Genomic DNA, 255,559 nt, shown 5'->3' on the forward strand with positions numbered 1-255,559 from the left:
TCATACGGATTTAAACCTAATCATCTTTCAAATAATTCTAAATCATTTGAGTAACGATTACATCTGGCACAAGTCCGGATGCACGGCAGTAATCCCTTATGTTTTCTTTCCACCAGACGGCTGATCTTCATTTCTGGGACTTTTGAATTTCTCAGTTTTCTCACAGGCGGCAAGGTTTGTGAATACTGTAATATTATAATAAAACATGTAATGGGTTTAGGACAGCATGTTTTGGTCACGTTGATCTTAGAGAGACACATTTGTCTACACATGGGCTTTATGACATGAGACATGAAATGGTTTAATTATTAGAGCACAAACAATGTTATAATAATCGTCAGCGCGTATAGCCTTCTGCTAATACGCATATAAGTTAAATGGTTATATTCCTGTTAACAACACGAGCAAAATTTTAAATAGTAGCCCTGATAATAATAATAAAAATAATAATAATAATGGGACAATACATTTGGCCATTATATATTTATATTGAAATAAGATGTTTTAAATGTCCTAATTTCACACCATTCATATTCTTGGCAATCAACTAGGTCTCATAACAGCATGTTAAAAACAATTCTAGAGAAGCTTTTTTATTTAGGCTATAGGACAAGCCTTGCATAGGTCAACTGCCCAATGCCGTGTTATACATTGATAAAATGAAAATGAAATACATTATATGAAATAGGCTATAGCCTACTACAAGGCTCAATTTTTGTTCTCGGGCTTTAATTATGATTCTTGTTACCTTCAGTCATTTTCCGGTATGCTTAGTTGAAGATAATCTGGGTGGATAATTAAACTGGAAAACAAAAGCCTACGTGACACAGATTCACAGGACTTTAAGAAGAAACGCCTGATGTTCAATTGTTAGTGTTTCATTTATTTCTTTTAGAAGACATTGCTTAGTCCTCTACTTTGAGTCTCAATAAATCCTTAATTATTTTAGCATGTGAATGCGCCATTAAGGCTTGGCCTACCTCACGACTCACAAAGGCCACGGCCACGCTGCCTCTGCATTGGAATGTGTGGCCTAAAATAAGATATTTCCATTCCAGTCACAAAACATATTTAACTGATATACAATTTCACGGACTATTTAATTGATCAAAAACGCTATAAGATTACTACACTTATAAATAATTAGAAAATAAAATAATTGACCAACAAAATGCAACAAGGCTACTATAAAAAGCTGAACGTTAGGCTATAATGACATATGTTTGTGTGGACACCATGGAATGTAGGGTTTTTAAACAAGAAACAACTTGAATCAAATTGCTTTAAAAACACTTTAATTTTCACAATTAAGACACACCTGAACAAAAACAGGTGCACAGAAAGACAATATAAATATATCTCATGTTATATTTTAGCCAATTTGTTTTTGCCTTTAAACTCCACTGACACAAATTAATTGAAGTATACCATATTTAAAACGCCAACTCAGATTATAAATATGATGCACAAGGGCTTAGTAGCCTATTGAACACAACTTTGAATTACTGGGAATTCTTGTGACCACTATCAAACTCAAGCATACATACACTACAATTAAATTACAATATAGAACTTTGAGCCTATATGCATCCTCACAAGGACATCATTGTTTGTTCTCAGTACATCAAGCCAGGATTTGTGAATTGAAGCAATCTTTCAGATATTATGAAGGACAATCCTATTACATTTTTACCTGTAATAAATTGATTTCTCTGTTATGACTCCCAAATGTATGAATGTACCCATATGAAGATGTCATATTTATTTTCCTGGTCTACTTCACCATTGAAATAAAATACAATCTAATAAACAAATTGAATGACCCATGGGTACAGCAGAAGGCGATTATAGGCGACCACTGAGCTACACTGTACAAAGTGACATTATGTCAATATGGCTAGGAAGGTGTGCCCACAGGGGTGGCTGATGACTCAGAGGAAAGCATGACAATAATGTGAATGTTCCTCATCGTTAGTGTGTGTGTGTGTGCATGTTCTCTACTTCCTCCTGCCCACAATTTCTATCCGTCTGTTACACACACAAACATCTACACAAATGCAGCTGTAAACACAAACGTTCGTGCATGTGAACACAAGTGTGTGTATCCGTGTGGACACACAGGCGCACACACACACACGCACACACACACACGCACGCGCACACACACACACACACACACACACACACACACGCACACACACACACGCGTTCTCCATCCCTTCCAACAATCACAAGCATTTCCCATTCCTTCCAACTCAAAGAACACAAAAAGAGCCCAGGTCTGTCGTCCTTTCTATCTGGAGGTGTGAGAGTGGGTGCCGTATGATGAAGAGCCCTCAGCCCTCTTCCTCATCGCTGTCCCTCATGGTGATTCCCTGGAGGCCGTCTCCAGCCTTCACCACCACCGTGGCCTCCTCCACCGTCAGGCGGCTGTACACGTTCTCGTAACTCTTGTTGTTCAGTGTGCCGTCCAGAACCCCTTGGAGACGGAAGTCCCGGTATGTCTTCTGTCGGGACAAAGCAGGAGACAAAAGCAGTGGATTAACACACGGGGAATGGGACCGTGCGTGAATGGAGGGGTGATGGGAGAAGAGCCGTCCCCTTTCATGGTCCACACAAAGGCGAGGGACGGAGGCTCAAGGCCATCAAGCTGCGCTGTGATTAGGCAGCTAAAACTGCGGTGCGAGCTGCGGTTAGTCAGCTCGGTGTGACTGAGCAAATCTTGGAATTTCGGAGGTTTGGGCATTTTTTTGTTGTTGCTGTTTTTATTAAAAACAGTCCACAACAAATTTTTTCTGTGACCTCCATTTTTTGTGACGTACGCTACATTTCTATAATATATGGAATCTACTTATTATTAACAAAGTCTGCTATTATTTTTTATGAAACACCTATCTTCACTAGAGGCCTCTGATCTGCATTAGAGTCACTGCTAGTTTATGAAAGACATGGCTGCCATTTCCAATGATAGTATTCTCTGTTCACTGGAATTAATTCATGATTTGTAATAAAAAAGCGTTCCATATTTGTTTTTAAATCAAGAGTATTTGACACACCAAGTATCATACATTATGTGCTGACCCAAAAAGAAAATTTTTCATATCAGTCACTACAAATAGACAGTAAAGCTTGTTGACCAGAGTCCTTTTCTACAATAAATTCTCAGACAAGACCATGTAGCTTCTAAGCTCAATTTCCAGACCTGTGGTCAACCCTGGCTGCACGTTCACACTTCTCCAACCACCTGTCAAAGCCTGTGTTACCTTGACGATCTTGATGAGTGTTTTCAACTGGTACATGTGGAGCTGCAGGTCTAGTCTGTCTGTAAGCCACACACAGACAGCCTTCATGGAGCTGGTGTACCATTGCTGTGAACACACATTGACAACAGACAGAATGACCAGTCAAACAGCAGGTTTCCATCACACTGAAACTCCTCGAGTTACAGTTAAAATAACACGTTTGTGTCTATAATTGAATTAAAGGACTGGTTTACATTTGTATACAACACAGTACATGTTCCAAGATTGCCTGGTTGAGCACACAGCTACTTCACAAAAACAGGAAGGGTTTAATGTTAACAGAAATATACAATCTATGCATACACATTTGTTGGGGTGATAGTGACCACATTTTAACACCTACAATGTTAATAAACTTAGTGAATGAAACACACACACACACACACACACACAAATGAACACGTTTCAATCAGCGATGTGTCACATTTGAAAACATTTTCAATGCCTTGAAACTTGCAATGAATTACTTCAAGCATCTGGTAAGTATCAAAATATCATTGACATAACACTCAAAGGTTTTGTACTACATGTTTCAAGACTTGACTATCAGAATCGGACACTTTGGTGGTGAAAGGCTTAAATAAAAAGTGTATTTTACTCGTTTCTTTCACACCTACTTTTATGACTTTTCTTTAATTTTCAGGGACAGTTACCTTTGTGTAGGAAAGAAGGAACTTTTCCAATTGCTAGGTTCTACAACACCCTCTCAAAACATAACACAAGGTTAAAATACGTGGTTTCAACCTAGCAGGATTCATGTAAAGCCATTAGAAACTAAAAGAAGCTAATTACAATCAACTGAAAGCTGGAAAGCTTTTTTCCTTTCAATTCATTGTGTGAAATATCTTTGCCACTTTATAAAGTTTGTCTTCAATATATATTATCTTAAAAAACTATATTTTAAATGATTAACGGCAGAGATGGCTAATTTGTAATGAATAAACCATTATTATTGACAGTTAACAAGGCTTTTATGACTGACATATGGAGTGTAATATATAGTCTTAACCTTTAATGAACTGATGTTATTTTAACAGAGGAGAATTTTGCAGCATCAAATGGTATGGTGATATAGGAATATATATGGCAGGTGTGGTGTACAATCTTCTGTTTGATGTGTTTGTATTATTTAATTGTTGAAAGGACCATGGAAGTGTTACTGAATGTTTGGAAAAAATCCACTACATACAAAATACAAATTGGAAAAAGCAGACGTTGAAAATAACTCATGGATGGAGTCAGAGTACATACGGTCGTTAAGCATTGACTTGAAAAAATAGTGTTTGCATGTCTGATACATGTTTAACTTGTGAATTTGTATAATTACTTTAAGTACTGTGATTCACACAACATCCTTTACTGTTCAGCCAACAGTGAAGGACTCAGTGGGCCGGATATTGAAGAACTCCAATGTTCCTCTTTCCATCAATCCCCTCTCAAGTGAGGACACCTGTCACTCTACTCGAGTGACAAACCATGACCAGTCCTAAGTGAGTGGTACTGCATCAGACAACCTGTCTGGTAGGATAATTTCAGCTCCCTGTTCAAGAGATTCCATCTCATTTCACTTAGTATATATCGGGCTTCTGGTTCTACAAATATAAACATTAATACCGGACTACAGGAGCATATTTTTGTGATAACAAGCTCAACGGCAAACTTAACGAGGAGAGCGTGGAAATTGAAAATGGAGAAGCTCTCTAATTGAGCCAATTAGAGAACGAGGAGGGAAAACAGATGGAAGGAAAAGGGAAAGTGTGTGTAGGTGTGGGTCTGTGTGTGTGTGTGTGTGTGTGTGCGTGCACGCTGGGAAAGTGGGGGGCGTTAAATAGACAAGCGAAGACGGGGAGTCGCCGGGTGGGGGCGGGAGGTTGAAGTGTTTGTTGTCATTAGTCATCCAGGAATATTGTTTACGTGGCGACCGAGTGGAGCCGCATATTTAAGGCTGTTTTTTTGACAATGTGGTGGTAATGACACCCTTAAGTGTCATAGGGCTGACTTGGTTAGCTCGGTTATCCTGGTCTAAAGCCCCCACCCACGTCAAGGCTCCATCACTGGCCTTAATTAGGGCGATTTGGCCTCTAATGTGAGGAAGGTGGAACCGGAGGAGTTCGGGCTAACCCTCTCAATTAGTGTGTCTTGTCTACCAGGTTGTTGTCCCCATAGCGCACACATGCACATCCATCTACACGTGTGCACGAGAGCATGCATCTGCTAACTAGAACGCATTTATGTTTATGTTTTAAGTTTATGTTTATAACCCCAGAGAGAGAAAGACACATACTGTACGTATTGACTTCAATTGACAAGCATGCACATACAAACACACACACACACACTATCACGTGGTAAGCTGTATCAACAGATCAATATATGAAGATGCTATAATAATACTTCAGTTCAAAATCAAACATACACCCCCCACCTCTCCTAGCTAGTGCAGACGAGTTAATGCACATGCACTGAGAATCTCAGTCAATAATACACAAGACTGTGTGTTAGTGTGTTAGTGTGTGTGTGTGTGTGTGTGTGTGTGGTGACATGAAGAGACCTCACTGCTATCTCTCCCTCTTGGCGCATGACTGTTTGTGTGTGAGGACCATTAGGACGAAGCCTTGCCACACCCCAACGCCCCCCCCCCCCCCCCCCCACTCCCGCCCCTGCACCAACCTAGACTGAGGGCCGACAACACAGCATCACTCCAATCTACTCTTTCACCTCCTGTTTAGCAACCTGATACCGCGAGGAACAAACAATGGGCTGGGTGGGATGAGAGGAATCTATTTATGTGCACTGTGTGCGTGTGTGCGTGGACTCATTCAGGTGGCGGTGTTACTTTGTTTAAAATGTCTGTCGCTGGGAGTTTGCATCTCTCCCTGTAATGCCTTTGCAAGCTTGCGTACGGGGGGGAGGGGGGGAAGAGGTGGGCTCAGGACGGAGGGGTCGGGCGCCGGGGGAGGAAGCGGAGGAGCGCGGACCTCATGGCAAGTCACGGCACCAGTCTGCATGGTAAACTGGTAAACTGGTCCACTGACACTCTAGGGCGTGAAACTAATCACAATGGGTTTCGAGGTAGGGATTCTTTGGCAGTGCGAGAGGGCTTGTCACTCCCTGGATCGTTTACCCCAGTCCCCCCATCACAGTTTGCGGGGTGCAGCGTGGTGGGATTAAATAAGAAGGGACAGAGACGGGGAAAAGAAAGACAGAGAGAATTGAGATGGAGCAAGCTTGTAATGTACTGAAGAAGGGAAGATGAAATGGAACGAGGAAGGGGGTCATCTTTGACAGAAAGAGAGGCTGGGGGAGGGAGGAAGGAGAGAGAGGAAGGAAGGAAGGAGAGCGAGGGAGCATATTAGATCAGAGGTAAAAGCACTCGAATACCCAGAGAGAAGAGCATGAGGGAGGAAAACAAGACAGAAAACGCACACGGGGGTAAAATGAAACCAGTGGGAGAGTTGGAGCAGAGAGTGAGATAAAAGAGAGAGGTGTGAGGAGAACTACTAGCAGTGCGTCAACATTTCTGCTCAAACTTTCAGGTTTGATCAAAGAAACAAACAATGGACAACATTGTGGCCGAGAATGCCGTTGAAGTCTACCCACAAAACACACAACGCTCCTTCAGCATACTCGTGCACAGAGCTGTGGGTCAAAGGGAACTCACGTCAAACACTTTCTCTGTGTACATCTCCTCGTTGACGCGGTCTCGAAGGATGTCCTGGTTCTGACGCACAAAGGTGATGTAGGTATCGGCCAGGTCCATCCCTGGCTTCTGCAGGGGCAGGATGGAAGAACATTGAGCTGCTGTAGAACAACTCTGTAGAACAATAGCAAAAACCTTTTTTGTTGCTATTCAGACAGTAAGAATAGTAATTTCCAACTTTATAATTGCATTTGGAAATGTCACAAGGTCATTATTGTGCCGACTCAGATTAGATGCAACACCCCGTTTAGCAATAATGATTGGCTTGCTTTACATAATCCTGCTTAGTACATGGCTACAAAAAACAACTAAAACAATAATTTGATACAAAATATTGTTTGCTTCGGCCAAAATAATTGTCCATTAGATACAGAACTGCGTCCATAGCAACAGCTATTATTAAAGTATATCATTCATAGCAGCGATATGCTATTCAGATACAACAAACCGTAGACATTTCGTAACTGACCAATCAGAATCGTGTATTTAAAAAAGTTGTGTAACATTCATGTAGTAAACTGGCCTTAGATTAGGCATCTGTGTAACGTATACAAAGTCAGTGCCAGTGAAATGGCAGTCTGGATAAGGACTATTTCTTGTCCGAGTGTGAGGCCTCCCCTCCCTGACCTTCCCTGCTTGGCTGTGTCTTGTGTCTTGTCTTGTCTCAAGATACTCTCTCATCATCACTCTCCGAAACTAGAAGCATGGAATTAATTAGCTGGTCTCTCAATGCTATTGACACCATCTTCTCGAAGAGAAGCTCGGGTTCGGGGGAACCCAACTGTCCGGACGGGACGTTCGCAGCTGGCTACACGATGGACGCGTGGGAGAATTGGCGTGTCGTGTGTCTAGTGGCACTTTCCGTGGAGGACGTTGAAGACATCTTCATATTCGGAACCATGATTACAGGCTTTCTGCTGTTTGGAATAGGCGCTGGCTTTGTATATCGGAAAATTAAGGAAACGGCTGCAGCCATCAAAAGCCCCGTTAGGCTGCCCGATATGAATGATGCGGTGGGCAGAGTTGTAGGAGCTCAGACTGTGAACTTACAACGCAGCATTGATTACAACAGGGATAAGTTTGCGGCTCTGCAAAGGAAGATGGAGGACATGGAGACCTTCCTGAAGGGTGGACGTGAAAATTGAGTTGCGGCTACTCGTCAAAACAACTACCCCAATCTTATCCACTTTCGGCCCCGTAACCAGCACAGGCCTTGGCCAAGGCCGTCGCTGGAAAACAACTCCCCTGGAGAGCGCTGAAGCGAGACTATCTTGCTCCTCCCCCCCCCCTCCCCCCCCACCGACATCTGTGGTTTGGTCTCTGCCCGGGTCATGACCAAGGATGTCTCCTGGCCAACACAATCTGCATAGGGAGAATCGGACTGATTGTGGCCTAGGTCGAGGGCGCCAACCCAGACCTACTCACACATTAACTTTCACCTACTACAGATATCACCACCCCCCCACCCCCATCCAACGCCGTCGCCTGCTTGTTTCCCCAGAGTGGCTGGCGGGTCTGTGTCCAGCGCCTACCATGGCTGCAGGTCCAGATTCTGCTTGTCTACCCCCCCCCACTCCCCGTTGCAAGTCACGTGTTTTTGTAAATGTTGTTGTGCTTATGTGCTGAGGTTTTTGTCTGTTCCCACACTGTACTCCTCTAGGAGCATTGTCTGGGTGTTGCCTTTTTCTCTCCTCCTCTCTCCTCATGTTATGCTGTAACTTTCTAGTCTCGTCCTGTCTACCCCCTTGTCATGTTTGTGTATTAGAAACTGAAAGTGGCAGCTCGGATCTAAGATGGATTCGAGAGACCGCAGATAGAGTGCGGCTAGTTTGGTTTGTTAAACGTTTTAGATCAACACTTGTATTATTGTTTTTGTTGATTTTATGTAAAGCACTTTGAGCTGCAATTCTTGTATGAAAAGAGCTATATAAATAAAGTCTTACTTACTTACTTACTAATCTATACTGTTCCTTTGGTTCTCTTAATTCAAACCTTCAACTCCTACCATCTATTCAAAACACCAGGCTCCAAGGTATTCAAAAGGTACTGGAATATGAGGTCCATTCAAACGCCAAATTCCAAAGCCAGTATGCTAACAAGCTCATTCTCTTGAATCTTCAGTTAGTAATAGAAAAAAAAGAAAAGAAATCTTGTCCCTTTTTCTCCCAGTCGGAATAACAAGCTGTAGAGCTGCTACCGGCAGAACGTTTAGAGCATGTCAAAGCAATCACTTTTCTGGGGGGGAAGGAGGCCAGAGGCAGAGAAGAGGGTTAGCTCCTCACCCATTCACATCCCCCATGTTAGGAGGAGATTACTACCGTAATGCTTATTGTAATTGCTTTGACATCTTTCACACCCGCGTCTCTGTGGCCCAGATCGCCTCCGGGGCTTGTTGTCGGTACAGCGCTGCGGAGCCCGCCACACACATTCCCTGTGGAGGAGAGACGCACGTGCGGATGGGGGGAAACCTGTGCCGAGGGACACTCAGCCCTGTTTATCCAGGCGAGGTGGAGACGACTGCGATTGCTAAATTGTCAGTGTGACAACCGAAGCGGCAGGTGGGAAGCTGACCTCCCCCACAGACACCCCCCCCCTCACCCGCCTCCCCCACAGACCCCCCCCCCCCCTCCCCCACTGGGCGGATGGGCCTGGTGTGGTCGTGGTCAGGTGAGAGCATGTCAACAGGTTGCTCCTTCTTCCTGGTTGGTGCCGTTGTGAAGCTGCCTCAGGTGTGGGGAGGGTGACTGGATCCTGGTGGGGGGTGAACCGGGGATCAAGAGGGGAGGTGAGAGGCATCATCATCTAACAGCTTCTATGTGTGTACAGAACAGTGTCTGTCAAAAGGTCGAAAATTCACTTGAAGGATGCATGCTTAATTATAAATGATGGATCTCTTGCTCGGCTGCATTTCACCAACTGGAAACTTTGGTGAAGGTAAAAAAGTTGAACATGAAGGGATTTTTTTTTTTTTTTTACATTGTCAAGATTAACTGCAAATACACAAATATTTCAACAATAAGGTCGATAAGTTGATGTAATTTTCTTAAATCAAGGAATACTTTAATTGAATTCTGAATGAATGTAAATTAAAGGGAAACAGGTTTTTGATTAAGTACTGTTCTAAAGAATGACCTGTAATGTACTGACCATATTTTTATACTAAATTTCGTTAACAGCTATTAGCATAGCGGACATCCTAAAAATCCATATAAAGCTTTAATCTTAAAAATAATTTCTTAGTCCCAACTAAATATTGGTGGTATCTACACTTCAACAGAAGCTTAAACACAACCTCATCTCAATGCAATGCCTGTGCACGCTCTGATTCCCTTCTGATAAGGTGTAAAAAATGTACGTTCAAATTTAGCCTCAGTGACTTTGGATAAAGTTTAGATTCAAATTAGTGAAAAAGGTTGCAATCAAGGCAAATGGAATTGTATTTTGATCTACAGTACATTTTGTAGAACATATGGTTTTCTACACAATCCAAGTTGAAACTGATGATGGTGGTGGTGGTGGTGGGGGGGGGGGGGGGCATTTTGTATACGTGTTTGTATCTTGGGAGGGTTAGGTGTAGGTTGTACATGTAAGTGTACGTGTCCGTACGGGGCCGAGTGTAGATGTGTGCTTCTATCTGAGGAGGTAGGGGTGACGTGGGGGGTTAAGGGGGTTAAGATGTGGTGTCAGAAGGGATAGGGTCTGATCATTGACAGCACTGTCAGGATGCCCCATTCCAATGGAAGCCGACGGGAAATCGAACACTTCCTGCATCAGTGCTGAGTGGCAGTTGTGGATCTGACGGCAAAGGGGCTTTGTGTGTGTGGGAGCGTGACAGTGAGTGCATGTCGGGATATCACTCTCCCCATTGTGTCCCAAGGCGTCCATTCCTCCCTTTACCCCGAGAGACAGGGCTTTCACTCACCTCTCTCTCTCTCTCTCTCTCTCTCTCTCTCTCTCTCTCTCTCTCTCTCTCTCTCTCTCTACCTCCTCCCTCAACCCTCCCCCTCCTGCTGCTCCTCCAGTGACAAGGTGACAAAGGCGGCGTGACAGACAAGCGCGGCGACATACTTGGGATGGTCGTCGTGGGCAGGGCTCCGGCGCAGCGTGCAAGATTGCTACTTCGCACGGTAAACACAGTCTAGTCACGCTCCTTTCTTTAAAATGGTTGAAATTGTTAATCTCCCTCCCATTACATTTCCCGACCCCCCCCCCCCCCCTCGAACCCTGTGTGGACTAACATCAGACCGTCTGTCCACAACACACAGTGCTGTGAGCGTGACAGATTAAAACTGTGTTTTCAAGTGGGAGTGTAGGGGCACGGCCCAGACACAGGGTGTGGGAAGAGACCTAAGAGGGCGAGGGCCAAGGTGCTGGCTGAATGCGAGGCGTACAGTAGGGGGGGATGCCCAGTGTTAATGACCGCTTAACCTGAAGGGGATAAGTGCTGGGAGGAGGGAAGCTCGAAAAAAGGAAAACCAAGGGACAAATGCTTGATAATTACACAGCACTGCTGGCCCTCATTTCCTGCCCCGGATCTGTTTCCCCCAGGTGCAGTTTGGTAGGTGTGTGCGTGCGTGCATGTGTGTTGTTGGTGCATCTAGCACACTTTTCCTTGTACACTGCGTGTGTAACTTGTTTACAGTATACACATGTTCATGTGCACAGGTTGTACATTGTACATTTTGTGCGTGGATATTCACAGTAGGCATACGTGACTCTGCTATGCCTCCAGTCTTTTTTAGTCAGTCTGCAGTCTGCCAGTCCGTCCCAGTTAGTGTGCATATGTCTGGCTGTGTGTGTCTCGGGCGTGTGAATGTGTGTGTGTGCTATCAGAGGTGTTTTTCTGATCTGTGTGAGTATGTTTCTAGTGTGTCTGATCCTGGCGCGTGTGTGTATATGTCTGGTGTGTGTGTTTCTGGTTTCTGTGTGCGTGTTTCTAGCACGTGTGTGTGTGTCTGGGATGTGTGTGTGTTTCGTGTGTGTGTGTGTCGTGTTGCTTCGAGTGTGTGAGAACCACAAGGGCACCCTGCCAACACCCAGGCTCTTGAACGGCAGCCCTCACAAAGAAGGGAGGGAGAGATCCTCAACTTTCGTGACAAGGTCTTTGAAGAGCTTCCTGCTAAAAGCCACAGCTACACAGACCAGCTCACTCCCCCCACGTCTTTATCCCACCTGTAAGAGGGGCTTAGAAGATTTTGGTTCCCGTCGCACAAAAGCACAAGGTGGAGGTTACATTATAATTTCAGGTGAAGAAGAGGAGAGGGCGGGAGGGGGGGGGGGGGGGGAGGAGGAGGTGGAGGAGTGGTTGGGGGAGGGGAGGAGGAGCAGTACTCTGATATTCAGGCCAACGTCTGCTGAAGGAGAGACTGGAAGGATGGGAAGGTGAGATGAGGACAAACAAGGTTAGAAGTGTAGGGGTCGTGTGGGTTCAGGGTAGCGCTGCTATGTCCAACACTCATCTTAAAATGAAGTACCTATCCCATTCCCTTAAATAACAGGATTTCCCGGACATTTCTATATCTGGCCTCCATGCCTAGGTTGGGGCCAGTAGGCAGAAGGATAAAAAAAAGTGCTTGTATGTGATTGTTACCCTGGGCTACTGCTCCTCCTCCTCAACAATACACGACTACCTCAGTCATGCTAGACAGTCGGAACGCTACACTTATATATAAGGTCTATATACCGAGACGGAAAAGCACTATGTTGCCGATCTTCTTGAGCAATTAAATGTGTTTCTTTCCAATGATTTCATGATCTTTTTAATAGTCAAAGTAGAGTCTCTGGCCACTGTCATGTGCATTTCTCTCATTAGGCTCTCTGAGCAGATGAACGGCAGCCTACCGCCTACCCAAATCTCTGTGAATCTGAAAACAAGTTCAAGTAATTGGCCTCTGCGTTTTTGACACACTGCACTTGATTCTTCAATCTTTCACCCACATTTAACATTGACATCTGGTAACGAGCCAGACAAATGCAACATAGATTGACAGCAACTCTACTGCAAATGTGTTTAAAAAACATGGCTGGATAAATGAATGAATAGGTTACTTGAATATAAACAAGCTCAGGATTTATTTGTATTTATACATGTATGCTTCTTTCAGAACTGGAAGAAACACACTTATACTCACAGGGACATCCACATACTTGGCAGCCGCTTTCACCTTCGAGTGCGGGGAAAAAACCCCAAAAGAAGCAAGCAACAGTTCAACTATGCAGATCTGGTTTCAACAAAATGCCACATTGCTTTTATAATCTGTGAATGGACTGTCTCACCCTTTTCCTGTCAGCAACAAAAAAACAAGGCTACTTACCGTGAAAGAGAGGATTGAAGAAAAGAATGTCCCTTCGTCGTATCTCGAGAGCTTGGCGAGGACGCCATCCAAAACCACGGCAAACTGCCAAAGGAACAGAAAGTCAGAATAGTTAGTATTCCATTTGTAAAAGAGGATGGGCTTCATGTCTGAGAGCCTTTGTTTATCCCTTTTCAAATGTTGTGTTCATGTTCTATATATATTTTTTCTTTTATTGTTACAACCAAAAAACATTAAAGGGACATTGACTGTGTGTGCTCCATGCTTGCTGCACCAAAGCAAAAGCAAACCTAAAAATAAACAAACAAATAAATAAATAAAGACAGGTGTGACTGGGTAGGCTCATCGATCAGAAATAAATAATATTATATGATAGCAACGTGGCAATCTAACAATAAAAATGTAATAAAACAAAAACCACACAAACAGAGAAACACAGCTGAATTGGCATCTCAGTTTGCTGTTCTAGGCATCCATGTGAGAAACATTCCCCCTGAATGTTCCACTGGCCTTGACTAGATTGAGTACAACTCACCTTTGATACGAGAGAGGAAATCATTTCTGTAAAAGCATCATCGATCAGAACATCGACTTTGGAGTGGTACTGTTGCTGAGGACAGGGATGAGGAGAAGAGGACAAGCATTTTAGAAACTTACGGGAAGGGGGGGGAAGGGAGTTCACTGTAACATAAATTACACTCACACACTCCTCTTTGAGGCAAAGGCAAGGCCAAATCTACACACCCAGTCTGAATCAAGCCAAGCACCCCCCCCCCCCCCCCCCCCGACAATAACCCTTCCCAACACACACAGACAAACTCTCAATGGAGTTATCCTCCCCTTCCAAAAACGCTTAGGAGATTTAAAAAAAATCTTCCCATGTAAGGCTGAGTTAAGCAGCTAATAGGGCCATTATGTGGCTGAATTGCATTCCCGATCGCGTCGGACGGCGATGGAATTTGAAGGATACTTTTTGTGCTTGCCCACAATCGGAGCAGCCTTGTGCTTTCTGCAAAGCACCGGCCCAGCTGCGAGCACCAAAGGCTCACACTAGATTCAATTAATCCGCCATTTCATGTCTCACCCCTAATATTCATGGCACTTTTTTCCTTGAAAAAACACAGCCCAGCCGAAAAGGAGAGAGGTGTATGAAAGGAGAGATAGAGAGAGTGTGAGTGAGAGAAAGAGAGAGGGAGAGGTAGAGGGAGCTTCTATTCGCTGTGCTGAAAGGCAGTCTTTGACACTTGCACAGCAGCAGGGGAGTTCATCTCTGGGTGACAATGCCCTTTCACGCCGTGTCTAAAGAACAGCCAAATTAAAAATTTCAATCAACAAAGCCTGCAGATCGGTGACAAATTAAGGGTCTAGGGAGGTCACCGTTGCCAGTCCTATTTTTTTTTCTCTTTCCTCTCTCTCTCCTGTTCCGCAAAAATGGCAGTTCCACTAACTGAAATTTTAAACTAAATCTTAAGGGCTTTTTTTTTCACTACCTCAATTAAAATTACGGCCCTTTGCGGGGGTTTTTATATGACAGAGTAAAAATTCAGAGGTTTCCTCCACACCTACAGGAGATTACATTATGTGGTATTTGCCATGTGTGCATCAAAACTCAAAAGAACAATTAATCTCTTTAAAACATGTATTTGGTTGGTAGCCATTAAAAGCCACTTTAGTATCCCCCCTACACCACCCAGCCAAAGGCCTTTGATCATGTTGTAAAGTTCAACCAACACTCCCCACCCTCAGCTTTTATACCGCCACTGATGACAACATCAAAAAACAACAAATTACCATTTTTTATAATTCTCTTTTGAATTTCATTAGCATACACATAGAAGACTCCAGGGCAAATCTAACAGCTAAATCACTGAACAGGCCACTACTGAACGACTCCCTACGTCTCATTGCTGCAGCTTCTGAACCCCCAGGACTGAACCAAACCAGAACCAGAAGGAATCAAAGATAGTTCATCCATCCATTCTTTAGTGTGTGAGAATGGGGGATATTATGACATGTTGAGAAAAAGTCTTAAGACAAAAGGAAACTGCTAACCCAGTGATCTATATCCAGTGTCATGACTCCAACCCCAACAAAGTTGTGAATATAAAATATTGATTTGGTCTCCGATGAAATATCTGGGCATTTTTTATTTTCAGGGTCGCTTTTAATATATATTTTAATATTACTGTTAATATAGAGAAGATTCAAGGTGGGAAGGAACTTTCTCGGTGAAACCATTACAGTATCACTTTCAAGGTTAGAAAGCTGGTAATTTATAAATGAGGGTAAACTATATTTCATACTTTTCTCATATTTAATATAATTGACTGTAAATGTATATGTATCTGATTTTGATAATGACATGCTAGCAGGCAAAGACAAACACATCATTATGAATAAAAGAGCAAGGGTATACAATGTTGTGGAAGAGGAGGAGATAGAGGCACTTACCCATTGTTTATCACTCTTGGATTCAAACAATGAAGGAGTAAACATGGAAATGAGGCAAAAAAAATGAGGTGAAAAAAACAGGCAAAATCAACATCTTACATTCAATTGCATTCAGGCAATAAGGGTACGTTGAAACATATGCAACATCACTTACAAATGTATCTCAGCACTTCAACCTATTTGACACATGATGCACACTGTAGACCATTCCTCAACATTTTTCATACACTGGAAAATGGGGATATGATTTCAACTTGCAATGAATCCAAGTCTTGCAAGTGGGAAAAATGTATAAACGCATGCTCATTGCTTTCCATAAGCTTACAATAAATATATACAAGAACAACGACTAAATGTTCCTGCTTAATGTGACCACATTAATGGCAATGTGGCCATTTAGATAAATGATGTTCTTACTTTATTTCTGCAAATATTTAGACTTACTAGAATATTTTATTTGTTATTGTTGATTTGCTAAAGAGTATAATTCATAATTTCATCATCAGTGTTTATATTCAAATAGGATTTAAAGTACATCATCTGTTGGATGACAATATTGCATTCAAGCAAGAATATTTAGAAAAGGTGAAGCCCAGTCACAAGAAACAATGATACATAATGGGGCCCCTCCCTAGAGTTTATGTCCAGCATGTGTTTAAGTATGTTTGCATTTATTTAGGTATGTGTGTGTGTGACTGGATGACTATGTATGTATGCATGTACTATGTGTGTGTGTGTGTGTGTGGTCCGTGTGTGTGTTCCTTGTGTGAACTTATGAGTTACCACTCCTTGGAGACGGATGGAGAGGCGAGCTGAAGGTCAAGAGGACAGTGAGCTTAGCACTCTGTAGGAAATTCTGTATAAATAGATGTTGGGTGGTGAAGGGCTTGCTTTTGGCACAGTGGAGAAAGGCATTCCACGGCCGTCTATTCATGCGAGCCACTGCAGCTCCTTTTCCACCAATGCTGTTCGATCATGAGAGATATGGAACAACTCATTTAGATTGTAAGGTAGCTTGTGGCACAATATGTGGTAAATTGCATGGAGAATAGGATGGAGATAGGATTGGAGAACGGCATGGAGAATAGGCAATGTTTCATTGCCAGCAGTCCACACATTCAGATATTTACTGAGGAAAATGATTGTTCAGGTTTTATGAAAAGTGACTTTGGAGTTTTTATCCAACACTGAGGTGACTGACTTGATTTCCCCAAAACATCTCCCGAATTCTGAGTTCTCTTCACACAAAATGAAGAGGTGGTTGACCACGGGTCCTACCTCTTGACTCGAGTCCAGCACACAGAGCTTAGAGCACTGCTTCTTGGCGTCCATGAGCACGTTGAACATGGTGCACACAGAGAGGGAGACCCGGAAGTCAGTTGATTTACTGGCCTTCTGCATCCTGGAGTCAAAAGCAGCTTTTGTTCTAAGGATAATAATGAAAAAGATCATTAAAAAAATGTTTTTGACCTTCATGTCAATTGCTATGAGCCGTTCCAGACTGCAGCTCACACATACAACAAAAACCTACCCAAGGTCAAGAGTGCGCTCTAAAGACGAGCAGCAAACAACGTGCTGTCATCTTTCATGGTGCGGTGTGTAAAGGCACACAGTCGTCAGAAAAGAAAAAATCAAATCAAGAAACAAACTTGTGTGGCAAAAAAAGGACCCTTTGAAGGTTCAAAGCCTGTTGAGTGGAGGGCCCTGAAGTGAAGCAACGTGCACCCTACTGACCTTTTGACGCATGCCTCCATCATGTCGCTGGCCATGAGCTTCAGTCTCTGCTCCAGGTGTTTGGCAAACTCGAGCTCGGGCCAGTGCAGGTCCACGACAAACATCTGAAGGGCGTCCAGCTTCCAGAACAAGTCTTCTGAAGTGGCCGAGCCATTTCTAAAGAGGTGAAAACACTCCATGAGTAAAATCACAAGATGAATGTCCACATCATGTGTTTTTGTGAGGATATGCTGAGAGAGAAAATAAAAAAGTCATTTTATTTGAAGAAAACAGGAATATCCTGATCAGATACTGAGCCAAACATGTTCATGTGTCGGAGCTTGAGTCATTCACGGCTTTCATTTCTTCTGACACCAACATCTAGTGTGGCATTCAATGAAATTGGAGAAGGAATGAGCACACTGTGGATATGCATCACTAGGGTTCTTCGGAATGGCATTTCTGATTGATGTTCTTGACATGTCTGTCATGGTTTCCCCGTGTATAGTACACCGCTTCTAATATTAAGGTTCTTCATGCGTTTGTATCCCAAGCTTTGTGACTTTGCACTCACCTACCTACACTGGTGTACACAAACACACACTCTCACGTTTACATTTTTATGTTCATGGCTGACAGCCACCTGACAGCCACCTGCCACACACACACACACAGCTTTTCCTCTGCTCAAACTCATTCACAGCTTCCTGAAATAGACTGATGTTGGACACTTTACATGGATGTAAAGCGAGCCCGTAACACTCGTGGTATAGTGGGGTCTCAGTTTGACATTACCGAGACCTGGGTGGACCAGCTGCAGCGACACACATTGCCAGACAGTGCCACGTTCTACAGTTCCAGACAGTACATCCCATCAGTCTGGAGAGAATACAGTCCAGTTCCTTTCCCAGCAGCTGCAGCAGACTCAAAGCATCCAGTGCAGACAGATGGAACTTCATGGTCGCCATCTCCCCGACGTCTCACCCGACGTCTCACCCAGGTTACATAGCAACACATGGCAACCGGCGCTATCACCAGCATCAAGTGTACAGCAACCAGAGTGAGAAGAGAGGAGGTGGGAGGTGGAGGTAAAAAAAGCACACTCGCTCCCTCACTTCGCCTTTAAAAGACTGTTACCTTCACAAGTGGAGCATGTGAGTAAATCATTTGGGCAGAGTCTGTGGTGCAATTAAGCGCCTGGCAGAGAACCCCCCCCCCCTCGCCTCCCTCCCCCCTCATGTCTAATTAGGAGCGCTCCTCTATGAGCCTGCCTCCCCCGGGGGAACGGGACGATCCCACACGCCCGTCTGTGCTCGTTAACAATGTGCCAATTTCTTTCTCTTTTTTTTTTCTTCACAAGCAAGTGAGCGAGCGAGACAACCTAAGGAATATGCATCCTAAGGGAGGGGGGAAGGAGGGGTGTGGGTGGGGAGCGGTGAGAGGCTTTCTCAGAACAGAATCAGCCACCCACACCCACGCCCCCCTCTCTCCCGCTTGCCTCCCCTACCCAACATGCCCCTGAGAACGGTCTCCACGACTGCTACAGTTTCACCCGTGACCTCACCTCAGAGGCACACATGGTGACATTTTCAAGTCCTATTTCCCAAAAGTATAAGTTGGGGGATGACTAATAAATTGGTTGTGCTTTGAAAATGTGCAACGATCGTGTGACGGTTTAGTTTTCCCTATCAACATTTACATCTTGACAACACTTGCACATATCTACAAACAAAAATAAAGGAACTTGACTTGACAATCAATTGTTATGTTAGCAGGCGGGTGAACGTGTTGCTCAATTTGTTTGAGTTGAAGAGAGTAACTGATTATTAATCTACTGAAATTGCTTTCAACAAAGACAAACACACTACTGAGTCTGTTTACAAGCAATAATAAAACACTTTTGCCTACTCACAAAAAATTGGGTAAATTAATTCCTTGCAAGCTGAAATCAAATAAAGAAAGATACTGTACAATTCTAATATTTAGTTCTAAATCCAGTTTCATAAATAGATCAATAAATTAAACATGTCATGCATTAAATCTATCACTTGGCATAACTGGAATGTATCTCATATTGTGTGCAGCATCTCTCTCACTTGATTAATGTATATTGATGTGTACATTATAGATAAACAGATAATCCTCAGTTTGAATACAACATTCACAACCATGCCAAGTAAACAACACACAGACCTCACATGCTGTTGTGTAGCACGAAAAGCTGGTAAAGCAAACTGTAATTTGTCATGTTGCTTATTTAAATTCCAATAAACCACATTTGGCTCTTGATGCGCATTAAACAACTTAGGTGCATAGTCTGTGCATCATAAAGCCAGGATCCGTCCTAAATTGGCTTTGATTCAGGAGTTCTGTCAGGTGTGAAAACACAGAGCATAGCATGTTAAGTAAAAGCATGTGACTTAGCTATGCATGCAAGTGGATGCTGTTACCAGCATATAGCTCCTGCTTGAGACAAACAGTCACAGATAGGAAGCAGCAGGAGAAATGTTAACAGTTAAAACATGACCACAAGCACGTATTAAAAGCCTGCCCTCACTTCTCCAACACACACACCTATACATCTACGTCTGTCTTCCCTGAGCAGTCTAACTGAGGAGGTATAAAAGAAAAAGAAGAATCTTTTTACAGGACAGGTTTTGAAAACTTAAAATGTTCAAAAGATGGTCAAAAACATTGACAGTGACTAAACATGTATACACGATACATGTATTTTGTACATGTAAAATACTATAATGTGACAATGATATCACACAATGATCTGGAAACTCCGAAGGACAGAGTGACCATTTAGAACAGTTGCAGGAAACCAAATTTGACATTCAAGATCCACTTCAGGAAAGACCTCAACGCTTCCTTGAAATTCTATTTTGATTGAGGAACATTGAATAGAAACTAGTCAGCTGTCTAAGGTCTACGACCCCCCTATACCTGACACTCTCCCTACACAGCAGCGTGTGCCACACTGGCAGCGCTAGGCGCGGAGGAACCACACATGCAAACGCCACACACACACACACACACACACAACTACGAGACGTTTCATGCCACAGTCAGCCCCCGAGCGTGCGCCCACCCATACACACGTGCTGTCGCACAGCGGACCCATCCAGGCTGGCGCCGAGAAGCTGGGCATTGGCGGCAGGTTGAGGGGAAGGTTGGGGACTTTGGGCAGAGGCACGCTTGGTAGGTTGTTGGTAATCGTCCTGTCAGGGAGAAGTTTCGACCAAAATGTCCATGTGTTGAGGGGGGCGGGGGGAAGAGAAACGATTCTGTTGTCCTATTCTCACTTTTGGATTTGTCACATTTCATGACTTTCAGTGAAAGTGAACAATAATGAAATGCATCTACTAGACAGAACCTCCAGTATATGCGTACCGGAGACTAGGCATATCCACATATCCTGGTCTTGATGCTGGTATTTTGTAAACAATCATACAATGTCCGTCTTTACTTTTCTTTTCACAATAGTGGTGAGAGAGAAAGGGGAGATAAAGCGTGAGAAAGAAATGAGAAAGAAAGAAGAAAGAGAAAAATAAGAGAGTGAAAGAAAGAATAAGAGACAAAAGAGAGGGCAGCCTTACTTGACAGACTGCCAGGTTTCCTGCTCGAAGCCTCGGTGGATGGACTGGGCGATGGAGGACTCCATCAGGTCGATGTAGCGCACCACCAGGGGCGTGAACAGTTCCTGCAGGTGCTTGTGGAACGCCCCGTCGCACAGGTAAGCTAGGGACAGCGATGGAGGGAGGCACCAAGACATCGGTGTTCAAGGTTTAAACACGCCAAACGAGGTTTGCACGCTTCCTCGTCAAGGTCGTTCAGTAAGTCGTACTGTATACGTTTTAGTTGGTGGCAAGCATGCGGCACTCAGACGAATACACCATTGAAAGGGACACGTCACAAACTGCTAAATGTTTATGAAATGGGAGAAACTCCATCATATTTGGTTCCAGTTGTTTTTCCGGTCTACTTTAGTTAACTGAAACAGAACCTAGCTTGATAAGGTGCGTCAACAGTATGTCAACCACATGTCATATGTAACATTCATTTAGCCACAAACCTTCTGCCAAGAACGGAACAGACTCGAGCTGTCAACAAAATGACAAGTGTCTCCACAAGTCACTTTTCATCCGCAGCAGTAACAAATGCGCTTTCCCTACTGCATGTACTGTATTCATAATCTACAAATCAATGAGATCGATGCCCAACCCGCTGTGCTTAAAGAAGGAAAAAAAGGGGGAGGGACGTCCACAGGTGTGAGGGTGTCGTGTTGAACAGGTGAGCAGATGGAGGGATGAGCATCAGACGGAGTCACCAGATGGGGTATGGAAGACAAAAAAAAAGGGCTCTTTCAAGAATGAGCTACCGTTGTGATTCTCTTGTCTGTGTGGACCCTATTGATTCCTGAAAAGGAGGCTGATGTGAGGGCATTTCGGTTTGGTTGAAGACATCTAGGAATGGAGGACGGGAGGGGGAGGCGGAGAGTAACAGGGAGAAAACACACACCCGACGGGCAAATGATGGATGGAATGACATTTGCAGATACCGTACTGCAGTGATGTAGACATACTGAGGAAGTAGGAGAGGCGAGGGAGACAAAAGAGAAAGAAAGACGATGCCCTGGTGGGTCTCTCTGGGCTTCATTAGCTGCAATTCTCCTTCGCTCCTTCATGATTAACACTAGCCTTTTCATCCTCTCAAGAGACATTCCCTCAAAACCAACTCCGTTCACACAACGTATGCAGGCGTTGAAGTGAGCATTTAAATAATCCTGACTACACCAGGCTAATAAAACCTGGTGTGATTTAAATAAAATACGTTAGAAAACAAACATGGCATTACAAACAAAAAAATCCAGGCTTCATGATTGAGAATTTAAACAGAAACTTCAATAACACATTTTGGAATTTTGTTTTATTTTATATTGATATGCTTGAATTGTGTTTACTCCAGTAGTGTTGTTTCCTGAATATAATATGAGTTACTCATCAATTTAAGTTTAACTATGATGTAATCAGTTTTTTTAACAGCTCTAAAGTTACATTACATTACATTTAGTCATTTAGCAGACGCTCTTATCCAGAGCGACTTACAGTAAGTACAGGGACACAACGTCCGGGAATCGAACTGGCAACCTTCGGATTACTAGCCCGATTCCCTCACCGCTCAGCCACCTGACTCCCTGTTAAGTTAAATATTTTTTCCAACTTAATTACATCATTGGGTTTCAATGATTAAAAAAAGAAAATTCTGTCACTTTAGACACCATTATCAGAAGAAGAGACCTTATTTGAACTATTTATAAAAAGGATAATTTCTGTCTCTCTGTCTCTGACATTTTCATAATATTCTCATTATTTTCCTCCTTACACTGATTTGACAGTTGGAATAACTAAATAATTATGAAAGAAGAGTGAGTACAGAAAAATATATTTGCCAATGGTAATCACACACAATCACTTATGTTTTTTCTGTTTGACAATTATACCTTTTTGACCGTGTGTCTTGAGATCTGTTTGTATGGGCGATGGAGGACTAATTCTCACAGTGTGATTGAAACTTTTGATTTTTTTCCCACTCACAGCTGTTAGAGGGACAAAGCCCCACAATTAATAGGTTAGAATAAATACAATTTAGCGTTTAGAGAGATCTAAAAAAAAAAAGTGTTTAGTTTGATGTCCCTTAAAAAGACAAACCGTTGCAAATGTGACCATTAGAGCATGTTGCATGCTAAATTAAGCAAGATTTTCAGTTGTGGTTTACACTGAATATCTTTTGGTCATTACAGTTCCAGATTATAGCCACATAACAATATTTTAGGAACAATGTAAAAAAGAAAATCAATGAAAAAAGAATATGAAAAAAAGGAAGAAGGTTGTGCAAAATTAATTCCAGTTTGAACAAAGTAAGAGAAAACCATGCTTATGTCCTCCCATCTGGATGAGATGGCTTCTCACATTAGCCAGGATGACGAGTTAGCTGGATGAAGGTGCCTTGCAATGGTCCCTCTGACAGGTAAACATGCCGCGGTCACCAGCCCCCTGGCTTCCCTCTCCTGGCACATGTTAGTTAAGGTGTTGCTGTCGCCTAAACGAGTCGTCATTAACCTCCTCTCGTTTCTATGGCATCGCTGGTGTTAATTAGCGCTCTAAATGGCGTGAACATTCTCTGGGAAATGTGAGAGGTGTTTTTCTGCGGACAGATTGTGGCTGGGAGGTGGTGTGGCCTGTGCTTTAAATAGGGACGGACAAACCGGAGGGTCAAGGATGGACAAATGGGGGATTTAACAAAGCAGGCAGATCTGGGTAGAACACCAAGGTTTGGTCACATCAAGCTTACTTTCCTTAACTGAGTTTTAGAGGAAGCTGACGACCCATACATAGACATATGACTAGGGGGTGATTATGTAGTAGTTTTATCGGATTAAAGACACCGGAAAAGCATGGCATGAAAGCATGTTTTTAGGATTGTTGACACCATTTTGACTTCTTCTGAAACTGTGCACACGTAGTTTACCTGAACACTGAATAACCTTTGGGATGAACATTGAGAATTGAAGCACTTACGGTCGGTTCGCAGGAAGTTGTTAAGCAGCTGGAACAGGGGGAAGCTATCCCATGAGTCAACGGGCTGGACCTGCAGGGCGCCGTCCATGTCCACGGTGTAGAGGGACAAGAAGGTCTCCGCATGCTCCGCCATCATCTCCGGCCACCACGAGAACGCCTGACAACAGATTGATAAAAGGTTACAAAAAGAATGGCATTAAGGAGAGGAGTATAAGGAAAGTAAATAGTAAAGAAAATAAAAAATAATAAACCATGAATGGCACAAAAAGAGCACAAAAGAAAAAGGCACACACACACACACAAAAAAAGGACCTTAGCCATAACCATCATTTCATGTTTTCATAATCTCATAACATAATGCAGCATGCAAAAAGCCGGAGGAGGATGTGAGAAATGACTGAGTGAGGAGGGTGAGAGCGGTGAGATTGAATGAAGAGGATTGTGAAAAGCAAAGAGCATCGACTGTGTAAGTCAAAGCAACAACAAAAATTCAATCAACAGACATCACACCAAATGTGCGATGACAAATTTAAAAAGGAAGACCTTGAGAGCACAAAAGGGTAAGACGCTAACATAGGGGGATGTGGGGAGCATCAAAGCTACCTCACAAATGTGTTGACCAAGACCTATTTGTTTGCTTATTCACTATGTATATTCTTCAGCAATTACGTTTCCAAGGTGATGTTATACAAAGTTGTCAAAGCCATAATAAGCTATTATAGTTTGTTGTGTGATGAAGATTAATCTGAGACCATCATTTCAATTTTTATGAGTTCAAAGGAAGTTCAAGCAATTGCCCAATACAAACCATGTTTATTATGTTTATGCCTATGTAGTTTCAGGTGAATTGTTACTGCTAAAATGTCGAAATCTTCTTGACACTGACAGTATGACTGTTTGGATGTCTCTGCCTCTGTCATGTTTCAGCTTTGATATAGTGTCATCAACTGACTTCATTTAAAACTTCATAAAATGAGCAAATAGGCAAATAGCGCATTAGATGAAAACCATTTCAGTGAATGTTTTCTTCATTGCAAAACATGCTGATGGTTTGGACCAGAACCATTAAAGAAGAACTTTGTTCACCTTTCCTTTGTTCTGCCACTGAGTCTTCTGACTCAATAAAGGTGAAAGCCCCATGAAGAACAAGGACAACAAGGAGTATGACGAATCGATGAAGTATGGCCGAGATTAGAGTTGTTGTGTGTGTGATAGTTAAGTGTGTGTAGAAAAGAATATTAACTGCATACATGCTGTAAAGCAGAACTTAAAAAGTAATATTTATGTACCACAGTTCTGCCTGTCCTTGAGAGCCTCTCTCATCAGCCTTTTCAACCACGTCTTTTCAGATCGCTGTTCCCATAAACACCATTAAAAAGGGCCTCCATACCACATGCCTCACAACCCACCTCTATCTTTCTCTCTCACACACAAAGGCACAGAGGCACACACACATACCTTCGTTCAGACTGACAGGCATCCGCACATTGTTGGAATTGACTTCACAAAAGAATGTCTCAAATACGAGCAGTTGCAAGACGGTGAGAACGAGAAGAAGAATGCATGTAAATGGAAACGGACAATATGGCGGAGGAGGAGGGCTGTGCGGTGGCAAGGTTGAACGGCCACTTTTGCTTGTTTTCCTGCAATGACAAAAGTTGACATTGGACTTTACCTTGCTCTCTTGTTACTTCTGCTAGACTGAACAAGGAAATGCATTGTAACAGGTGATGCACAATGCATCACTGTACAAAAACATGAAGGTTGCTGTGCTTCTTGTTGAGGTGTTGTTACATTGATTAAAAAGAAATATTGCTAACTGGAGTGTGATTTATTACGTTTGGACTCCTCCATACGAGTTTATGACCAATCAGAACCATTAAGATAAGACAACAACAAAAACTTTATACCTATTTTTTATGTTTTGGTTCTCCTGATGATTGCTGGTCCTGCATGAGCATGGCCAGTTTATTGATAATGTTCCGAGAAGAAAAATTGTTGGAGGAAGGAGTCTCTCTTGGTAGATGATGTTGGGAATTCATAATACATTAAACTTGATTTGTCAGCTTAGTCTTGCACCTGATCCCAGAAGTTTGATCTACCACGTGTCTTTAATACATATGGGACATACAGGGTAGGTGTACCTGACTAGCCCCTACAGACTGGAGTAGACTGACTGCAGACAGACATGTGGGTGCTCTGGTTGACATTGTGGCATACGTCATTCTGACGTAGGAGCTTTTTAGTCGGGTCGGACTAATAGGGCCAGGAAAGCAGTTAAATCAAATATGGGGTTAAGTTAAGCATCCCAGGGCTCAGTCTTGTTCAGCAGGCCAGAGAGCCCACAGCCCAAACCATACTGCATCAAAGCTAAACTGATTCATCTGACAGTTGTCCTATGGTGGTCTGGCTAGGGAGGTCACAACACTAAATGAAATGAAAAAGTAGCCAAGAACATGTACAAAATGCACAAACACAGAACACAAACCCACAGCTCACACATTGCAAACACAATAACGCAATTAGAGCTTTAAACAAGTTAGCAACGTGCATTAAAAAGATGATGACACAAAAGCATGAGAAACACAGCTGGAGTTAGGAAATTAATTTTTGTTATCTTTCATGAGACGTACCTCTCTTCCCTTTCCATGTTTGGCAAAAATAAGAAAAAGTAAAAGAAAGAGAGGGGGAAAGGCAAAGTAAGAGCATCTTTCAACACATATTCTTTAAATTAGTAATCACATTTCTGCACACAATAGAAACATGGCCAGTAATTACGAAACACGAGGTAATTTGTCAAAGCTCTGCTTTTGACAGTGCGTGGGACCAAGTCTATCCTTCAACTGAATACCTCAAGGCCAAGTTTCATCTACGAAAGTAGGAGCTCATCTCATTTGCCATCTTGACAGCCACATTTGATAGCCGGGTATAAAAAGCTCCTGGTTGCTGAGAAACAGATGTCTGAAGCCAGGCTGCCACTTAGGTACTTCAAATTGGGATTGGCGGCCATCTCAACACCTATGATTGATCAGTTTACACTCCAGCATGGGAGCGTATGGACTGTGGGCGTTGTTTTGAGCCATGCTCACCAGAGTTACTACCACGTTACGACAGCCCTGGCACTTGACGTGTTATTAGCAACTATAGCACACAGCTGCCAGGAGACATAGATAGAAATGGACAGCGTCGCAATAAGTGATCACAAGCCTTAATGAAATGATCAAGCGATACCTTCTGGAATGTCTCGCAGGATTATGTTTGAAGGACTGAAATCCCACTGGTTTTGTATCCCCTTTTTATAAGTAAACAGATAAAGAGAGAACTCCAGCTGTGAGACGGTTGTTTGAAGTTAGGACCTGTGATAGCATCAAACAATAGTGTTGGATGCTCAAACTGATCGGATCACTTGTAAAAACCTGAGAGTTGAGAAAAACAGCTGTAAGTGTCGTATTTGTAGTTTTAGATTTTACAACATTTTGTTTTTAAAATCACAGATTATTTTATCCTCTCAATCTTGAAGTCTGAGCTTTTTGCAACTCCTTATACCGATTTAAAGGTTAATGAGCTCAAATCTTTACGTAAACATTGTTTCTCAACTTGGGGCCCAAGTCCTTAGAAGGGGCGTCAAGTGATTTGCAGGGGTGGGGGGCAAAAACATTTTCAAGAGAAGTTCAGATTATTGTGGGGGTGTAAAATTCTTCACATTTTTCAAAGATGGCCTGATGGATTGAGGTAGTCTTCATTTCACTGACCAACTTTCAGTTCCACACATTGTACGCTGGAAACAAGTATAAAGATTTGATCTCAGCATAATGGAGTTTAAAGAGTCATATTTGACGATCACTACCTCTGAGTGGTGCTCATCATTCTGCTGGAGGACCTCTATACACAGCTCTCCCAGGCGAATCATGTCCTCCAATCTCTTCTGTGGTGTGGTCTGATTGTCAGCTGTGACATCACAAAAGGAAAAAAAATATATGAATGCATTTAGCAGACGCTAATTCAAAGCAATGTCCAAAATCTTTTATACAGATATTAAGTGCTGCAGAGTCACCCAGGAACCATGATCTGCAGGAAGCTGTGATCTGCTAAATTATTTCACTTTAACACACCTAATGACTAAAACACAGCAGAGGCTTCTACAGTTCTACAGTGTTATTGATAATACAACTTTTTGTACAAACCCTCGATCTGTGCGTATTCGGTGAGCTGTGAGTAGTTGATTAACGCTGCCTTCTCCAGACATTTCTGAACCATCTTCTTAATCTCCTCTGGAGGGACAGGTGTGGTGATATCCTTCATCAAAACCTGGAATGAATTGAACTATGAGTGAATTTCCTGACAAAGTACTGTGTTTCATGACATTTTATTTATTTAGAAGACGCTTCCATCTAAAGCGACAAATTCACAAACTATAATACTTTAACAATAAACTTCCTTCTCCCAATTTCCACATATCCTGTGTCTTTTAAGAAACCAACAAGGACTCTGTACTTTCGAAAATATTACTGTTGATAGCGTGGAAAACAATTATTAAAATATATTTAAAATATTGCTTGCTGTTTTCAGAATGTCATGTCTGTACTTTACAACACATGTCAGATGGAGGGGTGCACAAGACTTCAGTTAACACAGGCTGAATGGTTGGAGTCTTGCTGGGAGGGAACTCTTTCCCACAACACATACCCTTTCTAGCAGGGAGAGTGTGGCTTTGAGTGCTCCATCTGGTCGCCCAAACGGAAAACAGTACCTGCACACACAAAAGAAAGCGGACAAGGCATTGGCAACAATTATTTCCATGAAAGGGAATGACATCCATGCATACACGCTAACCAGTGACAATACTATAGCCAGTAAGTCTTGATCAATAATTATATCATATTTGTCGGCATATCTTTACCACATACAGTAATGTCACAACTACATTAAAGCCAATTACTTTTTCTAAAATACTGCAACTGCCATAACTGAATTAGACGCAACTCCATTCACAGCTATAAAGACTGTTAACGTGTAAGCCCAGCGGACAGCTGAGCTATAGAGCGATCTTGACTACCAGATAAAGAGCATATCACCCCCCTCTCTCCACCCCCCCCCCCCCCCACACACTTCCCACCCAACCCCCCTCGCCAGGACTTCACAAACAACTTCTGCATCCTAAAACAGACTTGAGGTCATCATTATTAATCCTAAACCAACTTTGCGCTCCCCTTTCCCTGTCTGATGTACATTAGCATAATCTGAACATTGTCTAGGGTATTGTTTACTGCCATTAGCATCGTGTTGAGGGGTGTTGCTATTGCTAATGACTCCTGCTGGTTTCAACAGTCCCCCACCCACCTTCCCAACCACACACTCTTATCAACTCTTGGGCCCAGATGGAGGGCCCTTCACAGGCATGGAGTGCTTTGAAGTGCCACAGCTCAACAAATTCAATGGCACAGGTCTATTGACTGAACCGTCATTCAAGGTCTAGGTCTGGGTCTTCGGCCCTAACAATACAATACAAGGTAGTCACACAGGGCAGTGTTAGTGAATGCTAACTAGCAGATGCAAGCAGAACTGATAGACCAGACAGAACCAAAATATGCATCTGCTTGAGGGATTCTGTGATATTTAACACATTCACTCTTCCCGAATTTTCACTTCAGGTGACTTTTGTTCCATGAGGCTCTGCAAATGACCAAGTAATTCAGACCCGTAAAATAAATCCCTCACACCATCATTTCTCACTGTGATTTTAAGAGAAAGTACTGGGCACCTAAAATGAACGATCTGGTTCTCCAAAAGGCTCAGGAGTCGGTCTCTGATATTGCCAAACTGCTCTTTCTCCTCTTCGGTGACAGTGCCCATCCCATCCGGCCTAGGAGACAAAACAGAAATGTTTAGTCGTTGCAAAGCTTTCATTTTGTTCGAGACACCTTTTGAATGGGCAACAGCAAAGAGAAAACGCAATCACTCCGCAGCCTTGACAGCCGATAGCCTTGACTCTGGGGTTTTCTTCCCCCCTTTTTTTGCAGCTGAAAGAGAGCTCTCTCAAAACGGCACTCGCATTTGCCGGGAGGAGTAAGCGTGGAGGTTGCCTGTGTTAATGAGTCGTTCTTATAAAAGCCTACACTCTGAGCCTTTGACCGGGATGCCTCTGGAAAGAGTGAACCGACTGGAATTGAAATGGAAAACTCATGACTTGTCATTTCAAAAGAACCAATAGAGGCAATAAGGGAACTTGCAGTTCAGGTGCAAAGTGTTTACTTGACTGTGGCACGTAAAGTGTAGGTCTTTATCTTGAGTTGGCGTGACTACCTGTGAATACGATTTGTGGATTTATTTAAGTTATTAAGAGTAATCTCAGTCAAATTAAATCAAAAAATGTTTTTGCCTGAACATGAATGTAGAATACCTACAAAACAATTAGTTGACGTGGAGGACTCCATAAAAAGATTCTTAAGAAACTGGGTGACAATAGAATCTTATAGTGTGCTGTGTCTGAACATCAGGGCTTCCCATCAACTTCTATTCATCCAGTTACTAAAAGGGCCTTTTTTTGTGATGAAAAGCAGCCTTTTCTTTACAACAGAACTTGTAAGCACAACTTGTAAACCCCGTTGTTCCTCCAATCTGTCAATTCATTATCCCTCTTCTCTCTCCAGCCCCACTCCTTTGACGAGCACCAGTTAATTCCAAAGGAACACAAAAAGCATAGTGCTGGCGAGGGTTGGGGCGGGGGTATGCTCACTCAAGTGAGGGGAGGAATAGCCTTCTTTCATGTTATGATAAAGAGAAGGGGAGTGGATTTCTTATTTTGTTCCACCCTTGTGCCAAAGGCCTCAAACGTCCAGATGAAGACCTGAGTGTCGGAGGGCGAGCTATGTCCTGGTTCAAGGCCCCTGCTGAAGCTATACGAATATCCCTCAGTGTCCTGTGAGTTTACAATATCCCCAATAATGACTGGTTAGCTGTCCTCTCACGACATTTGAAAACCCTAAGAAACATACATATGCATTCTTCTGATAATGAAACGCGTCAGAAGACAGTTGCAACCCTTCTTTGTCCGTGACTGACAAGAAACCGGTGAGGGAAATACGCGTGAATGTGGTACAATCCAAACAGATTGGTAGCTCGGCTGCAGTGGCCCCTTCTTCCACTGCTATCTAATCTAATAAGACTTTCAGTCACGCTTCGGCGAACACGTCGGAGTCGGTAGTGACACGACAGAAGCATTACTGCAGCTAAATGAAGCGGGACTGTGTGTCTGTGTGAGTGGGTGGGGTGAGGAGGGGGGGGGTTTACATTGAGTTGCGAGTAGGGGTTAACTGGCTCCGGAAGGGGCCTGCAGGTTTACTGTAGTTGCACGTTCCAGTTCCCCCCCGCATGCACGGGTCACGTTCCAGGTCATGACTAGATACATGAAGACCCTCTTCTGGGTAAACAGCTTTTGACAAGCGCCTCACATGGGAGGTGAGACTGTAGAGTTACGTGGAGCGGGGCAATGGGTGTGTGTCAAGTCCCTTTATCAGCAAGGGGACGAGACCCACAGATGACTGAAATGTGACAGAAGCTGGGATGGGTAGCATCTCTCGTTTTATGGAGGAGGGGAGTGGGGGTCATTCAGTTGGGTGGAGTGACAGGGTGTGAGAAGTAAATGTTTCTGTCACATCTTGTGCCAGTGTTCGCCGGACAGCGGAGAGCTGGGCCGGGATAGGGAGTGACAGGTGATAGGGAGGACAATGGGGGGTGGGGGATTGATGCGTCCCTCGTCGCTCTCCAACCAGCTGGTAGCTGCTGGTAGAGCTGGAGGCTGCCCTAACCTCGCTCCAGCAGCAAACACACCTGTCCCTGCGCAGACAGGACACTCGCCTGCATGGACGGCCGAGGGGAGGGAGGCTCACTGACTCCAGAGTTTCTTTATCTGTCAATCAAAGTCAATCCGCGACCGACTTGCGTGACTGCGTTGCATGTCGCAAACAATTCCTCTCACCGTAGACAAGCATGTTTGTGTAAAAAACGTCTGACGATATTTTGTTCTGGTGCTCGATTATTTATCTGATAGTTTAACATTTTTATGAAATGTATGTTATACAAAAAGAGAACTCCCTGTTTAGTGAGGGCAGTAAAAAAAATGGGTTCTAGTGCTCTTTGCACCAAGATGCTTCTGAATAACAAAGTACGACTACAAACCACTTTGATGCTGTATTTGCTTATTTAAAGTATTGATCTTTCCTGTGGAATTAATTAAAATGGTATAATTGAACCTCAAATGCAGCAATTTGAATTAATTTGATTCAATTCAATTCTTAAATCATCAATGCCCATGTTCCTGCAAAGACCCATCCTGTTCAGCTGAGCCACATGTTAATACCACTAGTCCCACTGGCCCTCCTACTAAGTAAGCGCTATCCGAAACCACTCCTCCCACCAACAATTTCTTGGGCTGCACTGAATAGGCATCAATTATTCAAATGAGAGCTCCAACTGACAAAAAGCTAGTTCCCACAATATCCACCGCTTAAATGTGGTGATTAGTTAGAGAGGCTAATCATTACTGCCTCTAATTGACTAAATGACTTAACAAAGGGAGAAAGCACAGATATTAGCATTTATCTCAAGGGAAGTCAAGCAGGGGGTGATTTAAAATAAATGGAAAACTAATAGATGTAATAAAACTGTTTGGGAAAAATGCTTTTAGGAAGTCAAGACGACATATGACCATGGTATATATAGCGGATGTAAAGAAAATCAAATTTTAACTGTAAAAATTGTGCTTTTGAGAAGAGGACCAGCACTAGGTGTGTACGCTTTTATAATACACCAATCATAATGAAGGATTTGTTTATTACTTTTCTATTTTAACATGTCATTCAAAGCACGCTACTGCACTCCACATGTACTGTCATTTTAAACTTTGAATGACAAATGTTTGAGCCAGTTTATGTTGTTTAAATAATAGCATGAACACGACCAGCCAGACTGCTCTCCCTGCCTACCACACATCATTAAAAGGTAAGACTTTTTTAAATTAGACATAAAACTGTTCAAAATATGACACACCAGGAGAGACTCAATGAGAGGGGACAATTAGAAGATAACCTTGTATGAAATTGCAATGCAAGGCAAAACAAAAAAATAGATGGGGAAAAAAAAAAAAAGATGCAACTGAATATGCAATTATTTTCTAATCATATTACACTTCATAAGTTTATCGCTGACTGCTAATTTGTCTATTGAGCTGTGGCACACGTTTCCCTTCTGTCGCGGCTCCAGAGGCTGAGCGTGGTCATCGCAAGGAGGATCTGGGAGAGAGCTACAGACCACAAGCTCTGCATTCGGATTGAGTTCCTTCAGCTTGATTTTTCTTTTTTTTCTCAAGTCGGATGAAATCCTTGCCCTTTATATGAAAGTTCTAATGATTTGAGTGGAAATTGTTTCTAAGGGTGCACAATGTTACTGCAAAATACAGTGTAAACAACGCCTTATTGGAAATGGCTTCTGCATTCATATGAAAATTTTCGCACAGTATCAAACTCTAATCAAAAATAAAAATCAAACGGCTCTCAAGGGCATCTCAACCATCGTAACAAAAGTGATTAGAAAGGTTAATTTAAGGAATAGAAGAATGTATGAGTGGTTCTGCTTGTTAGCTGTAAAAAAATTAAATAAAAACAAAACAAACCAAAACAAAAATAAAACTGTCGGCTGTCATTTCGCCACATACTAAAAGATTAATTCATCAATTGGAAGAGATCAGAAGGAATTTCCAGGATAGCCTAAAATAAAACAGCACTTTACTACAACTTATTTTTCAATTCATTTCCCACAGGCCAGTATGGGAAATGAATTGACTGAGCGTTCACATTTACCTGTTTCCATGGACGTGGGAGGCACAGAAAGCGTAGCTGTAGTGAAGAAGGGTGGGGTCGACCAGACAGTTGTTCTCTGAGTACTCCATCAGGTCCCTCAGGTAGCTGAGGTGACGATGGCACCCTCTCACCCCATAACGAGAGCAGTACTCGTCCAGGACAAACACCTGTCCTGGGCTGAACCAGCCCTGCTCACACACGAGGGAGATAATAATAAATAAATAAAAACGATTTAACATTTTTGGGGGGTCATTTTCGGTTTTATTGGGAAAGACAGTTAAGAGGTAAACAGGAAAAATGTAGGGGAGAGAGGGAATAACATGCAAAAATGTCCAGAGCTGGAAGGGAACCTGGACCGCTGAGTTAGGAACTCAGCCCATATGGTACACGCTGCTGAGCAACCCAGGGCACACCCAGGAGGGAGATTTTTACAGGGATAACGCCAGTGTACACTTCAGACTACACTCAGTTTGTTATAACTGTATGGAATGAATGACCTCCCTCAGAGGACTCATCCAGCCTTCTATACACGCAAGAAAACTCCCACTCAGTCAAACTTCCATGTCATTTCACTGCTTCAGACGGTGAATAGGAAACACCAGGTCATTCAGTTTGTGGAGAAGAAAAATGTAAGCACTATTACATTTTCAATGCAGAGGCCAGGGAAGACTAAATAAATCTAAAATGTGATCGAATTGGTTGCAAGTTAAACTGTATAATGCTAAATAACTGACAACCTAAATGCAGAACCACAACCCTACACAGTGGAAGCCACTGCCTTGACTCCAACAGTACTGCAAATATAGCATTCTTCACAGCTTGGGCAGAGGCCTCAGCAATAAACTGTGAAAAAGAAAATCAAGTCAAACTACTTCCAACGATTAAACAAAGCAGTCCAAGGTTAACCACCAACAATTAATTCCCTGGGAAGAGTCACCCGTGAAGAAGAAGGTGCAGAGTGATCTGAAGTCGGGGGAACACTCATTAGTTCAGTCATCCTGCACATAATAACTAAATTAGCCATGAATCTTACAAACCTAATTAAGACGCCTCTTAGAAGGAATATTAACAAATTAGCACCTCCACTGAGTCGACGTCCATGACTACGCCGCAGGTCTCTCTGGCTCGGTAACCTCTCTGGGTAGCAACAGCTGACCTGTGAGCCGCCGTGACCAAAAAACTAGTTTAACCGCCAAAATTGGTCTTATGATTTCCCTTTTCCCCCGTATTGCGCTGAAATCGTTTTTTCATTTACTTTTGAGACAGAGAATGATGGGAACAGTGCAACAGTGTATATGTAAGAGCTCACCAGATTGTTTTTTTGGTTTTGTTAGTGCTATAAAACCCAATTGAGTTCCCTCCATAAGAAGTCTGAGATTTCAAACCTCCCAACAGCTGCCCACCCTCAGGCTCCTAGGGCTTTCAATACAAAGGGCTCTACAAGGTAAGCGAGCTGGATATGACCTGATCGACAGGGCTAAAATGACCTTCCAGCTTTCTCTCTCTCTCTCCTCCCCCCTCCTGATAAGGTCCCTCTCAGTCACCCTGTCCTCATCAATTCAGATGCTTTGCCTCTCCATTTTGGATCTATTAATATCACACTACAAAAGAATATACCATAGTGCCCTGCCGACTGCCTGGATGTGACAAGATGTTCCTCAGTGACAAACAGATGGCCGACTCACATCTTGGCGCTGACCGCTAAATTAGCAATTAACGAGCCGACTGCCGTGTTAGAAACGATGGGATGGGGTGGGGGGGTTCTTCTGGGCCAGCCTGGGTTAAATCCATGTCACAGCTCTTCTAAACGTGGCCCTTGTGACTCCCTCACGGAACAAAACAGTCAATGATTAACGGCATGTCACATTTTGGAGACAAATAAAGTGGAGAAAGAGAAGGGATGTTGGCTTGTTATTTTGAAGACGTTGAATTAAACCTCTTCGTTTTGGTAATGTTACCTGTCAGAACGCCCTAGAATACGAAACAGCTCTTTGTGGTGAATTAACACCAACAAATGCAGCACATGTAACCCACCCTGAAACTGAAAAAGCACAGTTTATTTTAACTTAATTTTTCTCATTAAAATGAAGTCCTAAGCTAAACCCCTTGACCAATATGACCAGATTTACGATCTGTTGGCGACAGGCGACTCAGAAAAGTTGTAAGCCTTTAACACCAAGTAAAACATTTCTGACCATTTATCTTAAGATCTTCATCACATTTATTGTATGTATATGTATTTCATGTTGACTGCCGGAGAAGCAGAGAAGTGGTACTGCTAATTCATAGGATTTTACGTGTGCAGTCATGGCTACGTGAGGAGTTCTGTTGAGTTGTGTGGGGGAGGTGTGTGTGTGTAAGTGTAAGCTCATGTGCGTCTCAGCAATTACACGAGTGCATGACGGGCCATTAGAGACACTCATTTGATGACACCTTCATTCACGTTAGGTGTTAGAATGTGGACAACATTATGCACAGAGGTGGTTGTGTGAATGCACTGAGCAAAGGAGGAGGGGGGCACAGCAGGTAAAAACTAGCCTTCACCCCCCCCCCCCCCTCCGTTCACGCACACATTACATGTGGCACACAGTGACACAAGCGTAAATGATCCCAACATTCTCTCTCATCTTATTTATTTACTCCTGTAAATAGGAGGCTGTGTATGCACGCACGTACACAGCCAAACTGGGTCACAAAGTCAGCCTTCTGTAGCTAAAAAAATCAAGGAAGTGCTAAATATTGGTCTTCGGATAATGTCCAGTTCAGTGGTCAGTCTTAAGAATCCCACAACCCTTCACTTTCTGGTTCACCAATTCTTTTGGGGAGTGTGGCGTGTGTGTGTGAGTAAGTGTGTGGGAGGGGGGGTGGTAATCCTAACACACCCTTCCAGACTTTTTAGTAGTCTGCGTGGTCTAAGCCACCTCAGCTGTCGCTTGATTCTACTCATGTCTAGAAATGCACTGTAACTGTAAGCTTGCATGCTGCTAAACACACTTGCATGACCAAAAGTCCCAACCAACCCATGTGTCAAACGAGCAGAATCCGGGAGGCCCACACCTCAACATATGTCCATGTTCCAAGGCATTGTCATTCTGAAAGGATCTGAAGCGGGGCATCTCTACAGTGGAAGACAAAGGCCCAGAACCAGAGGAGCCTGGGAAGGGAGCGATTGCTGGGGCTGCTTGCTGTGACTGAGTGACGGAAGTCTGGTGAAGGAAGGGAAGCCCAGGTGTCACGGCGGCTGCTCCTAGCTTCGTTAGCTTGTTTGGAATGAGAACAACACAGGTGGGCCATATGCTGCCTGTTTCTCATCAGGTAGGGTTTGTATCAATCTGCTCTCAGGCGCCTTTTTCCGGAATTCTCTCTCAGGGAGTTCAATCTGCATTATGTTTACTGCACTGTATTATGCTTTAAAGCCTTTGCTCGTATTACAACTTCAGTTCAATGAACTAAATGTGTGCGCACCCACCTCACACACACACATGCCCCCGTTCTCCCCTCAACAGCCACAGCAGTCATTTGTGAGGGTTGAGCTCCTGTTTGGACAGTATTGATTAGGACCGTTTATCCCTCCTCGTGGAGGGTGAGATCCCCTGAGGGCAGGGGCCCCGTGTGAGGCAGACCACGGCTCTCTGAGCCTGTAGGTGGGCATGGAGGCTCTAACCCAGCCATGGGAGAACAGGGGCTGTGCGCTTGCCCTCTGTCTAGCTTCTGGGTGTCAGAGGCTTCTGCTTCGTTGTACATATATCAACCAATATAGATACTGTTTGATTGTCTGTTGGTCGACCTGTCTGTCTGTCTGTTTCGCTGCCTGTCTGTCTGTCTCTCCGTCTGCCTGTCTCTCTGTCTGTCCTGGCTGCCTTGACATCTGTCTGTCTCTCCGTTTGCCTGTCAGTTCTTACCAGACAGGAGAAGGAGTCGTTCATGCGGTGCTGTAGGGTGTTTTTCTGCAGCATGGTGAACAGGGCAGCATGGTCGAACCGACAAGGCACAGCCGAAATTCGCTCCTCCACTCCCTGTCTCTGGGTACGATCAAGACCTGGGGAGAGAGAGAGAAGGAAGGAGAGAGAGACAAATAATGAGAGAGAGAGAAGGAAAAAGAGAGTTTAGAAGGAATGAGAGGGATAAGAAAGGAGAGGGAAAAGGAAGGAGAGAGATACAGAAGGAAAGAGAGGGAAGGATGGAGTGAGACAGAAGGAGAAAGAGGGAAAGAGAGAGACAGAGAAGGGGAGGGAAAGAAAAAGAGAGGTTAGTCTCTCAAAGTAAACAATTTAGAATCAAAAAGCAAATGACGCACTCATCAAGGACTGAAGAGCAATAACAATTGATAGATCAAATGTTTGACGTGAAATGCGTTTCACACTAGTTGCCGAAGGCAAGATTGACAAAAACTGTCAGAACAAGTAAGTGATTCTCTCTCTTTGTTTTCCACTGAAACACAGACATAACTTCTGTTCAAGTTGGACTCACAAAACAACGGCACATCTCAGCACAGACAATCCACGCCTGAGCACAACCGTGAAACAGGCTTGTTATGGAGGACGTTTCCATTGACTCGCATTGGCACAGTGGGTTTTCTATGCTTTGGCTAATAGTTCCCACCTCTGTTGGCTTGAGATACTCTGTGAAAGCCAGTTTCCCCATTTCAGCTCTAAATACAAGAAACTGACACCAACACTATCAACGCGCGAGAGCATGCGAGGACAAACACTGACATAATAATCCATCGGATGGAACTCATTGACACTAGCCTTACTATTGGCAGAGGAAATAAGACGTTTTACTTGGACTACGATGAGTCATGATGAACTGCAGAGGGTGGGTCTTGGCCTTTGGATGAAAACAGCATTAGGGGAGCCTTTTAACGGCTTTGAGTGTGTGCTGCTACATTGACATGGCCGACGCGTGTGTGTGTCCTAGATCTTTGTCGGTTAAATATTTTTCCACGTCTCAGAGGGCCAGCGGATGTGAAAAGAACACCCGAGCGCGCACACAGACACACACGTTCTACAGTATGTTTGCACATACACTCCCCTACAACACAAACCCACACACAGAACACATCGTCCATAAACAGCAAGCTGTAATGAGGCCAGAAGGCCAGGTCAGACAGCTAAAAGAGGGAAAAAAGACGTCAAAGAGAAGAGAAAGAGTGAAAGAGATGGCAGACTTGCCAGCAATTGCCTTGTAGGTTTGTTCCCAAGTTCATTTCCAGTCCTTTCAAAGAGGACTGTTAATGGCTGGCGTTGAGCCCCCCACCCCCCTCCCCAGCCACCGAACACACACACACAAAAAGCCTAACACTGCTCTCCTTTTCCCCGTATTGTAGAAATACATTTGTTTCTTAGCCTGACATGTGGACACACAAAAGACCAAGGACCCGAGAGAAAGGCCGGCGTCCCCCCACGCCTCCGACGCCCGTGGCGACGCGCCCGAGACACGCATTAGTGATTGCTTTTTATCAACGCCGCCATTTTGGACTCGCCACTACCACTTTTTGCGGCGCACGCCCACTCTATACGGACAGAGAAAAGCACGTCCGCATCGCCCCGGCGGCGCTTCCAGAGACATCTGTGTTCAGTCCTCTTCTCCCCCCCCCCCCCGCCCTCCTTCCCTCCATCGCTTTTGTCATCAAAAAGGCAGCAGAAGTGCAATCCCCACAATCAACTCGGAATCGACGCTCACGCCGTTTCTTTCATTCTTTCCATCGCCTTTTCTGTCTCCCTTGCCCTTTGGCACCCCTGGCCCCGTTTGCTTAAAAAATATAGAGAAAAAATACCGAAGTAGGTCATTTTGCATTCGTTACCCCAAACACGGGGCGTTCTTAATGTAATTTGCAGACGTCGGCACACGAAGAAAAGGGGTGAAGGAGCTGACTGCAAAGAAAACGAGACAAAGGGATATAGATTAAAGCAGATAATAAGAGAGGGATGGAGGGTGAGTATTGATTGAGGGGCAGCAGGAGGAGGCGAGACGTTAACTTATCCAGTCATTCTGAGAAATCCTATTGATCCACGTCATCTTTAACTTCCCGCTATTATCTGTATGAGACGGCGTGGAGGGGAGGGGGGGGGGGTGTTGAAAGGAAGTGTGTGAGCGTGTACATGTGTGTTTGTTGAGTTCCTGAATGTGGAGTTTTGGTGATGGGTGTGTGTGCGTGTCTGTGTGTGTGCAGCTACAGGGTTTAATCAGGCAAAGAAGTATGTCTGTGCAAGAGAGTGGATGGAGACTGTTGTTGTCTGTAACTGTGTGTGTGTGTGTGTGTGTGTGTGTGTGGGTATGGATGAGTTGGGAAGGTTAGTTCATAGTTACTATAGAAATCCTATTGAGATACTTCCCTTGCGTTGTAGAATATAACAGATATATGGTGTGTGTTTGTGCTAGCAGAGCATTGACAGGAAGAAATATTGAGGAGCTTTTTACAGTCAGCACTTGCTGCTGGCCTACTCTATCAAACCTTATTGAATGTTTTAACATCTTTTACATTCCAACTTTGTAAAACAGGGAGGACAGCTATGTAGGCTGGGTGTGTGCTTGGGAGTGGAGTGGTGTGGTGTGTGTGTGTGTGTGTGTGGAGGGGAGAGGGGGGGGGGGTTAGGTGAATTGGAGGGAAGGGTGGCACTCAATCTCTCCGGCTTCCATGACCGGTGTCACAGCTGCAGTCACATCCATGAGACAGGCCCCCCGGTGAGGTGGCGGGTAGATTATGACAGGTTATTGACGTGGGTGGGGAGACACGGAGCTCCGCTGTCTCAGGTAGCCGGTGCCGAGCGAGTTGATTTGCTCCTTTCGAGCGGGCGCAGACGCGGCGAGGCGAGACGAGATGAGGGCGGACAGGGATATCTGTGTCCCCGACAACGATTCCTGTTAAAAGATACAGACGCGCGCGTGTCCGGCGCAGACCAGCTGAAACTAGACTGGAGAAAACTTCAGAGTTTAAACAGAAAGACAAGCATGGTTGGGGAAAAAAACACGCATACACACAAACCACAAACAGGCACACCAACAGAAACAATCCCCCCCCCCTCCACACATACACACACACAGGTTCAAGACTCTCAAAGAGTGCATGGGCTGATATGAGTAAACATGAATCTAAGGTGATGAGACAGGTTGGACGTCTGCTAGAGTTCGAACCCCAACGTCAGACTGTCCACCTGCTTCTTCACAAACAAGACCAACAAAGACTTTGACAGAAATCCGACCGGCACGTCATTTTGATACGTCAAACAAAACGAAGAAGGGGAAAGTGCCATGACAGAAAGGCCTTTCCTGTGATTTCAAATTGGGAACCAGAAGTATCCTTAAGCCATCCCCGGGTCTATACCGAATCTTAAATTCAAGAAGTCGTCTGAGATGAGGGAATTTCAGTTGATGACGAGAGAATATGCCATCGGAGGACACAACGTGGCAAACGGCCTCCTGTTTGCTATATGTAGACTGACAGGGACATGAGATGTTGATGCGAGTGTGAAGGTGAGGCTCAAACTGCAACGTGTGGGTTTTTAACAGAGCAAATCACCAATAGTAACAGCATTTGTCCTTAGCTATGTGCATTTTTATGACAGTTATCCAATTATCTAAGTATCCTTTTGAAAAATAATTGTCTATATAAATTGAAACAACAATTGGAGAAAAACAATTAGAAGCCAAACATAATTCAGCCATACTTTGTCTTTGGAAAATGTCCTTAATGTGCATTAAGAAGATCTTTTTGTTCCGGTTCATACCTAATCAATAGGAGGACGAGATGATGTCCTGTCCTCTTTGTGTTTTGAAGGCACGTCTTAACACATGGGTGAAAAGGTGTTGCATCACACATGCCAGTGAGTGAGTGATTGCTGTGAATGGCCCAAACCATGTTTGTCAAAGTCAATGTTTTAGACTGTTCAACTAGAGAACCCAATGTTCAAGTGCAGATTTTGAATGCAGCAGAGTGTTGCTAGTACAGCAGGTCTGGCATTTCTCAATGGACTTAACTCCTTGAGGCTAAACTGGCCTTCACCAAACACCCACTTGGCAAAGGTTCTGTGTGGTGTGTGGGTTGTGTGCGATTCAGAGAGGGAAAGAGAGACAAGAAGAGAGACAAAAAATATATATAAAAGACTTGAGCACGTTGCCGTGTAAGGTAATTGGGCACATAAGAGTAAATGATGAACCTTGCTTCTCCTCAGATTTTCCCTTCAGATTTAAGTGCTAGACTTGAGCCGCCTGACAACATTAGAAGAGGAGCACATGCAAGAAAAATGAATATTAACAGCTTTTTAATCCATACAGTCCATTTAGTCCTCCCATTTCCATTCAATTCAAATAGTTACCCCGTTCTAATAAACCACTCTTCCAGTTCCATCACAACAAGTAGCCATTACAAGGGACTCATATGGTACAACAATATTGTCCCCTTCATCAAGTCCCTATACACAGTCTATATGACTAAATACCACCAATGGGGTATAGTGGCTTACAAATCACTCAGTACAATACAATCTGTGCCAAACGGGAATGCACATATTGCATGTTGACACGTATGTACAAACACACAGCCGTGTGCACACATGCATACTTTTCCATTTGGACTGATGGGGTAAAAGTGTGTGTTTCCACACACACACAGCAAGCCAACAAGCACACACTAACCTGTCTCATTAGTCCCCCACTGTCCAGAGAGGTAGCGTACAGCAGCGGAATTACAGCAAATCAATGGCGTTCGCCTTCAACTGCTTTCAACATAAATGCACTTCCCCATGTGTATATGTATTATGTGAAAAATATATACAGTATGCCTTCTCACTTCTATTTTTCCTAAACCTATTGTGGTTTTCGTTGTCAAGCTGGGACAAGCATGATTATGTACAATAACACTGCAACACTATGACTCATATCCTAATTTGTTAGTAAAAAACTACAAATCGCCTTTACGTGTCTCACAGCATTAATACATATGCTTCACACAGAACCGACTCCAAACTCACAACAAACACAATTTGAACGTGTCATACTTGCAATCTACGGAGCACCTTTAAAAAAAAAAAAATCTGAAGAGACCTACTGAGCAGTGAGACAGGGGCGTCTGCCTGTGGGTTTCCTCCTCTGCAGTTCTGTCTCTGGTTCTGAGCGGGAGGCACGGGCTTGTACGACTGGCCCGTGGCCCGGTACATGGCTTGCACCCACAGCACCCGGTCTTGCTCGTCGTCGCTGGCGAACGACACCAGATCGCCCTCCTTGACGGCGCTGAAGAACAGCCGACCCCCTTGCAGACCTGGGGGTGGGAGGGGGGTCCACGAAACAACGATTCAGCTGAATTAAGAGAGTACTTTTAACTTGGGTGGATTGATAGACGGGATGTTTACATGGTGTGGTACAGTATGAAGCAGTGTATGTTGTTGCCAAAAGAACATAAAATAACGCAATTCAAATGTTTTGTAGTTTGTGTGTGTGTGTGGTACATACATTTATTTGTGTATATGCTAGAAGTGGACATGCATGCGTGTGTGTCACATTAGCCTGCTTCTTATAGTGTAGTGTTTCTTGTATTGTTTATGGGTGCCCTCAATATGTGTGTTCAACTGTAAGTAGGCCTACCTGGCTGGGGGTCAGAGTAATCCACAGTGTAACCCTCCAACTGCATCAGTTCATGAGGCTCGGACTTCTTCTCTCTGTAGCTGCACATGGCAAAGGTGTACTGGCTCACCTGTAGGGGTTTACAAAGGTACAGGCAGTTTGTTGGTACTGGCAAAAAGATCAAGAGTTCATATTTTGTACATGTAATCCCCCAATTACAACAAGTAAGAAAGATACTTTTCTAAAAATATTCATAATCTTTAGAAGGTTAGGCCTACATGCTCTGAATGCAGTCAACCACCTAAATGTCCTGTAAACTTGTTTGTATTCCAAAAAAACTCATTTGAACTTTTGGTCTTAACTATATACACACAAACTTGGCAAACCCTGGTTTACTGCGACTTTTTACCTGGACAAGAACAAAATATCTTCTTTTCCAACGTTTCCACAGCCGCTGGCCCAACACGTACAAATACCTGAAATTTAGAAAAATCATTAATCTGAAATTATAGTCCCCTTATTCACAGATGTGTGGCTTGACTATAAATTGAAAAAGATGGTTAAACTGTACTGTAGATGAATTCCTGTAAAATATCGACTTTCAAATTGTCCTATAATACTGGTGAGTTTGGGAGATTTTTGTCAATGCGTGTTGGCCAATAATTAGGAGGACCATGATTTTACTTTTTCTTAAATAGTCAAGTTACATTGAAGTAGCTTGAATTTGGCAATTATAGGCCTACTTGATTTTAGTAGGCATGTCACTGTAGTTATTTGGGCCGACGTTGCTTGAATTAACAATATATGAACACAGGAATAATGACAATTCCAATTTGGTAAAAGATGTTGGATTGGCCACACGTTTTATGTTGCTAACTCTCCGTAACCTATAGGCCCACGCAGCTAAAGATGCTTCACATGGTGATGTTAAATATTTATTTTTTTAGTCGAATGACCCTTTTGTGGCTGCTATCGATCAGTCGGTATGCAGTGCGTACACATGAGGAACAGAAACGAAATTGTTCTCGACGCAAAAAATGGAAACGATGTAACCAATTGTCCATGAGCTTTACGCATGGGAGAGTGCAACGCAGTCAATAGACTATGAAGAACGTGAAAGCCAGTCGCGTGAACGTCTTCGACTGCACATCTGGGCCTTTCTCAGGAGTTTTGTTAACACGCGGGACAATACATTATTTTCCAAACCTTGCAAGGCAGTCATCCCTTAGCTGACCGCTCAAAGTTGTTTCGTTCGCCACCACAATTAGAAAAAACATATTTACACAAACCGAAAAAAATCTGATTTTTAAAAACGACATTAACCTTGAACATGTATAAAGTAAAATAAGTAACCCACAGTTACATTACAGAACCTTTTAACATGACAGGACTACGAATATTACGACGATTATCTCATCCAAAGAGGTAATTACAAATATAAATGTGATGATTGTAAAGTATCCTACAATAATATGTCATATTGTCAAATGGTTGTCATTAATCTGCGGAAGACACGCAACTCCAGTTATGAAATAGCCATTGAATAAACTTTACAGCTTATATGGTTGGTGAAGGATTAAATCAGGTCAGCTAAAATACATTTGAACAAATATAACCTCTTCGTGGGACTTATTCAATATCTCAAACTACGAAAAGCACTACATTGAATTAAATATGTCGGCATTTAAATTGCATGGAAAGAGAAGGGAAGGAACAATTATTTTAAAAAAATAAACAGTGACCCTGTGTGGTAATATTTGTTAACTACACTATTTATTTACACCCGATGGTCTTGTTCGTCCTCTTTTTGTAATTTTTTGGACGGTCAAGACTTCAGCCAGACTGGGCTACTAAAGGCAAAAAAAAGTGAAGATATTCCGATATGAGACACACTTGTAAAACTTTAGCGCAATAGTCACACAAACCGGATTCCGGACACCCGGATTCCAAATTCGAATACACAATCTCTAACACTTTCACACGGACGCGCGCACACACACACACACACACACACACACACACACACACACACACACACACACACACACACACACACACACACACACACACACACACACGCACACACACACACACAGGCTACATACAAACACACAATTATCTTCAGTCCATTATTGTTACTCAGGGCACTGGTTGGCCTTCAGCCCCCTTAAGAGGGCTCTTAACACCAGGAGTTGGATAGAGAGACATGGACAAAACCACCATAAAGAGAGAGCTGGGTAAAAGTAGTACATTGAGCTGACATAAGGATCCCCCCCAGAGAGAATGGGAGAGAGAGATACAGATGGACAGAGCTAGAGAGTGTGTGTGTGTGTGTGTGTGTGTGTGGGGGGGGGGGGGGGGGGGTATTGAATAAGTAAAAAGAGAGGGTGAGAACAATTTAAAACGTAGACAACTGTTTCAAATGTGTCCCCAAAATAATAATCATAGTCGAGTGTTACAGGCTGTTGATATGCCACAACTGATCCAGTTGCATAAAACCCAATGTTTCAGACTAAATGAGCAGCTTGCATGTTTGTTGCTCTAAATTCCCTCAAAAAGGCACTTGAGTGAAGTCTGAACTAGGGCTTAAAGCACAGTCGTTATGCGAGAACACCAAAATGGCAGGACTTTGCTTAACCTTGATAAATCCTAACACATGCTCCAACAGTATCTTGGAATCCATTAGCTTTACAACCGCTACCACCATCTACTGACTAAAGAACACACCTCGCTATGAAGCATTATTATGAGTATATGCCGTGACAACAGGTAAAACACGACCACCTATTTCAGAGCGTTGTCTTGTAAATAAATGGCTGTTAATGCCGTACAGTGGCACCCTCTTGTAGAGAGTAGGGATGCTGGGAGGGTATACAGGAGATGTGGAGGGAGATAGATGCAAGGAGCAGAGGGGGGGATGATGAACCAGAAAAACCAATCGGCTCGTCGTTCCGCTGACAAATCTCTTCTTGACTGAGTGAGAGATGGAGTGAGAGATGGAGTGAGCGATGGAGTGAGAGATGGAGTGAGAGATGGAGTGAGAGATGGAGTGAGAGATGGAGTTAGAGGACTGTCTACTCAAGCTGCTTGCCTGTGTGGTCCATCTTTCAGTGGTGTTTCTCTCATTCACACACACACACACACACACACCAATCTCGTTCCAGCCCCCATCACCCCCTCCCTTCCCTGGTTGACTCCTTCACCTTCTTCCTACTTGGCACTCTTCCTTCCAATCTTCCTCTTCTCTCTAAACCCTCTTCCCTGGACCCCTGCCTCCCCCCCCCCCCAACCCAGTCATGTCTGCCCCCTTCTCCGTCTCCATCCATCTTTTTTTCCCCCGTTTTCTCTCACACACATACACAAAGAAGACATGTGCACACATGCTCGCTCTCTCCGTCTCTCTCTCTCTTTCTCTCTCTCTCTCTCGCTCGCTCTCTCTCCCTCTACTCTCTTGGGGGTTGGCAGATTGCAGTGTCCCTGCAGTCTTGGGGAAGGCTGAGAGTGAGCTCACAGAGACTCGGGAGTCTCCTCTCCAGCATCCAGGCTCCCCATCAACAGATGGCTGCTTTTAATGGGGAGCGCTCAACCTGAAAATCTAACCTCCCCAGTCTCAGTCTCTGTCTCTCGGTCTCTCTCGCCTTCTTGACACAAGAAGGGTTGGGAGAACTCAGGTGTGCTTGCCTTCCTGGTGTGTGTATGCGTGTGTATTTGTGTGGGCATTTTTTCTGTTCCTAGCTACGTATGAGAACATCTGTTTGCGGTTCTCGACAGTGTATGCCATGTACTGCAAAATACGTGGAATCAAAGCAGGGAGTGTATGTTCATGAGTTTAGGTGTCCTGTGTGCGTGTCTGCGTGTGTGCATGTGTGAGACAGAGAGAGACTTGCAGCCTGTGTTCTCCATCTATCTGCTGTGTGTTTGTGGGCCGTGTGTGTGTGTGTGTGTGCCCTAGGTTGCACCCTGGCACGCAAGGGGGGTCAGCTGAGACTGTAATTACCATCTGAAGAGGCACTAGCCAATTAGGAGGAGCCACTTTGCACCCACACACACACACACCAAAGACACAGCGCACATACATACACAAACAGCAAAGACATAGTGCTCACACACACACACCAAAGACAGTGCACACACACACACACACCAAAGACAGTGCACACACACACCAAAGACAGTGCACACACACACACACCAAAGACAGTGCACACACACACCAAAGACAGTGCACACACACACACACCAAAGACAGTACACACACACTAACACTTCAGCTAGGACTGGGGGGTGGGGGAGGGGGGCTCTTCACCAATTAGCAGAACGTGAAAGTGTGACCCCAACCCTCCTCCTCTCCACTGGCCTCCCCCTCAAGAGTGTGGTCGACGTCCCTGCTGACCTTTCCCCATGCTGACCCGTCGCAGACGACTGGACACCTCCTGCTTCGTTAACATTTTGCCCATGTGGCATTTCTGGCTGTAGTGTGACCACCTATCACGGTGGGCCCTACATACCGGAACACTTGATAAGCACCGACCATACTTGATGGCGGGGGAGGGTGATGTTGGAACACATCCAAGTGACTGGGAGCTCATCCAGCTATGTCAGCTCATGCCTCGACAGGTTCATTCTAGAAACCGCTGCAGGATTGTTATAGCGTTGTTGCTAATGGTTCCCAAGGCATGGAACAGGTGTTCACAGCATTCCAGCAGACAAAAGTGAAGGTTAAACTTGAGGACATAGGCAGCAGGCAGAAATGCTGAAAAGGTGATTGTACTCCACCGTAGTAGGTATGTTGGCGTCAAGGATATTCGTTAATAGCTAGAAATGGCATAGAACGCATTATTATAAAGCGCGTATGGAAGTTGGAACTTGAAGCTCCTCGTGTTGTTAGTGACACTCATATCATTACATTTCATTTTACATTTACATTTAGTCATTTAGCAGACGCTCTTATCCAGAGCGACTTACAGTAAGTACAGGGACATTCTCCCCGAGGCAAATAGGGTGAAGTGCCTTGCCCAAGGACACAACGTCAGTTGGCACGGCCGGGAATCGAACTGGCAACCTTCGGATTACTAGCCCTATATCAAGCAGAAGATACTAGATATCATCGCATCCAAAGAATGCATTCAACTTCACCGTTTCTCTCTTCCGATCCTCTCCGTTTGAATAAAACGTCCGTTTCCACGGGTGTGAAGATCGACGAGGCGCTAAAGCTAACAGTCTGCTGCCCCCTTCTGGCACAAAGACACACTCAAAACGTGATCGCATCGTCGACCTAAAATTGCAGGACGTACATACGAACTGCACATACAACAGGTGCTGAATATTAAACAGGAACTGAACACTTTCTTTTAAACAGACACTAGATGGATGCGACACGACTGTACATGTTTCATGACAGAGTCGGTTTCTATCCTCCTGCTCCTCTGTTCCTACGGTCTCCTCCTCATCCTCTCTGCTCTCACTCCCAACGGCCACTAGAGGGCACTGCGCGCCTTTAGATGGCCTCCCTTTCATGGTCTCCGTGTGTAAGGGCAGTCAGTATGTGCTCACTCCTCCAGATCACTAACTACTGGTTTGGCATCTGGGGCCATCTTAGTAGAGAGAAGAGTAACGTGTACAGTAGAGCAGAGCAGCACTCTATCCCCTGGAGGGGGTCCTTCGGCAGCAGAGGCACATAAGAACTCATTTTGTAATTACATCTTCAACATGAATCCACAACATGCATTATACAGTACCTAACGCCAGACCTTTCACCTTTCGATAAATCAATGTGATTGACTCGAATGAATTGAATGTTATGTCAACCTTTCTCTGTTTTGTTTCCTGCTCATCTCTCCTTCCTGTGGGACTCTTGGTTACGGCGCACACGCACACGCACACACACACACACACACACACACACACACACACACACACACACACACACACACACACACACACACACACACACACACACACACACACACACACACACACACACACACACACACACACACACACACACACACACACACACACACACACACACACACACACACACACACACACACACACACACACACACACACACACACACACACACACACACACACACACACACACACACACACACACACACACACACACAGCTCTGTGGCTGCATGTTATACTGCCTGTGACCCTGACCTGAACTTAGCGCAGGTCATCTCACAATCCTGGCTAACTGCCCCAGTCTCCGTCACGCACCCCCACAGGGGCCACCGCGGCCATAAAACGGGAGCTACTGTAACAGTGTGCCATCATTATGCAGTGTCATCACACTGTGGAGACTCTGCAGGAGATGGACAACCCTCCATGTTATCTCCTTTGGGAAGTGTTCCTCTTAAACCCCAGGGATCGTTCCTGGTTGATGTCATTCCGTCCCCCCCACACACACACTTTATATAAACTCTTAAGGTGATAGATAACCTGTAGTTGCTAAGCAGGGGGTGTTTCTGGGTAGTGTCGTTTTATTCCCGTAGTAGAAGCTAAACGGTGAGTGTTTCTGGGTAGTGTAGTTTGTCCCGTAGAAGCTAAACGGTGAACGGTGTTTCTGGGTAGGGTAGTTCTGTGGTTCTCACCCGCTGTGCTTCATGTTGGGGGGCTTGTCCATGCGGACGGCCAGCTTGATCTTCAGCTCAGCGTCCTGGCTGTTCTTGGGCACCACCATCCTGTGGAGCTCGGCCTGCTTGGGCCCGTTGGTGGTGGGGTTCAGGATCACCTGGGGGACACAGGACAACGGAGGGGAAGAGATCGACATGGAGGGGGGAGAGATGGAAAGGAACAGGGAAGGAGAGAGATGGAGGGGAGAAGAAATTAGACATTTAGCTGGGAACAGTGGGCAAGGATTGCAGGTGAACACATATCGACAGAGTCACACCCTAACCTACTCCACACACACAGTGGAGTCAGTCCGTCAAGGAAGCTTGCCATTGGCAGACAGTCGTTGTGTCATATTTCCTGCATGACTGTGATGAGACCAGACAGATGAAGGACACCAGAGACGATAGGTGTCTGGAAGATGACAGGACAAGACATGTCATCTTCTGATTCAGTCAGTCTGTCTGCAGGACTCTGTTCACGTGTGTGAGCTTGTGATCAACGAGAGACATAAGCAATGGAAGGTAGATCAACTGAACGTACAACAAAACACACACAGAGCTGAGGGTTCTTTATAATGTAGATGAACAACAATGAACGTTTGGAGGGGAAAATGTGACATGGGAACAAACGGCGAGTGGAAAGGGAGTGTGTTGGTACCGGCAGTGTGCGCGGGTGTATATATAAACGTGTGTGTTGGTGTAAGTGTAATGTGTGTATTTATATAGCGTGTGCGTGTGTATGGTATGTGTGTGGTTGTGTGTACAGTACGTGTGTGCGTGGGGTGTTTGTGCGTGTGTCTGAGCAAGAGGCGATGACTAAAACAGATCCAGATTCATCTGTACTGCATCACACTAACAAGCAAGAGTGATCTGGAGCAGCTCATTGTTTGGTCCATCTCAAAGGGGAGTACCCATCTGTTGCGTGGTAAGAGGGAGAGATAACAAAGGAGAGGACAGGAGGGAGAATGGGGGGGGGAGCGAGAGAGAGAGAGAGAGAAAGAAAAAGAGAGAGAGAGAGAGAAAAAAAAAGAAAGCAGAGCGAATGCGAGAGATGAAAGATAGTAGGCTATAATGATGCGGGGATTGATGGAGAGAGAGTGCGATGGAGAGCTGTGAGGCCTGTAGCCGTGATACTAACAGCAGCGATGGATGTTCGCATGGTACGGCCGCTGGGATCTGCCAGCCTCTGATACTGAACCAGGTTGATGTATACAAGCTCTGACATACCCAGAGGGGCCTGCTATCAACAGTTATGGACAGAAACCATAGATGAGGCTACTACCGTACCACAATGAATTGCCAGTGTTGATATGGATGAGGGCTCAACTGATATTAGTGATGGGTGTGATTTGTTGATGTTTGACAATACTACTTCGATCCTTGATGGCTCCTAATGGCTCTCACCCTTCCCAGCTCCTTGTCCTCCAGGGCCAGGACGCCCGTGCTCTCGGTGAAAAGCTTCACCTTCACCACAGGAAGCGGGTGCGTCGTTGTAAAGTCCCCCTGCGTTCCCCACCTGCAAGACACAAGGTTCCCCCTGTGACACAGTTCCATTCCATAATGTGCTGACGAGCTACACTGCCCTGCTAGCAATGTGCCACTCTTAATGCAGCGTGTGTGCGTGTGTGTAACATCCAGCCTTCTCTATAAGAACCGACACTCTCCCCCCCTTTACAAGCACTGTGTCATGCCAGTACAACATGGCTGTTCTGATGAGACCAGTTGACTACTACCCCCACCTCTGCTATAGTTCATTACTAGTACTCATTAGACTGCCACTATATGGACTCCAGCTATTTGGTGCTGAAAGCAAGAGAAGGTGTCATGTCATTGATGAGGACACCCTCGCTAAAAGCCTTAGTCCCTGTCCTGCTATTTCAATGAGGTGTGGGTAGCTTGCCATGCTAATTTATGTGTGTATGACTTGCAACGTTAACGAGTGTGTGTGTATGGCCTACAATGCTCAGGACGCTTGATCTGCTCTGAGAGGTGAGGAGGCAGATTTTACTCGGTTGATTCCCGTTTCAGGGGTGGGTTACAACAGACAGTTGTAATAATTGTACATCCTTTGTTTTGTGATGACACCCACTCTTACCCAGGTCAGACGGAACGTACCCAATTACATTTTCTCTGTTTCCAAGGCTACCTCTGAAGCACTTTCTTTGCTACTTCTCAGACACAGGACAGAAACATACTTTACTGAAGGAGAGACAAATGTATACATTGTTTCAGTTTATCGTCTGTTGTGCAAGTAATAAGATGTCATCACATCTCATCAGACGCTTATGCTGTCTGCCAAGAATAATGACTGAAATATATATATTTTTAAGACGGGTTTATCAATGAGCACAGCAACGTCCCTGACTAATATTTCTTTCTTGCTTAAAGGGCTTTACTACAGAATAATGGAGAATAATTGAACAGGCTTTTGCTATCCAAAGCTACTGCTGTCCAATTTGATGAGATCTGAGAGCAACAGTATCATTGAAACTGACATTCACATTAATTTGGCTCATTATGCCATTTAGCAGAAGCCAATGTGATAACATGATATCATACTGTATACTGAGTACAGGGGTGCCCTGTCAAATGCAGTAGAGGGCTAGTGGTTTTGTTTTGTGACCAGTACTGAACCTTTAAAGACACCATATCCTGGTCCCTGATCTCATTTGTAGCATTGTAGTATGTAATGAGAGGTAACAAAGAACACACAGTGTGTGTGTGTGTGTGTGTGTGCATGCGCATGCGCATGTGTGTGTGTGTGTGTGTGTGTGTGTGTGTGTGTGTGTGTGTGTATGAGAAAGGGCAGTCTTATTACCATTCAAGCCCCTGTCAACACTACAGTCACAGAAGTCTGGCTGTGAAACCAGCCAGACAAGCTGTCTACACAAGGGCTGTAATCCAACCCAGCTAATAATAAAGGAAGAAATTCCATGAGACAATGAGAGAATCTCAGCCTCGGCTGGCAGACAGCTAAACACAGACTAAAGTCAGATGTCTCTCTTAAGTGGTTCTCTTGCAGAAGAGAATTGGACTTGCCAGAAGTCTGAAGTCTGTTCCACTCAGGTCTGGGAGGAAAGGATGAGAAATGTACTTCTGAATGAGGCAGAAATCTAAACCATCCTTCTAGCCAGACACCCCATCTACAGAGCAGCACATCTGAGTTCATTCTTTGATTACCACACTACTTGGGGAGGATTGGACTCAACTCTGAATACTGGAATATAGCACATCAACAAAACTTGAGCTCAAATAACTCATTCTATCCATGATTTGTGGACAATTTCAGCGAGGTCTGATGCAAGAATGTGAATAGATGCTAATAAGCATCTGCTTACGATATCTGTCATAACCCATATGTTTTCTTCCGTTTTACATGGCTTCGGCCACAAGGATCATTCATTCAGGCCAAGAAAGCATCACCGAAATGGATTGAATGAACACTCCTCTGTTGCCTGGTCATACTAAGTGTGATGTTGCCAGTCTTGCGAAGGGCCGGGAATAGATTCGATACAACTTTGTCACCGTTCAGAGTACGAGCACAGAGCCAAAGAAACACATGGTGATATTGCTGCTTTCTCAGACTGGGAGACTCCTTGTCCATAAAGCCAGTCTAGAATGTAATACATTTTTTTTTTTAAATGACATACTTATTGACAGCTTCGATTTATGTAAGTATGTCTGTATTTTTACTTTGGGAGTCACCCGTTTTATTCTTGGGGATACGCATGATGGAAGTCTTGCTTTGTTCCATCAAGGATGCCCAAGAATCCTCATTCATATTTTCAACAGTACACTGTGCTGATATAGCTAACGTTCACAACATTACTTAACGCTAAAAGAAAGGGTGGAGGGTGTTGTGGGTAAGAGAATTATAATTGCTATCCTTAGCCAGCTCCACTGTAAAATGTGTTCAATACTTCGTTGTACATAAAGCATGGCAATAAGGCCAACATTTGTCTCAGCCCTATGTTGTTAAGCAAAGCATAGCTGGCATTTCAAAGCTACATGTGGGTATTGTGTTTTGGCATCGATAGGTGTGGCAGTGTGGGCTATCGTCGGCACTTATTCGTACTTGAAAGAGCTGCCGTGACGAGATGGAAAATAATCCAATTGGGTCTGAAGGTGGGTGTGCTTTCACTGCTACACACACATTCACTTTTCTTTATTAAGTGCAAAATAGCTGTGGGTATAGCTCTGTCTGTCACTTCGATTAGAGTTTGATGCTGTGCATCTCTTGCTCCATCCCCCTGACATGTCCTAGACTAGCTTGAAGGTCTGGTAATAAAGTGTTTATATATTTATTGTAATAAACTCATGAGAATTTTCTACAGTTCAGGTAAACTATGTTCTCTCCTCAGCTTGTCTTGAAACAGCGTTCTTCAGAGTGTCTGTCTGATTCTCATAGCACTTCTCCAAATGTTCAAAGTCGATAACAGTCTAGAGAAACAATCGCAAAAGTGATCCATAGCTACAGTATGGCAAAGGCCCGGACGCAGCAGTGTGATGGTTTAGAGGCTGAGCTCACTGTGGTCTGGAGGCTTCAGCCTGGTCGGTCTGCAGCTTCTCCCCCCCCTCCACCTCCATGGTGCAGTACACAATCCTGTTGGGGGCTACGGACTTCAGTCCCTGTACCTCCACAATCACGATCTGTTTCCAGCAACGGGAGAAGTACAAGGTCAGATATGCACACACACATGCGTTATCTATGCTTTCCTATAAGAGAGGACAGGACCAGGTGCTGAGGAGTCACCGTACGGCACTGAGTACAGGCAGGCGTTATCATGGAACCTAAACCCGGAGCAGCATGATTAAAAGAGACTGACAGAGTAAGGCAGATCCGCTCAGATATGCTCAGCCCCGGAACCTTCCTCGGTGAAAAAACATATTGCTTAATTTACAGTTTACAGATAAGTGAGAGATGTTACCGTCTGGCCCAAAGGCATACACACAAACAAACACAAACCCTCTCTCAAAACACACACACAACTCCCTCCCAACATATGCATACACACACAGACCCTCCCTTCCCAATATGCCCACACACACCCTCTCTCAACAAGCAAACACAAACAGACAAACAAACCCCCTCCCAACACACACACCTCAAGGGTAAAGGAGAGGACCACGTCTGACTTTGACAGGATGTCTCCCTCGTCCATGTCCAGGAAGGAGCTGTTCAAGGAGGAGCGTTTGAGCTTCTGCTTAAAGTCGGGGCCTCCCTTTGACACGGGCAGGCTCTCCAGGTTGGCCATGAGGAGGTTGACGGACGAGCGCAGCTCCTCGATGTACATGGCCTCCATGTCTTTGGACACAAACTTGGGGTATCGACACTCCTGGAGGGCAAGAGTTGAAACAAACTGTAACGATGCGATGGAATGTGTATATATTTGACATCCCGTAACTTGGGAACATCCATAACATGACTTGTAACGCGTTACTTGTATATATTTGACATGTGATGCCAATAGGTTTGACATGACGTGCACAGTTATTTGACATGTGATGTCTATAGGTTTGACACGTCATGTGCACAGATATATTTGCATTTAGTCATTTAGCAGACACTCTTATCCTGAGTGACTTACAGTAGGTACAGGGACATTTCCCCGAGGCAATTACCCCTAAAGGGGGCAACGTAATTTCGCACGGCCAAGAATTGAACCGGCAACCTTCTGATTAATAGCCCGATTCCCTAACCACTCAGCCATCTGACTCCCTATATTTGAAATGTGATGTGTAGATTTATGATCAGGAAGCTGTGAAGGTAAAGGGTGAGTGAGCAGCCGTTACCCGGGCAACCTTCTCGGCCAGCTGCAGCCTCCCGTCCAGCTCCCTGCGGATCTGCGCCGCCTGCTCGTCCACGTTGTCCAGCTGCAACGACAAACAGGAAGGAGAGCGCTCATCAGTCCCGCCCCAGAGGGCCTGGGAGAGAGAGTGCGGAGTGGAGAGTCCCGGACCAACATTTTAAAAGAAGAGGACGCGCACAGCTCCAATCATGCAATCAGAGTCTACTGATGAGAATGGGCTGCATAATTCAACCAATCAAGAGAGAACTACAGAAACATACAGATATAGGAGGCTGTCTGCCGACCTATGGAAAGCCAAAAAGAGCCTTTAATCTTTGTTCAAGACCAGCTGGTAGAAATGAAGCAGCCAATCAAGACCGAATAAAATGAATACACAATGAGAAAGAGCCCTGTAGAATTGGCCTTCAACCCAAAGACAATCTGCTGGCAAAATATTTTAATGCAAATTGCATTTGCTCTATATTTTAGCAAATAGTAAAAAATACTAGTGATTATTTTGGTGATTAGTTTCCTATGTGTCTGTGATGAGGCCGTGGCTATTCTGTAATGAGAAGTGAAAGATTTTTCAGAAGTGAAAAATCCTAAATAAAATATCTATTGGCATTGCATGACATAGGTGAAATAATGTTAACTACTTACAGTAGGCTAATAATCCTTTCTAAATTTAAAGTTTTTGAAAACAACATCTTGATGTGCAAATGTTGCAATCATTAGCAAATATCTAAATAAGTATCAGTTTTTGAGGGGTAATTCGGATTTATTCAGCAGTCATAAGACAGATAATTCATCGTACTGAACATTTCGGACTAATTGGTTAATTTACCATAACATTTTGGAAACAGGAGCTAAACAACAACTGGGCTAGTGTATCAACACAACATAAATAATGATTCATTAGGAAATGCTAAATGTGTGGTTTTGTTTGCCACTAGTGACATGCAATTTGGGATTGGAAAATAATTCTCTGTTGTATGAGATGATGAACTGACACCGGCTGAATAATGTGTTTACATGGATTTTTATCCTAGCCCTGTAAACCCTGTACCACAAACACACACACAGAGACATGAATGAGTGCACACAGCCACACAAACACAAAGCCATAAAATCACTCAAATAGTTCCTCATTAATTATACAAGAATAGCGTCCATAATCTATGACCACTGTCAGAAACCCTTATCTTGAAATACACCAACATAAAAGATAGAAAATACAGTTTTATAGAACTGATTGCATTATTTAACAGTGCACATAAGCCTCTAGCGGCAGCGATGTGGAGTGTATATTTTTGACAAAATGAATGCATCATACGAGATGTGTGTGTTTGTGTCTGTGCGGTGTGGGCGCGCGGGGCTACCCCATAGTTCTGTCTTATAAATGTACAATTGTTTACATGATTAATATGTCCAAAAAAACTCATCTTTGCCGCAATGATTCAATGCTGTCATAAGACAAAGATTGTTGTGTCCATATGGAAAATTGAATAAATGATGCCCATTGGTAATGGAGAAAAAACAAAAATAAAGATGAGCAAAAGTGAATTACAACCGTAATACAACCACGCCCATAGAGCTGTAAAGGATTAAATAACAGCTCACTGCATAGCTCTGGGCTTTGCTCAAAGCCAGTTTTAGAGTTCATGACCAGCAAGTTGATGACTAACAGACGCCATATATAATACAGAATTGAGTTTAAGACTGAGGTGAGACAACAGTAAAATGGTTTCTTAATGGGCTTGTCTTCCAATGAAATACAGAAAGTGTAACATCGTATTGTGGGTCTGTTTTGTTGAGAGGGAACAGAACTCTGTTGCTCACTAAATCAGCTTTATATTATCATACAGTACAACACACTTCTTCATCTTATTTATCATCAGTGCGATCGCTTCATCAATAGTTTGTTGTTGTACGTGCTGTTGCTAGTTTGCTGTATGCGATTGCTTTCACTTTTAAATGAACTTTTTATGCTACAGAGCTCAACAACATAAGACTAGCAGCATTGACAACCATCAGCACAGAGAAGGGAGCTTTGGGTCTGATGGTGTTTGGTGTTTAATTGGTGTTTTGACAGTTGTAAGTAATCGTTGGTCAAGTTCCTGAACAGAAGTCGTTTCTATAGCAACAAAGCATTCCCACCGACAAAGCATTCTAACAACTTGGATGGAGTATAGACTTGATTAATCCCAAGAAACCATATACTGTTACTCGTACAAAATGTCTTTCATGCAGAACCATCTAAACGAGTATAAATATGGAATAAAAATGTGACAGGGCTAACTTTAGTATCTTATCTCTTTCTTCAGAGTCTTTCATTTTCTTATCTGCGTGAAGAGGGTTCCACTTGTCTCTTCGGTTTTTGGTCGTCTCCCATCAGAGCTCTCTCGTCACTGACGGTTGTCTTAAAACTTTGTTCCAGCCAACTCTGAACAGAAAGGCAGACATTTTCTGCACTGCAAGCAAACGAGTACATCATACTGTGTACACTTTCATTGCACGGCATCGTATACATCACAGAAGCATCGCTAAACAAGACTTGTTGTGGTCAATATGTGATAACGGTAGTGTAAACAGAGAAAGATATACCGCAGGGACTGTAGGAACTGCTTGTCACAGGCTATAGCTGAGCTATATCACATTATGTTCAATTGAAGGAGCCCTGATTCAAATGAATGGGTTTGTTACCAACCTCTGTGGATGCCTGATAACGACCTTTGATTTGAATCAGGTGTGCTGGAGCAGAAAAACATCTAAAACATAGGGAACAGTGCACCCTGAGGACCAGGATTGAACACCCCTGGTTTAGACGCTCATAATTTGGACTTTGAAAGGTCCTTGAAAAGTTTCCTTTTCAAGTTTAGATAACACAAACTGTAAGTTATGGTAATATCTTCAGAGAGTTACTTGCAGCGCTTGTGGAGTGTGTGCAGTACAACACTCTCACACACAGGAACATCAACACAACAGTAGCTTATTTGCTGTGTCTCTATGACTTTTTAAATGTATGTTTTCTCTTCTTAACATGGTCTCAGCAACAAGGCATATGACAGTTCTAGATCGAAGCTACCAGAGAAGAGTTATAAGGAGAGAAGAGCTAATGATGCTGACACAGTAGTCTACAACTATGTTGGCAACATAACCAAGCACAGACACATCCAATCCTTGGTAGGGTCTGCCAATTCCATCTCAGACAGTGCTTTCTGAACTCTCAACTGAAATCTCAAGGCGGATAAGTCTGTGTTACTTGGTTGAGGGGGGTGGGTGGGCGCTTTGATGAGGGTAAGGCGCTGGGAGATAACTCTGGGTTTGATTACTTTTGCTTGCCATGTCTGTCTGGGCACATTCCCCGTATCTGGGTGAGGGAGGGAGGTACTTAGATAGGGTGAGGTGAGGGATGAGGTACCAAAAGGTATACTCTGTATAGAAAAACCACAGATATAAAGAAAGACTGAAAAAACACAGAGAAGGAAAACTGGACCAAAAAAAAGTGTTTCCAATGAAAGACATAAAAAATTGACACAGAGAGAAAAAGCTAGAGAGAGAGAGAGAATGAGAAAGAGAGAGAATGAGAGAAAGGGAGAGAGGGAGGGATTTTGAGAGATCAATATAAAGGAGAGCCGACTGCTCAGGGCTGACTGAGGTGATGCATGGAATTGTTGGGGTTTGCTGCTAATTTATTAGCCTCTCTTGTCGGCACACCTGTTCACCAGCCTCCGTTCACCTCTGACTTGCGGCGCTAACGAGAGACGACAGGGGCAGACGCGCCACTCGCGCACCAGGATGTGATCATTAGAGGAGAGGAGGGGGTCGAGTTGAGGAGGGGAGGGGGGAGTTCATGGGGGCGGGGTTGGAGAAAAGGGTTTGGGGTTGTGTGTGTGTGTGTGTGTGTGGGGGAGGGGGGTTGTGTCTGTGGTTGGGGGGGGGCTGACAAGCTGTCTATGCATAATCAAACACACACACACACAACACACACAAACCATTCGTCTGCCATCATTCTGTCTGGGGGTCGACACCTTTAGAGAGCAGCTGCACTCCTCCACCTGCTCACCTCATCCCTCCTTTCTCTGCCCTTCTTCTACCCTTCCCACACCCTCTCTTATGCCACTTTCTCTTTCGAAGTTATCATTTCTCACACTATATCTTGATCTTGTCCCTCACTTATCGGTTCAGCAATATACCCCCCCATTTTCAAATGTTTCATTTCAAAGGGTATTATCTTTCCACTAGCTGGTCTCCATCTCTCTGCACATCCACTTTATACCCCTCCTCCTTGATTGATGGATGGAAGGATAGATGGACAGACGGATCCTGAATGTGTCAATTAATGAGTTGCTACTATTCTGATTTAAGTTGTCATTTATTTTTCCAAAAACCTGCAAATTGTATTAATCTCCAACATGCCAACCCAGATCACATTGTTGTCTGTAATACATGTATTACAGCTCACATCGCTCACTATCGACTTCCACACATTGATGCAGGGTCGTCCAATCAATAGCTAAAATACCTAATCAATACATCTCTACGCAGAGCATGGAGTGAGAATAAAGCTTAAATATCTTGGGAGGTTGTGATTTCACAGCTCCTTCCCCCAACCCCTGACCTGAAGAGTCATTAGAAATCCCCCCCCCCCACACACAGCAGAAGCATAGAGCTTCAGCTACAGATGCCTTTAACTCACACCTACAGAGTAAGGTACACACCCATCTTTCCAAGTGACACAACCTTTATGAAACCCTTTAAACATGGGGAATAAATTACATGTCTGATTTTCTCTCCCCCTCTCCCCCTCTCCCCCTCTCTCCCTCTCTCCCTCTCTCCCGCTCTCCCTCTCTCCCTCCCTCCCTCCATTAAAGAAAGGACCATAACGTTTCAGCATTTAACTTTTTGGAACCTTTCAACTCTGATGACACATTAAGATCTAAGTCCTGACCATGAAACCAGCACATCTTACAGTTGCTACGACGATGAACGTCTACACCTCAACATCACCTAACCAATTGATCACTGATCTGCTCTTGGCGGAGAATATGTGTCATCTGGCCAGACAATGAACACATAAATAAAGATAGTTGGTGAACAACCTCCACCAAGGCCAAAAATGTTGCTATGGAGACAAGCTTTGGCTGACACCCGCGTAAATTGGGTTGTCTCCTGCAATTAAACTATTCTTAATATTTGAGTAATCATTGACGTGACATTTGTTTCCAGGTTATGCAAATACCAATGAGGGAAAGAAAAGGCTGGAAATGAGAGATAATATTTGAGATTTGCAGTATACTTGATAGATGCATAATTTTCAGTAATGAAGAGTAGTGCAATGACACCAGTGTATGCCTCATAATTTGCATGAAAATAAACTCAAATTGCCATTTGATTATACAGTGGAGGGTAAGAAGAAACATCTCCATAAAACAGAGAGCCATTTGTTTGATTTAGGAGACGACCAAAGTACCGGGTCTGACATTTCTACACTATTGAGCAATATCACATGCATATGTGTTTGACACGCATATTTCAAAGCCGTTAAGAAGCTGACATTTCTAGATGTTGAAGATACTATGTCACCGGAACGCTAAAAATGGAACAGTTTAGTTCAAGACTGAAGAAATACTCATTACAAACATCTGAGATGATCAGAGTGTAAATGAGAAATGCAGGGCTTACACAAAAGGAAAGCAGGCAATCTTAAGAGAGGTAAATGACAGTGAGTTTTGGTCACGGCTGACTGGGTCAAGGTAAGGGAAAGAATGCTGATTAGACATTTCCCATTAGCACCTGACCTTTAAAATCACACCTTCAAAGAGGCCTGTGGTTGGCTTAGGGGCCACCTGAGCACAGATGATTTGAAAGAAAAGGGCAGAGGACTCAAAGAGAAACACGAAGCAGACAGGAAGCCACTCCAAACAGGACATTCTATCAAATTGGCACAACACAACGACAAAAATTCAAATCGAGACTCATCGGCATGCCACCTTTTCAGTCCTCCAGCTGGTAACCCGCCAGTGAGAATGAGGACCTGTTAAGCAGATCTGTGCCACTGTGTGGGTGTCTCTGTACGGATGTGCTAAGGAGAGTGCATATATTGTGTGTTTAATTTGTATACATGGATATTAAATGCAAGTGCATTTGTGTGCGCGTCATTTGTGTGTCGAGCTTTTGTGTGCGTTTGTTGCGCGTGTACACGCATGCATGCATTTGTTGCGGGGCGTGTGTGTGTTTGTCGTGTTTGCGAGTGCGTCTATATGTGTATGTGTTGCTCTGGTGTGTATGTGTGTGTACGAGTGTGCGTACTTGATACGGTGTGTCGTGTCGCTGTGCGTGTGCGAGACAGGGCTCACCTGGCAGGCGTTGTAGAGAAGCTGGTGCTCGAACTTCTTGATCCCCAGGATCTGCTGAAACATCTCAAACAGCTGCTCCTTGCTCAGGATCAACTCGGACACGGCGCTGAGGTGCATGCGCTGGGGCTGGCGCCGCAGGTCCTCGTCGCCCCGGGAGATGGCGTCGTATTTGGCGATCCAGGAGCTCAGCACCGTCTCCTTGCTCAGGCCGTCGATCTCGGGCAGGCTGCGCACCCGGCGCTCGATGTTCTTCTTGAAGACTTCGCGGAAGTCGCTGGCCGAGCCGCCGCCGCTCTGCACCATCCGGGACACGCGCTCGCTCTTCAAGAAACCCTGAGGGGGAACCACAAGGTACAACAGGAAGCCGGTTTAGACCGGTGGTCTTCGATGCCGTTTCTCAGGGCCCGCTGTCCCTGCGTGTCTTGGAGGCGGGACAGGATCGTGCTCCATCACACCTGATTCAAATGAATGGTCGTTATCAGGCTTGATGACCGTTCATTTGAATCGGCTGTGTTGGAGCGGGGAAACAGCTCAAATGTACGGGACATTGGGCTCTGAGGACACAGGATTGAAGACCACTGGTTTGAGAACAAGAACGTTTGAGCTTAAAGTAACATCAGTAGAAGTCCCAGTATCCTCTGTGGAGTTCTAATGAAATTACTATTATTGTGCATTTCTATGCAATTATCTTTTGTAGCTCACTGTAGCCCAATAAAGGAATACACTGCCATAATAAAACAGTAAAGTATATAATAAAAGCCCAAAAACTTAAAAGATATAAGATATAAAAAAAGAATAATATTATTCAAACGACTTGCAAGTAGATTATTTATTTTTCTCATAAGTAGCATAGGTGTGACCCAGTGGTGCTAAATGCAGATTATATGTCTAGTTAAGTTCATCCAGGAGGGAAATTTAATTTTGTGATCATTTAAAATGTGTTCCTTGTTCCGGAGGAACATGACCTGCTGACTCACTGGGAGTCTGTCTACCCACAAAAGTTACCTTGTGGGCGGGAAAATACAAAACAAATGGCTCCTTGGTTGGTCATGCCTGTGGCTGGGTCATTGTCCATTTGGAGGAATTTTAATAAAAACATCTATGCGATTGGCCAGCCACACATCGGTCTCTGAGGGAGTAAGAGATTGTGTAGCCTACAGATGTAGTATGACTAGTCTGATAGCACACATAGGGCACTTGAAGGACTAGCAGGAAGCACGAATCTCCCAGAGACATTAACACCACCACTTGCGCACTGAAATAATGGAAGGTGCGCCTTCAGCTCACTGTATTTGTGCATGGTCTTTGGCGTGGGAGATCAGCCTGAGGAAATTCAACCTGGTTTCTTTCCATCAAGGGCCTTGGTTCCTGACAATACACAGACATTTATCAAAGTACTGCCCCTCCTTTCCCCCAGCCTTTGTTTGAAACCAGAAGCCTTCGGTTTTTGTTTATCATGTTAGTATATATTGAGTTTAACCGGACCTTCTGTTTGTTCTGCTTCTGAGACCCAATAGGCACATGTTTACAAGATCTTGAGTTTGTGCAAGAAGTTAGACTTTAATATCATACTCAAATAGAATTGCTAACTTTGTGGTGGCACATCTGCTTACAGCAGTGAGTTCAAGAATTAACCGGACCAGAGAGTTATTATGTTTGGTGACCTAAGATCATGAGGAAACTGGTAACACGGACAAACACTGTAAGCATCATATAATGGGATTAAGCTGCATAACTGTAGCCAAATATAATTTGGAAAATATAACTTAATGGTCCATTAACCCAACCGTATCGCTGTCCACACAATATAGATGATTATTTTAGACATCCCACTTCTCCGCTAGATGCTCACTGCCGTTTGGGCTGAAAGGGTCAGCGATCTCATTAGGCCTACTAGGTGGAAAAAAAAACACAGCGCAAGAAAAGAGGCTGGAGCCGGCAGCTGACTCACTGAAGGACCGATAGACACACCAACACAAGCAACGGTATCGACTAATGCTTATCAGCGACTTTGATTCCGTTGCACAGGGACGGGCCTGGCGCCCCCGAGTAGAGTGAATCGGCGGAGTGTAAACGTCGCAACAGCTGGGGTGGAAGCACGGCGCCTCGTGGTGAGTAATGGTGCGGAACAAAAGCACTTCAAGTCGGCAAGTCTCAGGAAACGGGGAAATAAATGTGCTCGACTTTACAAAGATGAGTGAGCTCTCGACACTGCGGGGAATAACCCGTGAGGTTCCTCTGATCTGCTGTAAGGAGGAGAGATTTTTCGGCATGGAAATGAATGATTGAGGCCCAGGATAAACAAGATAAAGGGAGGTGACAGATGTAGGTGTCACAGGCATTGACTAGTGACACAGTGGGGGTGGTCTAGCTTTAACCGCAGTAGGGGAAAGGTTCTTTGAAACCGAAGGTTAAGGCGGGAGAGAAGCCAAAACGGTCCTCTTTGTGAAGATAAATGGAGCAATTAAAACTGGCGGAAGTCATTTGTCGGGTGAAAAAGGCAATACCACACTGTTGTTACAGGAATCAGGAGTTGTTTTTATGGGGCAAACGCAGAAGCCTTCTGGTCAGGGAGTCAGGTGGCTGAGCGGTTAGGGAGTCGGGCTAGTAATCTGAAGGTTACCGGTTCGTTTCCCAGATGTGCCTAATGACGTTGTGTCCTTGGGCAAGGCACTTCACCCTACTTGCCTCGGGGGGAATGTCCCTGTACTTACTGTAAGTCACTCTGGATAAGAGCGTCTGCTAAATGACTAAATGTAAATGTTCAACTCTCAATAATCAATTGGCTCAAGTTCCAGATCATTTATTGAGGCAGGTGGGATGTTTGGAATCACTTTGCGACAATTAGCTCTAAACGAGCCTGGCTAACTGCTTAGGGATTTGCAATGGGCCACTCCTGCAAGATTCTTTAATTATTATTTTTTTAAAGCTCACAATGGAGCTGTTCGTCTACTATATCTATTTGTGGATAATGTAGAAGTGAACATGTAGCCAACTGTGCCATCTGACTACACATTATACCACATAGCCTACCTACTGCAACCATAGAAACATACTCTGTGACCCAAGGATGAGTCGAAAGAATACTGATGAGACATGGTCATCACAAGTAATTACTTCCATTACCTTGAACATCAAGTCTACTACAGATAGATAAAGGATGCACACTGCATGGAAATAACACACACTGTGACAACTGTAGAACAGACCTTGTTTAGGGTTAAAGTCAACTTGGGCTTATGGAGTTCTGGGTGTGTGAGACTGTGTGTGTGTTTGCATCTTTACGTCAATGAAGCACATCCCTGTCTTCTAATGAGCCCTGCCCTATAGAACACTCCTTCATCACAGCAGCAGTCTGGTGACCCCTGGAACAGTAGGAGCAGGGCTGGGGAGGAGGGGAGCAGAAGGGAGATGGATCTGGGCCCATTCCAAAAGGTCAGCACTGACATGGCCTCCCCTGCACAGATAGTCACCCCCCCCCTCCCCCCTCACACACACACACACACACACACACTTCTAATCACCTCAACCCCCCAATCCCCACCCCACCGATCAATAAGACCTCGCCCTGGTTAATGGCTGGCCACTAGCCCCTCTGCTCGTGAAGTCTCTTATTAGCTTTATTTTAGGAGAAGTGGGGGGAGGACATCTCACAGGGATCCATGACCAGGAGCCATCTTTGATTTCTCTCAACATTGGAAGAGCGGCACACCGTCTCTTTTGGAATGAGGGGTCATGTGGCTGCGGTGTAACAATGTCCCGACTTCCATCTCACTGTCGAAAATGTTTGATAACCTAGCGACCAAACCCTGGACATGTTTGGTGCTTCCAGAGAGTCACATTATAACCCTTCTTCGAAAATTGGAATGCGACACCCATACAGTATATGGCATTTTCTCCCTTCTTTATGCCTGCATTTTGTCTGCTGCTACAAATGTCACCCATTATTACTAATGAATCAGCTCACCACAGAGGATGCTTCCCAAGGAAGCTTCCCCTGCTGTTCTACTTAATTGGGGGGTTTAAAATCCTGATTCAATTATTTACAATCAACGGTGCGCCCCGCTCCTACTCCACACTGAAGAGATTCATGCGATGCGAGCAGCTCTCACTCTTTGGTCTGATCATTGCTGCTAATGTCAGCCGGGAGTGATCAACTGAGAAAGATGCAAGTTGATCTAGAAATTATGCTTTGGAGAGGTCTGAATTTTCCCATCCCGTGTTTTAAAACGGACTATTCATGTTTAACATAACACAGTGGCGAGTCCTTGGAATATTAGGATTTTATGACTGCAGATTGTTGCACTAGGAGTTTTCTACAGTAATACGACATATACATAACGCTGTTAAAACAAAACTTATATTCGCTTCAGATGTGTTTCTTAACCCCTGGTCTGGTGTTGAACTGTGTATCATTTTGAAACGGAACATCTCAGAGATTGATTTGTTCCTCTTTGATATCCAGAGAATATATGATGCCACACTGTGTCTATGCTCTAATGTATACCTTCAATATAGATGCTCATGCATAAAACATCCCTGATATTGAAGCTTGCGCTCAAGTGATATTAAAACATTTCCATCTTGCTGCCCTTCTCTCTCCAGACCAATTGGATCCTCTGTCTTTACGATGTCAGTGGAAACTGAAATACAGTTAGAGGCCCAAGCAGACTCGCACCCACAGTTTCCACCCACACACACACACTCACTCTGTGTCTCCTTGTGTGTCACCTGCGTTAAACTGTTTTGCACATTTCATGTATGTTTTGTGTTGAGTTTTATTATTTGTAACTTGTTTTTATATTATACATCTCCCATTTCCTCTTCTTGCCCAATGCATTGCTGCCATTTCCCCTTGGGGACCAATAAAGCACGTACTTCTACCCTACAACCAAGAGAAAGAGATAAAGACAAGAGGAGAGGAGGAGGAGGGGGGTGTTATCGAATAGAAGCCCATATCAGAGAGGCCTGAGCTGAACAAGTTGTTTTACTTACAGCTCTCCCCGCTTTCAAAGCCGGAGCCTCGAGCTTTGCTGCTCAAGTGGGCAGACTAACATTAATCCCGCTGTTGACCTCTGGGCGATAAACCACTACATAAAAGACAGAACAGAAGTGAGGACGCGAAAAAAATATGACAAGTGGAGCTGTGATTTGGGTCTGAGAGAGGCATTAAGTACGAATTGTACTTGCTGGCTGAACAGTGAAAATCTACAAAAACAAAATTGTGAACAAGGAGTCGAAGAAAAAAAACAAAAAAAAAACATGATGGGATGACGGTGTTACTGATGCAATCCCATACTAGTAATCTATAGACAGCATGCCTTTAATTACTAGCAGTGAGACAGAAGCAATTAAATTGCTCCATGACGCAGGACTGGGGAGAGAGGAGGGGGAAGTGAGTCACGTTCGTCATCTCTCCATCTCGGAATGGGTCTGTAGGATGTTTGCTGTGTGTGGTTCCATGCGCCACAATACTGCCACTCCAGCGTTCTGGAACATTAATGACTCCAGTGTTTTTGCTGTCTGCTTCCCTCTGGGGCCCTGCCTAGACAGATACAATAGATTCCTAGGAGAGGATTTCCTCTGGAACGCCCCAGGCCAGATTAACGGAAATCCATCGAAGCTCAGATCACACAGAGAGAGAGACAGAGACAGACAGACAGAGAGAGCGCGTTCTGGAAGGGAGCATTTGTTGTACACTGGTTACTAAGCCAATATGCGAAATTAAATAAAAACATTTAATAGCGATCAATTGGATGTGGGTGTGTGCATTTGAAACCATGCTCTCTTCTGTGTTTCCCAGAAGGCAGCCAAAGCTTCGATCTGCAGCTGGATTGATTTATACAGCAGTCATCCCTCTCCTCTCCCTCTCCAAGAAAAAATTCATAATGATTTACAGAAAAGGAGATGTGTACTGTAGCACACACTGTAACCATGCTCACATTAATGGTTTAGAGGTCTTGGGAAAACATCAATGACGGAGGGGATCAAATTAAATAAATAAATAGATGAACAAGGTTAAATGTGGAACGAGTGCTCCTCAGGAACACAATGAAACAGTCGTAGGCCGAGTCCAAACCTGCGGGACACTGACTCTAATGGTTCCCTAATTAACATTCCTGCTCTGTGGAGACTGAAGGCATCGAGACCCATTGGGTCTGACGGAGACACAGGTCTTTGTGACAAGACAAGCCACCACCTTTTATCCAGTGAATTCTAAATGAAGAAATGTGAATGCCTGGAGGTGACTAACAATGTTCCTGTGTCGCAAATAGCTTCTGACGTTTCTGTTTTCTTTTGAGCAGCACATTATGGGTTTTTTCCATCCCTAATCAAATGCAAATTATGTTTGTAAGCACTAGTTTGTTGGATTTTCTTTGACTACAGGTGGGAAGCTGATGACCTGGTGAGCTGCTGCAGTCAGAACAACAGCTCAATACTCTAAAGACAGTGGGAGATGGTTGTGGACTTCCCCACTCACCCCCATCACCCTGTGCGACTCCCCAGTCAACACTGTGGAGTCCTTCCGCCTCCTGGGCACTATCCTTTCCCAGGACCTCAAGTGGGAACTGAACATCAGCTCCTTCACCAAGAAAGCACAACAGAAGATGTACTTCCTGTGGCGGCTGAAGAAGTTCAACCTGCCAAAGACAATGATGGTGAACTTCTACAAAGCCAAATTAGTTTGATTTCTAACTTTTTTATATATTTAAGGACCACTTTTTAAAGATTTTTACGATTCTTATATGTTAACTGTATGCACCACAGTAAATTCCTTGTTGTGTAAAATACTTGCTGATAAAACTTTATTCTGATTTAAAGTTATAGTGTGTTGACAGATTGTGCAGGAAGTTTGCACAATACCAGAGTCTATTCTGGAGATGTGCTTCATTCTATCTCAGTATTTAGACCATTTTTGGTGAAACGCTGAAGTGAAAATAGCGATTGTCTTCAACAAAACTCGTCCAAAGACTCTGGGCTTTTCCTGTACATCTCATCAGGTGTCACTGAGACCTTTGACATGATTCAGCCCGGATAAATGTCAAAAGATGCACAGCAAGACGCCGTGAGTTCTCCAAAACGTCCTCAATAGGGTGCATGGCGGTTACAAAAGATGGAAAATGTCAACTCTGTCATCTTCACATAATGGTGTCATTATCTGACAGGGTGACTTGACATATTCCTGCCCAATAATTGAGAAGAGAGGCTCGAGTCATTGTCCTCTGCCACTCTGACGACAGTCGGGTTGCAAGGTTCTTCTTTCCAGCTATAGGCACAGAAATACACGTAGGCACACACAATATATACACACACACACAGTATATAACACACACACACACACACACACAATATACACAAACCTGTAGAAATAATCTACAATACACAGTTTTAAACAAACTGCAAAAACACACATTCTGAGCTTGAACAGTACTCTCTGTGCTGCACACTCCCCTTCAATAAGAGTAAATCCACTTTCATGGCATGTTAGAAGCCTTCGCTCTGAAACCCATATCACAGCAAGCAGCCGCTGAGGAGCTGCAGTACAGCAACATCTCTTCAACTCAGGGACACAGAAAGGCAGGCAGAGAACGAAAGGGAGAGCCCGAGGAAGGAAGAGAGAAAGAGAAAGAAGAGAGAGAGGGAGGGGGCCTAAGGAAGTACGAGAGAAAGGGAGAGCGAAAGGTTCTGAGGAAGTAATAGATAGACAGGATGAGAGAGAGGGAGAGAGAGGAAGGCGAAAGAGAGGAGAGGGAGAGAGCCTGAGGACACTCTAAGCAGGGTTCATAATATTTGAGCGGAATTGCACTGGTCATAACATGGGTGATGTTATTTGCAAGTTTTAAGCAGGGGCTTGTAGTTTGGTTCACCCAAACAAAAGGTGCTTTTGCCTGAGTGACTGAATGGTTCATTTAAAATAATGTTATTTTCATCTTTCCAAATCGCCATTCCTAATTCATCAAGCTGTATTTGCGGCAGCTGCATGAAGCTGTTCTAATGGCACACGCGCGTTTCCTGCTTGGAGCGGGCGGTGTATGAGGAGATGTGACCAGCTGAAGAGGCCTTGGAGACGCTGTAGGGACCTCCACGCAGCTTTGAGTCATTTTGGTCTTCTAATCTACATGTTCTCCTCAGGACCCTCTTCTATTGTTTCACCAGGCATTTACACATCTTTAAGTGTTGAAGGTAATATGTCTGTTACCCGTCAAGAACAAGTGTGACATTACTTCTATGAGCAAATTGGGTCTGAATAGGAACAGTGACATGCAGCAATAACTAACTACGCTTACATTTAGTCATTTAGCAGACGCTCTTATCCAGAGCGACTTACAGTGAGTACAGGGACATATCCCCCGAGGCAAGTAGGGTGAAGTGCCTTTCCCAAGGACACAATGTCATTTTGCAAGGCCAGGGAATCGAACCGGCAACCTTCTGATTAATAGCCCGATTCCATAACCACTCAGCCATCTGACCCTTAAGGGGAGGTTAAGTAAGGGTGGGTCTGTGACAAGTTAATCCCACTTCAAATATGCTGGCTAAAGCCCTGGTTCTCTGTGTTAAAAGGAAAAGACACACTAATCCTCAAGTGTCTTAAAAACATACTGGCTAAAGCCCTGGTGCTCTGTGTTAAAAGGAAAAGACACATTTATCCTCAAGTGTCTTACAAACAGTTTGCTAGGTTGTGAGACAACCTGGCCAACGCAAACTGTGCCATCTTTTTAAGTATCAGCACACCACACACATGCACACACACACACTTCATCAAATGGATTTCCCCATTATACAATCAGCTAAATCAGAATGATCAATTCTGATCATCTCCATCACTTTCCAGTGACTCCCTAAACGGCTAGGCCTTCACTGTCCTATGACCAGTAGAAAATCCTGTCCATTATCACCCACTCTTCTCCAATAAGCACAGAAGATGAGAAGTAGAAGACTACAGCTGAAGAACATGCACACCCAAGTCATTAATTGTGATTTTACAGCACACAGTAGGAGTACTACGACATATCACTGTAACACTGACTGCCACAAATGTATAGAAATGTACAGGACAGTATATGGGCAAATGCTACACAGAAAGATATTGTACGTTGGTTTCTGTCAGGGTAGGGGGGGGGGGGGGGCAGGACACTGAGGAGAGGCTGCGTAGAGAGTGGATCATGCAGAGGCTGCTGGCTACACACTTAGGTACACACATTTTGTAAAGATCCAGTCACACACCCATCCAGATCCAGACACACACACAAACATCTTGACATACACACACACACACATGCCTTGTTGTCTGACGAAGAGAGCAGAGTAATATTAATCCCCAGCACACTCCAAGCAGTCAGAGTTAGGTGTTAATCAAGAACACAAAGCCCGGACGTGCCTGACCCTTCATCAGGTAGACAGTGAACCACTCAGAGATAAGGCCAGGGTAGAATCGCTTTGGCGGTGGCCATATTTGTTCAAGAGGATGACATCTCTAGAATGTTGTGGCACAGACGGTGAGGCCGATGAAATGAAGTCAGTGGTAATAACAGGCAAGCCGTAATTGAGTAATTAATGAGAAGCGATTTGTAATTTAATCACGATTCCTTCATACAGTGCTAGGAAGCAGTGCTACAAAGAGGAGAAGGAGAGAAACAGGACTACGTCTAATTCATATGCGTGTGGTTCTCTAGCATTTGAAACCAAACCGAAAGAGTGACCAAGTTGAAGTCTTCAAAAGCTGAAACAATGGACCAGTGAACATCTAGCTGATAGTATGATCAAGGATCACACAGTACACACTTTTTGAGGAACTCATGGAATTACAGTCACAGATGGTCCAGGAACATTATTTCCACGTTCTGAAACACATTTGGGCTTCGAGACATTTTTGATGCACCTGCAAAATCCTGTTATCGCTGCCTGTCTTTCAAGTCCCACCGCTAAACCCAAGTGCTAAATTATAGCCAGGATGCTAATTAGCCACATGGCAAACTGTGGCGCTGATGCAGACCAACTGAATATCTTAACAACATAAATTATGATCCAAGAACGGGGGTTGGGCACATTCTGCACGGTTGTAAGGAATACTGTTGGACCATCACTGGAACGCAGTGATGTCACCCTACAACATCTCTCCTTTTCTCTCTACCCTCTCCCTCCCTCCACCTCTCTCTCCCCTCCATCCCTCCCATTTCGCTCAGCCCCTACCCATCATCTTTCTCGCCAATTACACACACCTTTCCCTCCTAAAATATGATTCCCTCACCTCACCTTGCACTCAATTGTTCCTGTCATTGATTCATACCTAAACCCTACATTATTCCTACACCGCACACATGACTGTGAACTCTCATTAGCCACCGTAAAAGTCTGAAAGAGCTATTGAGTAAGTCTGGTCCAAAAAGCAGGGAAAGTCTAACTGCTTCATATGGGAAGACAATTGTACATGTAGGATGGGCTGGAATTTATGTGTGTGTGGGCAGTGACACAAGCATGCCAGTCCGACAAAGTCTCTCATGAACAACCTCTAAGACCTTGTGTCATCTATTGACTAGCTAACTCTATTGATCAGGCGCAATGACTTGGCTGACAACCACTATCTATGTTCTGTATGTTCAAGCATGTGCCGGGATTAAGCACAAGCTTAGCACACCGACGACCACACACACACACACACACACACGATGATGCGAGTTAGAAGAGCCCAAGATACACTAAAGAATCCTAGTGTTACTTGGCGTATTTGCATATCCCCAAGCACCACGGGCAGACAAGCAGCCTAACTTGCTAATTTGTTGGCCACAATTACACCTCCTCCAGCTGCTCTCGTCTCCCACTAGGGTTGCCGTGACTGCCACTGATGCTTTCTAAAGACACTTTGGAGTATTGTACATCGAGAACTTGACGAGCTGTCTTCATACACTTTGGGGACGATGTCCGCTGAATAGTAATCTGATGGTCTTTGATCATCGCTACCCTGCCACTCTTCATGCACTGCACCATGCACAAGACTATGAGGCATTTGACTTCAATAGGATCCTCTCCTATCTATCTGGTGCGATTAAGAGGGCTGAGATGCTGGCCTCCTCTGATAACATCTTCATCTTATAGCGCATGATAGACACAGCCCGGCACTTCAGAGGAGGAGGGGGAGAGAGGCAGGGAGAGAGGCAGGGAGAGAGACAGAGGGGGAGAGAGGCAGGGAGAGAGGTGGAGAGAGATGAGGGGGGGATGGTGAGACAGCGAAACAAGGGAAAGGATCATGAAAGAGGGGGAAAGATGGAGGGATAACAAAAGGGGTAAAAAGAGAGAGCAATGCAGAAAGAGAGAGGGGGCATACAGACAGACAGACAGACAGACAGACAGACAGCAAGAGAGGAAAGAGAGAGAGAGACACAGAAAGAGTTCAAGAGAGACAGACACAGACAGACAGACAGACAGACAGACAGAGAGGAAAGAGAGAGAGAGACACAGAAAGAGTTCAAGAGAGACAGACACAGACAGACAGACAGACAGACAGACAGACAGACAGACAGACAGACAGACAGACAGACAGACAGACTGACAGACAGACAGACAGAGAGAGAGAGAGAGAGAGAGAGAGAGAAGACGAGGACCTTAACCCTTGTGTTATCTTCGGGTCATTCTGACCCATCAGTCATTGTGACCCACCGTCGTATTGCGACAACTTTACCGCATCCAAAAACAAAGTGAAGCATTTTCTTTTAACCGTTGGGCTGTCTCAGACCCCCCACATTGCAAAGGTTAAAACAAAATTATTTGTATTTGTTTTTTGTATTGGGTAAAATTGGGTAAACACAACAATGGTTCGTTATGAACCTTTGGGTCATGTGACCCCGAAGGCAGAACAAGGGTTAAGAAGCGAGAGCCGAGTTAACGAGTGAGAACAGATTCCTCGGAGAGCTCCACTCTTACTAGGAATAGGCCTTCCACACGCCATTAGCCACTTGACGGTTGATTTCGGGTCTTTTTTGGACATAGACGCTCGCTGTAACTTTGATGACAAAACATGCCAAACAAGCATGTGGCCCACACAGACTGTGGAGGAGAGACAGACCGCAGAGGAGAAGACAGTAGAGTGGGTACATCACCAAGAGGCAACAGATAATATTGGGAAAGGGATGTTGACAGATATTGCACACACCTACCGCCCATGGATTTCTGCTCAAGCATCGAAGCCCAAGCCATGTGGAACAGTAAAACACAATAAGGGATCAACTCACTCTTCCTCTGGTCTGCCATTCGCATGCCTAGATAAACACCGTCCGTGTTTACTGAACAAAAAGATGTTTACTTAGGAATGCTTGGCTAGACATGATGTTAGTTTCCTCCAGGATCACAATGACTCGTATTGAGAGACTTGTTGCTCTTGTTGGTTAGTTGTAACGGTTTCAAATTCTTGTACTCGCTGTGAAATATTTTACTGTTGATTGTCTTTTCTACAGGTACACTTGCGGGGAGTTTCATGTTTTTCAATTGTAACTTGTTTAACTGGATGCTCTTGTGGTTCTTCCCTTTGGCACTTATTTGTTTTTCTACAATGTATGCTTCATGTTTTGGCTGCTCGCATTGTTTGGGGCTATCTCGTTGTTATGATCAATGACCTATGCTCTTTTGTAAAGCTCTCTCTCTCTTGGAAGTCGCTTTGGATAAAAGCGTCTGCTAAATGTGTAAATGTACTTTATTCTGCGTACCTTCTTTGCCAATTACAGTCCTTGCTAAACTCCAGCTGTTCAAGTCAGTGAGTAGGGATACCCAAGAGGAACGCTCGCAAAGCTAGCGTAGCAACACAGAACATCTGGGCGCACACCTCCACCGGAGTGAGAATCTGCTGCAACCCCACCCCACCCCCCCGCCCCCAGACTGGTTTTAGCACTTTGCCACGTGAACCGATAGCTAGCGTACAGAGCATCCACAGAGAGCGCTATGAATCAATCACTTTACCTTGCCTCTGTCATCTGTTGTTAATTAGCAGGACGACGGTTCATGTGTTGATGGAAGCCAGGCAGCTGGAGGCAGGCTGCAGTATGGCCACGGTAGGGGATATTATAATGAGGGACAGTTGCATTACTGTCTATCCTGATGAAAGCTGGTTGGTTTGGGGGTGGGGGGGGAAGTGTTCATAGGGGTTGATTCAGATTGTGGGATGATTCAGTTTTGTTGGTGGACAGGGAAGGTTGCAATTTTATTTTAAGGTTGGAGGGAGGATTGTTGTCTGTGGTGGGGTTCAGCTGTTTTTTTTTTTTTTTGGGGGGGGGGGGGGGGGTTGAACGGGTACAGGAAGAATGAGGGTGAAAGACAAGGTCTTACCTCGTGGTAGCTTCGCACTGCGTTGCAGAAAGCCTCGTCCGCCACGATCTGAGTGTCGCCATTGAGGAAGGACTGGAAACGCTCCTTCACCGCCTGCAGCTGCTGCTTATTTAACTGGGGGGGGGGGGGGAGAGAGAGGGAGAGAAAGGGGTGAACGATGAGTGGGGAGAAAGGAGAAAATAGGGAGTAGAAAGAGAGAGAGAGAGAGAGAGAGAGAGAGAGAGAGAGAGAGAGAGCGAGAAAGAGAGAAAGAGAGAAAGAGAGAAAGAGAGAAAGAGAGAGAGAGAAAAGTAGTTGAGACAATGGAGAGGATAAAATAGATTGTGATGCCAGAAGAGATATGGGGAAGTGATGGACGAGGTGAGGGAGAAGAGACGGGACGATCGTGTGAGAGAAAAAAAGGGGTGAAATACAATTATGGAGAAGAGCGAAAGGGTATGAATGGCAGATTGAAAAGAAAGGGATGTGGAAGGATGTCAGAGGAGGAAAGACAGGATGGGAGAGAGAGGGATATACTGTGAGATTCAAATGAACCACAAACATCAAACCTGTAGACAGTCACACCTGTGATTACAGTGTAGGCAGGTGATACTATTTTCATCACGATCACAACACTTCTCATTCGATTTAAACATGGATGAACAGCAGGTGCTGGCACAATTAAGGAATAGATTGGGCTTCACTGTACACAATAAATAGCTTCAATGTACGGTTTAAAAGACTTTAAAGTAAAAGGCAAGGTGAACAACAAAGTATTGAAAACGAACAGGCAAAAGTACTGTAAGAAGTTGGTGTCTTTTGGACAAGTTCAATTCTGTCTAGGTATGGGTGTCATATTAACATTTAAAATCACTTTTTAAGATATTTGAGACATGTTAAAGACAATTGAAAATTATATTACATATAACTATATTAAACTCACTGGTAATGTACAGACGATGTCATAGGCCAGCATGAGATGGTATGTAAAAACCCTATAAAGCTTTGTTGAACTAAAACCAAATGTGCAGTACAGTGCTGAGGAAATTCAACTTGTGATAGTAAATGAATATACTGGAAGCATGTGGTTGTGCCAACCTGTCCTGTATTACAAAGGGATACAGTGAAAGGAACCTATTTTGGAAAAATGACTTCCATTAACTTTGGAGCATATTTTTTTCTGTCCCATCTAGACAGTCATCCTTGACTTTCCTCAGGGCTCATTACAGAACTGTCGTGAATACCCTGTGCTAAAATACTTCACAAAGGCCTTAAGTGCTTAAATGCAGCTGAATAGAATACAATAATTGGGTTCAGTCAGTCAGAATGTTGTTCAGGCAAAATGGGGTTGCCTGACAACCAATTTGCCAAGATTAAATTATGAAACATATACAGATACTTCAGAAACAGCACAGTGCTAAGTAAAGAGAACCATATTCGTCCAAAGAAATCAGAGCAGCATTTTCCTAAATGTCACCAAACCTTTTCATTACAGTCCATTGACTATTAAATTATTCGCATTTCTCGAGCTGGAGGTACCGCTGAAAACATAGGTCGCTGCTTCCCCCCTGCTAACAGTTTGAGTTTTCGAAAGACAGAAAGCCCAAAAGCCTTCTCATCTTGTTTGCATATGTATGAAGGTAGGAGTCCCTACTGGACAAATGAAAAATATTTTCTCTGCCATTGAATGAGCACTGCCAAGTACACTCTGCATACTTCTACTGCAGACTACTGACATAACACGGACATCACTTATCTTCAGGGCCGAATTGTATGTGGAGTGCAGTGTGCAACAATGAACAAAGCAAGGCTCTCCTAATCTCAACACTGTCTCTCAATCGTTTGGCTACTCAACTGTCAATGTAGCGTAGACATCGCTTTTTCTATGCATCCAATGGACATCAGTCCTTAAGTCTTATCGTGTGACTTTTTCCATTCAAACGGTTTGTTCATTTTTTTTATTGGAATACCCTGTTAAAAGTGGAAATGTTTACAATAATAATAGCAAGCAATTGTGAGCAATTGTGAAACTTCAAAAAGCTGTTAAAAGCTATTGTGTCTATTACTGTGAAGCATGGCACAATGTGCTTGTGGTAGAATGTGGGGGAATTTTCATTCATTTCTAAAAAAAAAACATTTGTACGTTTCGAAAACTCAGCCTGCTTAGGGGTTTAAAAGTTAAACTTTCTTACTTGATACATACTAGTATTATAGCATGGAACCTTTTTTTATCACATGTGCAAGAGTAGGTGTCCTGAATCACAATAAGGGCACAGGTAGACCACCTGTTTGTTTACCAGGATGTTGTAGGGCTCTACACAACATCCACAAGTGCCACCGTTGCTACCCTTGAAGATGCCATTATCTGCATTCTAAACAGTCGTCTCATCGATCAAGAGCATTGATTGGCTAAGGCCATCAGCCATGTAGGCTCATTGGTATTCACTCACTGGTTCTCATGACAATGTATCAGGACCCAAACATTGGACCCAAACATCAGAGACGCATAAATAGAGCTGAAAGTGATACTGCTAGCTTCCACAACAGGCCTCCATCTTTTGACACAGTCAGCTCATGTCAGGGTAGAGCAGACTGGGCATCGGGGACTTGTGATGATGGATCACCCTGGAAGGCCTCAACTGACGAGGACCAGCAAAACTAGGTGGAGGGTCTGTAAGTGGGAGAGATGGAGGAACTAGATGAAGGGTTTCACATTAGTTAAGGAATCGTCGAGCGAGTGAGCGAGTGTTCTGCATGCTGTGTGTGTTGACTGGCTCTTATTCCAGTTATGTCCTCAGAGGCTGTGATAGGTTCTTCAGGACAATTAAGAGCCAGTCTGGACACCAGCATTCCCTTCAATCCATGCCGCTATACAGTGGATCACTACAGAGTCAGATGGGTGCATGTGTGTGTTAGTGTATCGTGTTTCACACTATAGCAATTTCACTCCCCATGCTTAAAGCAAGAATTGATAGGCATGTGTGCGAGAGACAAAAAGACCCACCCAGACACACACCCACCCAGACACACACCAAGGATAATCTTCCCAGTGCTTACCTGGGAAATAAGACACTTAGGTAACACTTGTTGTACATCGAGATGCTTTTCCATGCTTGTCAGACCACCTGTCAGAACCATGTCTGGCCAACCAGCCAGCTCCATCGTTTCTCCTCTTGTTATCCCTGACGTGGGGTTATTTATACGCGTGTCTGCAGATGGCCAGTGTCACAGCACTTGTGCTGGAGCTAGCAGCAACAAGGTACAGAGACATCACGGTGTGACACCTTAATGTCAGTCATTAACTCACACCGCTGATGACTGCAGTTGCTGGGAACTCTCAGGATCACGACTGACCTTCAAGACCACGTTAGATCCAAACGTAGGTCGTAGAAAAGGGCAACGTTTTGAGTAAATCAAGGGAGCAAATTGCCTGTTGACGTGTTTACGTTTTTGTCGTTTATCCAAAGAGACTTCTGACAGGTCCGACAGCAAGCAAGCCCATTCTACATGCCACAAATACTCTTCACAAAGTTTTCCATAATACAAAGTTAAATTTACATTGTATTCATTAACCAGGCCATTTAATCCAACAAAAGACATTTGGTAGCAGATGACCCAGTGCGGCGTGTGTGGCTGGTTTGGGACACAGTCTAGAGCTATTTGTGTCCATTTGTGCAGAACTGCATGCGGTTTTAGCATAAATACATATACACACACACGGTATATTGTGTGTATATAGATATATATTATATATATAAAAATATAATTATTTCTTTCTTCAGAATTGGAGGTACTTTTAGATTCCAATTCCGACACACGGGCCAGATGGCTTTGGCAGCATTTGCATGTTTGATTCAGGAGGGTTGTGAGGTGGTTGAGGTGATTTGCTCCATCCTCCAAACTGAACTCTTCACTAGCAAGGTGGCTTATGCTAACTGAATATCCGTTATGAGCTATCCGTTATGCCTGAGTTAGTCAGAAACTTCTACTCTCAACTGCACTCACAGTACAACAACAGACTGTTGTAAAAAAAACTTTCTAGTGGAGACAGACAGGAAGTCAAGGTTCCTGGCCTGGTACAACATGACCTTTCCTGCAATCACTGTTGACAAACGCCAAGTACACGTTAAACATATTTGTTAAACATATTCTGTTGACGGGCTGACACATTCTTTCTCACACACACACACAAACTCACACGTGTCCATAAAATGTGTCAATGCCCATTTGGAAGTGTGTGCGTTTGTGCATGCTTGTTTGTGTGCGTAAAAAGTGTCAGCCAGCCTACAGAACAAGTTTAACGTGTGTGCTTGCTTGTGTGTCTGTGTGTCTGTGTGTGAGGGTGAGGGAACGCACCCCTGCATGCGTGTGCATCCTGCTGCATGACTGGATCATCAGCACATCTGAGAATGTGATAAGTAGGCGGGGTGTTATGGCCCGCCAGCTGCTGCTTCGCACTGTGGCCTTCATCCTTCTGGTCCCCCCTCCCCCCCCCCCCCCCCCTCTCTTCCTCTTCGTTAAGCGTCTCTTCCACTGCACAGCATGGCCGTGCCAGCTCCGGGTGGGAGGACCTGCAGGGGCGCCAGGACTTTCTAATTGAGTAATTGTGTGTGTGTGTGTGTCGTCTGAGAGAGTTCCTGTAACTGGGTGACGGAGAGGAGAGCTTCCAGGGGGGGCTATCAAGGACACGGACCTGTGAGCCGGGAGGGGGGGCTGGCTGTGCAGAAACACCTGTAGGAGTGTGTGTGTGTGTGTGTGTATGACTCGGTCTCGAGGACAGGGTACTGTAAGGTTCGGCAGTCGCATCGCTCAGGATCCGTGCGTTGTCGAGTGTGAAGCTGTTTGGATGAGCGGTTCGAGACACATAAACGGGTTCGCTGCAATGTTCAGTTGCACTAAACGTCCCCCCCTCTCTGTCTGCCAAGGTGTGTTCACTGCGCCACAACTGAGTATGACATCTCCCTGGATCGTCATGGCAACATCCGTTCCACAGTATGGCGTGTGTCAGCTTCTTTGGATTGGAGCGCTGTCTCTCAGGAGTGACGCATCTTTCCTCAATATGGGAGCCATGACACTCACTCGCACGCCGGCAAGCACGCTCACTCACACGTACACTTGCACGCATACACACATATGCACACACACTCACTCACTCATGTACACACACACACACACAGCGTAGCCTCCATAGAGAACAAATCAGCTGTAGTCACCAGTTTGGGTGAGAGTTAAAGGAGGACTTGCACTATTTACACACTTACACACTTACACACACACACACAACAGGGACAAACTGCAAATCTCAAATAAAGCTACACATCCACACACTTATAAACATCAAGCAAACACCCCACAGCATTTTCTCTGGAGCCACTCTGATCAGACAATACAATCCCTGTTCTTGAACAATTTAGAGACGTCATCACCAGCGAAATGCCCCTTTGACTGCAACCATACACAACCAGTCACACTTGGAGGTCAACCTTACCGTAACCTGAACCGCCATGACCACGATATGTGATGACATCACAATGCTGAGACACAAGTTTACAACAACACACCCTTTAGTCAAATATCCCTTTCTGCCTACTTTACAAACAGACCATGCCACTCAGTGGAGGACTTTAGTCAAACTGAAGGGAAGAGAGTACTGTATGATACTTCAATGCGATACTTCAAGTAGAATGAATGGGAGTTAAAGGATTTGAAAGTGTAAACCATGGAATCCATGATTGCAACCTCGTTGTCCACTTGGAATTGAAAGAGAAACAACATAAGATTCCTGTAAATATTGATCCTGTTCACAGTGACTACCAATGACAAGTGTTAAGTAGTTATAGTTGCTATGGTCTCCATGTGCATGTTTACTAGCAGGGCAGCATATACCCCACTATGTTTACTAGCTGGGCAGCATATACCCCACTATGTTTACTAGCAGGGCAGCATATACCCCACTATGTTTACTAGCAGGGCGGCGTATACCCCACTATGTTTACTAGCAGGGCAGCGTATACCCCACTATGTTTACTAGCAGGGCAGCGTATACCCCACTATGTTTACTAGCAGGGCGGCATATACCCCACTATGTTTACTAGCAGGGCAGCATATACCCCACTATGTTTACTAGCAGGGCAGCATATACCCCACTATGTTTACTAGCAGGGCAGCATATACCCCACTATGTTTACTAGCAGGGCGGCGTATACCCCACTATGTTTACTAGCAGGGCAGCGTATACCCCACTATGTTTACTAGCAGGGCAGCGTATACCCCACTATGTTTACTAGCAGGGCGGCGTATACCCCACTATGTTTACTAGCAGGGCAGCGTATACCCCAAAATGTTTACTAGCTGGGCAGCGTTTACCCCACTATGTTTACTAGCAGGGCAGCGTATACCCCACTATGTTTAGTAGCAGGGCAGCGTATACCCCGCTATGTTTAGTAGCAGGGCAGCGTATACCCCACTATGTTTACTAGCAGGGCAGCGTATACCCCACTATGTTTACTAGCAGGGCAGCGTATACCCCGCTATGTTTAGTAGCAGGGCAGCGTATACCCCACTATGTTTAGTAGCAGGGCAGCGTACCCCTATAGCAGTGCAGCTAGTAGCTACCGTTGCAGAACAGGATACACCACAGTCTGCAGTCAAGTCCCACAATGTGCACAACCAAGATGTGATGTCTTGGGATTTTCCATTTAAATGTACATAGAATGCATACTATTATGTTAACTGAACACCAGAGACCTGTGCGTGTATACGTGTGCCTGTGTGTGGGTGTGTGTGTGTGTGTGTGCGTGTGAGGGTAGACACGTGCATGTATGCTAGTGGTGTGAAGGCCTAGTGTCTGCCTGCCATTCACATGTGGAGGAGCTTTGTCAAAAAGCCTCAAGGGCAGAATGACTCCAGTGAGATAAGCTCGATACATCCACCACGGCTTTCTGACTTGGTTAAGCAGGCTGCCTTTGTTGCTGTTTTCCTTCTGACTGCACCAACTTGGTTAACTGCTATTCGTGGGCAAAATATGATTTAGTGATGAAAGGATTTTACTGTCTAGGGTTGAGGCCAACAATGAAGGGTTATTATATTTTAAATATATGGATGTGACATACCATGTTACAGGAATATGGCTGACTAATATTAACACCAACCATCTTCAGTAATGGTGTCAAAGTATCTTCAACACCATCCACATCTACCTTTTCTGAATCTTTTCGATGAAATATCCTGAGCAGTCCTTGTTCAACTTAGAAAAACCGTGCATTGGATATTTTATAGTAGATATATTGAGAAACAGTTCACTTTCAGAGAATACTTTATCATTGTTATTTTTCTCAAGTACAGGCTTGACGAGCATGACCATTGTGATTAAATTGATGACTTATTTGACTGAATGGAATACATCTTCAGCTTTTGTTTTCTGAGGACATCCCATGTTGTGCCTAACTACAGCACGGCCTTTAAAGAAGCTCCATTTTACATCACACAAACTCCCAATCACAAAATGATTTAAAAAGAGACAAAACTGCAACGCTAACCTTGCAGAGAAATATTGAAAAGGACCTACATTGAAAACGACTTGTTTAATACAGGGTAAAAGAGTCAAGGGGTATGAACGTTCAGTATGATGCAGACCACACTTCCCCAGCTCTTTCCTGCCATTGTTTGACTCTGCCCTCCCTTTCACACTCAATTCTTCAGGGTCCAAAACACCTAAGCTTCTTGTGTTTCAGCATTGTGCAACATATGCAGGAATGATATCTAAGCAACCCTAAGCAATAAGATTTAAGTGTAGTGTGACAGAACCGTCCAAATGCCAAACACAGTTTCTCCCCCTTGCTGTCCATCACTCTCACTATGACATGTACATGCACATGGTCCTCCTCTGAGTCAGGCCTGACAGTTTCATTTGCAAGCATCCCTGAGTAAAAGTGACATGTATATACACACATGTATATATACACGTGTGTGTGTATATATACATATACACACACACACGTGTATGTGTAATTATTATTATTTTTAGTTTCCTCACCTCAAAGTTGAGTAAGTGGGGGAAGGAAGAGTGAGACATGGAAACTGAAGGGAAGCGAGGAGAGGAGAGAAAAAGAGATTGGGGAAAAAGGTGTCAAAAGGAGGGTGAAACAAATGGCTAAATCCTGAGGTAAAAAAACACTCTAGTCTTAGAGGATATTACACTTGTACTATGTACACAACGTAAAGTAAGATGTAGGGGCGTGGAGATGAAGGGGAATGAGGAGAGTAATGGAGATGGAGGGGGAAGTCGTGTCTGAGGGAAAATTGAAAGGCAGGTGAAAAGATCTTTGGGAGGTGGGGAGGGCTTCTCCTTTTCACGGCCGTTGAAGGATGAGGGGAAATGAAGCAGAAGAACATGGCCTCTGAGCCACAGCAGGCGATGGAGGGAGGGAGGGAGGGAGAGCCAGAGAAAGAAGAGGAGTCGAGAAGTAATGACACTTGAGGCAGACAGAGATGAGAGGCGAAACTGCAACACCATTAAGCCTCTCACAAAGTCCAATTCATCAAACTGGGTCACATGTGCACAAGAGCAGTTGGAAATTGGTGGTGAAAGTGTGTGAAAAATTGGTTCAAAATGATTTTTGTACTTTTCCCCACGCAAAGGGTTTAGGAGGATGTCCTTATGCCAGAATTATTTTAGTAAATTGTTTGAAAATGTACACCGACAAGAATCCTTCTTGACGAACCAGGCCTCCCTTCTGACAGGCATGCTGTCCATTCCACTGGTATAACAGTTTATGAATTAATGTACGCTATTATTATTCATAACAACACTGGAATTATAAAACAATAATAGCTAGACTGAAGTCAGACTGAAGCATCCTAAATCCTGGTGAGTGCATTAGGACAGCCCCCTGCTATACCAGTAAAATGATCTGCATTACCCACACGAAGCCCACACTAAAACAACATTTCATGGCTCATTTTGACTACTTAAACTTGAAATACTTCATATAAAAAAAAACTTTTGATGGGCATTTACGCAAATCAAAACAATCTTCTGGAGCGTCCAAAAAATTCTGCACGAAAAGCAGACAATGAAGACTGAAAAGCGACTGAAAAACAAAATCATAAATTAGCAGAGGAGATATGGGTAGGAAGGGAGATAGGAATGGAGATTGGAAAGAGAGGATAGGGAGAGCAAGAGTGTGTGAAGGCAAAGGAGAGAGAGAGAGAGGGTGAGACGGAAATTGCGTCTGTGATACAAGTAGTTAGGGGTAAAAATAGCACCCAGGGCGCGCTGGGTGGGCCAGTCTGTAGAGGCCATTTGAATCAATTGGTCATCAGCACGGCGACAGAGTAAGGTCCCTTATTACATTACAGAATCAGTAGGTGCGCCTGGGCACAATGATTCAATTTAGACCTATTCATAATCTTTCATCATCAAAATGCACCTTTCATTACTGCTGCTACATTCTGGCAAACGACCAGCTCTATTCTGACAGGACTTTCATGGATTGTCTGTCACAACAGTCAGCCATTTGTCAAAACTACTTAGTAACTTGTTAAAAAACGTGAGCACGTGTTTTTAGACGGGAGATGAAAAGCTATCATCTGTATCAGTGCACCTGCATCCTTCCTCAGTGACACATTCTGTAACTTAGGAATGATGCAACGGAATGATGTTTAACACCATTCCACTAGAAGTTTCGGGTTTATTTATATACATTGGATTTCTTGGTCTGGCTCCTCTCGACAACTTCCTAGCGGAAAATCCAAAATCCTAAAATGAATGAATCCGAATCCTATGTGAACTCAACATTTTCATCAGCAATATATACAATAAATAAAAATGAACCCCCGCCATCTATTTCAGCCTGTATGAAATTGTATATGAGTAATATGTTCAAGAGTCCCCACCCATCATGTACCCTCAAAAAAAAGTGGGCCATGCCCATTTTGCTCGAGTATTGTGGGTTGAAAGTGAGGAGGGTTAGTGAGGGGCAGGTAGGCGTGTGTTTGAGATCTCGCCCCTTTCTGAAGCACTTCACCCCTGGACTGCAATTACCTTGAGTGGCGGAAGATAACAGCACCCTGGAGAGTTTGGTGTTTGCAACAGGGGCGAGGGGGTGGGGGTGGGTGGGATATGAAGATCAAACAACAGATTACCACACCTGTAGAAACCAGTCTCTCGTTTCTGACAAGAGAGCGAGAGAAAAAAGGGACTGGGAAATGAGAGAGAGGGAATCGAAAGACAGAAAGGGAGGAAAAGAATGCAAACAAAGAGTTGGAGGGATAGAAAGTAGAAAATAAGGATTGGAAGAGAAGGCTGTTGGAGACACTAGCTAACAAGCCTCATTCCAGCACAGGATGAGAAGTGCATCACTTTCTGGAGAACTGACATATGTCGATGAATCAGGTAGCTTTACACACCCTTTTTGGTAACTGCTTATTTTTTCCAAACTGCAAAACAACTGTTTCAGCCTGATTTGAGCCTCATTTCTGTAGCGAAAACAGACCATACTGAAAGCAGGAACAGTCAGTAGTCAGAGCTGCTTGCAAGAAAAGAAAATACGAGAAAGGATATACTTTAGCAAAAAATGAATCCTACTGTTCTCTTGCTTGATCTCCATGGAGGTGATATACATATGCAACCATGTTAAATCACATGAAATTATCCAGCAACTTCTGCCGACAAGTAAAGAGAACAAGACTGGGAACAATACCATTTGAATGTCACATAAGGCTAAATGAATACATGTCAATGTAACCGTCATTAACAGTGAGAGAGCATAGAGGAGAAGATGCAGGCAAACAAGGTCAATCAAAAGTAACAGATTTTCAAAACACCGATGAAAACATACAAGGACAAGAGCTTGGCCCTAAATTGCTTGTCAAACGCTGCCTCACAGTAGGGAAGCAATCCTGCCAGTTCACCCAGAAAGGACATCCATGTACAGACAGACGAGTAGTTGGTTGTTCCCTCAGCTAAGGCAGGAAAGCCCAGGGATGTAGTCTCTCAGAATAACACCATCCAATCAAGCTCTCGAGCCTCAATGGTGTGCATCCAAACACACCACGTCTGGGTGCACACACGACACTCAACAAGGAATTCAGCTAGAAAAACAGGCCATTGCGGTTGATTGTGCTTTCGCGGCATGTCCTGCGCGGCTCACATAGTGTTCGAAGCTTGAAGACACAGAGATCGGAAGTGATTCAAGAGAATTGAACACCTACAGTCCGACCGCTCTGCATCAAAGCAGCTGTCCAGACCTACTAGAACACGGCCATCTCGCATGCTTGGGGCCGAGCCCAAGCAAGTCCTTAGTCAACGGGAATATTCAGTCCAGACGTGCTAACTGCTGATCTGCCGGGGGGGGATCAAAGGGATTCTGGAGCGAGGCCGTCTGAGCTAGCTGCAGCGGGAAGCCTGATGAGCAAGTCTTGGCAGACCAACCGTCTTAACCTCCTAATAGCTGACGGAAGATGGGAGATGACTCCCGAGTTCCTGGACGCGCCGCAGCGACTTGGGATCCTCCTTTGAGCGTGTCAAAAAGTCATGTCCTCTTCGCTCGGTCCTGCTCTCACACAGGAGGGACTGGATTTTCACAGTCAGGTTACCAAACCAAGCGAGAGAAAGAGCCAAAGACTTGCTGGAAAGCCAATGGGAAGGAGGGGCATGTAGTCAATGGCATTGACAAAGTCTGGTCAAACGGCTGACCGTGAAAGTGTGGAAGCCCGTCAAACTTTGGCCTGGGATACTTCGGGCCATGACCCCCACCTCAGCGCTCCCCGTACCTGCAAATCTAGACGCTGCTGCCATCAGCGGATGACACATTTCTTCATGTTTCCTACGTTATAATAACACAGATCTAAGTAGGATTTTCCAATTGATATAATTTGCATCACTTTTTTTTGGTTACGAATTTCATTGTTCCGGGTATACATGCCAGATCATATGGTGAAATAACTCATTAACTAAGATACAGCAGCAGTAGTCATCAGACTGTTAGATAGAAATATCAACAGAAACTTCATCTGGAGCTGTCCTTTGGGTCTTATAAAATGTAACCTGCAAGATCAGATCAGAGTAGCTGGGATACATGGGGGGGAGAGGGTTCGAGATCCAAACATGTCTTTTCTACGTGTGTATTTGTAATTAAAAATCACAATGCAAACAGGCTCTGCTTTCCCCAGCAGTGACAGAGTGCCTCTCGCTGCGGAGGTATGCTGCGGACGGCACCGTGGCGGCGTGGAGCCACCGCCCTCGCAGTCTCATTGTACACACGTAGAGAACACACACAGCTGCGGGACAATGGAGCCGAGACATTCCAGAACATCCCCGAGCATCAACCTTAATGAGGAAGGGAAGGGTGGCGTCTGCCCCCTCGACACCTCCGATAAAAAAGTGTGTGTGTGTGTGTGTGTGAGCGTGCGACTCTTTATCAGCGTTAGGCAGAAGACGCTGAGGGGAGGGGGTGAGACGAGGGAAACCGAGGGGAAGATTTCCTGCTCGAGTTCTCCGCCAGCCTCAGCGGCTCCAGCTCTCCTTCTCTCAAGCTCCTGCTGTCATCGTGACAGTCCACCAACCATGTCTCTCTTTGGTAGGACAGACACAGCGAAGGAATCTGATCTGAAAATAAGTCTGCCCTGAGGCTACATCTAGTGTCGAAGCAAAGGGAAGACATCCTAAGTAATAAAAAAACAGGGTGGATATTTCCCTTACTTAACATTTTTCTTAGTTTGACCAAGTAAAACTAAACTAAGGAAGAACATACTTGTAACTTTAACCCCCCCGAAATAGTTTGAGTAATATTTATTATTCTGGGTTTATAAAAAGGTCTAAGACTGTGGACAGCTAAGCTAAAGGGCATTCAATACAAATACAAGGCCAGCAACAACAACAAAAACATGAAGGCTAGATTTGGTCTTCTTCCAGCCCCTGAGCATCAACTATCATGAGCTGAGCTGGGAGAGGAATAGATAGTCTCTTTACATTTATACAAAATCGGTGGCACTGCAGCGGTGTGCATAGATCATATCTACGTGTAACAGGACAATGCAGGATATAGACCTGATCAACAGACAGAGTCCCAATTAAAAGCTGCCGTAGATGGTTGGCAGGTGCCAGTCTGTCTCCACGGCAGAGAAAATGCAATCAGAACTGACTTCAGCTTGAAGGACGAGGCATGAAAGACAAACTGATTGCTTATACAAAGTGTCATTTTCAATTTCAGAGACGGAGATCTCCAGAAGTTGTGTGCATTGTATTTGCTCAATCAATAAGCCATGAGGAAACGATGCCGATGATGCCACAAGTGCGTGCATGAGGTGAGTGTGCACACACAGCTTTTTTCTTCTGAATCTTTTTGTCAGCCAGATAGTTTTATGCATAAAACATGAGTGCTACTTATGCTTATTTCACGGCGATATTCCATCCAAGTGCTACATCTGATAATCATTTAGCAACAAGTACTTTTTTTAGGCGGAAACAGCGTCACGTGACCCCACCAGTGAGATTTGTATAGATGTCTACTTTTAAATAAAAGGGATTTTCTCATTCATTCATTCTATTACTGAAAGGATTTGCTGCACAGTCCGAGTCTAAAGCACGCTTTGCTGAAGGTCAGTAGAATAAATCATGGGCTTTTCTTTCTCCGAAGCATTACCGTCTAACTTCGCATGAATGTAGGGGGAAATGTTTTCCTTTGAAATTCGAAATAAGCTGTAATAAAATAAACAACACACAACGCATACTCAATGCCTCTGTGGATGCAGAACACAAGCGCTCTCCTGATGCTGTGCATGAAGGAGCCCCGGAGACAGCCCCAAGAGACTTCATTAGCCACCGCGCCCACCGACTGGAACTGTCGACTGTTAAAGAAACTAGATGAGGACAGGATGCTCAATATTCAATTTGTCAATAGACATTTCAGATAATTATCAGAATCAATCCTCCACGTTCTTGAGGGTGCTGCAAATTAGCCCTGGCGCTTGAGGGCATTGTTCACCTCCACCCTCGATACTCCAACCTGTGTGGAAATGCACAGTCCTTTAAATAATCGTGCTTTAGAAGGAGAGACAGGGCTTTGCATATTTTAAAAGGTCATAATGTCAGGCCGAGATACAAGAAGCTTTCAAGCAAAAATTGACATTTCTCACAAAACCTTACACATTTATATACATACACACAGTTTATAAAATCATACTGCTGTGCAGTTTCATAGTGTTTAGAGGTGCGTAGGAACTGGGTATTAAATATCAAATACAATTTGTAATTTGATATGAAAGTCAATGAATGAGTCAATTAAGTTGGCCTGCCCTGTATGCCATCACCTAATATTAACCCATGTAGATGTTTGAACTGAAATGAAAACACTTGTAAATTAATAATACATACGTTTTGTATAGCAATTTGCCAGACACTCAAAGAACCTTCAGACAGTAAAATCATTAAGAAGGACACAAATAAAAGACGAGGAATATGGAATGGAGAGAAGGGGGTTAACTGTTGACAGCAAGCCTGAAAAAAGTGGGTTGTGAGGGCCTGTATGAAAGATGGCAGGCTGTTTGCTTGTCGGTTGGGGAGGGTGTTCCAGAGGGAGGGTGAGGCAACAGAAAAAGGCCCAGGTTCGGAGCTTGGTCCTGGTGAGTTTTTAGTGCAGTTAGATCCGCAGGCGTGAGGCATCCGGTAAGGGTGTTGTGGAGGTCGGAAAGGTAAGGAGGAAAAATCTGACTGACAAACCCTATGTGGTCTGGTTCCTCATTCCAAATTAAACTACGCCCTCAACTTGACTTCTCGTTTCTTCATGTTTGCTAGCCGTGGGGGAGAGGAGGAGGTGGTCACACTGGGCTTTCAGTGCCCTCAGGGCTCTGCTGATGTCCTGTCGCCGGTTTCTCCACACTGCATCTCCTCTTAGCTGTCAAGATAGCCCAGTGGAATTGTCTCTTCACTCCACAACGAGAGAGAGAGAGAGAGAGGGTAAGGGGGAGGAGTGAGTTACATAACTGCCTGGGAAGACGCACGTCTCAGGGAGAGGGAAATTGACAGGGGAAGGCGAGACGACAAAGAGGACGGAAGTCAGCCTCTGGCAACGTTAGAAGCTGCCAACTGCACCCACCACCAGTCCACAAAAGATGCGCAGGGAAACTTCTCTTGGCAGAAATAGCTTCTTATATAAATTTAGAGAGAGGGAAAAAGATGGCTATTTGTTTGGGTAATGAGAAAGGGCCAAGGGATTAGACGCGTGTATTGCAGAATGCGTGGGTCTTCTCTGAGAGGCTTTTCCGTGGCGACGGTTTCCCTCCTCTGTCGTGTACAGTAGACTAGTAGATTGTCTCTAAGAACGTGTATGGAGGAGGGATTGCACCTCATTGGTGGAACAGGATGGAGGAAGTAATAACTGATTTACTTATGTACAATGTTGTCTTAAAAATCCAATTAAAGTCTTTGACGCTATTGATCATGTCTATTATAAAATGTGTTCGCTGAAATGACAGGACTCGGTACAGTAGATTTCAACAAGCAGGAAGACTTTTGAGTTGGCCTTGTTTCTATCCAACACTGCTATTCAAATTTGTATTTGAAAACTGGCAAACAGAAGCTGAAGTGAAACAGACCAGAGTTCAGAGGTTGTAGACTTGATATGAATTAGCAGACACTTTGCAGTAAAGGTGACCTTTACTGAAGGTCTCTTTTCATTTATCTTATTATGTTCCTTGTAGAGAGTCACTTCGGTTTTACAGTGCTTTACTGTGAGGCCTGCTTGCCCTCCTGACAAAAAACAGCTATTGACATGAGCACAGAAGAGGCTGCTCCACAGTGTGACAAAACAGGAAGTCTCAACATACTGCGTTAGTGGACCAGGTGTCCTTTTGTGAGTCCCATGAAAATGTTCTTTACCGATGTTCAGACTTCGGAAAATGTTTAGGCAGTAGTAGCAGACATCGTTTTATCTGCTGCTTCGGTGAGTCGCATTAATATGAAGTAATTGACGGGTTTATGTCTTACACGTACAAAAGAGACATTGAAAACACTTGACAGTGATGTACTGCAGGGCTCTCGTAGGCACTCGTGTCTTGACCCGACACTGTCATGTGACCTCTTCATGCTCCTCAGCGCTGTGCTCCACTTATCAGGAAAGACAACTCTCACAGAACCCTAAGTTTATTCTTGCGTTGGAGTCTCCCAAGAATATCCTCCACGTAGAACCAGCAACCATGCATCCACTCACTTTTCTGATTGTATTCAGAGAGTGTCGTCTTAATGCACCGGTTGGAGAAAACCCCAAGTCAGTTGTCCAGCCAGTCTCGTAGCCAGCCTGCTATTGAGAGAGTGAAAAGCTATGATTGTTTTACACCACAACCTCTAGACATCTATTGGCACAGATGAGGTATTTTCACTGCTGAATATTAGAGCAGATGTCCAACTGTACCACTGTGCAATCTGGCTGGTAAATCCGGAATGTTCCTTGACTCTGACCACCGAAATACTGTAGATCTTGGAGGGAGTAAGGCAGATCTTCAAATAATATCAAACGGAATAACGGGTGTCTTTATAATGATGTAAGTTACTGACTGAATAGTTTACAAAAATATTGTTTCATTAAGACTTAATAGGTGGTTGATTACATATCAATAATGGATTGATTGTACTTTTCATATCACATATACCAAGCACAGACCAAACATAACTTTAGTTAAACCTCTTCTAACATTAACATTCTATTCTAATCTATGTGCACTATTTGTATGCTAAATGAATGAAATGTCAATGTACCCGACTTGGACAGATAATATTTTTTATAAAGATAAACTGCTTTAGACCGGGAATGGTGTACGGTACAAAAAGGGGCGAGGGTTGAACTTCAAAGACTGTTCAATCAGCATGGCAAAAAGGAAGGTTCAAGAGGCACCGCTGAAGAACTTCAGAATGTTCTAAACCACAGCATTATGAGGAAATGTCGGTCACAGAACATACTGTAGTACAGTACATAGAGCATACGACTTTTGGTCAATAAAGCATACGCTTTTACCAGCTACTTAATTTAGGAGTTAGCCTTTGATTAAAGGCTTACATCAAACGTCATTGGCCGGGTTTCCCAGATTCGTTAGGAGCGTTCTAAGAGCTTTCTAGAGCGTTCTTAGAATGCTCTTAAGAAGCTCTTAGCGTTAAGAGCTTCTTAACGAATCTGGGAAACCCGGCCAATATGAGTAAGCACCATGCCCATGGCTGTCCCATTAGGTTGATCAAGGAAGGACAGACAAGCAGAGGGAATGGATGTGAAGGGCTTTGCCTGCTCGCTTGGTTGTGGATGTGCTGGCTTCAGTTTCACAAATCATTGAAGTATGTCAACAAGGAAGTCGGGATGTTGTAAAACAAGTTTGTCGACAATACAGCATGTACTGTGTATTCAACCAGCTGGGATGAAATCCCAACCTCTTATCCTCCAAACCACCTCGCTAACTCACTCAGCCAAATGTTTAAAGACAAGTGCCTTTGTGTCTTTAAATTCACAGTGTGTTTGATCGAGTAATGTCTCTCTAACTCAGTAGTTCGCTAGCTAGTGCATCAACAGCAAGTTGTGTGGAATGCTTTCATAAACAAACAGTTCAGCAGATGGACGTATAGGTTTTAGGGGAGTCAGATGGCTGACCGGTTAGGGAATCGGGCTAGTCTGAAGGTTGCCAGTTCGATTTCCGGCCATGCCAAATGACGTGTCCTTGGGCAAGGCACTTCAACCTACTTGCCTCGGGGGGAATGTCCCTGTACTTACTGTAAGTCGCTCTGGATAAGAGCATCTGTGAATGTAGAATGCCCTCAGAACGTGTTGTGCTGCAATCCATATCCAACAACACACCTTGGCAAGCCAAGAGGATTTAAACTAGTTACAACAAGACTTTTTCTTCTAAGACTTAATTAGTCTTAAGGTAAAGAGAGATGCTTTAGGAGACATGGCTGCTTTACAAAGTTGGCAAATGTGTCTCTAAAAGTTGTACGATTGACAGATGAACAGTCATTACAGCCTATTGAAGTTTGACTACTGCCACAATGACAGCTGAGCACTCAATAACAATTATCTTTGTTCGAGTTGGAAAACGGCTAAACCACTGGGTATTACCAACATAATGACCCATACTAACTGAAGTCTGGAGGGATTTTCACTTATCATAAAACAATATACATTTAAGCATTGAATTTAGTGTGCCTATAAAATAGGCTGCATACACTCTTCGTCACATATTTATTTATCAAATAATTGATAATTTTGTGTTCAGTATCACATTAGAGTAAATGCATCACTGAATATATTGACAATAGTAAAAGGCCAATCAGAATATCAAGACAGCCATTGGCTATATTCAATACACCATAAGAAGTAATTGCATCACACAAGGCTGTTATGCATGGGTGATTCTATTTTCCTTGTACTTTGAATGCATGCACAGAGCCACAGGCAGGGAAGACATGGAAGGCTTGCAATCTGTGAACAGTGGCAAAGGGTATGCGTTTGGCTGTTTGCATGCTATAAGGAATATACTGTCGGTCTAAAAGCCAATGGTGATGTTGCATACTGCATCACCATGGCAGGAGTTCTACACCAAGGGAAGGTGCAGTACACAACTGCAAGTCTTGTCAACTAAAAGCCTCTGCCAAATTCACTACACATCACACTATTGCAGAATCTAACCATAGTGTTTTGATACAAGCTAACACTTTTGGTTTTGATGATAACACTTTTTTTTGATTAATTCCAACCCTGAAGGTTCATGCATATGAGCAGGAGGGGAACTGAGGCTTTCGATTTCCACTAGATTGCAAATCAGCTGGTGTTGGTCAATAAGGGGAGGCAGGTTCTGCCAATGCCTCAGGCTCATTTTGCATTTTGGCTCAGGGTTAACGAACTAAAAAGTAAATCTTGGAAAGACAACACATTTTTACTACTTTAATGATATGAAGTCGAAATCAAGCGGTTTTGCGACTTATCATACTAATTCATTCGTACTGTCTTTTACATTCCACACACACACGCTCATTTTCCTTTATATGTTGCCATGGATTTAGCTCATTTTCTGTAGTAATTTGCCTGTCCACCTAGGGTTATACAGACCATTGTTCAGCACCGAGCAACAGCTGTGCAGTCCAACCTATACTCTGATCCTGCTTTGATCTCGAAGCTTGCCGACATACAGGAGATAGAGATGCAGAGGTTTACTAATTGCTCTCTCATCCTGTGGCTTTAACTGGTGAATCCTTATTGCAGTTTGTTTGTATGCTAAACAAACCAGCCATGAAATAGTAAGCAATTATGTAATTCGATATAGCCTATTGTGATTGGGTTTACACTTGTGGTTGCACTTATTATGGTTGTTATGTCATATAAAATTAGTTTTAAGTAACAGGCAGTCACTTTTTTAAATCAGTAACTAGCTACTTTTATTACAAACTGTATTTAAAAGGTTAGCCTGCGTTTGCCCTCACTTACCTTCTGTTGTCTGCGTGCCATATCCGTGGGTTGTTTGGCATTGAAAGGGTATGCGATACATCGCAACACAAACACATAAACCTGCAGCTTAATCTTCCTCTCCGCTTCTTCCTTCTGAAGTCTCTCCCTCTCTTTCTCCAGTTCATCTTGTTCGGGATGACTTTCAGGCTTGGGTTTATCAGTTTGTGGTCGTTTCTTTTGTTTACCTCCTTGCCCCGAGGAAGCACCAGGTGTTTTAGGAGATTCTTTTGGAACTTCAGGGTCCTCATCTCCCCCCGAATCTTCGCTTGAGGACGGATCCAACATCGCTAAGACACAGGTGCAGGTGAACTACTGTTTGTCTAAAATGAAAAGCTCGTGAGATGACAGCTTGTGTTTGTCGCCACAGCCCTTTAAGTGGCGGTATTCTTCTCTGTTTCCGAACGGTGACGACGACTTTACAGCGAAATCTCTTGACAGAAATGCGAGGTGAAGGGCGGAGTTTAGAAACGTCGCCTCTCAAAGCCTTTCCGCTTGCGCCTTTTCTGTATCGGAACGGCAGTGCGCGCACTGGGTTCCCATACAGGTGGGCAACCTGTAGAATGAACAACAGCAACACGTGGAAGGTGCCCATTTTAACTAGTCGATCCACCATAAGAAAATAACAAACATTAGAGTAGCAACCCTTCGTTTACGGTTAGTTTGGAGACTGTCGATCCCGTTGGAAACATTTTGTCTACTGACGTTGATACCAATATCTACAAATTGGAGTAAAACTATAGGCTGCTTTTCAGATTTTAAATATTACAATGCTTAATTCGAAGTTGTATTTAAATATGAAACACTGCATTATAGTACGACAAGGGGTAGACTGACATTTGCCTTGCCTTGTAATGAAGTAAAAAGAAAAAAATGAATATTAGCATTTGTTAAATGTCTTGAAATGAAGATGATTAAAGCTAATTGCTCCTGCCTGGTGCCTATCTGTACCATGGCGAGGCGTTTGTGTCTTGTCAACCTTCATATAAAATTAACACCACTGATTACATTAGTGTTGTCATGGCATGAGTGCTATTGCTGACTTAATATCTTAATGCCATAGCTTTCTGTGTGTGTTTCTATGATGTGTGGGCGTGTGCTTGCATACGTTTGTGTGTCTTTATGGCCATGGCGTGTGTGAGTGCGTGTGGGGATCAAACATCACTTCCACTAAGTATTTGTAATGTGACACCATCAGACTAATTGTACTTCACCTTTACATTTACATTACTTTTAGTCATTTAGCAGACGCTCTTATCCAGAGCGACTTACAGTAAGTACAGGGACATCCCCCCCCCCCCCCCGCCCCCCCGCCCGAGGCAAGTAGGGTGAAGTGCCTTGCCCAAGGACACGTCATTACGCACGGCCAGGAATTGAACCGGCAACCTTCTGATTACTGGCCCGATTCTCTAACCGCTCAGCCATCTGACTCCCATCTTTAGATGCTGCACACTTTAAGACACTTACAGTATTCAGACAATGTCATTTAGTAGTGTGTCATCTTATTGGTATTGTAGATCTAAACTAGAGGTGTCCAACTCTGTCCTTAGAGAGCTACTAAGTGACCAATCAGGTTGAATGCATAAACCATCTAATTATTTGAATAAGGTGTGCTGATTGGATTGTGAACCTACAGGAATAGCTCTCCTGGAGCAGGGTCTTTTCTGTAGGGCAAGACCTAATGCTTTACTCAAGTAGAACCAGGGACACAGTGACTACAAGATGGAATCTTACATCTCAATGTGCCTCATAAGTCAAAGCTTCTCACAGGGAAGGGCTATGATGGCTCTTTACCACCAACACATAAAGATCCTCATTCAACAATGTCCAAAAAATATATACATTTAATAATAAATTGTTCACTCAGTTCTTCAGAGGAACATCCAACTTGTCAATACCGAATATACTTTAACATTTCACTGAAAACCACATCAAAGTACAGTACTTACAAAATCTTTCCTATATAAATTTGGGTTTACGAGTAGGTAAACAAGCTACCACTGATTTGTAGCATTGTATTTACATTATATAATGATGACTGCTGAGATACAGCAGTCAACCTGACAGTTTTTCTTTCTTTTTTTTCTTCATGTTTTATCACATTCACTGTAACTGCCACTCTTCAGCTCCTATTGGATGGGAAAAACTGATTGTTTACAAATAAACTGTGACAAAATCAATCATCTGCAGAAGAACAATGTGCTGTACTTGTGGTACAAAACATGATGTTCCAATACAAAAACAATGGTGCACGTGTCAATAAACTGCATCATGGTACAGTGCAATATTGGCTAAACAGTGTCCTCTGGAGTTGATCGATTTGTCCTCAAACAGCATTTTTAAATCTGTGGACCATGATATTGTGCACTTCAGGAGAACAATACTCCCTTGCCTCGACCTGTGTACCATCACCACCATCCGTTAGCCTAGATAGCTAACTAACCAGAACCACGTTGTGTACAGTGTCCCATCTTCGTCCACGCTATTGGTCCTTACTTGCCCACATTTTTTCCTTCCTGAGGTAATTTCAGTTGTGCTTTTATCCCAAAGAATCACAGGCCAGTGCTGTTGGACGTAGGGAAGACGGGCGCCCAGTCAGGGTAGGTATTGAGTCCAAATAGGGGTACTCCTAAGGTCGTCACAGCCAGTATCGCCACAAGGACACCGATTATGTTTGTGCCAAGCCCCGCCTTCACCTAGAATCATAGAATGGAAGGAAAACAGGAAGAATACCCTTTAAATGTGTATGATGTATTTACATTAGATCGTCGCTACAACATGCTTCTAAGCAATGCAATGGGGTGACAGTAGTTATACTAATCAATGTGAAATGACACATTCCTAACATGGGCACTGCTCACTCAATACTCACCATGTCAATGGTACGAAGATGGCCATAGCCAAACACGATGGCATTGGATGGGTTAGACACAGGAAGCAGGAAGGAGAAAGACGTGCAGAGGGTTGTGGGTATCAGCATGTAGAGTGGGTTCACTTGGATTGCCTCAGCCTGCAGATCACACACACACATATTGTGAAAAGAACAACCTGTTTACTGCAAAGTACAGCTCTTTATCTTAATTGCCTCTGGTGGCATATGATAAAATACACAGCATATTTGTTGATGTGGTCATGTATGTTTTTGTTTGTGCAACAACAAAACCCATTCTTTAAGTATACTCCATTTACAATCTACAACCCTTGTTTATGTGCCTATTGCAGTACTGAGTCATTTTCATCGTCAACAATTTATCCACTATGAACACCATGTTCATTTCACATGGCTAATGATGTCTAATAGCCCCCAGTGGTAATGTAAGAACTCCCTTTCAATTGCATGAACTGAAATAATTGCATTTTACATATTTTGCCATTTAGCATACCCCAATGTTATCGTGGAATAATAATAGTTAAAGCAAGGGGCTATGGGGAACAGCAGCATGGAAGCAAACGGTAAAGAATCTCAGTTTCACAGAAGGAACCTCAGTCATTGATGAAATCTCAGCTTTATGTCTCAGAAGCTGTAAATCACTTAACTGTAGCATGTACTGTAGGAATATACTGTGGACTGCTATCCCTATTAGGCAAGGTCACCCCTATAGATGCCTTTAATCCATTGAACCCAATTTAGATTTAATGACTTTAATGATTAATAATGACTTTTATCCACAATAATTACTATTATCATTATTATTCATCTTTGTTTTTTGATTTCATATGTTGATGAGTGAAGCAGAGGGACTGAGGATAGTGAACCCACCAGCGGGGCGAGGATGGGCAGGAAGATGGTGATGGTGGCTGCATTACTGGCCACCTCTGTAATGGAGGTGACGATGACACAGGCGATAGTGACCGTCGCTATGACGGGGAGGTCACCCAGAGGGGTGAGCAGGGTTGCCACCCAGGACGATAGACCGGACACCTGCAGATGGGGCAGAGAAAACACACGCTTAGTTAGATTACACATAATTAAGTGTGAAATGAATACATTGTTATACTAGCAAACAGCATCTTGAGCTGTACTGCATTCGACGATTCAGATATATTTTTCCTGTCTTTTACAGTTTTGAATGGATCCATGTAGAGACTGTTCTGCATTCAAACTAATACTGTAAATCACAGAGAACACAACATGTGCCATGTTACTTAGCAACTCGCCAGCAGGATACTAATGACTTAGCCTTAATGAGTAATGAAAAGTGTGGCAGTGTCGGAAAAACTTTTGTACATTGGCGCACTCAAGTTTCTTTGGCTAAGGTACGTCAACAACATGTACGTCAGGCTTTTTAATAGAAGCTGGGGCCCTAACATGTTAGCTAGAGTTGGACCTGTAAATCCATTGCCTGCTTTCACTTGTGAAATAGATTTCCACAGGGGTGTGTCAGGGTGTAGGAGAGGTGTAACGTATAGGGAAGGTGTAGGTATAGTGTAGGGTATAGGGGAAGTTTACGGTGAGGGTGTAGACAAGGTGTAAAGGTATAATGTGAGGTTTTAGGAAAGGTGTATCATGTAGGGAGTAGGCTCTAAAAGCTTACTAGGGGAAAAAACATGATAAAGATGATGAAGGTCTGGTAAACTGTACCTGGGTACCCTCAGCCAAGGCAAAACCTCCACCAACAAGCAGGGCCACCTCCCATGGCATAACAGCCTGGAACTCCTTCCACGTGATCATGGCCTCTGGATGGAGACAGATATGATTCTTTATTGTGTTGTGTTGCCACAGTCTGTACAGCAACCGTTGTACATACATTGCATGTTGTAAATACATTTTAAGACAATATTTAGTTACTATGGAAGCCATGGAGCCATATCAGGAGAATTAAGTGGAAAAACAAGAATGAATTTGTTTCTCAGTATCTTGTGAAGCTTAAATGTTCTAAACAATAGTGGCCTGTTAAAGTCTGCTCCTGTACTAGGTATACCTGACATCCTACTAGGATATATTTATATAGGATATATACAAGAAATACAGTTATTTGACAAATCCCAAAAGAGTGCTCTTGACTGCAGTTCAAGAAATTGCAGGTTCAAATTTCCCCCGGACTGTACTTCTTTGGATGAAATCATCTGCTACATGAATGCATTCATATTATTAGGTTTTTGAAAAGATTGCTACCAAAATTCTTGGCAGATGGACCATGTGCTGGGATAACAAACAGGAGGAGGCCGAGCAGCAAGGCAGCGGTTGCATCTGTAGCGTAGCCGGCATGTCTGCGTGAACGCAGAGAAGAAGTCAGTCAGAGCGAATGTACATCCTGCTTGATTTTCTTGATTTCTATCAACCATATGCTCCAGGTATTATGCCATTCAAAATAATAAATAAAAAAATAGAACCCTTCTGATGAGGAATCCTGATAACATGTTGTTTAAGTCAAATACCGACTTTAATGTTGTTAATGGGTATAGATTGCAAAACAAACAAGTGTACCAGTGATGGCAAAAACTCACTCAGGGAAGAGGTTGGCCCAGCCAGGCATGAAGCCAGGCTTCCTGGTGAACCACAGGAGGGCCATCAGCACGAAGATGATCAGGGTCACCACCTCCTGGGGACTGGATGGAGCAGGAGACACTCAACCATAGACTCAAACATTGGTGTGGGTTTAGGTGCGACAGTATGAACCTCAAGAGACCACAGAGCATAAATAATTAGCAGCAGGGCATGTGTAATGCTGGCATGGGGGGATATACAATGTTTTCCCCCCACCAATCTTGAGATCAGTCAGTCAGTCATGTCTGATGAGCAACGGGGGGAAGAGAGAACAAACGTGTAGTGTGTTTGTTTGAATTGTTTGTCAAAATGAATCAATGTATAATTAACACAATCTCCAAAGTCACCAACACTCAGGAAAGAACAGGTGTCTCACCTAATAGGCCCCAGAGAATTATACTCCTCCTGAATGACGCGGGCTGTTTCCTTCTCCCTCTCGGACCGTTGTCCTCCACAGCGCAGCAAAGACCTAAAACTGTGTGGGTGAGAAAGGAAGAGAGACAGAGATAGACCGAGGTAGAGTGAGATAGTGAAAAAAAGAGAGAGTTGACAAACAATAAAGATAGCATTTTGGACATTTGCCTCACTGATTGTGATCAGACAACTAATGTTCAATTTCCGAGCATCCAACAATAATAATTAACTCATCTTCTTCAAAACACAATGGGCAGGCATGATGCCTAAACAAGGAGAACGCTCTGGATAATGGATCACGATGGTGGTAGTTATGGTGTAATAAAACTATAATATATTGTTGTCTGTTAATATTATATTGCTCACTCAAGGAAGCAAAGGCGTTGACCTGTAGATAGCTAAATGTTTTTGCTATACCCTTAGCTATAAATATTGGCTTTAAATATTTCAAATAATTCTCATAGGACACATATAGACAACAAATATGACTATACTGATCTGGGGTGTGTTTCCCGATAACGATGGATCGTAGCAACGATCGAGCAAAATAACGAAACCATCAATATTTCTTACGTGCCTTTCCCAAACTTGCTCGTAAGGAGTAGGCTAATCTATGCAATTTCAAGAGCATGAATTTTCAAGAGACACTTTAGCTACCGTGTCTTTGGGAACGGCCCGTAAAACTAAGATTCGTTGTGCGATGGATTCTACGATCAACTTAGGCTTACAACGCTTTCGGGAAACGCAGCCCTGGTGTGTTAGAAGAAATAAATAGTGCTCAGTACATATCAACCTACAGTCCTGGAGCAGAAGAAGCATAAGCAGAGAGCAGTATACGATGCAAACAAGTGACTTGAGGCAGTGTGCACTCACTCAGAGCCAATGAACAGCCAGTACAGCCATATCCATGACAACAGCAGCATCAGGATACTGATGGGGACACAGAGAAGGAGCCAGTTTCCAAAGTTGATCTGGTCGCAGTCTGGGTAAAACCTGAAACAGAACTCCCATTACTAAAAATCCAAGTGCACAATATGGATGATGAATCCATTTAGTGTATAATTTTATTTTAAGTGCATTTTACTTTACAAACTAAATATATCTATGATCTTACTCTATATCAATCTCCAGGGCAACAGCATCTGCACACACACAAACACAACTCCGAGCACACATCTGGTTTTAAAGGTACAGTTGTGTAAAAACTTACTGAGTCATATACTCTGAGAAGATGAGATTGGGGGACGTCCCGGGTAAAGTGGCGATCCCGCCCATGCTGGATGAATAGGCAATGCTGATGCACAGAGCCTTGCAGATCATATTATCTTGTTTATTTCCGGGTACCTGAGGGATGACCTTAGGTCATGAAATGAAAGTGTCATAAAACAGTCTTTGAAGTGCCTGTCGGGAACTCTAGATTTCCAAAGCTGAAATCATTGTATGTAGATTAATTTTGTTTATAAAGCATGACAATTTTATACAGGTTTTTGAATTCTAATAATAAAATATCCCAACATCATGAATCTCATTATAACAACGGATAATTTCTCACCAATAAATTGTATGTTAATGACAACCAATGCATGGTGATATTGGCCAGTTGGTGCTATGTTGCTTTTAGGTTGTAGTTACTGTTCTGTGGTTGTATTTTCTACTTACAGTTCTGTGTGGGGGGACTTCGTTCTCAGGAATAGTGTACACTTGAGCTTCTGGATCTTGTACTTGGCTACTGTGGACAGACAACATGACAGTGGCATAACATTGCTGTATCACTTAGACTAAGTAGTAACTTAGAACCATCTTTCATCTTAAAGAAGGAAAATGCATTTTTTCTGTACCTCATAATATCCTCTTTCTCCTTCGGCCCAATCATTTCTAAAAAAAACAAAATGAATGTATAACGTTTAGAGGTACAAAGTAAAACCAACAAAAACAACAAGTCACACAGTTAAACACTGTCATTATTCCCAAACAAGTAGCAAGCACTACGACACTGTGAACCAAAGCCAAGAGACCGTCTGTGGGCTTGTCAGACCCACCGTCCAGCTGCAGGGCCAGGTTGCTGACGCCCGTAGCAGCTCTGGAGCGCCGTCCGTCGGCCTCCTCCGTCGACCTCAGGATCTGCTGGATGACGGCTTCCACAATGGGCATCACCATGGCGACGGCGGAGGTGTTGCTGACCCACATGGAGAGGAAGGCACAGCCGGACATGAAGCCCAGCATAAGCCTAGGAAGGGGACATGGAAGGGGCAGGATGAGGTCAGCAAGCTGAACACGTTCAAGGAAACAACAGTGAGTGGTGAATGGGTCGGGTGGCTTCTTAAATGCCTGAAGTTTGATTTATAAAATTGAATCTGCTTTCCTGTGGTAAAACCATTGTAGAAAATAAAGTATTTAACTGAAGAATGTAGCTGTAAATGTAATTTGCTTAGGCGTATTAATTTTGGAGAAATTGTACATAGACTTTACATCACACTGGTTTCTGAAAATCAATATGTGGAACTTTTAGTTGGAAATATTTGGTTGAACTATTGTTTATGTACCAAGGTGTCGCAGGTGTCATTGCTTCGTTCATCAGTATATCTTCCTCCCTTTCTCGACTGTACTAGGATTCAAACTACGGTTCTTTTTCTGAGGAGTGAGTTCAGTCAAGTCAGCTTGGTTACATTAAGACTTATCTTCTCTCCTAATATTGATCCTTCATTCCAGTCTTTGTCTTAAAGATATGGCTAGACATGGCCTTGTCCCTTCCTTATCAGTTTCAGTGACACCTACGAACCAGAGCAGTCAAGTTAACTTTGTCTGTATTGGTTATCACAAAACAAACTGTTGTTTCTACTGCAATAACATAGGGACTAAGAGAATACTTCAAAGTTCAGCTGGATTACACCATGTAACCCCACACACATACTGTACATACACAGACACAAACACAAACAGACACACACACACAGTCTCACATGCTGCACTGACTTATGCCAATATGTTGTGTATGAGCTATGATTATAATGCTGTTAATCTTGTGTCTGTGTGTTAGGAGTGAGGTGTGTGTGGTGGGTGGTATTGATGACAAATCTGCACAGGTGCTTTAGGTCAGGCCTGTTCCACAAGGCAGTAACGTCTACCAATATGCTACACTCACCTGGGTTATGCTTGCTTTAGAATAGGGACGCTAGGCCCATTAATTATGCCTTCGCTTCATTTTAACTTGCGTTTCCCTACTGATGTTGTGAGCCACATGCTGCACTGACTTATAAATGCCAATATGTTGTGTATGAGCTATGATTTAAGAAAGGTCACAAAAAGTTTCCAAGGAGACCTCACCATCCAGGGTTGACCCCCACCAGGGTGACCAGCCTGAGAGCTATCCTTCGATGAAGGCCCCATTTCTCTATGGACGTGGCCAGGCAGATTACCCCTATCAACAGGAGGTGGAAGTCTTTGAAGTACACTTTAGCCACCTGACATGGGATAAGACATTTTTGGGGACAAAACAGAAGCATGAGAAAAACAAACAATTGTTCAGTTTGGATATTGCATCAAAAAATACATCCTGAAATTGTGCCTATTTGGGGTCGGGGGGGGGGGAGAAAGTGAAAAAAGTGCCTTTTGTGCCAATTGTTTGCAAAAAACGATAATGGGATGTCGTGAGGAGGTGTTCTTGTAAACCATTCACCTCGTTAGACTTCAAGATGCCGAACAGTGGGAAGAGAAGGGCTGGCAGCATGGCTGTGGCCGACAGGGGCAAGGCCTCCGTCAGCCAGTAAATGGCCATCAGCATGAGAACAAACGCACAATCTGCCACCTATAGCAGGGTAGGAAAAATAATGATGAATAGATTATACCAAACAACCCAGTGGCTTCAGCTGATAATGTTATCTATGGGGCGTTCTTTTAATAGTGATAATGTACAGTAAAACTAGTGTTGCAAAGAAGTACATTGAAAAGTTGATCACACTGCTACACAATTTATGTACTGGTTAGTCAAAATAGAAATAGAACATATTGTGGTTGTTTTGATTACGGTTTGTCACTGTAGGCTTTTTAGGAAAGAGGGAGAATTTGTTTAAATCCATAGATTACGTAAACAGTCACATATGTAAGGACAGGTATGGGTAATACAGTTGTATAGATTTTTTCTGCAAGGTCATTTCAGTTCATAATATACCTTCATACACATACATTCGTTTATATTTATATTTGACAAACACAGAATACATACTACTTTTTAAAATCTTGAATATTATATGACGCAGGCAAAATGTTGGATGTGGTTATAAAATGGGGCAAAAATGTGAACCACATGTCTAGGTACCAGTCCACACTATCCATACTACACTTTCTTAAGTACATTCTAGCATGTGTATTAAAAAGGATCGTGATGGTACACCAAACTACTGCTTTGACCGTGTGTGTGTGTGAGGTGTTTGTCTGGTTGTGTGGCGGGGCCTTCTCTCACCTTGGTCCCGATGACTACAGGGAGAGGCAGTAGGAGCAAGGGCGTCATGAGGATGATGAGGAGACTCCGGTACCTCCACATCACCTTCAGTACCATCTTTACAGCCTCCATGGTCGAAGCTGCTCTCTCTCTCTCTGACGAGTCCTGAATAGCACTGACAGCTTTTATGGGAAATTTCACCTTTTTGTTATCCAGCACCTGGTCGTAAAGTTTATCACAAATCTTATCGCTTTTATAGCTGATGGTCAGCCCACTGAGCATGCACTGAAATGTGCAATATTTAACTAATTTGTGTTTGTGCCGTATTCAAATGTATTTGATTTGTCCAGACATGTAACCCTTGATCCTTGAGGCAACCTGTATTCAGAGGGAGTGCATGAGTCTGCATAATGGGTTGTTTCCCAACCTTTATTTATGGAGCATCATTACTTGGATTTCACCTGTGCAGTCTTGTGTGGCAATGTCTCATTGACAGACTTCTCTGAACATGTGCTGCATCTCCCCTCCCCTTAATGTTCTATTCATGTATCAAAGGCCCAGTCAACAACATTTCCAGAACGAGGTTTTCCCTGAATTTTGACATTGTGACGTCATGCATTATAATGCTGTTAATCTTGTGTCTGTGTGTTAGGAGTGAGGTGTGTGTGGTGGGTGGTATTGATGACAAATCTGCACAGGTGCTTTAGGTCAGGCCTGTTCCACAAGGCAGTAACGTCTACCAATATGCTACACTCACCTGGGTTATGCTTGCTTTAGAATAGGGACGCTGGGCCCATTAATTATGCCTTTGCTTCATTGTGTTTCCCTATTGATGTTGTGAGCCGGTCGTCGATCCGGTGACCATACAGATTAGGCCGTGTTGTATTGTATTACAAAAATATATGAATATTGTTCATGTTCCAGCCAGAGAAATCGTTTTTTTCTCTACTGTCATTCATTGATTTAATTGTAAAGAAATCATATGAGCAGCATGTTTGGTTTCACATATCGACCTGAGGTAGTAAATAAAAGGTACACAAATCATTCTCAGTTTCTTCTTCTTGTTATGCATGCCACTCAGATCCCTTAATGCACCTCGGACACGGCGAGTGTCCATGTGTCTGCATAATGCGACGTTATCTAACCTCTTATTTTATTAAGCAAAATCAACCATTGTAATTCAAATGTGCGGAGAGATAACCGTCTGGATTTTCTCGGACCCCTTTGAACCTGTTCACACCTATGTCTCATTGACAGACTTCCATGAACATGTTGCTTTCTCGGAATGCTGTCCAGACCAGATGGCAAAATTTCCTTCGAAATGGATGCCATCTAATTTCCTTATTTCTGCTGCAACCGTGAACAGTATGTTTGACCAATTAACTATGAAAATGTAACGTTTTCACCATGTTTACATTTGTTGTTGACCCCATTTTAGATGACTTTCTGTCCGGTTGAACTCTTGCCTCCATTGTCTCTCAACTCCCATATAGGAGCCTGTGAATAGAGGTCAAGTACATGAACTACAAATATATAGAACTACAAGAGAAATGTACTCCTCATGGCCATTGGTTCTGCATACAAGACTGGAATTAATTCTAAAGTGATAACAAAACAAATCTAATCAATAAAGAACTTTACTGATAGCACATTAAGCGTCTTAATCAAAAATATGTGCTCTCCATGTTGTTGTACAATATCTGCAAAGTGTTTTAGTTGTATGTGAGAACAAGGCTTTTGCTGAAATTTCAAAGAAGAAACTAAGAAAAGAATAAAAGAACGGGAAGCAATTAACCTTTTCTGTTATAGCTTTTTGAGAACTAAATTTCTTTGAAACTTGGGTCCCCACAATCTCTCAGCATGCTCTGAGGGCAGGGAACAACCATTTGCCCTTTTGCTTAATTGCAACATTTCAGACTTATTCATCGTTCAACTATTTCTAGGACCGTTATTTATCTTATTCTAGCCACACTAATTAGAATCCTTTGATCTTTTACATTTTAGCCCAAAAATATTCCTAAAATGATGATTAAGAATAGTTAATAGTAATTATCTCTGATAAGTGAGCAGAGGTGGGTATTTAAACTGGAACTTCTACATAATGCAGGTGTTTTTACCTCCATTTGTACGTCAATGAACAAAGAAGGTACTTTTTCAACAAAGTGAGCCAACCTATTATTTAATTCATTCATACTTTATGTGATACTTCTTTTGAGGGACCTTGTAAAATACAAAAAATGTACTAAGAAATGGTGAACATTCATGTTTGTAACTAGGACATTACTGACAACTAAACATTCTAGAAAACCCACAGAGGCAGCATAATTGCCTGGAAATGTTTTATGTTTTTCATGTTACATAAGAGAACCGCAGACTCTTCTCTTCGATGATTAGGCCCATCTGAAACCTGTCCTTCTAAAGTAGATAGGACAGACTAATCCTCCTAATACATTGTTACCGCTGGCAACAAAGTGTTAAGAGGCCCTTTGACAGACTTTCTTTCAAGAGACACCGTCTGTGAACTTAGAACTCTGTCACACCTGTGGTATTAATAGCAAAGTTCACGCAATAAATATCGCACAATAGTTATTTCTCTATGAAGGTACAGAGGTGGCTAATTATATCATAAATGCAATTGTATTATTCCCTTTATTGGTCTATTAAATCGCAAAACGTGTGAGTTTTATTTGAGCTGAAATTGAGCTACCGGTACATCAAACATGCTCCATTGAAAAAAGTCTGCATGGTTTTAATGATACACTATTTAATAACACACTATGTTTTGAACAAGTCAAACCCATTGTACGATATTGACGAGACTCAAGCACACACCTACCAACACACAAACGCAATCTTTCAAATTTCTTAGGGTTAGCAAATTGACTGTTTAACTACTTGTTGTCCCATTATCATAAATTATTATTATTGCAGTTGATCGGCACCTACTACAGTACATTCATGAAACGACACTGCTGTGTGGAAATAATAATAACCCCTTACATAACAGTCAAATCTGTTATTTAATAGAGGATGGTTTTGAAAGGAGAAGAGAAGAGAATGAGAGAAGTGGAGGATAGTGGTGAGGGAGATCCCTATGGTTTAACGCTGCCACCTCAGGTCTTTGAGGTGTTTATCAGAGTCCGAGCCGTCACCGTGGCGATGGGCCTGGCCACCAGCAGGTTGCAGTGGGCGGCGGATTGTGAGTCGACATCCTGGAGGTACTGGGCCATGATGGGGATCTGGGAGAAATACTTCTTGGCCAGAGTGTGTTTGTGTTTGACACTGCGAATGAAAACCACTCCGTAGGCCTAGAAAGAAAGATCCGGAAGATTAGGACACTTAAGGAGTTTAGGTTAGCTAAGGGTTAGGGTTAAGGTTAGGTGTGGCTATATTAATGAGAAAAACCCCTGTGGGACCCCGACAGGACCGCAGCTAAGCTGAGACCCCGTAAAGGGTTAGGGTTGGGGTGAGCTAGTAAACAATGCAGACGTCTGGTCTACTGTATGATCTAGCTGGAAGTACCCATTTTTCCACAATGGTTAGAAGCATCTTTACAGTTACTGGCAAAAGGCAGAGACCTTAAACTTTGGACAGGCTTTAGCCGTTATCTTATTATCACTTATATTATTGCACTTTCTTATAACAATCAGGGCTCCAGACTAACGTGTTGCCTTGGTTGCACTGGTGCGCCTAACTTTTTTATTTAGGTGCACCAGCACAAAATTTAGGTGCACCCAAGTTTTTCCTTGCGTCGCCACAATTTCAAGGTCACCTTTTTATCACGCTCCATATACATTCATATATATTATGTAAATGATCTTAAACAAGAATAAGGTGTAGGTAAATATAGGCCTATTTTTTATTTGAAGCACAATCATACTGTAGCCTATATATATATTTAAAAAAATTAAGTGCTTCACTGAGCTACCAAACTAAAACATTTTAAGCAAAATAAAACATTTCAAAATAGAAAGTGCTACTGTTTAAAAGTGCTTCCCTGAACTGAGACCTAACATTTCATGGCTCAAAGTCTTAGAGCAGGTCCCACCTTGCTGTCGCATGCCCTTCAGATGGCCAACACCTGTAATTTGGCCTTCTTACCCTATGGCCTTGGCTAAATCATCTTGCCACAGTCTCCCTAGCATCAAAATCCTAGCTCCATGGGTTAGCTCCATGGCCCAGCTTCGTAACTCAGGGGTCCGCAATTCATTTTACAAGGGGCCACATGAGAAACCTGAAATGTGTTGGAGGGCCTCATCAATTTGCTCACTATTCATTTTCTCCCATTGTAAAAAGCAGTAAAGTATATATTTTGATTAGCTGCTACTGGTTATCAGAAGAATAAGGATATTCTGTAAATATTTATATAAATATTTTAGATTTTGGTGTAGGTCAAATAGGAAAGATTATAGAAGTAATAAACAGTATAAACAGCAACAACAGTGTTTCATTTTATTTGTAACCAGTTAATCTTCACAAACACTGAAAAGTTGTTTTGCAGTATGTTAAAGATGTGGAATTGATCAACTTTATACAAAAAGCAATACGTTTTTTCAGTTCATTTTGTTCTGTGAGAGAAATCCAGTGGGCTTGAACAAGTGCATCGAAATCTGTCTGAATGTCTGAGGTGGATATGCGAAGGACAGCTGACAGGTAATGATCAGGGTCTGCAGTTCAACTAGCAAACCATCAGCCCGCGCCCACTGAATCAGTCAAGTTCTTATTATGTCCGCGTTAGTTTTTTTTCTTCACAGCTTTCACTTTCAGATACTTAGAAGTCCATGTCTTGTTAAAAGTTAATCAGTTAATCATTTTCGAGGGCTAACCAACAGCTAACTCTCCCGTCGGTGAGGTTGCGCAAGCGCACATATGTAAATCGCCTGATCACTGTAGTCTTTCAGGACTACATATTTACTACCGCTCAACACATTTATTTATTTTACATTTTTGATTTACCTCACGCGGGCCGGATTGAGACAGCCTGTGGCCGGTTATGGCCCGCGGGCCATACAATGCCCAGGTCTGCTAAACTGACTCTCTGGTGCTCAGGTCGGAATTTCAATCACACAGCACGGAGCTACAGGAATATCTGGACCACAGCCAATCAGAGGCAAAGACCCGCCCCATCTCTGTCTCTGATTGGTTTAGACCACGATATGATCCAACCATGAGTGTCAGTTACGTCTTAGGATAACAAACGCTTCGTTTGTGGAGAGACAGCGGATGCGAGGAGGTTAGGTGCACCGGTGCGACCTAGGAAAAACTTTAGTCGCACCAGTACACATTTTGGTCGCATAGAGCCCTGTAACAATCATAATCGTAGTACAGTGCATTAATTTAAATGACCTGAAAAAGACACTAACCTGTAGCCTTATCAAACGTGTTATTTATTTTTTCAGATAAGGAAGTTGAGCACCAAGTTCAGTAAGTTCACACTAACTTAGGTTTTTATTGTGTCTTTTCAAGAGTCCTTGTCCAAGATCCTCAGTTATATCTCCCCATTTGTGTTCCTGCCTTTTGTTGTATTTACTGTTTTTAATGAAATTATTAACACCCTGTGCAGTTCAGGGTTTATTCCAACTGGAGAAAGTATTCTTTACTAATTCAGTGAAAAAATATAATGATTTTAAGATCATTCTTCAAATAGTCTATAAATAGTAATGTTAAGATTAAATAAACTGGTAAATTTAGCTATTTTTGCAGATTTCTTACCAAGTATATATCAGTTTCCTTTTGAAACCCACATAAGCTACTATTAGAGGAAAGTATGACATTTCAGACACACATAACTTTCTTCTGACATTTTGATTGTAAATCAGTGTGTATTAGTTTGTAGGTTTGTCTTTTTAAAACGAGACATAACATTTTAGGATGATAAATCTATTAACAATACAAAGGGGCTAGAGTTTCATGTTACACATTTAACAAAAATAAGGCTACATTCTATGCAGAACATTAATTCAAAAGTTCTCTGGTATTCGCAATGTCATGGTCCTGTTCTACATTCTATGGATGAGAATCCAATTGGGCATAAAAGCCATCTGCTGGAGAGACATAGTATTCCTCAAACATCCACCACCTGGTTATAACTCTGGGAGCTACGGCAACAACATGCTGCTGGATTGTCCTTGATAAGCACAAAAGCTGTGAGTGTGAGTGTGTGTGTGAGAGAGTGTAGTCACATGTGCATTTAATAACTCCTGGTTTTGACCAGTCCCAGGCACAATCACAATAAATCTACAAAAGCAAATGATTTCATGTCCAGAATGGACATGTGTGCAGTACCTGATCAAGGTTCTCCACTTTGAGGTGTGCTGACGCCTCGTCCTTGGCGAGCAGGACACAGTTCCAGGGACTCCACTCCCACACACGGTCCCACCTCACCATCACCAGGTCATGGAGGTCACTGCACGCGCTCAGTGCCGACTTGGCGCCCCAGACCACATCCACCAAGTACTGTAGATCCTGCTCCTGAATCACAAAAGGAAATACATTCAAACCACCAACAGTACCACACGCACACACACACACACACACACACACACAAGCATCACCGGGTGCACACGCAGGCTCGTAAACATGACAAGGCAAGGATAAAGGGAGTTTGATGTATTACTATCTCACACACACTAACCCACCGACACACACACACCCACAGTCCCTCCCACCTGCAGCAGATAGGTGATCTTGGCCGTGTCCCCGCTGGCGAGCGCCTCGGCCTTGCGGAGCCTGTGGAGGATGGTCCTGTAGTGGGAGAAGTCCTCCCGGCGGCGGGCCTCGTTGTCCAGCTCCATGCAGCGCCGGCACTGGCCCACTGAGCGGGCGTTGGCCGTCAGGGAGAAGTCGGTGGACAGCAGGTAGCGGCTGCAGCCACCACAGAAGTAGATGTTCTTCTGGAGCTGGGTGGGGTCCTGAGGTACCTAGGGGAGGGAGGGGGCAGAAATGGGGCATGCGGGGATGAGGGTTAGGTAGTGAAATGTGCAAAACTGTCTCTTTAAAACAGTACTGGATGGCAGTTGTGGGATAGTTTCACATTTTCAACGCCATTTTGGTTTGTGAAAACCACAAAGTCAGGTACACCACAGGATGTAGCAGGCCAAGGTCATCCCAACGCCAACAGTCGCGTACCTTCAGTATCTTCGCCACCTCAGGGTTAAAGGTCGGGGTTTTGATGTACTGGAGGACGAGGGTGGATATTCTCTTCCTCAAGCCCTCCAGGTTGGTCTCCTTCACCCCCCTCATCAATAGGTCTGCCTCCCTGTCAATCAACTCCACTATGTCCTTGGTCAGCTTACACTCGTGCTCCTGACAATCAGAATGGGGAGGCGGAGCTAAGTCAACTCTCATAACAGAGTTATATCATAAAGTGTTTTAGCAACTGCACAAGATATTTCAAAATATGTAGAAAAGAACATGTTAAAGCACAATACCAAATGGGGACTGACTGTGGAAACAATGAGTGAGTGAAATGATGTGGTACAGTAAACTACCACTGTGATTTGGTGGCTGATGTAACCGACTAATGATTGATGTAGTCTGTTCTCTCTCTGTCTATCTCTGTCTTTGTCTCTCTCTCTCTGTCAGACATCTCCGTCTCTGAGTCTGTCTCTCTGTATCTCTGACTGACTCGCTCTTTGTCTCCCCATCTGTCGCTCTCTCTCTCTCTCCCCCCCTCTCCGGAGCACCTTGACGGTGTGCTTGAGAGTGAGCAGCACGTCCAGCCTCTCCTCCTGGTTCAGGTAGGTCAGGTTAATGCTGGTGTACAGGTCCCTCAGCTCCTTGGCTCGGACGGTAAACGGGGTGTCCATCTGGGTCATCCTCCCGTCGAACGCCCGCCATCTTTTAGGGGCGGCACACTGAGCGGACGGTCAACAGATCATTAACAGACGTCAGTTAACATGGACCTAGCAGCGTGACATATGGACAGTATGAAGATCTCTAAAGTGTCTTCGGAACATTTCGTTATCTCTGGGTTATCTGGCTCACTGACTCCTGTCGGTGACTACTGTTGTCCCTGCTACCTCAACTGTAGAAGGTAAACTATATATTGTATTTATTGCAGGCATTGAAGTAGGTATTACCCATCTTACTGGAAAAACCACTGTTCATCTCAAAGCAGACTTTGATAAAAACACATAAGCGGACGACCGCCTGACCCCCCGGAACTACCTAGCGGGATGACCTCTGACCTTGTCCAGGAAGGCCTGAACGGCCTTGTCGTGGTTCTTCTCGCTGGCGGCGATGCGGTGGCGTCCGATGGATGCGATGAGTTGCGTCTCCTTCTCCAGCAGGGCGCACAGTGCGGCCTTCCGCTCTGCTCCCGTTAGCATGGCATCGATTTCTTCCACCTCCTCACGTCGCCATTCTGGAAAGGGGAGAACATTATTCTGGATGATGTCATTGCTGTCTGGTTATAATAGCCTTCAGACTGATGGCACTACCCACTGAAATGCTGTTTGAGCTGTGCTCTTTGGAAATGTGATTATTTGCTGGTCTTACATGTGTAGCTTTGGATATTTTAGTGTCTGCTAAATAAATTAAATGCAATGTAAAAGGTAATGTGAAAACATACAGTACTGTACTGTAGCTGAGTGAACCACTTGTGCACACACACAAATACTGAGAAAACATCACAAACTTTCATTCAGTTAGTTGATTAAACCTGATACAGTAACTTGTATATCCACACGCCCACCTTCCTCCACACACACACACACACACACACACACACACACACACACACACACACACACACACACACACACACACACACACACACACACACACACACACACACACACACACACACACACACACACACACACACACACACACAGAGTTTCCTCACTTTCCAGCGCGTTGTAGAGCAGGGCGAAGTCCGCCTTGTTCTGGGGGTTCATCCTGCGCCTGTGCTCCCCCCGGACCTGCTCCTCCTTCTCCTCCGTCTTCCTGCGCTCCTCGCGCTCCACCCAGGCCAGCCGCAGCTCCCTGTCCTGACGCAGCATGTCTGTCAGGCGCCAGGCCTGCCAGCGCCGCGCGTACGTCTGCAGGGTGAGCACCTGATGGGGAGAGAGGGGGGGGTGGGACAGAGAGAGATGGAGAGGGAGGGAGAGAGAGGTGGGAGACAGACAGGGGTTAGCTTTGTAGTTTTCCCCCCAAAAAGGCAGTCAATCAAACTTCAACAACACTCACTCTTCAGACACTTACAGAACCTCACACCAACCAGCACAGACTCTTAACATGCTAACTCACACACGCACACGGAATCATTCCGAAAAAGAACCATCCAAAAATAGCACGGCATACTAGAAAACATTGATTAATTCATACAATTACGAACTGAATCCGATGAATGGAGATATCGTAAAACATCTATATTTCATGCAGGACTGAGAAGAGCACATGAACGCACGGCTTGGAGTCTCCTGGCGTGGTACTGGTCTGCTGTGACGTAGGGGCCCGGGGCCAGGAGCTTGTCCTCGGCGTTGGAGATGTAGCAGCCGATCCTCGTCATCTGGGTGGAGGTGCTGTTGGAGCACTGCTGTACCTGGCTCCTCATGGACATGGTCTGACGGGGGTGGGTGGGGGTGGCACACAATATGACAGCAGCCAAAACGCACCAAAGACCTGTATACATGCAGGTGCAGCTAACCCTAGCTTGATTCATACAGTACTATACAGTACCAGCAACACAAAAGTCATTATAGTCACTCAAACACACACACACACGTACATGCACACACACACACACACAAACGCTTAAGGATGTCGGCACACCAAAGCATTCTTAAACACGCAATATACTGCAAGGATTTCATAGGCGCTGCTCAACAAATCATCTCTCAAGAAAATCCACACTTGCGGATTGATCAAACATGCCATTACCATACGCTGCCACCATCTTCCAGTTCCATGCGAGCACAGAAACCCAATTAAGCAAATCTCGCCATAGTCCGAGCAGATACCGGTATACACAATGCTAATTCTCTCCAGTATGTGGGTGCAGCAGGACAGTATAAAGCAAACAACAGGTCACTGGCTTTGAAGCGTAAATATAGACTTGATCTGGAAAGATAGCATCTGCTGACGGTTTAATAAGGTGCTTTTATCCATATGAGTGAGAGGTCAACTCATTACTCCAGGGAGACGATCTCATCACATGAATGCACAGCCACAGAGACAGGGGATCTCATTACACTGCTGCAAAACCGGAGGGTTTGAGTGTGATGGTGTGTGTGTGTGAGCGTACATAAGCGGGCCCATGTTTCGTTCCACACCGTGTGCATAGGCAATTGTAATGTATGCAAGTCCAATACTGGTGTGTGTGTGTCCATAATGAGCATCCTTTGAGTGCGAGTCTTATTGAGTTTTGGCAGCAGTGTGTGTGCGAGTCATGGGACAAGGCGAGCAAGTGTGTGTGCGTGTTTGAGTTCATTTTTAAGTGGGTGCGTGGGGGCTACCTGTGTGTCCCGACTGAAGGTCTCCACTCCTGTGTCAGGTTTTCTCCTGGCCATGGTCTGCACGGCGGCATGGTGGTACTCAGTACCTGCAGCCTTGTGTCTGTAGCCCCCCAGGAAGGCTGTCCTACGGGTGGCTCTCTCAATCTCCACCACCACATCCTGGTACGCCATTGTGTCTGGGAGGGGGAAGAGGAGGGGAGGGAGCAGATGAAAGATCAAAAAAAGACAGGCAGTTGGCCAGGAGGGAAGGGCAGAGAGAAGCTGATAATAGAATTGAGCTGGACATGGATTTATGACATACTGTTAAGATTTGTGGTTTCGTAATAAATGTTGTCATGCTCATTATAAAACACATACAGCACATTTAAGTCATAAATGATTATTCGTTTCTATTTAAGTGTGATTTATTTGCGCTATACACAGTACATCATGTACAGTATTATTTTATTTTTTTTATCTTTATTTACACTGGTTATTCTAACTGAGATAAATCTTCTTCTTTTTTTTACACCACAGCAGCCTACACTGTACTGTATAGGCCAACCTGTCTGCACTCTGACAGTGATGACATCAGGCATGTTGTACTCCTGCTGGGGCTTGACTGGGCGGATAGGGTGGTACTCTGGGTCTGTGGAGAACATTTCCAGCTGGATGGTTCCATGAGGCTGGACTCCCAGGTCCATCAGGGTCCTGTGCTCCTTTACTACTCTGCCTAAAAGAGGGGGGACATGTTGATAAATGCCTAGCCACAGTTGAGCAAATTCTTGGCTGAAACACACAACCATCAAAAAGATATCTGGATGGTCAAAACTGAAATGTATTGGCATTCAGCTATTAGTCGTAAATTATGTGCCATTCTTGAAAATTCATGCTAGAAGCGGGCAGGTTTTACGAGTAATAGTAGGCTACAACAGACAACTTACCTTCCAGCGAGATCTGAATTACTTCTGAAGGGACTTTCAACTGGTTTGCAAAGTGACGCTTCAGGTCTTTGATGCTGAGTCCAATGGCAAATGCCATGGTCATCATATTGCCTTCTGGCATCAGCATAACCTTTACTACAATGAATGAGAAGCTCAGAAAAGTAGTTTAAGTGTTTCAAGATACGTTTTTGTGTTATTGTTACTGTTGACTTGAAACAATACTGTAGTCTTACCCGTAGCTGTATAGTTTTTAACATCAGTGGAAGCATTAGCTTTCTTGTCAATGGCTTCATCTTCACCACTCTCCTCGGGAAAATCCTCTTGAACTGTTACTTCGGCTGCGCTCTCACCAGAGGTTAAAAAAGTGGACGTGCACACCTCTTCGACAGGGTGGCTCTGCTCTTTCTCTGTGGCATTGCTAATTTCTCGAGACCCTGCACTCGTATTTGGTTCATTCACTGAGTCTACAGAACCGTTTACTTCCTTTTGTGCGTTTTCCTCCTCAATTTTGAGACCGGAAGTTTCATTTAATGCCCCCTCGTTATCAATTACTATTTCATCTTCTTGAGCATGTTGCTCTTCAATTTCAAGTCCTGGCGTTTCATGTTCATGCTCAGACATGATTAACAACCAGTCTAGCTAGTTACAGTACTGTAGTGTAAGTATTCTACAGTACAGTACAGTAGTTAGCTACCTGGACTAGCCATCCTCGACTGCTTACTTATAATTACTGCTAATTTTGAGCAAAAAAGTGGCAGTTGTCTCCTGCAACAGCTAGAAACAGATCCGGAAGATCGACTTTTGAAATGCGTTGAACAAACATGGATAGCAGTTTGGTATCGTTTTGTATTTGTTCATAGCAAGCTAGCTAGCAAACTTTCGCTGTTAACCTTTTTAGCAGCTAAGCGAGTGTTTGGCGCTACCATGGTAACTGATGTAACCTCCCACCTGAATATAAGCCAATAAATGCAGGTGGAGTGGGATCAAGTAAATATAGCCTAAGAAGTTGCTAGATGTTTAAACCGGACAAAATCAACAACAAATCAAAATGTTCCTTTGCTGTTTGTAAGACTCATACATAATTGTAATCAAACTGCTAAGACTCCAAAGACACAAACTCTGTAGGCTGATGTGAAACAAGGATCCTTATTACACGGTACTTTCAATCACAAAATAACTAATCCTCCTGACTAATTCATGACTAGTGCATGACTACATACATCAGGTAGGATTTCTTACTATGGAATAATATTGCAAAGCTGTGTGCTTACACGGTCACGCTGTATAATCAGTCTCAAGAGTAGGAGACATAGAGGCCCCTCGCGGAGCCATGAAAATGCTGATAGTTATGCACCCCCTGACAGCATTGCAGACATAATCCACAGTGCAGACCTACTGGCAACTTCTAAGCTTTATGACCACACTGATTCAAAGAAGTAAAGTAAGCACATGGCAATATATATTATTACGCCTACACACTGTTGTATACACTTTCACTAGCAGAAAAGAACAAGCAGATAAACAAATGCATGTGTTTTGGGGGTAGGGGGTCCGATCACTAACAACCCTTGCACAGCACCAGCTTGTAAAAAAAGATGAGACGCCAAACTTATTTGTATTTGTCATCCATACTATCATATTTCTAGTAAGAAAAATAGATTTCTGTGAGTTATCCATGTCACAATGGGGCTTAATCCATTGCTTGAAACAAAAGCTCAAGGTCTCATGGTGGACTAAGCCAACAAAGAGATGGCTTACAAACACACAATGGCAAAGAAGAATCTCCGCTATTTTTGTAAAAAAAACAACCAGGTGTTTCAAGTCCTCAATTTCAACTCTGCTTTTTCATTTTTGGGGGGTAGCAACATTCACAATAGACAGCTATGATATGTCATTGTTATGCCACAGCTGACATTCCTATAATTTGGCAGTCATGCAGGCAGGTCGAGCCTAAATATAAAAGGCTGTGCCCTGTCTGCCAGTGTGTGACCGGACACATACCTCTAAGGTGAGAAGTCAGATGCAATTTCTGTGTGATTTCGATTTTGGAAAGAGAAACAACCGCTTGGTTAAGAGGTATTTTTCAGTAATATGGCATTCGTTAACCCTGGGATGTGTATTTTTACTCTAGGAGCTATGGAGTCCTATGAGGATATGAGTGAAGATGAACTGACTAGCTATATTATTCAAATGAGTATACAAGAATCTTGTCAGGATGCCTTAAAATCTGATGTCAGGTAAGGAAAGTATTACTCGCATGCAACAGATGATGGATAGATGATAGTTCTCGCTGTATTTGATGTGTGCCTAAATTCCAGATAAGTAGGAGTATAACTAACCATGTTACGGTGGCTGTATTTACTCCCACAAGCTTAAAGAAAGCAACTGATGAAAATGCGAGAGTTCTGGCTGCAATAGAGAAAGGTAAGTTGTGCAGAAAGGGCCTTTGTTGTCTACCTCTGGGCTCCCCCAATAGTCACAAGGCAAACAGTTGATCTGAGGGATTGCCAAGCATCAGTACATTGGCAGGCAGATAGCTAAATTAACACAGAGAGATGAGAGGAATGGAGTGTGTGTGTGTGTGGGGGGGGGGGTGTTTGTGTGTGAGAGAGGTTGAGGAGAGAGGAAAAAGTTATGAATCATGACAGATGGTCAACAAGGCAGTATGATCCACAAAGCTCGATGCCCGTAGAACACTTCAAAGTTACCCTAACTGACGGAGCTGGAAAATAGAGCCGTACCTAAACTTCCGTTTTCTGTCTCCTTCCTCCTCATCTCTGCAGGGGACGTTTGTGTACTCAAAGAGATGCTGCGCCACTCCTTTGCTTTCAGAGAGCTGGACAGCAGGGGTTGGCTGCCTCTCCACAGGGCTGCGTCGCAACCTATACCTGCTGTTCTGGAGACGGTACTGCGAGGTAAGTTGGAAAAATGCTTTCGAAAGTTTTAAATATTTGGCTTAGTTTCACAACTCCATAAATGCTCAGTATGCTTTTTGTTCACGTAATATTACATGGTAGGACTTTCTTGTTGTTGCTAATGGTGCACAACACTGTTCTGGGGACAATTGGTGATTGATGCCCATTTTGGAAGAATTTAAACAACAGTGCCTGGAATTCACCCAAATCTTTTAGTATCAGATTTGTAGCTCCGTTGCTACAAATCTGCCATCTATAGAGGTCAGTCAGTGATTTAAGTAGAACAGTGACCGGCCAGGATGCCACCCATGACGGTAGATCATAAATGAACTTCCAGAATTCCCCTTCTGACCTTCAGATGTTTTTCAGTGGCTTCACATGGGCTGACGCTGGAAGAGAGGACAACATTAGGGGGGGAGACAGCCCTGACTCTGGCAGCCAAAGCCGGCCTGGTGGAGAATGTTAAGACTCTGTTGGAGCATGGTGCTTCTCCACACAACACCAACAGCAACAATGAGTCACCTCTAATGTTAGGTAATGCCGTTTAACGAGAACTAACAGTCAACTTCTGAACTCTATAAACCATGGTTGTATTCCAGTGGCACAGGTACTAAGTCACACAAAACAACAAATAAAGACAGGTGAAATGGGACTAGTTCATTAACTCACAATTAGTTTCCTAAATCTGAGTTCAGAAAAACATATGATTTGCCTCTACATAACCAAAACCCCAATGTTTGAATAACAACTTTAACTTTCCTTTCTTTCACTCTCTGAAGTACGACTCCCCACACTGTGTGAACTTTAAGAAGTCGCAGCCTCAATGAATTCTATGATAATTTTACACCACTGAGAATCTCAAACAAAATCCACCATCAATGAATGACAAAGGAGAGCACTACTAATGATCAACAAATTAAATGTACATCAATGAAAGGCTTCTTTTGTTTCTCTGATTAAGCTGTTCGTGCCAGGTCCTACGAAATGGCGTACACGATGATTGCCCGGGGAGCGTGGGTAGAGGAGGTGTGTCGGAAGCAGTGGACGGCCATGCACGAGGCAGCGAAGGTGGGCAGCTCCGAGATGATCCTGCTGCTCATCCGACACGGAGGCCGCGCCAACCAGAAGGACTTCCACGGAGTGACGCCGTTATCTGTGGCGGCCGATTGCGGACACCTTCACATTATAGAGATCCTGCTGCACCATGGTATGTGACAACAGCTTCACGGCCAAATAGAAGTGCTTCAGTTGGTGTGACGAATTCAGTGTCATACCAAATGTGTTTAGTTTACTGAACTTAAGCTTCTGCAGCGGGGGAATGACTTTAGGAATGCAGATGCAAGTCCTTAGGTCTTGGGCAAGGTACTTTGGCTGAATGAACGTGTTCATTGAATCACATCCCTCCCTGACATATAGCATCACTCGGCTAAAGACATTTTAATGGGATCAGTTTTGATGAGAGGTTGAAGTGCAGGGACCCTTTTTCTAATAACCTTTCTCATTGAAATACCTATGACCAAGACTGTCATTTCTAACGAGAGATTAATGTGATGTTTAACAGTAGGGATACTTCCTTGGCAGCTCATCCAACTGTTGTTATTCTGGTTAAATAAAATGGGTCTGAACTGAAAATAAACTGAACAGGAACGTGTGTGAATTTGTCTCCCAACAGGAAGTAAAGTCAACTCCCAGGCCTTGAACGGGGAAAGTATTCTTACAGATGCAGCTGGATCAGGAAACCCAGACTGTGTTCAACTTCTCTTACAAAACGGTGCCGACCCGAATCTCGCCAGTGGATCCGGACATCTGCCTATTCACAAGGCAGCCTTTCAGGGCCACTATGAGTGAGTGTTGTATGTCGACAACTGCTATCACCCATAATGTATTAAGACAGTCAGTTGTGGCGGGACACAATCCAAGAAACTTTAACCCAGACCTTAGTCCCTAACAATCCTGCTTCATTACATCCAACATAACTGACACATCATCACATCATCTGTAGAACTGTTCAACAAGTCTCCGGATTTTCTCGTCCACAGTGTCTTGAACATATTGATACCCCTCACTACCAAAAAGGCGTTGAAACAGTCCGGACAGAGTCCTGTTCACTCTGCAGCCGATGGAGGTCACAGCAAATGTCTGGAGCTCCTCATCGCCCACGACTTCGACATCAATGCCAGCATGAACACGCGCAACTCGGAGAACTACACAGATCTGAGAAAAAGCGCGCTGTATTTCGCTGTCTCCAACGGGGACGTGACTAGCACTGAGGTGCTGCTGAGCGCCGGTGCCAAGCCTAACCTGGACCCTCTGAACTGCCTTCTGGTGGCAGTGAGAGCAGGGTGGTACCAGATTGTCAAAATGCTGCTTGACAAACGGGCAGACGTCAACTGTTACTTCACGGTGGTCAGTGACACCGTGTTTCCCACTGCCCTGCAGTACTGCCTAAGGGACGAGATGATGATGCGTCTCCTGCTCAACAAAGGCTACAATGCTGAGGCATGTTTCAGATGTAACCATGACAACCTCTCTGGTACTGTTGGGCCTGACATGGAAAGAATTCCTGTGAGTTGTTCTGACTATTTGTGATGAAAAGATAAGTAACTAGTGTCAGCGTTTTCTTAGCAGACAGGAGACTAGCTATTCCTTGGTTACTGTAGATGGAATTTCTTTTGGGATCAATAAAGGGATTTAAGGGAATGAAACTTGATAGATAAACTATATTGCTAAACCATGTTGCTGCCAGCCAAAATAGAACATGCTTTGAAAGTTACTTTTCCTTTCTACAGTTTTGTGAATTTATGAGCCTTTGTTGCCTGATGCACCTGGCTGGACGTGTGGTGAGGATTCTATTGGATTATGTCAGTCACGTACCCATCTGTTTAAAGCTCAGACTTATTCTGGAGAAGCAGCAGGAGTGGCCAGAAATATGTGACATTCATGGTGAGTTGTGAAATTATGTGAGAACAATCTCTCTGTACTTGGCTGAGGTATTTATCAATTAAAATGTTTTTTGATCTTTGACCCAGGGAACCCTCGACCACTCAAGCACCTGTGCCGACTGCAGATCAGGAGGCGGATGACCCTCAAAAGACTTAATGACCCAAGAATCATGAACTCTGACCTTTTCCCTCCCGGCCTCAGGAACTTTCTTTTGTACAAAGAGCTTGATTTGTATTGCCAAACGGCTGAATTTATGATGTAAAAGGGAAAGTATTAACTGTCCATAATGCCAGTATGTATGCTGTTTGTATTTGCTTGAATTACTGATGTTAAATGAATGCATCATATCATAATTTTTTATAAGTATGTTCTTTTCATGTATTTTAGAGTGTGGATACATTTGTCCATGTCCCTTTACGTAAATATTTGTTTTTTGATAAATACATATTTCTGCATGTTTTTTAAAAGCACAAATGGAGAGTACAGATTTTCAATGTGATTTACAGATTTGTCAGCCTGTAGCTCTGCCACGTTCATAGATATCAAAGACCATGTGTTTTGTATCTGCACTCAAGTCTTTGTAATGAATTATCTTGTGTCATATGACACTTTCATCACCTATACAAAACTATACCAAAGTAGTATTGAAAACTGTTTCAAATTTTTTCCTCACAAATTATTTCTTTCCTTTAATCCAGTTCACTGAGTGTGCCAACGGATATATTCTTACTGCAAACAATTTCCAGCAAACGTTACAAATGCTTGTTAGAAAATAAACATCATAGCTCTCATTTTCCACACTAATGGAATGAATATTCATAAAAATGTCTCTGTAATTACCTTTGTCATTAGAACATATATATCGCTTACACAACTACACACTGCTTGAATGTTATGGTATGGTCTGCATGCTAAATACACAGTTATAACCACAGCAGGTGAGAGCTAAAAATAGCATGAGTATATGTGAAGTGTCAGTAGCAGAGGGTTCAGTTCAGACATGATAATATCCCTACAGTCTGACTGTTCGGTGTAGCTGTGTACAATACGTGACTTTAACTGACCAATATTTCAGAGATTCAAAGCAACAAGTTGACATCCCTGACATTTTCTGCAAACCAATCAAGTAAGACATGAATGGATGTTTCTGTTGAGTGCCAAAGCTATTTACATTGTATTGCAAAGTCTACAGTACGATATTTAAAGCGAAGATTTAAGTGGGCCATGCACAGCCTAATCATGCTCATACTCTATATTTACTCTAAGAAATAAATCCTACTGATGACATGGATGAAGACCAGCTTCTACACTATTCCATCCAGTTGAGCATTCATGAGTCTTGTCAGAAAGAATATCTTTCAACATTAGAGAGGTAAGTGGGTGGGACAAAAAAGGTTGCAAATAGACTCAGGGCACAGCTTCATTTTGCTTACATGATAATGATAATTCACTTTGCACAATGTCATTTGTTTTGATACTTGAATTCAAGCAATGACCATCTGAAGATCTTGAAGGCCATTGAGCAAGGTAAATCTATTATTATAGATCTCATATTACAAGTTGTTTACATACATTGGGCAATGGGTGCCTACATGTAAAGGAAGCACCATCACAGTTTGGACTACTTTGTATTCTTATTCTTGCATCATCAAATGTGTTTTAATTTCAAGAATTGACAGTTCATGCATACATAACTTGTTGCCTTAATCGCATGCATTCAAATGACACATTTTAGAGATTTCACCAAAAATAAAAACATAAAAACTATTACCATTGTGTTCTGTGTTAAAAAACAATTTCCATTTGGTTCCATTTTGTACCATACATGTTTTACCTGTATCAGCCTGATGGAATATCTCACAAAAGTGAATAAAGATTATATGCATTATATCATACTGACACCTGTGGACCACCCATTCCCCAGTTGGAAAATGTAATCATTTTATTTGGCCCATTTCCATCCCAGGTGATATATTCGCTTTACAGGAACTATCAGAATTCCCAGCTGGCTTTGGAAAAACAGATGACCGAGGCTGGTTCCCTATCCACAAGGCAGCGGCCCAACCACTGATCCAGGTGCTGGAGATCGTTTTGTTCGGTGAGAGCACCAAAAACATATGAGGTCCATTTCCCATGAGGGTTACACATACCTCAAAAACCTACAAACACAAAGATGGATGCTAAACTAAACTCATATCAAGTGAAGGTTGGGCCTCTGACTGCCAAATGAAACATGACCTATTTGAATTGACCAATGTAAGCCCAAACAAAAAAATTGCTATGTCTCATTATGGGTGTTAGTATCGATATGTTTTGATGTGGGAGAGATACGGGGATATTTCAATAAGAAATCATTTGAAATGTTATCAATCAATCAGAGTAACTTTGCATCTGCCAGCTTCTTGCAGGCTAACCCTGGAGGAGAGGACGACGGAAGGGGAGACGTTGCTAACGCTAGCTGCTAAAGCTGGTCTAGTTGAGAATGTGAAAACGCTTTTAGAACATGGAGCGTGTCCGAACAACACTAACGCCAAGAATGAGTCGCCATTAGTATTAGGTGTGTATCATACAGGTATTTGACCGCTCCAAGCGAAGTGAAGACACAATGAAATAATAGCCTATTAGCCCAAGGGTTGGGTAGGTTACTTTGTCAATGTAATCCGTTACAGTTACTAGTTACCCATCCCCAATTGTAATCAATAACTTTTGGATTACCCAGACTCAGTAATGTAATCTGATTACTTTCCTTTACTTTTGGATTACTTTCAAAACCTAGTTTAACCAGTTGACGTTTGTTTACTTAACCTGGAACTACTTTGAACAGAAATTGATGGTTTAAACACCAGGAGAAAAATGCAGTGTGTTGGTGCGACATGATGTTTGCGATTGCGTTTGACTTTGTTAGGCAGCCATGTTCAAAGCTTTAACAAGCTAGCGTGTCTGTTAAGCAAATCTGAAACGTCACCGAGAAAATGGCCAATGATAAAACAGCCAATTTTGCAATTAACAGGATAATTTTTTTTTAAGAAAATCAACTACTCCCAAATGTAAAAGTATCTCTCAATATTTTTCAAAAGTATCTGTAATCCGATTACATTTTTCTGCCAGTAAAGTAACGGATTACAGTTACAATTATTTTGTAATCAGATTACAGTAATCCGATTACTTGTAATCCGTTACTCCCCAACCCTGATTAGGCCTAGCGATTATCTCTGAAGATTTAAAAAGATGAGTTTTGCAGTAATCGTGTGGCCTGATGCATAAAAAACATGGTAGGCTACACTATCTTTGTTAACAATTAAATATATTAGTCCAAGTATACAGCGATTTTAGTCAGAATATCCAAATTAGCTATTCATATTTCATCTTGTTTCAACCATGCAGCCGTTAGATCAGGATCATACGAAATGGCTTCTGCGCTTATTACAAGAGGGGCGCGGGTGGAGCAGGTGTGTCAGAAGAAGTGGACGGCCACTCATGAGGCTGCCATGGTGGGTTGCACTGAAATTATGGAGCTGCTATTAGACCATGGAGGCCATGTCAGCGAGACAGACCAGCACGGAGTTACTCCACTAGGGATCGCAGCAGAGTACGCCCACGCGGAGGTTCTCAAACTCCTCATTAAACATGGTGAGAGTCCATTAGCATTTAACAAAAGTCTTACATTTACACGTTTCCGCAATTAAGCCTACCATTCAGGACATGGCAGGCACATATTCTTTTTCGGTCTGAGTATATTAAAAGTTGCATTTCCCCGCCACACATGGAGGGGGCGATGTGAACGCGCAGGCCCCCAATGGAGACAGTGTTCTGTACGACGCTGCTGGATCTGGGAATCCAGACTGTATAGACCTCCTGCTACAGCATGGAGCCAATCCCAACATCCCCAGTCTATGCTCACAGTTACCTCTTCACCGAGCAGCCTATGAAGGGCATTACCTGTGAGTACATACCTAATCATTATTGTCATGAATTAAAGGGACAGTTCAACATTTTAAACATTTAGCATGTTTTCTTTTCCAGTTAGCTTCACTGCAGACCGCGTTTTCAAATCCGCCATATGGCTTGAGATCATCTAAACTCAGCAAAAGCAACTCGATAGAAGTCAAGGAGGCCCAATTTGGTAAATGTCAGGGAGATGTTTTTTTATGATTTTCCTAAAATGTTGAACTTTGTAGGCCTACTTGTAGGTTCCAATGTGTAAATAAAAGGTAGAAATGTTTGGGGGCCTTTTAGAGTCTGGGCTGTGAAGTGAACATTTAGAAAGGGGGTTTAGAATTGTATTGGCTCTAAATAAGATATTTTGTTGAGAACTAAACATGTTCTCCATCAGGGCACTGAGAACCCTAATCCCTAAAACCACACGAAGAGCCATTAGGTTGTCAGGACAAAGTCCTGTTCACTCTGCATCAGACGGAGGCCATGTTCAGTGTCTGGAGCTACTGGTGGAGAAGGGTTTCGATGTCAACGCCGTCCTCGAATCTCACATCTCTGAAAACTACGGAGACATGAGAAGAACCGCGTTGTACTTTGCGGTCTCCAATGGAGACGTGACTTGCACAAAAATGCTGCTGAACAAAGGAGCCAAATCTGACCTGGATCCCCTACACTGCCTCTTAGTGGCTGTCAGAGCCGGGCGGTATGAGATAGTGAAGCTTCTACTGGCCAAACGGGCAGACGTCAACTGTTATTTCACGGTGGTCAGTGACACCGTGTTTCCCACCGCCCTGCAGTACTGCCTGAGTGACGAGATGATGATGCGTCTCCTGCTTAACAACGGCTACGACGCAGAGACATGTTTGGATTGTAACCATGGAGACAACCTGGACTACGTAGAGGAGTCTGGGCACAGAGACGAAAAAGTTCCTGTAAGTTCCTGGTAGCCACGGCAGTGTGAGGTAATGAGGTGATATGCTGTTGATTGACCTTTGGTCTGAAGGCTTCAACAACACCGTTGTTGGCTTGCAGGTGTTATGATACATTGTAATTACTGTAAATAAGAGTCAATCTCCAAAATAGAACAAAAGGTTATCCATCACCTGACCTCATGTCTAACTGCCACTGTGTTTGTCTGACATTTATGACTTTGGTATCACGTGTCTCTGTTGTCATCTCTGTCATCCAGTTCTGTGATTTCATCAGTGTTTCCTGGCTGGTGCATCTAGCTGGCAGGGCGGTGTGGATCCTTCTAGACTATGTCTGTCTCGTGTCACTCTGTACCAAACTGAAACAGATCCTGGCTAAGCACAAAGAGTGGCCTCAGATATGCAACATATTGGGTGAGAAATAAAATGATCTATCATGTTTGTTAGCTTTGTTTGTATATATTTTTCTAATCTATACTAATATTTTGCTTGGAAAACACCTCTGACAAACAGGGAACCCCCGTTCTTTATCACATCTGTGCCGACTAATCATCAGGAAGCAGATTACCCCAAAAAGACTGGCTGACCCCAACATCATGTCCTCCGCCCCCTTCCCACCTAGACTGAGAGACTACCTCCTGTACAAGGAGCAAGATTTATATGGCAAGATTATCTGTATTGAAAACTGAAAATCCAAAACACTGCTGACTAAACAGAGGTTACTTCATGTTGTTGAGCGCATATTACCTGTCACCTTCCATTAAAATGTAGATCCACCATTGTAAAGAGTCACAGAGGTAGAAAGGGGATATGCTAAAATAATGTATGTCATGCTTGACAGCTTGTGATTAGTAACTGAGATGTATCTAGTCATGCTTTTCAAATGATTGACAATTGTCATGGTCCATATCCATGTTTTAGATGTTAAGGGATATTGAAAGGTCTGTCATTTAAGGCCTAATGTCTAAACCCTGTTTCAGTCTGGTCAAATGTTGAAGGTGGGGACAACCTTGCATGGAGCTTATACGTTTATTATTCCACTGAAAGAGACATAACCAGCTACTGTAGATTTTCTCCTATGACATACAAAACTAAATTAAACCTAAATGAAGAATGTTTTATAATTTAACATGTATTTATTTTTTGTGTATTGACATTGAGACCTAAGCCCTTTTTTTCAGATGAGCCCTGTAATAAAACATTTTAAAGAAGCATTTAAAGAAAATACAAGTTGTTTTACTGTAATTAAGTCTAGAACATAAGGTTTCTACACAGACACAAAAAAGTGTGTGTGTAGTTTCTTTTACTGTTAACCGTCCCTTTAACAACCGTTATTCCTATGCTCCTCAATGAAACATGCTGTTAGCCAACAAATGGAGTTCAACACTGACTACTACCATGTGAGTGCTGTGAACCTCCACAGCACTTCAGTTTAGTGGCTTGACCTGCATTCCTAAAGACAGATAATGAAAGTGGGTCATCTTTATAAAAATAACCTTATGGCCTGCATCAACAACAAACATGCCCTCAGCTGTCAATGGAAGACATCTGACTTCCATCAGCAGACTTCCCAAACAAGTTGTGACACTGCATATAAATTATTTGAAAGAAAGTGCCTTGAGTCTGATGCACACAAAGACATTTTTGTAAAAAACAGTCTCTTAAAATCTAATATTTGATTTAATATGAAACATTAAACATGTAAAAAACATAAATATGTTTTCAGATACACAGAATACATGCCAAGACAGTCCCCCTGACTTCCACTAGAGAGCAATGTTATCACCGAACAAGACAAACTTAGTTGAAACTTTTTGGACAACAAAACTTAAATCTTGTTCACTTGTCCTGAATCAGATTTAAAAGAGGCACAAATATCTTCCCTTCTGGTACAACCCACAGAAGGTACCTAGATTCATTTAACATGTCCTGTCTCTCAGAGTTGGCATAGCTTGTGTTTGAAGCTCACTTCAGATCAAACTGGTCAACAAGCATATCTGTAAGGCTATTATGGTAACTTAATCGTGCTAACCCTGTATTTTAAAAGATCATGTTCAATGACATGGCATGATACAGCAAAACTTTGTGATGCTGTCCCCCATAGCGCCATTAGATAATGCTTCAACAACCTTCAAAACACTCATTCTCCTGTTTCTAATTTTGTACTTGTTGTACTTGTGTAGCACACAAGACACTAAAGTAAGCTGTCTTGATAAATGACATTTCTGTACTGGACACTATACTCAAGCATCTCTTTCCCACTTGGAAAATAAGTGTTTACAATACATAGCAGCATGATAAATCTATGCAGTATGTCCTGACATATTATGTAACATTATCAAGCTCCATCTTTGATGTGTCCCCCAGGCTTTGTTGGGCTCATTTCTTGGTAGGCACAAGCTTGCCACAGGTCTCCCAACTGACACTAAGTGGGCTTCACATTCCTCCTGTAAACCTCTAACTGACCCCCCCCCCACCCTAAAAAAAGACAAGAACGTCACTGGAAGGCACTTGGTTGCCCCCCAACCTTCATCCCCCCTCCCTTAAAGGCTCCTCTGGAAGCTAAAGAAGATTAGATGCACAAGAGCTCTTGCTGTCTCTTTCCAAACCACTCAAACTGTATCAGCTCCCTGGTCTCACACTTAAACGACTCCCTTTCAGGCTTCATTAAAGCAGGTGGAAGACTCCAAAAGTCCAACCATGAGTACCTTTGGGTACCACAAGGAGCTGGGAAGATACGAGGAGGTGGACGAAGAAGAGCTGCTGGCCACCTTGACTTCTGAGGAACTCCAGGAACTGGAGAGCGAATTGGCCGACATCGACCCTGACGACAACGTCCCGATTGGGCTGAGGCAGAAAGACCAGACAGCTAAGACTCCGATAGGCACCTTCAGTAGGGTGGCACTACTGAAATACTTTGAGGATGAGACTCTGAAGCTGTTGGATGGGAATTCAGAATTATGTGCTCAACAGGTGAGTAAGGGTAGATGAGGATGATGTGAGCAGGAATTAACAAGAATAAATATTATTATTATAGTTCTTAAATACAAGTTAAGTACATATATATATTAGGGATCTTAAAACAAAACAATACTTGGAGTTATGAAATGGTGAACATTTTGATTTGATACTTAAATGTTAAATAATCTGACACATAAAAAAATGTATAACACTAACTAAATATACTGTTAAATCTCACTGTTTAGCATAGTACAGTAACAAAGTCAACTTTGACAGAAGTCACATTCACATAATTGATCCCACAAGGAGAACAGTACTAACCACAAATGCTTGCACATGGGTAAATAGGAAAAAAAAGTATTTAAAAAATGTTGTCAGAGAAATACCAACTCTAAGGATTTTGTGTGAGCACAGAGTTGTTGACATATTCCTCATTAGGAGGATCAGTGTCTGTGAAAGTGAGGGCACAAGCACATGTTTCACCCTGTGAATGCAGGAAAGCAAGGAGGAGGAACCATCAGATAAAAGTGAAAGGGAATGTGGAACACAGAGTGACAGCAACATCACTGGGTCCAAGAACAATGAAGAGAACAACAAAGGCCTAACTGATGGAGGGGGTGCCAAAGATGAGGATAATGATGAAGAGAAGAAAGACAAGTGCAAAAAGGAGCCTTTTCCAACATCGGACAGATGTGGTACGAATGCCGACGTCCCATGCGGGAATCCAGAGAAAGGACTTTGCAAGAAAGACTTGGGGACCGAAACCACAAACCTCAACCTTAACGCAACCTCGGACAGGCTGAGTGGGAACCCCATCGTGATCGACGAGGCCCTGGAACAGATCCTTCACGACGATCCTGCCATGACGGAGCTCAACCTCAACAACATCGAAGACATCTCCCAAGAGACCCTGTTGCGCTTTGCGGAAGCCCTGAGCGCCAACACGCACGTGCAGGTCTTCAGCCTCGCAAACACCCACGCCGACGACCGCGTGGCCTTCGCCATCTCGAAGATGCTGCGGGAAAACCGCTCCGTCACCAACCTCAACGTCGAGTCGAACTTTGTATCCGGCCGAGGCCTCTTGGCCCTGTTGGCATCTCTCCAACACAACAGGACTATCGTCGAGCTACGCTTCCACAACCAGAGGCACATCTGCGGGGGCCAGGTGGAGATGGAGATGGTGCAGCTCTTGAGAGACAACACCACTTTGCTGAAGCTGGGGTACCAGTTCGACCTACCCGGCCCAAGGATGACGGCCACCAGCATCCTGACCCGCAACCAGGACAGACAGAGGCAGAGGAGACTGCGACAGCAAAGGGAACAAGGCCTTCCAGAATTACCAGTCACAAAACAGGCAGTTGCCAACCATACAGGCCAAGTGTCCGGTTCCAAACCTAAAAACAAGTCGAACCAGACATTAGATGAGTGCCCTCAAAAACTGACACGTAACCACCTCACCTCAAACAAGGTCCTCCCTCCTCCTCCGCCTCCCCCTCCCCCATCAACTTCTTCAGAGAAGAACAAACCAACCAGGAAGATTGCGGATATGATAAAACAGCACGAAGGTTCGAACGGGGTGAAGGGTCAGCCGGGTCCGAAGAAATCCAAATCCAAAAAGGGCAAAAACGGCTCCAACGAAAAGGAGAGCACCGACATCCTAAAGGAGCTGAGGAATTCCCTGAAGCCTTCCCTGCGAAAGAGGAAAGATGACCTCTGCTGTCCCCTGGCACCCCAGAGGTCTGGCAGAGACGACCTCATGGAGGCCATTCGTGGGAGCAGCATACGATCTCTCAAAAGAGTAAGCATAGCATGTGTACGGCTAATTGTGACTGACAAATACATTTAAGGGGCATACGTTTTTGTCAACACTTTTTTTTGTAGAACTGCAAACAGGCAAACAAAGGCTTTGAGGACAGTCAATTAAAAGGTGTCAGTCTGCACTGTATTTAAACAGATGGGTTCTATTCTAAACTCTTCCAAAAGTAATTAAACCTCCTATGTGGAAACACTGCTATCATTGGATGACAGCCCTCACAACCCTGCGAATTCTTCCCACTTAGAGAAGTTATTTATAGATGGACATTTTCACCCCTGGCCGATATGACAAATGGCTTGGAGCATGGATGCACAAGAATGATATCACGGCAACCTAATAAACAAACTGGAGGGTAGATACCCCAGTAGGCAGTCAGCAGTGCAGTTGAAGGGGAGTTACAAAACAAATAGGGCCTCACTAACCTATATCAGCTCACATGAACGTTTCCTTTTAAATTGCAAAACATTTACTAGTTACATATATACCACATTAATGTGTGTATACGAGTGTGTGTGTGCATAAATCCTTATCCTTTAAAATGTTATACAAGCATCACAAGCATCATAAACAAAGATACTATCAGCACAACTGTGAATGAGATGACAGAGGCTAGCAGCAGGAGCTTGCTCTGTGCGATGGAAAAACATATGAATAACTGGTCAAGCATGTACTGGTAGGTCTCCCAGCAGATTATGTGTGCACTTAAACTGACCTCCATCACAATTATCACTGCTTAAGAACAACTGCTGGTATGCCAGGCTATATCTCTCACCATGCCAAATGTCTTGCTCTTTCAAGTGTTCTCTCTTGAGGTTTCTCAGGACCAAAATATCCACCTACTCATCTACAGACGATAAGATTATATCTGTCCTTGTTTAGTTGTCGATCAGTGATATGAACAATAACATCTTTCTCCCAATAGGTGAATGTCCAAAAGTGACCATCTCTCAAATTGACGGGATTGATGGTCCTCTCGGACAAAGCAAAGGATGTTTATCTCAAGACAAGAAAATCTTCTGCACAATTGCTCACCAACATTAAATTGTATTTATTTTTGTGATATGAGACCTTTGTTACACTTTTTGGCTAACTATTTGTATTAATCCAACTTACATGATGACTTCTTACAATTCATAACTAAATAATGTAATTTAAAACTAAATATTTTAATGTTATTAACACAATAATATACAAGTAGGATTGTATCTACTGTGTAATTTGTAAATAAATTATGTGGTGTGCAGAGGACCATAAGATATTGGATTGCATATAACTTCTGTATTAAATTGTTTGCTACTTTGATAACCAGGCTGCAGTAGGACTGTATGGGAGAGTGGGGTCAAAGCCATGGGGACAGAGCCAGACAAATGGTCCTTTCACAGACAGTTTTCAACACAAAATCACGTCTTGAAAATACTGAATTAAAATAAACAATAGTTTAGAATATTGTTGTAACAACAGTTATGTAATGCTTTTGACAGCACATGGCTGGTTTAACCCCATTAATCATCTGTGTTATTATTATCTGCCAGCTTTAAGCAACACCTGGTCCTTGGTGTCAATCGTTATCAAAACAACGGCAAAGACCCTCTTACATCGCAGTATTTGCAACTACAAACTGGCATAATTGCAGCTCATCAAGGATCCTAAAGATAAACCTCAATTCATACACTCAGAACAGCAATGGCTGGGAACAAAATGACAAAGTGTTAGTACTATCTGTAACCGAATTGCTTTTAATCCAGCGTTGTCGCGTTGTGTCTGTCTTGGATAGGATCCTAATTCCTAACTTTGTTTTGCAGCTGTTCAGAGCAAACACGCTTCCCACTGGAGAAACTTCCATTAAATGTCTCTAGTGTGAGAGAGCGCGCCCTTTCAGAGAAATGTCATCCATTATTAATTGTGGAAAATGACGTTTTTATTTTAGCTGAGACTAAGATGAAACAGAAAAATACAAGACATATTGTGACAGTAAACGTCATGTATAACACCCTACTGGAGAAGTTATGAAAGAATGGATTGCTATTAGGGTGTCACTCAAAGTAGCACTGCACGGTGTAGTGTAATTATCTATAGATGTGAAAATTATCACCACCCTCTCAAATCTAATTTAACAAAGAACAATTAAGATTTCAATTAGTCCTAGGCATTTTCTTTTCATTGAAAGAGAGTGTCTTGAATTAAATATTCCGGAACATGAACTGCATTTAAAAAGTTGTGTAGGAGTACAGCAAACAAATCATGTATTAATAATGATTCAGACAGGAAGACTCAGTTAGTGGGGCCTAGAATAAGAACCTTTTTTTGAGAATACTCATATCGGTCATGGCGGAGATGGTTCTACTCGCACCGGCTCTCCAGCAGTAACCAACTGACACACTGTCTCGACATCGAGGCAGAGCTCAATACACATTCCCCTATTGGTAGAGGGTACACAGCACCAAAGGTGGAGGCCGGGTGGTAGAGGGAACAGGAGAAACGCGTTGAACATTCTGTGTCACATTGTCGGAGTGTGGGTGAGTACCTGCTCTGGCCCTAGCTGTAGGAGTGTCAGGCTGCGTAAAGTGACGGTGGTGCTGAATATCGCCCCAGTCTCCAGCATGAAACTGCTTCGCCCGATTATAAGGCCCGTTCAAATAGTTACTTGAGGGAGCACCTTTGTGGTTTCATAGGTACCTAGAAGACAAATTAGCAGTAGCAATTACAATCAACCTTAGTTATGCCCTCAGATGAAATCCCAGTAAAAATGTTCTTTACACAAGTAGCATTGGAATAATATTCTGTAACTTAAACCTAAGTTTTGAACTTAGAAGGGCGGTACAAATTATGAAATTGGTATTTTACAAGAGTGATTGACGGGCTATGTATATAACACACAACAGGTTCTCTGTAAATATTAACATTTATTTAAGTGTACAATTTAGTAATTTCATTGCTTTTTTTCCAACCCATTTTACAGGTTTGATGTCAGTATCATGGTTCTTTAATGCAGCAATAGCTTCGATGAAGGATGGTAAAAATTCAGACAGACGATTACAGTTAAAATAGCATCCCATTACTCCTGTATATACTGTGTAATGGAAGGCATCTTTGTCCATATTTCAAATCCATGAGTAAAACCAAAACAGTTCAAGACGATTCTTGCAAATGCCAATTTTGGTTCATTATTTGCCATTTTTGTCAACAGGTGGCATTCACAGACTCATTGCATAAAAGTAATGGTTTGTAATTAAACAGGATAGGGCATTTGTAAATTAGCATCTTAGTAGGAACACTGACTGGACAGAGGATACCAGGGGTACTCCCATCACTTCTACAGAAGGGGAAGGGGAAAATGTTGGGGGAATTGCAACCAGATATACAAAAGGGAAGAAAAACAACATGAAACAAAGACAAACCGCACAAAACCCAATTAAGTCCCCATAAGTACTTGTGTGCAAGAATGTGTGTGAGTGTGTGTGGGAGAGTGTGTGTTTTGATGAATTACTCTTTTGATAGCGTTTATTGGGCATTGAGGAAGAGGAGACTCAAATCGAGTGCCCCTCATTACTTTGACCACTTCAAAGTACTGGATGCAACTGTCCAAGATAGTTGCTAATTAGCATAAATTGCTCAAGTAGCCCAAGATGAGATATGAAGGCCTTCATTTTCCCAGCTTATGGTCAGAACAAAAACAACACAACACCTAACTATTGTAGTGAATTCAATACTCAATTTGTGCAAAAAAGTAACAGCCTTGAATACACAACCTTTGAGTACACATAGGGCTTCATCATCTGGAGGGTGGACTACTCATGAAAAAATAACTGCTAGGCTATGATCTCAATAAGAAAATCGAAGGTACACAAAAAAGTAGGGTAAGAAAATAGTGTTATCTCGCATCAACCAACAATTACAACACAATAGGATCCCGTCCACCTGTTAACGTACATTTCCCTTACTTCGCGGACAAGGGAAAAGAACATTCAAAGTAACACACTAATAAAAAATATATCCCATCGAGAATTGCACACAGTTTATCCGGGAATATCAAACTACTGGAGGTCACCGTCACAGAGTTGTCTTTGTCGACTGTCTCCTGCATGGCTTGTCAATCAGCCCACCCCCTGCAGTGTCAGGAGAAGAGTTAGTCTGGCAAAGTAGTAATCTAATGAACGGTTGTCAAACCTAAGCAGTTTTGACCGCTTATAACACCACCATGTCATGCTTTTAACGGTGTTGAGTGCATTCTATAACAGGGAAGGTGGAGACACTTTACAGAGCATGTGTGACAACTTTCTACCGATTAAATGAATGAGGTATTGCACAGATTAATAAAATGAAAGCAAATAAAGGCAACAATAAATACACAGAGAATTCATACACCATTTACATTACAATTTTAGTCGGGTTTTGGAAGATTTGTTTGAGGGACAGTCTTCGCGACAAACTGTGACAAGGGGCAGGGGCAGCTAGTCATCCCATTCATCATCGTCCTCGAAATCCTCATCCTCATCATCATCCTCATCTTCATCTAGAGAACGAGAGAGACGTTTGAGGTTTAAAAACAAAAAAACGTTTGAGGTCAATATTGTATGATCTGGCACACGCAAAACCAATAACACATCTGCACAGAACGTTGCCTCAGCGCTCTTCTTGTTGGTGTTGTGTGTCTTTAAGTGAAGGTACTGGAAGATGAACTGTGTAGGTGTCAGGTGAGTTGGTGTGGCAGGCACTAGGCTCACCTGAAGAGTGGATGGCTTTGCTCCTCTTCTGCATCACCTCCATGAGAGCCCCGACAATGCCCGCCGAGGGAGCTGGCGTCCCGGGGCCAGACTCTGGGCTGTCCGGAACCTACGAGAAACACACACACACACAAATGCTCAAAAAAAAAAGAGTCATGTGACACTAAAAGTTCAATGGAACACTGATTCTGTGACTGCCATCATTGTATTCTAGGTTTAAACTCTCATGCCAAGAGGTGTAAACAGCAACAACCCCCAAAAAACAATATATATATTGTTCGGTTCTTCACATCAACTCTAGGGCAGCTCTAAGTGGATCGGTCATAAACTGCAGTGCGATGACCGTGTGTCCCTGCAGGGTCCACTCACGTTCTTGAGCTGGATGCCCTGCCTGATCTGGTCGAGCAGCGCATTGCGGCCCACGCCCGTGGACGGCGGCTTGTTGTTCTGCTCCACCTTCTTCAGCTGGGCGCCGCCCCGGATCTGGTCCAGCAGGGCCGACTTACCCACCGAGCCCGGCGAGTCCCCGCCTCCCAGGCCGTCCAGCTCTGGAGGGGGCGGGGGGCCCGGAGGGGGGGGCGGGGGTGGTGGGGGCGGAGGGGCTCCCCCGGCGGACGGGGGCGGCTGGGCCGGGGGCGGGGGCGGCGGGGCGATGGAGGCGTGCGAGGGGGGAGGCGGCGGCGGGGCTTGGTGGTGGTGGCCTCCGTGACCGCCGGCGGCCCGGGACGGGGGAGGGGGCGGGGGAGGCGCGCCCAGGGCGCCTGGTCTGGAGGGGGGTGGGGGGGGAGGGGCGGAGCTCGGGGCGCGGGAGGGAGGAGGGGGTGGGGGAGCGCCCCGCCCTCCCCGAGACGGGGGTGGAGGTGGTGGGGGGGTGTGGGCAGAGCTGTGAGGGGGGGGAGGAGGAGGAGGGGGGCCCCCGCGAGAGGGAGGTGGAGGTGGGGCTAAGGAGACAAAGAGAGTGAGGTCACATTAAAAGTTAACAAAAAATAAAAATTAAAAAAGTTTCAAGGTTTCCTTTTACCGACTAGCTGGGAGATTGGCATTCTAATCACCATTAAAAGCTCACTTTGGCACTTTTCACAAAGGAACAATTTTCTCTATTTTTAAGGCTCTGAAAAAACTAACATTTCGGAAAACGCACACACTGATGAGCATCCAAATCACTCCAGCACAGACAGCACCCCAGACACGAGGCAGTCAAACTAAAAACAGCACTGTGCAAGCCTTCAATCCATGCAAGAACACTGCTGTTATTAGAGGAGTTGACAGAGCCCAGTGGGGGGCGGGAGGGGTTCGTGTGGAGTCAGGTGGCTGAGCGGTGAGGGAATCGGGCTAGTAATCCGAAGGTTGCCAGTTCGATTCCCGGTCATGCAAACTGACGTTGTGTCCTTGGGCAAGGCACTTCACCCTACTTGCCTCGGGGGAATGTCCCTGTACTTACTGTAAGTCGCTCTGGATAAGAGCGTCTGATAAATGACTAAATGTAATGTAAATGTGTGTGTATGGGAGAGCAAGAGACACTCAAACTTACCGGCCGCAATGTGTGCAAAGCGACCATCAAGTTTAATGCTACTTCACCCAAGTGATGATAAGATTACTGTAGAACACTGCGGCGACTGGTCATGCATAGGTTTAAACCGTGTAAACAGTCAACACCTGGCAGAGACTCAGACCAGACACAGTCCAGGGGCCCTGTCTGTCTCGATGAGTGACAGGCACAGGTGAGAGCCACCGCATGACTACGTGCACGCAGTGGGTAGGTGCATGACAATGAGATTGGAGAGGAGAGAGAGAGAAGAGAAAGAAGGGTGGAGCAGAGAGAGAGAGAGAGAGAGAGCGAAAAGAAAGAAGGGTGGAGCAGAGAGAGAGAGAGAGCGCGAGCGAAGAGAAAGAAGGGTGGAGCAGAGAGAGAGAGCGAGAGCGCGCGAGAGAGACACAGCGATGGAACTGACACACACACGCAGACTGACAGCCTCACAGTCAGATAGTTACCCACCACACCACCTGGGCGGCCCTGGGAAAAACATCACATCATCTCAACACTGGGGCACCACACGTCTAACTGCAAATAAGGCCTGATGTTTTGTCACAGTATTTGGAAAGTATTGGAAAGTAATTGAGGTGATCCAACATGATTAATTGTCCTGAAATCAAGTACATCCAAGTACTAGACAGTCTTTACAAATGTCCCTGGTCTACTCTCGATAGTACTGGTCAAAGTGTGGCCCTTTGCAACGGAGCGTCTCAGTGTAATGCATGCTGAAGGCCTCATGGAAGGGGGATTAACCCTCTTGTACACCACTTAGCCTGCACACATCTCCAACCCAAATTTTGGGTCTAAGCAGCAACTTGCAAATAATCTGCATAATCTTGTATCCCCAAAGAATATTGCTGGAATATTTATTTGAAAAAAGAATTTCATCAGTGTTCATTCCAAAGTGTGCGTCTGTACATGTAGCGTGTACAAGTATATATGGGAGTGTTTGTGAATATATAGTGTACAAATATATATGCGAGTATGTATATGTATGTGTGTGTGTGTGTGTGTGTGTGTGTGTGTGTGTGTGTGTGTGTGGCAGTGGTTCCAGGAGAGCTCACCTTGTCTCCTCAGCTCGTTCTTCACAGCCTCCACGCCTCCCTTCTTCTCGATGAAGTCGTAGATGACCTTGGAGGTCTCCTTGTCCTTCAGCTGGGCTTCTGAGATGCCACACATGTCAAACAGGTTCTTCAGCTCTGGGTCCAGGTTGTTCAGCTGGGGGACGACGACAATGACGAGAGAGTCAGGAAAATCACACAAATCTTTGGGGATTTTAGCTAAAGCAGAGAATAGTTGTGGTTGGAAACCATTGATATCTCAGAAACCAATAGCAGCTAACTAAGACAGTACACATTCCAGTGAAATGTATGTATGTATGTATGTAAATGCATGTACTCAAATAAAATGGTCAATTGAAGTATTGATTGGGGTGCACAACATATTTATTCTTAACCATTGTAAAATAGGCTGTATATTCAAGACTTTGTTTTGTAAACGGTAACAGTTTTAACTCATGTTTGAGACGTAACAGAGCTCTGTTGTAGTGGTGACACTGTCTGCAGAGGCCCCAGTCTGACATCTAGTGGAGGAGGAGCAGGATTACATCTGTGGTTGCATGGACTGGCTTACAATCACAATTGCAATGTTACAATAATGACTCATTACTGTTCACAGGCCTTTAAAATGTCATCTTCCGTGTGCAGCTCTGTGTTATAAGCTTGGGTGCTCTTTAATCTATTGTCCCCAATCTGCAAACTATTTTGATCCAAAATTCCCCAGTTTCATTTCGAGACTGTTCTGACATGAAGGGTGGAAGAAATAGTGATTGAGATTCATGACCAGTCAAGTAAATACACAATTATGGCCAAGAGAATGGTGCTCAATCAGTCACATTCATTACAGCTGGTTAATTGACCATTTTGTTTTTATCAACCGACCGACCCGCTTTATTGCTTCTAATTCAGTTTGCTGCTCCTAATTTGTGGCGAACATACGGCCTTAAAATACACGTATATCAACTTTTTAAAATATAAAAACAATACCTCCAGTCATTTAAACATGAAAAATAAATAAATAAGTCAAGCTTCTGGAATAATCGTGGGTTGCAGAAGGCCTACATGAAAGCATGGATGCCTGCTAAGTATGCGTTGTGTGTAACAAGAGGCCATTGTGTGGGTCAACCATGCATCAACCACACAGGTCACCATTGTGCGGCAAAAAAAGGGCCCCGGTTTGCAGCAGTGTGTGTGTGTGTGTATGTATGTGTCATTGTTGCGGTACTCACATCGAAGCCTGTGTTCGGATCCCATCCCACATGGCCAATGTGTCTGAGGAAGGAGACGCACGACAGTGATGAGCGCATCACACGCACACGCCGGCATGTTCCATGTACGTTCACATGCACACACATGGGCTAGCATGTGCAAGAACCGACCCTCATGAAGACCCACTTGGCATGCAGAAGTTCACACACCCATACAATACATGTTCAAACACACAAACACACACAATTGAGGGATTGAGAGGGTCAGAAGACATTCTGAAGCACGCCCTCAAACCTGATTATCCAACTCAATGTGTTGCGTAACTGAACAAAAGCTTTCGTTTTTTTTCCTCCCTAAACATGATGATGCCAAACCTAGAACTGTGACTTCAATTTCAGTCTGAACTTGACAACCTATGAAGGTTCTGTGTGACCGTTTATAAAGCTTCTAACAACCTAGCGGACACTAACATTTCTTTATTTCCATTTGGTATATATAAATGTTTAACAGTTCCTGGAGAGGCAGAGAAGAAGCACAAAGGTGCTCAAATCCTCCCTTTTTTGAAACATATCCCGGCGAATAATCTAGTCAGAAAAACACGACGCTCTCGCGTAGTCGTGCTTCTTTGCTGCAGACTCCACACTAAAAGCTCTCTCACTCACTGGAAGTTGCTGGGCGTGCCGATGTCAGCCTTGGTGAGCCTCTTGCCCTTCTTGCTCTTGGCCTTCTTGTCCCTCTTGTTGAGGCTGCTGTTGCTGAGCATGTTGTTGAGGTGGTAGGACTGCTGCTGGGGCTGCTGGGGCTGGTGCTGGGGGGGTGGCTGGTGGTGCTGCTGCTGCTGCTGCTGGTGGTGGTGGTGGGAGTTGTGGAAGCGCACATTGTTGATCTCTGGGTTCTTGATGTCCACCGTGGCCATGGGGAGAGCAGGGCCTGGAGGAGGGAGGCAGAGGGAGGCGAGGAGAGAGGACAAGGCAGCGGGGTGGGAGGGGAGTGAAGAGGAGGGAGTGAAGAGAGGGATGGAAAGACGAGGGAGATGGAGGGAGGGAGGGAGGGAGGGAGGGAGGGAGGGAGGGAGGGAGGGAGGGAGGGAGGGAGGGAGGGAGGGAGGGAGGGAGGGAGGGAGGGAGGGAGGGAGGGAGGGAGGGAGGGAGGGAGGGAGGGAGGGAGGGAGGGAGGGAGGGAGGGAGGGAGGGAGGGAGGGAGGGAGGGAGGGAGAGAGAGAGAGGGGGAAACCTGTTAAAACTATAGCAGCTTAGGGAAACGTATATGTTTATGACTTCATGAGAGGTAGTAAATCAGTTTGGAGTTACTTTGTTCATAGTCTCACGTCACACTATGTATATAGTGTATAATACACTATGTATTATCTATTATCCAAATACATTTTATTTTTGTCACTGGTACTTAAGGGCAGGGTTGGTAATGTTGTTGAGACACTTTTTGCTACATTTGCTACAAGTGACTAGGCTAACTAGAAATACCCCACACATACGCTAACTTAGTCAATATCAGCCGGCTTCAGTAAGGCTTCTCAAGATTGCAGTGAGGTCACCAGGTTCTCTAAGAAACTCTCAGACACAATCTCACACACACCCTAGGTCACAGAGTTCACGGTCCTTAAAACATGAGTTCAAAAGGTTTAAGTTGCCGGGGTCTTAACTAGGCTACATCTCCAATCATATTTGTTTAAGTACTAAACTGTGCAGACGATTTTTGTGCAGAACACCTCTCTGCTTGTACTGAATTGTGTTCTCCATCTCCTCTCCTTCCTCCACTTCTTCGTGGGAGAGCGAGGAGAACACCTTCATCCAAAAAAAACTAAAAAATCATTCACTTCAATCAATGAACGCATAGGCTACATCAAAACCAGGCTTTCTTAGAGTTAGCCCACAGATTAGAGGAATAGATGGGAACAACCAAGAGACTCAAGACTGCGATTTTCAAACCATGTTTGGCCAAGTTTTTATTGCCGTTTCCTCTGAGAAATGTGTCCAACAATTCATGTGGAGTCGAATTCTGTGTGACTAGTCGCTATACTGAAATTCACAGCCATTTTCAGATGACTAATATTACGGTGTTCATATTTCCCTGGGGCCAACTATCGTCGTAATGGAACATTTGGTCCCACATCCTTTTTGAGCCAACCAACAGTGAATAAACTCTCCGAAAACACGTCTAACTAAAACTGTCCTGTTGAGAGCAGTTCAGTCCTCGAGATTGAGATAATCTGTACAAAACACAGCAGTCTGACATAATCAGTAATCCACAGATAATCCCACTCCAATCCCTCGATTCCCTACAAATGTTAGAAGTCTCAGATATTGACTGGAGAGAAATGCGTGACTTTGAAAGAGTTGTGTAGAGACACACTCCCCATTCTTTTATGTCATGGAGCACTTATGCAAAACGATACAAGTCTATTCCACAAACAAGTCCAGACACACCCTACTCTACATCTCAGTTGGTTTCAGAATAACACCAATCTGACACTTACTGCAGCTAGGCAAGACAGTCACTATTCTTGACCAGCCATAGAACACAGGTTTATTCTGAAACTCCAACAGTAACTAATCAATGCAGCTTCTCACACGTGGTGCACATCTGAAAATGTGCAAGTACATGTTCTCATGTCGTCATGGTACCCACTCATGGCGGACGATGAGAAGACAAAAGGTGTGGGGGCCGGAGGGGGCAAGCAGGGACAGGGACACAAAATAGGAACTGACTCTCGAAGCAAAGAAGCAAATCTAGGGCAAATATGTCCCAATTACGCCTGCTCATTTAAACTGAAATGGTGATTAAGCCCACACTGTGAAAGCCCTTTGAAGGACCTTTCAAATCATGATGAGGAATACACTCTAAAAATCCTTGAGGAAAAACACAGATTCTATGTCTCAGGAGCCTTTTGAGTAACACTATGTGGACCACAAACAACACTGTAAATTGTAAGTGTATCGATTACATAGTACAGTCAATTGTAAGTATTCCAAATGAAGGAGTACAGTGAATGTTAGGTATACTAGGTTAAATCAGCCATGTCATGTACCATAGAAGAGGGGGGAGGTCTGGAAGTTGAGTTAAGAGGGCTCATGTGGCTCACATATGGCTGCAAACCCTGGAGGACCCTCAGGGAACGCAGAACTTCACTGTGTCATTAGAGTCGACATGACTGTGTGTGTGTGTGTGTGTGTGTGTGTGTGTGCGCGCACGCACTTGCTCACACATGAATTGACAGGCTCACGACTGCATTTAGCTAGCGCGTGCATGTGCTCACTAACAAATGTTATCTCGGTAGCTTAGCCGTATCTAAACTGACGGCACACATGCCTCCAACATCCCGAGCGCGTATGTGGACATGACGCGCATGCATGAGCTTCCTGTAGCGCGTCCGCCCGTGTACAGAAACTCCTTTCGGGGAGAAAGCCGTTTCAGGTCAAACTCTTGATATTTGAAAGCAGTAGTGAGAATGGAGGAGTCGACCGTTAACATACCATTTGGAGGATCGCGTCTTTTTTCTGCAAGACAAAATGAACACGGTTACATTTCCAATAGAGCCGACTCGACAAAAGCTTGCGTCGACTCAAAGAAAACGACGGAGACGAGTTAGGGAAACGAGCCTGGAAAGGGTGAGGCCAGCAATTTAGGAAAGCTGATGGTTAGTTAACGGAATTGGAACAGACAACAAGAATTAGGATGTCAGTCCCCAGGCTCCCCCACCCCCCTTTCTGGGGGGGGTTTGCAGAGTGAAGGCAGCCATGACAGTGTAGAGAGCATGCGAGAGAGAAGTAGAGGTGGTCCAGAGACCATTCCCCTGTAGCCTTTCCCAGCGGCCCCATAACTCCTGATTCCAATCCTGACGGTTTTCAATAGTTCTAAACTCTTCCTCTCATAACACATGCAGTTCACTCAGGTTGCGCTTGAGCAAAGTTCAAGAAGCAGACGGCGCGAGAAGAAAAAGAAAAGAAGGCTTGGAAAAACCACTGAATAAAGAGCTGGCTGTCCCCGGTATACCCCACCACCAGACACACACACACACTTTTACCCTGGCCCCGCTTTGTCTTTGAACCCTCACAGAGAGAGCTGCTCGCTTCAAAGCCTAGCATGCAGAGAGAAACAGGAGGAGCTGGAGGGAAGCCAGACAGAGAGCCACGCTGTGGCCCTCTTCACCACAGTGAGACGGTGCTGGGTTTACTACGGCCACAGAGACATGGGCCGCTGAGTTTACAACACCGAACAACCAGAGGGGGAAACAGACGTCCCCGTCGGGAACCTCGTCCCCGACGGGCACCCAGACCCACGTGGCACAAGAATGACCTACCCCTTAACTATCTACTTTAACCTCGAGAAAATGACTTTTGTAATTTATTTATTGAGACAGTTGGGGGGGGGGGGGGGGAAGGAAGAGAGAGAAAGAGAGAGAGCGAGAGAAAGAGACGAAAGCAGGGAGAGAAAAGGAAAGTCATGCAGGAAATAGCCCGGGCCAGAATCAAACCCTGCTTTAAGGTCTTAGCGTTACGCGCTCTTACCCAATGAGCCAGCCAGTGAGACGCCCATTTGTTCCTAACTGCCCATACTGGGTTAGTATGGGCAGTTAGGAACAAACTAGAAAGGGAGTAGGTGCCAAAAGTAATAGGTTTGGGACTGGTCCCTTAGTTTTGTTAGTAGAGTGAGCAAAGAAAGTAGATAAAGCTGAGGATGACATCTTGAAAAGAGTTTTGCCCTTGTCCCCGGGCAGGGTTCAGAGGTAAAGGCTGCAAGAGGACCTTTGGTCGGCACTGCCAAGGTGGTTGTAGTTACCGGTTTTGCGTAGTCGTCGGCCGAGCAGGTCGTGGAGGGCTGCTCGGAAACGCTTGGCCTCCTCCTCGCTAGCAAAATTTAGGCCTATCTGGCAGGACTGGAAACAAGATGAGAAAAGAACATTCCTTTAAGGTCATGATTATTTTGACATCCTACATTGTGTCCGATGTCTTTCCTGAGGAGAAAAAGTTGAACTTCTAATTGATATTCAAGATCAGATGTACATATTTCATGACTGTCATTAACAAACAAGAAGAGTCCTTTTTTTCCAGAGAACTCCAAGAAGCGGAGAATCCATTAGCTTGATGACACTACCAGATTACCACTCTGGAATAGTGCTTTTGTTTTCCCCAACTGTTGAACGGACTTACATCTCCAGCAAACGAAATAAAGTAGGGTCTGGTGCTGTTGATGGAGAAGTTATTGTACAGCTCCTGCTCAAACATGGTTTTCCCTTCCTGAAAAATGAGAAGAGGGGGTGGAAGGGGGGGGGGACAGAATAGTCAATAGCTTAACTCTCATGGTGGACAATTTCGCTGCCTAAGAAACACTTGTGGGGCAGGGGAGGCAATTTACCACTGGGTACACTAGATAGGTTGCTACACTAAATCCCCTTACCTTGATGTCAAAGACCCTTATGTAGTAGGACCTCTGGGGGTTGTCCTTGATCAGACAGGCCACTCCGCAGCACTTCTTCACCCATGACAAGCTCCTGTCCGTCCCATACACCTGCACCACCGCTGAACACAGAGTCTGGATGGGACATTCATGAGGAAAAGAAACAATGAATTTTCATATTTAGCGAGTTGTCAATTGTGTGACGCTTCCTGTACTCCATGTCCAATATGTTATCTCAACCTCCGTGGCTATCTATTTAAATGCTTTTGTCAGCCGATAAGCAAACATGCCAAATAAGGAAGAGGAAGAAGTGAGGGATAAGGTGCAGCATCTAAAGTTGGCAAACAAAGGACTAGGCTAGCTGCAGGGGCATTGTGTACACACTGTTTTAAACAGCAACAGTTAGGTGCTCCAACAGAACTAGGCTAAAAATGGATTTGGTAGTGGTTTGAAACACCTGGCATTAATTGGTTCAATAATAGGCCATTCCTAAACCAAATATGGCCATGTTGGCAGTCAGGCTCCAATTGTATGCCGTCTTTTGTTGCACTTCATTCTGGGGTCTAAACTGAAGTAGGCTACGCATAACCTGAACATTTGTCTCAGGTGTCCCAGCGTGTTAGCGCTGTTCCGAGAAATGGGATGTACTGTGTTGCACCATTGTCAAAGACTCTTGTGCTTATGTTGCTTTAGACACCATTATTGAGCAGGTCAGGTGAGATTCATGACAGCGGGCAAAGACAACACAATGAGTGTTTGTTTTCCTTCTGAAAGGTCCAACCCCCCCAACCCTCCCCCTCTGGATCGACTTGGTAACCTGTGTACCCGGTCACCACAGAAACTTAGAGGAAATATCAAGTGCTGGCTTCCTCATCTGTGATTTAACATTTGTGGGTGAGAGAACATGAGGAAGCACTTCTCACCACAAACTCCTCATCATAACACAGGAAAGGTCACAGGTCAGACCTTTAATCCATTTGGCCATATTTGTTTCCAGGATAATAAAACAATTGTGCTTAAAGATAAATAGTTAATGATTAGTGAAAGCAAAAGTTCCTCCTCATGACTGTCACCTGAGCTTGATTCTATTCTGGTCCTGATTTTTTGTTTTACAATAAAATGTTTTTTAAAGGACCTGACATTTTCAACAACCAGATGGTTGATTACTGCAATGTTGGACCGCTTAAATACACTCACTGAGGTAATACCAAGGGTGGCAGAGACGTACATGTATCCATGATTCAGGACACAGACGAGAAAATACTTGCATATTATGCGGTTAATTATGAGCGAATTCACAAGATAAGCTGTGAAGCTGAGCTCTTGCCCAAGCACGTTTACCTGCCTCTCATTGTAAAACCGGAACTGTTGAGCACACACTGGCTGCATTGCGACAGTGCTAAGGGTCCTATCTTCCTTATAACACCAAGTTGACACATTTTGACAACACGCACAACGTCGTAGCAAGATCTCAAATCTTTGAGGTTTAATCAATTTGGAAGCATTCCACAAATATGCGTCTTCTCAATCAATAAAAACACAAAGTAACATAAGTAGGCCTACAATTTGAACCGTTCAAGAATCCCAGAGGTAACCTAGTTTATTTGCCGACAAAATACCTCGGACAAGCAATATAGTCCAGCTCTGTAAGCAAACCCTGCACAGTATCCTACTGATCCGTCCGACGTAATGTCGCATTAGGTTGTGTTGGTTTTCACATACAAATATATATATATTCATTTGAAAATGTTGGACCATGTCAGAAAATGTAAGATTAATTGCACTTGAACTTGTGAACGATGCATGGTCGTAAACAAGTGAACTTACGATGCATTTCCTGCTAAGGTAGTTGAAGAGGCATTCGTTTTCTTGCGGGGTTAGGAGAATGGAGCCCACATTTCCAACCCGCCGTTGAGACGGATGACTATTCATTCTCGGGAATAATCGTTTTAGTTCACAAAACAAAAATATCTATCCACAGTTAAGAATATTACATAAAATCCATGCAGGCTTTGGTCGCCATGGCCTGCAACCGGATCAGCTCATTTGGTTATCTCCAGGGTGAAGGACAGAAAAAACCCGAAATGTTCCTGGATCCCGGTTGTATGAAAATAACCTTAATGTGTCCCTTGCCCTCGAAGACACCGTGGGAATACCAATCTTTACTGAGAAAAAAATTCTAAACTTTCATTCGGAACTCCAGCTGCAACATCGATACATCCATCCAACATGGCAGTAAGAAGGAACGTCCACCTCAAAAGTCTTAATAGGGGTGTTGGGAAAATCGAAACATAATTTCGCTATAACAAACATATAAAAACGTCCACAGAATCTAAATTACTTTCCAAAGTATTTTTTTATTTACCAAAATGCTATGTATATATTTGTTATTACAATGTGGACGCCAGAATCTATTGAAACCAAAATGTATTGTAACCAGGAATGGTCTGACCCTTTTTCCCCATGGAGTTTACGACAGGAATGCAGTCCGCGTATGCGGAGGGGGTGCGCGTGGAGCTGGGCGGAGACTATTGACGGGTAGGACGAGGGAGGGGCTACTTTGCTGTCACACTCTCAAAAAACAGTAACAGTGTTGCATGTGGTCATCGTTTCAAGTAGGCTACATAATTGAGTAGAATTTGACACGAGCCAACATCCTGTTTTTAAAGGTCTTTAGGTAAAAGAGGGTTCGTGTATATAGGGTTGGAGTGTAGTATGAGGAACTTTAATCCAATTGATTTATTTCTTGGACAAGATTAAATCGAGTTTAGGACTAAAGAGTTGTGTTTTTAGGCCTAAATGTAGGACTACTAGATATCCAAAATACAGGCCAACACCAGGCAATGGTCAACTTACCCCCACAAGGGGACAGAGTGAAGATTTCCCAGGATTTATTTACATCCTAGATAAGAGGAGACGCGGACAGATGGATAGACGTTATCCGGTGTCCTTCCAGGTGGCAAATGCGACTTCCCTAAAGCCCGTCAGAGAAGTATTAGCAAAACCGCTAATCTATAGACTGGTGGCTGCTATCATGTTTGTCCTCCTACCCTTTCGTGTTGTGCTACCCTACGGAGCTAGCCTCGTATGCGTGCGGCTGGAGAGTGACTTGGTGCTGTGTGTCACACTTCAAGTCCAACCACGTGATTGACACACACACACACACACACACAAACGCACTCAGGTGGCAGAAATACCTTCAATGATTATTCTGCTCTCAACAGATGGGCAGTAAGCACACACAGCAGGGGCATACAATGCTTCCCAGTTGTTGTTGTATTTTGGCTGTAACCCGCAGAGAGCACCCAGGGGATTACGTAACAATGATAGACAGAGAGAATACACTGAGAACCGGGTTTAACAGGGAAATTACAGAAGGAAGATCAGTCGTTTTAGACGTGCCCAAGTATGATGAATTGATCCGCTCAAATGCATGTACAGTACACGCAGGCACACGCACACACCCTCAAACACATTCTCTCCTTTCTTTCCTCTCTCACAGAGGCGCGCGCACGCACAAACACACACGGACCGGTCAAGATGGCTAGTCCATTGTAAGCTTCCATCAGTTCACGTCATCCCAGGTGGTAGCTGGAGATATGCTGGCCTGTGAATATTCATTCATTCTCATCACAAGTCGACTGTGCGCTGCATTCATAAACCAAACCTCAGAACACAGTGGTGGGCACAAAGAGGCCTATTCTCCTGTGTGGCCCCATCATAGACCAGTGTGCCTTCCACAAGGACACGCTGGACCAACTTCAAGAGGCCCCTGCCAACTTGTGACAAGTAGGGGACAGGCATTTGTCATTGTTCCCTCTGGGCATGCATAGTATGTGGTAGATATGTTTTGTGGCATTGTGAAATAATGAATAAACAAAGCCTTTTGTATGCAAGCCATGATACAGGGTGTGGCGGAAAGTACACGAATGTGGATGCGCACATAGTAATGGTATGTATGTGTTTAAATATTTCTTGAGAGTTTTTTTTTTTTGCCCTGGATGTGTCTTCCCACCCATGTGAGGAATGCTGATGTAGAGAGGTATGGGAGTAACCTAGATCTCTGTTGAGGGGGAGGGAGGCTGGAGACAACTTGTTTTAGGGCATGACCAATCTGCAAACCAATACCTAACTGGTAAATCAAGTTACAGGGCCAGCAGACACAAACAGGTTTGACTTAATCCAATCCATTCAGGCGTGTAAAGAGATGTAGTCACTGGCATGGATTGATACTCCAGGAAAATATACTAAGAGGATGTTTTAATAATATTTTGTTGAAATAGGATAAGATGCATCACTTGGGTGTTGCCATTAAACTTTTCTCAGTCGGGTCGGGCCTACATAGTATTCACCACTAGGTGGTGGTAGACAAGCACCATCCAATAACGTTTCACAATTTAATTCTCAATGAAAATTAATTGAGCTTCTATTCATGTAAACCCCACTGACTACAATTTCCGTTGGATGAAGTTCGAGTCGGCATATTTCCTGAATTTAAATTAGCTTTGGTTAGTTCAGGAGGAAATTAGAAACAACCAAACTCATTTAGTCTAGTGAAACAGCATCTTAATTAAATTCAGTACCTCGTCTGTGATGTTTGTTTCCTCCAAGAAATTATGTGTCGACATTGACTGACAAAAGACAGTTCCAGAGGCCTGACCTTCAAAGTCTCACTCGATGGTTCCAGTGCTGATTATCTGTTGATTTAGACTATTACAATGGTAGAGAAGTAGAGTAGGCTATATAAATAGAGGACTATGTAAAGAGATGCTGCAGACCCATCATATTATCATTATTATTTACCAGACACAAATACAAAGCGACTGAAAAACAGCTTTAAAGGGAATTGAGACCCTAAATATTATGACATCGCCAAAATTATTAACTACAGTACCAGAATTCTTTTAACCCTTGTGCTGCCTTCGGGTCACATGACCCAAAGGTTCATAACGAACCACCGTTGTGTTTACCCAATTTTACCCAATACAAAAACAAATAAAAATAATTTTCTTTTAACCATTGCAATGTGGGGGGTCTGAGACAGCCCGACAGTTAAAAGAAAATGCTTCACTTTGTTTTTGTAGGAGGTAAATTTGTCGCAATACGATGGTGGGTCAGAACGAACCGAAGATAACACAAGGTTAAGGTTAAAACCTCATTGGCTTCACAGGAACATGGGGACAGAGGGGAACTACTGGTACCCCATTTACTGTCCCTGTGTCCTGGAAACGAACACCTCGCAAATCCGTTCTCAAAGCCTGTGCGTGACCATACAAAGTCAAAAACAGCTAAGCAACCTTTTGGTAAGCAGCTCCAGTATTTTTACAGCTGAGATGAGAGACTTCCACCACCTCTCCATCTCACTGTTGGTGTGGAAAACACAATGAGAAAGATGAGAAGGCCAAGGAATGCATAGTCAGTCATTTCAGTAAGACCTGGCGTTTAAGAAGGTTAATGAAAAAAAGAACTTTACGCACACCCTGTTAAGCTGTATTTTTTTCTTTTTTTACAGGAAATACTTAGGGCTTAGGGAATGTGCTTTGATGGCACATACTCAATGTGTTCAAAACAACTCCTGAGTTAGTTTAAGTTGCCAAGTCCAGTATGCAGACGTAGGATGGAACCCCAGTTTGCCTCTGAACGCAGTCCACATGTTTGGCTTGCAGTCGTCCAGCTCCGTAGGTGATGATGACTATGGGTATTTCTGTGGTGCTGAAATAAACGTCCCATACCAAGATCTGTGTATGCATTAGGGCTGTTTTCACAGATGTAGAACAAAGATTCGTATGGGAATATTTTAACACTGTTCTGCAGAGACAAGCACATTTACTTTTACAGCAGGCAAACATTTACCTAAATATACAGGCTGAAACCTGAATATTTCAGACTGACGATCATACATGCACATCTAAATACTCAACTAGTCTAATAAAGAGATGTACTTACATTTGATCCAACATGGTACCTGTTGTCTATGGTTTCTTGGAATAGGATTAAATATAGCTCATAATTGTTATGTGTAGATGTTCAAACAAAGTGTTTTACTACATAAGGACTGACAGCCATTGTTGGCCAAGTGTATCATGTTTCCAGATCACCTCTGTTGAACGGCTATAGTGCTGCAAGTACCCGGCAATTGTGTCGTTGTGTATCCTCATGTTCTCAGTCAGACAGGCCTAGGAGGAGGAGCTGAGAACACAATAGAGGGGCATCGCTGGGCCCCCATGGTGACCAAGGGACATGGGGACAGAGGGGAACTGCTTGTACCCCATTTAGTGTCCCAAGAGAAGCGAAGGTTCACGCCAACCCCAGGAGAGGAGCCCCGGGAAGGGGACCATCATCTGCCCCTTTAGGAGGACCAGAGTGGAACTAGATTGGCTTGTGCAAGCATTCAAGTGGCCGTTATCATCGACTTGATAAGAGGTATGTCTATGGGCTTTTATAGCTTTTGTTTAAAGGATGATGATTGGAATATCCATTTCCAAGCACATCAAACTTAGCATGCACTTATCCAATATAGTTGCTCTTATAGAGGGAATTTTGTGTGGAACTCATTAGCGGAGCTTAGCGCCCTGAACTTCACAGACCATGAAAGTATCAGAATAGCTTGATCTTGCCTGATGCGCTTGATGGTTGTGTATTTACTGATTTTTCCAAGGACCAGGATCACTGGTACTTCAGCTCTGAAATGAGTTATTGAACCTGAAGTGCATTGCTGCACCACAGTAAATCCACTGGCAGTGGATGATATAATAAAACCACCATCACATATGGAAATGGTATCCACCAAACTGCGGGAGGGATAGAAAGAAAGAAAGACCACAAGATATGAAAAATACGAATGCAATCAAAGGCTGAAGAACCCTGAGAATGAACTGAAGGGGTGTGTGAGGGTTTCAATAAGAAATGTGTGGGTGTGTGTCTGTCTGTATCCTGTGTGCGTCTTTGTGTATGTGTGTTATTGTGGTACCATTTGCCCAACTGTTAATGATAACTGGACAAGTACGCATGCACGCACGCACACACACTGTCTCCCTCTCTCTCACTGCCTTCCATATGATATGCTGATCACAGACAAAGCCTAAATAATTACATCCCTCCACATACAGACTAAACGGCTCATTGATCCAAACTGAGCAGAGAAAGAGACTGGCTGACATGTCCTGCCCAGCGCTGCGGTGAAGATTACAGTCTCACTCTGTTTACTTCAATTTTCCAACACTCTCTCTTCTCAATACTTAACCTCACGCCATCACAGCTCCCCAGGAGCACGTTCACACATTAGTACACAGAAAACACAAACTCTCACGCACACACACACACACTCTGCATCGTCTGTCAGTCTTCGCCTCACAGAAACATTCACACTGGGCATTTTCTGTTCATCTCTCCCTTTACCTTTCTCACAGACGACTTGTTAAACGGCATCAAGTAACATTTAACACTATCCTTAATGGAGTTGCCTAGAATGATTGTGAGATTTCTACAGCTTTTATACTCCAAGGCTAGGGCATTTACTTCCAAGTCCAGGTTGGTCTCAGACTTTCCATATAAAATAAAGAGGCCATGGATTGTATTTCATTTTAACCTTACTTTGACCATTCTAGCTCTTATTTAACCCATGGAGTCAAATCACTGATTACATTGGTAATGGCATTATTTGGTTCATGCTAATAAAGTTTCCCATCTTCCTTTAAACCATAGGGGAATTAGTTTTGGTTGTTTGGCCAATATTCAACCCCCTACAAACACATGAACAGCCTGTCCTTAGGTATGCAAACCCATGGTGATGGATATATGTCGTCCAGACCACCATATTTATTCAAATTGCAGACACATGGCAATGGTACACCAAAGATATTTTTTTTCTGTTGCCAAAAAACATTGGCAAGAGCCTAATTTCATTCAATTGGCTTGCAGTTTCTTTACGAGAGGCTGGAAATGCTGCATGATATTAAAACACATGCAATGCAAAATTAAACTTTATATTTAAATAATTATTTATGAAATGAGGGTATTTTAATGTATTTACAATGTAGTAATTGAGCATTGCCCATAATCCATTCAATTGCTCAGGATGGGAATAATGCATTGCCAGCTCATGAAATTGAAAAACCAAGAGTTAGTTTAGCAACCATGCTAAAAGTTCATCCCAATCACATCATCTGGATTCAATCAGTTCGTAGACTTGGCTGCTTTTGCAGTTCAACTGTGTCTATTCGAAGGATAAAACAGCATCAAATACAGCATCCTTCGACAGTTTGGGTCAGACATTGTATTTTTGGGGGGTCTTTTTTGTGGCTAGTTGTTCCCAGAGGCACCGGGGCTAAATGTGGTCAGGAGTCTGCATGAGAGACTCCACAGTTCAGTGCTTGTGTTCGGCTGTGTTTGCTGTTACACTGGGTGGACATAGAATAGCACAGGATTCACAGCATTAAGCAGAGTTTTCCACAATTGGGCTGATGTTAGGTGTCCATCCTTGTGAGTGTGGTTAATGTGATGAAGCAGTTTGGCTATGGTTATTTCATGGTGTGAAATATATATATAAGCAGCCCACAATCTGACTCATATAAACTTTTATGTTGATTTAACCAACGGAAACCTTGAATATAGGATTGTTTTCAAGCGTTAACTTACAGAAACAAGCGGGTCTCTTTGATAGCCCTGTAAGAGAGCCTTCTGTAAAAAACTTTTCATTTGAGAAGTGTTTTGCTGAGAACCAACTTGCCAGGTTCAACCAGAAATCCCAGCGTCTTCCTCCAAGAACAGCAGAATCACTCCCTCATTACCCTCTGCATAATGCTAAGTGGGGCAGTACATTCCCAAAATGTGACCACTCCTCCAACAGTGATGCAGTCTTAAATGAATGGAGAATTCCCAGTTCTTTTTTAGTGGTCTCCCGCTCTTCTGCTATGGATTAGCGGTGAGTGAGGATGACGGACAGTTTTCCACGTCTCCTTTGGAGGTAACCTCAGATGCCATATGTCCCAAGAGCTGGGTCAAACTGTCCCGAGCTCTGTTTGGAAAAAGAGAATATCATCCCCATTAGTAGCATGCCAGTGGATGCCAACTGCAATTAGACCTTGGGGTCTCACATGGGCTTACATAAGAATCTGGAAAGAGCAGTCCAGACAAAAGGTTGACGAGGGAACCAAGTGTGAGAGAGACGGAAAGAGTGAGAGACGACACAGGACACAGTAGACAGGAATGCCCACACAGGCCAGAAAAACAAGTCCAAGTCTAATTAATGCCGACTTTGATATGTAAATATCTTCACTGCGCATCCCATTGTGACAAAAACACTCACTCAATGCATCTTTGTTCTTGAAACCCAGGCACGCATCGACAGGCTTGGCCTGGCCCGTCAGATCTTGACAAGAGCCTATGCGGTCAAATGGCATTTTAAAATGTATTTAGATTTGACAAGAATAGAGGAGCATTGTGCTGTGCGTGTAATCTGGAGCAGTTACGTGATTGACCCCCACTTGCATGTCCTTTCACCAGCCTTAGCGATTATCTCTGCCCACTCGACCCAATGATGCGTTTACTTTTTCTGCATAGATGACACTTCACTCCTCTTCTTTTTCTTTCATGTCGTGTCGTGCCTGGAACAGGATGGCTATTTGATCCATCCGGACCTCCGGGGGATGGCGCTGATTGGGCCCGGTCTTCTGGTGGTGTTGGCCTTTTGGGTCGGGCTGAAGGTCCAGGCTGAGCACACCAAGCAGGCTCGTGTTCCTCTGATCCCCCATCGGCCGTTTGTGGTTGTTTGGAACGCCCCCACCGAATCCTGTCGGCTTCGCTTCAAGGTGGACTTGGACCTCAGCGTCTTCGACATTGTGGCGAACCTCAACGAAACCCTCAGTGGACCAAATGTCACCATCTTCTACCATAGCCACTTGGGGTACTATCCTTACTACTCCAGTACGGGGATCCCCATCAATGGAGGTCTGCCTCAGAACCAGAGTCTCTCCAAACATCTGAGCAAATCCAGGGCCGACATCGACAAGCTCATCCCACACAAGGACTTCCGGGGCCTGGGCGTCATCGACTGGGAGAACTGGAGACCCCAATGGGTCCGTAACTGGGGTTCCAAAGACATCTACCGGAACAAATCCAAGGAGCAGATCCGGAAGTTGCACCCGAGCTGGCCGGAGAGCAAGGTGGAGATGGAGGCCAAAGAAGCCTTTGAAAGTGCGGGACAAGCCTTCATGAACGCCACCTTGCTTCTGGCCGAAGGCCGCCGTCCTGACGGCCTCTGGGGTTTCTACTTGTTTCCCGACTGCTACAACTACGGGTACAAGCAGCACCCGCAGCGATACACCGGAGAGTGTCCCAACGTGGAGCACGTCCGCAACGACCACCTGATGTGGCTGTGGAGGGAGAGCACGGCTCTGTACCCTTCCATCTACCTGGACCACGAGCTCAAGTCTTCGGCCAACACCGTCAAATTCGTCCACTACCGTGTTAAAGAGGCCATGAGGATCGCATCCATCGCTCGGGCCGACTTCACACTACCCGTGTTTGTGTACTCCAGACCGTTCTACGCCTACACCTTTGTGGTCCTCTCTGAGGTGATTCATTGAGCCCCGTTTGAAAACCAGAACATTCCTCCTTTCCTCTTTTGCTTTCCCAGAGACTTGTCAAGAGCTTTGTAGCAGAGTACATGGTCTCATTATTTCTATTATTACTATTACTGTTTCACCCATTATGCTATCTTTATAAATCAGAGAATACTGTAAGGAGGTGAGGTAGTAAAGATGCACTTTGACTATTGAAAAATAATGTCTGCAGTTTTCTTCACTGAAAATGACTGAAAATGATGCCTAAATAATATCAAATTGTTGATTTGACAGCCATATTCATAGGCCATATAAAGTTATGAACTGATGCAAAATGTTAAAACACAACCAGATCTCACAGAAAATATTAACATGGTTGTCATGATAATCACGTCTGGTCACTAGTTTCCAGCAGGCCCCAGTCCTTATTGTGTCCACCCCTGTGTGTGTGTGTGTGCGTGCGTGCGTGTGTGTGTGTGGGGGGGGTAACGTCTGGAACTGTCAGAATGCTATGAGTGGAATGCCTCTTTGAGAGACCTTGCATGACCTGTAAAGGATTTACAACACATCCTCTTTATTCTAACATTGAAGGGCTAGGAGGTAAACCATCAGTGTCAAAGCCATTCTAAAATAAGGGTTAGAAAAGAAATAAAACTGGAAATATTCACTAATTTAAAGCCCAGGATATGCCCATGTGTACAGATGTTTTATGGAATCATTTACATTTACATGTATTTTCTATTGCATTGACATTTCATTAATTTGTATGCTCGTTTTTGATATGTTTGTGCATTCAGAGCGACCTGGTCCACACTATTGGAGAGAGTGCAGCTTTAGGAGCAGCAGGAGTGGTGCTTTGGGGATCCTCAGAATATGCTAGAACTCAGGTAACAGTGTCCATAAAAAGAGCAAAATGTCTTACACTGCTTTCTTAGCCCCCTTATTGAGCAAGCCATGCAGCATTTCATATACATACTGTACAAGGAGAAATGTAACTGGTAACAAACACAAACACGTTGTAAGTATTTAACAAATGGTGATGAACGACCCATGTCAAGGAAAGTCAGAATTCTCTTGCAATTTCCCTCCATCTTCTGTTCTCAGTGTCTTCAAGAATAGAATGTTTCCATTTGGATGTTGTAGCCAATGAGTGCACAATGTCTGTAACGAGAACTGATTTATATCAGACAGTGGTTGGGTGCTCAGTTGAAATGGAGAACATGGTGATTTGGTGGCTTTTGCATCAGTTGTAAATTGCAATGTAATTTGGCTTGAAGGGTGAGATTTGTTAAAAATGAGGGAATTTTCCATTGGGCAAAAAGCTTTGCTTCCCAGGGTGGTATTCCTGTGTGGTACTGCCTAATTTGTATTGAAATAAAGATATATTTAACAGCCGACAAAAGTATTTGGACCAGGAGTACTTGCTGTTGCAGTTGCTTTGAGGGTTTCTTAGTAGAATCATCATTACATTTTGTACATTATTTTCCAAAACAAGTTCTCTCACTGCGTCGTATTTGTGTTCCTCGCTCCCTCCAGAGAAACTGCCTGGCGGTAAAGAAGTACATCGACGGTCCTCTCGGCCACTACATCATCAACGTCACCTCCGCTGCCAAGCTGTGCAGCAAGGCTTTGTGCAAGAAGAACGGCAGGTGCGTCCGCAAGAGCCTGGAGTCGAGTGCCTACCTCCACCTCAACCCCCGGTTCTTCCGCATCCGCCGCAACCCGGGCCTGAGAGGCCCGCGCTTCCACGTCAGTGGCCACCTGAACAACCACGACATCCTGGACATGAAACACAAGTTCACCTGCCAGTGCTACCAAGGCTGGACGGGGGTCTACTGTGAGATGCCCCAGTCTCCGCCTCTTCCTCCTCCTCCCCCTCCTATGCAGCCCATGCCCCACCCCAGGGACAACAGTTTGCTCGGAGACATCCTGATTATCCTGTCCCTGCACTTCTCCTGTCTGTGTGTCATCATGTTCCTGGGACTGTGTCTTATTATCAAGTGTTTGATATTGTAGAGATTGGAACGGCTCCGAGCCCTTGGGCAAGGACTCCTGATGTGCATGTTGCAGTTCCAGCCCAGCAAAACCTGACAAAACCGGATTACCTTTCCAAAAAGACAGAACCATTACATGGGCACACTCCAATTTTCTAAATTTTCTCCAAGGATTTTGATGAGAATTGCAGGAGACATGATGGCAACGATGGTGAGAAAGGGTCTGCACCAAAATAACTGGTGTTTAAGGGTCAGTTAGTGGAATTTAGACTTCTGAAGCTATGAAATGGTCATACCGTTCTTTTTAGGTATGGCAATAAAGTGTGTAAAACACATGTTGAATCAATTCATAAATGTCTTTTCAATAAACTCTGAAGATGGTTAAAACATTTCTATCAGCAATTTAAAAATCCATTATCGAATTTAAAAAGCCAACCATCAGAAATTATCTTCACTGTGTGTGTGTGTGTGTGTATACGTGTTTGTAAACATGAGAAAGAAAGTGTGTGTTTGTGAATGTTTACATGAGGGGGAGTCTGATTTATGGAAAAGTGGTTAGCAGTGTGGCAATGTGGTCAAAGGAAATGACCAGAATGACATTTACTCATACTCCCCAGCTCACAAAACTACCCCAACAAGTTAACTTGCATCAAGTTTTTGCACTTGGTTTTTAACACCCTTCATTAAACTTGATTTTAACTTGAGTCAAATGACTCCTCATCAAGAAGCGTGTGCAGCTGCAATATTTTCACAGTTACTCAGATAAGGAATCCACATGTTAATGAAATCAATGTTTTAATTAAACATATTCTAAATGTTTAAATTCACAGCAGCACCGTTCCGTCTAAATATTTCCATGAAAGATTTTATTTCCTTGGTGTTAATCAAAAAAAAAAGAGCTTTGCTGTAGAATAATGTTTAGACTGAGTGAGTGATAAGATCAGGCACACCTCTGTTGTGTTAAGATCAAATCCTTACAGCTCCCAGACTCGACACATCCCCTTCCAGGACAGAAAAATAAACACTAAATCGGTCATGTCTCAAAAAACTCCACAGACTTCCAACACCGGTACAAAAGACAGAAACAATCTCCATTTAGTTTCGACACTGCAAAACCTTTGCTAAACTCTGAACTTCTATGAATTTGTTTGAATCCAGAGCTTCATTGATCATAAAACTATTACAAAAACAGAGCTCAGTGTACCAAACACCGTGGCTCAGAGGTAGAAGAACACACCTAAAATGTTCTGGTCCCAGACAGATCCGGTGACAGGAATGTACTGTTGGATCTGTCGATTTAAGAAATCCTCCTCTGGTTTTTAGGTGGGATGTGATGGCTGCGTCCAACACAAACAAAGCTGGCCCCACTGGGAGGCAGACAGGAAAGTAACGCCCAACACGAAGGGCATGAGCACTGCTTGACCTCAGAGCAGAACGCTACAAACACTTCAAAGAAATTGTGTGTGTGTGTGTGTGTATGTTTGTAAAAAAGAGAGATAGGGAGGTGAGTGACAGGGAGACAAGGAGTGAGCGAGTGACTTAGTGAACGCACAATCTATGAATACAATTGAACAGGAAACGTCCTACCCGGAGCGTGACTCACTTCCTTTCTGGATGCATATTGGGAATCATCCCACCATTCAAAGCTACAATGGGAATTCTTAACCAAGTATGTTCACTGCTGATGCAAAGGCTGTTAAAAAGGTAAGTTCAAAGCAAAGACACACAAATTAACTGTCTTCAAACTAAACGTAAAGCAAGTATGCTACTTGACAACAGAAAATGACAAGTTGGTTACTAGGCCTGAATACACACCTCATAAATACTTGAGATAGGGTGAAGGTGGAGTAACAGCAGCACCAAACAGCAGTCACAACAAATAGTAAGTCTGAGCGAGTTGTGTTGAGAAGCGGAGTGGGTCAGCTTTTTCAGAGGTATTGGCTTGTTTTAACTGTCAACAAGATAACGTGTATTCCACATTCTTAGACAGACATAACCATAACACACAGAGGAATTACAAACACACCACCAAGATGTTGACAAGTTATATAAAAGGTACCTCTGAATTGGTTTGAAAATAATAACACACAAAGTCTTATGTTTTTATTTGACAGCGTCTGCTAAATAACTTTTAACAAGAAAATTCAAAGGTCTGCTGGTTATTGCCCCGGGTTAAAAATACAATAGATTTCCTCCATGTGTTCTTAAGTGCCTGTGAATGAGTTTGACATGTTTTGGTGTCAGAGACACGTTGTATTACAGTAGGATTACTACTGTATGATCGACCGCTGAGAATGCTAACAAAACCAAGTTCATAGTGCCCAAGTTGTACACTGTCACTCATCTAAACATGAACAAACTTGCAGTTAATCTGAGCTGAGACAAATGAAGCATGCTGAGGCAAATATGTACTGTACCATTTCTTCACTAGTTTCATGAGAGGGAATGAGATCACCATAGTGCCATATCATCATGGGCTTCTTTCCTCAGTTGACCCTAAAAAGAGTCTTTTCTTTTTACAAGACCGCTTTTACAGCCAGAACAAAGCCTACAGTACTGGCCTCAGTGGAGCATGTCTAGTGTGTGTCTTCTACTTAATGTCTACTGAGGAAAGAAGAATAACACAATGACGATTTGGTGTTTGTCGGGTCTGAATCCGGAGTACATTAACTTACTTCAGCACTCCAACCTGCAAACATTTAATTGGCACGATTAAACTAAATCATGAGTGGATAAGAATATGTTGTATGCTCCCGAATGTGAAGGTGTAGTTTGAAAGTAAAGAAGATGACCACCAATAAGGTAGGCCCTCCGTAACACTGACTGACCTGTCCTGGCCTCTAAGTGGCCTGTTTATCTCAAAGTTGTACATGTCTGCATTCCAGCTATCAGGCTCATCTCCTGGAGCTGATTAAAGACTGGGAAGTTACCGTGGTAAACATCCCAGGCCCCCTTTGTGCACAAATACCTAACAAGGCTGACGAGAGCTCTCCCTTTGGAGTTTCATCTTCCCACTTCCACTGTCTATACATCCCCCCCCAGAGGGGAAAGACGCTCCAATTATCATGGTAACATTTCCTGTGCCTGGCACGGTGGAATGGAATGAGGACCTCTGCACAACATGTATTTTTGTTTTATGTTTCCAAGAAAACTTCCTATACGTTTGAATCAGAGAGACCTGTTTGATCAATTTCATGAACTCATTTGTTGTTAAGCTGATGAAGCCTGCCATGGTTGCCATTTTGGTCAGTTGAAGTTAAAACTACAATATTCAGTAACATGCTTTATTGATGAAAAGGTGCATCTTTGAAAGGGACCATTCTTTCATTATGGATCACGTTCAAACCAAACAGAAAAACATACTTCCTGACACATTTGTATCCTGAATACATTTATAGCAAGCACACAAGGGTGTGGACGCCTGAAACGTCAGGAATTGTTTGCCAGTCAAGCTTAGGCCAAGATATGAATGAAATTTATTGTAAAATTCACAGGAGCCTACAGCTTTGTCACTGAGGAAATAACCAAATATACCTTCAATGTGGATGAGCAGTGAGTCATATCTAAGTGGATCAGACTACTTCTCTTTGAGTCCTCAAAAACATTTATCAACTGTCTTAATCTATCTAGTACAATTTCACAACATGAAACCATTTTGAATCACAACATTTAATCACGACTGTTCAAGGACTACATGGACACAAAATTACTGAAATATCCTTTCACCAACACAACTAATAAGCTATTTTTACTCAAGCAATCCTTGAACTCACTCAAAAAGCTGACACATACGTCACACACTTACCATACACCAACACACACATACACACACACAGTCACTAATTGTCACCTTCTCAAATCTATAGTTGCCTTCAGCTGGCAGGAACTCTGTCATTTACTCTGTGCCTTGAGGAGCAACATTTAGTGCTGAGACCAACACAACGCCATCGTCAATATTCCACAGCTCCTTCAGCTAACAGCGAACATGTGGAAGCACTTGGCTATCTTTCAATCTAAATGTGAAGTTATCCTGACCACAAAACTGACTGGTGACTCCTGAGCCCACGCTCTGCCAAAGTTTGATTCGATCTACAAACTCCAAAGACATAAGATTAAATCACTGACAATTTTGACAAATTGAAGCTTATAGGGAGTGTCACCCATTTAGATGCAACAGGTTGTTTATTGACGGTCAATTCAAGATCGCTCACATCCGTGTTTAACCATGCTGAATTAGTTACACTCACTTCTAAGTTGAAACACCCTCTAACCGTGCTATTCATTTGTTAGCCGTTCTGTGATGCAGTTGACTAAAGAAGTGTTTCAGCAGACCTGTGACAAACTGTGGAACCTGTTCTTGAGAACGCTGATCTCCATTACACACAAACCGATCAGTATTCTCTATTTAGTGTTTATTTCAGTGTAGACCACAGGAGATAGTGCCACAAAAATGCATTAGAAGCACAACCTTGTAAGCAATAGACTTTTTATTTTCATGTGCTGCAAACTTTAGCGGTATGTGTTGCTTCAGCATAATAAGCAGCTTGGAATACCCTCAAACCAAACTTGGATCTTTCTTGGGTCCAGTGGTTTCTGGTCTTGACCAATTCTCAGAGGGTCTTACTAAAACGCTAATGACAAATGTCTGCATAACCCAGTTCAGTCCTGGCCTGTTCTCCGAAACCCACTTAACACTGTTCAAAACAACCATTTTCTCACAGTCTTTACTTGTCAGAGCAAGAGCAGAGTGGCAATCGAAGGACATCGCACTGCTGAAAGGTGAAAAGGTGTGTACAAGAACATCTGCTACTGGGATTTGTATTTGTAGAGACCTGTTTGTAAAATACACTCAACATCGCCAGTCTGAACAAGCCAGCGAGTATAAGAAAGAGTGAGATTCCTTCATGTGTTTATGATTTAGACACCTCACCCAGGTCATAGTTCAACCCTTAGAAGTCAGAGTTTCAATCACACTCTTGTCTCTTGCAATGTTCTCCTGCAACACGGGGGCCAGTTCCAATGCACACACACACACACCTACACATAACTCCCCGAAAGAAACAGGAAATCGAGGTAGGGCAAGAAACTAAATCATAACACATGCCATATGTCCGTTGTATACACATGGCAAGTACATTCAAACCACCGCTCCGTGAAAGAACATTTTTCCATCCAGTTGAGAAAAAGAGAAAGAGAGAGAGTTGGAGGAGGCTTCGATGTCAGCCAAAGTCTTTCATCCAGGGTGGTGGTACAGCGAAGCTGCAGCCTGGAGCGAACATCCCGATCCCCGGGCCAAGAGAACCATCCCACCCCCTCGGTCTGTGGGAATGTGGTTTCTCCCCACTGCTCCCCTCCCCCCCATGGGCAGGAGACGCTTGTCTCCACTCTGACTGCACGCAGAGCAGGGGGCGTCTGTGGGCTGGGTTGTGTGTGTGTGTGTGTGTACAGTCTACTGTCTATAAATGTGTATGTGTGTATGTATGACAGGGATGTGCTCTGTAGGTGTGTCTATGTACATTATACTGTACTGTAACGATGTGTACGTGTTGTGCCTTGTGTGTGTGTGTGTGTGTGTGTGTGTACTGTATACTCTGTATAAATATAGATGTGTGATAGGGTGCTCTTTACGTATGTGCTTGGGTGGGGACTATAGTTTCCCCTAATGTCTAAAGGAGTACCATCAGCCAAAAGTTGCTGAAAATGAATACTGCAGAGGGTAGCAATTTGACCTGAACGGGGTATCTAAATCATTAACACATGAAGAAATATTTTGCACACATCAAAATGCAAGTTTTCGTGTTTCTAAAATTTCTCATGCCGCTAAGAAGATGACTGTCGCACCACATGTTTCCCATTACACATCGTCTCAGGTGTTTTAAGAAAGAGATTATGAAAGTGCCATGTTCAGACTTTGAGGGGAGTTTAGCTTGACTACCAGGCAGACGGATGGTGTTTCGCTTGTTTGCTGACAGAAACTAGGAGGAGTTTCACTAAACCTCTCACTCCCTCCAGTCTCTTATAAACAAACAATATCTCAAATATGACTCAAAGTCGGGGTACATATCACATTGATTAAATATCTGTGTTTTTAGCACCAGGATGGATAAACTTGACAGGAGAGTATGTCAAGAAACCCTGCTCATAAATCAATGTCAGTTTGTTATCAAACTGTTCATGTCATTTTCTCCAATATGGATATGACCTTGTGAACTATTGAAACTACTGTATAATTCTGTTTTGATTTGAACAAGCACGTTGACTCTCATACAGAACGATGCACCGATGAACGGAACAAAGATGACGTTGTGTGAAACTTGGACTTAGTTCACTTCGTTGACAAAACACTTGCATATGTATTTCAGTCCCACACGCAAAATGCAAAGCATCCAATTACCTCCCACACGCCAGGCAAGGCTGATGCAGCCCTCGCATTGGCTGTGAACATATTCCGGCCACAACACCTCATTCATCTTCAGTGGGATCGTCATGGGCTGTCTCAGGCTTCCAGCTGTTTACATTTACATTTAGTCATTTAGCAGACACTCTTATCCAGAGCGACTTACAGTAAGTACAGGGACATTCCCCCGAAGCAAGTAGGGTGAAGTGCCTTGCCCAAGGACACAACGTCATTTGGCACAGCCGGGAATCGAACTGGCAACCTTCAGATTACTAGCCCGATTCCTTAACCGCTCAGCCACCTGACTTGCCGTTTTCCGTCAATAGAGAGTTTTTTGGAGGATGAACGGGGTCAATAATATTTTCAGGAAAGGCTGTACACTGTCTTTAATTACAGTATGTGTTCTGTAATGTATCCACAAGTCTATTGGCTGTGTCTAAAGGGGAGGTATTCACTTGCCTCAAATGTTCAGTTTTTCCTCAAACATACAGTACATGACAACTACATGATACGGATCTGAAGGGAAACACATTTATTGGGAATTCCTTTTAGGAAAAGGCAGGTCAGTTAACATATAATTAGTTTGAGAAAAAAAGAAATCCATGTTGTCTATAACTAAAGGAACATCAACACTGAACTGACAAGGCTGGTAGGAGGTTAACAGGGAAACTCTTGAGCGTAATTCTTAAGCAGACTGATACTTTCCTGCTGGTACATTAGTGTGGTTTGCCTTTGGAATCTCAACTGAAGCCAAGTGAATGTAAAAAGAAGTCAAAATCCACACAGTGATTAAACACACTGGAAGAATCTAGCTTGCAAGTAAAAGCAATTAGTTGCCTGTAGCTAGCAAGAGAATATGACGCAAAAAACAGCCAGCCCCTGACAGTGCTTTAGACGGCTGACAACAAACATGCTCACGTGAGGAACAGGACACACACACACAAACACACACACATGCAATCCCCACAGTGGGTAATGCTGATTGATGTGGATGAGTGTCAGACGTCCACGACTAGGAGCCCAGCCCAGAGAGGATCAGACCTCTAGTCTTAACGTTCAGCACAGTCAATGGGATTTAGAGCAGCTCTCTGTCCCTTGCCTCCCTCCTTTCCTCCTCTCCTCTCCTCCCCCCTCCCTCCTCCCCTCCCTCTCTCCAGTAATCGCTCTGTTGTGGTGTTAACTCCAGCTTGCTGCTGGTGCCTCCTCCCTCGCAGGAAACTCTCCCTCTCTCCCTTTCTTTCCCCCTCCGTCTCTCCCTCTCTCGGCTGTATATAAGTGTGGATGGGAGGATTGTGTTTCAGACAGAGTGAAGGAATGCTGAGGTGCAGGACAGATGGAGAGGGACGTGCCCCCTCTGAGCCCTCTTGCCTGGTATTGGCTGGTGTGACGGTCACCGTGCGAGATCAACAGGTGAGCGACCAGCCTGATTCGCCCGCCACTGAAATAGCTTTTCACTAACCTCTCAACCTACACTTGGTGTCTCACACTTGAGAAGTGAGGCAACAAGTTTGTTTTCTCCACAACTCTTGTGAACTCCCAAATTCTTACTGGAGGTGGAAGGTTGTCTTCAACCATCAATGTCAAAGACATTGTCTAGTGGGAGGTGGAGCTGCATGATGGTGTCACAACAGTCTTGGATAACACAGGGTATTTTGAAGTGTGGAGTTGGGTTCAGGGATGCCGTAGCACACTGGGGTCAGGCACTGTTCTGTTTTTGGATCAGCGAAGGGGGTGTGTCAGCAGAGGAATGTTACACTCTTACCGTTACTACAATAGCCGGCACTACGCAGCATGCTAGCAGCCTTGCCAGTTCCATAGCATGGGTTCATTCTCTGATGAACGTGAAATGTGGCAGAATTACAAGAGGACTGTTTGTGTCGTTTATGTTTTATACATCTTTGTGTATATATGCGTCTTCAGAGAAAGAAGACATTTTATTTTACATTACATTTAGGCGTTTAATCAGATGCCTTATAGGAAGTAATTACAAAGCTCAAAGGAAGAGGTTGAGGGTGGGAGCAAAGTTGGCGAGAGCAGCGAGTTTAACAGCTGAATTAAACAGAATTACAACATGCTATTAAAGGATGGATATTCTATGTCGGGTGCACAATGTTTCAATTTACCCACCTTGTTGACTAAACCCCAACAGGGTGGTAGGGGGGATAAAAATCATAGAGAATCAACAACAGCTTTTGACAAGAGAGAGAGAGACAGTTCTTGAAATACCTGAAGAGGATTTGGGGATTGTGATTAAAGCTGTACTCTGGGTTAACAGTGACGGAAGGCACCCAGGCACATAAACAGACATGGGGCCAGACACACAGCGAGGCCGACAGATTGTGTTGACGATGTTTGGGCCAGATCCCTGGAGGGAACGCTACACTGCAGGGTGAAAGATGCTGGCGAAGGCACAGGATGGGGGGGGGGGGGGGGGGGGGGGTGATCTGGATGTCCCTGTATTATTAACCCCGCCTTCTTTCCTTCATCTATCTGATTCTCAAACTATTATTTTCCTTGTCTGGCACAGAGACGGTGATATGATACAACTAAAGACAACACGTCTCCCCCTTTTTTTACTCCTCTCTATCCGTCCATCTTTCTCCATCCACCCCTCTCCCCCAGTCACTCTGTCTCTGTCACACAAGGGGTCTTTCGAAATCCGAAATATCCTATCGGATTTCAGCAGGCTGCATTGGCGCGATTATCGAAAGCAAAACATTCCGTGAAACTTTCCGACCCTTCTCGTTCACCTCTACCCTCATCTCCCTGCACTCATCTCCTCCCCCTCTCTCTACTTTCTTTCACTCATAAGGGAACCGTCTGTTGGTTGGTCGGTTTTGGCTGCAGCCAAAACAGACCAAACCCCTCAGTTCTTCTAAGGTCATCATTTTGGGGTAGTGATCTAATCTATTCTGGAGACAATAGTTCTCAAGATTGTAGGGTTGCGTCAGTGGAAAGTACAGGCTGTGCTAAGCTACTGTGTTGTCAGCAGTGGAGCAGACCACGTACTCCGATGATACCTGAACTTCTATTGCTGACTTTGGATTTTCAGTGTTCAAGTACCGCTACTCAGATGCACTGTTTAGGATCCGAACAGTAATTAGGATTGAGAAAAAGAGGACTCTCCCAATCCACTTGTGAACACAGTGTAGAATACAACATATGTATGTATGCACAAAGTTGGTTATCTCTTGGAGGTCATTTGGATACATATCTAACTTACCTCCAATGTCAGATTCCGTAACATCATCTGACCATATTTGCTTGAATAAGCTATACTTATAATAGGATATCTGTTGAATATGGATATCTGTCTATCCACACACACACATAATCTCATCCTTTTGTCAAATGTTTTCTACATACTTGATGTTGGGCAGAAGGGCTCCGCAAATACCACAGTCATCAACAAACTGTTATCCAAATTGCTACCAGATAGGGTTAGTGGGTCCCTGAAAGCACAGATACATTCTTCCATTCGCCCCAAACTACTCACTGCTTCCAATGTACACAATCCACGGTTGCCTCATCTTGGCAAATGCTTTTTAGCGTTGCACTTAAGAGGGGCATCCACAACATCACATTATACTTAACAATATCAATTTCCTCCAGTCAATACATTTCTGGGTGCTTGGACTGTCTGTTGGCCTCGTAGCCATGGAAGACAACCATTGTTGTTGGCCCTCTCTACGATGCTTACTAATCCTTTATTGATATGCAATGTTGGCCGAACACAATGTTCAGCACTGTACTCTACCTCTTTGTAAGGCAGCCTACAGAAGGCTGAGTCCGTGAGGCCCACTGAGAAGTAATGGACTGATTGCTCTGGATGTGGTTCTGCTACACCCCCCCCCCCCTCCCCATCGACCCCCCCATCCCCCAAAATAAATCAAGTCTCAGCTTGTAACAAAATATTTTCCATTCAATGGCACAACCACAGAGGTTTTCCTCTGTTGTCCATCAATCCCTCCACCTCCTATTAATCGACCGTGCCCATCGCCTGCACACACACGCTCAAGCGCATAAACAGGAAATAATGATGAACAAAGTCGATGTTGCTATTATCACCAAGGTTACCCGTGATGAGTTCCATAAGTGCAGTAAAAGGTCCCCAGTTGTGGTTTACAGTTCGAGAGCCGGCAAGTCTGCGCCCAGCCCCCCCTCTCCCAGCCCTCTCCCTCTCCTCACCCCTCTCCCTGTCCCTCTCCCTGTCCCTCTCCCTCTCCCTCTCCTCGCCCCTCTCCCTGTCCCTCTCCCTCTCCCCACCCCTCTCCTCTACCTCTCCCCACCCCTCTCCCTCTCCTCACCCCTCTCTCTGTCCCTGTCCCTCTCCCAGCCCTCTCAGTCTCCCTCAATAGCATTATAATATTTAGGTGATAATTCTTTGCATTTGTACTATGATCAAAATTAAAGCATGAAAAGATGGCAGTTACAGAATGTAAATGTCATGTTCCAGAACTGATCTTTTTAGGCTTGATTATGTAACACCTAAATTCCAGTCTTTAATTCCACGTGTTTTAATTGCGAAGGTAACACATTTGGATTTTTAGATGATACTGCATGTCTGGCTTGTTTCCGTCATGCTGGTTCAGCCCCGCCTTTGAAATTCATGATGTATACACATAGTTGAGATAGCTTTCCAAGGGAAGGGTCTTGTACAGAGAACACTGCCCCCTAGATCTTTAGGCGGTGCCGCTTCAGTTGAATGCGTTACATTTCTGTCTTATAAAGAGGGGAAGGGGTAAAAGTTGGAGGTGGAAAAACACTAACTGCCCTTTAAAAGTTCACAACGTCTGTGCTCCTGCCTCAGGCTGACAGCCTTTGGCAAGGCAGGCTGTCATTATGGGCATGTCGGTATCTTACTGGTTAGACTGGAGCAACGTGTGGATAGGATGAGAGCGGCCGTCTGACAGACTCCCCTAGGTGTCAACTGAGGCAGGAGAATTCCTCAGGTGAACTCATTCCTCATCATGGCAACATAACGCACTGTCAGTGGCAGTATTACAATCCTATTATACTTGTTGTTGGATCATGTGGAATATCCCTGGTAATCCTATTAACTTGTGATATGCTGCACTATGTATATTTACATTCCTGAAACGACCCTCTTCCTCCTTTGACCTCTCTCTTCTCTCACTCCTCTTATTCTCTTCCACTCTTCATTTGACACTTCCCTCAGTCCCCTCTCATCCCCATCTCGCCCTTCCATCACTCCCCCTCATCTCTCCTCCTCCCTTCATCTCACTTCTCTGCCTCCCCTCTCATTCTCTTCCTCTCCCCACCTCTCCCTCTTCTGACCGCCTCTCTCCTCCATCCCACCAGGATGATTGACGGACGCCCTCGTTGACCCGTGTGCCCAGGATGCCCGCGGTGCCAGCGGGCAGTGCCCCCAACCCCCACGCCCTCCCCGTGACCTGCGCCCTCACCTGCTCCTGGCTCCTCCTCCTCTTCCACGCCGCCTTCGGCCAGAAGCCCGCCAAGCTCCCGTTGGTGGGCCGCAAGCCCTTCATCGCCGCTTGGAACGCCCCGTTGGACATGTGCACGACCAAGTACAACGTCACCGCCAACCTCGAGCACCTCTTCCAGATCAGCGGGAGCCCGCGGGCTGTCCGCACCGGCCAGAACGTCACCATCTTCTACGCCAACCGGCTCGGCCGCTACCCGTACTACACCGACCACGGTCAGGCCATCAACGGAGGGCTGCCTCAGAACTGCAGCCTGGACGCCCACCTCATCAAGGCCTACCAGGACATCAGCCACTTCATCCCCTCCCAAAGCTTCCGGGGCCTGGCCGTCATCGACTGGGAGCACTGGCGGCCGCAGTGGAACCGCAACTGGCACAAGAAGGACGTCTACCGGCGGAAGTCCCGGGAGCTGACCGCCAGGGCGTACGTCAACGTGACGGCGTCGCAGGTCGAGGAGCTGGCGCGCGAGCGCTTCGAGAGGAGCGCACGGGCGTTCATGCTGCGGACCGTGCAGCTGGGGACTCGCCTCCGCCCCGACGGCCTCTGGGGCTTCTACCTCTACCCCGACTGCCACAACTACAATCTGCACGAGCACAACTACACGGGCTCCTGCCCCCTGCAGGAGAGCCGGCGCAACGACGAGCTGCTGTGGCTGTGGAACAGCAGCACGGCGCTGTTCCCCTCGGTGGCCATCAGGAAGAGTCACACGGACAGCGTCAGCAACCTGCACTTCTCCCAGTACCGGGTGCTGGAGGCTATCAGGATAGCGTCGCTCACCTCGCTGGACTACGACCTGCCCACGTACGTCTACCTGAGACTGGGCTACAGGGACGAGGCCATGGCCTTCCTCACCACGGTAAGGTCACAACACCGGGCACCAAGCTTTTGGAGATCCTCTAGAGCCAATTACACCTGCCTCCTCTCAGCCAACGGTGGAAAGCAACTTAATCTGCCCTTCCTGACCTACCTCACATTCAGCTTAAGTGTTAAGGAACTTACTGACTGACTAGTAAGCCTGTGCTGTAGTAATACACTTAGTAGTGAGAACCTGTTCAGCACTGATGCATCATGTTTATCAAATCCGCAGCAGCCTGTCACTGTCCACGACCAGGTTGTTATGTTTATGCTAAACGAAGCTCTGAATAAAACGTTTACTGAATACATGCTCAAGCATCAGTGGTAGGAGTCCACTCAACCCAGGATCCATCTCTCTTCCCTTTGCTCATGATGATACCGTGAAAGAAACCGAGTTGACCGTCAAACAATGTATGCATCTGATTAGCACCCTCTAGTGGCAAAAAAAGTAAAATAGCTGATGTAAAGCTGTGAGACAGTGAGCATTATGCTTCATTACGTTGTTGCAGGGTACTAAATCAGACAGCATGAAGTGGTTAATTGATAAATAATGAAAGTAAAAGTGGGATTTATATTTATATAAGATATCATTGTATTATTTAATGTATAAGAATTCTGTAATGTGACTACGGTAAAGATGGCTTGTTTATGTGTGTGTGTGTGTGTGTGTGTGTGTGTGCGCTCTTCACAGAAAGACTTGATCCACACCATTGGGGAGAGTGCTGCTTTAGGTGCTGCTGGATTTGTGATATGGGGAGACCTCAACCTCACCTCGTCCAGAGTATGTTTCAAACCTCCACACAGCATCACTCCAAACCCCCCATCTCTGTTTCCCAACTCCTCATGTACTTTAGGTACACACCATACAGAGTAGGGTGCCTGCCTCCGTACAGTATTCATGTTAATGTATACATTTAGCAGGGGACCCCCGTGGCTCACCAGACCACTGTGAGCACCATGTAGGCTGAGGCCTCACTGCGGAGACAGCGGTAGAATCCAGCCAAGGCTGTTCACTGCATGTCCTCCCCCTTCTTCCCTCTCTCCCCACACCCCCCCCCCATCCTCTCCAAACACCATCTTTGTCAGAAATAAATAATAAAAAGTTTCAAACCTGAAACCTCTCGATCTCCAATCAAATGCTCTACCACTGAGTTCTACCCATCATCACTTCACAGTATCGTAGTGCTTTTCTGTTTCCCGATTCGTAACACTAACACTGTCATTTTGTGTTATTTAGGATTGAACAATTCAACATATGCACAGTAGGTCTAAAGTATTTGACTGTAATGCTTGGGTTGTCAAATGAAGGGTCCCCTTGAGGTCGTGTGGCTGAACATCTGCAACACAACCATTTGTTTTGACACCCTCACAATGTCAACACAGCTGTCAGCACCGTAAGATGAACAGAGCACATCTGTCAGTAAACGGGATGAAGTCGGGATTCCTCAGATTCCGACATGCATTCCAAACATAGTGGATATCCGTCCCGTCTAATTGGGAGAAGACACACCCCACCTATTGATAGAACCAGTCAGACAACAGAGCACATCATGTGGTCAGAACGCTGAATATGCCCCCCTGAGATTTGATCTTGTCTGAACCCTTAACTGATGTCTGGGCTTTAGCTCTGCGAGTCTTGTGCTCAACAACCCCATTCACTCAAATCTGAACCAACTTCGAACTTTTCACAGATGGTTCATAAGCTGCCTTGTCCGGGCCTCAATAGCAGCAATCAACACTTTAATGGAAAGATAATGATTTGTATTTTCATCGATGCCACTGTCTTCTGCCCCCCCCCCTCCCCTCCCTCCAGCACAACTGCACCAAGGTGAAATCCTTCCTGAGCCATCGTCTGGGCCAGTACATCACCAACGTGACGCGCGCCGCAGAGCTCTGCAGCAACTTCCTGTGCCAGAGCAACGGGCGCTGCATCAGGAGGGACCCCCGCGCCCCCCACTACCTCCACCTGAGTGCCGACAGCTACCACATCCAGCCCTCCGGAGACGGAGACTTCCTGGTTACGGGCTGGCACTCGCAGCACGAGCTGCAGCTATTGGCCGAGAGGTTCCGCTGCCACTGCTACGAGGGCCACTCCGGGGAGAGGTGTGACAGTCTGAACGAAGTGGTGGTGGAGGAAGGGGGGGCAGACCAGGAGGAGGAGGAGGAGACGTGGAGAAAGGAGGAGGAGGAGAACAAATGGACAGATGAGGAGGAAGGAAATGAGATCGGGGGAGAAGAGAAAGAGAGAAAATTGGAGAGCTCGGCTCCACAAACTGAGAATGCGTACGGACTGATGATGTTACTACTCATGTTGAACTTCTCTATTCTGGGATTAGTGGTATTATGATAATGATGATGATGGCACTTTAGGTAGCATGCGGGGGGGGGTTGGTTTTGGATGAGAAAGGAGAGATGTCCCTCTCTTTGTTATTACTGTCCCATGAGGGCCCTACATAGAACTACGAAGCTTGATAACGGTGTTTGGCTCACATTTGACATACACACCAAATGGTTGTGTCAACACCAATATTGTATACTGTACTATGAATGCATTCTGCATTTCTGATGAATGTGGCGAGTAGTTCCTTTCGGGGTTCTCATGCTTGAGAAACACTTGAATACCATGTCTTGTAGCCTACTTTATACATCCACTAGTCTGACATAACTGACACTATAACTGATGATGTACGACCATATAGAAACTGTTAACATGATGACGAACAGGATGACATTTTGGCCTTTAGGTGAGAATCGACCCCTTAAACCAGAACCAGCATCTACAACATAGCCAATATACCATAATCAACCAGACTACTGGATTGAGGGGATGTAGTAGGCTGTGCCAGACTCCAACAGGCACAGCCTACTACAAGGTCTATGCAAGCCACTCATGTAGGACAAAGTACTTGCCCAGCCAGTATGACACTGTACTCTCCATTTAACAACCGCAAACAACCACATAGACTAACAATGAACAATAATATGAAAGATGTATTTAAATCGTCCGGTCAGCCAGACACTTCCTCTGGGTGTGACCTTTAGGGACGCTGTCACAGCCTCGTTGTTTGTTTTTCAAGGAGCTTGCAGTGAGGAGGACAAGTAGGGGTGACGCCTGACTCTGTCACAGACAGGAGTTGGTTCATCAGGCCTTTAGTCAGAATGGCCTGATTTTACTTAGGGCGTTTCCTTCACCCCATTAAAATAGTAACTTTATCTATCGATTGTGAAAGTACTATCACTTTGATGGCACTTTAAGCACTGACAAAGAAGTGGTATACCACCCTCCAGTCTACCCTTAATTCTATGCAGTAAACTATTTTAGCAATCTGTCTGTTTTTATATGATGTTTACAAAACGGTGTACTCTTATGCTATGTATAAACTATAACCGTAAAACGATATGACTAGTTTATGGACCAATGGACCAATGTGAACATTGTATAACGTAAAGCCATTGGCTACTTTCTCACAACCTTCAGCATAGGCTATTCCAACCCACCTGATTCAAACGAATGGTGTCGTCAGGCATCTGCTCAGCTTGGTAACGACCCATTCATCTGAACCAGGTGCGTTGGAAAAAGGAAACATCTCAAACATGCAGGGTAGGGGGGTCCCAAGCACCAGGGTTGAGAAAGGCTGTTTAAAAAAGGTGTGATTGGTTAATGAAAAACAATTGAGAGCCAGCAAGGTGTGGACATTCAGTGGAAATGAAATGAGCTTCATGGCTATATGAGACGGACAGCGCTGTGATCGTTCGTGTGATCACCCTGCTGATGGAAGGCTGCAACTGACCCCGTCATCTCTGCTCCAGTGTTGCATTTTCCAGGTGCCAAATATATCTTAGTGCTGTGATATCTTTCATTTCTGCCGTCATCTTGTAATTGTGATGGATGGGAGACGTGAGCGTATCTCCTAATGAGATGGACGCACAATCGAATGTGTAGCCTTTCATTAACTGACTTGTCATTCAGCGTTTGGAGAATATTTCCCCTACCTCTGTCGTTCGGCAATTTTCTCCTCTGCTTCAGACACTCTGTAGAAGCTCTCTTAAAAGGCAAAGATGTTTTGTGAAGAACTTTAATATTTACCAGGATCAAGTCTTAACTTTAAGGGGATATTATTAGAAAACAAAATTCTTCATAGAATATAGAAAACGGAATTTGTGAGTAATTCGATTAATTCTTAGAACGTTTTGATTAAGGGTGACTTATTGTTCCAGGATGTTTAAATATAACCCCAACTGATATCATGCTGATGTCACTGTGCCTCAGTCAATTCCCAGAAGATTTTCAATACAATATATATATAGCAATGTTGACGTGGCAATTTTGTAGCAGAGCCTTCTATCAAAGCCAAAGTGTCTACAGTATCTTCAAGCCAGGTAACCTTTCAAAATATTTTTTTATACACATTTTTGAGTTTAAAGACTATTAGGTTTCAGGGAGAGTATGTGGGCATAATTTAGGCCAATTTTAAGTTGGCAAATTACAATTTTGCGTCATTGCAAGATAAGAAAATAAATATCTACTGCACACCAAAGACATGTAAGATAACATATCGGCCAAACTTATTGGACATAGTGTATTGAGTTTAATCTTGTTTTTTATTTTTCCTACACATCTGTACCATTTCCTATACTGACTGTGGAGATTGTGATAAGAACGGTTTTATTTGGTTTTGTACTTATGCAAGTGTGGAGCTGACATTCATAACCAATATACAAATATAACACTTGAACACTGTCTACCAAGCACTTACCCTGGTTCATATGTCTTCAATAGTGTGTTCCATTTCATCTCACTTCTTATTAGGCAGTTACTGGAACGTTTAAGATGGCAATAGTTTAGTCAAGATTGGGCACTCATGTTTAATTGTATCAAAATTGTAAACCAAATACATCATTCCAATTCAGCATGTGAAAAGTGTTGCCTGGATGTATGCACTGCTAATAAAGGTTGGAATCATTTTCAGTGCAGCAGGTTTACATTTATTTTTACATTTCTCAAAGCAATTAAGGTCAAATGTGTATTCAAAGTAGCTTTAGGTTTTAAGCGTTGCCTATATTTGTACTACACACACACACACAGTCACACAAGCAAAAAATACTGATAGAGCCTCAGGTGTTATGAAGATCATTTGTTTTTCAGGGTACAGAAAATAGATAAGTAGACAACCTGTAACCTGAGTGCAGTACCTGCTGTACTGTTGCACATGCAGTGACAGCCAGATGAAAGACCTAACTTTTCCCTCACCAAACCTTGTCTTACAGTTTCTCAGTCGTTTTGGTACATTTCTTGAATCATCCTTAACATTTGCAAAACAGTAAGTGCATTTATTTATTTTTGAAGTCTGTAACAGTAGCTCAAAATCCTTCGTCTCTCAGTAAAAAGGAAATCTCTGAGTAAATATGTCAGTGAACATGTCAGTGCCATCAGAATAACAAGTCCTTCATTGATCACGAACAAGGTAGTCAAAAAGCTTTGCCATGTTGTCAGTATTCTGTAAGTTGTTTCTGATAAACTATGGCCAAGGTTTGGATAATGATGACTGAAAATGCACAAGGCTGCACTTTTTCTATGTGGCATATATCAATTTAAACAGAACAAAGTTAAACATTTGTATGTGGGAGCTTGATTGCAAGAGATTAGACATGATTCACGCTTGGGGTATGCTTTACCGTTTGTGCTGTAGTTTGTTCAAAGACCATGTTACTGTTTTACAGCACTGCATAGCACAAAGGATTTATTTATTTATTTTTATCAAAAAAATTGGTATAAATGTTAGGAAGAACCCATGCAGCATCGTACAGTAAGGGGAATTAAAATTACGATAACTGGTTCAACCGTTTTTCATGTAATGATGTATGCACTGGAATATTGGACTAATGCCTAGTTAGTCCAACCCATAGTCCTAACCCTTTTTTTGGGGGGGGGGGGGGGGGGGGGGAAGACATGAGACATTGATAACGTAGAAAACAGACCATTGTACATAATAATTTGCATGAATATACCAAAGCAATTGCAATTTCTTCAAAATAATCAGAAATTGCTTTTTGACGTGCACAAGTGATTTGATGTGGAGGGTGAACAAGTCATTTTGAGAATTCAATGGCCATCTGACAAAGCGACTGAAATAAACTGTACATGCTCGGTGTCCAGAAGTACTTTTTGCATAAGGCTCTGTCAATAATGCTTGTTCATTAACATTTTTCAACTGAAAAACGTTCTACCTTTCACCTGCGTGTCAAACATTAAATCACACATCACAGACAATAAGATACCCTTAAAGTAGCGTTAAATGGAAAGTATTTTTCAGTGTTCTCCTTTCTTCCCGGACATGTATGCACATAATAACAGGTTTAGCTTCAAGGTCACATAACACATGTCAAAAATTCAAACACAGACCAGACTTTGTTAAATAGCTCTACAATTACAGGTATGATATATCGCCATACCTGCAATTTTCAGGTACCACAGACCACTATATGGAAGGACTTTATGTTGGCAGCCAGACAAAACAGAACCAAATGAGCCTTGATCGTCCTTGTTCTGCCCTTACTCTCTATCTAACAAGGGTATTAAAACTGCCCTGTACCAGACATTCAAGATACCACAAGGGAAATAGCACTTGAGTGATATCACAGTGCATGACAAACATTACCACACTCAAGAAGTTCTTGATACAACATTACATAAAGTATTAAACAGCTGTAGCCAGGTCCTTATAAAGCCATGCAAATGGCATGGAAATGCACTCCTACGACATTCTGCACAGGTAAGAACCAACCAGTCAGTCTTTCAGTGGTGTTTCTTTGTAAAGTTTCCATCAACAGCTTTGGGAACATATTTATTTCGCAGCATTTTTTTCCAATGTGAAGACGGAGAGGTCTGTCATTAGGACACTCAAAGAATTTCCTTCAGTTTCTCTGTGCAATTGAGAGAATCCTTCGAACGATGAACTCTGCAATGAATGGTGCCATAGCTTTCCACTCTCGTATGTAATCCATACATTTATTTGATCCATAGAAAAGTCAACATGGACCAGAACATCAAGGTGAGGTGTTCCAGGCAGCTGATCCCCACCCTCACCCTTTATCTTCTGGGCTGCCTTATTCATGCCTTAACCTTGCCTACAACAGAACCTCCACTGATGGATGGCCACCCGTTTGTGGTCATATGGAATGCTCCTACCAATGTGTGCAAGCAGCTGGAGATCCCTCTGGACACCTCGGTTTTCCATGCAGTGACCACTCCGGCGGCCGTTCCTGGTCAGTTCCTCACCCTCTTCTATGTAGACCGGTTGGGCCTCTATCCCCATGTTGACCCAGTCACCAAACAAGAGTACAACGGCGGAATTCCTCAGAAGGGCAACTTGACAGCCAACCTGATGAAGGCCAGTAATGACATCGCTCACTTCATGCCCTCAGACTCCATCCCTGGCCTGGCCGTTATCGACTGGGAAGACTGGCGCCCGATGTGGGAGAGAAACTGGGGATCCAAGGATATCTACCGGCAGCTATCCATCTCTTACTCTAAAGAGAAAGACCCCACTTTGCCTCAAAACCAAGTCACCCCAACTGCCAAGAGGCAGTTCAAAACCGCTGCTAGGAACTACATGCAGGAAACCATGATGCTTGGGAGAAATATCCGGCCGAGCCAGCTGTGGGGCTTCTACCTGTTCCCCGATTGCTACAACTACGGCTGGGAGATGCCGGGTTACACGGGAACATGTCCGGTAAACACCCAGAAACTCAACGATCAACTGCTGTGGTTGTGGGAATCCAGCACAGCCCTCTACCCTTCCATCTACCTGCCCCTGTCGCTGAGCGACAGCCCCAACGCGGCATACTTTGTGCGGAATCGCATTCAGGAGGCGGTGAGGGTGGCGGCACTGACCCAGCGCCCATACACTGTGCCCATCTACGTGTACTCACGCCCGCTCTACCGCGACCAGAACAAACTGTTCCTCAGTCAGGTGAAGACTCACTTCAGATCAATTCAATTCAATTCGACTGTTCACGGTTCCAGAACTATTCACTGTGATTCATAAGCGGGAAATATATTTGCGACTGAATAAAATGCTTGTTCAGCACGTTGAGCCTCTGCATGACGTTAACTCTATAAGCGAAACCACTCCCATTTCTATGTCTCAGGAGGACTTGGTTAGAAGTGTAGGAGAAAGTGCAGCCCTTGGAGCCTCAGGAACAGTGATGTGGGGTGCCAGTGCAGACTACAATGGCAAGGTAATCTCTAACATTAAATACACCAAATTAACCTTTCATCCTAGTTATTCAATCTGTCTTTCTTTTGCTTCCATACAGAACACAATATTTCATGCTGAGGCCATCGAGTTCTATTTAGGACATCCTCGGGAATTACGTTCACGTTACAGTAGACAGGGTTCCAGTAAAGACTGCAACACTCACAAATGCATGAGGATAGTGTCACATAAGGATTATTTTTATGCTGATCATTTAACCGTTTACACATGCTCCATCTATTCGTGGCTACTGTGTGTACACACATCATAGCTTTTTCCCTCCACTGTTCCACTGTAAAGGATACACTTAGTGTTAAGTATCCACTAATCCTTATACAAGGATTCTTACTTTTCTAATACATAATAAGATCACTGCCAAGTAGAGCTAATAATTATGTGGAGAGATGGCCCTACTGTTCCATTTACATTCCATTTACATTTAGTCATTTAGCAGACGCTTTCCATTGTCTTCCTTGTCGACTTCTCCCCTCTGCCCCACTGCCGGTTTGTCTTATCTGTTTCTCATTGCAGGCAGAATGTGAAGCTCTTTCTGCATACTTGACAAGCACCCTGAACCCCTACATCGCTAACGTGACTGCCGCCGCCAAGCTCTGCAGTGATGTCCTGTGCCAGGGCAATGGCCGTTGTGTCAGAAAGAACTACAATTCCACAGACTACCTTCACTTAAACCCTGAGAACTTCCATATCCTGAAGTTGGAAGAGAAGTACATGGCTGTTGGCTTGCCCTCCTCTGCAGACCTCAATGTCTTGGCCGATAAATTCACCTGTCAATGCTACACTGGTCACACCTGCTCAGACAGATTATCTTATCCAAGGAAGCCTATAGCCATTCAGGTTTAGCATACTGTACAGTATGTACACTATATTATCACAGCGATTGATTTGTAAAGTCAAGACATGTCCATGTAGTGTTAGAATGTACTGTATGTATACCTAAAATCAGAATCAGAGTATAATTCCATGTGATTCACAATAAGATTATATATGATTTTTCTGGAATCCAGGACTTGAATATTTGAAATGAGTATTTATATGTAAATCATCAATCAAATCAGTTTGATTAACAAGCGAAAAATATTTTTGTGCCAAATAAAAATCCACATCATTGTTATTTAATGGGTACTACTACCCTCTCACCCTCCATGACTGACCCAACTAAATGTCTAAACTCTTTTTCTCCCCTGTCTGAGGCAGAGATCTCTGACCTCATTCTCTCTCATCGCCCCACCTCCTGTCCCCTTGATCCTATACCCTCCCCTCTCTTTCAAACCATCTCCCCCTCCATCATAACTTTTCTTCTCCATGTCCTAAACTCCTCTCTCACCTCTGGCACCTTCCCCTCTGCCTTCAAACAGGCTAGAGTTACCCCTCTACTCAAAAAACCCTCCCTTAACCCTGCCGTTCTCCAGAACTACAGACCGGTATCACTGTTACCCTTCCTTTCAAAAACAATTGAACGTGCTGTATCTAACCAACTGTCTAACTTTCTCTCTCAGAACAACCTGCTTGACCCCAACCAATCGGGCTTCAAGACTGGCCACTCCACAGAGACTGCCCTCCTTTCAGTCACCACTGCCCTCCAGTCTGCCAGAGCGGCTTCCAGGTCATCCGTTATCATTCTGCTGGACCTTTCTGCAGCGTTTGATACGGTTAACCACCAGATCCTGCTCGCCAGACTTTCTGAGATGGGCATCACTGGCACTGCACTCCAGTGGATCTCATCCTACCTGTCGGGAAGATCCTACCAGGTTTCCTGGGGAGGCAAACTGTCGGGCCCTCGCCAGCTCTCCACTGGTGTCCCACAGGGCTCCGTCCTTGGACCCCTCCTCTTCTCTCTGTACACCACCTCACTTGGACCAATCATCACCTCCCATGGCTTCTCCTACCACTGCTACGCTGACGACACGCAGCTGTACCTGTCGTTCCCCCCGACCGATCCGGGGATCTCAGCTAGGATTGAGGCCTGCCTCACAGACATCTCCGCCTGGATGACCGAGCACCACCTCCAGCTGAACCTCGCCAAAACAGAACTTCTCATCATCCCGGCTAAACCCTCCATCTCCCACGATCTCTCAATCACCCTGGGATCTGCGACGGTGACCCCTTCATCCTCTGCCAGGAACCTTGGGGTTACCATGGACGACGAGCTCTCCCTCACGGCCCACATTGCTGCGGTCTCCCGGTCGTGTAGATTCACCCTCTACAACATCCGGAAGATCAGGAGATACCTGTCTGAGCACTCCACCCAGCTGCTAGTCCAAGCACTCGTCCTCTCCAAGTTGGACTATTGCAACTCTCTGCTCGCTGGTCTCCCAGCATGTGCAACCCGCCCTCTTCAGAGGATTCAGAACGCGGCGGCCCGCCTGGTCTACAATCTACCCAGACGCTCCCATGTTACCCCGCTCCTCATCTCTCTCCACTGGCTACCTATCATGGCCCGTATCAGATTCAAGACCCTGGTATTGACCTTCCGAGCAGTGAACGGGACTGCACCCGTCTACATCAAGTCTCTCCTGCAGCCTTACACCCCCACCCGCCACCTACGGTCTTCTTCAGACAACCGCCTGGTGGTCCCACCGCTCAAGACCGCCCGGTCCCAACACAAGCTCTTCTCCTGTCTGGCCCCCCAGTGGTGGAATCAACTCCCCACCTCCATCAGAGACACTGACTGTCTCTCCACCTTCAAGAAAAGGCTCAAGACGCACTTGTTCCGGGAGTACAACGGTACTTAGGAACGGTTCGCTTGACCCGATGTTAGTTTCCTCAAGGATCACAATGACTCTTGCTTAGAGACTTGTTGCTCTTGTGGTTAGTGGTAACTGATTAAAATTTTTGGTTCTCGCTGTGATATATTGTTTTATTACTGTTGCTTGCTTTTTCCCACAGGTACACTTGCACTTATAGCTGTTCATGTTGTTTGGTTGTGACTTGTTTAACTACATGCTCTTATGGTTCTTCCCTTTGGCACTTACTTTGGTTGTTCACAATGTGTGCTTCATGTTTTGGCTACTCGCGATGTTTTTTGGCTATCTTGTTGTTATGATCAGTGACCTATGCACTTTGTAAAGCTCTCTCTTGGAAGTCGCTTTGGATAAAAGCGTCTGCTAAATGAATAAATGTAAATGTAAATGTACTACTGAGAGTTTATACAGATACACACCTCACTCTTAGCATATTTGAACGTAATCACTTATTGTTCAGAAGGAAAACATTTTAAGAAATGTATACAGGCAAAGCTGACTGGGGTGAGAGAACATTCCTTGTATGTAATAGTTACCCAAGTTCTTAATAATAGGTACCACCTAAAGTATATTGTCATGAGTGTCCTCTTTCCTCACCTCCCCCATACATTTAAAACCTGTTGAAATCCCAATGAAAGTATGCAGGGTGATTTATGCCGATCAAGACAAGTTTCCACAGGTGTTTGTGATCTAGAACTTGAGCTTGGCTCCGAGCTATTGCAGATCTTATTTAAAGGACATGCTATTTCAACTCTCAGACAGGATGCAGTCCAGAGGGAGGGTTATGGCGAAGAGTTAACGATCTAGAAGGACAGGATTTACAGAACTTGTCGTGTGGACATTGAGAAATTTGGGAGGACGTCTGCAAATCCAGTTGGTGCAACAATTCTATCCTTTTTAAATGATAACGTGGTTATGTCTAGATTGTACATGATGTGTTGTGATTAATGCAATATTTCCATGCACCCGTTTTGGCTGCAAACAAAAAAGCTAAGTACCATATAACTGTATTAGTCTTATTTTATCAATCTTGGCTGTGATTGATAATATGAGATGGTGCTGTTGGATGATGATGATGTCACAATACATGCTGTATTTACATTTGTCGAAATCATATCAAAACCAAAACAAGGAATGCTTTTTCAAAAAGAGACCAAAATGCTATCAGTCTAGCTGATTAAGTCAGATCTCCCTAGCTTGTGTTGCCGTTAAGTTATTATCACCATCTAGACTTAATGGAGGATTATCTTAAAATATTCAATCAATACTATTATTGATTAAACTTTTCTTTGCTTTCCTCAAGGAACAAAGAACCGTGCTAAAATGAATCTGACCGGTGTTACAGTAGGTGGACTTCACTTCCTAAACGTACTCCTCCTAACAACTGTACTGCACACCACCAAGGCCCTTCCTAAAACAGACACACCTGTGGTTTCCGACTATCCCTTTCTGTTCATGTGGAACGCCCCCACAGAACTCTGTGAGACGAGATTTAGCATTGGCCTCGACTTGTCCTACTTCCAGTTAGTGAGCAGCACTTTGAAGACTGCAACCAACCAAAGTATCTCCATATTCTACACAGACCGTTTTGGCATCTTCCCCTACGTGGACGAAGACACCGGAGAAATGTATGATGAAGGCCTTCCCCAACTCATCGATTTCCAGGAACACCGCGAGCTAGCTGAAGATGACATTGAATATTACATCCCTAAAGACCAACCAGGCCTTGCCATTCTGGACTTTGAGGAATGGCGGCCTCAATGGATCCGCAACTGGGGGAGCAAGGACATCTATCGGCAAATGTCAATCGAGATCGTCAAAACCAAGAATCCACTGTTGTCTGATGATGAAGCTGAAGACAGAGCCAAGATGGTGTTTGAGAAAGCAGCGAAGAGATACTTCATCCGATCTCTCCGTCTCGGGATCAGACTCAGGCCTAACAGGCTTTGGGGGTACTATCTGTACCCGGACTGCTACAACTACGACTACAACCAAGATAAGGAACATTATTCCGGAAGTTGTCCCGATATTGAGAAGGAAAGGAATGACGAACTGATGTGGCTTTGGAAAGAGTCCACCGCTCTCTTTCCATCCATCTATCTCGAGCTGATACTCAGAGATTCCTACCAAGCTCGTCTGTACGTTCGCCACCGCATCCAGGAAGCAATGAGGGTGTCCGTGCTGCCCAACCAGAACTACTCCATCCCAGTCTACGCCTACATCCGTCCAGTCTACAAGGACAGTATCGATGACTACATGTCCGAGGTTGGTTAATACACATTTCCCCTTCTCAACTGGCCTGACAGACGTTTTCGCCATCAGGGATTGGCTTTTCAAACAAAAGTCAGGCAGAGAGGCGTTGTGCCGTGTAATCTTACCTTCAGGTGTGGTAGCACTTTGTCCAGTAACATTTTGGTTTCCAGTACGACCTGGTGAACACGGTCGGGGAGGCGGCGGCCCTCGGAGCTGCCGGGGTCGTTTCCTGGGGAGACATGAACGTCACAGACTCAGAGGTAGCCCTTACTTGCCTGCAGTGTGACACGTACACACACACACACACACACACATAATCTCTGGCTCAATCAATCAATGTATGGATGGATACAAATTGGATTTCATAAAAGGATGAAATGTCATAACAAATAATCAAATTTTTCCAAAGGACTCCTGCTTCAACGCCAGACAACACCTGGATACGACCATGAACCCCTACATCCTTAACGTCTCCATGGCAACCCGACTGTGCAGTGAGGCTTTATGCCAGGCCAAGGGCCGTTGTGTGAGGAAGATTTGGGACAGAGATGATTACCTCCATCTTGACCCGCAGCGCTACCAGATCAAGAGGTACAGGAACGGTGAACTGGCTGTGAAGGGTGAAATGTCCCAGGAGGACGTTGACTGGTTTGCTGAGAAATTTGACTGTTTGTGCTACTCTGAGGACCCTTGCCAGTTCCCAGTTACCTTGAATACAATCCCGATGTTTAAGAACACACAGCCGAACCACAGTAACAACTCCCACCTCTCAAATGTTCTCCTACTAGCCATGATTGGGTTATCCATGTGTTTTGCAGCAATGTAAAAATATATTTCCGACAAACACATTTTACATTTGATTTGCAGCGCACTGTGCTATATTGTCAATAGATGTTTGGGAAGCTTGGGTTTTTTAGTTTTGTTGTAGGCTCATGTTACCAAAATGTGGTACACAGAGATGACATACTGGGAGACAAGTTGAATATTTTAAAACACAGTCAATATCCTCAGAATAGATGTATCTGGCTTGTATGGCCATTGCAAATCAAACAACACAAAAGGTACGGCTGGCATTTACTGTATCACAAAAATGACAGTGTGGTAACATTCAGTCTGTCTGAGATAACAGCCTCTCAACATGGCGAACAAATAAATGGGGGATATAAGTGCACCCATAGGTAGAGGGAGATGACTGTGACTACTTTAAAAAGGTAGAATTGCGATGCGGTACACACATTTCACCTGTAGGTGGGGCCAGTACTCCATCGCCCTGAACCATTTCACTCGACGGAGAATCACTTGTGCCACACTTGAATTGCAGTGCAGTGCACATATAAACCTTTAATATGGCACACTTTAAATAACTAATATGTTTGCTCTTAGTGATTTTTCAATTCACAACTGCAACAGCAAACATTTATTTTGGATCATATTTACTGTAGTCACCTAATGATATATTCAGACAGATTTTCACTGTGGTGTATAGAGTTCACAAGTGTTGTCAAACCAATGCTGATGTAGCTTAGAGCGAACCCATATCAAAACCACAAATAGTTATATTTCTCAGAATCTTTTGATGTTCTTGTCATTTCTCTGACAATACATAAAAAATGCTAATACTCTGCTGAATAAACATAAACGACACGCTGAGAAGTGAACTGTGGGAAACTGGAAGACTGATATGATGGGGGCTGACTGCCTGTGATTTGAGTGGGGTTACAGTACACTCCTCTCAAGGGGAGGTTGTCTTTCCAACCACGGAGTGACGTAAGGGACGCTGACTCTTGAGAGGAATACAAAAGACATCTGTAGCCAGATAGATAGTCTGCACAAACCATCCAACAATGACTCAGTGAAAACACATTCAAACATGCAGACAGCACTCGGCGTCCCTAGTAAGGCTAATGTTAGCATTCTTCATGCATGCATCTGCATGAATCTGACATTGAACTTCTTGTAGACTAAACAGTTGTATTATTATATTTATCAGGGTTAGGGTTAACTATTAAACCTTTGCTCTTTGCACTGTAGTATTGACTTCAGATACAACTATTTTAATAAAAGAGATTATGTGAATGTTGTGTAATTTAGATATTGTATTATTGTTGAACGTACCATATTTCAAATTACAGTAGCTACTTTTTCAAGTTCTAACTTTTCTTGTTTGGACACCCATTCTGTTATAGAGATGATTTTCACACAAGACCTCATTAAGAAGAGGTCTTGTGTGAAAAGGCATTGGAATGCCAGGCTGATGCCAGTAACTGGAGTGACACACCTCTCCAGAGTGGAGTGGCCTGACACATTAAAGAGAGACAGAGAGAGAGAGACAGACAGACAGACGGACTACACTCAAACAAGCTGTAGAACCACACTGTCAAGCCACTGTACTGCACAAACGCCCTTGTCCTTGTATATACGGCATATAGATCAAAATACACTATATTGCCAAAAGGATTTGCTCATCTGCCTTCACATGCATATGAACATGAGTGACATCCCATTATTAAACCATAGGATATGATGTCGGCCCACCCTTTGCAGCTATAACAGCTTCAACTCTTCTAGGAAGGCTTTCCACAAGGTTTAGGAGTGTGTTTATGGGAATTTTTGAGCATTTTTCCAGAAGTGCATTTGTGAGGTCAGACAGATGTTGGACGAGAAGGCCTGGCTCGTAGTCTCCGTTTTAATTGATCCCAAAAGTGTTCTATCGGGTTGAGGTCAGGACTCTGCAGGCCAGTCAAGTTCTTCCACACCGAACTCACTCATCCATGTCTTTATGGCCCTTGCTTTGTGCACCTGAAATCAATGATTTGGATAGCTGAGTGAATACTTTTGGCAATATAGTGTGTCTTGAAGTCTAAAAGCTAAATAATTCAACTGATTGATCCATTTTGTCTCTGAAGAGTTGTACAAAAGCAAAATGTATTCGATCGCTTCAAATGATGGTGATTTGTTGATTTTGTGAAGTATCTGTAGGGTGGATCTGTAGGGACAGATGTGCCTCAAATATGCATTTGTGTGTGTGTGTGTGTCTGTGTCTGTGTGTGTGTGTGTGAGTGAGAGAGCATATCCCTGAATTTTCCTTCTCAAGTGGTTGAATATGGAGGCACGCTTAATACTTTAGTCCGAGTATCTTCATGTCTGCGCCATCCTTGATGTGAAAGATCTTAGAGGACAGAATGTTTTTATTCTCCTTTCCCTGCAGCACAAAGCTTCACTTTGATTTAGTTTTTTCTCCTTGGCCACAGACAGTCTGAGGCACTGACTCAACCCTGCATCCTTCCTACCCTTGCCCCTCTGAAGACAGAACACTCTGTAGCACTGAGTGCACGGATCTCAAATAAAGGCAGGATATATTTAAAACAGTGATATCTAAAAGGAAGATGAAGGGAATGATGCATTGTGAGAGTATTGGAGCAGGGCCCTAAAGATGGAACAAGTAGACGAAAAATCAGGACGGGATGCGCAGAGCAGGAAGAAAGAGATCACAAATGATCTTCATTCCAAGCAGAGAACCCTCCCTTCTCCCCGACTTTTAAACTTCCGTACTTAAAAAACGTCAGAGCTAATCTTAATATTGAGTACCTTAACGGAATAATGGCAACTATAATCCATTCCAAGTCATCTGAAGAAAGCTAGCTTTAAAAGAGGACTAAGGATTTACAAAAGGATCGAATTATCTGTTGCGGACAGAATTCTTGATTTACAAAATAAAAATGGCCATCTTGGCATCACAAAATTCAGGGCAAAACTAGATATTTCATTATAATTTATAAAGTACAATTAAGCACAGTCAAACTGAAATGGAGAAAATACATGCAACACTGGAGGGGGAAAAAATTTGACATGTGCGTACGTACATCTGCGTCATAAGGAAGAATTGGGAGGGAAAGGGTTTGGGCGAGGTGGGGGTTAGGGAGTTTTGTCAGCCTCTGGAATCAGATCCCCGGGGACATGACGGGAGTGGGGAGCAGAAGGGAGGTTAGCTGACCTAATAACATACTTCCTGAACCCCCACCTTCCTCTCCACCCATCTGTTGGGGAGTCTCGGAGGACGTATAGCGCCTACATACGATGCATACTGTGACTGACACGCACATGTGAAAGTATCACATGGGCCCTTGTCATTTCCTATTCCTCACAACCTCCATTTCAACAGCCGGTTCACTCTAAGGAAGTATCATATCAAATAAGGATATCTGAGACTCCAATAACACGCAGCATATACATCAAGATGGGACCATTTTGTGTCCGGTATATAGAGCTTGTCCCAAAATAATCCATAAGTGCATGGTTCTTGTTCCACGGTTTGTTCAACTTCTAATAGCAGAGATAAGGGTAAGCAGAGAGAAGAGATTTACTTGCTTAATGCCAGCTCGAGGCTACTGATTACATGAGCCATTTGTGCTGAATCAACATGTCTCCCTTCAGTGCTTCCAACTGTTCCTGTATAACACACTGTCAAAGCAGCACCAAACTGAACATAAACTTGGCCTATTATTGACTCAACGTCCGAGGTGTAGGTGTATTTGAGGTGTATTTGTGTAAGGTCCAACAAACTGAGTTGAGCTGATCTGATCATAACTGAAAAACAAAGAGTTTAGTTAAACTGAACTGCATGAAAATATTTGTCATTGAAACATTGACTATCGACCTACTTTCAGTGTGAGTCACTCTCAGCCAGTAACGCTCTCATAGGTCTCCAATGGAACTGATGTTCCATGTCTTTGTGAAGAGTACAACAGTTTCATAAAGGAACGAGAACTCAAACTGCAAAAAATCGAAGTCACCTACAGGAACACCTAGGAGACGCACCATGTCACATAAAGACACTGTTGTTGGGGGCCGGCCTGTGGGCTTACTGATTTTTCATTCGTTCCAGCTGCAAGGGAACATGGGTAATGTTATCTCCACAATGTCACCCCATGTTTCCAGGGCTCAAGAGAACACTGTCCAGCTAATATAATCAAGGGGCCATATGGAAGGAGATTACACTTCCATCAACAACAACACTGAGTGCAGTGCTGTCCATGCAGCCCAAAATGGGTGACATAAAGCTTGTTGTTGTTTGAGTGTGTGTGTGTGTGAGTGTTTGAGTGTGTGTGGGTTTGAGTGTGAGGTGTGTAATCACACAGTGTGAAGTCCAACCAATGAACATCCTCAAATGTCGCCAAAGGGCTTTGCTGTTTTCCCCCCAAAATAGAATACATTTGATTTGAAAAGTTATTTCCTTAGGGTTCCCAGTTACCACCCTGGGTTGTATTAGTCATGATGGTACTCCACTCCCACCTGACTTAGTGCTCTGGATGTATTTACACAAAAATACATAGTAGAACAAATGAGTTTCTAATGAAAACTATTCAACTGTCTAAAAAGCCAGCATAGTATTTGCAGAATTCGGACACCGTGCATACTAGTTGTTTACCTCTCTGACTACTAGTGACTGCTGTGAATCGCAGGACAATACTTTTTTTATGCTAGAAATTGTCTAAGACTCCCCTTCAATTGGACTTGAAGGTTGTAAGGCAGAGTTTCTGGGTACATGTACAGCGTGTGTCTCTGTAAGGTCAAGAGGTCATACAGCAAGGCTCCCTCTGAGCAGAATATAGCATGCAGTCCAGACAGTGGGGAGACAGTGAGGAAAATCATGTACAAATAGGGCTTATGTGATTAACGACCACTTCACCTGTTGAACGTTCTAGTGTATCAGTGTACTGACCACTGAAGACCCGTTAAGGAAGCGATTCTGTGCATTCTATGTTTTAACATGTCCAGATACTGTATTTAAGCACTCTTGTAAGAGAGAGTCTTCACTCATGCTAGCCACTCTGTTGTGGATTGGTGGCATGATCCGACATCGAGCTAATAAAACCGAGTCAACCCTTTTATAATTGTTGTGACTCCTTCCGGCCTGCCTTCTCCAGAATTTACATCTTATCAAAGGTAAAAGGATGTTGGACTTTGTGGGGCATAAAAGGGCAAAAGCTAACAGCTTTTGTAAAGTGCAGTGGAGCATGTGAGCCCCCCCCCCCCTCCCCTCCCCTCGAGTGTGAGGATCTTTGCTAGCTTTTTCTTAAAAGTAAATCACGATGAAGCCAATGGAGCAGGTCAGTTTCAGAGACAGCTCCAGTTCCCTGGTGGCTCACCAGCATCCTTCTTCACTGTGTCCCCCTCACATCCTCCTTCACTGTGTCCCCCTCACATCCTCCTTCACTGTGTCCCCCTCACATCCTCCTTCACTGTGTCCCCCTCTCATCCTCCTTCACTGTGTCCCCCTCACATCCTCCTTCACTGTGTCCCCCTCACATCCTCCTTCACTGTGTCCCCCTCACATCCTCCTTCACTGTGTCCCCCTCACATCCTCCTTCACTGTGTCCCCCTCACATCCTCCTTCACTGTGTCCCCCTCTCATCCTCCTTCACTGTGTCCCCCTCTCATCCTCCTTCACTGTGTCCCCCTCTCATCCTCCTTCACTGTGTCCCCCTCTCATCCTCCTTCACTGTGTCCCCCTCTCATCCTCCTTCACTGTGTCCCCCTCTCATCCTCATTCACTGTGTCCCCCTCTCATCCTCCTTCACTGTGTCCCCCTCTCATCCTCCTTCACTGTGTCCCCCTCTCATCCTCCTTCACTGTGTCCCCCTCTCATCCTCCTTCACTGTGTCCCCCTCTCATCCTCCTTCACTGTGTCCACCTCACATCCTCCTTCACTGTGTCCCCCTCACGGTGGGGGGCAGTGAAGCACTGTGCTCAAATGCACCTTCTCCTCTGAGAATTCTTGCCTTCAATTTTCTATTGAAGTGGAGGCACCAGTTGGACTAGTGAAGCAGATAAAACATCAGGTGGAGCAGGCTCCTGAAGGCCCTGAACATGCTGAACCGCTGAGGGAAACTTTTCAGATGCTGTTTTTAAACATGGTCATGTTTAAAATGTACAGATCTTTGTTCATTGGTGGCAAGGGTCAGAATATTGAGTCAATCCCGTGTTTGCTGAGGTTTGAACTGAAAAGCATGATGAAGGAATATTACAGTGCTTCTTTTTTTTTTCTTCAAGAAAATTATTCCTCAAAATGGACAAAGTCTAAAGAAAGCTTTGACAACAAAGATATTTTGGAATGTATGAACAGATACGCCTTTCACTGTGGTCCGGACACCGATGCCTTAAACTATAGAACAATTCAATGGCAGGTTGCCATGGAAACGGATGAGATTTAAAAATCTGCTCTTGAGCATTTATACAAATAGACTAGCTTTGGGAATTGTTTACGCTGAAAGCCAGCTACTTCACAACACTTCACCTTCTCTCAGAGTGAAGGTCTCCATTAGTGACCATACAGACACATCAGTAACAGATGACCTGGGATCCCCCGGGTTGGGGATAAGCTGTTAAAACCAACATGGCAAAATGCCAAGTGGCTGTCTGTCTGCCGCTACATGGCTTTCCAATTAACTAACATGAGGATATATAGCATGGGATATATAACAACTGTTGCATTTATTTCCCAAAGAGGAAAATACTCTAGGGAGAAGACTTTGGGCAGTGTGAGTGTGTGCGTGTGGAAATCCTGTCAGGGGTCTTATACTGGAGCCTACATGGGATTATTAATGATGAATTAGATGAATACCAATGCCTACAGTACAAAGACTATTTGTACCATAAACCACAACGGCTTGACAATTATGACAATTACCACAACGCTAATTCTCAAATCAGAATTAATGGTAATTGGGTTGAATGTTTTCTCCCTTTTTAGTCAATATTAAGCCTTGTTGACGAACTAGAATCATTTGAATCCGTCATGCATAGAACAAAGTTAGCTCAGGGCTAGGAGGGTGGGGGTGGGTGGGTACGAAGCAAGTGATGTGGGTTCACATGATGACTTCATTAATTATCTCACGCCACATTGGCTTTAACACAGTGCCAATTTCTCTGTCTCTTCAATAAACGATTCCAGAAACTGCACATTGAGTCTTGCCTCATCCTTCTTATCACTTCTCGTTCTCTGAAAACCAACTTCACTCTTATCACTCGCTCCTCTACTCAGCCTCTTTCAGGACATCGAAGGTGCATATCCCTCATAGTTATATTTGAAGCCATAAAGCATTCCTACGACCATCCAGATTACATTTTCCATGTTGCTTTGGTAGTGTTAAATCACTAAATCAGCAAGTCAGAAGACTGGACACGATCACTGAAATGGACCATCAGCTGACAAAACTGAACTGTTTGTGATATTATTCTATATAAAATACTATATAGGTATACATATAAACCAAATATGGCAAAGCAACTATGCTGACAGGTAGACAGACACACACAATTGGTACATGCCCGATAATCTCAACAATACAAAACATTGGTATCAAAGCATGGCTTCCTAAAAGTAACTGGGAGCTGTATCAAAGAACTGTCTGGTGGAGAAGCTTTTAATCACAGCAACTGGAACAAAAATACTTTGAAATGTAGAGTGTAGACTATGTAGACTATGATTGGTTGCATTAAACATCAAACAATGAAGAACTGTCTCATTCAGTTTCATTCACATTATGACAGGAATGACTTTCAGATAAAAGAAAGAGGAGCCTTACTTGAGATGGTGTATACATATGTTCTTGAAACTGGTAACATGTGAATCAATTCTGATACAATCCTTCTCACATTCTCCCAAATATCAACAACAAATTCCATGTTTCAGTGAGCATTTCCTGGTCTTGATTGCGACTTGATTGTGATTGGATGAGATTTACCTCAGACTCAACACAAGTGAGGCTTATTAAGATAATTAAACCATGGCCTATGAAGTTTGTTTTCTTTTAAAAAAGGGATACCATTTAGATGTGCAAAACAGCAAGTAATTGTATCATTCAATGCATTGTATACACTGTATATGACACATGCCCATGCACTCGTCAAGTTTGATTGAGTATAAAATGGACAGTTGCCTTTTTTTTTTACCCCTTGACACATCACAAACCACTGAGCTGTGTGTCCACTCTCAATGGATCTGCGACGCCCATGGCTGCCCCTCTTTGTGGCGCTGAGTTACTGACCAGCGGTGACCGCCCTCGCCTTGGCCAAACACAGGCCCACGATTGTTCAACCACTAACTTGCACAGTGATGCAGACGCCCTCATTGTTGTTTCTGTAAATTCAGCATAAAGTTGTCCTCCTCCCTTGAATTAGTCTAAGTCAGCATAAGGGGTGTTTTAATTCCAAATCGTTGAGTTTTCAAATGTCCCTTAGGTGGCCCTGGGCTTTAAAAGAGATACATGCCTGTCTGCTTGCCAGCTGTGTCAAAGACAGAGGGTCTGAATCTGAGAACGCAATGAGATTGGAGGAAACACACCGATATATGATACTATTCTTACTATCTATACACAACCACGGTCTAGTTAAGTATGACCACTGTGATGGGTTTTACATATACAACATGACAAATATGGAATGATTAAATAAGGATCAGGTCGGTTCTGCGTTGGTATCCTGTCAGGCTGTGGTGACTGCTGGCTTAGCATGAATTTAGCATCCCAAAAAATGGAAATCTCCCCTTCACATTCTCCATCTTTCCTTCTCCCCCTGCAATCTAACAATTTCCCTCTCTCTTTAGCTCTTATGCTGGTGCCAGCGCTTATACAGAATGACACAAGGTAAAGTTTATAACCACCGGTCTGTGTTGTCTCACCCTTCCTCAGCCCTCAGGAACTGAGTCCGACTGGTGGGGGTGGGCAGAACAGCAACAGCGAGATGGTTCAAGAGTTTTCAACATGCCCTTATTTTCTAAATCTGAAGGTTTTTCATGAGAATGTTACTTATCTGGAAAACCTTTGATAAGGTCATGGAACTGAGTCTTCCATTGATTTCAGTCTCCTGTCCCCTCATCTGTAAACCTCAGAGGGGCGGGGGTTAGGTAGGATGGAAAGGAAGTCATGAAGCCTGGCCCACATACGAGTTAATGATTGTTATCTTTGAGGCTAGTGTTGGGCAAAGTGGCTCTCGCTCTCCATGACTCACATCCTTTATTGTGGCCTTGGGGGAAGCTGCTTATAATAGACCTTCGCACCAACGTGAACTGATGAGCTTTGAAGGTGTGCGGTCAGAAGAACTCTATTTCCTCCCCAGTCTTTTCACTTTGGATTCTCGTCTCAACCTGTGAGCAACATACCACAGGGGATTGTGGGAAGAGAAGTCCTTGGGAGCACAGCAGTGGCCAACTTAGTGTGGCCTCCCATCAGGCTTGGTTGAGTATATTAAAGTCAGAGAATGCAACAATATTACTTTCTACTGTAATATTACCTTTAGTACTTTATTTCATCCTGGACCTTAAGTAAAGTAAATCAGTATTTCACAAAGGGGAATGGAAACAGTAATGGAGGGGAAAAAAACATGTTGTTGGTTGACACGGTAACAGCCTTTCCTTTGGTGCAGTAACAGGTGTGTAATAGGTGTGACTGATTGATTGTCCAGTAAGTGCTGTGTGCTCGCACAGGGAATTGAGGGCTTTACTGACTCCTTTTCCCACTGCTCTTTGGAAATAAACCAACCAGCTACTGAACTCAAAACCGCTGGTATCAGTGCCTAATCAAGAACAAAACTAATTATTTCTCCTCAATTAATTTCACCCTCTAACTAATCAAAACATTATTCACCACGATAACTTTAAAAGCAGTGAAATGTATAATGAGGGCACTGCCAATAATTAATTAATATGAAGCATTATTAACTATGAGTAAGTGACCAAGCCTACCATAAAGATAAAATACTGGAAGTATTTTGTCTAGTTTGTGCCTTTAAAAGTTTATATCGTCAATATAAACAGTGATGTTTGAGAAAAAAAATAGGAAAAATAGTATTCAAGAGTATCCAATGGGGATATCTGAAAAAGTCCCCAAAAATATAGCAGAATGCTTAATTGTATGGCATTCTTTATACATATCCATACAGGCTAGGCCGTGTAAGTGATGTGGTCTAGAATAAAAGGTTTTGAGAGAAAACATTTACACTGTTAGTGCCTAGACTGAAGCTAGGTACTATATTGGTTTACCAGTGCAAGTTCTTTACTGTAGTATGGATTACTGAAATTTGAAGGCGTTTATCACAGATTACTGTATGAACCATTGTTTTGAATCCGGAGTAGAGCCTCCCTTCCTGCCATGTAAAATAATGATTAATTTTCAAAAAGGCAGCTAGTAGCTTCAGGGATGGTTAAGCAACTAGCCATAGACTGTTAAACCATGGCACTAATATGTGCTTAACCCCACTACCACAGGATATCAAGGTCAAAGGACAGAGATAATGATGTCGAGAGCGGTTTAGGAAGCAAATCAGGAGGAGAAGAGAAAAGGGAGTTGAAGAGAGGAGGTGGAGGAGAGAAGAGGCTGGAAGAGAGTAGAAGTGAATGGAAGAGAAGAAAGAAGGAGGTGGAGGAGAGGGCGATGAGAGAACCAAAGACCCGACCGCTCCATGAATGAGCCTTTGAGAGAAAAAACGTAGAGAAAACATCAACAAGGCTTTTTTGTTTGTTTTTTATGATTGCGCCGAGAGAAAGAATGGAAAAAAGGGGGGAAAGCAATCATTTGGCAGCCCTATAGCCATGTCATTTGTGTTCCCATTCCAGTTTGAAGGAGAAGTGAGAGGGTGAGTTGAGGGGGTTGCTTGTTGTAATATCTACTGGCACCCAGGCAGCCCCCTCTGCTAGCTTACCACGTTCACTTAGGGGTAAAAGGGGGGAGAGGGGGTCTAGGGGAAAAATTCTCAGCGTCTAAACCCCCCCCCCCCCCCCTCATTTAAGCATCCAAGCGTTCAATCACAGGCGGTGACCTAGAAATGAAGAAACAATCCTTAACAAAGGGAGGGGAGGAGGGGGGGTGGACAACGACGAGACAATAAAGCCCTTATCCTCCCTGGATGGCATCCGTTCTCACCAGATTATACAACCCAACACCGGGGCCTGGGAGAGTGGACCCGCTGGCTCCATCTGTGCCCGAGGTTCCAGAGTTGTCGTGGCCGCGGGGTGTGGTGTGACCTGGCGTGTACCGTACCAGGCTGTGGCACAGCACTGCCCAGAGGAAGCCCAGGGTGGCGTGAGAGGAAGAGGAGGGGAGCGCGGGTAAATGCGTGGCGTTCTCTTTGCTGTGGCGGTGCACAGTGTGTGTCCAATGAGATGAGTTTGATTTGACACTGTGAGAATTGTGGGAGGCCATTTTGCTTCACCATATTGGTGAGTAGGTAAATGTGCAAACTGAGGCATCGGACTCTCTTGAGTTAGTTTTGGTGAACAACAAGTCCAACATACACATGAAGAGGTGAGTCAGTGGCCGGTCATCTGGGATAAAGCTGGTGAAGAGTATGGCACTTTCAATATCAAGGTCACCATATTGGTCACTGTGTAGAAAGTCCCCGTCCAAAAACGTATCTTCCAGAGACACAAATGCATTGGAGGGACTATCAAGACTACCAGACTGACAATTTAGAACACGCAACCCAATCTAAAGTGCATGGCTATTTTGGCTGCCGTTTAAAGAGCTCTCCATATAAAGAGCTCTTACCAGACTTGTTGTTGAGTCCCGTCAACATTGCTGTAAGGTGTCAAGTCATATCAGAAACAATGCGAGTTCAAGAGCATGAAATATTCATGAGGCACACGCCTTCCTAACACGCCTGTTCATTGGAGAGGCTGCATTGTTACTCCACAGATATGTGGGTTTAAACATGTGAACATCTTTGACTTGGAAGCCTCATTACAATTCATAAGTGTCCTCAAACAATGCCAAACATGTATTATAACAATGAAATTACGTCGGAGCTGTGGAATCCTGTAAATAGCACACCCAAATAGGCTAACGCTAACCCAAACACAACAACGTTAGAATTAGAATGTGCTTTTCCACCAATCACTGCTTGACAAAACAGAAGCAGAAACAGAAACATTGACTACTGAAGAAGTCACACGAGAACACTAACTTGCTTTAGGTTTCCTCTCAGCATCACTCCCAATCTGTCGCTACCTCATAACATAGGCCGACGTGTCGTCCACCTATTCCAACTGAGGGTTTGGTTGTCATGGCACCCTGGCACCATGCCCGGGATGAGAGGTTCACCTCTTCAGAGCCTGTACAGAATGTCCTGCCTCTCTCGTAAACCATAATGGAGTTAGCCTGAGGTCACTGAGCAACTTGTTTAGCAGCAATGCATCACTGTACCCATCTTCTTCATTGTTGTCAAATGAATAGAGGTACATCTAATTGCTGTAGGAACAGAGATGCCGGGCCCAGCTTCTTGCAGATTGTCTATGGGGAAAATGAGAGTCATTATTCATAGTTTTGGGCAAATGGGAAATCTTTGGGATTTAATGATCATAATGTGAATGGAGCTGTGTGTGGCAGAACTGCGAGACCACACACACAGAGAGATAGAGAGAGAGGGGGGGGGGAAGAGAGGGAGAGACAGAGAAGGCAGAGGCCAACAGCCCATAAACACAACCATTTAGCTTTTAGACAACACACAGCTGCCATTCTCAGCAACAGTAAAACGCCTGAGGTATCACGTAGAATCCACCAAATGTTGAGCTTGTGGAGGGATATGAATACATTGTAGCCTTACACAGTCAAGAGGATTTTCTCCAAATTCAAAACACTTCCCTTTCTTACAAAATCATATATTGATTTCTTCAACCATCCTCCTTTTCTTTCTAAAAAAAGGATAACCTTCCCCATTTTCTACACTGTAGTGTAGCTGAGTGACCCAATACTAACAGAGTCCATGGTGAGCACGGTGGTATGAATGAAGTGAGCAGAGTGCAGAGCTAGAAGAAAAGCCATCTTTGTTTGTCTACAGCAGGACAGAATGGCATCCTCTGTGCCACAACACTCATTTCATACACCGGGGAGCCTGAACACATGGGTCTCACAGTAGGCTGAACACATGAATATACATACATGTTCATATAAGCCATATTATAGTGCTGCCAGTATTACAACATCACAATGGAGAGTGCCACCATTGCTCATTGTTACAGAAATTACTGTAAGGCTGTACATATAACCATTTAGTAATACAGCACAGTTATATAAAACATTAGTTATATTTTTTTCAGTTTGATGAAAAATGAGTTTCCTGTATATGATGCTGGTTTTATCATTGCAAATGGAAGTAAGGGGGTCTAGCTCTGTAGTTTTGGATCAAGAGGTCGCAAGTTCAAATCCCTTCCGTACCGGGTGTCGCTTTGGATAAAAGCATCAGCTAAACGAATACATTACAGTCCGCCACATATTCAGTTCAGCGAGTTGAGCTGGGGAAAGCAGAGTATTCATGGGAAGATACTTTTAAGGCCTTTGTTGGAATTCTGATGCTGCTGGACGGGCCCCACGCTGCTCCTTTGAAACCCAGCGGCTTCATCTCAAGCCTACCTTCAGCAGAGCTACAGCCACATAATACCCGCCAGAATGCTTTCCCGTTCCTGCTGAGCTTCAAATGGGAGATTTCTTTTCTCCTCTACTCTTTTCAACTCCTCAACCACAGACGGAGCTGTGTCTCATATTCAAATAAAAACGGGGTGAATAAAACACGTCGACAACATTTGACGTATGTACGGTACCCATCGCCACACCTGTGCATTACCTTTTCGTGTGTCTTCGTGAAGTCTGAGGTCTCACTTCTTGTGAGGAGAGAAGGACAAGAGGAAAGCAGGTCACTGAAAATGTAAGACAGGCTCAGAATAGGTGGGATGACAGCATTATACAGAGAATGAGATGCCACCCCTCCATCCCATCCCCCAACATCACCACAAAAATAAAGCGAATCTGACAGATGAATGGTAGGTTATATTTAGAAGGAAATCTATTTCTTATCCCTTCTTCACAGATGCAAAAATGGCAGCAGAGTGTATTTGATGTCATCATCCGATGGCCAAAGACTTGATGTACTTGAAAGGATATTCAGAAACCCTGCTTTAGTGCTGTCAATACACTTGGATTGTGGGGAAATGTTTTTTAAAGCTGTAGTTTTTGAGGAGGGCGTACAGAAGCTTGAGATAAGGATTTTCATTTGATCAAGCGACAGAAATAATGAATCTCGTCTTGGAAAGACAATCTGATTGTAGTTAAAATATCACCGCGTCCATAGTAGACAACACACTCAAATTTTCAACAAACATGATGTTTACATGTTAAGTCCTAACTATCTCAATCTCACATCAATCCCATAGAAGAAATGAGCCACACAACATTGTAGGAGTTACTGTACATCCAACTTCCCCTCTCTCCAGCCATGAGCCGCTTCCAATCTGGCCCTCCACCCCGCCCTGGCCCTCGCCCTCGCCCTCGCCAGACCATCGACGTCAGGAACACAGCTGAGAAGCAGATTCCTGCTGTTGCCTTGGTGACCAGCAGAGAAAACAATGGCGGCTATGTCCTGTTGGGCAGTGAGAGGTGATGATGTCACAGTGGCCAGATGACCAGCTTGTTCTGGCTGGGAGAGTAGTCTCTGCGATCAGGAAACAACTCGGCTGGTTGTCATCTGGAGAAAAAATGTATATACGTCACACACCAGCTCATTATATAGCTGAGGTGCTGAGAGCTTTCGTACTATGTTAACAAAGCAGTGCCAGTATTACCACGGCATTTCAGTATGACGAGCATTAAAACGAATAATTAGAGTACAGTTTAGGTAAAGGGGAAATTAGAGGTAGTAGAGGGTGATGGTTTGGGTGGTGGCTGTCTAAAATTACACCTTCATGCTATGAACGTCCAATCACGTTCAGCAATGCCAACAGAAGTGTCTGTTTCAAAGAAGAAGAAAATCACCACTCATTGCTGCAGAGTGACGAGAGTCTCACTATGAGCAAGTCTTTCCTCTGTTGCGGGCTCCACCTCTCCAGCCTTCACTTTAACTCTGTCTTTGCTCAACTCTGTCAGGTCTTAGCTGTCAGGTCAGCTCTCACCCTGAAGCTGATGTGTCTTCAACAATGGCTTTCTCAGGCAGAGAGCTGTTACGAATCAGAACCACACTGTATCTCCAAAGATGAAAAGTCCATGTCAAGTAAACCATATGGTTTCAAACTAATACCCGAGTCTTCACGACTGAGATATCTAATCGACGAAGGAACGGTACAGAATTCCCAATTTACCGGGGCTGTTTCATCAAGTGAGATTCACGTTTGGACCCCCTCAGCGCACAGCCTACTTACAAAAGTGATCGGATCAAAGAATCAACATCTAAGAAGCCAGAGAAGCCTCTTTCTATCTTGTTTTTTATTAAAGTGACAATTCCTGGCTACAAAAACACCACACCAGTGACTGTACAGACCAACTGGAGAGTATCACACAGTTTTCTGCTATCAAATACAGTGGATAATAAAGTACTTACATAGCAAGGGAGCTAAGCATACCTTGGAACCGATTCACAAGAATCACCATCATCAGCAAAACACAACACACTACGAGCAGCCATTTGCAATATATTACTTTCCTTCTGACTCTGACATACTGTACTCTGGGTATAAAACAAAATTGAAAAATACAACACAAACGCAATATTACGTTAAGACTTGAGTGCAAAATTGTAAAAAAAAAAGAAAAGAAAAAGTGATACGTGAGTTAATAGAAAATTGCTATCATTTATAGATTTCAAGTTGTACTATACAGTATACAATGTGACAATGTGTGTATTCATGTGTGTTTTATGTAAACAGATAGAGGATTTGAACTTAATGAGGTACTTCCACCTCCAAGTGCATTTGAGAATTCAATTGGATGTGTGCCTAAAAGCAGTGTGTCCCCACAGCCGTGTAAGGAGACGTCTCCCTCCGAATGGTGCTGAAGGGAGACAGCTCCAGGTCGGTGGTGGTGCACTCATGCTCGTTCTCGTTGTCGCTGGTCGTCGCGGTCGTCGAAGTCCTGGGCGGCCCACATTCATCACAGCAGCAGCAGCAGCAGTCCAGGAAGGCCCGGCTGAACGGCTGGCACAGGAAGAACAGCAGAACCGGCGTGACGGCCGACTTGCAGAACAGCAACAGCTGGCTGACCAGGTGGAGAATATCCAGGGTCCTCCTGGGAACCCCGGTCGCCATGTAGACGCTGACGATGTTGCAGATGTTCTCGGGGATGATGCAGAAGCCGTAGAGGATGGCCAGCGCCACCACCGTGCAGTTCATCTGGCTCTCCAGCTGGATCTGCTTCTTGTTGCCGCGTACACACGCCCGCTCGGCCTGGCGGATCTTGCGAGCGGTCGCCAGGGAGCTCCCGATGGTGAACAGCGTGGGCAGGCAGAAGTAGCAGCCAAAGTACCACCAGAGGCGCGCGCCGTCGTAGGTCAGGCCCAGCACGTAGAGCGTGTCGGGGAGCTGGGTGGAGATGCGCACCACGCAGCGCTCGCAGGGCTGCGCAACGGCGGAAGGGTCGCCGTCCTCGGTGACCAGCTGGCGGATCAGCAGCTCGGGCAGCGCCAGGAGGAGCGCGCCGATCCAGATGACGGCCAGCTTGGCTCCGGTGGAGGCGCAGTTCTCGATCATCTCGTAGTACATCTGGACGTTGGAGGCGGCGCGGAATCGGTCGATGCACAGGGCGCACAGGGTGAAGGTCGTGACCCCCAGGGACGCCACCTGGAAGGGTGCAAGCAGGAGGAGGGAGATATACAAGTGAATACAGTATGTATGCACAAGACATTATTCAACACTTGCTATGGTAACCCCTGACATAGATGGACTACTATCGCTAAGTGATGGAGACAGAGCTTTGACTATGCCTGAAAGGGTTTAACACAAGTACAGATACTTGAGTTTGTCCAGTTACTGAACTCAACATACACTGGCAAACCCTGACAGTTTTATGGAACAGTCCATGAGCAAGTCTGGATAATGGAATCCCAGACGTCCATGGATCCTCCTGTACAGACCAAAAGAATGTGTTGTTGACTATCTCAACCCCAGCTGGGAACAATTCTCATGTCGCAGTACTGTTTGTGAGATTTCAACAAAATTAGGACACTAAGGGTCTGTTCAGTTGAGAAAAAGACCAACAGATGTTTCAGCACACCATTCACTACTAAAAGGGGATTTAATGTGGTGCTAGTTAAAAGAAGCCATGAGTTGAACCAACAGTTAAATGTCATTCTGACTAAAAAAATATATTATCGACACTGTCTAGAAGCTTACATGATTACAAAATTACCCTAATTTCAACTGGATGAAATATTGATACAGTTCTAAATTTCTTGCTGGAATTAAAGAGAACCGATATTGGTCTACACAAAAAAAAAATTTAAGTGCCTCTGCATTCAGATCCATCGACTTTCAGCAAAATTCGATTCAAAATTCGAATCTACAGTCAAGGTCACAGCCTCTACTGTCAAGTCATTGATCAACTTAGAAAAAACTGAAAACACAGCCATGAGTCTCCTCACATGGTTCCACTGGATGGGATCTAACTAGTTCATCAGATGACAGGGACATAATCAGAGCTTGTGAGGTCAGTATCAGTGCAGGAACTGCTGTGAGCTGAGGCCCTCTACTTGGATCTGACTATTGCTGCTCCTCCTCACAACAGTGCACACGATATACTGCGACCAGATCCTTCCTTTTACTTTGAACTGTTTAACGTGGCAAATGAATTGCTACAAATATACACATTGTTAAAATCACAGAACTTTCATTGCGTCTTCAAGGAGGTTTGAAGTTATGCCATGTCTTCCACAATCATCAATGCTATAAAATGTCCCCTCATTGTCAGACAGGCAGTCAGACACACTGACGTTTCTCAGACAGCCAGTGCATGTTCACAAAAGCAGGAAAACTCAATTCAGCCTGAGGGCGACAAAGTATTTTCCACATGGTGTGGCTCCAAGCCTGCTCCTCCAACATGCATCAGAGTAGCTCCATCTCTAAGAGGGCTGGCAGAAGAAGGTGTAAACATTTCACATTTCCCCGGCGCACCACTGGCCAGAGCAGCCCTGAGTACTGCCAGACTTCCTGGCCCTGGCTTTCCTTACGCTAACATCTATACCTTCCATTTAGAAAAGAGAGAGAGGGACAGTGACAGAGAAGGGGAGGGAGGAGGACAGAGAAAGAGGGGGGACGAGAGGTGAAAGCTGTGAAATTATACATGTGTGGACAGTGGTGTAGTGGTAAAAATAGAGGTGGGTAAACTATGAATTTTATTATTTATTTATTTACAGGGTCGTCAAGGGTCTGCAATTTAGAGGTGGATAAACGCTATTTCCGAATTTCGGGAGGTGCGTAAATGGCGTTTACGTGCGTTTAGCCCCCACTACATCCCTGTGTGTGGAGTACAGAGATAGAAGTCCATATGGACCAAGGCTTTACTGTAGGTCATTTTACTTTATCGTCTCCCTCTCTCTCTACACGCACAGTCATGTCCATCATTGTCAAAATGACAGCTAGCTCCCCAACAGGGGGCTGAGCATAACACTGCAGGGCAGGTTTTGTGTATGTAACCTCTGTCACATCATGGCCATCCATGACAGACTGTCATGGACTGCACTTGGGTTGCCAGGGCAGCCATTAGAACTAATGTTCCCAGTGTTTGTGTAATTACGCTCCATTAATCTCTTGATTACCGAACCGATTAGCATAATGAGGATGTGCTTCGCTGTCTTTTCACAGCATTACTGTATCACAGAAGGCAGAGGGAACTGTATCAACATTTAAGTCAAACACCTACAGGTTCGGGGCGAAGACACCAATAGGCCTTTTAGCCCAGTCTTTTTGAATTAATCAAAATGGCCATGACAACAAACCGTTGCAAAAAAGAAAATCTGGCATTTAGCGAAGCTTCGTTCTTACGGTTTTTGCTCTGGGCTTTTTTGATGATTACGCAGTCCTGTGTTAAGTCTCCTTTATGAAATATTTAATTGCATTGTTTTCTGACAGCACATAAATCAAAGGAGTTCTATATTTGATTTTAGGACACTTAATGGATTGAAAGTACGAAAATATGACAAATAAGTGGCAAACCTGAATACCTCGTGTTGATGATAACCACATTTTGTTGTGGGGTAAATCACATTTCCGTGTTGAGAAGCTACACTAATAACAGTCTACTGCTGCAAGAAAGAAAACTGATTTCAAAGAGCTCCACTCTAAAATTAGCCCATGCACTCGAGGGAGGGTTTCACAGATAAAACATAGTTGTGGACAAAGAAAAAAGAAAAAAAAGTAAAGCTCTGTTGAATAATCTCAGAAGGGATTCGATTCAACATGACTGGAACCCACCGTTCTAAGCATTTGCTAAATAGAGCATAATGTGATCCATGATGTTGAGGAGCATCATGTCATCCTGTCTGGGTGCAAACCCTGCCTGCCTCATGCCCTGCCTGCCTCATACCCAGCCTTCTGACCCTCTATGCCGCCTGCCTCCTCCCCTCCCCTCCCCTGCCCTGCCCGCCTCCTGCCCTGCCTGCTTGTGTCACATTAAGTGATGTGGATCAGCTCAGCGCCGTGTCAGTAAACTAGGATTTCCTCTGAGAAGCGGCTCAGGTCTATCACTGCAGCTTTGAGAATATGGGATTAGGACCATCCTCCCAGACAGCACCATTACCATTTGCAGCACTGACACATCGTGTCGCAGTGAATACTAACCGCATTAACCCCTATGTGTCTGACTAGGAAGGGCTTTGGTTTCTGTTAAGAAATAAAGGTCTTGAATTCATGTTCGAATCGATGTTGTTGTTTCCATGCCTTCAGAACATGATCGAGAATTGGCTTTTTCTTTGTTATTGCAATTAGCAAATAGTCACGTTGACTTCTGGAAGCCTCTCTAGCTAGGCTATGATCTTCAAAAACACGACCTCCAAGATCATCACGTTAGTCTTTGTTATGGATCTTATGTAAGAGCTGAACGCCCACAGATGACTTCATAACAGATATCTCTCGTTACACAGTGCTCTGTCGATCACCTGGCTCCTTCCGTGTCACCTTATCACTTACTGCACTATTGTAATGTTGCAAATAGTTTGTTGACAGAGTAGACTCACTGCCTTGCATCTGGGCAGATGATGCAACAGTGGGCGTGAACCTACTTGCTATCATTACTCTGATCTATCCCACATGCTTTCTATTGAGCTGTGGGGTCTGGGGATTTGTAAACTACAACCACATGTGTTTTCTGTCAAACATCCCATTTTGGCCTGACACTGTACGAGCTGTTTACTGTCCTCTTCCCTATATAAGCACTGAGGGAAGGCTTGTGAACTACAGTGCAGGTACTGGTTGAGAACTAGACACCAGCTCGAGGGAGAGAAAGTGGGACTGTAACAGCATCTCTGACATCAGAGCAGGCTGCCCTGGGCCTGTTTCCTGCTCCAGCCAGTTCCCTGAGCTGGAACGCCAGGTCGAGGTGACACCGGAGAACCAGGGATTTAGACCCTGTATACCTTACCATTGTCTGATGTACTGCAGAGCAAAAAGCACCGTGGCAGGGTGTGGCCGTGTGGTATATGTATCTTCTGTGTATATGCCACAATTGGTGCCGGGTAGCAAGTCAAGTCATCAGATTACATGTATATAATCATTTACAATAAAAACAAACAAACAGACCCACTATGTAAGAAACCAATGAGCGAGCCCACATATTCCTACTTAATACAACAATGATAGAATACACCCCTAGAGTTAAGGGAGGCCCTTGACTGCAACTCTCTTAAAATGATATACAAAACAATTTACAGATAGCAGCTATTACCTCAATGTAGGGGATGATTTTACAGGAGAATTCTCCCAGGAGCCAGTCCTTGGTCAATTCATGGAATATCACCAGGGGCAAGCAGAAGAAGATGACCACAAAATCCCACAGGGCTAGATTGGCCAGGAGAGAATTCGAGATACTTCTCATGTAATAGTTGTGACACACTATGCACATGATTGCAATATTCCCGATGATTCCCACTGTGAAAATGATGGCTGATATGATCATAATGGCATATGCGCCGTATGCTTCGGCTGTTAGAGGGTAGAACGGGTTTTTGACTACTTTCCGTCTTATTTTAGTATTCATCGGAACAAACGGTGTGCTATCTCCTACGTCTGGTAATGTAAACTGCTCATAATCATCGATTGGGAAGTCTATTGACTGATTTTGGCCCATTGGTTTGGGTAGTGTTTCCCACGTGGTTGACGGTGCGTCCATAGAGGTGTTAGAAGGCTGACTTATATTCTTCTCCTTTATCTTGTCATACTTCTCGTTTCTTTTAAAACGGTCAATGGCCCATCTTTTGTTTCTGCAAAAGGGTTTCTCGTGCCGGTGACCTCCCCCCCTCTTATGCCTCGCTAAGAACTTTAAATCACCGTGCCCACGGCCGTGCGTTTTCATGACAGTTAGCTTGTTGGTGTTCAACTTTTCCTCCGTGCGCCACGGGTCATTGCCATCCTTGGGCAAGCGGACAAGTGCCATTTCATTGGACGTCTTTCGTTCGTCCACTACTCTTTTAAAACCATAAGATGCATTCATGTTATTCATCCATGTCCGCATTGAATTCCAAGATGATGCACTTGTAGCATGCGCCCGTCTATTGTTCTTTTCGTTGATACGCTCGTAAGCTTCATACCATCTCCGGCCACCACTGGTAGTATTGTGCAAATTCTTGTTTTTGCCAGCTGTATCATAATTTCGAGGAGTTATCGTTGTCTTTGTGTTCGCTCCGTAAATGTGAGCTATCACATCCTCGCTCCAAAGCGAGAAGCACAGTAACCTAAATAATGGTACCAGCATTGTTTATCCTAAAGCCTTCGACAAAAGTGAATTGTATTCCAAAATGATTTATCCATTAAGTCTGTCTTTGGAGCCACAATTGAAAAACGATTCATAGCTCAAGAAATATTTTCTTTTTCGAAACAACTTATATCATGTTTGGATACCGAGTTGCACTTAAAAGTCAGGTGCAGTGAAGACTGGCACCAAACAAGTTCTACAACGACTTTGTAACCACAAAAAGTATCCTATAGTGTTTCGCCTTAGTACGCTGTCTTTCAACAACGGAACAGTCTCTCCGAAAAATTTTTTTTCAAATAGTACGCGAGTCTAAAGTTTGCAGCTTTGTGGCAAAAAAAAAGGGTTTTAAGAGCGCCTGGGAACGGTGTGGTTCCCCAAGTCCGGGTCGCTCACTCTACTGTAGAATGATATTGTCGGGGGGTGGCAAGCTCCGTCTGGAGTTTCGCATCGCCTGCTAGAAGAGTGGTTCACCGGAGAAGGGACATGGGCTCCCCTTGCGGTTAACAATGATCTGTCAAACCACATCCCTGCAACACCTCAAGAGAACCCTTGCTGACTTCTGTTGTCATACGGATAACTAAAGGAACTGAGAGTTCCGTTTCATTTTCTGTTTCATTGTTCCTAGCCTACTTGTATCCACGGACAAATACATTATTTGTTGTTGACTATTTTCAATAGTCTGTTGAATACCACTTCATTTTGCCATCTATATAGTTTTCAATGTGCATGTATGAACTAGATGAAGTCCAACCATGTTTCTATGACTGCACGGTTAACAGCCTATTACGCAGAGAACCACTTTGAGTGTTTTTCAAAACAAATTAAAGCGCTTGGGCGCCTCCTGTAGGATAAACTAAGGAGACAAAGCCGTCGTCAAACACTTGAGTTGGCCGATTCATCATTATAATACATTGTCTGACTGTACACAAGTATAACACTAGGCCCACACCATTTAGCCTTGTGATCCAGAACGTTTTACAGTGTAAGAAATATCTAAGTCAAGGTACACAAGGAGATCATATGCCTGAGGCCAAAACAACTCCAAAAGTAGATCTGGAAGAAACAGTTTCAAGGATAAGCAACCTAGTTAACTGCTGAGAATGTATGCACAATCATATTATGTATACATAGCTTTTCAGAGCTGTTGGCCTACCTGCTGTTGTAGCTATTGTTTTATAGTGCAGGCCAGTGAGTTCCTACCTCCACCATGGGAGCATTTTTCTCCTGATTCCACAGATACAGTGGGGAGAGAAATAACTGCTTCTCACAAACAGGTTATTTTGGCCTTACAATGGGACGGCTACAATCCGAGTACGTCGATTTGACCCTTGCACTGGGTGTCAGGCCATCTGGATGGTTAACGGATCGTTGAATCTGCACCGAGCTTAACTGTGTGCCGGTGTCTGTCTGAGGGAATTCTCCTCTCTCCCTGTAGCAACCAGCTTTCTCTCTCCAAGCTCAGAGGATCCTGTCTCCACACACAGCACCACTGATGCATCACTCTGCAAGCTCTCCAAATGTTTTTTTCTTCTTTTTTCTTTTCACACAAGTGTAGTTTTCAACATGACAGGCCTTCAGGCCAAGTTTTCCACAGGCCGCTAGTTACCCATCCAACAGCAGCTCGACTTGGCTCATGGCGAAGGCCAACATAACCCCGGGACCAAACTTCCAGGCATTGTCCTCATTAAACAGGGCATGATCGACTTGGACGGTTTTGGTTCTCTCATATTATGTTATGCCACATTAGCTGGATATCACACAATCATCCGCTCATAGTTCTTGAACTGGGTGTCCCTCAGAGAGGAAGGTTGGCGTGACAACACATCAGGGCTGTGCATGGTGAAGTTACTCAAACATAGTGGTTTTATGACACTGTCATACACCCTTGTTCTAAACCACATCATATATGATATATTATTCCCTAAAAGTACCATGTTATTAAACCATATATTCCAACAATGCTCAATTAGCCCATCACGTTTACGTTGCATTTCACGTTGGTTAAGGCATTGGTTAAGGTTGTGGGTTATTGCCTTTGGTTTCTATCACAATACAAGGTCAACAAAATACAGTGTACTGTAGATGCAAAGTCAAAATAATTTGAAGGGACCAACCACGTGTGGAAATTCTGATATCAACAAAATTCCTAAAGTGATTGGTTGGAAGAGTGACATTTTTACCAGCTAGCCAGAAGACCAATAAATGCTCCAGTAGAAATGTCCCCATAGGCCTAGTATATATTTCCTTCCTTCTCTGCCAGGCTGCGATTTCACGTCCTGAAAATCTACGACACCACCAAGAACCCTTCACAGTTGTTGAAAAGGCTTATTTTGAAGTCTGCCAAGTAGGAAAAGTAAACCTTGAGGGGTTTGGTAAAATGGCGCTCCACTATCACACAAGTCATTGAAGTTGGAGAATAGGTGCTTGAAAGATTATCAGAGAGAAAATGCAAGTGGCCTAACATCAAGTATGTCAGGCACCAGAATATAGAACAATACTCAGCTCAAAACATCAAACTTGGACTGCAACATCAAAAGCCCTCAGCTGAATTTTCCACCAAGTCCCGAAAGACAGTCACCTCTGCACGGCACTAGAATCCACATTGTGATGCATCTTGACACTTGTTTAGCAAATACAACAGCCCAAAACCATTATGTGAATCCCAGAATCCTCTTCTCCAACGTGATGAGTTTAATCAATAAGGTGTAATCAATATGTTGATTCAATAGTCTTCATAGTTTAAAAAAACTAAATTCCAACAGCTATAAAAATTTGAGCAACATTGATTTGAATATGTAATAAGACTAAATCTGTTAAATAATAGATCAATTCAAATATAGTAGAGTAATCATGGGGTTGGTTGTAATAAGCCTTCATACATCACAGGAAGCGATAAAAAAAAAAAAGCAGGAACATTGTACTGATGCACCACCAGGTGGCGCAACCACAACAGAGTTTACCGGTAGGTTCGTTTTCCAACAGAATCAACCTAGGGAATAGAATCAATTTCAGGAATATTTTCGGGGGTTGTAAAAAACATCATAAAAACCTCTATTACAAACTGCTGAACTCTCAATTCAGGATTCTGTTCAAGGAATTTAGTGCAGTGAGAGAAGTCGGAAGTGGCTTACTTTCCTTATCACCTTTGCCTCCCAAGCAATCTTTTGGTACCAGACAAGTGAAAGCAGATCTGTTGGTAGGCTTCGGCCATATTGGATGCAACTGGCCTATAGTGGGCTATGCCATCTTGTTTTCATTTGTCCCCCCTGAGTATGAAAGACAGTAGATGAGGGGAAGAGGATCTCACAGTATTGAGACGTAATCTACATCAAGGAACAGTCAGTAGTTGTCTGGACATCCCACTGTTTTGATCTCAGGGTTGCCAGGCTTGCTAGGGGCTGCCCTGGAGCAAAATATACGTATATATTTTGCAAAAAAGAAAAATGGGTTTGACCTCACAGCAAGCAGAGCTAATTTCATCTAACATGTAGGCAGCTGTAATTTGGAGGAAAAACATGATCACGACTCAGTCACCATTCATCACCTTTCATCTATCTGCTTTGATATTTATTTCCAAGAAGGCATTAGGAGTTTAAACAAACAGTGCATTAAGCACATTCATTAAAAAAATAAACACATTCACCATTTCACATCGACGAGAATTGGACAAAATAAAAACTACATTTGAACAACAGTGATAATAGGTTAAAGAAAAACGTATTTACACATGACATAATATATTATAATCATTTTACCCAGACTGTATAGCTCTCAGAGGTGCCACCTGTCTTTATACATGGTATGTGTGTGCGCGGATCAGGATTCAGGATTTGTGGAGTGTGTATGGCAGATCTGGTAGCAGGTTCTTGTCTGACCGTTCTCCTCCACTGCATACGCACTGAGACATAGATCCAACCAGGGATGTTCAGCTGGGATGAGGAGGAAAGATGCAGCAGTTGTTAAGGGGGGGTGATCGGGTTAACCTTTCATAAGTAGTCTTGCCTGAGATGTTGGGGCTAAAGACATAGGCAAAAACTAACCATTAAGCTCAGTGGATTTACGGTTTACAGTGTCACTTTGTAAAAGGACAACCCAAGTTTTAGTCTGACATACTATATATGACGGAAGAACACCATTGGAAACACAGGTCGAGCTTGGGTTGGATTTAAGCAGTTTCTAGATATCCTTTGTCAAAGAGTCAGGTTATGAATGCATATGATGCAGTCACAGCTTGGCATATCCACAGGCAATCATTTTTTCTGAAACTAGTCTCAAATGGCTTCCGTCCTTACTCCTAACCTAGTACTACAGTGTATGGAGCACTCTGAAAGTACATGATTTTATCGAGGCCTCATGGGTCTCCACGACAACCTTTCCTCTGGCAAGTTAATTGTGCTCTTCCATCACTTTTTCCTTTCGCTGCCGTGGCTTCATGCTCCGAAAGGCTCATCAAGGCTCGTTTCTGTCTAATGGGAGCTTTCTGGCTGTTGTTCCACAATGCTTCATTAGTGACACGGTTTATGTGAAGTTTAATGCTCTGCCCTTAACTGACTGAAGGTTTGCCTGACTCTCCTAATGCCTACCAAGGTGATATTATGAAAGGGATTTGTACTAGATGTAACCTACAGCAAGGCCATTCCAAAGCATTTGAAGAACTATAGGTCTTCAAGGTTCAACCTCATGTAAACCATGATTAGACATTTTGATTGGGTTATCATTTTACTGCAGCATATCTGAAGAGACTGAAAGATTGAGGTCCAGCTGTCAATGTTGAAAGACTTCATACACGTACCCATACTCCTCCCTGATGGGCAAAGCTTGTCCATGGTTTCCTGGACCCTGCCCTGGGCCTCCGTATTGGCTGCCAAGCCATCAGGTGACACGCGGAAGAATTGTTCCTGCCACAGGATACTCTGATTAGCAAAAAACGGCTTTCCAGCAGGAATAGGTCAAACTGAAAACTGATCTATTTCTCTTTCTAGATACACAAGGGAGAACCTTGGCAAAATGTACAGATATTACTACAGGCAATGTTGAAGGCAAAGTGAAATGAAGTGCAGATAGAAACTGGAATGCCTTTGAATCACATTCACGCACACAAACATCCCTACAACACCCATAGCCTAAGGACAGATCTACCGCTGCGGCACTACATACAGCCACAGTGTTTTTCCAGTATGTTCTGTGGCGTGTGGACCTACAGCGTCTCTCCAGAGCAGGGCCTCCAGAGAGCCAGTCCCATCCTGCAGCTCCAGCTGCATCATCAGGCCGTACGCCAGCAGCTGAACCCCGAGACCTGGGCAGGGGCAACACAGCCAAGAGGCCCGTCACACTGGCATCTCAATTCACTGAGCACACTTTGCTTTGATCCAAAACGACATAAAAGGTGGACATAGAAAGTACTGCTGAAGATCAATGTAGTGCGTTCGTTATAGCGGACATTTTTATCCAAAGCGACGTACGGGGGGGGGGGGTGGATTAAACCTTCGATCTCTTGATCTGCAAGCAAATATTCCACCACTGAGCTACACCCCTCGCACTAATCAAGGATCAGAAGCACTGTTCTAACAGGATTTCGGTGGTTCGAGCCAAAGGGCCACAACGAACCCCCAACGGTGTTTACAAGGGAGATATATTCTGCCACAACTCGCTGAGGCGGAGAAGAGTTGGAGAACAACTCCGACAGCTGAATCCATGGGGACAGACATCAAATAGAAGCAGGGACAACAGAGATTGCATGAAAGACAGAGACACACAGAGAGATGCAGTAGGAAAGGGCACAGCACATCAAACCTACAAGGGTTCCGTGAACGGGTAAGATGTTCGAAGTGCAACAACAAAAAGACAGAACATAACTTTTTTACATCTCGGTTTTGATTGGTCCCAGTTGTCATACAGACTCAAAAGCCCTGAGAAGGGCTTCGGGGAGGGAGAAAGAGGACGAGAGACAACGATTGAGAGATTGCACACACGAGGGGGGGGGGGGGGGAGGAGAGATCGAGAAAGATTGAAAGATTGAGAGAGAGATTGAAAGATGGAGAGAGATATCGAAAGATTGAGACAGATTGAAAGAGAGATTGAAAGATTGAGAGAGAGATTGAAAGAGAGATTGAAAGATTGCGAGGAACAACACAAACGTCAACAATGAAACCCAAACTAGGTCACAGAGGGAAGAACAAGGATCAATAAATGGTTACTTTACAAGTGCAAGTGTCTGTAATAATGCATACAAAACCTTCAAAAGGGCTACTTTCCGACCAATGAAGACATTGAGCTCACCTGATTGACGCACCTGATTACGATACTGACCTAATCCCATCCAGGAAGGCTCGTGCAAAGGTGAGGGGCCTCTCAAAAGGATGCGCAAAATTGTATTTATAATCGTCTACAACCATCAATCACAGTCAAGCTAGTGAAGGGGTACGTTCTCAAAATGGTACCTTCGGCCACAGCTTTGTCATCCAGCACATCTGTGTTCTGACCAAAAGGCTGTGTCAGGTCTACGTGGGAACACTGCTTGCATCTGCAACACAGAAGCCAAACCAAAGTGGGGTTCAGTACGGTGAATCCAGCGGTGAGCTCAGAGATATGCCAGAGAGGGGCGACGGGCTGAGTGCTTGTGAAAGGGCTGGGGTCTGACCCGAAGTAATGCCGTTTTCCACGGAACAGGAAGGGGGCGGAGAGATCGAGCAGGGACATGCTTCCTTGCGATGACCTCACAGGGATCACGTTTTTAAACCCAGGTGTGATGCAACAGGTCTCCTCAAAGGTTGCTCCTGAAGGTGAGATGAAAACATGCTGACTAACGTTCTGCTTTGCTGGTCAAGTTGAGCAGGGGAGAGACTTAAAGAAACCATTTCTTAGTAAGCGAGTTAACCGTTTTCGTATAGTGGTTATCAGAACGTTACAATGTGCTTAAAAGTATTTCTCAAAGTACAATGCGACACAAAGCAATAACTGTATAAAAGATAGCCATAGATGAACTATTTTATAGGACTTTTATATGATCAACTTCTAACCTACAAAGTTGAACCCTTACATTGTTGGGTGAGCACAAACAGACCCATTCACACTTCTGTGAACCAAACCTGTGCTTTACCAGGCTTTTGCATTGGTGGAGAAGGCTGTTATCATTTGAGTACAGCAAATGGATTTGACTTGGGACCTGATGCAAGTCCTGCGGTCTTAAAAAGGCATTCACCACCACTGCAACGTGACCTCACCACCTCTGGCAAACACCAAAGCAATCATCACTTTACCCTTAATAAAGACGAGTTCGTTGACCTCGGCACCGCGTCGCTTGCTGTGCGTGGGCAGGTGAAGGGTCAGCGTCCTGTGGGGAAAGGCTGGACAGTCTCCAGGGCGATCCACATCGGTTGCGACAGTCCAGTCTTCTCTACAGGGTCCAGCGTCCCTTTGGGCTTCCAGGAACAGACTCCCTATTGTGACGTCATCTGGGACTTCCCGTCTGAGTGAAACAGCAGGATAGAGGAATGATGGGACATGGTGTTTTTTCTTCAATGTGTGGTTATAGTTAGGGATATATTTTGAAAGGAATTCGAGAATATTTTGAAATCAGAGCAGTTGATTTGATGTCACGCATTTTACCTGTTTAAATTAAACAGGCCATAATCCACCTTTATGGAAACTGACTTTTGTTTTCAGGCAGAATCAATCAATCTCATAATAAGTCTGCAAGTGTCAGACTGTAGATACTGTGGTAACTTACATGGTTTTACACTTATGGCAGTAAAGTTTGAGTGACTGGAAAAGTCTCAGAGGTTGGTAGGACTTGAGTTGGGCCTTCACGTGGTACACACCAGGTGGCCCTTTTCCCTTGGCCTCAGCCAGAGTCACACACCCCAGACGGTGGCTGCAGCTTCTCTCTACAAACACCAGCATTATGAATGTAAAGATTACAAGCAGGTACGGTGTAATACAACAACAGAAAATATTGGTTCCTAGTCAATTGAACATGAAGCATCCTATGGTCCTATGTTTACTTAGCAGTAAACAGCACGTTTCCTATTAAAAGGTTCAAGCACAGTCTTCCTTTCATACAATACCTGTTGCACTTCTCTCTCCAGTTGAATCTACAGTGACAACATAGAATGAGACAGATTTTTAGAAAGAGGTATTCAGAATAAAAACCCCCTCCTTTTCCCATCTCTCAAACACCCCCCCCCCCTCCCCTTTGTAATAAAAAGTGATAAGTTGGTCCCTTACCAAAGGACTCTGGTGGTGTGCTCCAGACATCCAGGAAGTCCTCAAAGTCCGACATATCATTGCTGTCTGGCTCGGGGGAAGACCCTATGACCCTGGGGTGGACGACAAGTAATGTTGAAAAACCCTCAAAGAGCGTTTTGTCCTTACTAATATATTCCTATTCTACAGGAGGAGAGATTGTTAATATGTAACCCATCTCCTGAACGGTGTTGCTCATAATGAGCTACTAAATCCTTAATTCGATAAAAATCACTCATTAGTCGTGGGGGTCATTAGTCGGGGGGTCATTAGTCGGGGGGTCATTAGTAGGGGGTCAGACGGCTGAGCGGTTAGGGAATCGGGCTATTAATCAGAAGGTCGCCGGTTCGATTCCTGGCCGTGCAAAGGGCGTTGTGTCCTTGGGCTAAGGCCCCCCCTCACCTCTTAAGCTCCTGTATCTCCACGCTGTCATCGGGAAGCACTTGTATACCCCTGCCATACGAGTTGCCTCCGTGCAGGTGGAACGCCAGGTGGTCCGCCTGACCTGATTGGCCGGCATGGTTGCCAGGCACCTTGCTGGCCCCGGGAACTGGGTGTATGTTGTATATCCGAAGATAAGCCCCTGGCTGCAAGGACAGAGAACAATGGACGACAGATAAACGTCAGGGAACTTTGTTGAAGTGTCGCCGGATGGCGGTAATACAGCTTACATTCACGATCAGGTTTTCTTCCCGTGTACCAGGGCTTCAACACTGGTTCTCCTCCACCTCTATCAATCACTACATTTTACAGTTTCCACAAAGCACGGCCCAAAATGACGGATTGGAAGCTACCTAGTGCATCTGAACTTTTGAACGTAAGCACGTTAATCACCCATGGATCAATTACCACACATTTTCAATGACAGCTATCTCCCACGCAGCATGCATCCAATAGATAGCCTACCCAGTCTTGGATGAGTCAGACCTGCACCCATCTTCAACCAGTAGATGGTGGTGTGGTCCCAAAGCTGTCACCAAAACCATCCGTGCGACTGCATGCTAGCATTCTTCATTACGGGAAAGCAGAAAAAGCCCCCCCCCCCCCCCAAAAAAAAACCTATTAAGACTACTGCCTCAGTTGTTTCGTCACGACCAGCTTAGGGCTGACAACGTCCCGTACTTCCCCTCTCTCTACCCAACCCAGCTGTGTTGGGGCCCGGTGTGACAGTGGTGGGGGCTGGCTCAAAGAGTTCCACCGTTCGTCCGCACATCGTCAGGGGAAGGTTGTTCCTATCGAGTTTCGGCTCGTTCGGAGACACAACGGCCTAGTTAGTACATCGGTGGAATTCATACGTCACAGCATACAGTATTTCACGGACGTAGGGGGTTCAGACACACTTCTAAAAAGCACATTACAAGCTATGTACTGGCAAAGTTATGTACATAGGTAGTCATTCCAAACATATTTCCAAACGACACGTTTTAAAAGGGAGTAGGGAAGTCTACTGAAAAGCTTGAAAATAATCAGAACAAAATAGCCAGAATCCACTGGTGGAGGTAACCCTAACTGGGAAGTCCAGAGCCCCAGATATTTCCCCCCCATCTAATCCAGATGAGCTCCCTGGCTCTCTCATCCAGAGTGTGCTGCTCCGGGTACAAAAGAAGGATGAGCTCGAAAAAGGATTGGACCCCCAGCCAGGCTAACGGGGACCACTTAGGCAGGGGATTCCATCCTCTCAGACCTATACAGGCAGGTTTTTATGCAGCGGTACTTCCTTCTCTTCCAGTAGCTCAGATCATGCTTTCAGGTCACGTAGGAGATCCATCACCCTCTACTGACAACCCCCCCACCCCCCAGAGAAGCGATGGACAAATTATGAATCCAAAGAATGATCCAATGAGAAGTTCTCTGGGGAGGTTTGGGACGTCCTTCCTGTTCCAGCTGCAGTTGACCAAGTTCTCGGGCACTTTTGTTGCGTTAGAAACAGGTTTTGGGATGTGCAGGGTAAATGATTAATGCCGAGTCGAGGACAGCGAGACTGCACTGAAGCAAGGGGATGCGGCAGGCCTCTGGTCCAAAGCCAGCCAAGCCGCGACGCTAACCTCAAAAGCTGTTCCTGGCTTGCCACGGCTATTGAGTCTGCCGTACTCCTTGCCCAAAGTGACCAGGTGTGTTTGTAATGAGAACGCATTCCGAGCCAAGATCCTGTGCTGACTTTTGGCCAATGTCACCCCCTATTTGGGATGTGAGCTTATGGACGTCGCCTTGCTGTTTCTGGGTTGACTTTTGAAACTAACTTTGATAAGATGGCTTTAGACATTTAAAGTCATTGAGCACAAAACTGAAAAGTTTTATCCACAAAGGATCCTTTCGAATATATAAGGAGGGTTTATTTGGAAAGGCATTTGCCATGTTGATGTAGTCTTAGCACCAAATGAACGGCTAAGATTAAAAACAGACTTTAGATTTATGATAATGAAGTGAACTGACTTTATAAATTGGCTTGTTTTGGTATATTTTATGCACACTCTTAATAGATCTCAGGACACCTGCCCATGTACAGAAGGCTTCATCCAGCCAAATCTCTTTTCTTCTCGACAGACTGGATTGTTCTGTGGTTGTGTGTGTAAATACTTGATCTGGATGTTAAATAAAAGCTAGTCACCCACAAACAGACTTGACATTTGAGATGCTTAACAGTCCCCTGCTAGGAAAGCAGCCAGATTCCCCAGTAAAAGGATTCTCGGAATTCAGACGATTGCTTAAGGCTTTACAGTTTCTCATTGAGTCAGGCTCAATAAAGTAGCACAAGGTTGCCCCCTCATCCCTTGGGTAAAGAAAAAAGAAAAAACACCTCGTTTCACACCGGCCATTTTTTCCTATTATATCAGGAAATAGGTTTGTGAGAAATAGGTTTGTGAGAAAGAGCCAGCTTTGGCATGCTCAGGCTGTGGGTCTTTACTGGGCAGAGAAAACCCAATTCAAAGAGGAAGGGCAAATAGGAGACACAATAAGTGTGGCTCATTGAGATTAAGGACCTCGATTACAGTTCAATGTTTAGGGCTCTTAGTGGTAATTTGTTAACAATTTTCTCAATGGAGACACTAAGTCACACCAACTCTCCACTGAACTACAATATGTTTATGCGTGTAATATATGGATGTGCGGTAAACAATACCAAAGGGCTCGCCGACTGCTGAAATCATTCAGTTGCTAACAGAACAGTAGGACAATACTAGAGTTAAAGTATGTAAATAAATACACACGTACGCACACTCAGCCTCTTGTTGCTATGAGGACAGTCGTTTGAGGAGCAGTATGTTCGGTCAGAGCAGGTGCAGTGCCACGCTCTCCTTCTCCCATCCCTCTCTCTCCCCCTCTCACCTCTCTTCTCCTCATGAATAATTGATGGGAGAATGTGGTGCCGGCCAAGAAGCCAGGGTGGTGCTGTACAGATGAGGGTCCCTGGTCATCCCTGGATACTGATCTCACTGACCAACTCGCACACAACTAAACACAAACACACAGTTATGAATTCAGCTGCTAACTCATAAAAGCAACAGAGCATTTGGGAATTTGCAACATGGTACCCCGGTGTTCAAAATAACAAGCTGGCCAAGTGTTGTCTATGTCAATTCTTTATACACTTGCATTTCACGGAATGGCTTCTTGGTCTGAATCTTCTCAGACCCAGGAAAAACACCTTTGACTCAGTCTAAAAATATCTGTGTTGAAAGTGGCACTTTGAGCCATCTTGGAAAACAGACGAAGAGAAGATCATGGCATTTTGACAAGCGATAGAGAGAAGCGTTGAAGCAGAGGTGTGAACGTCTGTCCAGGAGCATTTCTCACCATGCAAAATGAGAAACGGCATCTGACCCAATTGTTTCAAAATAAGTTAATTCCCTCTCTGTGTGTGGATTACATTTTAATTGTCAGGTGTCTTTACTATCAATAAACAAGCGCAGCATAGGAATTTAAAGAGTATTGGAGTATTTCAAGAGCATCTCTACACTGAATTCAGTGTAGAGATGTACAGGTTTTTGTGGCCCGATTTGTCATAGACATAATAAGGACGTATCTAGGATCGGAGCTGTACAGTATCTAGGTTTGGTCTGTGGCAGGTGGAGGAATTGTACCAGGACAAAAGCAGCGTCGGCAAAAGGGAAGTTGTGCGGGGGGGGGGGATGTGGAGCGGGGAAACGGGGGTTCAGGTAAACATCTGTGTTATAGTTAGCGCTGAGGTAGAGAGCAGAGGACAGGGTGGAACAAAGAGATGAAAGCGACAAAAGCTAGTGAGAGAGAAGAGGAGGGAGGACAGAAAAGTGAGAGAAAGGGGGAGAAAAAGAGAACGAAGAGGGGGAGAAGAGAGAATGTGGGAAGAAGTGAAAAGGAGAGGATGAATTCTAACAAAGCGATGGAGAGGGAAAGGGAAAAGTGGATGAGACGAGAGGGAAGCCATAGAAGTTAATGTATAGTGAAGGGGCAAGGGGCTCTTTAAACAAGACGGATAGAGGGAGGCAGCGACCGAGGTCGGGATAAAGACACACCAACAGTCAAAGGAAAACAAGACAAGCTGCAAGAGAGGTAGAATCCTTTCTGAGGTACGTTAGTATCTACGCTACGGAATTACAAAACATAATCATGCCTTTGAATCCACGACGGAAACTTCTTGGATCAACATCGATTACAAGGGTGTGAAAAAAACGAAGCGTTTCCTTTTCGTTTGAAGTCGAGCAACGCATTTCCGATTGGAAATCATCCCAGTTTTCCACAGCTACTTCTAGCAGTCAGATCCCATGCTCATCCATATCCTTAACGAGATGCCATTACCACAGTTCCCCCACATTAAGTGTTCTTTTGGTCATGATTTGTATTGGCGACAAACAGTTTGTTTCACAGCAAAATAGGGCTAAAGACGACACGCTGAACACTCCCCCTTGCCTAAACAGGACGGTCTCCCCCACACAGCTGATCACGGTGGGAGGGGGGGGATCTACATCTTGTGTGGCAGACCAGTTTGTCAGTGTCTCAGGGGCTTGCGGGGAGGATTGGGTCGGAGTGGGTTTGAACGCTCCGAGGCCCCCTGCTGTGTCTGCCGTGGTGCGTTTGCTGGGCTGTGTGAGATAGCATGTGGTCAGCAGACTGCAACGGAGAAGACGGGGACACCCTGCTGCTGGAGACGTGGTGCTACCGTGTGTGTGTGAGAGAGAGAGTATCAGTGTGCGTGTGTGTGTGTGTGTGTGTGTGAGAGAGAGTATCAGTGTGTGTGTGTGTGTGTGAGAGAGTGTATCAGTGTGCGTGTGAGAGAGTATCAGTGTGTGTGTGTGTGTGTGTGTGTGTGTGTGTGTGTGAGAGAGTATCAGTGTGTGTGTGTGTGTGTGTGTGTGAGAGAGTGTATCAGTGTGCGTGTGAGAGAGTATCAGTGTGTGTGTGTGTGTGAGAGAGTGTCAGTGTGTGTGTGAGAGAGAGTGTATGAGTGTGTGTGTGTGTGTGTGTGTGTGTGTGTGTGTGAGAGAGAGTATCAGTGTGTGTGTGTGTGTGTGTGTGAGAGAGAGTATCAGTGTGTGTGTGTGTGTGTGTGTGAGAGAGAGTATCAGTGTGTGTGTGTGTGTGTGTGTGTGAGAGAGTATCAGTGTGTGTGTGCGTGTGTGTGTGTGTGAGAGAGTATCAGTGTGTGTGTGCGTGTGTGTGTGTGAGAGAGAGAGTATCAGTGTGTGTGTGTGTGTGTGTGTGTGTGTGAGAGAGAGAGAGAGAGTATCTGTGTGTGTGTGTGTGTGTGTGTGTTTGAGTGTATCAGTGTGTGTTTGTGAGAGAGTACATCAGTGTGTGTGTGTGCGTGAGAGAGTGTATCAGTGTGTGTGTGTGTCTGCTAAATGACTAAATGTGTGTCTGCTAAATGACTAAATGTCTTGGGTGCATGATGTCTCGCAGAGTGCAGCAGAGCCAATACGGAGCTGATGATAATCCTCGTGGAATGTTGCTCGTCACATGACTGCGTGCTCATATGTTTGGGTGTGTATAGTACGTAGACGAGCCCCACTGCTCTGAGAAGGGCTATGAGGATCTGTGACAGAGGCGGATCGATGACGCACTTTTCTTTCCATTTCTTCTCTCTTTCTCCACTCCCTTTCAACTAATCAGCTCTTTTCTTCTCTAACTAGCCCTTTTCACAATAGCCTCGCTCAGTCAATTTCATACTATTACGGCTTATTCGCCAGAGGAGATTGATAATAGAGGATGTATTTCTATTCAGACTAGTCTGCCTGGCAAAAAAACATATATATGAAGTCGAATCAATTGATGTGGGGTTAAATGACTCCTGTCAAATTAATGCCTCTTAGAATGTAAGTGCTACACTCAATTTCATCACGTTAACTGGAAAACTGCTGTGACAATTTGTATTGAAATAGGTGTTAGATGAGTCCGGTGAGCCACCAGGGCACCCAACTTTTAAGAAGTCACTAAGACTAACCATATCAACACCCACACATTTAGTCATTTTACGACAAGCCAAGAGCATTGGAACTTTCCCAGCCGCATGTGGGTAGCCTATTCATGGAAGAAGCTTCACCAACCAAAGTAACAAAGCTTTCATGACATCCATTCAAGACGTCAGATGGTAAAAGCATCTTTTCATCACACGACCAATGTGACAACCTGACATTAAGACCAGGGCCAAGGAACAGAACTGGAGAACGTATGACAGATTGCAAAGAGTTGGGTGGAGGCTTTAGCCTAGCAAGATGGCAATTACTGTTAAGTAGTTACAGAAGGGTGACAGAGACTTACTTCCATGGTCTTCTATAAATTGTTTAACAAAGGCAAGCAATGACACGTCTGCTTCCGCAGAACATCCCGTGCGAACATTGTTACGACAAAGGAACAAGCAACCGTTTGGATAAAAGACCGAAAAGTACTCCGCTTCTGTGGATGAAGATGAGCAAATGACTGAATTCGCAGAACAGGAGGAACTTGATGTCAACAGATCTAGCTCAAACGGAGCACCGGTGGTGATTAAGAGGGCCAGTCGAGAACATACGTGTCATACGACAAATCGAACCCGGAATTGATTCAGGCGGGGACACGCGGATGACGGTGGGCGTGAACGTTGATGAGGTCGACCTCAATGTGTCTCGCGGATGGTGAGTGGGAACCAAGATAGCACGGCGTAGGCCGTGTTGAAAAGATGTCGCTCGTCAGAGAAGGGTTAACAAATCATATAATTACGCAACCACTATGCTAATGCTGCATATCTCCGCAGATAAGGATGATGGGACTGGAAGCGAGGAGGATCAAAGCTTTGGGCCGCTTCTGTCGAGCAGAAAGACAGAATTATACATTGAAAGGGGGGGTGGGGTGCGGGGGGGGGGGGGGGGGGTAGAGCGAGGGCGGAAAGGAAAGGATGGCAACGAGCGACGAAAGATGACTGGAGAATGCCGCGGCTTTAAAAAATGCACGGTTATTATTGTCATGCGGGTGAAATGAGAAGAGATTTGCCTGAGGCACTGCAGAGAAGCGAAAGCACTCAAGTGTTTGTGCGTGTGAACGCAGGGGGGGCGGGGGGCAACGGTAAACTACTAACTACGGGAAACAGAACCACAAACTAACAGGTGAACGCTGCTCGATTGATTTGGGGAACGACGCGACAAACACAGCCAACGGGGCACGAAAGGACAAGGGGCTGCTAGGACAAGCAGCCCATTCTTCCCCCCCCCCCTCTTTTGTACCGTCCTCTTGACTCATGTCTCTTTGTCGTCTTAAGTATGCCGCTTCACAAAATGCCCCCAAAGGGAAATGATTGTGGTCATGGTTACCTGGCTTGGTCGAAAAACGAGAGATGACTGTCTAAAGAGGTTTGTCTCCTTCGGTCTACCTCAGCCAGTATTTTGGCTCACAGTGAACAGGACTGGGAACAGCAATAGAGAGGTGTTCCTCTCCAGACAGCCAGAGGAGGTATTGCCAAATCCGCTTCGATCTCTCAAAAGTGTAGTGTTACTATTGAACCAACTGGTCTGTGTGAGTGTGTGTATATCTGTGAGTGTGTGTACGTGTGTGAACTCCAACCTTGAGCTGCCGGGCTGCCTGTACGTGGTTGTCGTAGACCAGGATGTTTGCCGTGAGGTTCTCCATGTCCTTGGACAACGTGGAACATCCCTCCAGGAGATGAGGTTCCACAAACACATTGAGCAGAGGGTGGGAGCACTTTGTCCCGTCCCAAACCTGGAGACACAGAAGTGGGAGAACATGGGGTTAATGACACACCGACCTGCTGTTCAGCATCGGACAACCTCTGAGGTGGATCATCTCAATGGTTTCATTTTGGGTTGCATTCTGTGAACAAACCACCCAGAGAAATGGAGAATGTGTCAGGGCGGTAACAGAAAGTAAATAGGGAACAGCAGAAGACGGCGAGACTATAAGCAACTTCAAACTGTCGATAAGGGTCGATCCGGCAGTATCACAGCAGGAAAAAAAGAGATAGAAAAGCTGACAGAAAAAGACGACAAAGAAGGTGAGCAATGGCCACCGCAGAAATGGCCCTGCCGGCACTTGAAATCTTTTACTGTGAATGTCACATTTCCATTATAAAAATGATGGATGGGGAGGGTATGGCCCTCCCCCCCACCCCTCCGGTGATGTTTGTTTATGGACACGCATCATTACCCAGAGTTCAACACTTTTGTAAACATACATGACCAAGACACGTGACAACCAAGGGCAGGGAGATTCGGACTAGGACACTCATCCCTGACGCTGGAGAGACGACTCAGTTAATGAGACGTGTTATCCCAGGATAAGGGTCTGGAGCGACGACAATGTTCTAGAACTTGAATGAACTTCTTCTTTGTCTTGTCCTCAGGTATCTTATTAACTGTGCGAGCAGCCAGACATGTGATTCTGCTCATAAAAAGCTAGGTTTCCACAAGTTCAGCCTGCTATAAAAAGAATACCTCAGCTATGTTTGAATATTTAGTGATTTATTTAATTTATGCACGGTAAAGTATAAGCAAAATATGTTAAATTTACAACACAAATAGTCCAGCCAGTGAATTTCAGTGACTTGACCTGTTCCTGAACTGAACCTGTTACTGGACCTATAACTGAACAAATTACTACATATGTAACGGACCTATGACTTGACCAGTTCCTGAACGAAATAATAATTCTGTGCATCATGACAAGACGCACACGCATCCCGTTACTTTCATGGACTTTAACAGACCAAAAAATCTTTGGTCCATTTAAGTATGACTATTTACTGAAGCAATTCAACAAATAACTCCACAAAGCAACCCCCCCCCCCCCCCCCACCTTCAGCAAGGTGCAACTGCTGTCCATCGGGGCTTTGGCGAGCAGCTGGCAGGTCAGGTCGAAGAACACCTTGGGCTGCACGGCTGCCAGGGTGACGCCGGCCTGGGCGGGGAGAGCCAGCTGAGCGACGGCCCAGGCACGCAGCGACTCCACGGCACGCCGGTCGTCCTCGTCGAAGTGGGAGGAGAGGCTGGAGGTGCGGGGCGTCACGGCGCTGCCCACCGCCCCGTCGAAGGTGACCACGGAGAACCCGTGGCTGGTCACCAGGGTTTTGGAGCCGTTGAAAAGCTGCGTCTGTGGGATGGAGGAGGAGGGGTGGGGGGGGGGAACAGCAGGGAGGGAGGAAGAGAGAGGAAGAGAGGCAGGGGAGTGACAGAGACAGACGAGTTCGAGACAGACAGCAGGGAGCGAGGAAGACAAAACAGAGGCAGGGGGGCACAGAGAGAAAGAAATGGAGAGAGATTTGTAACGGCAAACCTTTAACTCAGCAAAAAACAAAATGATAAATCTCTTTGCAATTGCACATCTGTCACTTCACACACCAGAGTCAAACCAGGAAGTCCTATTATTTATAATACAGGATGACCGGACACACTTTGCGTACCTTGACTCTGTGGAGGCGTATAATGTCTCCCGTTTTGAAGATTTTGGGGTGACTGTCCAGTTTGCTGCTGAAGATGCTACAAGCCACCTTCTCATTTGATTGGTCGATAATCTTCAACGAAGAGCAGTAATCTACAGCAGATGGAGAGAGGGTTAACAACGACTGAACAAGGCCTGTGTGTGTGTGATATCGCCGTAATCGTTGGCATTAAGAAGTCCTATCTTTTAAGGCCCTTCGATACTGTATGCATTAACTTTGTGTTTTATCCATTTAGTGCTACACTCGCCACACCTAAAGAAATATGTATATTTGGCAAAAGTCGGTTTTAAAACCAAGTTGGTCTGCATAGGACCACTGGCTATTTAAGAGAAAGCTTCTACCCAGCCATGAGGACACAGTTCATTCAGTGTGTTGTTATTTTGGGAAATGCTAACTCGAGCAAAATAATGCAGCACGTGACGTCCAGACGATCGGGGTTTTTGGGTTCCTCGGCCGAGCACTGATGTGTGTGTGTGTGTGTATGAGTATGTGAGTGTGTCTACTGCATCTCATCTGATAGATTTCCTTCATAGCTACATTACAGCTGCCGCATCTTTGAACCCGTCACGGCCACAATTTACGGGTACAAGGAGCGGTCCAGTTAATGCTGTGACACAAATAAAACCAGCATTTCCCACGGCGTTGCTCAGTCTCTCCCGCTTCCAGTAAGCATCTTTCCATGATTCAGGATCCTGCACATTGGCTACAGGCAGAAAGAGAGAATGAATGGGACTGCCACAGGCTTATAACAGCAACTCCCATTAAGAGTCATATTGTCCCATTGCTTTGCCTGTATGAGCCCCTGACGAAACTCTCAGGGCATCTGGGTAGGGTGGCGTTGGCCATTTTATGCACCTCTGAGGAGATTATGTCATAGCCCAGATAGAGTACAATGAGGGAAAATATGTGTGTGTGGAGGGGGGGGGATTCTGAGTCCCCCAAAGTCAAGCTATTTAATGAGAGAATCTGCTTTGACAAGTGTGGACAGACATGGAGAAATGTGCAAAAGCACACCCCCCTCCCCCTGGAGCAGTTCAGCTCTTTTACGAACACGGAGCACGATATAATATGCCGTTTTGTCATTCGTGTCGCGGTCACTTCCTGCATTGCAGAGATTGATCTCTCGTGCAGACTGGTGCCTCCGGGACACAATAAAAGAGGAAACCTCTATTCTGGACCACTGACCATGTTAGAGGAGACACTGCTGAGCAGCACCATCCACTCAAACATCAGCGACATACAGAAACCTTTTTTTGTTTTTTGGACCACTTATGTCAGCTTGCATGATGTTTTTTTTTTCTTTTTTCTTTAGGCCTTTATATTCTTCACGGAACATAGGCCATTGATGAATTGTTTCCACCCTCGTCTGTCTTGAGCCATCCTCTCCAGCTGTTTCCACGTCAGCCCCTTCTTTTTAAATTCCTGCTCTGTGCTCCTTCTCCAGGTGTTTTTGGGTCGTCCTCTACCCCGTTTGCATTGTGGGTTGCAGGTCAGTGCCTGTTTTGTTATTGCTGTCGTGTTTCTTCATAGTGTGTGTCCAATCCAGCTCCATTTTCTCCTTAACAGCTGTATGTCTACTGTTTCTTGTTTTGTGCATTCCCACAGGTTGATGTTGCTAATTGTGTTTGGCCAGAAGACTCCAAGGATGCGTCTTACACAGTGGTTTATGTAGTTTGTTTGTGGTGTTAGTGGTGGTTCTCCAGGAGAACCATGATAAGAGCTAATGCCTGATCAATGTTTGAGGTGTATTGAAGCACAAGAGACTGTATAGGGACGAGTGATTTGGTAGTTCTGTGGTTGTCATCTAGAAACAAAAGGTGTGAGTTCATTTCATTCGGTGGTGAGCTTTTCTGGGGCGTAGTGGTTTAAAGTGGCACAACATGCTGTTATTCTCAGCTACATCTGTGATGGAGGTCTATATCACAGGGGACATTTTTGTTAGAGCCATCGAGATTAGGACTGAGCCACAGGATAACTTCTCCGTCTTTGAAAATATTCCTGAACCTCTTTAATGGCTCCACATAAAGTAAAGAGGAGGCAGTAGGGAACACAGCCTGACTGAAAAGCTAAAAAACATTTTTCTAAGTTGATGGTGGCTTTGCGCCTTTGCGTCCTGAGGGAATAATCCAGCGCAGCATCACGGTGACAGAAACGATAATCGGCCGAGCGGGCCACGACCCTGTCCTCTCTCACAGCCAGAGGAGGGCTTCTCTTCAGCGGACTCCACCGACACACCTCGAAAGCTCTTACGTGAAAGTGTGCCTTTAGTGTGTCCAGACACACTAAAGGCCAGGCGGGCCTGCCTTTAGTGTGTCTGGACATAGAAGACTGTTTAAGGGAGCTGAAGGAGGTGGGTGGTTGGTAGGGCCACAGACACACCACCTGACCCGCGGCAGGGCGGCCCCGTTAAAAGGCAGTTGGGCCACGACTCCCGTCACGGGCTGGCGGGGCCAGACGCGGCGTCTCCATTCGAACATCTTGTCCCCCCGGTAACGGGGGAGGACGGGGGCTCGGGAGAGAGCCGTTCTCAAACCCTCAGTGCTTGTGGCAGCTTCATTTAATGAGAGCGTGGTGCAGTGACCACACACACGCGCCTTTACTGACACACAAATATGCTAGGCATCCAGAATACCAAATATCATCCGAAATTTCTCCCTTTCTCTCTCACACACAAAGACAAACACACACCACAACCCCAGACCCACAAACCCCCTTATTATCTCAGAGATCTCAGCTCATGTCACCTGGGTCTGGTTCCCCTAGCAACCACACGGCGGCCTAAATATGGACTTCAAAGCGTTTTGCTTCCGGGTTTGAGATGAGCCTGCCGGTCTGGACTGTAACCCAGCAAGGCACCAACACTTTGAAGCTCACCTCAAAGTGGGTCAGTCTGCTTAGGGGCTAGGGAGCAGTAAGTCAGTAAGAGAGAACGAGAGGTTGGGACATGTCCCACCCACTTTTTGGAAACGGCAAATCTGTTCTCCCCCACTATTTATTAAGAAAATTATATTTAACAGACGCTCAAACTAGTCCCATATGCTCCCAGCGCTCAGGAAGGGGGAGATGACGGACCTGTCCCCCTGGTGCAGAGGGGAGAGAGACTGACCTGTCCCCCTGGTGCAGGGGGGAGAGAGACTGACCTGTCCCCCTGGTGCAGGGGGGAGAGAGACTGACCTGTCCCCCTGGTGCGGGGGGAGGAGAGAGACTGACCTGTCCCCCTGGTGCAGGGGGATGGGGAGGAGAGAGACTGACCTGTCCCCCTGGTGCAGGGGGGAGAGAGACTGACCTGTCCCCCTGGTGCAGGGGGGAGAGAGACTGACCTGTCCCCCTGGTGCGGGGGGAGGAGAGAGACTGACCTGTCCCCCTGGTGCAGGGGGATGGGGAGGAGAGAGACTGACCTGTCCCCCTGGTGCAGGGGGGAGAGAGACTGACCTGTCCCCCTGGTGCAGGGGAGAGAGAGACTGACCTGTCCCCCTGGTGCAGGGGGATGGGGGGGAGAGAGACTGACCTGTCCCCCTGGTGCAGGGGGATGGGGGGGAGAGAGACTGACCTGTCCCCCTGGTGCAGGGGGATGGGGGGGAGAGAGAGACTGACCTGTCCCCCTGGTGCAGGGGGATGGGGGGGAGAGAGACTTACCTGTCCCCCTGGTGCAGGGGGATGGGGGGGAGAGAGAGACTGACCTGTCCCCCTGGTGCGGGAGAGAGACGAGAGACTGACCTGTCCCCCTGGTGTGGAACGGCTGCTTGAAGAAGGTCACCACAGCATACACGTTCACCACCACGCCCGGCTGCAGATCGCCCAGACGGACGTAGCTGTACTTGGGGACCTTGGCAGACTTGGAGACCTGAGCACAAACACACACACACACACATCAGCATAAATAACACAATCTATGAGACATTAAGCCAAATGCACCAATGACAATATATCTTCTTTTAGATAAGAAATTTGAGTAAGAATAACGTATCTCTGAGAGTCTAGGTTAGATAGTGGTGTCGGTGAGATCAAATGAGATTTGACTTGATGTAGTGAGTATGTACTTATTATTAGTGATTACACTCCAGATTGCTACCTGCAGTCTCCTGGTCGATACTTAAACCTCATTAACATGGCTGGCGCATCTACAAATTCCTAGACCACCCTTCTCTGTCTCTCCTCACATCAAGCAGCGAGCTTGTCAAGAGTCACAGAGGGCCAGCGTAGCATGACACTCCGGGGTGAGGTCACTTCGGGAGAATTATTTGATGACATGAAGGCTTGTGACAGGAACAAGACGGGCTCTGACTGGCTCTGAAAAGACAGCAGTCTCCTAGCTAATGAGGTTGCGGACTCTGACCTCGGCTCCGGAGAGAGGCGCCCTCTTGTTGGCTACGGAGGCCCGAGGGTCCAGGGAAGATGACGGGAACACCTGGGAGAGACAAACAAAGGAGAAAAATTAAAAGGAAATTACAGAAATAACCCAACAGCCAGTTCATTTTCAGGAGCACAGTTGTGACACGTCATTAGTTCATGTCTAGGAGATCTACGCGCGTGAAAGATGTCACATACATTTTTTTTTTTAAAACATCAACAGATGAACCCCTTCCCTAAATACGGCCCCGTCTTTACAGTAGCTGACTTGAGAAGTTGGGGAGATAGTCACTGTAGGGTAATGTGTCCCTTCCGTAAGCACTTCCCAAGCCTGCAGCTCCACAAACACTCACATAAACCCTGGCTTCATCTCCAGCCAGGTGCAGGTTACAGGGATGCAGCTTATCTTTGAGAGCCGTGGGAGACTTGCCCACTCTGAAGCCAGACACCGCCATCACGTCCTGGGGGCGTGGCAGAGAAGTGACATCACAGAGTCAGAGACATGGAGGGAATCAGCTACATGGGGGTTTGGGGTGGGGGGGGGGGGTGGGGGGAAATACAACACCAAAAAAAAAAACATTTCCTTAAGGGGGCGAGCGATTTGAATACTAGATCTAGCTCTGTAGTGTAAGTGAGATGCTGTAATTATGTACAGCGGCGCCGAGCGCGTTAGAGGCTTGGAGATGTGGAGTTTTATTTGGGTGGCAGTGTGTGATCCGAGCCCTGAAACGGCTTCTAAACAAGGTGCTGTGACACGGCTCCAGTCGCAGACAAATGGGACTGCAGATAGTCATGGTAATCATGTTCCGGCGGCTTACACAAAGCGCTGTTTGATGGAGTGTTAAAGTGTATCGCCGTGATAGCAAAACTACCACCCCCACCCCCCTCTTCCTTCATCTCCCCAGACTGAGACGTTGCTTTTTCTCTCTTCTCCATTCTCTGCTCAGCGCACGTTCTCAATTCCACAGGGACCGAACAGTTTGGCGGAAATAAGTGAGGCAGGTCTGACAGTGGCTTACGTGATATTTTTTGGGGGGTTTGTTGTGTTGCTTAGATCTCCATCCGGGAAAAGAGGTGTTTCTCCGAGATCGTGGTTGTTCCACTGTCGGGCTCCGTGCGAGTCATCAAAAGATTTGTTTGCACGGCAGAGACATGCTGACATTGTTCCTGAATTGACATGTGAGCCATCGCTGTTACCCTGTGAAGACATGCTTACCACCTTGGATCAGGTGCAAGACATGTAGCCTTGGGATGCAGGACATATTGGTGACCATACTGGTGTTAAGATGAAATAATATGGTGGAAAAAGTCTCATCAATATTGGCATGTAACTGCAATTTCAGAGGGTGAAATCCCAAACATCTCGACCAGAACGTGACACATAAGGCCCATTGTCAAACTGCTTGTCGCTGCGCATTATGTGCACTTGAGAGCAGGTCTGATCGACCGATTCTGGCAGTTTGATGGGTCTCGAAAGCTCGATGTGCCATATGCACCTCGGCCATTTCATGTTCTTGTTCATTTTTCCGGGACTTGCAACTTCCCCCCCCACCAGAGTGATTGTATGCTTTCATTGGGAGCGTTGGGAGCTAACAATGACTGATGCTGTGATCCGCCTTCTGCAGAAGCTGCAGACGCCCAAAGCATCTCTTTGAGGATTAGCCCCCACCCTCCTCCCCCACCCTTCTAAAAAGCAAAGAAATAACATGTAGAGACTTGCTTTATGCTTATGGAAATGCACTGCAGCCTTTTTGACGAATGGTGCCATGGTGATGAGCTAGAGCAGAAAACCAAAGATGAAAGCTGGTTTTTGGGTTAAAAGGAACAGAATGCTGTTGTTTTTTCCCCTCACACAAAGATGGTTGGAAATCCGTGGAGAAAAAACAGCCAAACTGACAAACTCAGTTTGGTTCTTCCTTCGAGCAATCTTGGTCGTACCCAAAGAGGACAAAATACATGTTTTCAGTCACGCTGTCTTTCATCATCCTTTTGGATGCTTGTTAGACGTAAAAACATGTTATCAGATACAGGTACATACCGTTACTCACACATATAAGTGATCTCAGTTCAAACTGTGAAAACCATATCACCAATAATTTTATGTTCCGTTTCATAGTCGTCTTCCTATAGAGTACCACACGTCTAAAGTAGGCAGTTTTGATTGCAAATACTGTAGCTGTAAATGGATGCAAACTAGGTTTTGACACTGATCACTGTGGAAATGATTGTAGGCCTACCCCTTGATTGACAGATTCAGAGAATTCCTTAGCCAGCGCTCCAACCAGGATGACATTGATGGATGTGTTCTCTGATGACAAGCTGTGCTGGGAGTCCTCTTCTGAAGGAGACACAGAGAGTGGTTTCTTTAAGTGGGCTCTTACCTTCGGTTGCACAGGATGCAGATGACGCACAGGGTAGGTGGCTCATGCAAAGCTGTTTGTCTGAAATAGGCTTTTAAGAACAGAGTTGAGAGCCTTGCAGCGTGAGGACCAAATCACTTCACTAAAACGGTGGAATGGACAGAAGACACACTGTCACCATTTTAAGACTTAACTGACAATTGTTTGCGGAATACAATTATTAGACATGACTAGAGCCCGACCGATATCTCGGCGGCTTGTATTTTTGTACATTTTATTTATCAGAAACTGCATTAACATTTTCTTTTAGTGAGGAAATAATAACAGGAGTCAGATGGCTGAGCAGTCAGGGAATCGGGCTATTAATCAGAAGGTTGCTGGTTCGATTCCCGGCCATGTCAAATGACGTTGGGAAGGCACTTAACCCTACTTGCGTCGGGGAATGTCCCTGTACTTAGTCGCTCTGGATAAGAACTTCTGCTAAAAGTGACTAAATGTAAAATACAAATATTGTTTTGTTACGCATTTCTGGATTTTTAAAATATGTTTTTATATTGCCCGATATCGGAATATCAGATTTTTAAATCACCAAATATTTGTATCGGTATCATCCTTAAAAATCCTTTATTGGTCGGGCTCTAGACATCACAAGGAAAACAAGGCATGTTTCCCACTGACAAGTCCGGAACAAGTGTCGTATTATAGTGGAATTTTAAGTCTTAACAACTCAGATAACCCTCTGAGAATGAGAGGTAGCTCTGTGAGTGTTAATCGTAAGGCAAAGAGATAAGTGTAGCATGGACGAGACGACAAACATAGAACTGACATAACTTCACAATAGTCTTCTATGGGCCCTTTTCACTAAGCAAGGTACATGTTCACAAAGGTTACCTTGAATGACGCTCTTCAGGACATAGTCTTCTGTTCCCACAGTTACCAAAGGTCCCTTGTGAACCACCTTTCCCTGGAAGAATCATAAGATTGTGATTTACTGGACGGACAAACTTTTCAGACGCGTACCTATACAGCTAGGCTATTCATCAGACCTAACATCATAACTTTTAAACACCGCAATAAGCACATGTCCTCAGAGACAGTCAAAGAAGTTGGGGAGAGATTTTTCATTTTAAGTGCTTTGGCAGCACAACTCCTTGCCCAGTCATTTGCCTGTCGTGGAAGAAAACATGAAAATGAACTGGGAAGCTTTGGATCAAATGTAAATGTGGGGGACTTGGGGACAGATAAACTAGAAGACGGGGGAGATGAGGGAGGATGGGAGAGAGCTGAGCTCAGGCTACCACGGTGTATTCAAGCCAACTTTTTAATGCATTTCCCGCCGTCGAGAAACACACCTTCACAATTTTGTCGGTGCAGTCCAGAGAGGTGCTGAGGAGTGGGACAGCTATCTTCTGCAGACGGCCAAGCACCTGGGACTCAGGATTCACCCCATCCTTGACCACATGGACAGGCATGGCTTAAGCCTCGGCTGAAGAAAGCAAAGTTGAAAGGCAGAAACAAAATGTTGTTGTCTGGATGTTAACATGGGAAAATAAAAGAAGTTTTCTGTCTTTCTTTTCTTTTTTTTTCACAAAGCACAACCTAAAAAGACAGTTGATACAAAAGCCTTCAGATCTGTGAAAAGTTGATGGCTGGGCTACAAACAGCTACCATGTTGCTGCCTGTCAGTACGGGTTAGTTTGTTATCTGAGGGAGCTTTAACTGGCAGGTCCCCCAGTGCTACCTTGTACAGCAGGGGAACGGCAGAGCCAGAACAGCCTCAGAGACAGCTAGTCAATTCTTCAGCCAGCTGCTTAGTAAGACAGAGGCCGATTGAAGGGATTCCCCCCACAATTTCAATTGGGAGGGGTTGAGCCAAAGGGTTTTTTGGCAAATTGGAATAGGCTATTTGTATGCGATGATGCAGATAAAGGTTCTATAACAACCATCCCACATGAGGATGAGTTCCGTCTCACTCAAGAACACTTGTGTTGTTAGCTAAACTACATCAAAGCTTGTATGCGATGGTTTAACTCAGCGGGACACAAGGCATTTTCCAGTTAAATTTAAGGGCAGTGAAGGGAATCAAGAATAGCCACCACACACAACCTTCTCCTTCACTGCCCCAAGTATTACACCATTGGAGGGGAGGATGTGTGGGGGTTGGGGGATGCTGTGGCCTACCAGCTGAAAATACCATGTTGGACCCTAGAGGCCCACGCCAGATTTTACCCAGTGAAATGTCAGACTTACCAGACAAGGCCCTGCAGAGTCCAAACAGCTGGCTGGCTCTAGCACTCCCCAGGGCAACCCAGGCCCCCAGCCTGACTCAGTCCCGTCAAAAGACCAAGCACTAATTAATTAAGAGGAATTAAGTGAAGTTCATCCACAAAAATAATTCAGGGAGGAAGTCTGAATTATTGGGAAATGTGCTGAAGGATGGATGGAAAATTGTCTGCTGAATGAATAAAATAGAAAATGTAGAGAATAGGTCTCTCGGTATGCCAGAGGGGTGTGTTCAAGAAGACCATTTTCTCAATCTTCAGTCCAACTAACACAAGATTACCATGTTGGTTACCCTTACACTGGCGTATTGGGTTTAACTGGGACAATACTAAACAATAGGGGTGGGAATCTTTTGGTACCTCACGATTCGAATCGATTCTTGTGGTCACGATTCGATAAAAAAGCGATTCACGATTTTTCCAGGATTTAAAAAATAAAACATGAAATGAAATTTGTGAATCGATGTCAATTGCTATAAGACTGAATCGCGATTCGAATGTGAACCAATTTTTTCCCCCACCCCTACTAAACAATATTCAGTTCCATTCAGTTCATTCAATTCCAACATTCAAAAGATATTGCTCCCCTACTGTAATTTCTTAAAAGATATTGGGCACGAAAGCAGATAATGAATGTTTTCAATTTAAAAAAAGTATCTTAAAGGTTTTAATAATGTTTTGGAAAAAAAGTTTCTAAAGATCTGAAAAATATTTTCAAAAAAAGGTTTTGAAAGGTATATAAATATATTTGCGATATCGTTTTCAAAAATAGGTTTGCATCATTGATGAGGACTTGATGAGGACTTTACTCACTAAACTTCTGTTTTCCTCATATAGTTGATTGAGCTGAATGTGATTATACTCTACCTACTAACTTTCCATGACCATAAGGTACATTTATTGATGTTGGTTAGTTAATTTGCACAACAATACAGGCTTTAAAGTATAGTAAGTCGATGTATGTTACTGTGATCATTATGTATAATAACAAGTTTCATCTATACACCAGTCTTTTACACTGAGAACACAGGGGGAACAGATTTCCCTGGACACCCGAAGAAAGTGGTTCCCCCCCCATGAATATTACAGTGTGGCCATTTATAAAGCAATACAGTGGTGCTGGTGATGTATGTTATTGTGATCATTATGTATAACAAGTTTAATCTATACACCAGTCTTTTAAACAGAGAACACAGGGGGAACATATATACAGTTAAGTCCATAAATATTTGGACATTGACACAATTGTCATCATTTTGGCTCTGTATACCACCACAATGGATTTGAAATGAAACAATCAAGATGTGCTTTAAGTGCAGACTTTCAGCTTTAATTTCAGGGTATTTACATCCAAATCAGGTGAACCAACCAAACAAACAAACAAACAAACAAACAAACACAGGTTAATATATGTGCACACACACACACAGTGCACAAACACAGTGCACACACACAGTGCAGACACACACAGACATATGCACACACACGGTGACATGGTACATGCACGCATACACAATTACAAGGACTCATACCACTCTCTCTTGCAGGTTTTTTCCCACCCAATAACAAAGAAAAGGAAAACACCTGATAGCAGGGCTCGAAATTAACGTTGTCCCGTCGTCCCGGGGACAATGAAAAAAAAGATGTCTGGGACAGTTCAACACAGACTTTGGGACGACTGCGGGACGATAGACCATAACGTTATAAAATTCAGTGGTTCAACATGTTTAAACACAAAGCGGGTGAAACATACCATCACATTTAGCTCCAGCTTAAAATTCCATAAACTATGAACAATGTATTCACATTACAAGCGCTGCTATGTGTTGCGTTGCTCCACGGTGCGCGGTCGCGCTTCGTAAACAGTGGCCGTCCATCATGACTAAACTAGCTAGCTACCAGCTAACATTCATTCCTGCCACACCAATAATTGTGTTAGCCCCACCATGAAACAAGCAAGACAATTGTGTATTCTATTGCGTATCAATGTATCTATTGTGTTTAAAAAAATGTAACCTAGTTTTCATATATATATACAGTTAGGTCCATAAATATTTGGACATTGACACAATTTTCATCATTTTGGCTCTGTATACCACCACAATGGATTTGAAATGAAACAATCAAGATGTGCTTTAAGTGCAGACTTTCAGCTTTAATTTCAGGGTATTTACATCCAAATTAGGTGAACGGTGTAGGAATTACAACACATTTGATATGTGGCCCCGTCCTTTTTAAGGGACCAAAAGTAATTGGACAATTGGCTGCTCAGCTGTTCCATGGCCAGGTGTATGTTATTCCCTCATGGGAGTTCGTTATTTAATTGACAAGGAGCAGATAAAAGGTCTAGAGTTCATTTCAAGTATGGTATTTGTGTTTGGAATCTGTTGCTGTCAACTCTCAATATGAAGTCCAAAGAGCTGTCACCATCAGTGAAGCAAGCCATCACATATATATAACATACACCTGGCCATGGAACAGCTGAGCAGCCAAGAGTGTCAATGTCCAAATATTTATGGACCTAACTGTATATATATATGAAAACTAGGTTACATTTTTTTAAACACAATAGATACATTGATACGCAATAGAATACACAATTGTCTTGCTTGTTTCATGGTGGGGCTAACACAATTATTGGTGTGGCAGGAATGAATGTTAGCTGGTAGCTAGCTAGTTTAGTCATGATGGACGGCCACTGTTTACGAAGCGCGACCGCGCACCGTGGAGCAACGCAACACATAGCAGCGCTTGTAATGTGAATACATTGTTCATAGTTTATGGAATTTTAAGCTGGAGCTAAATGTGATGGTATGTTTCACCCGCTTTGTGTTTAAACATGTTGAACCACTGAATTTTATAACCTTACGGTCTATCGTCCCGCAGTCGTCCCAAAGTCTGTGTTGAACTGTCCCAGACATCTTTTTTTTCATCGTCCCCGGGACGACGGGACAACGTTAATTTCGAGCCCTGCTATCAGGTGTTTTCCTTTTCTTTGTTATTGGGTGGGAAAAAACCTGCAAGAGAGAGTGGTATGAGTCCTTGTAATTGTGTATGCGTGCATGTACCATGTCACCGTGTGTGTGCATATGTCTGTGTGTGTCTGCACTGTGTGTGTGCACTGTGTTTGTGCACTGTGTGTGTGTGTGCACATATATTAACCTGTGTTTGTTTGTTTGTTTGTTTGGTTGGTTGGGCGCGTGCGCGTGTGTGTGTGTGCAGAAGCCTAGTTATGCACCAACGGATCTCAGACTGCATCTCTCCAAGAGCCCAATATATAAAGATCCTCTCCCTCTCTCCTCCTGGTAAGACTCAACAGCAGAGTGGAGAGGACGGGATGACTAACAGCCTGCCTGACAGACCGCGGCCTCAGACACTCGTCCTTGGTCTCGTTGTCTCTCCTCTCCGCTCGCCGGCCTGCAAGTCATTGAGGGAGTAGTGGAGGGGGAGGAGGGGGGGGGGGATGAAAGGAGGGCAGGAGACATGAGGGTGCCATGTCGCTCCAACCGACTTACCCCTACTTTTCGCGCAAGTACACAGAGGCAGGGACGCGGCTGACGTCCTCGGAGAGACAGGACGGAGAGCATCACAGGGGACGTCACGTGTCAGGCCTTGACTCGGAAAGCAGCGCTCTACTAATGCGTGGTGGGAGAGCTGGGGAACTTGACACTTCCTTAATAGTGCCTAAGCCATTACTCTAGTGTATTTGAGTGTGTTTCCAAAAGTCCTGAGCGATGACTTGGGGAACTGACAGAGCTGGGTGCAGAACCGTTTTTAATGGCCCTAGCATGCACAGCAGCTTTTCTTTCGGATAATGGCACAAAACGTGCTTCTGCTCCACAGGTAAGGCGTAAGACCCATGCTAATTAAACACTAAGAAGTCTAGGCTGAGTCAGGGGTCCTTCAAGGTGTTTAAATTGCGTTGAAGCCTTGAAGCCTGTCTGTCACAGACGGACCCCTACTTTGCCTCTGATCATAATTCTTTTAAAGTTTGAGGAATATTGCCATGGGATCGGACAAATGCATGTGTATGCAACTACGACAACAAATCAGGATTGACAGCATCTAGCCTAGATCTGTTGTCCGAAACTGAGCTGCCGAAACCCAGAGGAAGTTGAAATTCCTGAAGGGAATTGCCTTTTTTGGGCCTCAAATGAAATCCCACAAAATGCCCCACTAAGCAAAAGAGGTGATTGGCCACACATAACCCGATCCCAATAGGAGGGTGTTTCAAACTTACTCGGCCGACATGATGAACTGTAGTTTCTCTGCTATTGAATTTCAAAGTACAGTGCCGCGGTAATCTAGCCTGTATAGTGCAATTTCGACAAGATGGCACAACATAAAATATTTAATCAGCAAGTGTGAAAAATGTAATTTGCTGGCACAGGCAAAGAGTGATATGTTCCCAGGACATAAAAACAGCCCTGAAGGCTAGGCCTAATTCTTATTATTCAGCCATCCAAATTCCTCATTCCTCAACATTTGCGAGCGTGCCCAGTATGGTTTCTCTGGTTCCATTCTCTCACCCACTGAGGGGCTTTGCAAATCAGCTTGATGTCCGGAATCCTGCCAGCGAGGGGGTTTAGTGTGATCACAACAAGATGAACATGTAAATAATATGCTGTACCAAATCGCTCCACAACGATGCAGAGCGCAAACGTGGGAATGGGGACGAAGCAGAGACAACATTTATACGTTGGATAAAGAGCGATGCCTGCATTTCACAGTTTTCCTTGCGGCGGGCCACTAGCCTAAACCGTCTCCTGTTCTGTTCAACCTCTCACAAGAACCCCTCGTTTTATCCTAATTTCCATAATGTATTGTTTTTATGTTCTGGAAAGAGTGAACCAAGTTGCACAAAGGGTCTCCTGAAATACATTTGTTTCAAATGTAACCAATGCTAGGGGGAGCTTTGTATTTCTATCTCCACAGTGCATGCAGAATTACGGCTCTGACAGAAAAGCTGGCGCTGTTATAGCCTGCTTATGAAAAAGCTGAAAATATCCAATGTTGTTCCAGGAAGTCTTTTTTTCTATCTCTCTGTTTGAGTGACTTATTCTCTTGGTGTATTTTTCTTCTAATTTCAACAGGTTGTAAGGACATTTAGCCTATGTTTACATGTGTGAATTCTACTGGTAACTATCAAGACATACTCATAGCCTTTTGGATCATAGCATTGTATCGTCAAGCATTTTTGAGGTGGTGGAGATCACAGCAGTAGGCGTCAAAAAAGTCAACTCGACCTCGGGGGTGGGGGGGGCAAGGTGTTGCTATGCATTGTGGGAGCTATGTCACACTACGCGTTGTGCACTTGAAATGAGGGAAGCTCTGCATGATGAACAAAACAGCCGGAAGCAGAGAAGAGAAGAGTCCCCTCTGCAGTCGTGCTCCCACACTTATAAATATTCCTATACCCTTTCGAACGGGCACTCCACCTTGAAAATCGCATTGTGTCGAGAGCACACTGGAGAGAGAGTAGGCCTACATGTAGTGAATACATTTTCCGGTGACGCGTGCAGGGAAAACAAAAGAGATGGAAAAATAGAAGCTTCCAATTAATCTCTATGGCACCTGTTTATACATTACATCATTATGTTTCCCTGGACCTCGACCATTTCTCTCCAAGATACATGCTGTGATTCCAGCACACATCCATGATACAAATTCATTTTTGGAAATCAGGACTATTTGCTCATAAGATTTATTTAGCTCAAAACAAATCTGTTGAGTGACAATAGGCATATTAAAGTTAACAAGAGAAGATTTGACCAAGCGCCTATTGACTGTAGATAAACAAACATTGTGTACTATTTTTCACACAAAAGTCCATTTGAATGACAGGTATCCTGTATTATATTGTAGTTCTGATTTTGGGGCATCAATCAAAAACAATGTCTTGTTTACCTTCACTGTTTGGCAATATGAACAAGGGTCTCTTGGGCTACTTGGATTCACTAAACTAAAATCTACTACCATGGTCTTTGGTCTAAGTGATGCACAGTCCAGGCACTGGCTTTTCTTTGGTGTGGCTTTTGTTCTAAGGGTAAGCAAAGCTCCATAAGGCTAATAACCTGACCTTCTTGTGGAAGAAAGGTAATGAGGAAGACTCAAGCAAGATGTACAACTGTATGGTTGGAGTTAGAAATTCAGACCGCAAACCATAATTGGTTTAAATTAATTACATTAATTTATGATTATTTAAAGCTCGAGCAAAATTTCAAAGTAGATTACATTATTATGTTAGAGTTGTCCTCTCGCCCACAATACCCAAGTCTACTATTAAATATTCTCAACATTTTACTAATTTCCTCTGTCGCCACAGTTCTATATTAGCCACACACTGGGGCTAATTGCACTGTGGAATTACACTGCCCTTCTAATCACCCTGGTCGTAATGGGCCCCCAAACACTGGTCCTACATAGTAATTTTATAACTTTGTAAGTTCATTGGGAAGTCACTTCATTACTTTCATTGCATCTCATCTAGTGAATTGGCATACAATGACTGAATTTATGGAGGGGTGACACTTGGCAAGTTGTTTTGAGGGAATACAGTTCAGTATTCGTATACAGCTGAAGACAATGGCATCACACTGTCACTAGTAGTAACTACAGCACTCGCTCAAACTACTCTTCTACACATTTCCGAGCTTGAGTAGCATTTAATTATACAAATGAATCCAGCACAACACATCTTGATAACGAGCTAGCGAAGTGGCTACTGTAACTATCTAGTCTACCTTAAGTTGAATTCACTTCAGTGCAAAAAAACAAACATCATTGGAACTTGTACAGTAGACGAGCACTAGCAATACGCTGCTAGCAACGCTGCATTAGCAACCTGACACTTGCCCGTGATGCTTGGTTATAAAGCTAGCTGGCTCGAAGCAATTCATGATTAATGTAGAATCTACATTGTAGATAGATAGTTAGCTAAACCCTGTCAGTGCAATTGGATATGACGTTAACTGGCTAGTCTTGATTATGATCTTCGTAGCATTGAGGCAACTAGACAACAACAAAACAGCTATTTGCCAACTGAGTTCAACATATCCGATATTACTGTATAAGCTAGCTACGAAACACTGTCACGTTTGTCAAAAAGTAAGTTGGGCTTTTTAGACAATTGGCTTATTCGGTGAGTCGTGTGTTTAAAGCTCAGGATTAATAACGAAGGCAATAACGAAGGAACTTACTTTTTAGATGTCAAGCTTTCCCTCGCTTGGTTTTGAACATGGAGCTTTTTCCGGTTTGTCCTAGGAGCAGGCGCATTGCATGCTGCTGTCCTGAACTTGACACGCCCGTTTTCGTGCAACCACACTCACTACATTGGAGGAGTCGGAGAAAGTGGATGACGACAGTGACTCATTAAAGTTTGTCAGTCACAATCAGATCCCCACTGTGGTTTAAAGTCACATTATGTGGAGGTTTAAGTAATCTTACACCCGACGGAACCATTTACAAGCATTTTGCCTAATCAATCTAGGCCTACTGTAGCCAAGTTTTATTAACCCATGTGTTACCTTAGGGTCATTGTGACCCACCATCGTGTAGCAACAACTTTACCTAATACAAAAATAAAGTGAAACATTTTCTATTAACCGTCGGGCTGTCTCAGAGCCCCCACAACGAGAACGTTAAAAGAAAATGCTTATTATTTATTTTTGTATTGGGTAAAGTTTTCGCAACACAACGATGGGTCGTTGTGAACCTTCGGGTCATTGTGACCCGAAGGCAGCACAAGGGTTAATGTGATATCCTAACGATGTGGTCATACAATGTTTACCTATTCTTAAAAAATGTTGGGATGCCTACTCGACTGGGCACGGGTAAGGATTAGCCAAATAGGAATTGGAATAGCCTAACTGTCTGCTGGTAGGCCTATAGGATTCAACATAAATCTCACTTAACGCAGCACTAAACGAGCTATCTGGGTGGACAGTTTCAGTGGAAGGCAGTAAGCTACAAAACTGAGTTACCATTAGAGCTCAGTGCAGAAGTCATGCTGTGTAACCTGCCAGCCTGTCAAGTCGCCCACTATCACAAGTGACGGGAGAAGTGGGGACGCAGCCGATGCCTCAACAGACTCCACAGTTGTTGCCTGCAAGTGTGTTCTCATTGCTGAAGTCGAAATGTCCCTCGTTGAACACTGGTTGCCCCTCAGCATCTAAAGCAAAACTGAACAAGAAAATACATTAAAACAGCAATAGCAATTGAGTATAATGCATTTTCCTTAACGAAAAGCATCTGAATCCTGCAAAGTCAAGCTGTTTTTATAGTTGGGAAAAAAAGACCACATAAGAAAACACATCATCTTATTGTCAGCGACACAAGTAGGCTATTAACCGCACTGATTGACACCTGGCTATGTTTGTTTTTTAATATGTCATCCATGGATATTAGGCTATATTAGATGTACATCTTGGGAGCTTTACAGCCAGATTAGTGACTTTAATTAAATTTAACAAATGTCAAACAATCACATGTGATATAAACTGTAATTCTCGTACTCTATTTACCGCCCTCTCTTTATTAGTGAGGCATTCATTATTCAGCACTAATGAAGGTTTCAGGCGTCTTGGGGCCATGGTAATTTGCAGGAAGTCTAAATAGCTACTGCCGGGAGACACATGAGGGCAGCTATGTTTTCTATGTCCAGTTTGTTTATGTCTTGTTAACTACTTTATGCTACAGTCAGTGATAGAAGAATAGTCTATATGCCTACTCTTGCATGGCTTATTGTCCTGTGGTCAAGCTTTCATTGCTAGCAGTGGAAAAAAAGACAATACAGATTGTTGAGAATATAGAGCAATAATGCACAGTCATTACCTTCAGACAACAGACGAAAGGTCAACCTTCTGGACACGGCCATTCATTTGATACTATATCTGGACAATATGTCAGACTTCTGGACACGGCCGTTCATGTAATACTATATCTGGACAAAGTGACAACCTTCTGGACACTGCCCATTCATTTGATACTATACCTGGACAAGACATGTCAGCCTTCTTAACAGTTTTTCTGGTAAGATGTTGAACTGGTAAATGTAAGGTCAGAGGTTCAAATACACCCCCATTAATCTTTTTGTTGTTTTTTGGATTTTGACAGAAATACCGGTTTCTGGTCTTCTGATCAATCCTCAGTTTGACAAACATAGCAATTTTTATATTCATGAAATTATGTTATGACACTCTGATTTTCTATTTAGCGACACTCTAAGCCACTGCAAAGCAAGACAGGTACACTTCGCTACCTGTAGCTGTATAGCTCTAGTCATAACTGTAGCTAATGTTTCACTCTGAGGTAAATACTACACAGAAAGTGCCAGAACTATTGTGTTTTGTAAATAAGATCATTCTTAATCTTGCCAGAATATGTGATTTCTTGCAAAAGTTTAAAAGTTGTATTTTGTTCGATATTATATGACTGCATTGGTAGTGTATTCCCATTCATGTTAGTCACTGAGTGCACTCACGCAAACAAACTTTTCAAAAATGCCTGTGGCTCAGTTTGCTAGAGCGTAGCATCTGGAATCTAAAGGATAGTGGATGGAAATCCGGATGCATGTATAGATTTAGAATTTGGATGGGCTAAACTGCTTTTATGGTTCCTTTGTTGGCAGTTAAGTTTAACCTTCTAATATGTCAATTTTACAATATTTTGCCATTTTTAGGAGGAATCCTCCATTGCTGCTTGTATTTACATTTGTATTTAATTTTGTTTTAGTGCTTAGTAGTGAGCACAACATTCCACAACACACTCTGTGGATAATGTGTTAAATTTTTTACTTGTGTATTGTTGAGTGGATGCTGTTTTTCTGTTTTAGTTGAGTTCTAGACACATTGTTGAAAACCATGGTGCATAATATACACACATTGTTAGCAAAGGCTGAAGAGAGGTGTGATCTGAAAATATTTTTCATTGAGATTGATCCTGATTACCATAAGCCTTTAAAGCCGGATAAGAAATAAGAAAAACCACAACATCAGTGCAGGTAGCCACAGGACATCCATTAACAACAACATGACATGGTACCCAGGTAGCCATCAAACCACACAAGACAGTGGACAAATCAGAAAAGGACACAGAGGGGGGTGATTGCAATGCAAAACCAGGAAACCCTCCATCAATAAACTGTAAACAACCTCAAGCCAAGAGGGCAGGGTGACAGAGTGTGAGTCTCCCTCCGACCAAAATGAAACAAAGGCAATCGTAAATCCTGTAACGGGTGGTGGGGGGGGGGCAGGGTTGGCACTGGAGGGGCGCCAGCATTGATTTACTCCCCCTTGCCCACCCCCTGGACCATCTTCCATCATCATCAGCAAGAGAAATGACCCAGCGCCGGGGAAGGCAAAGACAAGGATGGGGGTCCCCCTCCCCCGTGCCCCTCTCCCTTCCTTTGACTGATGCCGTGTTTTATCACTGAGCATCCGGGCTGTCTATGATGGACACTGGAAATCAACCAGTAATATTATCCCCTCTTTTCTAAGAGGCTGTGTGTTATTCTGACAAGTGGTTGGATGGTTGGTTTGCAGCTGCTGGAACTCACCCGGTTGCATGGACTTCTTTTGGAATGTCCACAGTGAGTGGGAACGAGATCAAAGAGGTGGAACAGCTACAAAAGATGACCTCTGAATGAACTCAAACAGATGAGCTCTGTTTATATGCACGCAAGTCAACTGAAGGAAGCTATGTGATTGTAACTGTCAGAGAGGAGGCGCCATCATCCCTCTGTGAAACAAAGTCCAGAATGTTTTGTTTCAAAGTATTTATGCTTTTTCTGAATTGTCATTTATAAAAGCGCTTTATAGTAATGTTGTTGATAAATCACAAGGTGAACGAGGGTGGTATAAATATCATAATAGTTTTTAGAGGTTTCGTTATGAACGTGAGGGTAATTGGAAGCAATTTCTGTCAAAAAAAAAAAAAAAAAAACACGAATCCAGTCAAGATGACAGAGATTACAAACATAACCACATTGATTCTGAAAGACTTTCTCCCATAAAAATTAATTGGGGGCCACAACATGAAAATCCAACACGATCGATAGCTCCTCTTTTCACTACTAAAGGATTCTGACAAATTATTAATACATTCATTTTCAAATAAGCCTACTATTGAATAGTCCTATACATGATCCACAGTATGAGATGAATCAGATTATGAGTACATGTTTTCCTTTTAGTAAAGATCTCTCTACAGCAAATGGTGTCAAAACTAGGGTCATTAAATGTGAAGACTTGTTCCACACAGGACCCCAACACCCAAACTGTATGCCTGAAAACTTCAGTACACAGTCAATAATTGCTACATTTTTGCTTGAATGAATAAAGGTTGAATAGAATGTCATACAAATTTCACTTGTCAGAAATTAAGTCAATCAGATGCTATCGAAAAAGACATCCACAATCAAAAAAAGCATGATTAGAAAAGAAATAATGTAATTCCTAAAGACAGAAAAACACTCTCTTTCTGCTACCAGTGAAAGGCGATTTGTTTGTGGTAACTACAAGCAAATTGATGGCAAGGAGACACAGAAGGATGACAAATCCTCAGGCTGTATACCACTGTGAAGAGGTACTAGGCTGCACTGCAGCTGGAAGTCCACACCCATTCCCAAAACCATTCGTCACTTCACCCTCACACTCAGAGTCCCCCGCCCCCACCAACAAATCCCACCACACTTCCACTCCACCTGCAATGGTGCTAAGTGCACCTGTTAGCCAGCCATCTGTGTAAGTGCGTTGTGTGTGTGTGTGAGTGGAGGGTTGAGTAAGTTGTGACACTGATGGTAAGTGGCAATGTGGCAAGACTTTGTTACCTTGACCCCTCTTTGACTCCACCCTTTGCAAGAAAAACACAGTGAGGGAGAAGACTTGGCTTCCTGTCTCACAGGACTTAATAGTTTGTGATCAGTTTCCGCTCCACGTTCACTGCTTTGGAACACTACGATACTTGAATAAATCTATGATCTTTCAAGGGGGCTTGCCCCAAGGGAGGAGAATGAGTTTAAACATTGTAAATCAATACTCAGGTTGAAGACATGGCTGTAGACATCTACATTTGACTACATTTTCCCTCAAACACAAATGTAACACTTTAGTTTCTAAATTTTCAACCTCAATTTCATTATTTGCATGACATAGTATTGCATAGTTATTATTTGCATAGTATCATAAAATTAAAGATGCAACATGTTGTATCGCATGCAAGTATTAGAAGACTCAATAGTGTTAAAGCTCATGTACTTGAAGCTACATGAAACTCTGAACAACGTCATCACTGAGGAAATTGGTGCAGGTGTCGTCAGTTTCAGGCTGCTAGTGTCTCAGAAGGGGTTATCACCATGTTCATCCAATGGGGTTTTTCAAATCTGTACAACAGAGTGTTGAGAGCACACATACTTAGATCAGCTACACCTCGCTGTTGCTGACACCTGACTTATTATTGAAGTACAAATTGCAAGAAATTGCAAGAAAATATGAGGCTTTGTCAAAGTTCTGGCAGTTTGCAACATAACTTGATGTTGACTTATTCATTCTTGTTGCAGACAGTTTTCTCCTGAGCTGAGATAACATTGCTTTACCTTTCCAAAACAAAAATGGATTCTTTCACCCAAACAAACATGCAGGTCGAGGACTGTGGCCAGGAAAGACTATGAATAATGGATAGAGTTGATGTGGTGTGTCGGATTAGGCTGAAGGAGCAGTTCTGGCTATTTCAAACTGTTGCGTAATATCACAAACAAAAATACAAAGCAAAAGAGAACTTAAGCTCAACAGGGAGTAGAACTGTTGCAGCAAATAAATCATACCCTGAGACAATCTCACCTGGGGTACTGATTAACATTTGACCTGTCTGATATCACAATTGCATCAAGCAGCATTCAAAACCAACTGCTAACACATGGACAGTTAATAAGCAAATAAAAGGATCAGATACAGACACTTCAGATTTTTTGTTGTTGTTGTTGCTCACTGGGGTATAGTCATCACATTCCTCAGAGGCTCATTAGGATTCTAAACCCAAAGCCACCGCAAATCCTCCTGCTGCTTCCAGATGCATTGACCCTAACTCATCTGAGGCTGCACAGAGTACCGTGCTGTTATAGCCCCAAGATGATACTGCACACTTCCTCAGTATATAAATATCAACACACATTAGGGCCATTATGGGACTATTCGACTTCTTACTCTAATTGTTCAAGCTAAATAAAGAGACACACATTTTTTTCACATTCTTACTTGCTTTGTCAGTCATCTCAATTCGAATTACATTAGTTTACAGAGAAGTAAAACCTTTTTTTTACATAAAAAATGCAATCTATGCAAACAAATCTAGAAACGGTTTGATGGACTTTTTTTCTGCAGTTCAGAAAAGGGGTTTTCTGTTGTTGTATTACAGTCATTGTATTTACTGTATTACACAAAGTGGTTTCAATACAACTTTCCATTCACCGTGCCTGCCCTCCTTAATTAATTACACATCTTATTACAGCAAAAGGAACCTGTTTACACAGGAATAAGTATTTCTTTGTCTCTTTCATTAAAATTCACTGTTCTTCCCTGTGTGACAATTCTTTGACAATGTCTGATCAACTGTTCTGTTCCAAAATGAGGAATATTTGCTTAAGGGGAAATAAATTCAAGACAGTTAATAGATAAATTGTATTCTCATCATTAAGAAAGCAAATTAAACTGAAAAGAAATTAAAATGGCATGTTCCCAGACTTTGTGCAGTAATATAACAGTTTCAGTGAAAAAGATAGTTGTTTACTTATTTTTTCTTTATGGAGTGTGAATTAACTCAAGTTAATGATATAATAATGCAATCTATGAATCCCACTAGTTTCATTCATCATTGGTTCAGTTAAGACATAAATCGCTCAACCAGATTGTAATATATTTATGACATCTTTAATGCTCCAAAGCAGAGTATCTTTCCAATAAGTGACTTTTCAGGAACTCAATATAGTATGCAAAATCTGTACTTTGAATGGGAGTGGAATATGTCAGTCTTTAATTGCCAGAGTTTGAATAATTCATCCTATTTGAGACTGAAAAGCTGCATCACTGAACATCCAAGGTTGCCACCTGTTTCTGTGGAGGAATGTATTCAGTCTTCTGTTTCTCCAAACGATCCAACTGTACCCCACAAACTCCCCCAGCCAACCACACCATTTATCATCAAACATTACTATTCATTCATTTACTTCTGAGGTTGGCATTTGCAAAGATAATTATCCCAGGGAATGGATATCTCCCAACTCTGGTATTACAGATATAATTCATTCCTACACTCTGTGCTCTATGATCTCATCAACAGTGTAATTAGTGGAGGACTGTCTGTTCTTTTAACAAATCCATGTACCTGAACACTGAATTGTGACCAATATTTGAATCACTCATCCGCTTCGTGGACGCTTTGCGCACTACTTTGACCCCTCTTTCCTTTGAGTCTTTCCTTCTTTTCTCTACATTCACTTTATTTTTTTCCACTTACGTGGCTTCTTTGTCATGTTTAGAAAACCATGTAAGTTTTGGACTACTTTTGGTCAGAAAAGTGATTTCCAAAGCAACTGCAGGGAATTGAAGGACGATCCATGAGTACACCTGCTTATTTGTATCCCTCAACCAGGTTAGCTGGAAATCACAATCGCTTTTAATCATGTACTACTTACTCCTTCTCATAGATTTTCTTCCATTAACCATACTTTAGTGTCAATAGAACACTACTTTGCTATTGCATAATAAACTCAAGAGACGCTAAAACTGCCCAAACAATTCCAGTCAGTATGTAAGAGGTTTAAAGCCACAACATCACTTCTCAGAGAACCTTGTTTATTACCCCAATTATGTCCCATTAATACTTATATATTTACTGTACAATACATGTTTGTGTGTATATGTTTATGTGTTTTCATGTTCATGTTTGATCTAATTTCAATATTAATGGTTACATAGGGGGTCTTCTGAAGGACAATACTTTTTGAGTTGATGCATGACTTTCTTGACCATAGTGCATTAATTACTTTACATTCCTTAACTAAAAATCTTTTAAAGCTTGAGTCACAGCCAAGTCTTTGCAACTGTATAACAGATGGCCATACATGTTTCTACCATACCCAGAGACTGCAACATGCACAGGACAATTGTAAAGAAAAGCGACCAGTAGAACAACAATAGAATTCACTGTCATTGACATTCAAGTGGCACTTTGGCTAAATCATTTAAGCTTTAGTGATTATGCTTGTTCTTGTGCTTTTGCAATGCAGTGAGACAAGAAGCAGCTGGTAATTATTCCATTAGAATTGCAACAATATGTTGACAAAGGCTAACATATTGTAAATATTGTTAGCATTTAACCCCAAAGACGCCAAGGAACACACACATGAACAAGCAGGGGCCCTTTCCATTCACAATTATAAAAAAAACTGGAAAGGTTGTACACACATACTCTATCGCATTCACACACATGCATAATATGCTTTCTATCTCACATGCACCAGCTCATTAATATGATTGCTTATTGGAGGCTGGAAGTGTTTAGACACACAAAATGACACCTTTTTAAAATTTTTGTGATTTTTTTTCTGTCTGTTATACTGTAGGTGTATTTAGATACACTTGCAGATACATTAGATACTGTATAGTGTATTCTGAAATATTTTGCTGTTCTGTACCTGAAGGGTGTACTGTACATACTTTTGTCATGTCCCTCTCTGTATGAGACACAAATAACATTCATGACTTCTCTGTGAAGTTTGGGGATGAAATGAGACAAAAGGACAAATTCTCAAATCAATAGGGTAAACCATGTTTCTCTTATAAAACTACCATGTCAAAAAACCAAGTCAGTGAAGTAGCTAGATGCATCCAAAAGCCGATTTCAATCTGAAGTGACCGAGGTCTATTCCTGACATGGACAAATCTACTCTACGGCAGGTTAGTCTAATCCTGAATTAAGCGTTAAAAAGCTCTGACAGAAATCAATTGCCATTGCCAACCGCCTTTAACTGAAATTGATTTATGGCCTCATTGATTTTAATATGTTTTCCAAGTAAAAAGCCAGACTAATTTAAGAAGCTATATTAGTGAAAGGGACAGAGTAATACTTCTCCAAGCCTAATGCCTCTGTGTCCTTGTCTTGAGAGACCCTTAAAATAAGAGGGGGGTTTTGAGAGTGTTTTCAAAATAAATTTTTCCGAAGTCAGTGTGGCTTTGGATCTTTCATTATCAGACATCAAGAAGAAGAAAAAAGAATCAATCATTAAATGTTAAAACCAAAAATAGAGCAAAAAGGTTGTTGTTCACTCATCTGCTAATTATCAAAGCATTCACCATGCATGGTCCAAGTGTCATGTTATATAGGTCAAAAATATACAGAATATTATTTAATGTGTTTTTTAATGGGTGGAAAAACACATTTGATGTCACCTCTAGACATCAAATGCTGTAAATGTCACAGAGTGGTGTGTAATTATTTTGACAATGAGTTGAATTTTAAACCACTGTGGACTATTCCACCAAGGAAATGATTGATGTTTCACTTGAAGCAGCAATATTAGCTTTTTTATTTGACTATTACTTTTAAAATAGGTTTTGATGTCTATTTGAGCTGGCAATTTAAAGCACAGAAGATTGTCTTTATAAGTGAAGTGTCATTCTGTTTGAGAGTCACATTACTTTTGATTGCTTTCAGTTGAATTGAGGGAGGCAGTATAGTGTTGTTAATGGTGCACACTTACTCCAAGTGTTTCATGTCAAGATCAACAGAATTAAGAAGAAATAACACGTACGAGAAGTGCTACTATAGTCCATATATATATATTGATATGACCAAAGTCATTATTTAAGTGTATAACAAAATTACAGTAATTAAGCTTTAAGGACAAGATAAAGTACTAGAACAGAATAGAAGCAGGCTAGGTAAGGATAAAGAAAGGTCAATTTACACAGAACATTGCATTTCTTTATCTGGGTATTGATACTTCCACTCTCTTATCATTGGAATTATGTGGTAACCATTGGTAACCACCAGGGTCCCCATGCCAGGATTACATCTGGGTACAGTATGAAATAATTTTCAATCAAATGGGATTGAAACCACCTTTTGTCTGAGAATTTACAAAACTCATTGAAATGCCATTTCTTTGTTAGACAAGGATACAATCAGAGGCATTGTTAAGGTAATTAGCATGGATTCTTCTTTGAACAAGACATCAATCTTTAAATCGATGTAGAGCTACGTTTGTATGATTTCATGGTGTGTTCTGTGTCCCCAATCTCCATTGAGAATGATTCCATGCAACCTGTGTACACTTTAAATCAAATCTGCAGCCTATTACCTAATAATACCAGCTGATATTGAATCTGTGATGACTGATATTTTCATTAAGCCCTTGATCATTCTGGTCAGGGGGGACTCTTCATGTAAACACGAAATTGAAATTGAGTGGTTAACATATGGTAACATATCAATATCTAGTAGCATGAGGTAGTAATATTATATGTGCTATCATAGAAGCAATTATAAAGGCAAGTGCTACACTGTTTACATATTTTAGGAGTATCTCTGGATTGAGGAGAAGGTCTAATTGCTATTATAAAATATACATTTCCAATCCTCGGGGGCCCAGAGGGTAAGATAACTACTTTCTCACAGTCAATTTGAAGCCCTCGAGTGGCTGAATCTCCTTAACCCTCAATTATTATATTGGATTTATGTGATTAGGCGGTGGGGAATCTCTGGCCGGCCACCGTCAGAGCTTGAGCTAGCAGTTCACAACATGAGACCAACAACAGATGGGAGAGTTTGATGAGGAAACGTGTCTGTGTAATTCTCTTGTGATGCTCTCTGGGTTTTCATCATCTGTGTATTTGCCCTCTCTGTCTGTGATCCTGTCATGACCATGAAGGGACTGTTGTGACATCATGAATCTTATCTAAGAGAGGGAACACAGTGTGTGTGTGTGTCCCATGATTGCATACACCGGCCACAGTCACCGAGATATATTACAATGATGTCAAAACATTCCAGGCCTTTTTTTCTTCGCTCATTGTTAATGTGTCAACAATTTAACACATGCTCTTGAAATGCGTTTTATGTAATCACATTCATCATATAATCATAATCATATCACATTGTCCTGCTGACTGCCTCACTGCAGCCTGAGGAGGGGTGGAGGTATGGGTGTGGTATGATTATTGGTGGACACCCCCCAAAAAAGTAAACCTATGTGCTAACTACTGTGCCATGCGGCAACATATTGGTGGGGACTTTTCAATGGTCTCTTGACATCGGTAAGGATCCTGTCCTCCCCTAAACCTAAAAATTAGATAGCCCTACATGTTTACACTGGATACTTCCTCTCCAGGCTGAAGTTTATGGTAGGAATATGGGATCTCCACAGTGTTGTTTGGGCGCAGTAGGCATATCCTGGAGCAGTCTATTCCAGTTTGGACTGGCTCGCTAAAAACCACGATACACAGAAACTCTGCTTCCTGTAGCTGGAGAGCAGACTTATAAGGGAGGTTATTGCCTACTTGCATATTTCTATTGTGGCATGGAGCCTTCCTCGCTTCCAAAGTAATAATACTCAGAATATGCTTAACACTTCATGCGCACTGAGGGCCTAATGAAATAGTCCCACATCGTGTTTGTGACATTGCAAGGATTTCCTGGAGTTTGCATGGAAATGCACATTGACTCAATGGCACCATGATTGTTGTGCTAAAAGAGTGGAACTTGCTTTGTGTTGCCGAACCTAGCTGCTTTGATGGTGAAAGGCCTTGGCTTATAGTCTAACCATGCTATTCAAACTGCAATGGGTTGTGATCTATTATCAGAACAAGCAACGAAAAATGTGTTTTGTTAACTGGAGGGATGCTTTTTGTTGGATGAACCTCAAACCAAAAGCAAAGATGAGTAGACAAAAACTGTTAAAGATGATCTTAATCTGGCTGGTGCCCCTCCAATACATCTTGGAAATCCTTTCAGTATTGTCTAAGCAAAATGACTTCTGAAGACAGACGACACACCTCACCATTTCGTCACAGCATTCAGTTAAGTCAAAAAAGAACATCTTAGATGACAGAGGGAGACAACTGATTAGTAATCACGGAACTCTAAGCTCATCCATACGGGAGCATGTCATCTAACATGACACATTGAGGACGCAAAATGTCAGTAAATAAGATGGGAATTACCAAAGTATATGGGAGAAGATACAGAGGAACAACATGAAATGTTATATCCGTGTTATTGACTTTAAGCGAGTAAGCATTTTGCCTTTGGAGCCACACAAATACACACAGCGTGACTACAGTTAATTTGCATGGGCATATTTGATTGTTTGATACCACTATACTACTTTCATTGTTAATTCCATCTATTCTCTACTACTGTATACCAAGGATGATTCAGAATAACATTTCTAAAAATGTTTCAAATACTGAACAGAGCCTGAAAAAACTGTTCTGTTCTTGCAACTTGAAAATCAAACAGTCACACTGTACATTTGTATTATTCAGCCCTGACTTGCAGTCCTCCATATGTTTCTCAGTCTAACTGTCATGCATTGCCTTTCTGGTCAGTAAAATTCAGAGTCCACCTTTGAGATTGAAGCTGTGAAATGTCCTCTTCGGAGAGGATGGGAGGGAAGTTCAATTAGAGGGGGATTCATTCCATCTGGCCATGCCAACTTTAAACTTGATTCATGCAGTGGGAGGGATATTAGGTAGCTATGTGTGTGTGTTGTGCTGCAGGTGTACACAAGTACCCTCGTCAGTAAATCCTACAGCTGTGGCCTGAACTGCTATTTTAAAATCAAGATTTGTGTTTGAACATTATGTCACTATATATCATGATATCACTATAGGACCGTATATGCATTATTGTATTAATAGGATATAGGGCACTTTTTGATCAGTGACAAATTGAATATGCAGAAGAGAAGAATACACTTCCTAAAGACACAAGTTAAAGACCCTGAACCCTGAACCATTCGACGCCTGCTAATGTCAATTGAATCAAACAACACCCTCATTCAATAATCAAATGATAAAAATCTTTGGGAGGAAAATAACACATCATTCATTTGATTTTCCTGGCAGGAGCCAGCGAGTAGAGATAAGATGCCTTCTTTTTGAAAGCATGTCACAAGGTCACTGTTCAACACTTATGAAATGACCTTTGAGAATGCTTCTTCGAAGACGTGACAGACAGTCCAAGAAAACTAATTAACTCCAGTCCTTTTATCCTGCATATCTTCCTCATGCTATCTGAGGCAACTCCCTCTATCTCAGTCTCAGATGAAATCAATGAAGACAGGGCAGGTGTTGGGATACAATATAATCTAACCAACTGCATTGTGGGTAAGGTCATCTTAGCCTGCGTACGCCAGGCCCTGCTCTGATTTCACAAGGTTTTGAAATACCTCCCGTGAGGTAGTCTTGGCAGGTTTCAGCAATCTGTATACCGGTATAGCAGGAAGACCCCAAACTACCAATCTTGAGTAGAAACCTTATGAGAGAACAACTTCTATCACTAGCCAACTGCTAGGTGTTTTGTTTGCAGCAACATAAAACAACAACAATGCCGTATCATATTACATAGCCATTTATGTTCATTATGTGATGGTTCAGAAATCCTCTTGTTGGGTAGACAACATTTCATAGCAGTTCTCCTCTCCACGGCTGGTTAAGACACTCACGTGAGTGTTATTTTTCTCTTCTGTCTCCAGAGCTCCACAGCAGGGCTGAGGGGGGAGTAGTCCATGGCTGGTGAAGATGTTGGGCGCAGCTATAGATGAGCTGCCACCAGAGAATAATTCAGGGGATTCAAGGGCGCACTCTTTAGAGCGCAGGTCGCTGGATGGGTACTTCATCGGCCACGCTCTCTGATAATTCTTGTTTTGTTATACATCCGCTGCTGTGGCTGATTTCACGTGGCTGTTTGATAA

At 43.9% G+C, this 255,559-nt stretch overlaps 13 protein-coding genes across 23 annotated transcripts; 7 read left to right on the forward strand and 6 right to left on the reverse strand.

Annotated features, from left to right (window-relative positions):
- Positions 1-2,152: 2,152 nt before the first annotated feature.
- Positions 2,153-95,344, reverse strand: cadps2 (Ca++-dependent secretion activator 2). 6 transcript variants are annotated; one of them, XM_067234399.1, is made up of 28 exons: positions 95,010-95,344; positions 75,568-75,681; positions 62,254-62,586; positions 55,899-55,979; positions 55,211-55,441; positions 54,634-54,755; positions 51,510-51,621; positions 50,085-50,224; positions 43,892-43,958; positions 43,504-43,612; positions 42,971-43,180; positions 37,824-37,960; positions 33,922-34,109; positions 29,826-29,927; positions 28,751-28,814; positions 28,249-28,372; positions 27,912-28,012; positions 24,065-24,221; positions 21,083-21,224; positions 17,502-17,657; positions 17,046-17,193; positions 15,768-15,782; positions 13,852-13,926; positions 13,317-13,400; positions 13,134-13,166; positions 6,964-7,071; positions 3,264-3,368; positions 2,153-2,507 (listed from the first exon to the last, which is right to left on the reverse strand). In XM_067234399.1, exons 1-28 carry the CDS (start codon positions 95,313-95,315, stop codon positions 2,337-2,339), a joined length of 3,735 nt encoding a protein of 1,244 aa, XP_067090500.1. In that variant the 5' UTR covers positions 95,316-95,344; the 3' UTR covers positions 2,153-2,336. The 6 variants fall into 6 exon arrangements, 4 of the variants coding, with proteins under 4 accessions (XP_067090500.1, XP_067090499.1, XP_067090501.1 ...); XM_067234398.1 differs by having other exon boundaries at positions 6,964-7,116; XM_067234400.1 differs by lacking the exon at positions 13,134-13,166.
- A 1,551-nt stretch (positions 95,345-96,895) lies between these two features.
- slc13a1 (solute carrier family 13 member 1) lies at positions 96,896-105,499 on the reverse strand. The gene is made up of 15 exons (XM_067234674.1): positions 105,389-105,499; positions 104,606-104,734; positions 104,254-104,390; positions 102,969-103,156; positions 102,768-102,804; positions 102,589-102,658; positions 102,140-102,285; positions 101,803-101,922; positions 100,892-100,990; positions 100,476-100,577; positions 100,144-100,238; positions 99,610-99,704; positions 98,788-98,949; positions 97,900-98,037; positions 96,896-97,723 (listed from the first exon to the last, which is right to left on the reverse strand). Exons 1-15 carry the CDS (start codon positions 105,497-105,499, stop codon positions 97,580-97,582), a joined length of 1,773 nt encoding a protein of 590 aa, XP_067090775.1. The 3' UTR covers positions 96,896-97,579.
- A 2,597-nt stretch (positions 105,500-108,096) lies between these two features.
- iqub (IQ motif and ubiquitin domain containing) lies at positions 108,097-117,371 on the reverse strand. The gene is made up of 12 exons (XM_067235230.1): positions 116,984-117,371; positions 116,751-116,885; positions 116,372-116,539; positions 115,828-116,003; positions 114,780-114,935; positions 114,216-114,426; positions 113,557-113,732; positions 113,053-113,223; positions 112,496-112,672; positions 112,036-112,287; positions 111,653-111,838; positions 108,097-108,675 (listed from the first exon to the last, which is right to left on the reverse strand). The coding sequence occupies exons 1-12, from the start codon at positions 117,369-117,371 to the stop codon at positions 108,481-108,483; spliced, it is 2,391 nt and encodes a 796-aa protein (XP_067091331.1). The 3' UTR covers positions 108,097-108,480.
- A 1,515-nt stretch (positions 117,372-118,886) lies between these two features.
- LOC136941679 (ankyrin repeat and SOCS box protein 15-like) lies at positions 118,887-123,383 on the forward strand. The gene is made up of 9 exons (XM_067234227.1): positions 118,887-118,987; positions 119,122-119,174; positions 119,534-119,665; positions 120,035-120,199; positions 120,627-120,872; positions 121,338-121,509; positions 121,705-122,230; positions 122,455-122,608; positions 122,695-123,383. The coding sequence occupies exons 1-9, from the start codon at positions 118,887-118,889 to the stop codon at positions 122,868-122,870; spliced, it is 1,725 nt and encodes a 574-aa protein (XP_067090328.1). The 3' UTR covers positions 122,871-123,383.
- Positions 123,384-123,639: 256 nt separating this feature from the next.
- LOC136941750 (ankyrin repeat and SOCS box protein 15-like) lies at positions 123,640-128,681 on the forward strand. Of its 3 annotated transcripts, none has more exons than XR_010876548.1 (10): positions 123,640-123,734; positions 123,875-123,980; positions 124,098-124,135; positions 124,575-124,706; positions 125,007-125,165; positions 125,993-126,238; positions 126,378-126,549; positions 126,942-127,476; positions 127,774-127,887; positions 127,987-128,052. XR_010876548.1 is itself a non-coding variant. In XM_067234326.1 (10 exons), the coding sequence occupies exons 2-10, from the start codon at positions 123,895-123,897 to the stop codon at positions 128,160-128,162; spliced, it is 1,698 nt and encodes a 565-aa protein (XP_067090427.1). In that variant the 5' UTR covers positions 123,640-123,734; positions 123,875-123,894; the 3' UTR covers positions 128,163-128,681. The 3 variants fall into 3 exon arrangements, 2 of the variants coding, with proteins under 2 accessions (XP_067090427.1, XP_067090428.1); XM_067234326.1 differs by having other exon boundaries at positions 127,734-127,887; positions 127,987-128,681; XM_067234327.1 differs by having other exon boundaries at positions 127,751-127,887.
- Positions 128,682-130,173: 1,492 nt separating this feature from the next.
- On the forward strand, positions 130,174-133,372 carry lmod2a (leiomodin 2 (cardiac) a). The gene is made up of 3 exons (XM_067234328.1): positions 130,174-130,446; positions 130,931-132,232; positions 133,173-133,372. Exons 1-3 carry the CDS (start codon positions 130,174-130,176, stop codon positions 133,188-133,190), a joined length of 1,593 nt encoding a protein of 530 aa, XP_067090429.1. The 3' UTR covers positions 133,191-133,372.
- Positions 133,373-135,217: 1,845 nt separating this feature from the next.
- On the reverse strand, positions 135,218-148,594 carry wasla (WASP like actin nucleation promoting factor a). Of its 2 annotated transcripts, XM_067235441.1 has the most exons (11): positions 148,018-148,592; positions 146,191-146,325; positions 145,944-146,030; positions 145,573-145,669; positions 144,267-144,290; positions 141,438-141,705; positions 140,796-140,838; positions 139,573-139,726; positions 137,344-137,915; positions 136,975-137,083; positions 135,218-136,763 (listed from the first exon to the last, which is right to left on the reverse strand). In XM_067235441.1, the coding sequence occupies exons 1-11, from the start codon at positions 148,120-148,122 to the stop codon at positions 136,702-136,704; spliced, it is 1,656 nt and encodes a 551-aa protein (XP_067091542.1). In that variant the 5' UTR covers positions 148,123-148,592; the 3' UTR covers positions 135,218-136,701. The 2 variants fall into 2 exon arrangements, with proteins under 2 accessions (XP_067091542.1, XP_067091543.1); XM_067235442.1 differs by lacking the exon at positions 144,267-144,290 and having other exon boundaries at positions 148,018-148,594.
- Positions 148,595-155,837: 7,243 nt separating this feature from the next.
- hyal6 (hyaluronoglucosaminidase 6) lies at positions 155,838-158,768 on the forward strand. The gene is made up of 3 exons (XM_067234903.1): positions 155,838-156,764; positions 157,550-157,639; positions 158,289-158,768. The coding sequence occupies exons 1-3, from the start codon at positions 155,838-155,840 to the stop codon at positions 158,766-158,768; spliced, it is 1,497 nt and encodes a 498-aa protein (XP_067091004.1).
- Positions 158,769-166,358: 7,590 nt separating this feature from the next.
- hyal4 (hyaluronidase 4) lies at positions 166,359-176,415 on the forward strand. The gene is made up of 4 exons (XM_067235413.1): positions 166,359-166,553; positions 170,466-171,464; positions 172,155-172,244; positions 173,277-176,415. Exons 2-4 carry the CDS (start codon positions 170,505-170,507, stop codon positions 173,808-173,810), a joined length of 1,584 nt encoding a protein of 527 aa, XP_067091514.1. The 5' UTR covers positions 166,359-166,553; positions 170,466-170,504; the 3' UTR covers positions 173,811-176,415.
- Positions 176,416-178,204: 1,789 nt separating this feature from the next.
- Positions 178,205-180,582, forward strand: LOC136942347 (hyaluronidase PH-20-like). Its single transcript, XM_067235213.1, has 4 exons — positions 178,205-178,236; positions 178,488-179,436; positions 179,615-179,704; positions 180,253-180,582. The coding sequence occupies exons 1-4, from the start codon at positions 178,205-178,207 to the stop codon at positions 180,580-180,582; spliced, it is 1,401 nt and encodes a 466-aa protein (XP_067091314.1).
- Positions 180,583-183,246: 2,664 nt separating this feature from the next.
- Positions 183,247-185,686, forward strand: LOC136942346 (hyaluronidase-5-like). The gene is made up of 4 exons (XM_067235212.1): positions 183,247-183,356; positions 183,787-184,748; positions 184,907-184,996; positions 185,146-185,686. The coding sequence occupies exons 2-4, from the start codon at positions 183,807-183,809 to the stop codon at positions 185,560-185,562; spliced, it is 1,449 nt and encodes a 482-aa protein (XP_067091313.1). The 5' UTR covers positions 183,247-183,356; positions 183,787-183,806; the 3' UTR covers positions 185,563-185,686.
- Positions 185,687-200,971: 15,285 nt separating this feature from the next.
- On the reverse strand, positions 200,972-207,481 carry gpr37a (G protein-coupled receptor 37a). The gene is made up of 2 exons (XM_067235229.1): positions 206,429-207,481; positions 200,972-202,332 (listed from the first exon to the last, which is right to left on the reverse strand). Exons 1-2 carry the CDS (start codon positions 207,452-207,454, stop codon positions 201,493-201,495), a joined length of 1,866 nt encoding a protein of 621 aa, XP_067091330.1. The 5' UTR covers positions 207,455-207,481; the 3' UTR covers positions 200,972-201,492.
- Positions 207,482-210,999: 3,518 nt separating this feature from the next.
- On the reverse strand, positions 211,000-241,855 carry pot1 (protection of telomeres 1 homolog). 3 transcript variants are annotated; one of them, XM_067235001.1, is made up of 20 exons: positions 241,791-241,855; positions 233,662-233,795; positions 233,201-233,273; positions 232,187-232,287; positions 230,303-230,410; positions 229,936-230,007; positions 229,317-229,443; positions 225,561-225,691; positions 224,957-225,250; positions 223,709-223,864; positions 216,101-216,285; positions 215,681-215,772; positions 215,521-215,547; positions 215,184-215,340; positions 214,714-214,922; positions 214,095-214,230; positions 213,895-213,977; positions 212,656-212,750; positions 212,247-212,352; positions 211,000-211,383 (listed from the first exon to the last, which is right to left on the reverse strand). In XM_067235001.1, exons 2-20 carry the CDS (start codon positions 233,779-233,781, stop codon positions 211,271-211,273), a joined length of 2,385 nt encoding a protein of 794 aa, XP_067091102.1. In that variant the 5' UTR covers positions 233,782-233,795; positions 241,791-241,855; the 3' UTR covers positions 211,000-211,270. The 3 variants fall into 3 exon arrangements, with proteins under 3 accessions (XP_067091102.1, XP_067091101.1, XP_067091103.1); XM_067235000.1 differs by having other exon boundaries at positions 212,247-212,367; XM_067235002.1 differs by lacking the exons at positions 211,000-211,383; positions 212,247-212,352 and having other exon boundaries at positions 212,697-212,816.
- Positions 241,856-255,559: the final 13,704 nt, after the last annotated feature.

Source organism: Osmerus mordax, chromosome 4, assembly GCF_038355195.1.
Source record: "Osmerus mordax isolate fOsmMor3 chromosome 4, fOsmMor3.pri, whole genome shotgun sequence".
NCBI lineage: Eukaryota > Metazoa > Chordata > Actinopteri > Osmeriformes > Osmeridae > Osmerus > Osmerus mordax.

Bases quoted from the DNA above. Each gene is read 5' to 3' on its own strand.
- cadps2 (XM_067234398.1), bottom strand. From the start codon at position 95,315: ATGTTGGATCCGTCCTCAAGCGAAGATTCGGGGGGAGATGAGGACCCT. The intron at 55,980-62,253 runs GTGAGCCCTGTC...TTGTCGTTGCAG, and splicing joins TTCTCTACAACGCCTGCCAG to CTGGACAACGTGGACGAGCA. The intron at 28,013-28,248 runs GTTTGTACAAAA...GTGATGTCACAG, and splicing joins CGAATACGCACAGATCGAGG to CTGACAATCAGACCACACCA.
- slc13a1 (XM_067234674.1), bottom strand. From the start codon at position 105,499: ATGGAGGCTGTAAAGATGGTACTGAAGGTGATGTGGAGGTACCGGAGT. The intron at 98,038-98,787 runs GTGGGTTCACTA...TGTGATCTGCAG, and splicing joins TGCCCATCCTCGCCCCGCTG to GCTGAGGCAATCCAAGTGAA. The intron at 97,724-97,899 runs GTGAGTATTGAG...CTATGATTCTAG, and splicing joins ATCTTCGTACCATTGACATG to GTGAAGGCGGGGCTTGGCAC.
- iqub (XM_067235230.1), bottom strand. From the start codon at position 117,371: ATGTCTGAGCATGAACATGAAACGCCAGGACTTGAAATTGAAGAGCAA. The intron at 116,886-116,983 runs GTAAGACTACAG...CATTCATTGTAG, and splicing joins TAAAAACTATACAGCTACGG to TAAAGGTTATGCTGATGCCA. The intron at 113,224-113,556 runs GTCAGAGGTCAT...CCGTCCGCTCAG, and splicing joins TTCAGGCCTTCCTGGACAAG to TGTGCCGCCCCTAAAAGATG.
- LOC136941679 (XM_067234227.1), top strand. From the start codon at position 118,887: ATGGAGTCCTATGAGGATATGAGTGAAGATGAACTGACTAGCTATATT. The intron at 120,200-120,626 runs GTAATGCCGTTT...TCTCTGATTAAG, and splicing joins TGAGTCACCTCTAATGTTAG to CTGTTCGTGCCAGGTCCTAC. The intron at 122,609-122,694 runs GTGAGTTGTGAA...TCTTTGACCCAG, and splicing joins AGAAATATGTGACATTCATG to GGAACCCTCGACCACTCAAG.
- LOC136941750 (XM_067234326.1), top strand. From the start codon at position 123,895: ATGGATGAAGACCAGCTTCTACACTATTCCATCCAGTTGAGCATTCAT. The intron at 124,707-125,006 runs GTGAGAGCACCA...TGCATCTGCCAG, and splicing joins GCTGGAGATCGTTTTGTTCG to CTTCTTGCAGGCTAACCCTG. The intron at 127,477-127,733 runs GTAAGTTCCTGG...TCTGTCATCCAG, and splicing joins ACAGAGACGAAAAAGTTCCT to TTCTGTGATTTCATCAGTGT.
- lmod2a (XM_067234328.1), top strand. From the start codon at position 130,174: ATGAGTACCTTTGGGTACCACAAGGAGCTGGGAAGATACGAGGAGGTG. The intron at 130,447-130,930 runs GTGAGTAAGGGT...CTGTGAATGCAG, and splicing joins CAGAATTATGTGCTCAACAG to GAAAGCAAGGAGGAGGAACC.
- wasla (XM_067235441.1), bottom strand. From the start codon at position 148,122: ATGAATAGTCATCCGTCTCAACGGCGGGTTGGAAATGTGGGCTCCATT. The intron at 144,291-145,572 runs GTAACTACAACC...TTTGTCTTGCAG, and splicing joins CCGACGACTACGCAAAACCG to AAAAAAGACGCGATCCTCCA. The intron at 139,727-140,795 runs GTGAGTACCGCA...GTCGTCCCCCAG, and splicing joins ATCCGAACACAGGCTTCGAT to CTGAACAACCTGGACCCAGA.
- hyal6 (XM_067234903.1), top strand. From the start codon at position 155,838: ATGGCGCTGATTGGGCCCGGTCTTCTGGTGGTGTTGGCCTTTTGGGTC. The intron at 156,765-157,549 runs GTGATTCATTGA...TTGTGCATTCAG, and splicing joins CCTTTGTGGTCCTCTCTGAG to AGCGACCTGGTCCACACTAT. The intron at 157,640-158,288 runs GTAACAGTGTCC...CGCTCCCTCCAG, and splicing joins CAGAATATGCTAGAACTCAG to AGAAACTGCCTGGCGGTAAA.
- hyal4 (XM_067235413.1), top strand. From the start codon at position 170,505: ATGCCCGCGGTGCCAGCGGGCAGTGCCCCCAACCCCCACGCCCTCCCC. The intron at 171,465-172,154 runs GTAAGGTCACAA...CGCTCTTCACAG, and splicing joins CCATGGCCTTCCTCACCACG to AAAGACTTGATCCACACCAT. The intron at 172,245-173,276 runs GTATGTTTCAAA...CCCTCCCTCCAG, and splicing joins TCAACCTCACCTCGTCCAGA to CACAACTGCACCAAGGTGAA.
- LOC136942347 (XM_067235213.1), top strand. From the start codon at position 178,205: ATGGAAATGCACTCCTACGACATTCTGCACAG. The intron at 179,437-179,614 runs GTGAAGACTCAC...TCTATGTCTCAG, and splicing joins ACAAACTGTTCCTCAGTCAG to GAGGACTTGGTTAGAAGTGT. The intron at 179,705-180,252 runs GTAATCTCTAAC...TTCTCATTGCAG, and splicing joins GTGCAGACTACAATGGCAAG to GCAGAATGTGAAGCTCTTTC.
- LOC136942346 (XM_067235212.1), top strand. From the start codon at position 183,807: ATGAATCTGACCGGTGTTACAGTAGGTGGACTTCACTTCCTAAACGTA. The intron at 184,749-184,906 runs GTTGGTTAATAC...TTTGGTTTCCAG, and splicing joins TCGATGACTACATGTCCGAG to TACGACCTGGTGAACACGGT. The intron at 184,997-185,145 runs GTAGCCCTTACT...ATTTTTCCAAAG, and splicing joins TGAACGTCACAGACTCAGAG to GACTCCTGCTTCAACGCCAG.
- gpr37a (XM_067235229.1), bottom strand. From the start codon at position 207,454: ATGCTGGTACCATTATTTAGGTTACTGTGCTTCTCGCTTTGGAGCGAG. The intron at 202,333-206,428 runs GTAATAGCTGCT...GCACCCTTCCAG, and splicing joins AAATCATCCCCTACATTGAG to GTGGCGTCCCTGGGGGTCAC.
- pot1 (XM_067235000.1), bottom strand. From the start codon at position 233,781: ATGCCTGTCCATGTGGTCAAGGATGGGGTGAATCCTGAGTCCCAGGTG. The intron at 230,411-232,186 runs GTAGGCCTACAA...CCACGCCCCCAG, and splicing joins CTGAATCTGTCAATCAAGGG to GACGTGATGGCGGTGTCTGG. The intron at 212,368-212,655 runs GTAGGTCCACAC...TTTGCTAATCAG, and splicing joins CCCTGCTCTGGAGAGACGCT to AGTATCCTGTGGCAGGAACA.